We start from the raw sequence: 288,358 nt of genomic DNA on the forward strand, positions 1-288,358 counted from the left end.
CACGTGCCAAGCACTTGCAGCAGTGGGTGGTACCTGCGTGTCCCTGCCAGGCCCCCCTCCCTCTGCGTGGGCAAGATGGTTCTTCTCCAAATGGCATTTATTCTTATCACTGCAGGTTGCTGTGTGGGTCTGTGCTGAGCTTCTAAGCTCTGTTCTGATGGAGGATGAGCGTCTGCAGTATCTGTTGACACCACCAAGTCTGATTTCCCTGGTAACATTGTACATACTCTCACACAGACTCCGGTAACCATAGATACACATAAGCAGTGCACAGCAACTCTGCGTTGTGTTTTTCTCTTAGATGCCATCAGCAACAGCTCAGGCAGCTCCCAGAGCAAGGCTCTGAAATCTTTCAGCCCACAGAGAGGGAAAATTGTATGGCTGAGCCCCTTTCAGCACCGGAGGGTTGCACGCCGCTGTTGAGCTATCCACCACGTTCAAAGCAAATGCCCCACCTGGCCAATGGGCACCTCTTCCCACTGCACCACAATCTCAGAATGAATTCCTGAGCCATGTTCCACTTTGGCAGCTGAGCGACTCCACTTTCCCCTCCTGGCAGATGTGCTTCCAGCCCTGGGGTGGGACGAAGGACAGGGGAAGAGGAGTGGTAAAGTGCTGCTGAGAAGGCCTTGAGAAGCTGCTGCAAAGTGCCCTCCATGACTTGAGGGGAAGATATCTGCAGTGAGTGCCAAAGGCTGTGCCAACAAACACCTCAATTCAGCTCAATCAATCCCCTAAGGGCTTTGGGATGTTTAAAAAAAAAAAAAAAAATCACTGTGTTTGTCCCAGGACTGCGGACAGACATTAAGGATCCCCAGACCCCAGCAGGAGTAGTTTGCCTTGGATACAGCATGTGCTGAAAGACACTCTCAGGGTAAGACCAGCCACAGCTTGTTCTGGCCCTGGCAAGTGCTCCAGGAACAGAGCTCAAATGACCCCAGATCTCATGTGGAGCAGGTGCAGCCCTCGAGGATGTCAGGAGCAGGATCACACGGCTCTGGCAGTGGGCAGGGCATGTGGGTTCTGCTTGGGCTGTCTTCCAGCTACATCATACCCCTGCACCTCCTCCCTGCCCCTGCCATGACTGGGGATGCTAGAACTGGAGGAGGAGAGCAGGGTATGACTTAGTCTAAATGCATGGTGATCATTCCTGCCTCTAACTTCCTCAGCCTCTGCTCCAGCTTGTTATGGTGACCCTGTGGCACAGGTGCAGCTGTGTTGCATTGAGATCATCTGTTTTCAAGGCAGGCTCTAGGGCTGCAGCTACAAACCATGTGGTGGGCCCTCCACCTGCGGTCACTACACACTGTGTACCCATAGGTCCAGCATCCAGTGTGCTTAATCTGCCTGCTGGAACCAAGTGCTGAGAGAAAAAGGATTTTGCAGGAAGCTGTCTGTGCTAACATCAGACATGTCCAAAGAACACTGCACAGAGAATAGTTGTCACAGCTTTCAGCCTCTCAGCACCCAGTGCCACATGGACATCCCCTTGTGCTCCCCAGAACCAATATCCCCAGTGAAAGCAGAAAGAGGTAAGCACTGGTGAGTCCCACATGGCTGAGAGTGCTCAGCTGGATGCTGTGGCTGCATGTCCCACTATGGGGAATGTTAGAACAAACTTGAGTGTGTGGGGGAGTCAGCACTCTTTTGTCCATAAGATCAAGAGCATGAGCACCCCCAAAAGTTGTGCCAACCCCCGCCCTGCACACCAGTGGCAACCACAGCTTTGAATGCCCTTCTAATACATTTATGGCCATCTATATCTATTCTGTGCCATTTCAGAAGACAAAAGTCTGAGTGACACAACCCAGCCTGAGGGGCAGTCGAAACAGGCATGGGAGACCTCAGAGTTCAAAGCCCTTTTAGATTGAATCTGAGAAGAGAGTGGTGGTGAGGATCATGGTCACCTGCTCTGTTTTGCTCTCGGGACTGTATGGAAAGGCAATGTTGGTGCATTGCTCCGGAGAGCAAGCAGGGGCAAATCCAGGCAATGGGTGCCTGTGGTGCAACTGTGCTTTGGCTGCTGGGATGGTCTGATGGTGTGCTGGAAACACTTTGCTTAAGGGGACTGACTGCACTCCAGCCACTCAGTGCTGGCCCTGACATTCCCCTGGAGGCGGCCCAGCAGGATGGGGGAGCTTTGCTAATCTTTGAGAGCAAAACTTGCTCCCAGATGAGAGCTGCTGCTGAGCACAAGCAGCAGCAGTGCTACATCTGGCAGGGATCTTCCTGGGGGGTCTCGGCCCGGATCTCCCCAGCTGACTCACGTGCTTTAAGGCTGCGTCCCTTTCCCCATCACCCATTGGGCTGTACTTCCTCCTTTCTCCCTCTGCTGCCCGCAGATACCCCCCGTACCTCTCTGCTCAGACCTGTGGTAGCCACCTCAGCCGCTGTGGTCCCAGCAGATGCAATGGTACCTCTGGGTCAGTCCTCTGTCGCTGCCATGCAAATTTGCACAGTCACTCATCCTCATGTGTCCACGTTCTCTGGTGCCCACTGCACCCCCAAATCCCACTGCATCTCCAAAGCACGCTGCTCCCTTCCTCACCGCCCCGCACCTCTGCATCCCTTTTACTCCCAAGGCGATGCCTGCCCCCCCTGCGTCGTCGTGGTCTCTCCCTATGGTGCCGTGACACCCGAACCACCCCCCACAGCACCACCACAGCATAAGCACCACCCGAGCCCCCTTCATTCCCACAACACCCCCGTGGCACCCACCACTCCTCCCCGCAGCCCCGAGGTCCTCCTGCAGCATCACACCCACTGCGTCCCCCCCACTGCCCTGCGGCTCCGTGGCTCTCTGGGGGATCGCATTCCTCCGCATTACTCTCACCCCCCTACAAACACGCACACACACACACACACTCCCCCCGCACGGCAGCACATTCCCCCGCATTCCCCACAACCACCGCATCCCTCTGGCCCCGCGGGAGCACCGCACCGCCGCGCCCAGCGCACGCCCCCCTTCGCATCCCCACGTTATCATCTCCCATCCCCACGCACCCCCGCACCGTCCGCCCCCCACCACCCCTACCCCTTCCCCCCCCTATTCCCGGGCCCCACCCCAGAGCCTCCCCGCCTCCCCCCACACCCCCTCCCCCGAAGCCCAATCAGGGCGGGTTGGACGAATTCAAACCCCGGCCCCGCAAGCGCCGGCGGCGGTTCTGCTGCGCTCCATCAGCCGGGAAGGCTGCGGAACGGGGCCGGTCCGGATGGGCTCGGAGAGCCGCGGAACGGGCGCGGCCCTCTCCTGCTGCCCGGAGCGCAGGTGAGCCGGGGGAAGGGGGAGCGGGGGAGGGGGGGGAAGCACAGAGGGCACCGCACTGAGAAGGGGGGGGTGTGCTCCCGGGAAAGTTTGGTCTCGGTGGCACCGAAAGCGGAGATGCCCACACTGCCGGGATGCGTCGGGCACCGCCCGCCGGAGGCTGCGACGCGTAGGGAGAGCCCCCCGCCCCGCCGACCCCCCCCGGTCCCCGTCTCCGTCCCGAGCCCGGTGCATGCGGAGCGGTGGGGCGGCTCCTGAGCGGCAGCGCTCCCGAGATCTGACGGTTCGGAGCTCCAAAGGGGGTTGGGAAGTAATACCACCGCTACGTCAGAACGTCGGGCTGGGGAGGGGGGGTCTTACATTTTCTTGGGGAATTTCTGCGTCTGCTGCGAAACTGCTGATTGTGGAGTTCTTGCAGCAGCACGCATTGGGCTGCCTGCAAAAGATCCCTTTGCACTGAAGCTCTTCAGAGAATACCCACCCTCTGGGTCTGGAGTGCTGGTGTGAATCAGAGAAACTTTGAATTAAATTAAGTTGATTTCTGCCTTCCGGAACTGTGGGTCTGTTCAAAAACAGGAGAGAACCGCACCGAGCCCTGGGATAAAGGAAGGAGCCAAAGAGCAAAGCCAGCCCATGGCAGGAAGGAGCTGGTGAAATTTAAATCTCAGCCCCCATAGGAAGAGTTGGAGCTGCAGGAACTCTCCATGCGGTGCTGGGAGTGCCAGTGAGCCCTGCCCATGGCGGAGGAGATCCTGCTCTCCCAAACCCTTGGAAGACAGAGATGAGACTCGGCTTGCTGCAAGCAGTTTTTGGTGCAGAGCCTTTTGTTAAATATAAGGGTGAAAGCTGTTGTTGGCAATGACAGGTATGCATTTGACAATATCTATAGGGCTCCTAGCTTTAAATCCGTGACGTTCTCTCTTCTGCTTTCTCCCAGTTATTGCCATTTGCCATAAATCAGCCCCAAAGTAAAGAAGGTAAAATCCTTAGGATGGCAGGGTCAACTTGTCTGCAGCAGAAGGGGAAGTATGACTCCGGTTCTGTCTGCCGGACGTCTCACTCGATGCACTGCAAATGCCTCAGCATCCCAAGCACAGGCAGTGGTGCTGTAACAGGGCAGAAAACTTGCCCTCTGGTTGCTTTGCCCTGTCAGATCCTGGTCAGTTTGGGGCACAGATCTTGAGCTGAGCAGAACCACTGCATGCAGTGGGAATTTGTCCCTGAAGCACTCGGTTTGCAGCTAGGCAGAGCAGGCAGTCTGGTAGCGTTCCTTGCTGATGATATCACTCGGAGCGTGCCAGCCTCGGTTTTGCAGCTAGGAGATGGCAGAGTTGCAGACATCCTCCTGGTTCACTTCATGTGTGGTTCTCACTGTAGGGCAGGTGGGCTGGATGGCAGGAAAGGTGTGTGCAGCCCTGGCTGGTTGTGTGGGCAGGTGGGCTGGGTGGCAGCAGGCTCTGTGTGGCATGCTTCTAAGAATCCAGCAGTGGCTTGGTCCTTGCTGGCAGTAAATACCCAAATCTTCAGTCAAGCCTGTGCTCTTCCCTGAAGCTCAGGGAACCCTTGGTGATCTTCTGTGGGGCATGTACTCAGGAGCATTTCCCATGGCTTTGTTTCCAGGAGGGGAAGGGACACCGTGCATTAACTCTGCATGCAGAGCCTCAGAATGGTGTGGGTACAATGGCAGCGTGCCGCTCCTCCTGGAAAGAACTCAGCACCGCTCCATGAATGCGGGACCCCCGCTGCATTGTTTGCCTGCCAACCTGCTCCCCGTGCTGGGAGAGGCCAGCTGCTCCCAGCAATGTGCCATCCACCTGTTGAAGGCAGCACTGGCAGAGCAAGGCATTGCTGCCTTCCTCCCTGAGCTGCTGACAGAGAAATGTGCTCTCTTTTCTAGTGCTCGGTTAACTCCACTGCACTGTCTGCAGCCTCGCTGGGACAGCTCTCCCACTCCTCACCGGGGGTGGAGTGACATCAGTGAGCAGCACTCCTTGGTGACTGTGGGGAGGATGAGGCTGGAGCAACAGCGAGCTGTGGGTGGATGCTGCAAGGCTAGAGGGCTGCATTGGCAGGCCTGTTTCATTGGCTGTGTGGATGGCTCATGGAAGCTGACATGGGTGACAGAAGCTGGTGGTATCCTCTGGGCTCCTGGCTATAAACTGTCTCATACTGTGAACTGTCAGTAGATCCCGAGCCAGTATGTTTTCTGAACAGCTGCTTCTATGGAGAAAACACTGTTGGGCTGTCTGGTGCCTGGGAGCTGCTCTGACTTTTACTGCAAATACTGCCTACAAAGTAAAATAAGAATCTAATACTCTGAAGGGGAACTTAATGGCCATTAGGCTGCTGCTTTCCAGCTCTCAGTGCAGATCTGTACCACTTAGCTGAAAGATTAAAAACATCAAGACAAATGAAGAAGTCTGCCAGATGGGTGGAGGGTGGCATGGGGCTGGCTGCTCCAGGGCACAGAGCCAGGCAATGGGGCAGGAGGAGCAGGGGGCAGGGGAGGCTGCTAAGAGCCTGTGGCAGCAGCACGTGTACTCACAGCCTGTCAGGACAGAGCCATGGTGACCTGAAGCATGACTTGTAACTTGAGTGTGAAAAGATCACATCTCCAGGGGTCAGCATCCCTGAGCTCCCAGCTGAGGGCCTTCTCCCAGCAGATGTCTGAGCTCTGTCTGTGGGTCTCAAACCTGTGGACATTTTGTGCCCCAGACCTTTTGTGCTCAGCACTGCCCCAAGACCTTTCAATTGCACTGTTGAGATAAGCAGATCAAATCTTGGGGCAGGAGTCAGGATCTGCATGGGCCACGCTGCCCCACAGATTTGCTGTTCTCCCTGTGACCTTGTGTGCTCTACATGTTTTCTCCAGCAGCATCCCACAGGCAGAAGTAGGCTTGCAGCACCCCACATTCCTCACCTACCTGCACTACACTCTTTCCACTGGGGATCACAGGCAACCCATCCATGCACATCTCTGTTTCTCTGGGTAACCAAGTCCTGTAAAGCTGGCTACTTGCTGGCTCAGAGGTGCAAGCCTTGTGCTTTTGCTTCCACAAGTGCCCAGCCAGCAAGGCTGCAGAGCTGAGCTTGCCCCCTTCCTTTTCCATGTAATTAGGAAGGGGCAGTGGCCACTCCTGAAGCAGACTTTACACCCATCGCAGCACTCGCTGCGAACCATACAGTCTGAGCTCAGAGTTGGTGAGGATCCTCCAGGGGAGCTGCTGACATGATGCTCTGGTGTGATCCCAACCCAGGGCACCTCTGCAGGCCAGCCTGGCCTTGGTAGAAGGGCATTTCCCCAGTACATCTGTGTGGGCAGTTCAGACATTCCTTTTTGGTGCTGCTACACCAGGCAGGGTCCTGCTGTGTAATGCTGCAGCGCCAGAGCTCCATGGTGCAGCAGAGCCAGGTTCTGAGTGCACCCTTGCTAATATCACATATATCTCACTCTCCTCCAAAAGGGATCCTCTCCTGGTGATACTGCTTGGGTCTGTCTGACAACTGATGTGTGTCAGATGCTGCAGAACCACGTTTGCAACCTGGACATGGGGGACTCGTGTCCTTTACTGGTGTCATGCTGGACTAGTGTCAGCAAAGCTGCCACTCACCTTTGCCCAGCAAGAAACCCAAGGCCCAAAAGTGTGGTACTTGCTCCCAAACCATTGCATTGGTGACCATGTCAACAATGGATATGCCTTCTCCAAGGTCTGTCCAGAAGATTACTGGATGCACCTTGAGCATTCCGAGGTGGGGGGATGCTCACACCATTCTGAGTCTGCCCTCCAGCACAGGTTGGCAGATTTTAATGTGTGGGGAGAAGAGGTTGCAAGAGTGCTGAAAAAAAGTCATCACATTTTTGGTACATTTGCAACTCCATTTTCAACCAACATAAATCCATTGCTTGTGAGTCCTCAAATGGAACGCACTGAGTTCCAAACAGATCACAGATATTCCAGTCGAAGGAAAATCTGACCATATCTCCCCACTAGACCTCTATAAAACTCTTTCTTAACCAGATAAATATCCCTCCCTTTCCATTCACACCATGTTCATGTCATTGCTTTTTGGCAGTACGTACATCTGTGAGCAGCTGTTGTCAAGGATGGAGCACAGGAAGAGTAAAATGTCATCAAAAATCTGACAAACACCGTGAGAGCTCGCAGAGCTGCAGCCACTGCCACTGGACCACACTGGTGCATTAGTTTCACAAAAGTGAGGTTACATATCCCACCAGTATTATGTTTGTGTTCTCTTCTTTTTTGTTTTAATAAAACATATTAACTGTGTTATATGTATCTTAACAGGGCTGCTCCAAAAGTAGTGCCTCCTATTTTATGATGCTGGCTCGCTCTCAAATCACCTCACTGTCATCTCATCTAATCCTACATTTTCTGAGCTTACATGGCGAGGATTTTGGAAGACACTGTCAAAAGCTTTGCTGAACTCCAGATAAACAAATCCTCTGCTCTCCTCTCATCTATTCAGCAAGTCATTCTCACATACAAGGCTACCAGATTGGTTAAGCATGATCTCTCAGAATCGCATAATCACACAGAATCACAGAACTGTAGGGGTTGGAAGGGATCTCCAGAAATCACCTAGTCCACCCCCTCTGCCAAAGCAGCTCCCAGCCCAGGTTGCACAGGTAGGCATACAGGTGGGTCTTGAATGTCTCCACAGAAGGAGACTCCACCACCTCCATGTGCAGCCTGTGCCAGTGCTCTGTCACGTTTACTGTGAAGAAGTTCCCATGCACATTTGTGCAGAACTTCCTATGCTTCAGTTTGTGGCCATTTCCCCTCATCCTATCACCACACACTGCAGAGGAGTCCAGCCTTGTTCCTTTGCCTCCTGCTCCTTAAATATTTATAAACGTGGATCAGATCCCCTCTGAGTCTTCTTTTTTCAAGGCTGAACAGCCCCAGGTCTCTCAGCTTTTCCTCATAATGGAGGTGTTCCACGTCCTTTATCATCTTTGTGGCCCTCCACTGTACTCTTTTGAGGAGGTCCCTGTCTTTTTTGTACCAGGGAGACCAGAACTGGACACAGTACTCCAGGTGAGACCTCACCAGGGCAAAGCAGAGTAGATAGGATCACTTCCTTTGACTTTGGTGAAACCACGCTGGCTGCCCCTGATCAACATATTGTCACATGCTTAGAGTTGGCCTCCAGCTGTTCCATCACTTTTCTTGGGATGGAGGCAGGGCTGACAAATCTGCAGTTTTCTGAGTCCTCCTTTTCGCCCTCTTTGAAGACTGAAGTGACATGAGCCTACTTTCAGTCCTTGGGCAGCACTCGTTGAAAGATGATGGCAGTAACATCCTCCAGTTCCCTCAGTGCTCATGGGTGCATCCCATAGGGGCCCATTGATCTGTGGGAGATAAGTTTGCCCAAGTGATTTTTAACCCAAGCCTCTTTCACCAAGGAAAGATCTTCCTTTTTTGGACCTTCCTCCCTTGTCTCCAGGGTCCGGAGTTCCAGTGGGCTGGTCTCAGAAGTGAAGGCTAAAGTAAAGAAGGCACTCAGTAACTCTGCCTTCTCACCAGGGCTCCTGCTCCATTCAGTAGCAGGACAACATTTTTGCTAGTCTTCTGTTCCTGATGTTTTTGAAGAAACCCTTCCTATTGTCCTTTATACCCCTTGCCAGACTAAATTCCAGTGGGCCATAGCCTTTCTCATCACATCTCTGCATGCTCTGATGGCAACCCTATACTCAGTGATCTCAACCCCACCTCTCCCACTCACACATATTTGGTCAGATAACAGTAGGGCCAACCTCCCTTCAGGGTGGAAAAGTGTGCTAATTGCTACATCTTTCCCTTTCAAGATGTTCTCAAAAGACAAGACCAGTCATACCAACAAAACACCATGATCTCCTTGCTCAATCATACAGGTCTCTTGCATTCTTTGCTAGAGATCTTACTAGTACAAATGGCTCTGAGCTCAGAAAATGAGGTACTTGATTCTTCTTTCTAGGTTCTACCTGATTTCATGAGATTCCTCGAATCAGGTTTCTGAAAAGACCAAAGTTAGTTCTCCTGAAGTCCAGGGTTGTAGAGTGTACCTGTAGCCTTCCGTCCACCCTGTAAGGTCCTGAACTCTATCATCTCATGCTTGCTTACTGCCAGGGCTACCCTCAACTTTCACTTCAAACACTCCCTCCTAATTTGTTAGCACAGGGTCCAGCAGCATGTCTCTCCTTGTTGGCTCCTCTACCACCTATGTCAAACAGTTACCAGTCCTCTGCAGTAATCTCTTGCACCAACGGATCCAGGCTCTGAAGCCTTTCCAGCAGACATCAGGTAGTTGAAGCCCGCCATGAGAACGAGGGCCTGTGATCATAAGATTACTTCCAGCTGACTGTAGAATGCCTCATCAACTTCTTTATCTTAATCAAGAGGCCTGTACACCCACGACCCCTGCTCTGGACTTGCCCTTCAGCCTCCCCAAGGTAGAGCACAGTACATTCCAATTGTCCAGTGACATCCATGTAGCCATGGATATCTATGTCCTGTCAGGTCCTTATTTGCCAGCTCTTTCCCTTCCTGTCATGGCAAGGTTTAGTGCTGCCTGCCAGTGGATGCGGGGTCTCTATGTTCATGACACCAATGCAGAATCTTGTTTTGGGGGGATTTAGATCACTAAACTAATGTATTTGGATGCACACCTTCTCCTTGAATGGCCTTGGTGTAACTGAAGCTGTACCCAGCTCATGTGACAGTTTAAGAGCAGAAAGGGTTTAAGCAAAAATATCATGTCCACAAGAGACCAATCATTTGAGTCCATGAAAAGGAACAAACAACTCCAGGGAGCTCTATAATAGGCAGGGCATTGTTTACTGGACTCTTTTGGCCTCATTTAGGCACTGTAGCTCTGAATGGCTCTGAGCTAGCAGTCTGTACAGCAAAAGCGAAATCTGTTCTTGTCCCACATTCCAAAGGTGTCACAACTCAATGTGATTTCTGGGAGACTGCAGGTACTTTGGGGATGGTATACTGTTGGTCTGTGTGTTCTTTCTTTCTGTGAGTGCAACGAGTTTCCTGCAACTTCACCTACTTTTCTGCACCTCTATGTGGGTTTTGAGGGTAAGCTGTATCTAGTCTGGGTCTTCAGAATCTGGTGCTGCAGTGGGGACAGCACAGAGGTATCAAGGACCCCTTGGAATGGAAGGTGGTAAAGTGTTGGTGAGGCTTCAGATATGGGGCACCACACACTCTTCTGCCCTTCCAAGAAGCAGTGTGCTCTATGGGAGCAAGGCTTACGGCAGCTCTGAGCTGGGATGCCCAGCCCCACTTCTGAACAGGGCTGTGAATATCACACTGCCAGGACTAGCTGTTAGGGGTCCTTTGTTGATCCCTGCAACCCTGCAAAACAAGCCTTGATGCATGCTAACTTAGCCAGTATCACCTCAGGACTGCATCACTCAATCCAGTCCATTCATTTCCCTCCAGAACTACTTCTTAGCAGCCTTGCTTTGCAGCCTTTGGCTGTGTTGTGCCCTCAGCTTCTCTCCCTGGGCTTCCATGTGGGTATCGACAGAGAAATGCCTTCCTGTGGTAAGACAAATACTGAATTTGTACTGCCAACCAGAGCTGTTAGTGTAGGCTCCCTCTTGGCAGCACACCCCTTCTTCAGGACCTGTCGATCCTCCATGTGCAGCTCCTGTAGCCTGGGCTCCACTGTTCTGTTCTTGTCCATGCTGGCAGGTGGGACACACTCTGTTTCCACAGGGTCCAGGAGGTGGGCTGAGGGTCATGTCTGGACTTTCTGCTTGCTCCACCTCATCTGTCAATGATTCTGTCCTGAAGCAACACTGCTCTTCATGTCTTAGTGCTAGTTTTGCATGTGGAAGGACATAAGCAATGGGATTGTTGTCAGTGGATCTCCAGGATGGAAATGTCCAGTCGTGCTCCTTCTGGATGCACACAGCACCAGTGTCCTCACATTCAGGATCCTCAGTGAGATGCTGGAGCAGCTTTTAGTCAAGGCACTGGCTGGGGAGGCACAAGCTGGTTTCAGCCTGGAGTAACTGGCCCTGGGTTAGGGCTAGATCATAGAATGGTGCTGCCACAAAGCTGGGTCTTTTCTCTATGTGTCTTGGCTGGAAGATGGCAGCACTAGCCATTGGCTAACTGTCTAACATGGGCATGAACTGAGACATGCTCACCAGCTGGGGAATGGGCAAGATCTGTCTGCCTCACATGGTTGTCAGCTTCACTTCTTGTTGGGATGCACTCCGTGATGTGTGGCTCTGTGTAGTCAGAAGCCTTTGTCTGTGGGAGTCCTTCCCTGTGGTTAGTGCTTAATGGGCCCAGGCAGCAGGGACCTGGGCACATGGAGAGACAGGGCTGTCACTCGCAGGGCTGTCTTGTGCCAGGCTTGTGGTGACTTCCTTATTGTACTGCTGGGAACTCAGCTGCCAGACTGGGAGGTGGGTTGCATCACCTATCCCTCTGTGACATACTGGGCTTCATGTGGCTGTCTCAGAGAGAGGTCAGGGTAAATGATATGCAGAGAAGTTATCCCCCTCTGCCTCTCATCAGGTTGGATGTAGCAGTCTGCAAGCACAGCCCACACTTCGGGCGAGTGTTTCACTCCAGGGAACAGGACAGGAACTTGCTTCCCCACAGTTCTGGGTACAGCTGGAGTTGCTTTTCTGTAGCACTTGTGGTTGAAAATAGCACCAACTCTGAGCAGCAGTGGCAGCTGCTATTGCCTGTGCTGCATCACACCCAGGAAGGATGTTGTCACCTGCAGCTCAGCACTGCCTCCAGGGTCTGTTTAATACTTGCACTCAGCCTAAGAGCACCAAACCAAAATGTGTGGCACTCAGAATCCTCGCTTAGTACTCACACCAGAGCTTGGGTGATAACTGTGTTCATCAGGACTTCCAAACCCCAAACTGTTCTATCCCCAAATTTGGCGCCCAGTGCTCTCATGGGCAGAGCTCACATATCAGTATTGCACACAGGTCTGTATGCAGCCCTTGTGCTCTGCTTTACATGTGTACATGAGCCTAGAAGTACAGGATGAAACAGTCAGCAGCAGTGTCTGGACAAGATCCTATATGTATATTTGCCAGTGCCATGCAAAGGCACCGTAGTGTAGGATAAAGGTGAATAAAACTCCAACTTCTATATTCAGGCCTGAGCCTCACACTGAACAGTTGAATTCCACTGGCTTCAGATGAGCTGAATGGACCCATGAAGGAAAGATGCTCCTGACTGCTGGACCTTTTGGGGTGGGCAGGCCTCCTGCTCAGCTGCAGGGAGCTTTTCTCCAAGCTTGCTCTGTCCGTGTGGTGTGGGGAGGTCTGTAGATTCCTTCTCCCAGCTGTGCTGCAAAACCAGGCTGACCGAGTCTCACAGCTGACACCTGTGAGGTGGGAAGGAAAATGCATCAGGTTGGCCTCGATTCCCATCCCAGCTCCCAGAGAGACCCCATGGGCAAGCAGAGTGTGAGTACTGAGGGAGATGGTGGTTGCAATGCGGCCAAGTGCAAGGGATCAACTGTAATGAGTACAGCTCCCAGAATACTGGGATGAGCTTAAAAATCCTCTTGCCTGCAGAAGTGATCCAAGGTGCTGGGATATAGCCATAACTCCCCACTTTTATAGTAATAGTAATGGTATAGTAATATCGTAATAAATTAGAATCAGGAACTGATACTAAAGCACTACCTTTACGGTCCTGGGAGCTATTGGAAACAGCAGGACAACTGCTGTGTGTGCCAGATATATGGGCTAAGGCAGCCCTCTCCTCCTGCTTCGCAGCCCTGCAACTGCTGGGAAAGGCTGCATTACCCCATCCTGTTGTAGTTGCTCTAGTTTCTTGTGCTACTGGAGCAGAAGAGGATCCAGGTGGTTTCATGTAAGATCCTCGCAGACTAGTGCTAGAATCAGAATTGTTTGAGTTGGAGCAGGCCTTTAAAGGTCATCTGGTCCTACCTCCCTGCCGTGGGCAGTGTTCTCAGCAGAGCTGAGGGGCTCCGAGCATCCTGTAGGAGCTGCTCCATTGCATGGCAGTGGGGAAGCTCAGTTTGGCCCTGGCAAACCACAGCCAGGGTCTCCTCCAGGCAATTTCTTTTGGTTGCTCTGTAATTTCTCATTTCCTGTAAGAAATGATTAGATTTCTTCCTCGGGTGTATCCTTCCCCTCCAGCAGGTGCTGCTGCCCTTGGAAGGGTAGGGACAGTGCAGAGCCACAGAGAACATCTCCAGGGATCTGCAGAGAGGCAGGGCATACTGCCTACCAGACCTCAGGTGGCCTTATTTCCCTCTCCTGTAGATCCCATGAGACCCAATTTCTTGATCACCCAAGGTCTTCAGTTTGTCAGCTCAGACAAACTGCCTCATTTCTGCTCAGATATTCCAGGTTCCTTGCAAGCAGCAGTTACCTCAGGGCCAGTTCTCCACCAGTGCTGTCCAGAGGTGTTTCTTTCCTACATGACTCAGAGTCCACTTCTCCACGTCATCCAGCTGCCTCTGAAACAGCCTTCATCCCCAGTCTTGTGTCACAAGGTGTGTGGCCGGGCAGGGCTGTAATGTCTCCATCACACAGCTCTCTGGCCTCAGCTGTATGCTCCAGGCAGCAGCAATCCAGCCCCATCACTCTGGTAGTGTGTCTCTGGAAGCATCTTTAAGTGCCAGTGCTCTAAGCATACCGGTTCTTCAGTGCATTGAATAAAAGGAAGAAATAAATCCAAGGGGATACTAAACTAGAAAGTGATAGGCCAAGAGCAGCGACAACAAATAGATAACCACTCAGCCTCCAGGGAGGAGCAGAGCCATTTGTTGTTCTTGAGTGCACATCTGAACAGAGACAGGCAGGGTGTGCAGGCAGATGTGTACCTCTACAGAAATCCATATACATTTGTGGTAGCACGTATGTGCATGGTCACACACTGCTTCAGCAGTATGCACAGAGGCAACTTTGCCACGCTTTCCACTGTTGTCCAATTTTTCATCATGTTGCTGATGCTCCTGTACGATTCAGGTATAGTGAATATGGGATGAAGACTCTGCTTGCGGTGTGTGAGATGTTGGTGTGCTGCCAGTTCTGGCAGCCCTCATGCAATTAAAGTGAAAAATCACTGCAAAGTGCACAGTTCTCTTCACTGCCTTGCAAGGAGAGGCTCTGGCTGTTTTGCTGCATCTATCCCTTTCCTGCACCCTGTTGGGATGCATCTCACAATCCTGGTTCTTGTTCACACTGCTCTTTGCATATGCAATGGGATGGAGATGGCACCAAGATTGTGGTTTTACGGTGGTTCTACCTGGGCTCTGTGAGCACCCAGCAGCATGCTGCTCCTAGCTCCTGCCCATGGGATCAGCCTCATGTGCCTATTGATCTGCTCGGCAGGAGAGGTGGGTGGGGGGATTGCATGCAGCCAAGGGCAGAGATCACGGGTTTTTGGTGTTTTGTACAAAGTGTGGAAGTGACAGAGTAGTTGGCACAGCTGGCCCTCAGCCAAGGCAATCTGTTGGCCAAGTTCCTGAGAGTCATGCTTTCTGAACACGAGGTGCATGGACAACGTGGATGTGGACAGAACCCATCTCTTGGAAGGGACAGGGATTGTGGGAAGGTACTAAGGCAGGATGTGAGGACATTAGTTTCAGGTTGAGGTAAGCAAGTCGTTGTGGATCTTGCAGAGCTGCCAGATCTTGAGGCCTGATGGAGCTGCCCCAAAGACACATTTTCTTGTGCTAAGGTGTATTTGCGTTGCTGTGGTGTGTAGAGACATGGCTGCACACAGTACAAGGTCCTGCTGCAGAAAGAAGAGGATGTGGGCACAGATGAGGCAGTCTACCTGGAGAGCTGACTATCCAAAAGAGCACGGAGGCCTGCAGGCCATTCAGGCAGGTGTGCAGGGGCCAAGTCACAGGAAGGCTATTGCTTGCAACCCCCATCAACACCTGCACTCAGTCTCTTATCAGTCCTGTCCTTATCTCCTTGTTTATTTGTCCTGGATCATTTTGTACCACATGCTCCCTCTCCTGGTGTCTATTGTCCCTTCTGCACTCACTCCCACCACCTCAGCTCCTGCTGGTTGTGCGTGGCTCAGCCAGCCTGCTCCTGTCCCTCATTGCAGGGGGCTCCTCTACCAAGCCTGGTCAGAGCATGGGGGGCTGCTGGCCCTGGGCCACCCACACAGTGCTGCACCACGTGGAAAATGCTCCTAAGCTTGGAAGATACCTCTAAACACAGAGATTAATTCACTGGAGCCTTTGTTGGTGCAGAATGTCTGCATTGCAGATTTGGGAGAGCTTGTCTTTAATTGTATCATCAGGCACTTGTGTTAACGAAGGGATTAAGACCCAGAAAGGTGAACAAATGCAGGCCAACTTTTCCTCTCATGTTTCAAGGTCTTTTGTGTTGCAACATCCTTTGTTTCTTCTCTCCTTTCCACCCCTTCCCCCCCCCCCCCCAAACCCCCATTCCTGCCCTCTACTTGGAGCAGCCTTCTGGTTTTCCCCTGGTGAAATCCAGTGATGCTGATCTACATTCTGGATATGAGTGCTCCTTCTCCCACCAGCTAGAGAAGACTTCTTCCACTTGGCTACTGACAGAGGGCAAGGGGAGCCACTTAGCTTGCATGTCAACGAGTTACATAAGTCACACCACCTTGTATTTATCTCCATGGAAACTGCTATAGGTACAAAGAGCACAATAACACTATTTGGTAGAGCAAATTATCAGCTGCAAACATCCTTTTTCAACAGTCACCACCATTAGCTGCTCATTTTCCCCAGTGATGAACAAGAGCTGCATGCCATGCTTATACAAATCTGCACCAGTGAAGGTGACCCACGGTAGCTGCCACCACTGCTGAAATGCACCATTCACCACCTCACTGTGCTCACATCCACTGTTTGGTCCCCATGAACATTCAGTGTCAGTGAATTTCAATGGCTGTCATTTGTTCATCATGGAGGAATTCAGTGCCACCCATTTGCTTCATCTGCACTCAGACAACAGACCCCTTCTGTCAAACCTCCCCTCTGCTGCTGTCGGTCACACGGCAGCAAAATGTAATGGGATATCAGTCAGAAGTTTCAACCTCTACTGCTGTCCCACCAACATATACCTCTGATGCTGTGTATCAGCACCATGAAACAGGAGGCATTACTTTTGGAGCATCCCTTGTAGCACCACCTGCGACCAGAGAGAAGTGTTGGTCCGTCCCTGTGTGTGGTGCAGGGCAGTGGGCACCACATCACTGCCTGATGTAGGAATGAACCTGAATTCTTTCCTCCCAGTGGGGAATGGCTGCAATCACAGGACTGAGGATGAAAAATAGTGTGACTTACAGCAAAACACTCCAGCAGTGAATGCTGACTTGAGAAAAGGGCTCTGGATGGTAAACTCCAAGTACAAGGAAATATTAGACAAGAGCTAAGTGCCTTTATCTGCTCTGTGTTGTCCCCAGGGCAGGATGTACTGCTGGTAAACCAGGGTTTCTAAATGGGACATCCAATATCTGCCACAGGTCTGGTAGGCAGACTGATAAGAGGGTCCCTGGACTGACACACTAGTGAGAGTGAGACTTAAGGTCCCTGAGCTGAGCTGAGTTTGCTCTAGCAAACCTGTATCCCAGCTCCAGAGAGGAGAGATTTCTTCCTTGATTTCATGTACTGAGGTCCAGAGCAAAGGTGCTAGTCCAGCTAAGAAAAGAGCAGCAGGATTTGTAGCATCAGTAATTGTGTGAATCAACATGCAGAAGGGCTGGGTCTGTTTGGAATCCCTGAGTTTTGTGATGAAGAACCTGTGTTTTCTTGGCTTCGATGTGAAGCTCCTTGCCTGAGCCATCCCAGCAATAGAGCTGGAAGGAGACAGAAGGGCTCTGGCAGGAGCCAGTGCTGCACTGTGGGGTCAGTAACTGGGCAGGGCATTGTGCAAGTGCCAAGTAGTGGCAGATCAGAATGACTTGACAGCACTCCTATTGAATCTAGGGCAGAAGGGAGAGAATGAGTTGTAAGGCTGCTTTTGTCAATGGCTGAATCCATAGGAACTAGTTGACTCTTGGTCTGAAGGTGATGTTTTGGTGCCTGTGGAGGATTTCTGGGGTTCAGAAATATCCACCAACAGAAGATGAATAAAACAGGCATCAGAGCTATCTTCTTAATCCCAAGTGAGCTCAGTAGGGATTGGAGAACCTTGCCCTGTGCCAGACATCTCAGCTATCAGTGGATTAGGAAAGCAAGATCCTGGGTTTCCACAAACACAATTCCCTTTCCAGTTCATGCACTGGAGAAGTCATGGGCAGCTTTGGTCCTTTTAGCCTGAGCTAAGGAGATGATCAAGGCTCAGAAGGATCTGCAGGAGCCCATGCTGGGATCCAGGGTAATGCTGTGCATGTCGTGTGTTCGTGGTTGTTCCTAGCTCTGGCAGCTGGTTTCTCATGCCCACCTCCACACCCTAACACAGCCCAGGAGCATGCACTGAGTTAACAGCAATCTGATCCATATACTGAGTGTCTTACAGCTGTGGGTGAATCTGCACAAAACCAGTATTTATTTGAAAACTGCCGAACAGATTACTTCTGTATGTTCAATATTTTCAGAACAGAAGTACACATCCATGTCAGCTCTTTGAAACAGGAGATATTACACTTAGTAGATCGGCCATACTCAACCGTGGATAAGGAGAACAAAAGAGAGTCTGACACAGCTTAAATCACTGTTCAAGTGTCAGATGGCAATCACATCTCACAAATCTCGTGTTTTGTCAGTTTGTTGCATCTCTCATGGGATCTTCAGACTTCCCCATGTATTGAAAAGTTTCCCATAGGGCAGATCAGCACTGCCATAGTAGCACTCGTGCTTGAGAGCACTTAAATACTCCATGAGGGAAGCTGTCTCCTGAAATTAACACAATTTTGCTGTGATTATCATTTATTTGTGAATCTCCGCAGCTAAGAACCTCGATCTCGATTCTTGCAGGAAACCCTTACACTGATGTTGGAACCATTGCTTCTACTTCCTTTGGGAGATGAAACACAAATTCAGTTTCACCGCTGAAGGAAGGAAGGAATGACTGAAAGGATATGGCAACTGAAAAGGTTTCTTATTCCAACATTTTATTTCCAACACCTTTAAATAAATAAATAGATGAATAAATAAAGAAAACGTCATGAAAACTGGGAAGGCTTATCACTTATTTCCAGACCTACCTATGAGCTGCCACCTGGTGGATGGGTAACTGGTGCACTGTCCCTGCTGGGCAGGCAGCTCCTGTTCAGGTCTCCCTGCAGGGCAGGAGCAGCCAGGGCTCATCTCTTCCAGGCAACGCATGGGTTGCAGTGCTCCAGAGGCTGCGGAGAACCTCTCTTGAAGTATGGGTTGCAGTGGGACACCACCTGAGACAGACACAGGAGAAGAGCTAGTTGCTGTCAGCTTGGGACTGAAAGGCTACAAGATGGAGGAACTAAGACTTGTAATTGCTAAATACAAACATGGGTATTGGAGAGGTCTATCAGTCAGTGTAATCCTACAGCTTAGGCTGACTAAAACAAGGTACATTGCAAATACATTGAAATAAGTAGACTCATTGTATCCTGATTCATTTATCTTTCTGTTTCATGAGTTCAAACTCAGATAGAACCCAAATACATTTGATCCATCTTTCTACCATCAATGCCACCTCTAAAATTCCTGGAAACGGCCGAAGACAGAAATGGAGATCAGAACATCTACTGTCATCCTCAGCTCCTCCATTACCGAGGCTTATTTTATTGGAACCTCTGTCTCTCCCACCAGAACAGGAGAGCAGGATCACATGTGCAGCAGCTGACATACCTTGCCATGAGCAGCAAATGCTCCTTCCTCTGCCAGGAACTCAGGCGGTGAGGGAGGTCCTTTACAGACATGTTTTAGTTCGGTGAACCCATGGTGTTCCAGTTGATGAATGAAGCTTTTCATGCCTTCTGTGTCAAAAATGCTCAGAGACCCTCTCCTTCCCAGTACCTCTACCTCAAACATTTCTCCATTGATGACAAAACAGTTTCTGCTGAGACCCCACCAAATGCTCTTAAACTCATCACTTTCAAAAACTGCCCAGAGCTTCTGAGGAAAACTGAGCTGATATTTTAGACATTTAGAAAGCAATTTAATGAGATCAGCAGTGTTCTCTAAGCCTCTTAGATCACACCCCTCCCTACAGGATTCAGTGTTGTATCTGTAAGGAGAGGTTTGGTCTGGAGATGGTTGGTGTCTGCGTGCACGACTCGAGTGGATGCTGAGTTTGAGAACAACCCTAAACTGGAGGAGCTGCTGACTCTCTCAAGGGCAGAGAGCCCTCGTGGAGACTTTGACACACGGCAGGGCCGGGCAATTCCCAGCAGAATGAAGTCCAACCAGAGCAAGGGCTGAATCCTGCCCACGGGTGGTCAGCCCTGGCCATGGGTACAGGTTGGGGATGAGAAGTCGTAGAGCAGCCTGCAGAAAGGGACCTGGGGGTTCCAGTGGACAGTGAACTGGGTCTGAATTTTCAGCATGCTCTGGAGCCAAAAGGCCCCATGGCCCTGAGCTCCTGGAGCTCAGGGACTGTTGGGACAATACTTTCTTTTATGGTATAATTTTTATGTTGTCCCATATGACTTGATGATCCTTTTGTTTCCCACCCAATTTGATGTATTCTGCATGATTCTGTACATCTTCCAGAAAGCTTTGTATGGGTTAATCTATACCTTCGCTTTCCATTTCTCATTATCCTGAATCCCTTTGCCTCTGGACTGTGAGTGTTCCCAGAGCATATGACTTCCAATGGTAGTGTGTTTGCTCTCTTACTTTTGATATCCTATTGCCAAAACATAGCAACATACCACATACTATGAAGAAAATCTGGACAGTTGGCCATCTGAAGATGCCAGCAACATAGTGTTGGTTTCAAGCATGTATGTTCTGATCTGTGCATCTTCATTTCCCACTAGTCAAGAACAGTGGTGGGCTGACCAGAGCTCTGGGTAGGCAGGACAGAAAATAGTCCTGGGTACCTTCCATTCTGACTTTCCATTCTGATTTTCAGCTGTCAGGAGCCCCAGGAAATGTTTCAGACACTTTGTAGTTGCTAATAGTGGCCAGAACATTGCTTGGATGGATGACACAGACCCCCCCCAGCTATGATACGGTTGAAGGAGAAGCTGTGGTCCATAACAGAAGGGCAAGTACTGAATGGGCCTCATCAGTGCATGTTCCTTCCTCCTCCTTGTGTCGGAAGGGCCAGCATCAAGCCCAGACCCTGACCTGGTTTGGAATTATAAATACTCCACAGGAGTTTTTCACAGACTTTGTACTGTTATTACCCCAATCAGGGTGAGCTAAAGGGTGAGAAGGCACAGTCCTTGCTGGAAAAAGCAACCTGTGCCATTCCTCCATTCCCTTTCCTCTGTGGGTGTTCAGCCACGATCATGCCAGCTCTGCTGAGAAGCCCAGAGCACAGAAAGGAAACGGTTTGACATGCTGCCAATGCTGGAAGAAGACAGTGGAGCAGCTTTAGGCCAAGCGTGGGCTATCTTGTCAAAGTGGCTTGAATAATTTAGGTCCTTAGGGAGATTTTTGCTGATTTGGAAAGATGCACCTATGTGCAAGACTGAGGGATATGGCCTGAGGGGCAATGCATAATTTTAAAGCTGCCTCTTAAAGTTATCCATTTACCTCTGATACTGGAACTGCTGTTGAACACACTGCCTGACAGCTACTCTGGTTTGGTGGTGATGCTACTGTGTGAGCAGGAGGCTTGTCAAGAAATGATCCAATTACAGCCCTAAGGCAGACTCTTCCAGGCTGCAGTTCTTCTCCCTGTGACTGACCAAGTGTCTTCTCCTGCATGGCACCCTGCAATACAGCCCGGCCCGTCTGCATTCCAGGCAAAACAGAACCACCCTCTGCCCCACCAAGCACACTCAGTGCTGTTTGGAGTAGGTCACAGTGGTATGGGATGCTCCACTTTCAATTATCTTTTTCTTGGGCTGTCAGTATTTCCCCAGATCTGAGAAACATACTCTGTGGTTGGTCTGGGAAGCCATGTGGAAGAGTGGGAGGAGGAAGTCTTGGCAGAATGTTTCCTGTGGTCTGATTCCCTGGCCTGAGATGCATCCCCCTGTTACCTTTCTGCAGAGCCCTTTGTGTTCTGAACTTCACTCCCACTCTGCTGGAGAAAGAAAGACTTGACAGGGCTGAAAAGAACCTGAAGTGCTGAAAGAACAAGCTGAATTTGATCAGCAAAGAAAGGCAGTGAACTCTCCTTAACACATAAAGCTTTTATGAAGTGATCAACATTTCATTGCATCTGCTGGGACAAGATGAGAAATGATCAGTTTCATTTGGAGCTAATAAGATTTAGGTTAGATATGAGTGAGATAAGATTATTTAAAGAAATCCCTATCAAATCCATTTTAAGAAAGCAAGTGACTGTTCTGAGCACCCTAGGACTTATTTCATTGCTGAGGACAGGTGGTATTAAGACATCTTTATGCTCCCATGAGCCCAAACTTTTTGTTGTTGAAAAGTTTCCTGAAGATAGTTCTAGCTGCCTAGCAGTGTGCTTTGATTTGTCATTGCAAGTCATGCTCATGGTACTGTGCAGACCCATAGTGCTGTGGGATGACAAGGAAGGACAAGGACCTCTGGAGAACAGGTTGGGATGGATAAATCACTGCTTGCACTTTTACAGTCAGTCTGGATCCATCCACAGAAATACCCAAACACAGCTATGAATGCTGTTGCATATGAATGGTTGCATATGCAGGACAGCAATTCAGACCATGAAATAACTTATAATCTTTTAATTGCAGCAGTGGTTTTCTATGGAGCAGCATATTTGCCCACTTGATAAATAATTCATAGAAGATCCTGGTGATTAAATGGTAAAGACCTAATTTGCTTAGCATTGTTTGCACTTTTTAACTGTAAGAAGTCATTTAATTGCTAATTAAAAATAATACAATTACATACTATCTTATAAGAATTAGTCAGCATTTCTGTTTATTTTTTGTACAAAGCATAAAAACTCTCTTTTTCAGCAGTCATCTTGCAAACTGCTATCCAATTATTTGTGCTGATGGAAGACATGTACTCCATCTTCCTTTAAGGACTACTAAAAACATGAAGAAAAATGCTAACTAAAAAAAAAAATAGACTGCCTGTAGAGAATCTCTGTGGAGACTGCTTAGCCATGTTCCCTACCTTCCTTCTTGATTTCCTCGCAGAATTTTCCCTGGACATCAGTCCCCACTGCATCTGCAATGTTGAATTGTTTCACAGGACACAGAGAGCAGCTCAGACCATTCTAGAAGTCTTCTTCAACTTCAGAGCAGAAGCTAAAAATTCAGATGCTCCATCTAGCCTTAAAGCTGCTTTAATGACCAGAAAACCAATGAAACTGTGAAGGAAAGTGAGACAAAACTGTCTGAAGTCTACTGACGGCAGACTATTGGGATTTTTTAGTTGTTTTTTGTCAACAGTTTATGGACTTCTTTGGCCTTGTTCTGTGATGACTGGGGCAGAGGACCCATGGAACCACATCCTGGAGAAGGGGAAGGGGGAAAAGGGAAAAGGGAGATGGGCCTAGAAACAAAACAGCAGCAGCAATCTGAGGAGGAAAGCTAATTTACTAAATAAGATATCGGAATGCAAAATAACACAATATAATACAATATGATTGGAATTGAAGCTATTAAATCGAATAAAATGAGCAAGAGAGAGTGTCCGATAAACTGAAGGCCTTACGCTAACGCTGAAGGTGAGATGGCAGTGAGCACCCACTGCTGAGTCGATCCCAAAGGTAAGAGGATGTCTTGTGACACGTAGACAGTTTTTATCTTTCCCTCTGAGTGGAAAAACATAAAAGTACAAAGCAATGCAAAGTCCCCTGGGGTACGTAGTTCTTCCCTTCTGAGACAGATATACCCAGAGCTATTGATGATCCACGGAGCTGGAGCATTAACTCTTTAACTCTCAATGCACTACGTGATGTTATAATGTGGAATACCAATACCAAAAATCATAAAGCCATGACATATTGCCACCATAATGTCGAGATAGAAAACTCTTTAACTCCAACGTGGTGTTAGAAACCAGGAATTCTTTTAATTCACAGTATGTACCAGGTGACTTGGCAAGCCGTGCGCACCCTCTCGGAGTTCAGGTGCTACATTTATACAGTTAAGATATACATTTGCAGTACACTTCCCAGAAATGTGGAATTCATTCTTTTTTCAAGGGCTCATTAATGCATGTTGGTGTACTTTGAGCATGTGCAGTGTGGCCCACTGGTGGTATTAAGACCCTGTTCTTCATCCCCTTGATTCCATCATCAGTTTCTTCACCATGATCCTTTCCCACCTTCCAGCTGTTTTTCTCCAGTTTGCCAAATTTCCATTGCTTGTTATGCCAAAATGACCAAGTTTTTCTCTTGGTACTCTATAACTTAAAACAGTTTATATGAAACCGAAGAGGAATCCTTTTACCTGGTGGACAGAAAGCTCCCAGTACATACTACGTAGATGTTCACAACAGTTGTCTGTTGTGACATCAGTGGAGCAAGATGTTGCTTGAACAAAACAAGACTCCACATTCTAAGCAAAGATAAACTGAACAAGCACATACTGTTTTCTTTTGCTAAACTAATATAACAATTCTTAAACTAATAGGTATTGATCCCTGTTGTTAAGTCAGCCTATGTCACTGTGGTTATTTTTCCTTCCCACTTACCCCCAATGGCTGGAAGAAGTGAGTTACTTATTATGCTTACAACTTCTTGGCTGCAAATACTCACATAAATCCCATAATTAATTAATTTTTTTAATGAAACTGCCTCTTCCTTCAACAAGGCATATATATTTTCTGAAATACATATCAAGGATGATATTCACAAGGTTAAGTTCACCCTACTGCATTTTATCTCACTGGGCTCTTTGTCTCCTTCAGAATGTATGTATAAGGATATTTCCCACCACAAATCACTTTCTGTCTTTCTTTGTCTTTAGATATATGTGGCCCAGATTAGAACAGTTTAGAGCAAGATAGCTTATGTGTATAGCTCTTAAATTTCAGGTACTCAGAAGAGTATTGCTAGCCTTCTTTAGACACTGAAATTATTTGCATTAAAACATAGTAATCTAATGAAACATAGTCATGTTATCTGCTAATAGTTAAAACAATTCCATAATATAAATGGTTCATTCATTTATGAATGAAACTATCCTCAGTAAATATTACAAAATAAAATTATTATAAAATATTATATGGTCAGCCTTTATTTGATTGCTACATAGCAAAACATTAATGTAGCAGTACTTCAAAAATCTGGATGAAACTGTGGGTACCTAAAAGTTTACACAAGCCTTGACAATGAATTCCCAGTAGCATAGGAATTTTCCTAAAGGAGTCATAATAGATAATACATACTGTAAGCAGCACATGCAGTTTCATGGTGGGTTGGAATTGGCTGTCTTGTACTCCCCTTTTTCAAATGATTAAGTGGAGAACGTAGGATGAATAAGTTTGTGGGTCAAGATAAGGAAGAGAGATCCCTTACCAATTACCATCTCAGGCAAAATAGACTCAGGGAAAATTAGTTTTATTGTGAATTAAAACAAAGCATAGCCCACTGGCTGAGAAGTGCTCATGACACCAAGCCTGCTGGAACTCACAGAGCATTTGGGCACTACTCTCAGACACAGGGTTTGGGTTTTGGTCAGTGCTGTGTGGAGCCAGGAGTTGGAAATGATGGTTGTTGTCAGTCCTTTCCAACTCAGGGTACTCACTCTGTAGCTCAGTGATAGTATGAAATAGGCTGGAAGGGCACTTTCTAATCCCTGAGACTTGAGATTTATGGGAAAGGCCTTGGAAGAGGCAATAAGATGTGTTGGGATATTCCCGTGTAGGGTGAATTAGATGTAAGGACCAAGGAACCAGATGTCCCAGTCTTACTATGGACACTCAGAAAGAGAAACAACAGAGCTGATGGATCAAGTGAGGGGTGTGGGTGCACATCCATGATGCATGAGTCTGGCCTGTCCATGGAGTAAAAGAAAAGTCTGTGGAGGTATTCTGGACTGTGTGCACACTCATCAGATGTGTAAGTGGGAGGGGATGAATGTGTAGATGGTGAGGGTGTATATTCTGCAGACATGTTGCATGCCAGCATGCAGACAGAGGCTGCGTGCATGTGGATGTGCGTGTACACAGCGTGTGCTGGGAGTGGGGGTGTGAGGGTGTTTGGAGTGTAGATGCTCTTGGTGTTTGGGTATTTGGACAAGGGAATATGTCTATATTTTTATGCAGTCCCCAAGAAAAAACGATCAGTTCCCAGCAACTTTGCTAAGGTCTTGACTCTAGAAATTAATAATTAAGTATTTCTAACTGAGTCACTCCCAATCAAAAACACTTGCTCAAAGTCAGTTCGCTACACAGCTTCTGCTCATGACTCACTCGTGGCTTTTGATACCAGAGCGTGATGGGGGGACAAATCACAGAATCACAGACTCACAGATTCACAGGTGTTGGAAGAGACCTCAAGAGATCATTGAGTCCAACCTCCTGCTAAAGCAGGTACCTTACAATAGGTCACACAGGTCGGAGTATGGACAGATCTTGAATATCTCCATAGAAGGAGACTCCACAACCTCTCTGGGCATCCTGTTCCAGTGCTTCTTTACATTAAAGAAGTTCTTCTGCATGTTTGTATGGAACTTCCTATGTTCAAGATTTCGGCCATTACTCCTTGTCTCATCACTGTGCAACACTGAGAAGAGCCTGGCCTCATCCATTTACCTCCCACATCTCTTCAGATATTTACAAACATTAATCAGATCCCCTCTCATTTTTCCTTTCCCCAGGACGAACACATCCCAGGTCATTCAGCCTTTCCTCATACAGGAGATGCTCCAGGCCCTTCATCATCTCTGTGGCACTCCACTGGACTGCTTCTAAGGAGATCTCTGTCTTTTTTGCACTGGGGAGCCTAGAGCTGGACACAGCACTCTAAATGTGGCTTCACCAGGGCAGAGTAGAGAGGGAGGATCACCTCTCTTGACCTGCTGGTCATGCTCTTTTTCATGCACTCCAGGATGCCATTGGCCTCTTGGCCACAAGGGCTGGCTTGTGGCCAGCCTGCTGCCTACAACTCACATTACAAAGCCAAAGGAAGACAGCTGCTACCAGTTTCTGTGTGGCTTGGAGTGGAGATACAGGTATCTGTAGTCCAGAGAAGGGCTTAGAAGGGGCCCCAAGCTGCCCAGATTCCTGTTTAGTGATAAAATCAAAGAATCTCTGCCAGTTTGAGGATGGATCATTGTCTTCTATTAAGTGATAATCAGAAATCTGAGATGGTGACTATCTGAAGTGTTGTGCACAGGGAATCTTTTGCAACAGTTTGATTTCTACCCTCATGGATTCTGACTGATAAAGAAGTGACTGTGGCATCTGGAATGGTCACGAAAATTGGTTCTGCCAAGAAGTATGTTGGGTGTCATCTCAGAGTCATTTCTAGATGTTTTCACTAGTTGTCAGAGCTCTTGCAAACCAGTCCTTCAGCTCTGGCACCTATTGCCCTTTTCATTACTCCTTTGTTTCACTCTCCAGTGAAGCTCTTTGTTTTGGTTCATTGGTTCAGCACACAGCTACTCTATATCATACAATAGCTGGCCTTCATCTCCTCAAGGGCACATGCCTGACTTCTGTTCAACTTTTCCAGCAAGACTCCAAGGCCTCTGCTGCAGGGCTGTTTTCTTTGGTCATTCTGTCTCCAGCCTTTAATGAATAACTGGATTTCCAGTGCATGGTCATGCCAAATATTCAGATGAGATCCTTGTCTGGAGAACTAATCTTGAGCAATAGCAGGGCTATATGTTTATTGTCATTAGTCACTAAGGCTGATCAGGATATTAATAAATTGGAGAGAAATCAGTCAAGAATGAGGCTGGTGAGTGAAGATGGGCAAAAGAGGCTTTTCTGTGTAAGTTCAGATTGTCAGAGGTGACTTATCAGAGGATATTAGTGCCTGACTGGAGAACATAAGAGCAATACCAACTTGTTCTACCCAGCAAAAACATCACTAGGCCCAAGGACTAAAAGATGAAGCTAGATAAGCAATGGCTAAATGCATGTGCAAGTTTTAAGGATATTATTCAGTTACCAGCAGCACAGTCTGTTGTTCAGTTTTCAAAAAATAAAAAGAATCTTAAAGATCTGCACTGAAGAGGAACTACCTCAGGGCATGTTAAGCACGTTGGCTTCCTGACACTCACCCAAAAGTAATCTTAGAAGGACAACAATCTACTAAGTGAAAATTTTGTATTTTTAGCAGAACTTTCCTGAGACACCAGAGGCAGAAGGCTCTGTGTCAGACACTAGTTCTGTGCCTGTCTTTGGATGTAAGGCAAACCTCACTGTTGAGTAGACTATCTAGGTCACAGCAGGCACAGATGTCCTGGTCAGGAATCCTTAGCTGACATTGCTAATGGTTGGGTTGAGGCAGAATACAGGATTGCAGGCCACGGATTATTCTGGAGAACAGCAAATGTCTTTACTGGACTGAAGACATTAAAATAGAGATAAAAGCAATAACACATTCCGTATAGTCCAGTTACATCAGCACTCAAGGCTTCTAAAGTAAGCGGGGAACAAAATAAAAAACATAAACAGGAAATGATATGCTTCAGTACTGAGTATGACTGTGTCAGCCAGACTAAATTCTCTTCAATAAAATCACTGCTAAGAGAAAGAAATTCAAATTAATGTAACCTACCAGAATTTTAGCAAAGCACTTGGCATGTTGAGAAATCAGTACTCAGACTAGGGGTGATGGTGAGCAAAGCAGGATGAGCTGCCAGCCAGAGAGGAAGATGTGAAGGGTTTTGCTGTAAAGGGAGCATCAAGCAATGTTCTCATGAAGTTCCTTACTCCTTGCCTCTTAAGGACTGATGGCATTCAGATTTTGTTAATGATCAGACTCAGTGAAGAAAGAAATGTGCTGAAAAAAAAAAAAAGGAATATGGCAGTCTGAGAGGTATCACTGAAGTTTAAAACACTGGGACGTCAATAAGAGGATCATGGGGTTAACAAGGAGCTTGACCCATAAGAAAGAGGAGGTCTGAAGGATCAAGATAATGAGTTGGATATAACTGTGCCACAGACAAGGATATGTATTTAAGCCATAATACCAAGAATTCCTGCTGGAAGCTGGAAGAGTAGAAATGAGTCAAAGGAGGAAAGAGCATTTAGGCCATTCTGACAGAAATGTTTCCTATGTATTTCTATGGAAACTACAACAGATGCAAAGAGCATAATAACACTATTTGACAGAACAAATTCTCAGCTACAAAACACTTTTTCAACATACCCACCACCATTAGCTGCATTTTCACCAGCAATGAACAAGAGTTGCATGCCATGCTCATACAAATCTGCACCAGTGCAGGTGACCCACTGTTGCTGTCACCACTGCTGAAATGCACCACCCACTGTGTGCCTGCATCCACTGGTTGTTCTCCATAAATGTTCAGCAAGTGCCCATGAATGTCAATGGGTGCCATTTGTTCCTCATTTGCTCCTCATCTGTCACACAACAATGACATGTAACGGAATATTGGTGGGAAGGTTCAATCTCTACTGCCATCCCACCAACATCTGCTTCTGATGTTGTGGGTCCACATCATGAAACAGGAAGCATTACTTTTGGAGCAGCCCTTGTACACCCAGGAATCTTTCTGCCTTTAATCTCCATGTGCCTGAGCAGGCTGTGTAATATTACTTCAGTTTTTGCTGACTGGAAGAACTCACAGTGAACATCTATGAAAGCCAGCAGCCCTACAGCATGCCGCTAGGTTCCCCAGCAGCGGATGCTTAGCTTCTGTTTGTGTTATTACAGTCAGTGATGAAACCAAGGTATAGAGTCACTGTTTCTGAGGCTGCTGAGCTGACTCCTCAGGGCTGTGCTGGATAATTTAGAAAAGTAACAGACCTACAAGGCTGTAAAATTAATTGCTCGACTTCGGCAGACAGTTCTCTTCCATCTTATGCTGTGTCTTGGTGCAACCATAGACATCTTCCTTCAGGCACAGCAGAGACACTTCTACCATCCCTAAAACCTTCTGACCTCTTCTACTGCCACAGAGGGAACTGCTGACGTTTTCCCAACAGAGAACATATGGGCATTCTTCATGCCCCAAGCCAGTCACTCTTGGACTCTGCTCTGCCCATACTTTCTCATCTCTTCCATCACCTTGTCCATCACTCTAGGCCTTAACAGTCCTTTGCTCAAAATTATTTATCCTCAAATACTTAACAGCCACACCTGAGTGAGAAACGCAGTGAATCCCTCTTGTAGATGCAGTGGGGACAGAAATCCCCATTGCAGTGCATGGTGCCTGTTGCATTCACCCATGCATCAGCATCGAGAACTCACCAACCTCCGTCTGCTCCCATGGTGCTACAAGGCTGCGAGCAGGCCTGTGTCCAGAGCAGGTTGCCATGGCACCCAGCCCAGATTTAATCACATCTCTAAAGATTTTGCTCTTCCTGAACTGTGGGCAGAGCTTGGTGTGAGGTCACACCACCTCCATCACTTAATTTTCCCTTAAATCACAGATGCATATTCTTCTCATCACAACCCTATTTTGTCTGAGAATATTCATACAATCATAGAATCACACAACGGTTGGGTTGGAAGGGACCCTAAAGTCCCCCCATCCCCCCTGCTCAGGTTGCCCAGTGCACATCCATGGCCTGGAGCACCTCCAGGCATGGGGCACTCACAGCTTTGGGCTGTGCTGGGGCATCACCAACTCTGTAAAAATTTCCTCCTCACATTTGGCTCTAGTCTAACATGTAGTCCCAGTAGAGGTGCAGCCACCTTTGAACACAACGTGGCATTAGTGGACCAGCAGGACAGATGCAGCTTCTTCTGGACGAGAAGATTTTGCTGGCACAAAACCAGGGATGTACTTTTCCCCTGAAAGTAATGCCTCCTTTTTATTTCCATGGAAACTGCAACAGATCCAAAGGGCACAAGAGTACCGTTTGACAGAGCAAATTCTCAGATACAAAACACTATTTTTCAGCATAATCAGCACCACTAGCTGTGCTCTGTCACCACTGTTATTGTGCTTTTTGGATCTCTTGTAATTTCTGGGGACATAAATAGGAGGCATTGCTTTTGGAGTGACCCATGTAATTTAACTGCTGTTCTCAGGCAGCACCTTTTCCTTGCCATTAATGGTGAGTTTCCGTGCTTATTCATGAATCCTTGCACATAGGAGTTGTGCAAGACACAGGTAACCTTTGCTTAATCCCAGTCTGGAGTTAAACTGGGATGATTTTTTGCTGCCTAAGTCCTTCTATTTGCCCTTTCCTTCTTTCATTCCCAAATTACAGACTCTAGAAGCATCTCAGCTCCTTCCCATCAAAGCCAGAATCTGAATTGATAATGTGCCAAGAAAATAAAGATTGTTCAACAGACTTTAAATCAAGGAGAACAGCATGTTAAAGAGTTTGGACAAATCATATTACTTTGTGTGCACTATTCAGGCTGGCAGGAATAAATCTCCCATCAATTTATTGATGGTGACAAATTCTTTCCAAAGGAGCCTACTCAGGAAATGTTTCTCTTTATCACTAAATTCTCTGCGTGAATTATCTAGAACCGTCTTAATGTGTCCCATTGAAAGTGTCAACACTTTGTATTCCTGAGTATCTATGTCACCTGGGTTAACACTTTATTTGAACATATCTGCTGAAACCATGTTGCTTTTGGGATGCTTCTCCCTGTGCAGTTGTCTGGGTCTGAGTTTGACAGAATCACTTCCAGAGTCAGGTAGATACGTGTCCCCAGGCATAGAGTATCATTGAGGAAATAACCTGTCTTAGATTAGATATAAAGTTATCTGTGTAGATCCATGACAAGAAGAAAGCACAAAGAAAGCTGCAAGGTCATTATTGCTGATGGCTCAGTTGCTGCCAACAAGTGTTTGAGAGAGGCAGTCACCAAGACTGTGCTTTCATGGCTGGTGGGACTGAACACTTGGACCTTTGTTGATATTTCTGTGTCCATGTCCTCTTCCTGACTCTGCACTGTCAAAGCTCAAGGAAGGACAGAGGACAGGGCTAGGAGACATCCATGTAATACCCCAGTATGCCATTCAACAAGAAGCTGACCGGGGAGCTACAGCCCATTGCCTTCTTTATTGTCAGAGAACTGCCCTGACTCTGATAGAAGATAGCTGGTTTTGATTGTAAATTGTAGGAAGATGTTTCAGAGATGATTGTTGACAGCCATAGAGGCATTCTCCATTTGTTGGTCTCTCTTTAGCTCCTAGTTTTCCCCTATTTGTGAACTGTCCAAAAAGCCCTGAAGAGATTTTTCCCTGAGATTCAAGTCTTTAATTTCTTAGGTTTATTTGTACTCCCTTGTCCTTGGAAACTATTGATACCTTACCTTTGTCCCCATTCTCAGTCTCATCTGAATGCCTTCCACATTCTCAGTCTCTTGCTTGGTTTGTGCCTTGCACCCTCTGCTTGCCCCCCAACCCAGGACAGATGAACTGGACAGAGATATTTGTTCATTACATGAAGCTATCCCTGCACCTCTGGGATAAGTGCATGGAGTTAAGGGAAAATGTGGGGCAGCTGTCTGTGCTGCTCTGTCTAGTGGTAACCTGGTTTGACCTGGTGTCTAAGTGGAACTGGGGATGTCAGGCCCATTTGCAGAAATCAGTTAGCCTATAAGGCATGATGTCTTTTGCAGCTTGAAAATTCAGGGTGGTGCTGGAGAGCAATGATTTCATCTCAGTCTGTGACATAGGAGGAGGACATAACACCAGGAGACCCTGGTGCTATGTCAAACAGCACTTAGGTTCCTGCAGATCTACAGTATGAGGCTCGGCTGGGCAGCACTCTGAGACCTCCAGGGAGGCAAATTCAGCCATCAGTTAGCACAGAGCCTGGCCTTGGGGGTCACAAGCTGGGCACTGCATGCCCAGATACCGCTATTTACTCATCAGCTATGCTCCAGATTAACAAGGAGGAAAGAAGTTACTTTATTACTGCAAATGACTCTGAAGTAATTAATTGATGTTGTCAAAGGCAAGGGATTATCACATGGCTGTATAATCCCAACAGAAAGACACTTCTTGTCCCCTGACAAGGCAGTTTTAATACAGCTATTTCAGTAACGCATGCAACTGTCAGGAAGGGGATGTTTTATTTAATGACTCATTCTAATTAGAATGAAGCAGGCATGTTCCCTCTGCTTCACAGCACAGTGGCAGCCAGGTCCTTCGTGTCAGCGCCATCTCCTTGGGCTTGCAAGTAGAGAGAGTAATGCTGGGAGAAGTTTTGTGGGAGTACTTAAGAACAGGAGTGCTTTCCACTGAGTGTCAGAGTTTCGCAGCCCTGATTGAGCGGTTGGACCAAACCCTGCACGATTGTATCACAGCCTGGCTGCTTTTCTTGTGCAATTACCGCTGCTGGCCGCGAGCAGTTCCTGGCACTGTGCTTCTGGGGGACATCAGGCCCCAAGGGCCCTTTGGTAAAGTCCACAGTAAAGGACTTTCTATTTTGTGCCTGCTGCCTTCACAACTTCTACATGAAAGAGGCAGTTTATATGTTAACTTCTTGCCGTGCTGTTAGGTAGAAGCAAGGCCACGTCATCCCCAGCAGCTCTGCCACAACGAGCTGTCTCAGCTTCTCCTGCTACCAAGGGATTTGTGCAGCACTACACAGCATGAAGGCTTGCTGGATGCACACAGAACAGGCCTGGGCCTTCTCAGGTTAACAGTCATGTGGATCGCTGACTTCTCAATGCACCACTATCTCCATGTCAAAATCACTACAGCGTGTCTGTCCCCGTATAAAAGACACTACATGCATATGTGTGCTCACCAGCATCTCGGTTAAATTGCTGGCTGCTAAATCTGGGCTGCATGTTAGTGTCTTGATCTGTCTCACCACAAATCACCATTTTGACCTTTGCGGTTCTTCTGTCTTGTCCAATGAAAACAGATGGAATGCACAGGGAGTGGGGCAGCCGATCGTGCTGGCTCTGCTTTGCACCACGCTCGCCTTTCACCTCCCAGGAACAATATCTCTGTGTGTCTTCCTTGGTGTGCGTTGGCTCTCCCTGGGGCTGGCTGTGACTGCTGCTGTTCCTGGCCTGCTGAGGACTGTCATGAGCTGTGGGTACCTGGTTGACTGCGTTGTTAGCAAAACTTGTAACCAAGAGAATTCTCCAAAACAAATGATAGTTTAGAAAGCCAACATTTATTGCAGTGCCAGATGCATGGGGACCTCACCACAAAGCATGCACACCCCAAGGCTGTGTCACCCTTTTTATATACATTCAATCTTCATATAATTTCCACAAAATTCCTGCCTGTTCTCAGAACTGTCACACATAGAATCACAGAATCACCAAGGTTAGAAAAGACCTCCGAGTTCATGCAGTCCAACCGTTCACCTATCACCAGTATTTCCCACTAAACCATGGCCCTCAGTACCACATCTGCACATTTCCTGGAGCACCTCCAGGGATAGGGTCTCCACCCCTGGAGGTGCTCCAGGGCCTGGGAATGCCCTTCCAGTGCCTCACCACTCCCTCAGGAAATAAGTTATTTCCTAATGTCCAACCTTAATCTCCCCTGGCAGAACTTGAGCCCTATTTTTAGTTACATGGGAAAAGAGTCCGATCTCCACCTCCACCAATTTTGTTTCCTTAATACAGCCTGTAGCGTTGTCTGGGGTTGTTGTGGCCATAGAGCAGGACCCTGCACTTAGTCTTGTTGAACTTCATCCCATTGGCCTCAGCCCTTCTATCCAGTCATCCAGATCACTGTGTAGAGACTTCCTATATCCAGGCAGACTGACACATCCTGCCAGCTCGACGTCATCTGCAAACTTGTTGAGGATGCACTCAGTGCCCTTTTCTAGGTCATCAGTAAAGGCATTGAATAGTACCGACCCCAGTACCAACCCCTAGGAAACACCACTCATGACTGATCACGTGCTGGATTTAACTCAATTCACCAACACTCTCTGGGTCTGACCATCCAGCCAGTTCTTTACCCTGAAAAAGTATGTCTGCCCAAGCCACGGGCTGCTAGCTTCTCCAGTACTGTGGGAGACAGTACTAAAGGCTTTGCTGAAGCCTAGGTAGACTATGTCATATTAAATCTAACATTGCAGCTGCAGCAAGAGGTTCTTGCCAGGGCTCTCTGTTGGTCTCTCAGTTGATTCATAGATGGTACTGATGTTGAGGTACACAGATTGTTCTTTGGCACCTCCTTGTCCTGTAGATTGCCCTCAGTGCCTCCCCACAATACCTACCCACTCCCATCCATCTGGAGCATGGAGGGGTCTACTCCCTGAACCATACTGTCTTTGGAAGTCAATAGTTCCTTTCCCTCTTTCAGTAATGTTTAAGAGAGCTCTTGGTAGCTTCTGAGGCCAGAATGCACTGAGAAGAGAATTCTCAACATGTGCAGTTATGGAAGAATAGGTCAGCTATAAAGCATCCTTCACGTTATCCATAATAGCTTTGCAAAGCTGAACTTGGCTCTGAGGAAAGAGTGATGAGGTGCGATTCTCTGCTTCATAAGCTGCCATTACAGAGGATTCAGCTGCTCCCAAGTACTCTGAATTAGCAGTGGAAGGGACACACTCTTCCCTCATTGTCACTCAGGTATATTGAGAAATATTTCCTCATCAGGAAGGTTCAGGCCAGTGCTGAGTACTTTCCAGGAAAGGGTATGAGAGTGTGCCATGAGACCTGTTAGTGACAAGGTGTCAAAGGGGAGCTAGTGTGTTTGGCCTGGCTCAGTCCTTCCTGCCTCACTCTGTGCAGTCTGCTCAGCTCAGTGCATTATCATCTGACAGCTGAGGGATGATAAAACTTTCCTGAGTCGTCCTGTCTTTCTGAAGCAGTGCTGGTGTTTGTTGCAATCCAGTCTCACAATAAGTCAGAGGTTAATTTTCATTAAGTCCTTTGCCACTGACAGTTAAATTAAAATCTTCAGTTGATGAAAACTGCATGAATAAATAATGATTTTCACTGAGCCATGGGCAACTGTTTTTGCTTTGAACTGAACTCTCCAGTTGTGCATTTCCAGTCACTGTCCTCGAAGACAAAAACGTTCATTCTATGCCAAAGGGCTTTACCCATCACTACAGCTGCAGTATTTCACAATATCACTTTGTCAGCACTAAGAAAAAAAAAGTACAGAGGTCCAATTTATTGAATTTCATAGGTGAATAGATTTTTGATTAGAGAAACACTCTGCTTTTTTTCTTTCAAAAGTGCTTGTCTGAGTGGTGAGATAATGCAAAGACTGAACCTCATTTAATTGTCAAACCCTTCAAGTCCTGGCAGAACAAGCTCATTTGCTTCCTACACAGTGAGGGTAAGTTAGCCCCAACCACCTCTCCTGGTGCTTTGCTGGGATAGCAGCTGTGCAAGATGTGATGCAGAAGGAAATTTAAAGACAAACATATTGGATCAGTTGGAATTAGGCTTCCAGCACGGACCTAACACTTCTCAAAGACAAGGGAATAGAGTACAGTGCTGGAAGAGGATAGTATATACAATCTTATGTCCCTCCTTATGCAGAGAATCCCATGTTGTGCAGCACTGGGTGGAATTTGAACCAGGACATGACATGGTTCATCTTCATCCCATCTCCCAGTGACCAGCCTGAGCCATTCTATGGTTCTGTGATGTCTGATCTTCAGAGTTCTTGCAGAATTTTCTTAGAAGAAAACAGTTCTATTCAAAATTTCTATCATTAAGCAAAATAATCCCACAGCGTGGGATCTGTTACTCTGGTCAGGGAGACCTGCTCTCTGCTCCTCTTTGGCTCTTGCTCAGTGCAAAGACACCACTTGATGTCCCAGATGCAACTTGCTCTGCTGGAGATAATCCCAGCTAGGGAAATCCTTTGTGGTCCATAACACCAGAGAGAGCATTCATCTGATGTAATTGTGTTTGCACAAGCAATGCATACCAATTTAAAGGAGATAAGATCATCAGGAGCTCTTTGACATGCAGCCGCAACCTCTGCCGCAATTGCTGTGGTTTAACCCATGGCAGCTCAGCACCACGCGGCCATTTGCTCACTTCACCCTCCCTGAGGGATGAGGGAGTCAGGAAAAAAAGTAGAACTCGTAGGTTGAGATAAAAGCTATTTATTAAAAGGAAAAGAGAGAAATAATAATAATAATAATAATAATAATAATAATAATAATAATAATAATAATAATAATATATTTCTAGAGCAGACGATGCACAGTGTGATTGCTCACCAGCAGCCACCCAATGCCCAACCAGTCCCCAAGCAGCAGCTCCCCCCTGGCCAACTTTCCAGTGTTATACATCTTTTTTTGCACGCTGTCATATGGTATGGAACATCCCTTTGGACACTGTAGGACAGCTGTCCTGATTCTGTCCCCTCCCAGCTCCTTGTGCCCCCCCAGCTCCCTTGCTGACAGTATGAGGAGCTGGAAAACTGGAAAGACCCTGACTCTGTGCAGCACTTCTCAGCTACAATGGGAAATTTGGTATGTTACCAACATTGCTTTTCTCCTAAACTCAAAACAGAGTCATACCAGACACTATAAAGGAAAACAACTCTGAAACTGAGACAATATCCACACCTTATTCTGTATCATTTATGTCACGTTCAGATCCCACACTTTCCCATACATTCCAAATCTTTCCATACATACCATCACCTTTGCTTTTTGATACATACATGTAGGTTGCTCTGAAAAGTAATGCCTCCTATTTATTTCCTTGGAAAATACAATAGACCCAAAGAACACAATAACACCATTTGACAGAACAAATTCTCAGCTACAAAACACTCTTTTTCAACAGAGCCACCACCATTAGCTGTGCATTCTCATCAGTGATTAACAAGAGCTACAAGCTTCACTCATACAAATCTGCACCAGCGGAGGTGAACCACTGTTGCTGTCACCACTGCTGAAACCCACCTCCCATCCCTCACTGTGCTCACATCCACTATTTGGTCTCCGTAAATGTTCTGTAAGTGTTCATGAATGTCAACAGGTGCCATTTGTTTCACATGGAGGAATTCAATTCCACGCTTCATCTGCTTCATCCACACTTACATGTCAGATGCCATTTCTCCAGGCTGTCCCCTCTGCTGCCATCTGTCCCATGACAACAAAATATAACAGGGTATTGGTGGGAAGGTCCAGCCTCTGCTGCTGTACCACCAACATTCACCTCTAACACTGCCAGTCATTACCATAAAACAGGAGGTATTACTTTCAGAGCAGCCTTTGTACACACACATACCATTCGTATAATCTATACCCATGTTGCTGAGTCACCCATGGAGTTCATTTAGTCCAAGACTTTGGGCTCCATCTTTCACTATATTCCTTCAGGGTAGGAGGGATGATGCACAGAGTTAGACTGCTGCGTGCTGAAGCCATTTCTGGTTCCATCATAATTCATTCTTCTTTAGTCTGGTTAATTCACACTGCAATACCATTGATAGGGTGTATAGCAACACCAGTAGTGATGACATTCAGTATTATATAGCAATTAACATCACAGAATTCAAATTATTGTCTGTCCTCACCGAACATCAAATCACCTTGAGGTACACAACTGACTTCCCCATTCTTCTGCATTACTCACCATGTGCACTCAGGTCGTTGAGCAAAAGAATCTCATGGATAATCTTGCCTTTGCTCGATGCAGGAATAGCCACGGCTGTCCTACCCATCATGTTCTGTGTGTGTACTACAGGGACTTCATCTCCTTCTGCAGTAAGAAATACTTTTTGATTGTTGGCAGACCCTCAGGTGTTGACTAACCAGGTGGCTTTTGCTGAATGTGTGTCCCAGTGTTTGAATGTCCCAGCACCTGTTGCCCATCTGCATGTTGCATCTCTTCCTTGCTGCCCTGAGATGTCATGGGCAAGGATGTGGCAAAGCTCTGTGGCTAATCATGTGTGAGGCACATGAAGACCATGGTTGTGGGGCCATGGGGAAGTTGAATAGGGTTGGACTGAGTTGAGCTATACTAGGCTGGAAAGAGGTGTAATGGGAGTCAAGTTTGGCTGGGATGGATTGCACAGTGTAGAGCCCCTCAGCTCTGCCAGTGGCCACCCATCAGCAAGGGGGTCCTGAGGCACCCCTGTGTGAGCAGCTCCTCTGGCTTGCAGGTCACACAGTTCCACAACCAGTGTCACCACAGACCTTAAGGGGCTCCTATGACTCTTCCATATATGAGGAAGGATTTTAGGAATGGTTTGTTCACATATTTCCAGTCCTGGCCAAAAGATTGATGACTAGCAAAGCAATATTGATATTGCAGGGAGGCCACTCGTGGTCCTTTGCTCCAGGCAATGTGAGGTCTCTGTGGTGATTAAGTGTGAGAATGTTTTCTGTAAGCATCTCTGAAAAACAAGCAAACAAACAAAACCACAGAATAGCATTTCAATTAGCATCTGAGATGGATTGCACAGGAAATACGATTGTTATTTCTGGATATTTACAATGAATTACTTTATTGCAGGAAGGGAATATGCTGCACTGTGCTGAAGGGAAACTATGGAGCATTTTGCTTTTATGATTTGGTGATTAATTTTTACAGAATGGATTTTTGCACTGGGGAATTGTGAAATAATAACAAGGAAGCAGCATGGAGTGGGACTGCAACACCTCCCAGCATCTACATGCAACTTGGGCTTCTAATCCATAATTCTTGATGCCAACAACAGCCAGTGAAACTATGTAGTCTTTTCCTTTCTGAGCACATGAAAGAGATGGGATGAGTTGCTTTTCACCTGAGCACATAGCAGTGGATATCACCCCTGGTTTCCCTTCCATTATGTCTCCTGCTTGAACATCTGCCTTTGCTCCCTTGGAGTTCCCATAGGCCAAGACCAATTTATCATCTTTCTTTATTTCATGAGGATTTTCTTTCATAAGTATCTACATGTGGAATGCCCTGCTGTTTGACAGATGACATGAGTCACATATTGCCAAAGCAGTCACATCTTATGGGAGAAACTGTGTTCAGAGGGGTATCCTTCTCCCAGGGCTTGACTGCCTTTCTCACTCATGGTGCTTGGGAATGGCCAAATACTGCTCTCTGGGACTCTGGGTTTGCTCAGACAGCTAAAGTCTGCCAAAAGCTCAGGGATGCTGTCGATCTGGGTATGTGTAATTGTTTGCCAGTCACTCTTCACTTGTAGAACTCCTGCCAACCCTTTTGTTCCCACAACTTTTGGCTCAGGACTCAGGACAAGGAGACACAGCCTTTGTCTGTGGATGACCATCAAAAGAAGATGTGGATCATCACTCCATGGTCGTCCAACTGCAGTGGGTCTGTCATTTATATTGACCACTCCTGCCCCCAACACTCTCCTCTTCCATTTGGTTTTAGTTCTTCCTTCAAATCACATTGCCCAGGATCCAAGGCTTCTATCACCTTTCTCCAGAAGAGAAAAAAACTGCCATCATTTGCTTGTACAGATCTGACACACAGAGGTGGTGAGAGCGTGTAGGTGGGAGGCAGCAGCAGGCAGAGCTGGTGGCACACGCAGCCATGAGGAGCTTGTGCGGGACTGCCAGGCAGCAGGGCTGAGTGTGGCTTCTGGTTCAGGTCCAAGCACGTAGTCTTGCACCTGGATCTCTCCCAAACCTTGGCATATTTCCCTTTGAGCTGGGTGTGACACTGTGCAAGCCTGTCAGCAGTTGGTATCCCACAGCAGCCAGACTTGGTGCTGAACCTGGATCACTCCTTGAGCCTGGAGTGAGAAGGTGCACATGGGGTTGTAGTGACATTTTGCAGTCTCACTTCCTTCACTCCTCACATCTTCATGGCCAGCTGTTCATCCAGCATCTCGTGCTTAAACTGCATCCTGGAGGTGCAGTTCCATGTGCTGCAAGAATTCAGTCTCGGCTTCAGTGCATGAATGGCAGGGCTGTGCCTACCAAGCAGGAAGGCAGTGCTTGCTCCAGCACATCTCAGCCTGCCAGGAGCAGGGCTGTGGTTCTGGGACAGACATAGGCACACAGGGGACAGACAGGTCTGGGGTGTCTTAGAGGGGCAGCAACACAGGTTTCTTGCCCTTGGGGCTGGAGTAGCTTTTGCAAGGGAGCTGTACAAAAGGAGGGTTGCATGGGAAAGGAAGGGCTGTTCTGCTGCTGTACAAAACTTTATCATGCTGGGATCTGCTCCCTCCACGGGAACAGTGGTAAAGGTGGGATTGCAAAGGCCTGTGCTAGACAGATTTGCAGCTGGATAATTCAGACTGCTCCCAGCACCTTGGACTGCCTTCTGGGAAATGCAAGTGAGACATGTAGGTGCCTGGCAGACCCATGTACATGCTACACTGGGAGAACATGGAGCATGCAGGGGGACACTGGGATTCAGGAGCTGGACCCCAGGGTCAGCCAGGCCCAGCCTCCAGCCTCATTTCCTCACACAGCATTGCTTTCCCAGGCAGGCAGCTCACAAAACTTCTCCCAGCTCCAATAGCTGTGCTCCACCTTTTATTATAATTGATTCTGCATCGCCATAGGAACCTGCTCCAGTGTGAGTGAAGAGCAGTTGCCTTCCCTGTGTGCTCTCCAGGAGAGAGGCATCTGCTCCTTCCCTCAAGATGGCAAGTGCTGGAGCTGGGAATCGCCTTGGCTGAGTGGCTGGGTCCCCCGACCCATGCCAGCCAGGTAACCATCCACGCCCCAACCCCTCTCAAGAGCTCATGCTATGGGGAGGACAGAGGGTTTGCAGAGCCAGGAAGTGTAAAGGGGAGGGGGAAGTAGATTCTGTGCTTAGTTGTCAAGGATATCTCACTGGTGATGGGTTCAGAAGATGAGGTAGCTTATATCTTCTCATGGAAACTGTTGAGTCTTGCTGGAGAGAGCAGGATGCTGGGCTTTGCAGTTGTTATGGGTAACAGACAGCTTTCCTGTTGGGTTATCTTCTTATCAAGTGGCTTGTTTTGGTGGTGGTGAGATTTCTATGTGTGCTGGGATGAGAGCAGACACAAGGCACATGGAGGGGGTTCTGCAAAGCCCTGAGCTTGGCTGAGCTGCCCATGCCCTGCTCCCAGGGAGACCCAGCATCATAAAGTCTGAGAAGAAATATCTCTCCTTAGCTGAGGCTCTTGTTTGGAGGTTTCCTTCTGCTTGTGTCAAGGGCTTGTCTGTCCTGAGTGTGACTAGAGCAAGCCATCTCTTTGGTGAAAACTGTCTGGAGAAAATGCAGAGGTGGGTGAGGGGCACTGGGGCTAGAACTGCACCAAAGAGGCTGACTCTTGGTATGGTTCAGAGGCCAGCATGAGCAGCAACCGTCACTGGGAAAAGGTACATGATACTGTGGACCCCAGAACCCCAGCACTGCCCCTGCTTCCCCTTGAGGCAGGAGTGTCTCACCCTCAGAGTTTCATGCTCCTACTTTGGCCTAATTAGCTCCATTCTATGCTCTGTGCCCTAGGTTCTGCTTGTCTTCCTCTACCATGGGGCTCAGCAGCAATCCTGAGGTAGAGCTGCCTTGCTGGCAAGTCCCCTCCACAATGGCTGCATGGGACCAGTGAAGCAGCAGGGTCCTGGCCTTCCCATTAGCCACGGGCTCGTTGGCAGAAGACTTGCTAACCTTTTACAAGGGGGTTTGGTCACAGACATGCAGGGCTGCAGGACTGGAGCCAAGGGGCAGCAGGCGGAAACGATCTGAGGTCCTCCTGCAGGCCAGGCGGAGGGCTGCAGGTACAGCCCCTCAGCCCAGTTCCCTGTGCCATGGACACATGGGTGTTCCTCAGCCCCTGCCCCAGTGCCTCCCTGCACAGCCCATGAGGCAGAAGAGGGTCACAGAAATCATCCCTTCCAGGGGCTCAGCCTGTGTAGTCCATGACAGTCCCACGGGTCAGAAGTGTCATTCCTTGTGGAAGGTGCTTGAAAGCAGCTGTTGAGAGCAGCCTTTAGAGCATGAGGGGATGTCTGGATCAGTGCAATTAGGGGATCCTGCTGAGACTTGGGGTCATTCTTGGACCTTCACAGGACGTGGGAGCTGGGCCAGGTGATGGAGAGGTGCTGGTGGAGCTAGTGATGGAGGCCCTCCTGAAGGAAAACAAACTGCTGCCACTCATCCCTGCAGTCTGTAAGGGACCCACAGCCTGTCCCATGGTGCTGCTTCAGAGCACAAGCCTGTGATGCATGTCTCCAAACAATGATCTTTAGCCCTGTGGGACAGATTCCACAGGGGATCAGGAGCTTGTTCCTGGAAATAGAGCCTACAAATTCTCTCTTCCTGAGGGTGAAAACTAGGCTGGAACAGGAGGAGATCCTGTGGAAGAGTGTCCTCCAGAGGAAAGGTGAGCACTGCAGAAAGACAGCTCAATGCAATCAGGTGTTTGGGAAGAAGTGAAGAGGGGAGGCAGCTCTTCTTATCCCCTCCTTAGAGGGATCTCTAGCTGTGCCTTGCAGGCCCTGTTATGGCAGTGGCTCTGTTGATCCTGGCAGCCACGCAGTAACCCAGTGGCATGTGTTCATTTGTTGCTGCGGGGAATCAGCAACAACATTGACTGAAAAAGGCAATGCAAGCCCTGACAAGAATTCCACCATGCTGTGAGCTTCCTAGCGTAGCACCAGAGGTGTGCCCAGCAGGGCTCCAGAGGGACTGAGAGCACAGCAGTGGGGCAACGGAGGGAGAGACGGAGTCCTGCAGTACCGCAAGTAAAGCCTTTCCCTCTCTCTCTGGAGCTGGTAGGCCCTGCAGACCTCCTGCTTAAGCACTTTGCCTGCAGTCCTCACAAGGGTGCTTGCTTCCCTGTCTCCCTGGCGATTGCATTTGCTCTCTGGTTGCAACAGGCAGTTGTGCGCCATGCACAACAATGCGATAAATACTAAGAAAGGAGAATGTGTAGAGCTGGATCCTGTGAGACCTCTGGCTCCTGCAGTGTAGTGCTCCCAGCTCTGAGCAGAAAGTGTGCGTAGCATTGCTCCCCTGCCCTGCTCTTTTTGCTCACTAAATCGTCCTTTGGGATTCCCAGAACACTGGGTATTTGGAATATTCCTCCAGGTAATCTCAGATAGATTTTATGGGGAACAACAGTGGATTTGTGCTTTGAAAAGCCGGGTTGCTTTAGCAGCATCCTAATAAATTTGATGCTGTTCCTTGTGTGCAGACATTTTGTTCTGCTCTCTTCATGTGGATTTGAGCATTTTAGCCCCCTCAGAACCATCCTCCATCAAAACTAGTTCCTCTTCCTCTGCTTAAGACATTACTCTCATTTATTGCTGTTATATAATTGTAAATGTCTTCTTTTGTTATAAGACAGGACTAATAAAGTTGGGTTTATTTAAAAGCATGCAAACTAAGTCCCTCCCTGGCTGTTGGACAGCATCCATGACACAGTGCAATTAAACCCTGCTTCACTGCTAATAGTGCTCATCTTCCAGTTCTATTCTTGGAAATGGTCAGCATTTCTGGTACAATTCTACTTTGTTGTGTCAATCATGTGGGTGTTTTTTAAATGACTGCTAAAATGTACACTTTGCAGTGCTAGGTGTTTCTTCATGTTAACTACAGAGTTGAAAAGCTGTCTTCATCTCCCAGCACCCTAAGACAAAGTTGTTAGTGCCTTGGTGAGCTGCCTCAGGCCCTGACTTCTTAGAGCTGGTTTCCCTTCCCACCGATTCCTTTTATGCTTTCCCATACAGCATCTAGCTCTTACTCTTGTCTCCTGGTCAAAAACCTGCGAGAAATGGAAGGGTGGGACAAGCTGATGCGAGTGGAACTGTCTGAGAGCAGTGCAGCAAGCAGGCTGAGTCACACCACAGCTACAGAGCCCCATCCCTCTGCAATTGCCCACTTGTGGGATCAATGTCCATTTGGAGGTGTCTCCAGTGGGAAGGGTAAGCCCTCCACACCAGATGGCATCCTGCGTTGTAAACACTACTCCACACCTCTTTTGAAAGTTAATATTTAATTAGATATTTGTCATTCATCAAATTAACATTTCATTTGTGATTTGTACCCATTAAAATATCCCCCACAATATTGCTAAATAGTTGACAGTCCTCTTCCTTTGTGAGTTCTATCCCCATTTAGCAATTTCCTTGCTCATGCATTCCTTTTAGTTACTAAGGGAACGTGCATCTTAATAAAACTCAATCACATATTCCTTAAATAACAGCTGCCTTCATTTAACTATCTTACCAGCATTTTCTTCAGAAATTAAGATCTGATTCTTCACACAGTAATAAAAAAGCAACACATCCTGAATGCAAAAGAAATACTTTAATACAGGGATCCTATCTGGCAGAAAACCTCGCATGTTCTCCTGAATATGCATGTTTCTCCCTGCATATTTGATGTCAGTTACAAATCAGTTGGGCACCTCCAGGCACATGATTTGTGCTTGAGTTGATTATATTGCAGCAGGGCCCATTCTCAGCCTTGCTGGTACCAAGGATTATGAAGAGGAATTTTCCTAGCCCAGATGTGTCCATCTCCACTGCATGGATCTCCACTGAAGCCTCTGGTGAAGGGATGCAGCTGGTTGAAGTCACTCAGCTAGCTGTGGCTTCTTGGCAGCCACAAAGCAGGGATACTCTGCCATGTTAATGCAAGACATGGCATTAGGGTTCTTGGTGCAGTGTCGGACTTTGAGATGCTGTCTTTGTGCTGTCACAAATGAACAGATCACAAAATGCCCCAGTTATCCCAGCATCAAGCTGAAATACACAGGTAGCACTTGGGAAGAGCTCTCTCTGCAGGAACTGTTGTAATTTTCAGCCCCACAGCCGTATAGAGTATAATTTCTGGAAGAATAATTGGCAGAGGGAGAGAAGGAGCCTCTGATAAGGAGCCTGGTTACTTTTGTCTATTTGATCTCTGAGCTATTTTCACCGAAGACTGAGTTCTGACAACTGTGGCCAAAAATTTCTTGTGTGTATCAAGAAAGTTGCCACACTGTGTGTGGAATTTATAAGATAATGTTGCTGAATGTCTCCTGTAGAACAGCAGCTGGTTCCCACCTACACATTTTAGTGAGGCTCTTTGTTCAACTGTACAAAATTAAAATACAGAAAGATGCACAGACATCTCTAAGCCTCAGCCTTCTAGGCTGGGGTCTTCAGAGACCTCTGGAAGGTGATTAGAATTACAGAATCATGGAATTGCATGGGTTGGAAGGGACCTCTAAGATCAAGTCCAATCCCCCTGCTAAAGCAGGTTTCCTACAACAGGTCACACAGGTTGGTGTCCAGACAGGTCTTGAATATCTCCATAGGAGACTCCACCGCTTCTCTTGGGCAGCCTGCTCTGGTGCTCCATCAGTCTGACAGTATAGAAGTTCTTATGTTAGTGTGGAGTTTCCTGTGTTCCAGATTCTTCCTGTTCCATTGTTATATTGCTGCTCGGCATCAAAAAGAGTCCGCCTCCATTGACTTGACTCACACACTTCAGATATTTATACACAGTGATGAGATACCCTCTCAGCCTTCTCTTCTTTGGGCTGAACAGTCCCACAGCTCCTGTGCTCACCCTGTGTCTGACCATGGTCTTTCTGTTGGAACAACATCAGGCTAAGCTGAAGAGCTGCCAGGAAAAAAAGCCAGCTCACTTCAGGACCATGGGGATTCTTCATTCCCAAGGCTGTCCCCATCATCATGGTTCACATCCACCTCTGAACCACTGACCTCACTGCTCTCCTCTGCTGCAGAGGCGGAGGACAACCATCTCATCAGATCCTGGGTCCTGGAGTGTCAACTTTCAAGACACAAAACCTTTGAAGATCCTGGAAACCGCAGATCTCACTGCTCTTGCAGAGTGTGAGGAGTCGAGTTCTGCAAGGCACTGTGCTCTGAGCTAGAACATTCTCTACTGACTGGGAAGTGGAAATCAGTGTGCTCTCTGCTCAGCTGGAAAACTCCCTCAGCTCACCTGCTGCCCTCCTGATGTGGTACTCACACCATGGGAATCCACAGCACAGGCAAGGGAGATTCAGAGGCTAGCCAATGTGGGCCTGAGGGAGCCTAAATGACTGCCTGGGCAGCTGCTATCGGGGAAGGTAGGAACAGCCAGAGAAGTCTAATATTTGCAATCTGTACTCATTAAAGATCAGATGATATATATGTCAAAATACCCTGACAGAGAAGTTATGAGAAGTGCTCCCATCTGCCCATGGAACTGCTTGGCTGAGCAGTGCAGCAGTCCCAATCTTTTTACAGAGATCTACCAGCAGATGGTTGGGTTTTGGACCAGCACCATTTCCCCAGGATCAGAGTATATATCTGTGTTTCAAAGGGACTTTTTGTGAGAGCACTATGGAGCAGAATCTTCCAGGGCCACATGTGCCTTTGCCCAATTAGCTATTCCTGTAGATAGTGATGGAGACTTGTCTTTGGAGATAATGACCCTATGTGTTCCCCTGGAGTGATATCTCATGACAGCTGGTGCCTTCCTGAAGCACTACAAGATTGTATCTGGCAGACTCACAGGCTCCACTCTATCTCCAGCACTCCATGCTTGGTTGGGGACGTGTAAACCTCAGCACGATTGGCGCTTAACAACCCAAGGAACTCCTGAATGGAGTCATTCTGGGGGTGACCAACATCCTCTCAATGGGACATTAGATGTAAGTAGTTTCCCTTTGGAGATATGAAGTGGGAGTTTCCCTGCAGTAATGTAACTGACAAATGAGAATAAAGCCCCCACTCAGCCTCAAAGGACATCTGAAGCCTTGACATGTAAGTGGACAGCTGGTGTTAATGGAAGTGTCAAGACAGCTGTTTTGGGGTGGTTGATATTTGGAGGTTCAGAAATACCTTGGCCAAGTATTGGCACAGATGCCAGCTCAGGCTGGAGAGAGTTTTTTTGGTGGTCTTTTGTCCCAGAGGGAGAACTGGGCTGTATTGCATAGTGTTGTACAGATGCCTATCAAGAAAATATTCCACATCTGGCCTAGACATATGCTGGGAAGGGAAAGTACTAAATAACTGGGGTGAAAAGCCAGAGAGCAGTTGTTCTCAGCTCTGTCCAGGTCTGTACCTGTAACCATTTAGCTTCTTTGCTATCCTGCTTTTTTCTGTTTAGGCTTCCCAAGCAAAGACAGAGGGAAGTGGACTTGGCTATTAAGTGCCTCCCACCCCCTGATCATAGACTGTGCTGGTCTGAAAAGTGCAGCGTGCAGGGATCAGCCAATCTTCAACAGGCAGCAGGTCACTTCTGCTGTAGGAAGTTGTGACAGATATCAGAGATGCTGCCTCTCAGAACATCCTTCTGCTGCCATCACCATTTCCATCCACAGAGGCTTTTGTGCTCAGAAACAGGAGTAACTTACCTCTATACAGATCACAGGGCACTGGGTCACTGTCTTGCAACTGACAGCATGCAGGTCGTGGGACTCAGGAAGGTGGACAGAGAACACATCCATCTTTCTCACCTTACTGCTGCTATTGCCCTTTATTTTTCTGCTTTTGTGATATTTAATTATTTTTAAAGCCTGCAAGCACTGTTCCTCTCGGTGTCCCAGGAGGTGCAGATAAAAGAAAGATAGCAGGTGCTCAGCATGAGTCAGGGCTATGTCAAACACGCTGTGGTCCATAACTGGCTGCCTTTTCCCACTGATAGTTGCTCCCAATATTGCTGCCTTGAGGGCAGGGGGCATGCTTGGCTGAATGTCTCCTAGTGGGACATTTCACTGCAGTCTCCACATCTCTAAGAGCACTCAGGCTCCAGGATGGAGCAAGGGGACCTTGGTAAAGATGTTCTCCTACCCAGGAGCTAATGCTGGTCTGACAAGAGACACTGAGAACTGACAGCACTTGCTAACATCAGGAGTGTCTTTGTTGCTTTGCCATGATGGTTAGTGACTGCAGACCTTTTAACTTCTGTTGCTGTCTTTGTTCTTCTGCTTTTCATCCCTAGCCCGAGGAAGCTGGATCCTGGAGATCTTTGCTCAGTGATGTGGCTGTTTGGAGGCAGTATTCTGCTTCTGCTGCAATAGCAATGCTGGTGAAGCCACACAGCTGGAGTGAGGTAGGTGCTTTCATTCTTCAGGACTCAGACCCTTCTGAGCCTGGTGCAAAACTGAAGGGAGTCATTAGCTCAAGAGACATGCAGCAGATGGGCACATCACCCTTGGTGGGAGTGGGCAAACTCTAAGCTGGTGCCCATCTTGTGAGATTTTCAAGACCAGACTAGGTAAAGCCCCGAAAAGCCTGCTCTGACTTGACAGCTGAGGTCCTCCTCAGACTAAATTTTCCTGTGATTTGGGGCAACTCGTCCCAAGTGTTCCTCCAGCAGAAGGCTTCATAGGTGGATGGCCTCTCCAGAGGGTTGATGGGGATTTATGATGAGAGAGGCCAACTCAGCACCAGCAGCCTAAGTTGCCCATCTGCCCCATTCCTTTGTGTCCCTCCTGAGAGACATCAATGCAGCAGTGCTTCCTGAGCTTGCCAGAAAACCAAGCAGCCACTTGTGAATTTGAGCCTTTGAAGTTATAAGGGAGATTTCCTTTTGAAATGTACTCACTTTCTATAAAGCACCTCCTCCATACATTTGTTCTTCCTCCCCTGTTGGCTTTCTTACTTCTGCTGCCAAAAGTAAAAAAAATAACCGCTCTGATTCTTAAATTGATTAAAGCAAAAATGACTCCTGGTGAATGCTGACAGTTTAGAAGCAGGATTTAAAATAATAATAATTAAGAACAGTTTCAAGCTGAGACTATTACTTTTCAATTAAAAAATATTCTTCCTGCATTTCCTGGATGAAAATACATACCAAATTCAGCCCCTGGATATGAATATCACTGTTCCCAAGCTTTTCTCTCAGATATCTGACTGATTGACTGGCTGCATCAGCAAGCATATAACTGCAGTTCTGGCAACAGCTAAGGTGCTCTAGCTGAAGCCTGTGGCCAATTCTTTCTCCATCTCTGCTTTTCCCTCCAGGAGCTCTTGGTCTGTGCAAGAGTGAATCCCGAGCTCCTTGGCTCAGCTTAGCAGTGCTGGTGGCTATGGAGTGACCCGTGCAGGTGGTGCTCCAGGTGTGCAGCGGGAGGCTGGTGCTGGCTGCCCAAGCCCCAATGCGCCCTGTCCCCGTGCTCTCTGCAGCTAGCGTGCCTCACCTCTGCCATGAATGATGCATCAACGATGGATTATGAACTGCTGTCCCCGTCCTTGGTTGAGCACCCGGCCAGCACTGCGGGCATGGATGCTGAGCAGAAAACCGTTTTTGCCTTTGTCATCTTTCTCCTCGTCTTCTTGGTGATGCTGATGGTGCGCTGCTTCCGCATCCTGCTGGACCCCTACAGCCGCATGCCTGCCTCCTCCTGGACTGACCACAAGGAGGGGTTGGAGAGGGGCCAGTTTGACTACGCCTTGGTGTAGAGGGCAGGGATGGGGCGAGCCTGGGTGCTCCGAGTGCCTCCCACCCCAGCTGGCCCCGGCCCCGGCCCCCCCTTCCGCTGTGGTGTTGCCCTGGGCCAGATCGGATACCGTGGGCAGGGAGGCAAGGTCGGGCTCCTGTCTGGGGTGGGTTTTCTAGGGGTTTCTCTCTTTTCTAAGCACTTTTCAGTTCTCTTTGCAGCCTTCAGCACTCTCAGCAAGATGTGTCAGAGGGGTGATGTGACTCTCCGTGGGCCTCGCTGCCCACCGTGCCCTGGGGCAGTGCTGTGTGCCACAGTGAGGGACAGGAGGCAACGGGGCAGGGCATGGCGGGACCTGCCCTCGGCCACAGCCCCCACAGCTCCTGGTCTGGGTATATCTGCCCTGCACCAGGCCGGGTGTTGGATCCCCACCTACTCCTGCCTCCTTCATCACCTCTGTCTGTGTAGTCTAGGGAGTGCTGACTGTGGCCCAGTGTGTGTGTGTGTGTGTGTGTGTGTGTCCCTGTAGCTGAGCTTTGTCTGTGAGGGGTTTATAGGCACCTGACCCAAGTGTTGGCTTTGTTCCTCTCTGTGTGGCAGTCTCACATGCCCCCCACAAGTAAGGGGCAGATGAGACCCCACATGCAGCACCCTTCTGGCCTGCAGCCTACTCTCCGCTTTACACCATCATGACTGCTCCCTGCCAAACTGGTGGAAATGGTCTGAGCAAGGTGCAGTCATGCAGCCATTTGCAGACCTGCCTGGGAGCCCTGTGGGGATCCCTGCAGGGATCAAAAAACCCCACACAGCACTTGGAAGATGGCTCTCATCCAGCCCAGGCCTGGCAGAACCCAGCAGTGCCTCGCTCTGCAGACTGCTGCTCCAGCAGGACCTGGGCAGCCTGAGCGTGCTCCTGCATCTGCGTAGCAGAAAGGCTGTGCAAGCAGCTGAGGGGAGCTATGGCTGTCCCCATAGTGGGGGAGCCTGACTACAGGAACCTCTTGAATAGGAGTGCTGCAGCTGGCCGCGGGGCTAACTAGCAAAAGCTGTGGTGGGGTATGGCTGTGGGCTGGCAAGTTGTGTGCTAAGGGATCTGTGCCTGTGGGGGAGAACTTATTCCTGCTCCACAGAAATAAAGCTGCACTGTGCTAACCCCACACGGCTTTTCCTCTGCTCTGTGATGCGTCCCATTGGGCACTGGGTTGTGTGGGTGCATGTCATTGCTGGGAGTCCCTGGGGTCACATGAGCACTGGGGACAGGGGAAGGTGCAAGGGCTGGCTGCTAGGTGCTGCAGAGCTGCTGCACTCACGGGCAGCTTCGGGCATTTTATGGTCCTGTGCCACAGTCTGAGTTCTTCCCATGGCTGTGCCAGGAGGAACAGAGGGGAAACAGCGAGTTACACTTACATAGCACCTTGCTCTGATAATGCTTCTGCCTGGTCTGCTGGCACGTGTGAAACAGAGCAAGGGACATACATGGAGAAGGGGGAAGTGGCACATGGTGAACATGGGAGCGATGAACCCTGCAGCGCTCTGTGATCCCCCCAGGCCACCCCCAACCCTGCAGGGCAGCAGTGCTGAGGGGACCCAGGCTGGCATATGCTGAGGTGGTCAAGCTTCCTATGCAGGTGAGTGGCTGCAACGTGAAGACTTGAAGCAGCAGGTTTGAGAAAATGGACAAAAATCTCTGATGACTGTCCACCACAATGTAGAAGAGATACAGTGTGTCCTGGAAAGAGTAAAGAACCGTGGAAAGCATCACCAGTGGAACACTTTTTCAGATGGTCACCAGCTGCTACTAGAACTTCACCCTGTTCTTTTACTAATATGCATCACGCCATGCCTTGTTTTGATAATTACCCTGTACATTAAATTTTGGAATGTGGGGAAATACTTATTTGCCATACCCATGAGATGTATATGCAATTGATGTGATTGATAATCCCCACAAGCCACTCCTTGTTCCTTCTGAATATCATGCAACTTGAGTGACTATAGTCACAGAGTGGAGTGTGTAGAATAATTGCTTAAGGTGTAGCATTGTTCACTGGAAATTAAGATGCAGATTATCCACAGTTGTACAAGAGCAGAGGACAGCCTGTATGCCACTAAAAGGCACACTAGGTGAAGTGGAATGGCCAAGTTCTGTGACCCACAGTAGTTCCCTAAGCAGGCTGAGATGTTGGCAACATCAGAGTCAGTGCATCAGTTCTCCTCAGAAGAGCAGTGCTGGTATGGGGATGTGGTTCAGCAAGGCTTTGGACACTGACTCCCACAGCATCATTATAACAAAGCTGAGGAAGTGTGGAGTAGATGAGTGGACGGTGAGGTGGGTTGAGAACTGGCTGACTGGCAGAGCTCAGAGGATTGTGATCGAAGGCGCAGAGTCCAGTTGGAGGCCTGTACTTAACAGTGTTCTTCAGGAGTCGGTGCTGGGCCAGGGTCGATGCTGGGTTCTACTTCTTCATCAATTACCTTGATGAGGGGATAGAGTCCACCCTCAGCAAGTTTGCTGATGATACAAAACTGTGAGGAATGGCTGACACACCAGAAGGCTGTCCTGCCATTCACCAAGACCTGGACAGGCTGGAGAGTTGGGCAGAAAGGAACTGGATGAGGTTCAACAAGAGCAAGTGTAGAATCTTGCACCTAGGAAGAAATAACTGCATGCATCAGTACAGGTTGGGGGATGACCTGCTGGAGAGGAGCTCTGAGGAGAGGGACCTGGGTGTCCTGGTGGATGTCAGGTTGTCCATGAGCCAGCAGTGTGCCCTGGTGGCCAAGAAGGCCAATGGGATCCTGGGGTGCATTACAAGGAGCGTGGCCAGCAGGTCAAGGAAGGTGATCCTCTCCCTCTACTTTGCCCTGGTGAGGTCTCACCTGGAGTACTGTGTCCAGTTCTGGTCTCACTGGTACAAAAAAGACAGGGACCTCCTCAAAAGAGTACAGTGGAGGGCCACAAAGATGATAAAGGACGTGGAACACCTCCATTATGAGGAAAAGCTGAGAGACCTGGGGCTGTTCAGCCTTGAAAAAAGAAGACTCAGAGGGGATCTGATCCATGTATGTAAATATCCAAGGAGGAGGAGGCAAAGGGACAAGGCTGGACTCTTCTCTGCAGTGTGAGGTGATAGGATGAGGGGAAACGGCCACAAACTGTAGCATAGGAAGTTCTGCACACTCACATGTGCATGGGAACTTCTTCACAGTAAACGTGACAGAGCACTGGCACAGGCTGCACATGGAGGTGGTGGAGTCTCCTTCTGTGGAGACATTCAAGACCCACCTGGATGCCTACCTGTGCAAGCTGGACTGGGAGCTGCTTTGGCAGGGGGGGTGGTCTAGATGATTTCTGGTGGTCCTCTCCAACCCCTACAATTCTGTGATTCTGTGGTGATGCTAAACTACTTAGCAAAGTCTGTCATCTTTTTGTCAAAAAGCCATCCTTTGGTGAACTTTGCTCATTGTATGCTTATCATAATACCAATGTAAACCTCCATCCCTAAGGCTTCCTGCCTCCAAGATGTGACCACCCCTCACTGAGCATATGCCCTGGGGATGTTCACGGCCAGGTTGGATGGGAGCTCTGGTCATCTTGATCTGGTGGTTGGCATGCAGCCCACAGCAGGGGTGCTGGAACTTGGTGATCTTTTAGGTTCCTTCCAACCCAAGCCATTCTGGCTCAAGAAGGAGGGAAGATTAGGGTAGATCCCATTGCAGACGGGTCAGACACAGACCATCTCTGGTGTTGGGTAAGATTTGCACACTTGGCTGTGCTGAGTTCCTCCCTAAGAAACTTAGTAATCTCTATGGAGCTGTTTTATACCTTCACGTGCTGGTGGTCAGGCTGTATTACTTGTAGTTCTCTGCACATACTTCATATTATTCTTGGTTAACCTTGTACACTTTGCAATCCAAAGGAAGCTGTCATCTGTTGCTAGTAAACTACACTGTTCACTAAGCCAGCTGTGTGAGTTTTGATTGGATGTGGCCAAAATTCCTTCAGTGCTCCAGCCGTGTGTAATAGCAATGAGACCAACACAATGAGAAGGTGTTAAAAAGAAAGAAGAAAATGAATACTCATCTGCCTGCAAGGATCTAGGCTCACAGCAATACACTCCACAAAGGAGGGATCTCCAACAAGAGATCCTTCCTCAGTGGCAGTCAGACCTTAAATGAGGTCTAAGAGGGGTGCAGCCTGGCTCCACCCCTTCCAGTCACACAGGTGAATTCCCTTCATCTGTGTTCCCAGCAGTTCTGTGTAGCTCTGATTGAACACTGCCAGACAAATGATGAGGGGGTCATGAATCAGCTCATGGAATGCTGTTGGATGAATCAAGCAGGGTGCTACTTGTGAATCCACAATTGCAATAGTTCGTGTGTTGAATGTACCCGGACTTACAGTGCCAAATGGGATCACTCAAAATATTGTCCTTTAATGTAACAGCAACACAGCCTGATCCAGTAGTGTTCGATGTTGCCCATTGCTGCACTGAGCAGTACAGCTTCTATTCTCCATTTGTGGGCTGCTTTGCGTACTGCAAGGATGCAGTGCTGTGTGCCCCACTGCCATCACACTGCTGCTTGTCTATTTCTACACCTACCACCACCCTGCCTAAGCTGCACTGCTTGCCTTCCTGTAGCCATGAGCCTCTTGCACCTCAGTGAGATGCTTATGTGGTCTGTGCTTGTGTTTTGGGGATGTGTTCTGTAGTTGTTCCCTCTGAGTTGCTGGCACTGTGTGCACACAGTTGCTCTGCATTCCCCATCACACCAGCAAGTTACTTTGTGCTGCTTGTCCTATGCAGGTTTCCTTTTGGCTTTGTTTCCTGCCCAGTCATTAAAGAGCTTTGTGTCAGCTGCTTCCATCACCATTAGCTTCAGACAGAGCAAGGTAGGGGCTCTACTCTGCTGCACGCTCATCCCCTCTCCTGGAGCCGTGCCAGCTGCTTGGTGATGGACCTTTTGCTGGTAGCACTGTGTCTGTTCTGGAGCTGCAATGCTTCCTTCATCATTCGCCAAAATCAGTCTCAGAACTGCAGTGCAAGGCTGTGTGAAGAACCAGGGGACAGGGACTGGAGGGGGTGAAGGCTCCAGCAGGTCTCCATGGGGTGAGCTGGAGGCATCTCAGGTCCTGGGGATGGGGGAGAACCTGCTGCACGGATCCTGCCCACCAGAAGGGTCCTTTCTTCTCTGTTCCCAAAGCTCAGAAGCCCACCCATGCTACTAGGGTCCTCCTCCTGGCCCTGCAGTGAGGTGCTGCATTTTGCTGGTGATGCATTGAGCTGTTGCCCAAGCTTTTTGTACAGCTGCAGCAGGCAGGAGGGGGCCCTATTGGGGGCCAAAGGCTTCAGGGACATCATTGGTCTCGTGTGGCAGTGGGGGGCTGAGTGCTGAGCACTCCCAGCCATATGCTCCTCTCCTTACAGCCTCACTGAATGTTGACAGTCACTGCCATGGGTAAGGCTGTAACAGGGGGTGTCCCGTAGCCCCTCCTGGTGAAGCCTGGGTTCTGGGGAAGTCTTGTCCTCGTCCTTATGGGGACACAGCATGGGGCAAAGCACAGACACAGAAGCTTCCAAGATGAGCCTGGCTCACAGGGCAGGATGGGCTCTGTCACAGCCCTGGTTCCCACATGGGTATGTGGTAGCAGTGACACAGACCAGGCTGTTTATCTGCAGTCTTTCTTCTTCCCCACTGCAGGCTTTGCCAGTGTCCTCACCCCTCTGCTACATCCCCAAAGCAGCACTGGCTGCCATCATCACCTCTGTCATGGTCCCCATGTTTGACACTGGGATATTCAGGACAACCTGGAGGAGTAAGTGTGAGGACAAAAGCGGTCACAGTACAGGAAGGTGACTTTGTTGCCCTGAAGTAGGTGGTGGATGTGTATGGGACTACTGGCTTTGAAAGAGAGGAGCAGTAACTAGCTCAGCTGCCCTGACTGGGGTCAGCACAGCTTGATAGCTTATACTGGCACATCCTTGTAGCTTCTAAATGGTCAGGTCCTCAGCCCACACATGACAGATGGCATTTAAAGAGCTGACAGATAGCTCTATTCAAAGTCAGCTCTCAGTGACTGAAATTGGATCACCACTGGAACCAGTTCCCTGCCAAGGAGGGGTTGCCAGCCTCAGCTGTTCAGCTTTAGAAATATTTTCTTTTAACAATGATAGAGATATTTTTCTCTCTGAAATGTCATGCTTTGAAGTAGATATTCCTACTCAAAAAGCCCTTCAGAGCTTAAGGCAAATTAATAAATGCTGAGGGAGTTTTCAGCAGCCAATTAAAGAGTTTTGAGTCACCCCAACCTGTGGTAGGACCTCAGCTTGTGACTTGCTCTGTCCTTTTCCATGTTTTAGGGTATTATGGTTAGGTTGCAGTTGGACTTGATGGTCTTTAAGGTCTTTTCCAACCTGAGCAATTCTATGATTCTGTTTCACCAAGTAGGTAATAGACACTCGAATGCCTCCTGCAGTAATGACAAGCAATAGAAAATCTAAGAACAGGAACTTGAACTAGTTAGTAGCTTGATCGTATCAAGGAGAAATCAGATCTGTCACTAGTTCTCAGCTGCATCTCTCCAGGCTTTGGCTTTGGGTACGTCCATGCTGAATCCTGGCAGCTAGTAAACTGTCAAAAGGAGTATTAAAAAAATAAATAAAAACAAGAAACAGAAACCCAGCAAAAATAAAAAACAACTAACTCACTGGGCTGAGGTCATTGAGATGGAGTTCAACAAGACCAAGTGCCAGGTCCTGCACTTTAGCCACAACAACCCCAGGCAATGCTACAGGCTTGGGGCAGAGTGACTGGAAGACTGTGTGGAAGAGATAGACCTGGGGGTGTTGGTCAGTGCTTGTCTGAACATGAGCCAGCAGAGTGCCCAGGTGGTCAAGAAGGCCAATGGCATCCTGGTTGTGTTGCCTGCAGGAGGAGGGAAGTAATCCCCTCTGTACTCAGATCTGGTGAGGCTGCACCTCGAGACTGTGTTCAGTGTTGGGTCCCTCACTACAAGAAAGACATTGAGGCCCTGGAGTGTGTCCAGAGAAGGTTAATGAAGCTGGTGAGGGATCTGGAGCAAAAGTCTTATGAGGAGAGGCTGAGAACTGTTGTTTAGTCTGGAGGAGGCTCAGGGGTGACCTTATTGCTCTCTACAATTTACCAAAAGAAGGTTGTGGTGAGGTGGAGGTTGGCCTTTTTTCCCACATAACTAGCAATGGGACTAGAGGGAATGGACTCAAGTTGCAGCAGCTAAGGTTCAGATTGGATATTAGGAAAAATTTCTTCTCTGAAAGAGTGGTCAGATGTTGGAATGGGCTGCCCAGGGATGTGGTGGAGTTACTCTCCCTGGAAGTGTTCAAGGAACATGTAGATGTGGTACTGAGGTTGGACTGCATGATCTTGGAGGACTTTTCCAACCTTGATGACTCTATGATTTGATGTTTCTATGATTCAGTGCTTTTATTCCTGAGACATAACTGCACCATATGGGTGTCCTTAGGGCCTTCTACAACCACATGCCTCCCTAGCTCAGGAAAGGTTATTTTTGACTTATATGTGCAGCTGGTTGAAAAGAAGGAACTGACCACGTGTCTGGAGTGCATCTGGGAGTGCTATGTGAGCAACATGGGCTTCTTCCTTCCAAACTGTCTGGATGTCAATACACTTTGAGTCATGAGAGCAGCTTTTCCCATATTGTGAGAACACCCTTTCACACAACTTGAGTGGATACATGCTGAAGGACAGGAGGCTTGCATGAATGTGAATGCTCAAGAATGAAATGTGAAGGCCACAGATCTTGTTGTCAAATGAATATAAGAATGTAGAATAGATATCCTGTTGTTGATGATAAGATGGCACCCAGTGCTGCAATAAAGGGAATACCTGCTTGACATAACTCATTGGTGTGTCAAGTTACTTTGTTGGTTTTCTTGGCTTCAACTTGGTGCATGGCTGAAGACTGTGGCCAGCTTGGAGAGAAAGCATGTCACCAGAGACTTCCCATGGGATCTTCTGTGTTGGTCAGCCCCCCTTATGAAAGCTTTTACAATGTCCTTAACCAATACGAAATGTACTTTGCTGGCCAGACATACAATGATTTGGGACTTGGCACCCACCAGATGAAGTGCTGAGTGCACCCAGTGTTCCATTTGATAGTCATCGAGGGGAAAGGTGTTGTATATAAGTACTTCCCCATCAGCTGATCAACAGTCCAGAAAAGCACTACCTGGATATCAGTCCTGGGCAAGGATCAAAGAAAAACTGTGAAAGAGAGGAAAAAGTGGGTGAGTGGCTTTGTTACAATGTGCCTTACTACTGCAGATCATGGAATGGCTGAAGGGAGTGTGTCTTCTCCGAAAACTCATGGACACGTGAATGCCAGAGCACAGCTGGCATTGCCCAGCCAATGCTACCTTGGACTCTGTGATCTGTCTCTGCACCTCATGGTTGTGTTTATGGCTGATTGACTGGCCAACTTCAAGCAGCAGCAACACACATCTTTTGCACACTTCCTATGAGTTCACATCCACTCTGGGTCTGAGTGTCAGATGGTCTTTATAGAGGTGGGTATCCTGCAGAGTCCTCTCAAAATGCTCTCTGCCTGCCCTGAGGCTTTCAATTTATATTGCTAGTGCTGTGTTATGGCTGCATGAGTAAATTTGTCAGTGACCTTGCCATTTAGGTGTGCAGAGATGGGTGTTCAGCAACTGGGTTGTGCCCTGAAGAATCTCATGCCTGTGTTGTGTGTGAAGCTGTACAGGATGCTTCCTGGCAAGTGGGAGTTTGGGCAGCTATCTCTTGACTTTAAAAGTAGTTCTTTGTTTTGAAAGCAGCACATGACCAGTGAAACAGACCACTGCCTGCATAAAATTCACTGTGAGCTTTTGAACCCTCATTTATTTGTCTGCATCTTGTTGTAAAAATATAGATGCAACTGAGCTGCAGGGAGCCAGAGACCTTGTGTGCTTTCAGTGGGCTAGTTCTGGTTTGCTTTTGCCTTGTGCCAGAACTAAAGAACTTCATCTGACATTGGCTGGAGAATTTCTCCCACTCCTGCCTCACGTGGAAGGAGACAACCTGCTTTCTCTTGGGGTTGTATAAACTTTAGGGAGGGCACACTCTGGGAATAAGCAATTTCTCAAAAACTTGTCTGCCCCTCTGCAGCTGCTCCACAGCCCAGAACTTACAGCACAAAGAGACACTGCTACCCAGCACTGGCCCTGAGTTGGTGTAGCAGCCCCTCTTGATCCCCACAAGTTCATCATTAGTGGCTTTTTTCTTCACCTCTGTGTTGGTTTGGAGGTCGGCATATACAGAGTGCTGCGTAGTGGGAATGCAATTCCAACGAGACAAGAACAGAATACTTGAAGTTTCATGAATAAAACACATAATCATCTTGGAGCCTGTCAGATTACTATTTACTACTTGAACAGCAATGTTTGCCATATCCCCCTTCGTGTGAGGAGGGCCTTAATGCAGTCCTGCTGAAGCTTGCTGATCCAATAACCAATTGAAACCTTGTAAATGCTCAGCCAATACAGTCACTCTTCTCTCTTCGATCATCAGCTCTTCTTATTCAGGTCTGTAGCAGGAACCCAGCTGTACAATCTACCCATCTGCTTCTGGCTATTTTCAGAGAGGTCAATGCCCTGTATTGATTTAGTGACTCAAATCTTCATACCAAGCAGCAGGTAAGATCGTTCTGGGGGCTTGTGACAAACATATTTCACTGACAAGGGTGAGAGAGATGTAAATCATTGGTGGAAGAATGTTTTGTTCTGGTTATGCCTTGATCTGGGCAAATGTGTAGTGTTTTCAAAGCAGGGGAAACACAGCATGGGAAGAAGCTGCTAGTCCTCCTCAGTCTGATGGACAATATATTGCTGGTTTTATTTCTTTCAAATATGTGCTCTCAGTAAAGAGATACTGTGACAAAATTCGCCCGAAACTCTTCACTCCTGAATTCTCCAGACTTGCAGAAATTTGCAGCGTCTCTTGTGATGGATGCATTGCCATCTGTTCTGTCAGGGTGTTGTGGTTTTGTGGTTTTGATGCTGGTATTCCAAATCAGAACATCATGCAGGCAGTTAAGGAGTTAATGCTATTGGGAATAGCAGAGGGTTGGAGCTCCACACCGGACCCCAGGCCCGCTCTCTCTCTCAGCTGCTGTGGAGGTTCAGCACATGTGCTTCCCCTGCAGTTCCTCCCTAAGGTGAGCTCACAGCTTTTGTTTTGGAAACTGTCTCTCTCTCAATTGTTCAGTTTTATTAGATTTACAGGTTTTTTTTCTTTCCTTTCTCTCTCCCTTCTCGGTTTTCCTTGGGTCACTGTCGTGGTTGACACCGTGACACAGGGGATCCTCAAAATATCAACCACAGTGGAGCGCTAATTGAGATAGTTGTTCATACTACAGTTGTCTTGCTGTGCAGGCAGAGCCCCATCCTGCAGCACCTGAGGAATTTGGCATTGTCACCATGCACCATGGTGTTAGAGATGTAACACAAATGGTAGTTCAGCACATTGATAGCTCTTCTATACACCTGCTGGGTCCTCTATAATGTAACCTCAGCACGAGAAACAACAGCTCATTGTTTTAGTTGCATGAGTATTTCAGTGATGCTGGGATTAATTAGCACAGTACCAAGCTTTGGACTGGTACCTTTTCCAAATAATTCTGTGCATGGAGCCATATATGACAAATACTTATACTGATCTTTGTGTGAGCAAGACTGAAAGTACTTGACTGATTACAGTGTGGAAACCTGTGTATTCCAGAGGATAAATGGCTCATGGAGCCATAGGTTGTTAAGATGGAAGGATCTCCTGCTCTGCTTCTTCTGGCTCTCAAGACTTAAGGAAACATGCTGATCTCCACCAGGGACATGGAATCCAGTTCAGGATGTCTCAAGAGTACATAGGCAAGTCTTGACAATACATCACACTCTTTATCTGCATGGCCCCTCCCCTCATTCCCCATTGTAGAATCACAGAATGGCTTAGTTTGGAGAGGACTTCAGATCATCTAGTTCCAAATCATGTGCCATGGGCAGGGTTCCCAGCCACTAGGCTGCCAGGATCACATCCAACCTAGCCTTGGACGCACCCAGAGATGGCACATTTACAATTTCTCTGGGCAACACGTTCCAGCAACCTCAGCACCTGCTGAATAAAAGATGTCTTCCTAACATCTAACCTAAGTCCCCACTCTTTTACTTTAAAGCCATTCCCTCTTGTCCTATCACTATCAGATCATGTAAAAAGTCTAATCCTCTTGCCTGGCAGCTGGAGGTCTGCAATGAGGTCTCCCTGGATCCTTCTCTTCTCTAAGCTAAACAAGACTAACTTCCTCAATCTATCTTCATAGGAGAGGTGCTCCAGCTCTTCAGTCATCTTCTCTGGTCCCTCTCCAACATCTCCACATCCCTGCTGTGCTTGGGCACCACAGGCTTGGACACAGTACTCCAGATGGGGCCTCATGAGGGCAGAGTAGAGAGGGACAATTACCACCCTACCCTACTGGACACCTTTCTCAGGCCTTCCAGGCTGCAAGCACACACTGCTGGTTCATGACCAGCTTTTCATCCATGAAGACCCACAACTCTTTCTCCACAGGGCTGCTCTCAATGAGTTCTCCTCCTAGTTTGTAAGCATATCTGTGATTGCTTCAACCCAAGTGCAACACCTTGCACTTGGCCTTGTTAAACCTCATTAGGTTCATGTGTGTCCACCTTTCAAGCTTGTCCAGGTCCCTCTGGAAGGTGTCCTTTCCTTCTACTGTGTCAAATGCACAATCAGCTTGGTGTCATCATCAAACCTGATGAGAGTGCACTCAAGCCCACTGTCTATGTATTTGATAAAAATGTTGAAGATCTCTGGTCCCCAGATGGACTCTTGTGGGGAAAATACTTGTGACCTCCACCTGGACATACAGCCAATGACAACAACGCTTTGTCTATGACCTTCCAACCAATTCTTTATCCAATGAATAATCTACTCTTCAAATCTGTCCCTCTCCAATTTAGAGATAAGGATGTAGTATGGGACCATGTCAAAGGCCTTGCACAGGTCCACGTAGATGACGTCAGTTGCCCTTCCTTTGTCCACCGATGTTATCACTCCATCATAAAAGGCCATGATAAGGAACAAGTGAGCAGCTTCTACAGTAAAGGACTGATTAATATATTCCTTTGTCACCTTTATTTCTCCTTAGCACTCTTTCCTGCCTACAGTCCCAGAAGATATAATGGCTCAAGCAAGAGCCTGGGAAGGAATGTGCTGGTACAGTGCTTCTGACTGGCTTTGAAGGAAATTGAAGAATCCTTGTTTTTGAATGAAGCAATTCCTCATGTGAGCACAGACATACTCCTCAGCATGACTTATCCTTGTAACTTAGGAGCTGTAGCTACAGCTCTTGCAGGTAATGGACCAAAGTGTACTGAGAGTCTCAAGCTTATAGGATGGGGACCTGGGCAGCTTGATCAGGTGGGAGGCAACCTTGGCCATGGCAGAGATTTTGGAACTAGATGATTTTTAAGTTCTTTTCCAGTTTAAGCCATTCTATCCTTCTATTAAATCTAGGAAATAAGTCAGGAAGAGGTCATTTATCCAGTACAAAGCAGTTTTCTAATTAACCAGGTAAAGCATGGATTTCTGCTTCATTCTCTCTCTGTTCTTACACTGGAATTCAGAGTTACCACTTTATTTTTTGCTTGTGTGACAAGGCTGTGGAGATTAGCTGCTGTCTTCACTGTGGTTCTGAAGCTGGAGGGCAAAATCGTAAGTCACTGTCTGGCTTTCAACAATTCCAGTATGCTTTGATCATTAACTTTCTTGGTGCCAAAAGATGTAGTATTTGCCTGTCATGTTTTCAGGACAGAAGATATTCTCTGCCTGAAAGGCTGCATGTGGGGTTTTCCGTTAGCTCACACATTGGCCTCTGGGAGGTGGAACAAGCCATGAAGATTGCTGGTATAACTCTGGATTTGCAAAACCTACATTAAAATAAGTGCTTGTCGAGCTTCTAGTTTTAAGGTTTTCAACTGTCTGCTCATCCAAGCTGAGATAAGTTATGTGGTTTTATACTACAATATAAAAAAAGGCTACATTTCCAGATTATGGAGACTGCAGTACTTCTACCAAAACTCCAAGAGCTATGATATGTGATCCCTCCTTGATTACCTGGATTTGCTCTTCCTGTCCTTGCAAAACAAAACAAAACAAAACAAAACAAAAACAAACAAACAAACAAACAAACAAAAACCAACCAACCAAACCCTAAAAACAAAAGACAAAAACAAAAACCAACATTAAAATTGCTAAGTTTAATGGCAGTGGCTTCTCATGTGTTCAGCATGGAGCTGGCTAGTCCTGCCCCACAGGGCTGGGTGTTGCCTCTTTCATATAAAGTGTAAGAAGAAGAAATGTCCAACAAAAAGTAGTCAGCCAGCAAAACCATGGGAGTTGACTTACTTGGTCCAAAACTTACTGAAAATCTTCCTTTTCCTGTAGTATTTTATTTGTCACTTTTTATGTCAGTCAGAGACATTACTGGGTATGAATAACCTCATTTGTTTCCTGTCAAGGCACAAGTTACTGTATTTTCCAACAGGAATAATTAAGACAGAACTCAAACTGGCCACGTGGGGATGCACAGTATAGAAAAGGACTGGGAATGTCTGATCGACCCATGTCCCCCGTTTTCGTCCTTCTGATACACTTGCACACATATTTAACATTGTTGGTGGTAGCCACAAAAGTTCCTCAGGTAACTTCCAGTAATAGTTTCAAGTGGCCACATGAAATGCAGTTAAATCTTCGCATGCTGCTGCCTCTTTTCATCATGTTACATAGTGACTAAGGCAGTCTTTGAAGATGCAAGATGCAAATTCACTGCCTTCCTTGCCCAGGAGTGGTTTTGGTTTCATCGTGCAGTTGCATGCACTCGTGTGCTGTTATTTGTTCAAGTGGTAGGACTCCTTTGGATGGAGAAGAGACTTTCTGATAAGACTGGAAGTTCTGCATGCCTTGTGCTTGATCTGGATGTTGTTGACTATACTCATTCTTGCTGTTTTCCACTCTTTAGTCACTGCAAAGTATTATCAAGACACCAGAGTGCAACTCAGCAATCTTTGTGCAGTAGCATATACACAAATACTTGGCACAGCTGACAAAAATTTTGGGAAAGAGTGTGGATGAGGCTATTAACACCCTTCACCTTGTCCTACGCAGCCTCATCAGGGATCCCTGTCAGCACCCAGGGCAGTGTAAGGAAAGTACAACCATATCACACCTGCAAGCATTTTAAGGGCAGCAGTTATCTTTGCTAATAGACTCTTTACAACAGGCAGTAGCTGAACTAATGAGGAAGATGCATAAATTTGAGGCTTATTTCTTTCTGAAGGAGTGAAGAAATTTCGGCTGTTTACTTGCATTTTGGAAAATGAACTATTGAATAAATAGCCTCATGATATATGGACAGAACTTTCTGCAAGCAGAGGTGCTTCTCAAAGCAAATGCTGTGTATAATCTATATGCAACCCTTTAAATGCTACCAAGAAGATATTTGATAAAAGAGGGTTGGCAGAGTGTGGCAGAGTAGAACCTGGAGTTCAAGGTGACATGAGTCATCGTGAGTGTTTTATATGTAACAGCCATATTTTTGTTGTGTGACAGCACAGGTCATTACTCGGGTTCTGTTCCTTGGTTTGTCTTTGCTCATAATCTTACCTTAGCCAAATTGTTTAACCTTTCTGGGATTATGAATGACTTATAAATGTCTGCATCATTCACATAAAAACCTGAGACTACTGTGTGCTGTTTTGGATGGGACTCTCACACAGAGAGACGAGATTTACTGTGAAGTTGTGCAAGTTTGGGTGCCAAGGGTTCTCCTGCAAAGCTAACACACTCCAGGATTTTTTTGTGATGCTTTTTGATACATATTTTTATCACATGCCCACTGCCCTGATACAGACCACTGCCATAGTTAAAAGATAGGGCTCATCTCCCTACCTGCAGGCTGTTAGTCATGATAATTAACTACATGGTTTTTTCAAGATGCTCCTATCTTCAAATACAAATTTTTTCATTGTGTTGTGATTAGGAGTTCCTCTACTTAATTAATTAAGCAGTTTCAAGGATGCTCATCATGACCTAGATAAAAGTACGTATTTACTAAATCTAAGGACTTATACAGACTTCAATTTTTACTTGACTGACAATGCTATGATACTGTGATTACACTGACATAACCACACTTCAGTCCTTTGGCAGTTAAAGTTGGATGAAGTGGAGCCTCTGATGTATGAGATGAGCTTTCAATTTTTTATCCATTCAAAATTGTTAGAGCCTGAAATATCTATGCAAAGGCAGCATGATGAGAGAACTGTGATCAAAGAGGAAGGCTGCTGGAAGGGGTGGTCAGGGGGTAAATTAGTGTGGGGCAATCTGAGGGGAAACTTGTAGACATTGTTTAAATATCTGAAAAGCTGAGGTGTGCAAATATGTTGACATGGATTCTCTTCTATGCCCCCTTCGTGGAGGGAAGGACAAATGTTTGGGGTTCCAGCTGTAGCAAGGGAGACTTGGGTCAGTGTGAGGTGATAGTAGGGACAGAGAAGTGTGGCAGCAATTTCTCCACCACCATCAAGATCAAGTCTCACTTGGCCAGGAACACCAGGAGTAAAGCTGTCCTGCTAAGAAGTAGGGAACGTTGTACCACACAGCACAGGAGGTGCCACGCTCAATGCTGCCAACCATCCAGCAGCACACTGGGGCCTCCAGACATCTGATAACACAATTCTCAGAGCCAGTGATGACTGACAAAATCCAAAGGTTCCCATTTCTCAATATATGCAGTTCTTCTAGGCATGGTAATGCAGTCTCCTTCCATGGACAGTTCCCCAGGGAGAACTAGAATGAGCTGTGTGCTGGTAGTGATCCTAATGGTTGTGACATTCCCAGGATGAGCTGTCTCTGCATCTCCCTTTGGTTCCCAAGAGCAGTCATCTGCCCTTCCTCTGGGTCCATGTCTGCTTCAGTCAGCACTGGTCCTAACAAGGTAACACTCCCTAAGAAAAATGTAAGGTTTTTGTATCAATATGTGGTTTGCACATAGTAAGAGCTGGAGAAATAGCAGGGGAAAGGAAGGAAATCAAGCAGGTTCCAACTGGGCCCAAGTTTAAGAATAGATGTAATAAATAACTTTTCTCCCTACAAGAGAAAATGAATGCTCTCTCAGGAGCTTTCCCATTCTGTATTTCTTCTTCCTAACACTATCAGAGACCCGTGTCCCTTATCAGCCACCCTTACTGTGAGCCCCTAAACCAAATCCTACCCCTACCCTAATCCTAACCCAACTCTAACCCTAACCCTATAACAGGGCTAAGCGTATGGACATCTCTTAGTTCCCAGCAGAAATCCAGTTTTACCAGCAGCTTATTTTATGAGAAGTTATAACAGTATCTGTATGCTTGTGCAGTCATGGTTCTGTATTTTTGAAGGGCAAACAAGACTCTGAATTTATGTATATTGTGATGTTTGTTTGGATCTGTAAGTCAAGGTGTTGTCCTGCAAGTTTCTGCCCCGGCCTTGAGAATCCCACACATCTCTGCAGCTTTCAACCCCCCCTTCTGCCTCCAGGCTCCTGTATTTCACCTCCTCTGCCAGCCCTCCCTGTGTCCCCACCCATGTTCCAGCTGTGAGGGTGACAGCATCCCAAAGGAGTACCAAAGAGGGGTCAGCAGCCAGTGCAGCCAATGGGTGCTGCCAATGGACACTGCCAACATCTGCCCCGCACCCAGGTGGAAGGAAGGCACAGAACCACTTAACCCAAAATAATTTTATTGTTGCTGTTGCTTCCAATACAAAAAAGGAATCCCACAAAGAATCCATCTCTCTCTGTGGGACAAGGGCACAAGGTTCAGTTTCAATGCTTCCCAAAAACATCCAGCAAGAAATGGCAATACAAAAAACACCACACCAGAGAGGAATTAAGGAAACCTTGAGCTTCTTCATGTGATAGCTTTGGCTCAGCACACACACACAAACTCATCTCTGCTCTTTTATTATTAATAGGTTTTTTTTTGGTTTGTTTTCTGTTTTGTTAAAAAAAAAAAAAAGAAAGAAAGCACCTGTTGGGAAAAACAAACCAAACCAAAATAATAATAATAATAAAAAAAACCCAAACATCAGGCCACCCATCCTGTCACAAGCTCTGGAACTCTTGCAAAACCAGAGTCTGGAGCTGCATTATACAAATGGAGATTTCAAGTTTGACATTAGCCCAAATACAGCATACATACACTTCCCCGCTCCATGCAGTGGAAGTGTACCAGGAGAAAACAACCACCCCACCCCTAAGTACCAAAAACTATTACAGAACATGCACTCCTCACACCACTGAGCAATCAGACTGCTGTGGTTACACATAAATACGGAAGGGTGGATGGATACAGTGCACCAACGCTGACAGTTCTGTACCAGCACCAGCTTCTGAAAGCACCTTAGGTTTGTTATCAGGTAGTTCTGTGTGTCACCAGAGTGAGTTAGCACCTTTCTTGCCTTTGACGATGCACAATGTTGATGCAGAAGTGAGAACAGATTCCTACAGAATGAGGCCATGGCACTGCGAAGCGCCGTGTGAAGGGCCACCCTGAGGTGGGGGGAGAAGCCCACCAGGACAGAGCAGCATGCATGGCTACAGGAGGCAGTGAGGAGAGCTCCTTTCACTTCACATGTGTTTTTCAGACTCTTTGGAGCGCATTTTGCTTGTCTGCACTAACTGGGATGCCTTTCAGTTGTCACCTCGTGCTGACCAAGGTGCAGGCAGTAATGAGGGTAGTGCCTTGCAGCTTCCATTTCCACTCCTGACTGGGGGTATCAGCCCCCTGTTCACACCAATGGGTGGCTCAGGGTCAGGGACTGACCACGAGGGCCAGGCTGTCCCTGCCCCATGCTGCAGAGCCCACCCACCCATCTGCTCCTGCCGGGGGGAGGGTTTTTATAGGATTTTTAAACCATCAGTGGTGGCCAGCAAGTCTGCCCCTGCAGTGTGCCATGTGTGTACATTGAGCTCTCCATCCCCATTGGCAAGGAGGCCAGGCTCATGACATATTCCCTTCCAGTTTAGTTTTTTAATTCGCATTAACCAGTGCAATTATTTGCATAATTGCACTGTTATTTGCACAGGGGAACATGTCCTTCTGTAAGGACACACTAACCCCTGGACTTTCTGGAGCTCTGTTTCCCTTCCAGCACCAATCTTTGGAGGGAATGCACTGTTCAGCACACTGCAGTGTGAAAACCCTACATGCTCTGCAGGAGCTCTGGTCCTTATGGGCTGGCTGCTACAGGCAGCCTGAGCTGCCCCTTCACTTACCAGTGAGTTTTTCAGTTTGACAGAACAGCCCAAAAGGACCACAGGACATGGAGAGGACAGAGAGACAGAGGAGGCAGCGTAGGGTAGGGTTCTCGAGCAGCACCATTAGGACAATGCAGTATCAAAGAATGAAAAAGAACTGTTGGGAAAGGCACTGACATCACACCCTTGAAGCACCTCCCAAAGCCACCTCTAGATCCCCCCCCATTTATTGGGATGTGAGGTGGTGTATGGGCTGTGAGTGTGAAGGACTGGAACGGAAGCCCCAATCAACAGCACCTTATTTAAAGGAGACAGAAGGAGCTGAGCAGCTTTGGCAAAGCTTGCACGAGCTCTGTCGTGGTGTGGCTTGGTCTTGAGCCAAGCGCTTCATGGGATGGAACACCCCTGCATGACCCAGGTGAGTGCTGAGCCCACGGGGACATTTCCCATCAGCTGTGCAGTGCAGTGGGGGGAGGTGGTGGCAGGGGGTGCAGCAAGAGAAGAGGCAGTTGTTTCCAGGTGTGGATGGCAAGGCTAAGGACTGTAGTGTCGGTTGGGTGGGTGGGTTTCACGGCTGTTAGTAGAGCTGGAGCTGGAGCTTCATCCTCAGTGCTTGGCCCAGCTCCCCTGCTAAGTAGTTGAGGTCATTCTTGGCCTCTAGTTTCTGCAGTTCCCTCTTGCGGTACAGGGGCATGCTCGTGATTTCCAGCAGGTACGTGCCGGGAACTATTTTCTTGCGGCCAAGGTGCAGGTAGCTGAGCCCCTCTTTTTGGTGGATGCGGAAGTAGCCATCCTCATTCCCATGGGAGATGAGGTACCGCACACGGTTCTCCAGGGGCTCCACAGCTGGTAGAAGCTCCAGGATGTGCTCGTTGTGAGCCAGGTCAGAGAGGTTCAGCATCATGGACAGAGGAGCCTCCACATCCATGCTGTCCAAATTCACAGTGTGATCCTAGGGAAGGAGCCAGGTGTGTTACTTAGAGATGCCAAGAAAAGGTGATGGCCTGATACAAGAAGACTTGATTTAGGGGGTTTTGCCTCACATGCTATCCTTAGGCAGCTCTGAGAAACGGGTGCCACATCTATGGTCCTCCAAGTGTTTCTTGGTGCCCTGTTTCTATTCCTGAGACAGAACCAGCAAGTCCACAGCCCTCATCTTCAGGGAAAAGCACCAATAAATTCTTGGTCATTTTGCTCAAGGCCTGAAGAGACTCCCAGTTCTACCTGTCCTGAGTGGACCTGTGAACTTGGAGGAGCCTTTTACAGAGGTCAAAACTTCCTTTCAAGGAAGAACCTGTAGTTAGACTGACAGTCTGGAGTCTGATCGCCTCCTGTGGCACTGTGGGACCTGTTACCCCAACTGCATCCCTTGCAATAAAATATGGGTCAGACCACAGAAGTTTCACTTAAGTAGAAAGTGAGCAGCTGCATCTGCTTGGATGGGCACATCCAAGGAATGGGCATGATGCATGGATTCCAGTTCAGGAAGCCACCACTGACTCAGCTCTTGAAAATTGCTCCACCCCATCTGAGATGTCACGAATTCCTTACCTTGTGCCTCTCGGTGCCATTGACACTGCGCCGCTGTCGACCTCTCTTGGGGTAGCCATTTATCTTGCACTCGTAGCAGGTTTCAGGGGAGAGCAGATTGTCTTCATCCTCTTCTTGAGGGGCAGGAAGGTAGGATCCTTTCCCAAAACCCAAGCCAGAAATACAGTGTCTGGTGGCAGAAGAGCAGAGAGTTCCATCTCAGGTTCACGATTCAAAAAGGAAACCTTAGCACTGCCCTCATGTGTTCCCCATGTGACACCCAGACACAAAGGAAAAATCATGCCTTGTATGGCTTGTGCAGAGTACCTTATGGTCAGGACATGCCTGGGGAGGCATCAGGCCACATCTGTTTAATAAGGCAGTGGGTTCAATCTGTTTACGCCCTCACTAGATGAATCTGCACCACATCTGCTACAGTGCTATCAATTGCACTAACTAGTGAGCTGGAAGAGGATGTGGGCATTAGCAAGGAGATTCTGTGAGGTGGCAACAGTCTGGCAATGGAGAAACCAAGGGCTCATGGGAAGGGGAGCTCTCTGGCTCCCAAGGCTCCCTCAGATTGTCCTGGCTACTGGCAGATAACAGAACTGTGGTGGTAAAGGATGTCTGTGACATCCCTGGCAATGTACAGGTGTCTGTGTGGACACCACAAAATACACATTCTGCACCTCATGTCCACCTCAGTTGTTATTCTCAGGGGCCTGAGCTACAAATTGTGGGGGAGCTGGGGCACCATCACCTGGTACCTGATTACCTACATAGTCTGCAGAGAGCAGCAGGCACCTCTTAAAAATGTCTTGGAGCACAGGAGAGGAGTGTGAGGTTGCTTTCTGGCAGTAGAGAGCACTCAAGCACTTCACAAAGTCAGTGTGAAGCACGAGCTGGGTTGGGAACAGCACCTGATACACAGATGTGCTTCAGCATTCACAGTGCTGAGAGATGAACATTTAAAGACAAGGTGAGAGTGGGTCAGGGGTGGAACTGCATAGGATCCTTGCCAGGAAGCACTTCCAGGCTCTAGGTTCACCTGACTCTAAAAGCATCCATAGACATGGCTCCAGAAATATGCTGGAGATGAGCTGGGGTGAGAACCATCTTCTTCTCTTGCTTTTCAAGCTGGGCTATGGTGGGCAAGTCTCAGCCTCTGAATGTCACTCTAAATGCATTTCAAATGTGCTTTATCCAGATATACCTCAGATCTACAGCAGAGAGTTGGCTCTTACCCTTGTCCTGCTCGGAAGTAGCCGCCAGGACAGCCACAGAGGTAACCTCCATCTGTGTTGGAGCAGCCATAACTACAGGGGCTGCCACCCGCTGAGCATTCATCCACATCCTGGCACCCCCCAAAGGCCTGGTCAAAGTCAAAGCCAGATGGACAGATGCACTTGAAACTTCCCAGAGTATTGTAGCAGGAGGCAGAGCCACAGGCAGTTGGGCTGGAGCACTCATTTTCATCTGCACCAGAGACAGCAAACTGGTTAGAAACTTAGCGAGCAAAAGTTTCTGGGGCAGGGCAGGAAGCACATTGCTGGCTTTGCAGATGTGGACCCACAAATCAGAGTCAGCAATGGTCAGGGTGGCTGCAGAAGGACTCAGGGCCCAGCTACTGTCTACCCTCCCCCCACCTTTCAGCTCCAGGATGCAAGGGTCCCGTCCCACACTCACCCACACACTGATTCCACTGGTAGTGCTGCACGTAGCCTTGGGGGCAGCCACAGCGGTAGCCTCCGAGCACGTTCTGGCAGCCATGCTGGCACCGGTGGTTTCCATCACACTCATCCACATCTGCAGCAATGCAACACATGGGGTAGTGAGACAACTCCTTCCTGTCCCATGGGCAGCACTGAGTGCACAGGGACCCACATGTATATGCTCTACATGACTGGGGGCCAGTACCCATCAGGGTGCTCATGTAGGTGGATGGTTCTTCTGTCTAATTATAGCTCTGTGGCTTTCACTTGAAGAGTACCATCAGCCCCAAGGATCATGCATATCCCCATGCAGCTGCTGCTTGAATGGTTTTTGCTCTGAGGCCTCTTGGTCTGCCTGGACCATTTTGTTCTGCCTCGTTCTGCCTGTGCTCAACACAGACTTCTCTTAGGCAAAGCACATGTTAAGGTTTGCCTGTCATGAGTTCTCCCACGGTGAGACACAGGCCCATCCCTTTCCCACTCTTGGCTGCTACGATTGCAACACCAAGACCTTCACCTGCTTGTCCAAGACCAAGTCTGCCTCCAGGCAGATCAGGGCAGTGTAATGCTGCGAGTCAACCAGGAGCTCTTCCACATGGAACACGTTTCTGCCAAAGCCCTTGAGAGAAAGACCTACCTTCACAGTTGACACCAGAGCTGTCCAGGGAGAATCCCTTCTGACATTCACAGTTGTAGCTGCCTGGTGTGTTCAGACACTGTCCTTTGGCTCCACAGAGAGAGGGCTGTGCTGTGCACTCATTATTGTCTGCAAAACATCAGCAGCTGCCTGTAAATCCAGCCCCAGGGGGAGTGCAGCTTTGAGAACAGCACCCTGGCACTGGTAGGTGACTGACACATCGGGTGCTGACTGGAGAGATGTCAGCAGCAGCTCTCAGGAGAGCTGCAGTATTCCAGATAGAGCTGCAGGGCTTGGAGAAAGTGAGCAGGGCCTGAAGCTAACCCCCCTGGACACCTTCCCTGTGCACAGCAGCCAATGCCTCTACTCACCAATGCAGGATGAGTGGTGTTGAGTGAAGCCTGGAGGGCATTTGCAGTTGAATCCTCCAATAACATTCACACACAGGAACTGGCAGTTGTGCTGCTTCGTGGAACATTCGTCCAGGTCTAAAGCAACAAGCACAAGAACACGTGCCTCAGTTTCTCTTACTGTGATAGTTTATCTTTGTGGTCTCAGTTGATGGTGGCTGCATACACACAGTGAAGCAACTGTGCTGTAAAGACAGGGATCTGGCATGAACCAACCTCAGGAACACCATACACAAAGTTCCTGCATGAGAACCACAAGTCCAGGGAGCCTCTCCCCCTCCAATTACATACTTAACACATAGGGAAGACATAGAGATTTTTTTCTGCCTCACCAGTAAGCCACAGATCCCCTCCCAAGTTCTTAGACCACCTTGTTTGCAACCTCATCTAATCAGAGTGAGAGGGGCAGCTGCCAGCATCAAGAGAAGCCCTCATGGGAGTGACATGCCCAGTGTGCCACACTGCTTCAATGCTCCTGGAGCTCGGCACAGCCTGAGGTGTGCTGTGCTGTCTGTAGGAAAGGGCAAGGTGTATTTTCTTCCTGAAGAGACATGTAGAGGAACGAAATTCTGGTGCATCAGTCCTTGCACCATTCTCTGTGTCTAGACTTCACTCATGTCTGAACAGAAGGACCTGACTGTTCTGACCCAGGCTGCTTAGCTCCTGGAGTCCCCACTGCAGCAGTCTCTGCTGCCAGAGATGAGGCAGGGTCTCTGCTGCTTCCTCTTCCTTTGGGACATTATTTGGGAAATACCTTTGCAAATCTTCCCATCTTCTTGCAGAACATATCCTCGGGGGCAAGAGCACTGGTAGCTGCCCTCTGTGTTCTTGCAGATGAAGTTACATGGTTTAGGAGACTGGTTACATTCATCCAGATCTGGAGTTGAGAGACACAAGACAAAGCATTCATGGGCTGTGCTGCTGGATGGGACTCCATGTCACATTGGACCCACCCAGCCTATCAAGGGACTCCTGAACACAGGTGATCCCTAGTTTCATGGCCCAACACAACTAAGCAGTCACACGGCCACATGGGTCCTGACACTCCCTGTACCAAATCTCTTTTTCTCACTAGGAGATCTAAGAGGTCTCCTAAGGAAAAGAGCTGAATTGCCTTCCTGCTCAGACATGGGATGCGGTGAGACTGGAGGGTCTGACAACTTGCCCAGCTCACTCCCAGCTGAAGAGATGGGTGAATGTTCCTCCCAGGTTCTGGGAACAGCCCTGTATTTATGGGGACTGCATCACCTTGGCTGAGCAAAGAGCAACAGCAATGGTCTCTGAAAATGCCCTTAACTTTGAGCTGGGCTGGAGGGCACATACCTGGAGAAATCACAGATGTTTAGAGAGAAAACCTGGCTTGGTGCTCAGGGTCACATGTGCCCTCCTAGGCACAGAGTCCAGTTCCTGGGATCTAAGACCTCTCTTCCACTCTGAGTCTAGGACCTAGCTGCTGGCATGGTCCTCAACACCATCTCAGTTCTGGATGTGTAACACCTCTTCATCTCCTTCCATACTTTCCCAAATGCTTGCAGCTGTCATTCCAGGGCTGGCTTTTATGGCAACCCCAGAGTGGCACTCAGGTTGGCTAGAGCCTGCTGCCCTGTACCAAAAGGTGTGGCTGCTCACAGACTGTCATCCCTGGATATGTTCAGAATTTGTCTCTGTGACCCCAGAGGTCAAAGGGACAAGTTAAGGACCTTGGGTTTTGAGGGATTAAGCTCTGTGCAGGAATGACTTTGAGTACTGCCATGTAAGAGGACAAAGTGCACACAACCCTGCCACGTTCACATAGGATCATATGGACAGAGATGGAAGCCAGGCTCCAGGGGGGGAATATAGGACCCTCTCTTTGCATGCTGAAAAGAAGGAAATGGAGGGAAGACTGCCAAGGCCAAGGGCTGTACAGAGAAATGGGTTTCCTTCTCCTGACTCACCCACACAGGCTGTGCCTGTGATGTCTGCTGTGTAGCCCAGCCTGCAGTGGCAGCGGAAGGAGCCAATGCTGTTGATGCACTGTCCATTCTTGCAGAGGTTGGGCAGTACTTTGCACTCATCAATGTCTGCAGAAGAGAGGGAAGGAATTGTTAGTGCTATTGTTGCTTCTATCCCCATGCTTCTATGACTGCACTCTGCCATAGCAACTCAGGCTCCATCTCAGTGCTAGAGGTTACATGCAGGGAGCTGTAAGGTAATGCTGCAGAGGCTTCTTGTCTGCTCCAGGCACTGTGTAGACCTGCCCCAGTCCATTCCCAGTGTTATTCTGCTTGTACTCACATCTCTGCTTTCTCCCATCTGCACCAAAGGTGATTAGAGCCCCAGCTCACCTCTCCCATCAGTGGAGTACCCTGGACCATGAGGACACATTTTCTTGTACTGGGCGGTTCCAAGAAGGGGGCAGAGCTCACACTGGGGACCCCAGCTGCGCCCACTGTTGCAGCAGCACTCAGATTTGGTGACCAGGTTGCGGTTGGTGGAAGACATCTGGCACATGGTTTGCAGCACTTCAGTGAAGCAGAAGCCCTGGCGGGTATCTGGACAGAGAGGGTGGGAAGATAAGTTCAGGATGTGAGACTGTGCCAGCACCAATGATAACTGAGTAACCTGTCCACCCTGTGCAAGTTCCAGAACATAGGCTAGTGTGGTTTGGATAATACAAAAGGCAAAGGTGATCCCACAAGAAGCATGTCCCTGCAGACTGGGTGCTGGGTGTCCAGGCTATCCCTGGCTCTAGCCTTTCTATGTGTCCTTCCATAGGCTTTGCCATCCCTTTTACTCAGAAACATTTCCTGGCACTGCTTGAATATACATCAGAGAAACTGTGACCTGAGCCATGGATGACAGTTCCCACTTTCTGAGATGGATAAAGTCCCAGTTTTCCATGAAGATATGTAGCGCACATGGGACATTTCTATCCAACAGGTGAATCCTTTTTGTTCCTGTCCTGAGCCCCAGTTCTGGGCCACTCCCTTGTCACTGAACCTGCTAGATCCTGGGGTCTCCTTGGCACTGCCCTGGCAGCTTCTCACCCCCTAGCTCTCCTGGCACCAAGACTCAGTGTCCTACAAGGCACTCGAGGTGCACCTTACCTCTGTGGGCAAAACTCAGCATGGTTAAGTATGGACAAAAAATGTCCACGAAGCAAATCTTAGCTGCAACACTGTCTACACTCTTCTTCTGTCCCCACAACTTGCTGAACTTGAGGTTCAATGTTTTCAAATCTCACCTTAGGCAAATTCCCTTCAGAAAACCTGAAACACCTGAAAAGCATCATGTGCCACTAAGTAGAGGCTGCTCAAGATATGGTGATTACCAATACACTCTGTGCCAGAGGGACTGACTTCAAAACCTTCATTGCAGTCACAGCGGTAACTTCCCACCGTGTTGATGCAGCGGCCATTGGGGCAGATTGCAGGCTTGGTACGACACTCATTCTCATCTAAGAAAGAAGTCACAAAGAACTGCAGTGTCAAAGTTCAGCTTTCCCTGAATTTTCATGCTACCACCCAGTTTGAAACAAGCCCACGTTATCCTTTGAGGTGTACTCCCACATGCTTCCACAGCTGAGAAACATACCCGCTTTCCCTGGACCCATAAGGCAGAGCACACAACTTCCCTGCTTCGCACATTCTTCACCTGCAAGTGGCTGAGCTGCCAGACTGCAAGTGGAGCTGGGCTCGCTCTGCATTCCTCCTGTTCCTAACACAATGCAGGTGTGCATGGGCCTGCACTTCTGAAAGCAGCTCAGTGCAAAGAAGCTTGACACTGACATGGAAAGATTCAAGAGAAACGACATAAGGTGTAATGCTGTGTCATTCTGGGCTGCAGATGGGTCTACAGGTGAGCAGAGACTGTGAGTGTATGGGCATCTAATAGGACTGGAAGTTCTGACACGTGGGAAGTCACAGGAAGGACTTGTTTGACAGGCCATAAGGAAAAGCTACAGGTTTGCATACAGGTCCAGTCCTACTGAGAAACCCTCCCAGCCTGGCCCTTGGTACCTGTGCAGCCCTCTCCATCAGGTCTGCGCTGCATTCCTGGTGGGCAGATACACATGAAGGTGCCAATGAGATTCTTGCACAGCATTCCTCGAGACTCGCAGTCGTGCAGACCCTCTGCACACTCATCTAGATCTGCAACCAAAAATTTCACATTGATCCTGCCAGCTTGCACCACTGTGGCAGAAGGATTGTGTGCTCACAGCTACAGTGCTCTGCCAGTCCCTGCTGCCTTGGCCAAAGCTGGCTGGCACACAGCAGACACTGGGGTAGAGGCCCAAGTGAGCACAAAGCCAGAAACAGCAGTCCACAAGTCCTGGCTTCTGTCTAGCACAAGAAACAGACAGACAGGGGCCTGGAGAGAGTGTGGGAGCTCCCCAAACAGCTGCAGAAGAAGAATTTTACCTCTGCACATTCTTCTGTCATCTCGGAGGGCATATCCAGATGGACACGTGCACTCATAGGAGCCAAATGTGTTGATGCAGCGGAATGCACAAAGCAGGGGATTCGATGCGCACTCATTAATATCTGAGAGGCAGAAGAGAAGAGAGCTTGACTCTGCATTCTGAGCTGGATGAACTGACAGTAATGTCAACACACCCGCCCAGGATAGACTTCCCTTCTGTGCATTCATCTCATGACAACTTTCTGTGCCTCACCAAGGCTTCCTGCCAAAGTCTGCAGTTGTAAATGGACACACAGCAGGTGACTGAGCCTCTCTGATGGGGACAGGATCCTGGATCCTCAGCGAGGCAGCTACAGCCTTCAGGTAGACCTCCAGCACTCATCCCAAGCTCCAACCTCAGAGGAAGCCAAAGGGGATGCTGACCTGACTGCTGCTCACTCAGCCAGGCAGGGCCTAACTGGGGCAGGGCCTAACTGGCACATGGCCTGGATGTGGCTGAGGTTTTCTGGGACAATAATACAATTTTTGTACAAGTGTCTATGGAGGCAGGTGGATGAAGGACACTGTGGGACCCAAGAGAGCAGGAGAGTAGCAGGCAGGAAGGGATTCCCATGGTTTCTCCCATCTGGAGCTCTGCAGGGTGGGGTGAAGGTGCAGCCCCACAGCAGCCTTACCTTCACATGTCATCATAGGCCCTGGCTCAAAGCCCTCATCACAGGCACATTCAAAGCCTCCTACCACATTGGTACAGGTACCATTCCCACAGGGGTTGCCAATGGAGCATTCATCTGTATCTGGAGGAAGGCAGGACCACGTTAGGTGGATGATTTATATAGGAAAGATGTATGCTGGTAACTTCTTGCAGCCAAGTATTCACACAGGCTAAGCAAAATCAGGAGCCAGCGTTAAAAAAGGAAGGGGTAGAAGTGCATTCAAAAATCCTTCTTTCCACACACACACACACACACTCACATCCTTGCTCATAGCTGTTGACATGAGGACAAACACTCAGATCCTTACCCACACAGTTGACTCCTGTGTAGTCAAGGTTGTATCCAAAGGGGCACTCGCAGCGGAAGGAGCCATCAGTATTAATGCAGGCCCCGTTGATGCAGACACCCAGGTTCTCTGAGCATTCATTCACATCTAGAGGGGTAACCAAGGCAATGTTAAATCACATGTGAACATGTGGCCAGAAACACCCACATCCTCTCAGAACTGGCTCTGAAATCCCAGACTCCTGCCAGAGCTGGGGACAGCATGGGTGAGCAGAGACTATGAGCTTAGGAGGAATCACACATCCCTCCCTTACTGCCATTGGGATTCATCTCTTCTCTCCCGATAGCCAAAATATGGTTGCTTCTAGACTGACACCCCTCATCCCCAATATAACATACTTCTTGTCCCTGGGCCAGACCATACCTTCTCGGGTGTCACCCGGACCTGGGATGGCTCCGTGGCCATATGGACACAGTTCCTGGAAGGCAACTGGAAGAAAGAAGAAAAGTGAGCTGTGCTTAGACACGATCCCAGTCCTGGAGGCCAAAATGTGCTTTTGCTGCTTCTAGGGCATGACTGAGAGCTTGACAGATCACTGCACAACTGATTGCACAAAATTCCAGCTCACTGGGAAGTATCTATGCCTGCCTTGGCTCTGGAGGCACCGAGATGCTTTTGCCTTATCTAAAGACACACTGGGAGTTTAGAGCATATCCAAAATGGTACTAAGCAGTCCATTTCCTGAGAACCCAACTGCGGTTGCTGAAAACTGCAACCTAGTAAAAGCATCTATGTTGCAGGGCAGTTCTCCACACATGGAGGGGCCTCTTTTCTGGACAGCTTGCACAGCTGCATGTCTAATCTGCACACCGTCCCTGCACTGCTCTTCTTGGAGACCATCTCTCCCTTGGAGCTAAGGCCCAGCCCACCTACCATTTCCTTCTTGTGGACACAGCTCACACGGGTCCCCCCAGCCTTCTCCTGGCATCTTGCTGCAGCAGCACCGAGCCTTGGTGGTGTTGAAAGCCTTGGGGACAGAGCACTTCCCATTGTCAAAACGGGTGAAGCAGAAGCTCTGGCGAGTATCTGTAGGAGGATGGAAAAATGTACAGGGCACTGCAGTCATCCAGTGGTGATGCTGTCCTCCTCTCCCCACTATAGCCCTTCAGCACCTTCAGGGCCTTTTCAGGATGCTGATGTTCTGGATGGCTGTGCAGGCAGGCAGTGCTGCTGTGGAGGAAGGGGGCAGCCCACTCACCCCTGAATTTTGGCTCAGAGACACTAAGTTGTCCTGCAGCAAACCAGGATATCTTAATATCCAATCCTCTCCTACCAATCTTGAGAACAACTATAAGGAGTCACAGCAGGCAGCTGTGCCAGCTCCTGCCTCCATCCATGGTGTCTGTGTTTGCCATATCCTGTACTTCCCCATCATCCTGTGGGCAGAGCTGCACTCACCAAAGCAACGCCGGCCATTATCAGACAGCACAAAGCCTGGGGGGCAGACACATTGGAAGCTGCCAGGAGTATTGGTGCATGTCCCGAAGAGGCAGATGTTGGGTTCCTCTTCACATTCGTTGATATCTGGAAGCATTGCATATGTATTACTTACAAAGCAGCCAAAGGTCACATATTTTTTCCTTGCATTAAAACCAGGTGAAGTTATGATCTCTGGGGAACTCTGCTGCCTGGGGGTCACCACCCTTCTTGGGGACAGGGACCCCAGCCCTTACCCTGAACACACCTTCAGGGCAATTGGGACGATGAAGTGGTCAGGGTACAGCAAAAACAGTGACCCTCCTCTGTCCTGGGAGCCTGGCCTTGCTCTGTGCCCAGTTATTTCAAGAGGGTATTAGGGGTGGTGACACATGCCCAGCCCACCCAGGAAGAATATGGTTGCTTTGGGAACTGACACACGTTGTGCTGGAAATGGAGGAGGCAGAGAGCCAACATTACCAATGCAATTGTCGTTCTGTACTTCATACCCAGGGGGGCAAATACAGCGGAAGGAGCCCTCCAGGTTCTGGCAAGTGCCTGGGGAGCAGGTCCCAGGCAGGCTCACGCACTCGTTGATGTCTGCAGAGGAGGGGAAATAACCAGTGTCAGTGCTCAGCTCTGAGAATTCAGTTGCAGGGTGTCTTTCTGCAGCTGCTAAGAAGACACAAGAAAGCATTTTCCAGACATGCACCTTGGCAACACAGGCTCAGCTCTGTAGGACAGTGTGCTGCAGGAGGCAGTGTGGTAGACACAGGTAACTTGGGTACAATATGCTTGACTCTTCCTGCAGCCTCAGGGGCTGCACAAACAGCACTGGCAAAAACTCAAAGCAGAGCCAGTCATGACTGTAAGTTAATTCCCAAGGCATCACTGGTAGAATTCTGGATGCTTTAGGAGGATGGACAAGGCAACGTTTGCTTTTGCTGCCTGTAGGTCTCAGCTGGCACTGCTTGACCAGAGATGCAGGCACAGAGGGCCCAGTTTCCACGGGCAGTTAAATGATAGTGCTTGATCAGACCTGGGGCCTTGTGAGTGGTTCTGGAGTGTCTTCTTCTTATGGCAATACCTTTGGGTAGACTAGGTTGAGTCCAGATCTCATAGTACTGCCTAGTGGCAGCCAGGCCAACACAGCTCAACTCTGTGGGAAGAACACTCACCTACACAGTTCTTCCCATCCGCAGTCCGGTCATAGCCCTCTTGGCACAGGCACTGGAAGGAGCCAATGCTGTTGATGCACTGGCCATTCCGACACACCTGCCCCACCATGGATGAGCACTCATCAGTGTCTGTGGGAGGGAAATGATAAGCACAGAGAAGAAATACACACAGCACATTAGTGTCAGCATGCCACCATAACCACACTATGAACCTGACTGGTGACATATACAACCACTCCTGCAGTCACAGCCTGGTAAGATCCAGCAGTTACTCCTGTAACTGCTATAATCTGACAAATGGAACTGAGTTCTTGTATGCCACTGCAGGACATGCAGGGAATGCCCAACAAACAGCTCCTGCCAGATGATACCAGTCTGCCATCTGTGTGCAACTCACCCATGCAGTCATTATTGTGTGTTAGCTCAAAGCCAGGGAAGCAAAGGCAGTTGTAGGACCCAACTGTGTTCTTGCAGGTCCCATTTCCACAGGGCTGTCGGTCACATTCATCAATATCTGCAGGGAAAAAGACACTGCTGACTGAGAGCCTGAAGGAGCTCAGAGCCACTGTCTCGGGAGGGAGGGCAGACAGAGCCCAGCCAGATGCACAATGCCCCTGCAGTTTTGCAGCCTGTGATCATGAGGACACGGTGGCCCTGCCCTTGGCGCTACTCAGCAGGTGCTGGAGAAAGCTCACATCCGCCATGACACATGATTCACTCAAAAGGGCAGCACAGAATTGGGGTGGTCACACTGACCCATGCACATGGTCTGCTCCCCGGTGGCCTTGAAGCCGTTATGACAGATGCAGATGTAGCTGCCCTCAGTGTCAACGCAGTCCCCGTGGCTGCAGACGTTGGGGATTTCCTGGCATTCATTGCGACCTATGACAAAGCAGAGTGGGTGCTGGTGAGCAAAAGGGATGGATCAAATGAAAAAAGCTGAGGCACTGCCCTTCTGCAGGCCCTGCTGAGTCTGTGAGCAAACGCACAGCAGGACAGGGCCAGAGGTTTCTGAGATAGCTTCACTGAGAACAAGCAAGATGACGTATTGATCTGCAATCTCTAAAAAAGGATTTCAATGAGCTGCCAAATGAAAGCTGCACTTCACCTTTCCTCATCCCCCAGGAGCCTACAGTCCCTAAGAACTATTCCACAAGTGGAGGTATCCCAAAATCACAGCGCAGGCAGATGGTAATCCCCAGGTCTGACAGAAGGCCAGGAAGGAGCACAGGGGACCAGCACATCCCTCGTCCTGTCCTTCCCTGAGCCCACCCTGGTGCTCTGCAGAGCCAACCAAAGGGCCCAGCAGTGATGCCAGCACTCTCACACTAGAGCAGGCAGCAAGCAGGTCCAATCTTACCCACGCAGGCTCCACTAGGTGACAGCTTGTATCCAGTCGAGCATTCACACCTGTAGCTGCCTGGGATGTTGATGCAGTCAGCATTGCGCTGGCAGAGGTTCTCTCCACTGCTGCATTCATCAATGTCTGTGGGAGAAGTGCATACAGACTGCTGGGGCATCATCCTGATAGAGCTGGGGAGGCTCAGTGAAGTCACCTCCATTTTAACCCTTGGTTTGCTCCAAACAGTGTCAATTTTTTGCAGTAATAAAATGCATTTCAGGTACAACTCAAATCTTTTAAATGTTCACATTTGCGAATGCTTACAAAAACAACACCCAACAACCCCTATCAAGGAACAGAGGAGGAGAAACAGAGAGGAAGATTAATGAACATCAGCAATTTTTGTCCAATCATTAACATGGGAGATTATTTGAGGAGAAATAATGGCTGAGAACGTGCAGATTCTGTTCTATCTCCACTGACAGTCAGTTGTGATGCACCATGAGCAAAGGAGATGCCAGTGCTACGCTGCAGCCCCCTCAGCCACCCAGGCCCTCCTGGCAGCAGTCCCAGCCATCATTACCTTCGCAGATGAGCAGGATGTTGTTGTAGCTGAATCCAATGGGGCACTCACACCGGAAGCTGCCAATCTGGTTGATGCAGACACCATTGGTACAGATAGCAGGGATCTCGCTGCACTCATCAATATCTGCACACACACAACACATGTCACCATCCCAGGAAGGCACAAAGAAGGAAAGCATCCCTCATAACTGGAATAGCATTGCCCTTGTTCATTACAGAAAGAGGACCAGTGGGAAAAAGGCACCTGGTAAAGAGCAGAACAACTCCTGCAGAACTGGTACTGGGTTGTGCAGACAGCACCAGGCTACAGCATTCTGTGCATACAGAAGAGCCACACAAGGTTCCCAGGTCACAGGAGATACAGGATTGCAGGCAGAGCCTATACAGCATGTATTGGGAGGGATCCTACCCAGGACATCCACTTTGCTTTGTCTGAGTGTGCCTCTGCAGTAATGAGGACACTAGCTTAGGTTAGGGACTAGATTTCAAATGGGGAGCTCCAGGGGTCAATGAAACACTGAGCTGGCTCAGGGGTCCCTGAGTCTGACACTGCAACCAGAACAATCCACCAGCAGCCTCCATTGCTCCACACAAGTGGCTGACACCCTCTGTAGCACAGCTCATGCTTCTTTGCTTCCTGGGAATGAAAGATGAACTCATTCACTCCCTCTTCATTCTCCTGTGTTCAAGTTGTCATTGCAATGACCAGGTAAAGCAGTGATTATCTGCTGTCTCAGAAATGCCCAGCAAGCCCATCTTTCAAGACTGCAAAACATCTGTAGACTCCACAAACATCAGAACTTTCACCAGTACCTCTGGCTTTCCATCTACTGAAACAAACCTGAAACTTCAGCTCTCATCACTCGGAGGCTGTCAGGCCTGTGCTGCTGACAGCATGACTGACAGGCAAACTCTGGATCTACCTGGCTACTGCCTGTGGTCACTGACTGCCTGACTCTCCTGGTAGCACAGAGACCAACAGACAAGTGCAAATGTGGGGAGCTCTGAGCAGCCCAGACACCTGGGGGAAAGGTCTGAAGGTTTGGCAAACTGCTTACAGCCATGTTTGCCACCTCTTCTCCTTGCCTTTTCTCTGCTCAAGTCTTAATTTGCTAAGGGAGGAGAAGCAAACAAGCTCACAGGCACTGTGACTGACAGCAGTGGTACTGCAGAATGAGGGGCAGCAGGGTTGGCAGTACTCACCAATGGGCTTCCCTGTGTGGATGTCGATGATAAAGCCAGGGGCCTGGTTCCCACACAGGATCTGGTACTCGGCTGGAAGGGGAACATCATAGTCATGACCATGCCTGGTGAGCAGGCAGTGAGGAACAAAAAGCCCAAATATGGCTGCAGTGAGCAGAGAGGGGATACAGTGGGCAGGGGGCTCTGCATGGTGCTCAGCCAGGAACCAGAGGGCTGGCACATGAGTACACCGAGCATCTGTATGGCTCAGAGTAAAGGCCCCAAGCCTCTGCATGCCCCCACACCTCCTCAGTAATCCCCACAAACCTCCTCCCCTCTGCAGACATCAACCTGGTCACCTGTGTCCATCCAGCATGCAGAGCTGCCTGTCTGACATCACACACATCTGCAAGCACTGCCTGCCAGCCATGATGCTTTCCCTTTTCCCTGACTGTTTTGTTACTCCCACTGTGCCTGTATCCCAAAGCACCCGGGGGCAGCCATGGTCCCAGTGTGCCTTTCCAGGACAGTTGACTTACGGCTGGCTGGCGTAGGGCAGGGCTCGCATGGTTTGTTCCAGGCTTTGCCAATGTTGTAGGAGCAGCAGCACATCTTCTTGGTCATGTTGAAGGAGAGCTCGTTCTCACATGTGTCATTGTAGTTGCGATAGCACACGCTCTTCCTCATGTCTGCAAAGGCAGCCCAGACACTGACTTGTGCCTCCTGAGCCCCAGCCCTGTTCCCAGCACTTCCCACTCCTTCCACTCAGCCACAATGCCCTCAGTATGCTGCCCACCAGGGCACTGACACAGCCCTTCCCAGAAATTCAGATGATGCCATACCCATGCAGTTATTTCCTCCATTGACTTGCATGTACTCAGGGGGGCACACACAGGTGTAGTTGCCAAGGGTGTTGTAACAGGTCCCGGGGCCACAGATCCCAATGTGAGCAGAACACTCATCAATATCTGACAAAAAAAAGGAGTATGAAGGTTAAAGTACTGAGCACAGGTAGTGACAGGCTTGACATGGAGTGGAGGGTGGGCTGGGTATGGCTTGGACTGGGTATATACAGCCTGGCACAGCGACCAGGCTGGCCTAGCACAGGGAAAGGAGCCAAAGTTTGTGGTAAGAATAGAGAAAGAAGAGATTCTGCCAGCTACTCCTCCAGCAAGAAGAAAAGGCCCAGCACAGACAGAACCACAACTCTTCACACATGTCCACACACATGACGTACACACCTGCCACACAGGCATGCAGGGCCCCACGGTGCAGTTACCTTCACAGATGCGTGTGTCCTCGTTGAGGTAGTAGCCCAAGGGGCACTCACACTGGAAGCTGCCAAAAGTGTTCACACAGTTGCCACCCTGGCAGAGACCTGGCAGCTCCTGGCACTCGTCGATATCTGTGGTGGGAGAGCAGCCAGGGGGCGTTCACTACCTGCAGCCCCAGCAGGATCCCCAGTGTGCTGACCCACTGCCTGCACTCCTTGCTGGCACCTAAGCAGCTCTGCCAGGTGTCTGGAGAATGACTGAGGAGAACACACTCTTGCCGTTTATCAGCCAGTGGTTGGAGCTCAGCAGGCACATAGCCAGCCCAGCAGTGCAGCAGACAGTGGGCAGGGGTCTGGGCAGGCTTACCTTCCAGGATGACAGTGATGGGGTTGGGCCGGAAACCTTCTCCTCCAGGGCACAGTGTCTTGTACTCAGCTGTAGGAAAAGTCAGTCAGGGGGTCCTGAGCCAAGTGAGCTCACATGTAAGAGGGCAAGGGGGGAAAAACAGGAGAATCCCAGAAATAAAAAGGCCATGAAGATGGTGACAGAGGGTGAGCAGCCTGACTCATCACATTCCACGCCAATGAGCTCTCTACCTGCCCACTCCTGAAAGGAGTTATTTCACATCTACTTCCCTTCCCTGGCCTACAGTGATAAGGAACAAAGGATATCAGTCTGGACTCCCCAGGCACAACTTGCTGCCTTTCCCCATCCCATCTTCTCTCAGCCCTGGTCCACCCTTGCACAGCAGGGTCAGCCTCTCCTCCCCAAGCTTCCTTTGCTTTATCATGATGATCACAAAGACCAGACCTGAGGCCCCTAGCCTGAGTTGAGAAGCCACAGAGACACAGCCCCTTCCACTTCCTTCTCTCCTATGCTGCCCATTCAGCCCACACCCGATTTCATCCCAGGCACCTCCACAACTCACTTGTGTTGGCTGGAGGACAAAGCTCGCAGGGGTTGCCCCATGCACGACCCAGTGAGCAGCAGCACGATGCCCGCGTGACACCAACTCCAATTTCAGCACTGCAGGAGATCCCTCCATCTCCACGATCCTGGGTGTCCAGGAAGCAGTTCCCAACACGGGTATCTGCACAAAGAAAGCACTGTGTGAGCAAGCCTGTCCAGCAAAGAATTGTATGCATGGAAGACATAACATCTCTCCAATCAGGAGTGTACCCGTAACTGCTGAAACAAGGTGGGTGAGGCTTGGAAGTATCCATGGAGGAAAATACTCTTCTTTTGCTGTGGGGTTAAGCCTATCGTGGACAACTAGGTGTTCCACAGGGCAGACTGAGGTCAACCACCCCAATCTCTGGTAGTGGCCAGCTCTGACCATGAGGGACTAACAAGAAGGACCACCAAGCTCTTGGTTGGAAGGTGTGCTTACAACACAGATCCCCACTCACCCACACAGCCCACACCAGTGGGGTTCAACTCAAAGTCTTGTGGACAGTTGCACAGGTAGCTGCCAGGAGTGTTGACACACAGGCCGTTGATACAGTTCACGGGATCTGCACATTCATTGATGTCTGAAAGGGTGGAAGGATGATAAAGACAGAAAAGAATGATGAAGACTGCCACAGAAACCACAGTCCCTACCCTAAGTTCTGTGTGGTGTGTACAGGCTGTGTCCCATCTCCATGATGTTTGTGAGGCTCGTAGAATATGCTTACAGCATAGTTCAGTTGGAAGGACTTGCAAAAATCATCAAGTCCAACTGCCTGACCACTTCAGGGCTAACCAAAAGTCAAATCAAATTAACGAGGGCATCATCTGAATGCCTCTTGATCACTGAACAGGCATGGGGTATAACTGCCTCTCTAGGAAGCCCGTTCCAGAGTTGGACCACCTCCATGGTGAAGAAGTTTTTCCTAACATCCAGTCTGAACCTACCCCGGTGCAACTTCGCACTGTTCCCACCTATCCCAACATCAGTTACCACGGAGAAGAGATCAAGACCTCATTCTCTGCTTCCCCTCCTCAGGAAGTTGTAGAGAAGAATGAGGTTATGTCTTAACTTCCTTTTCTCTAACCTAGAAAACTTGAATGTCAGCCTCTCCTCATAGGATATGTCTTGAAGCCCTTTTACTGTAAATATTCAAGGTGAGGCTGTACCATGGTGTGTTGGTCCTCATCCAATGGACCCACGACAGTCCTGTACCTGTGCAGTTGCCTCCACTTCTGTCAAGCTCGTAGCCATCATCACAGGCACAACGGAACATGCCAGGCAGGTTCTGGCAGGTCCCAAAGACACATATATTCTGGAAGGTGCATTCATCAATGTCTGTAAAAGAAGGAGAGCTGGGTACTCACGATCTGGCAAGGTAAGGGCCAGAAAAGGCTTCTTCTGCTCCCATTGAAAAGCATTCACAATCCAGCCACCCACATAATAACCCACTTCCTCGTGATCGAACGATCAAGTGCCAAGGGATAGATATCACCTCTTGGGTGAGCAGGACCAGGCCTGCTGTAGATGTGCCTTCTCCCCTCACTCCCATTTATTTGATTGCTCATATTGCATGCATCCTTGGCTTGGCCCAGCTCCCTGCAGGTTGGGGACCTAATCCTCTAAGAGGAAGAGATTGACAGTTCTGCAGTGTTGGTCTCACATGGACCTGACAACCTGAGGAGCAGCAGTTTGGAGTCAGAGCAGAGCCTGCAGTTTAGTATGGCACACAAGGATATGCTCACTGGCAGTGTGGTACCCAGCACTGACTGACAGGCTTCTGACCACCTGCAATAATGCAGGAGCCTTGCACCACCAAACAATGGTGAGTTTTGCTTAGTAGCCATCAGGTGCCTATGGTGCATTTGCAAGGGAGAGATCAAGGCCACAAAGCAGGTGGACCCAGGATCTCTTGGAGCAGCAAACAAAACCCTGGTCACTTACCCTGGCAGGCCTTGCTGTCCTCTGTGGGATTGAACCCCATTTCACACTCGCAGCGGTAACCCCCAGGTGCATTGAGACACTGTCCATTCTCACACAGGTTCACATTGTCTGCACACTCATCCACATCTGGGGAGAATCAGGTGTGAGATTGACATGGCATTAAACAAGAGATAGGAGCTTCCTCCACCACCTTGCCCAGGAAAATCCCACCCCTCTACTAGAAGGCAGCAAAGAAAGAGACTGCAATACTACTAATTGTCTTGAACCTCCCCAATCACCTACTGAGAAGAAGGTATATCTCTCCTGAATGTACCTCAACAGGTTATTCTGCAGGGCAGGCTGCAGTGGCTTTTGGGGGAATATCTGGTTTTGGGAGCACCCCACAGGCAGCCAGGTGCCAAAAGAGGTTGCTAGTTAAGATGAGGGGAGACTGTCTCAGCAAGACAGTCAAGTCACATTCCTGCTGCTAAGTGGGTCTGTGGGCCTCACCTGAGCAAGAGAAGCCATCTCCATTGAAGCCTTCTCGACAGGCGCAGCGGTAGGAGCCTGGTGTGTTGATGCAGTTGGCATTTAGGTTGCACTTGTGCTCTTCTGTTGCACACTCGTCCAAGTCTGGGCAGGGAGAAGCACCCCCTCAGAATTTTGCCTCTGGCCTTTCCTCTAGGCATGGAGAGCTAGTGCAGGGACTCCAGGGACATGCTCCAGGTGGACATACAAATGGCCAGGAGACTGCAACCTGCAGGCACTTGGAGCACTTGTGAGTCTCCATGGCCATTAAACACTCTCCTGACAAAGTCTGGCAGTGAGAAACACACACACCAATCCATACCCCTCATGGTTCAGGCACACATAACATGCACTTTATACACACCATACACTTGGATCCAATAAGTCCCTGCACTCATGCATAAACACCATACACACAACACTATATAGCTCCCACACCCATGCATTCCTGCACACATACATGCACCAACGCACCACTGTACAGCCACGCTGCCAGTCTGACATTCAACACACATCACAGCATTACCCAAAAACTCCACATCCCATAAATACAAGCCCTCACTCCCACATTAATTGCCAGGTCCTTCCTAGATATAGTTGCAGAGCTTCACAGTGCAACGCCTGCAGACCCTCTTCACCCCATACCTACAAAAGTCCTCAACCAGGGGGGTTCAAGAACATTGTAAGCACAGGTGCAAACACAGCCCAACCCTCACAGGTACCCACAGAGCACCCAGACACACTGACATCCACTTCCAGGTAGAGAACTCACCATTGCATTTCAGCCCATCTCCAAGCCAGCCTGTGCGACACTTGCACTTGAAGCTCCCAGGCACATTGATGCAGGAGGCGTGCATGTCACAGTTGTGAGCCCCAATCTCACACTCATCAATGTCTGCAGGGAGGAATGACATCAGAGCATGATGCAGCTCAGCTTCCCCAGGGTACAATGAGGGAGCCATCCTGCTAACTGCTCAAGGCATCAATGGCTGCTGGGAGCCTGAGCCCCAGGGAACAAGAACAAGGTGATTTGTGGAACAGTCTGCCCTAGGGCTGTATCCTTGAGCTGAACAGCTGATCTGTACTCCTCGCTGGAACATAAAGATAAAAGGAAAGGCAGGTCCCTGGTTTGGATAAAGACAGGAAAGTGCTACCCTGCCTGAAATCTTTCCTGCTGCTAAATGTCTAGATGCTCAGCAGGTGCTCCCAGCACCCAGAACATCCCTGGGTACCCATAGCATTTCCCATCAGAGGGAAGATGTTCTCTCCCTGGCAGCTGCAGTGAGCATTTTTGAGGGCTCCCATCAGCACTCCTGGCTCCAGGAGTGTGCTCTCACCTGTGCAGCCTGTGGTTCCCTTCTTGACGAAGTAGCCCAGCTGGCAGTGACAGATGAAGGAGCCCTTTGTGTTTTCACACTCTCCGTGCAGGCAGATGTTAGGGTTAAGATCACATTCATTCACATCTGCAAGATAAGAAGGATTTACTTTGAACACCACAATAACCATATTCTGACCCTTGGGCAAGCTTCTGCTGCCCCTCCTTCTCTCCCTCCAACAGCAGCCCATAAATGCAGTGTTGTTCTCACCAATACAAGTCTTCATGTCCAGTGATGCCATGAAGCCATCAAAGCAGAGGCAGCGATACTCCCCAGGGATGTTCGTGCACTGCCCACCATCACAGATGTCTGGATTATCCTCACATTCATCAATATCTAGAAAGAAGGAGACTGTTGCTGAAGTACAGATGTTACAGCCTGGGAAAGAATACTGTGGGAGCAGCAGGGGGCAGGAGGGAGGGCTGTGTAGCAAATCATGTAGTTACACAACTAGGGGTCCCAAAGTGAGGTGCAAAGCAAATAGCAGTCCAGAGAAATCACCTCTCTGGAAGTGATATAAAAATGAGAATCTTTCACCCTGAAGCCAGTGCTATGGGCAGCTGACAGTGGACACAGAGAACCCTGGGACACGATCTATGAGAGCCAAGCTCAGTGCTCACCTGCACATGATCTCTTGTCTGGCATCAGTGCGTAGCCTTCGCTGCAGCTGCACTCATAGCTGCCCTCCGAGTTAGAGCAGTGTGTGTCACAGCCACCATTGGTTATGGTGCACTCATCAATGTCTGGGGGAGAAGGGAGAGGTCAGGTGCCTGCTTGAGTCGTCATCCAGAATATGTGCACTCAGACACAGTGCCAGTATGGAAAGAGAAGGTGGGAGGGGTGCCTTTGTGGTGGGCTTACTCAAAGCTCCACAAGGCAGATGAAAGCATCATTGCCAACCACTTCACAGCTCACAATAGTTCCATGGCTGGTGAGAGCCCCTTATCAAGAGTGTTGGCAGCAGATCAGGAGAGAGATTCACCTCTCATCTGGAGCTAACTCACATTCAGGCACCCCGCTGAGCACCATAGGAGCTATGAGGCCAGAAGCTCTGAGGTTTTAGCACAGCATTTGGCCTAGTGGAGCACTCACCAACACAGCCCTGCCTGTCTGGAGTGGCCTGGAAGCCCGAATCACACGCACACTGGTAGGTCCCAATGACATTGATGCAGCGTCCGTTGCGACACAGGTTGTCACTGAGGGAGCATTCATTGATATCTGTGGTGAAGAGAACATTTTGAGCAGCCAGTCATCCCAATGCCACGTTGAGCATCATTTGGCATCCAACCCCAGGTACTCCTGTTTCCAAACTTCATCTGTCCTTGCTTTCTGACCTTAAACACTCATTCATACTTTTTATTCTGAGATGAAAAAGCAGGCTGCTCCTCAAGTCAGGACTGCATTTCCTAGGCTCTGGACTGGTGTGATTTCACTCTTACAATTTTCCATCCTTTCTGAGCTAGCAAGTCCTCACAATTCACTATCTTCTCTCACATAACTTATTATTGTTTATGATTCCCTAGAACCTGAATCACAGACTCCTTTCTGGTCATGCTAGAACCCAGCCTCAGTTCAGAATGTCCTGTGCAAGCTCCTTTTTCTCACATGCCTTTTCCACAGCTTGTAGGCTATGGCTATGCAAACAACCTAAAGAGAACTGAAAACAAATTGGGTGTTTAACAGCCCCTGGCACTTCATCACACTGCCTAGACCCATTTCAGAGATTACAAGGGACTAGGAACCATTCCTGCTTGAGGTGCAACCTGCCTGGGAGGTTAAGAAGTTGGGTGTATAGATCTGTGTGGGTAGAGGTCAGGGGGATCCAGGCCTAGGGAATGATATTTCATTTACTGGTAAAGATAAGAGATATAGCAGTTCGAAGGGAACTCAGATTTTCCATTGCCTTAGCATCACCCTACTGTTCATTCTTAATGAACAGCAGTTAGAATAAGAGACATCCTAAATGCAGTGAATTCCTGGGAGCAACCCCAGCCCTTCCCAGTTGAATGCGTTCTACCCACACAAAGGACTGGAAGGACATTCCTGGGCCCAGCATGACACTCCGTTCTCCTCACATCATTATCATGACCAGACTCTGGTCATAACACACCTTTCCATCATCTTACCTATGCAAGTGCTCCCTTCAGAAGTCAGCTCGTGTCCAGGGGGGCAGATGCATTCAAAGCTGCCATCTGTGTTCACGCAGATCCCACCTCGGCACAGCAGTGGGTCTCGCTCACATTCATTGATATCTGCAGAGAGTGGCATGAAAAGTGGTTGACAGATCCCTTCAGTGGATTTTTCAGATGACAGGATGATGCTGGTGCCATGCACCACATTTTATTACCAGAGATATATCCTAAAGCAGAGGCATATCCCCAAAGTAACAGGACTTGGGGGAGCCCAGTGGACTTACGGCTGCATTCCAGGTAATAGCAACTCCTGCACTGACCTCAGCAAAATGTAAAGTGTGACAATAGGAGGAAATAAGACATTAGCTTTGTGCAGATTAGCCAGTAAGGACTAGACAGATAGCTCCTAGTTCCATCCCACCCCTCTTAGTCGATTTCCACAAGTTCTGCCAGCAGAGTGAGAGATCTTTGGAAAGTGCATCTTTAGATGCATCATCAGACAGACTTTCTTAGCAACAGCCTTTGAGATAGCCCCAGTATCAAACATGTGATCAGGAAATAGATAATATGAATACTTGTGAGAATATTACACATGGACAAGGTGATTGGATTTACTAGAAACTGGAGAAAATTCCTTAAACAGCTAGAATTGCTATCATGTGATCCAATCAAATTAAGACAAAACCTAGCTACTGGCACTAAAACAATGAACAAAAAAAAAAAGACAGGGAAGTTTATAAGTGCATTAAGGAGAAAAAAATAAGGAGAAAACAACAAACCAAAGAACAAAAACCAAGCAAAGACCACAAAGAGGACCAATAGAATGGTGCATGGTGGTAGCTGGAAACTAAAAACATATGAAGGAGGAGATTGGGCACTGCAAGTGTCAAAGCTGCAGAAATGCTATTGATTCATTATACACGTCCTTGGGAAAGCTCTGTGTGATCACTTATGATATTGCATGGGTAATACCCTTTCTGATGTCCTCTGCACTTTACAGTGCAAGTTATGCTCTTTGTAAAGGTAAGTGCTAAATGCATCTAAACCTCTAACTTCAGAATGTGGAATCTGAGACTGAAGTCTCTATTGCAAACATAGAGAAAAGAATGAGCATCCCTATGAACATCTAGGGCTGCCTCAAGATGCTCTGCGCTGACAGTAAGAGGGCAGAACTGAGGAACCTCCCTGGAACTGCTCAGAGCATTCATCTGTCCACAGTTATACCCTTGCAGGATATAAAACTTGCACAGTGGGAGACTCTTCCTAATGAAGTGAAGGATGGAAGTTCAGTGCTGACGTTGCCTGTTGCAGAGTCTGTCAAGAATTCCTCTCAATTAGGATAAAGCAGATTATCTTTTACTAAACACAAATGGGAAGAAGCTATTCTATGAGCCCATGAACTGTCATCATGACACAACAACCTTCAGGGTGGGATAACACAATCCCCTGTAACCTTGGAAAAAATGTATAGGGTGGAGTCATCTTGATAGTAGTGAGCATTAAATAAAATAAAGGAAGAAGGGAAGAAAGAAAGGAAGAAAAGAAGAAAGGAAGAGAGAAAGAAATTAAGGAAAGGAAGGGAGAAAGGAAGGGAGGAACACAATGCCTTTATATAAAAACATCAGAAATCTCGTTACTGAAAATTAGCAGTCATCAGTGGGAACTGTGACATAATCAGGAAGTGGGAAGGGAAGTGTGAGAAAGGTCATCAGTCTGAGATGCTGCAATCCAGGCTGTAAGTTGTATGGAAAAGACAGAAATCCATTCCAGTGGCAGGTCAGTGAGACATATTAAAGAACCCTGAGAACTAAATAAGAAGCATAAATAAATGGTATTGAATCTATCCACAGATTGATGGCATTTGAAATTCCATGCCAAAGCAAAAAGAGCATAATATTAAGACCAGGTCAGCCAGACAAGTTAGTCTAGCTAGGGAGATAAGAAGTGGAACATGGTATGCCAGGAATTAAGAAGACAGCAGCAGTCTGGTTGACTTGGTGGAGAAGAATGGTCATTGATGGGACGTAGTGAGCTACAACTAAAAATTATTACATTGAAAACAGATGTGTGACAGAATACAAAGAAGCAATTGACCAACGGGAGAAAATAAATTATCTGAGGATGAAGGATAATCAGATGCACAAGTGAAGGGAAGCCCTCACAATGATAAATGGAAATAGAGTGGGGTAGAAGGATGCTGGTGGTTTATCAGCAATTCTCATGAAGGACTTCCTACAATCTACATGTGGGGGGCTGGACACAGAGAAGGTCAATGCACTCCTCAAGGGAAGAAGCTGCTACGAAACTGTTGCAGATTCCATTCTCAACTAAAGTACATAATCAAATAATCAAATAAACACCTGATTATATACCATGGACAAGTGAGACCAGATTAACAGTCATTTTGGAAAGATTCAGTGGAAAGCAACTGCAGAAAAAACTGGATGAAACTGCAGAATTCAGGTCTGGAAGAAATCCGATTTATCAAATGCACGATCTGTTGCTGAGTAATGTATGGCACTTAAGAGACACCTCCATGTTCTGATGCTAATGAAGGCATTTGATTTAATGGCACATGATTCTAAGATGTGCAAAGGCAGTAGGAGGCAAAGCAGTGCTATAAAGATCAAAATTTGTCATGCATTTATGTCTATGGATAAATTCATGTTTATGTCTAAGAATGGAAATTTTAAGCCCACTAATTTCAGCACTGATTTGTTGCCAATATAACTAACAGGAACAGTTATTAACTATATGTAACTGGATTAAAATGAGCCATGTGGTATTTGTGACAGCATTTAGGGCAGGTAGGTGAACCAGGTTAATCACAGGAGGACAACTTTGATTGTACTACATGAGGAGATATATGAGTTGAGAAACATTTTGCAATGGTGTATGAAAACAAAAGAGTTGAATGTAACATATCACTCATGCCTGGAGATGAGTGTATGTTTAGGAGTGTGGATATGGAAACAATCAGTGGCAATAATTAATAGTTGTATAAGAGAAGGCTGAAAAGCAGTAGAAGGAGCTGAGTGGTCACACAGAATTAAAAAACAAATATGAGAATTGGAGCTCAAAGCCATTAAGTTCAAGCTACTGGACTGGCAGAGCTCCACTGGGCACGAGCTGATACCCAAGTGCAAAGGCTGTCTCCTCACATGACAGGAATGAAAGCACCAGGCATGGACTCTGTTCTTGGATTAGTGACAATGCCAGGTTTGGGTTCCAGCTAATGGTGGCTGAGACAAGAGGGAAGTCAGTGGCCAAGGTTTGGTGCAAGGCAAGATACAAGTCAAATATAATCTAGATTCAAAATGAAAAAGGAAAGACAAGGCCTTGGGCTTAGTAAAGGAAGACAGCAGTGTCCATGAGAAGGATGAATTTAAACTCTGCTACAATTATTTAGTAACAGTGTGAGCTGTTGCACTCTAAGGAGTGAGGCAGACTCTTGGAGCAGGGGCTGCCTGCGAGGACAAGCTCTGATCATTCTGAAAGAGTGTCTTTGCAATAGGCAATCATGGCTCTGACTTGAGTGCTTTGAGCAGGCTGCAAAAGCAGCAGGATTTTGGACTAGTTAGTACCAGTACACACACCCAGGTGTGTGATGTGGCAGCCAAAAGAAAAAACAGAACATGTCAACATCAGAAAGGGCTGTGAGAACAAAACAGAAAGAATACCTTGCTGCTAAACAAAACCCTTGTGTGCCACATCTTGACCACTGTGTGCAGCTGTGATCTTTGGAAGTTAGGATTTACAGGGAAGGACAAGCACATCAGCCAAGTGGATAGAGCAGCTGTCTGATGAAAGGACACAATCAAGATGTTGCAGTATGGAGAAGCAGAATTTGAACAATGCTAATGAAATCATCAAAGCATTGTGTGTGTTCAATGTGGGTCATGTTTGCTATATACTTCCATCCAAGAAGCAGGGAGCTCTTGCTGAAAGTAGAATGAAACATTTAAATCGGTTAAAAGCAAATACTTCTAGTGCCTGAGTATGGGCAGTTCAAGAAGACTGTGGAGGCAGGCAGAATCAGCAGGCAGCTGAACAAAAAGCTATTAGAGAAGAGGTTCAATAATGGATGTTTAGGCACTCTCTGAGTTCTCAGCATGGGCTCTCCTTTGGGCTCCCCTAGCTGAGGGAACTGTGGCCAGGACATGGCAGGACAGGACCAATGATGTCCCATTCAGTGTCATGGCAAGAAGAGCCATGGATGCTTCCCTGGGCCATGCACTATTTTCAGAGCCCTCGTTGGCCAATCTCCTTCACCAGCTCAGAAATCACCAGCAGCCTGGGTGCTGGACAAAAAGTTCTGGCTTTCAGTTGAGAAGGTTCTGATAAATAGATGTCCCTGAGGGAAAGCTCCCACTTGTGTCCCCAGTTTCTGTCAACCTCACTGTAGTCTGTCCTTGCTCTCAGTTGTACTACTGTCTCCTGGTGGGGTCAGCATCAGGCCTATCACTGGTGGATTACTGGCCCACAGAAGGTACAAAATCTGTTGGGAGGTAGAGGCTACATCTTTGTATTTTTTGCCTTCTTTCTTTGGAGTGGTTCAAGCCAATGCTTGCTGGGGATGTGGCCTTCCACTTTGCGTACTCCCATGCTGCATGAACCCCTAACTTCACTTTGCATATGCTTTGCTGCCATCCCAGGAGCATCCACGATTCTCTCAGCTCACACACAGACCTTCTCTCTTACAGGTGCTGTCCTTCAGCCCAGTTCTATCATTGCAATCTAAGCAAGTAAGAGATCTCAGCTTGGTCAGGTATCACTTCAGAATGGGGACTCCTGTGATACCCCTAGAAGGCAATGTACAGATTTGGCTTGATACCAGGGAACAGAGTGCTAATCAAACTTCCTATAGCATCTCTGCAAGCCTGGGTCCTGTGATTTGTAATCAGCAGTACCCAGCTTAAGCCAAAAGAATGAGAAAGAAAGGTAGCTTGACAGAAACACACACAGAGAGCAGCTTGCCACGAGAACCCTTCCCCCATCTGCTCCCAGCTGCTTCCTTCTACACTGAAAAACAGCACGAGTGCTGCCCTACCCTACAGACTAGCCCTTACCCATGCAGTTCTTCATCATCATGAAGCCACTCTCATAGCCTTCAAAGCATTCACACTCGAAGCTGCCCGGCGTGTTGACACAGTTGCCATGACCACACAGGTCTGGTGAGATGCGGCACTCGTCGATATCTGTGAGGAATGAAGAGCAGTCGTGACAGGACAGGCTGGCACTGGGCTGCCTCTCCTACACATTGAATTTTATCTCCCTGGACTGGCAGGTCCAGCTAGGCAGACCGAAGATCTCTGCTCCTTTAAGGGAGAGATAGAAGTGAAGAATTCTCTGGCGCAGAACTGATCCTTCCTCCCACAAGATGGAGGAGCCTTCTGCTTGTGACCCTGCCCTTGGCTTCCGTGTATATCCAGCAGACAATTCCCATGACTCCTCTGGATACCACCTCACTAAGCATCTCGCGAGGCAGTCATGGCAGCAAGATGGACAAGAGTGGTTCAGAGGGTGGCTGATCTTCCCTTACCTGTGCAGTTTCTTTCCTCAGCGTCCAGAGCAAAGCCATTGCCACAGATACATCTGAAGCTGCCAATGGTGTTTCGACAGGTCCCATGAGTGCACAGGCCAGAGAAGACTTTACATTCATTCACATCTGTGCATGAAGGTAGAACAGTAAGTGTTTCAGGGAGGGGATGACTGCAATGAACTTACGGTCCCAGAGCAGGGAGCAGCTTCCTTGAGCTGTAGTTGAGATGGGCTGAGGACAGCCTACAATTAGCAGCTCCTCTCTTCCTTCTTACCTTTGTAGAAGGGTCTTCCAGAAAGCACATCCCCTCGGTTGGCAAAGCCAGGTCCTCTTGGGCAGATGGCCTTGTACTCACTAGAGCCAACCTTAGGACATTCTTCGCAATCAATGCCCCAGGCCGAGCCCACAGAACAGCAGCACATGTCGATCCGGTACTTGCCCGGCAGAGGCTCCGTGCACTCATCTTCATCCCACTTCATGTAGCACTGTTCCACACGCACATCTGGTGAGACAGCAGAGCTGAGTTCCTTCCTGCAGTACCTGACCTCTGGGAAGGCCAGGGATGCCATCTTCTGGAACAACAGCTTTGTGGCATAGTTAGCATTCTCCTTCAAATAGCTCTGACTGGAGTCAGAATGCATCCTTCAGACAATACCCAGCTATGGCCATTTTGATACGGCCACCTTGGTTGGGATGCTATTAAAGATTACTAGAATGAGTGTGACTGGTCTGTGACTGCTGGTTCCAGGGACAAAAAATGGGATCTACTTGTGGAGCTAGTAATGCAGATGCCCTATGAAGTGCATGGGGTTGTCATGGTGTCGCAAGAAACCAGCCAGGAGATTCCCTAGGTCTCTGGGGCAGGGTCATTAACTGTTACATCATCTACTTAAATCACTGCAACAGCCAGCGATGATCAGATGCAGTGTACTCTTGAAAATGCAGCACATGGAGCTGGTCATCCATGAAGTCTACATAATAACAATGGTTGCACTACTGGATGGATCTGGAGGCATGAAGCTGTGACAGATTTGCTCTGATGGAGTTGCTTGGTTTGGCAGCTCCTAACAATTATATTGTGCTTCAGACAGCAGCAGTCTTGGGAACTGTATGACAGCACATTGTTGGGGCTATGTAGAGATGGCTGATGGGGATCAGGAGTCTGGATGAGACGAAGTGTTCTTACCCACACATGTCCTAGCAGTGCCATCGAGGGTCAGTCCTTCTGGACACTCACACCGAAAGGAGCCAGCTGTGTTCACACAGCGGCCATTTGGGCAGACACCAGGAAAGACATCACACTCATTTACATCTGTTGGCAGGAAAGCAAGAGAGTGGCATGAGGGCGGCATGCAGTCACAACTAGTATGGCTTTAAGGGGTTTCTGGGGATACAGAAAGAGCCCAGAGCTGCCCAATTGGCTAAAATTGGTGGCTTGTCACACCGAAAACCATCCTCCAGGCACATTTGCAACCACACACAGACACATCTGCAAAGAGGCTGTATCACAAAGTAATGTGGGAGATGAGCAGACAGAGGGTAGTCCTGTTGACAGGTCCACAGTTGGCACAGAGAAACATCAGGACTCACAGACATCAGTAATGTGTTTGATCACAGATGTTACACATTGGGAATGACCGGTATGTAACAAACCACCCCAGCTACAGTGCTCAGGGCAAATGCCAAAGCAAGATATAACATGAAAGTCACAGGGCCCCAGCAGGTTGTGTCCAAACTCAAAGATGAATAAAAACAGCAAATAAACAATGGCTACGTTCCCAATTAAAAAGTCTTCTGTGTCTTGTAGCACTTTACTACCTTCACAAGTTACCCCCTTCATCCTGGCATAGCCCCGGGGACAGGCAGTATCTGCAAGAAAACAGGAAACGAGGATTGTTAGCAGAGAAATGGGCTGCAGCTTGCCTTCCTGCCAAGCAGAACCTTACCAATCTCACAGCGCTCGCAGGGACTTCCCCATGCTGCTCCCAGTGTAGCACAGCACTCTGATTTCAGTGTGGCCCCATTGATGTTCACCTCACAACGTCCATCCTGGATGTTCAGCCAGCATGTTCCTTTCATGCTGTCTGCAGGGGCAAAGGTGAGTGAAGAGCAGTCACTGGCCAAGGCTCCCAGCTTCACAATAGACAGATTTCCACAGAAGCAAGTAGGAAAAACTATTTCTGAGTGTGTGACTATTGCTTTTTTGGCCTCACTTTATCTTTCAGGCTGTGGGGTGAAGGATTTTGTAGCATGGGCCCAAACTTTGCTATTACCCATAGCCCTGTCCCACCACTATGCTGCAGAACAGCATTTCTGTGCTCTCTGATACATCTACTATTTCAACAGTTCTGAGTCCTTCCATTTTTCCATTTCCTGTTTCTTCCTCTCTTAGGTCCCTCTGCCTTGCTATCCCAGGTCATCATACAGCTGTGCTCTGCAAGGTGTAACCATCTAGGAAACAAGTACCTGCTCATTACCTCAATAACAAGGGATGTACTTAATCCTGGCATGCCTTAATCTCAGCACACTACAGATCTATCTTGTAAATGGGAACCCACCATCTGATGCCCTGTAGGGTCCCCCCAGAGCCCATGTCTGCACTCTGTCTTGCTGCAGCATAATTAGGGATTTCTCTGTGACAGTGCTTGCAGCATTGCTGGGAGCTGCAGCTTTTCAGGCTTCCTGGATGCATGACAGAGATGTTCATAGTTACCAACAAACAAATAAATGCAAGGTGAGAAAAAGAAAGCCACTGAGGATCTCTAGCCCTAAGCTAGGATTACAGGTGAACAGCAAAGAGTGATGCAGGGCAGGGCTGGTATCAGTGTCCCAGATCTGCCTTCAAAGGCCATCTCCTTACCCACGCAGATGGTGCCGCTGGGATCCAACTTGCTGCCTGGGGAGCACTCACAAGCAAAGGAGCCGGCGTTGTTCCTGCAGACACCGTTCACACAAGGGTTAGAGGTGCATTCATTGATATCTGCAGAAAGAGAAGGACTGTCACTGTGGAAAGTGCCACAGGACCCAGTCTTCTGGGCCAGGTACAAGGAAAGACAAACAGCAAAGAACATGAAGAAGGGAGATTTTCAGCTGTACAGAGGGTCACCAGCCCAGGCCATTTGAATTCTGCATGTACAACTCAAGTATGCATCATCTCAAGATGGACAGCACTGACAATACAGGCCACTGCAGTGAACTTCTACAGGGCTGAGGGGAACGGATGGATTGAGGCTCAATGATGAAAACTATGTGGGAATGATGGACTCACCTGCTCTGGGCTGCTCCTAGCTAAGATAGAGCAGTCAGTGTTGAGTATGGCCTTCATAAGCTAAGTCAGGCTCCATAGCACTTGCCATTTGTCACAGACAAAGAGGGTTTTGTCTAAACACATGGATAAAGTGCCACTGTGTTGGGGCTTTGTGGTTGGGAAACAAATCTCTCACAATTCATACTGTAAGGTTTCAATTAAATCCCCAAAGCTTGTAATTTTGGTTAGGCTTTAGCTACAATCTGGGGAGCCTAAAGAAAATGGTTCTAGTTTTTGGTCACCAAAAAGCCAGGATGTTTTGGGTTTGGATGTCCTCTATTTTGAATGAAGAGTGAGATTCCACCCAGAAAAATAACCACTGTGCTCAAAAGAGAACAAAGCCATGCTGAACCCTGAGCTCCACTCAGGCAGGATCACAAGACACAGCTCATCCTTTACAAAGATGTTCTCTGTTGCCTTTAAAGTCACATTACCTTCACAGGTATCTGTCTCAGTCCTGAAGACAAAGCCCTTGGGGCAGGTGCAGGTGTAGCTGCCAGGTGTGTTGCGGCACAGCCCATTGTCACACAGCAAACGGTTGACGGTGCATTCATCAACATCTGTGGGCAGACAGACAGGATTTCAGAGCTACAACACCAGTGTCCACCCTCCTGCTATGCCAGCCCTACGGCGCTCTGGCAGCTTGAGAGGTAGAGAATGCCCAGATCAACACTACACAGGGCATAACATATGTGAACTACGCAGTGAGATGCACCTCTCTATGGACTTAGCCCAGTTGGGTGGTATTTCTAAGGTAGATCACCACACACAGCCCAGCATCCTTCCTGCAGCTCACTCCCCTCGCCTTCCTTGGGAGTCTAGAGATTTCCCACCAAACACCTAGATATCACCACCAGGTGCCACTGACAGTTTTGCTCAAAGAAGGTCCCTTCACAGGGTTCCTCCACCAGAACTCCTACCCCTCCCTTCTATCCACATTCCTCATCCAGTAAATGAAAGGTGGACAGTAGGTGATATGGCATCCCTCAAATCAGAACTGGGGTGGCCTGAATTGTGTTCCAGAAAGGCCTGCCCCTCCTGACTGTAGAGTGATCCTATAGCAAGGTATAGGGACACAGTGAGGAGGAGATCCAGTTCCATCCTCAAGGCAATGCAACATGAAAAGTGTGTTAAATCCCACATGCACTATTTCTCATGTAGTTCCTCATCCTTTTCCAGCGGGACAAGGCAGGGATGCTGCAGGGCATCAGCTGCTGTATTGTCTCAAGTCCCTGTGCAACTGTGCTGTGAAGGCCTGGGACTGCCTCGCTGCTGCATGTGCACTGAGCAATGAGCTGCTGCTTCCCTATGCCACACCAAATCCAGGCCGCTCCGAACTCACCCACGCAGTTCTTGCCCGTGGGGTCGGACTCATAGCCCAGGTTGCAGATGCAGCGGTAGCTCCCCCGCAGGTTCTCACACATGCCATTGGGGCAGATGTCAGGGTTGAGAGCACACTCATTGATGTCTGCATGGTGAAAGAAGATAAATTAGATGGATCATGGCCAACCACAGACACAGAAATCTTCCACACTCTAATTCCTCATTGTTTCTTGATGCCAGTAAGAAGCTGAGTCACTCCTCTGCAGAAATCCCCATTCCTGGCCTACCTATCCCCTTGGTATAAATCAGTAGGTCCGTGGGACGCTTACTGCTCTCCTCTTGGTACTTCAGAGCTGTGTGTCTTAGTCCTGGGGATACACAGATTATCCAGCACAGGATTCTGAGCTCTGGGGGAGAGAACTGTACAAGGGGTAGAGATGAGCCTAGATGTATTACCACACTGAGTATGCCTAGGTCTCCCTGTTTTGTTCCTCAGTATCCTGACAGTACTGCTGTCCCAGACACTCAGGTCAGACCATTTAACTGTCCTACTCATTGGAAACATTTGGAAGAAGCAGCTGTTTGGAAGGTGCTGCTAGCAGGATGTTGGGGACAACTGATGTAAGCAGAGCATGATGAACAACCTACCTATGTATGTTCAGCCCTGCTCTAGGTGTCCACTGCTATGGGCAAAACAGGGTTAACAGTACCCAGTCATGCTGGAGGGCATCCCTGTGGGCAGTGGGGCCAGCAAAGGGTCATGCCTATGTCTAGATGGTCACAGCAAAGCCATTCTGATGGCACTGAATCCTTGCAGCCCCTAGCCCAGCCGTGGTGCTCAAGCTGAGCACTTGCACAGACTCTCTGACCTTAAAGCTGCCAGGCTGAAACACATACTGATCAGGTCAAATTAAATTTTCTTTTCCTTCTGCAGACATAAAGAACTGTTTGAAGGCAGCTTGGCACCCTATGAAGACCAGGTATCCCTGACGGCTTCCTAGCCCTGAAGAGTGTAATGGTGGCAGGGCAAGGGAAAGAGGGGTGTGTTAGGCTAGTGCCATGGGCCAATGCCTGCAAGATGTAAAAGCTTTAGTTTCAAACAATTCCAAAGTGCCTTGGATAAATTTGCCTCAGCCTATGAAATTCTGGGGCAGCTCCACAGTGATGTGCAGTGGGTATTGTAGGCCCTGGCAACCTATGTGCATGGTGGGCAGGGTGAGGTCTGCAGGGGTCTGGCAATGAGAGACAGAGTGTCAGCCATCACCTACCTCCTGCTTCCCACACAGTGGAAGCTGTGTCCTTAAGAGGAGAGTGCCACATCTGTTACAGAACCACGTGCCTCTACATGCGGAGAGCAAGGTAGAGGGATGGTATCCAGATGGGCAGATCCAACTGCTTAGTACACACAAAGCTCTGGTTGCCAAGCAAAGAGTTTCTACCATAGCAAAAGACAGTCTCCCAACAGAAAAGCAAGTTTTGTTTGTACAGTAGTATCCTCACAGTGCCATAGTGCCACATGGCAAGCCCAGCCAAGGTCAGGGCCGCCCTGACACTACACACTGCTGTTCTTTGTCTCCATGCAGTTGGGAGTTCAATTACATCCACAGGGAACTCCAACTCTAGGGTGACCAGTGCCATGTCTGACACTAGCATCCTGCATGGATATTATCATCAGCATGAGAATGATTTTGGCCAAGAACTGGTGCCCTGGAAGGAAGCCCAAGAAGCCACCAGTGATTTGCCTCTGGCTCATTCCCATTTGGAAGGTTTGAAAGGCCATAGTTATCCAGCTGCTTTGCACTCCTCCTGATAATCTGAGCACTGCCCAGGGCTGGCACAGAGCTGCCTGCCTGACCTCTTGCACAGCTGGCTAATTCCGAGCAGCCCCTTGGCAACAGGTCTCATGCAGTACAACACATACTTCTCAACTCCCTCTCCTTTGGAGACTGCAAACCTTTCTGTTCTGCAGCCTAGGAGATGGAGGGCAGAGGACTGAAATGAGCAAAAGGATGTAACTGGGGGGGAAGGAGGGAGAGGAGGGGAGGAGGGGGAGGATGGGAGGAGGGGGCAGGAAAGGGGAGAAGGGAGGAGAGGAGGAGGCAGGGGGGGGCGGTGGGGGGGAGGAAAGGGGGGAGGGGAGGATCTCTTGTTGGAGATCCCTCTTGTGTGGAGTTCCAGGTGAGCCCTTCCTATATTATTGGGTGTCTTTATACCATCTGGATAATCTGTCAAAAAATATTCTGTCCATCTTCATTATACTGTTTGGGTGCTACTCATTCAGGGTATTCACCCTACATCACCCTAGTCACATCTCACTAAGGCAGAGGTATGCTCCTGCATACAATTACAACCACCCTTCGCAACCTCCCCTGCACTTACCTGCAGCTCTCACATACATGTGAGTAACACTCTAACTCTCCTCCGCAGCACTAAGTCATGACACATGCTCCCACAGTCATACAGATGTATGCACTCATCTAAAAACAGCTTTAAGGAACATCAGACAGTGACTTCAGATGTGTCTACCTAGAATATTTGATGTAGGATGCACATACCTCTGCCATCAGCTGTTATTCCAATGCCGCTGCTGCAGAGTGCCTGGAATTCAGCTGTGTAGAAAGCACAGTAGTGTCATGAGCTTTTCTGGATAATTTAAGTACAGTTAAATTAACTGCAAGTGACACTGAATTTATGGTGTGCTTGCTACAGTGTCATCTGTGGAGTTTCAAACTTTTAAATAGTGTCTGTTTACACTTATGCAATATGTATTTTAGATCTGATACTTTTTTAGGAATAGTCAGGAATCCAAAACTGAGAATCCCTGCAATGTGATCAGTATAAGGTTTGCTTGTTGATCCAACCTAAACGTTCTGACTGCAAGGTGGTACCCCCTTTCTCCCTGCCCGTGGCCTTACCATACCACTGCCAGGCTCCCCAGGGCATCTCATGGAGAACCTATCACAGACTCCCAACGTCTCTGTGCACATTCCTGCAAATCCAAATGGAAAAGGAACTTACCAGAGTTTTTGGCAGGACAGGGTTGGCAGGGCTCTCCAAAGCCATGATCTGGGTTCGCACAGCAGCACTCAGATTTGGTGACTGCCCCTGGAAAAGGACGGGCACACGTGCCCTTTTTAATGCCTCCGTAACAGGTGCTGCGCATGTGGGTGTCCACACAGACCCGTCCATCCACCCCGATAGCCAGGCCGCCAAGGCATTCACATCGGAATGAGCCCTCTGTGTTAATGCACCAGCCATTCATACAGATTCCTGGTGTCTCACACTCATCAATGTCTGAAAAGAGAACCACAGAGTGGCTGTTAGCTAACCTTGGACATGCAGACACAGAAAGCAGCTTTGGCTTATCTTGCGTGGAGAACTGGGAGTCTACAGGGGAGTCAATGTTGTAGTCAGGAGCATCGTGTCCCCTGATTCAAGGAAAGGAAAAGTGGACTGAAGGTCTCCTGAGAGCCAGTCCCTCTCAGAGCAGGCCCTACTATGTTAATGGAGCAGGGAGCTAGAAAATTCACTGTGTCACAGCAGCATTACAGGAGTGCTACATTCTTATTCCTTTCTCCACTCTGCCTTCATATCCTAAACTCTCTGTCTTTGGCAGGTGACACACAAATCCTCGTGGAATATACTCAAGAGGCTGGTGAGGATGTGGAGAAGACTGCTGTCAGCTTACACTATGTAAGCCACAGAGAGCCCCATAGGTCTACTTTACCTCGCATGGAAAGAGGATTTAAACTCAAAATGGCACTGATGTAGTGGAGGTGCAAAAACATTTTCCCTTGTGTCCATTCTCCTGGAGAGGGGAATTTATGGCAGCAGAGCCAGAGATGCATGGCAACAGTTTTGCTTTCTCTCAGTTTCCCTTGGCCTCAGATCCATTGCAAGTCCCCAGCAACAGAGATGGCAGGGTGGGAAGAAAGCAAGACAGAGACCAAGCTCAGAGATGTACACACCAACACAGTAGCGCCCATTGGGAGCCAGCACAAAACCAGGCTTGCAGATACATTTGAAGCTCCCATCTTCATTGATGCACATCCCGTTGAGGCACATGTTGGTTGTGGCACATTCATCATGATCTGGGGAGGACAATTAGAAAACATGAGCAGAGTCTGAGAGCTGCAGCAGGACTCTCCTGTGCTCAAATACTCTGTCATCCATCTTGTAGTCAAATTGCTTCTTATGGCAATAGATGCTAATAGCTGTCCTGATGCATCCCTGCTGCTCTCAGCACTTTGGTCAGCTGATCCAGCTCGCAGTTTGACTTTTACATTAACTGCTGGAGGCAGCAGCGCTCAAGATGATGAAGAATGTCTTTCTTCCATACCCATCCCCACTGATGCTCCTGGATCTCAAAAAAACCCAAACAAACAGAGGAACACTCCAGAAGTATTAGCAACCTTATAAAAATGCGTTCCTAGTTTAGTACACCTCTCCTCTCAGGATGCACTCTGCCACAGCAGTGTCTACCCAGAAGGAAGGAACCTGATGATCCTTGGGGTCCCTTTCAAACCCAAGCCATTCTATGATTCTGTGAAGCGCAGCTCAGACTGAAGTAAACACCAGCCCTCATGGAGGACACGGTTTCAGCTCAGCCTCCATTTCCCAAGGTGATGAATGACAGCATATCAGAAAATAGCTTACCAACACAATTCTTGCCATCAGGGGTGATTTCAAAGCCAGCATTGCAGATGCACTGGAAGCTGCCATCAGTATTAACACAGCGTCCATTCCTACACATCACTCCATTCATTATGCACTCATCAATATCTGGTAAGGAGATAAAAATAGGAAATTAGCGACAGGTGGATTAAGGAGCAGTTCCAGTTGTATCTGATCCATGAGAAAACCAGAAAAATGCTCAGTCTCTCCAGTATCACATTCTTCCATTATGTACAAAGTGCAGAAGGTGAAGTGTGAAGGAAGTTCCCTGCATGCTCTGGGAATAGCACTACATTTGGGAGCTGGGCTCTGGCTTTCCATGATGTCTTGGTCAACATTTTGTCCCCAGGCTTTCCTTATATCTGAAACTGTCCTAGGTCTGTTTAAGCCCACAGTAGCAGCTAGAAATCCATACAAAGCCATGGACTCTGACCCACTAATAACTGCCTCAGATATGTGATCTCAGTGCCTTAGCAAAAGAAACTGTAGGCAGAAGAGAACAGAACAGAATATTTTAAGCTGGAAAAGATCCACAAAGATCACTGAGTGCAGCTCCTGGCTCTGCATAGGACTACCTACAAATTAGGCCATGAGTATGTTGTCCAAGCGCTTCCTGAACTCCAGTGGCTGGGGGCTGTGACCAGGCACTGGGGAACTTGTTCCAGTGCCCAACCCCCTGCTTGGTGAAGAACCTTTTCGTAACATCCAACCTGAACTTCCCAGACAGAAGCTGGAAAAAACAAGTTGGACAGGGTTACAGTGTGGTTGACTGAAGTATGGCAGTAGGGAAGGTGCTGTGTCATAGATCAAGAACACAGTGCTCATGCTCTCTGGGAGACAGGATATTAAATGCCTATGGCTAAAGATGAAAGACAAAGAAAAGAGGATATCTCAGGTAGTGGATTGCTGCTGATCCTTTATCAAGAGCTGGGAAAGCAAAAACAACCCCTTCTATGAGCAAATTACTGAAAGAAAGGATCATAGAATCATAGAATTGCTCAGGTTGGAAAAGACCTTCAAGATCAAGTCTGACCACAACCAAACCATACTGACCCAACTCCAGCAACTCACTGCTAAATCATGTCCCTGAGCACCACATCCAGACTGATTTTAAATGAATGTGGGATGGTGACTCAACCACCTCTCTGGGAGCCTGTTCCAGTGCTTAACAACCCTTTCTGTAAAGACGTTTTTCCTGATATCCAACCTGAACCTTCCCTGGTGCAACCTGAGGCCATTATCCCTTGTCCTCTCACTGTCACCAGTGAGACAGACCAAGCCCACTCTCACTGCCATCACCCTTCAGGTATTTGAAGAGGGCAATGAGGTCTCCCCTCAGCCTCCTCTTCCCCAGACTAAACAGCTCCAGTTCCTTCAATCATATTCTCCAAGCCCTTCCCAGCCTTGCTGCCCTTCTTTGGACATGCTCCAGCACCTCCACGTCCTTTCTGGATTGAGGTGACCAAAACTGAACACAGTACTTGAGGTGGGACCTCACCAGTGCCAGATGATCCCTTCTATGGGCAAATCATAGGAAGTCAACAGTCCCTGCAGCAATGTGAGATGCAGACTCCTTGCAGACCCCTGCTATAAGTGGAGAATTTACCTGGCAGAAAGTGATCTGAATCACAGCTGAAATGGGACGGCTAGGAACAGAAGGAAACCTCCCTTAGGCTATACTATCAGAATAGTATTGCATAAGCTGTGTGGAACAGTTTCTTCTCCTGACAGCTAGGGAGGTCATAGGTGGATAACTATGTCCAATTTTATCACCATGCATTAGAAAAGATAAAGACAAAATAGAAAGAGTTGACAAGGTAAAACAAGGATGACGACACAATCAGAAACCTCAGACTCAAGCATTCTGTGATTATTTATAAGAAGAGACTGAGAGAATTGCATTTTTCAGTCTAGACAGGAGATAGTACCAGAGGGGCTGCAGGCTGCAGTTTCCCAGCATATAAAAACATGCTGAGAAGGAGACAGTGATGAGCACATTTTTGTGGCCAGGAAGAAAGCTCCAGGAAGAATTCAGCTTAATTTTCAACTAAAAGATTTACACTGGAAATAAGGAAAATGTTTTCACATTGTCAGGCCATTGGGAAATCCTTAGAAAATCCCTTCATCAGAAGCATTTGATATCATACCAGTAGAGGGAGATAAAGTGATTTCCCGAAAACTCTACCATGCCCTATTGTTTGTATTCCACTTCTCACATTTCTCCTAGCCTCACCCTGCAGTTTTTCCATGTAATATGGCCCCTTCTGTGTAACACTCCACGACAAATAGGCTACAAACAAATCAGCCTTGGAATAAGAGGAAGCCAGGGTGAGAAATTTCTGCCCCATGCTCTGTGCTAAGTTATGCAAGAAGTGGACCAACCATTGATTGCAAAATAAAAAATAAAAATAAAAAATGAGGACCGGACATTCTCTTCCAATAGTTCTTATTTAGTACCTCACCTGGAGTACCATTTAGCTGCAAGACAATGATGGATCTTCTCTAGAAACCACTACTTCTAAATTAATAGAGAAATTCCTCAAAATTCTAGTTCTTTTACCAAAAGAAAATATCATCTTTAAGTAGAGTTCATCTCTTTAAAAGGACTTCACAAGTTCCTGGACTGCTGTTAGCCAATTCTATGGTATTTAAAGGCAGAGGAAACTGCTTCTCCCAGACAGGTCGTGGGACGCTGCTAGCAACTCAGCTGAGTTGTTTTGAATGCCATCACATGCCTGGCTGGGAATTTGTCACTCTGTTTCCCCTTTACACTCTCTTTTCATACTTAACTTTCTGATAATCCTGCTGACACTAGTGCAACACACAGAAAAGACCTACCAATGCAAGCCTGCTTTGTTGGGGTGCTCTGGAAACCTTCATGGCATTTACAGTGATAGGACCCAGGTGTGTTCACACAGTCACCATGTACACAGGGGCTGCTGGAGCACTCATCTACATCTGCAAGGAGAAAAGAATAAATTTGTGAGTCACTGTCATGCAGGGAAATCACACAGTGCTTCCAGGAAAGTCTAGCTTCTGGGAGCTGCTGTGCCCATCAACAGCACGGCCAGCAAGGGAGAAAGCAGTCACACTCCATCACAGGGAGCTCAAACCTGAAGCTGCTGGGAGCATAAGGTCAGTCAGGCCTGAGTACACACTTATGAAAGAGTGCAGCTAAAGAAAGGGATCTGCCATCAGGAGGCCAGACAACATATCCTCTTGAATTTCTTTTTCAAAGCTCTGCCCACTGAGCAAAGGAGTGGGAACACAGGTTTACTCTAAACTGGGATGTTATTCGAGCAGTGTCAAGCAGCTAAGCCAATGACAAGGTTATGGCTACCAGAGGAAAGCTGCCATCCTTGCTGGTCAGAAATACATTCCGTCTTCTTCATGCTTCAATAGCTGACATGAGCCCAGTGTAGCTTCTTGTGGGGAACTCTGTTCGGAATGGGAGCTCGAGGTGGTTTTGGTATAGGCATGGGGCTGGGGCACAGTGGGGGCTGACCTGTGTGTGCATGCATCCAGCAAATTCCACTCACCAATGCACTCTCCGCGCACATCCTGCTTGTACCCCATGTTGCACTCACAGCGGTAGCTGGATGGGGTGGGGATACAGCGTCCGTTCAGGCACAGATTGGTGAAATGCTTGCATATGTCAATGGTCTGATTTAAAGTCGCAGTTCCTGGAAAGCACAGAGATGGCATCAGACGGATAAACACAGTTCCCTTCCTTTTACTGTCTCCTTGAAGCACGGTCACTAAAGACCACCGCTGTGCTACAGGCACAAACTCAGCTGCATCAGAACCTTCAGTGGGTGCTGTAGTACCCGGTGTACCCCACCCTATGGGCATGCTTAGGATTACACAGCAAGCATGAAGGGGATTAGTATTTACTGACACCCGGTGCACTTTTACAAGCCTCAGTACTTGGCAAGGAGCTATACAGAGATGTGTTTAAAATAGTGTCTGACACAGTGGGAAACACAGTTTGTTTAGGGGAAGCAGAGAGGAAGGCAGTGATGTGAGCGCATCATTCCTGTTTGGTAATTAGAAAGTTATTCTGCACTGGAGCCAGCTTCAGCCTCCTTGCCCTGCCAGGAGACATTGTTTGATCTCTTTCTGGGCTCAGTATTCTGCACAGCATTAGTGTCACATCCCATCACTCCCTCAGTGTCAAAATAAACCTTGTATCTGGCTAAGAGTACTAGTGCTCTGCTCATGTGTACAGGACTCGGAGGACTGGGCTGGCACACAGGCAGACATGCTGTGTATGCTTTGAGACAGGCAGCCAAACCGGGTCAGCGCAGTAAGACAGTAATTTTAATTACCAATGCTTGAACTTCCCGGGCCCATTCCAGGCAGACCTGGGATTCCGCCTTGTCCATTTGCCCCATTTGGTCCGATGCCTCCAGGCCCGTTGAGTCCTGGCCCAACACCATTGGGCCCGAATCCAGGAATTCCTGGAAAGCTCCCAGGGAACCCTGGCACGACTGGGAGTCCTTCGATGCAAAGCCTGCGGTATTCATCTGAAACAAAGCATCTGCCTCAGTGCTCTTCCAAGAGTGCAATAAAACCTTTCCTGCCTCTGCCAGAGTGAAGGGAACAGAAGCAGAGGGATAGAGAGGCACACAGCAAACAGCATGGGTGCTAATGGGAGCAGGGGAGGTGGGTGAGGAGGGCTTTAGTGCCCAACACTGTAGAAAAGATGGTGAGATACAGCTTCCAGGGCGTTTGGCTTCCTGTGGTGTGTTGGGCAGCTGGTACCAGGAGTACCTTTCAAGCAGGAAAAGACAAGTTCCAGACTGGGACTGTGGGGTTTGCCAGCGGTAAAGGAAAAAAGGCAGAGAGATATAGATAGCTACAGTGTTGTGCCTTCTGAAGGCCTCCTGATGCCTGATCTCACTGTCATTTGGCCCAACTGAAGTTCAGTTTTGGTGAAAGCCATAGGTAGTGGAAGGGGGAAGAGGAAAGGGATAAACTCTTGCCTTGGCTGAACTCACCAGGCTCACCTTCAAATGAATGCCAGGCATAAGATCCATCATTCCATGCCATATTTCTCTGGGCATTATGCTGACAGTTCACCATGTCTGTGCATCCCTGGGGTGTCACCAGGATAACAGAGCCACAGGTGGGCCCAGCAGCAGGTGGAGAACCTTTGTGTTGCACTTACCAGACCCTCGGACAGGGCACATTTCTGGAGTTTGACCAATTGCCCAGCAACGCCCTGAGTCACAGCAGCACTGCATCTTGGTGTATTGGCCAGGGAGGTCCCCAGCACAGCGGCCTCCAATCAGAGCAGAAAAACATGTCCCAACCCGTTGGTCTGCAGAGAGGAAGAGGAGGAGACAATTTAGAGCGTGACTTCATCATACTCTCAGGTCACAAGGGACTGTTCCCAATGGTGTGTCTCCCTGCTATCTAATATCCAAATCTGAACCTCTGTTCTTCTTCATCCTCCCAGATTCCTGTGTTCTCCAGCACCTTCATCTAGAGCACACTGCGACTGTGGAGGCTGTGGGGGCTAGCTTCCTTCTTCAGTGTTAGATCGTATTAGATCCCACATTCCTATTTAGGTTCCTAAACACTATGAGCAGCCTGACCAAGAACCAGTAGAAGAACAAATTCCTTTCCATTGGATTATCTTCATTTTTTGTTGCCCCGAGCCCTGAAGGAAGAACAAGTTGACCCAGCAGACTTTGGATGAATTCACAAAGAAGAAAACAGACTACATACTCCACTTCATCTTATGTTTCCTCGTTTTATTTTAAAATGCATTTGAATTTCTAGACTGTAGCCTAAGAAGGAAGCAACCCACAAATAGTGCTTGAGGGACTCTTTGGAGTCTGGAGTCTCCTCATCACCTCTAAGCAAAGACTGGGACAAAGCCTCTCCTTACCATTTCATGGCTCAAATACTTCATTAGAAGTAATTCAGACCTCCAATGAAGTCTAGAAACAAAGAAAGCTTGGTGAAAATGGAAGCCAATATATATGGAAACACCCTTTATGCAATTAAAGTACTACCAAATCAGATGAAGTAGCAGAGAGTTAGTCAATAATATCTTGTTAACAGCAACAGGCAGAAATATAAAGGCAAAATCTGTCAGGCTTCAGGACATGAATTAGAATCAATTCAAAGGAATCATGACCTGATAGGAACAGGAGGCAGAAAACACCAAGTAATTAATTATAATGCCTGAGGTACACAAGGATCCAAGGCTCTCTAGTAAACCTAGGGGGTCAAACACTAAATTTTGCTTACAGCAGCCTTTAAACTTTCTGTTCAACTCAGATGAGCTAGTATAGCAGTTACAGTGAACAGTCTGGTTTTTTTTGTGTTTTTTTTTTTGTTTTTTTCCAGAACCTCACTTTTGCTAGGTAGAAGAGATAAGGTTTCAGATCTCTGCACCTGAAGGAGTTTCTTTTTATAGCTCCCACACTCTGGACATGAGCCTTGTACACCAGTCTCATGCACAGCCTGAGTAACACTGTGCTCTCTTGGCAATGGCATAGAACAGGAGGCAAATTCATCCAGACAAATATTTTCTGGAAAGAAAGTACCTTACAGTGTAGCTTAATGGTAGTAACCTCTGGAAAATGACATGTGTAGGTTACTCTGAAAGTAATGCCTCCTATTTATTTCAAGAGAAACTACAGCAGATACAACAGACGAGCTAATCCTTAGCTACAAAGTGTTATTTTTCAACTGAGTCGCTACCAAGAGCTATGTATTTTCTCCAGCAATGAACAAGAGCCTGGATAATGCGCCCATAAAAATCTGCATGGTTGTCTGGAATGTGGCTTATCTTTCATGTTGCTGTCTCCAGCGTGATATATTTTCCTCTAATATCTGCCAGTAAAATTACTTTACTATGATAAGAACAGTCCAGAACAGTGTGCTACTATTATGAGAGTTCCCTAACCATTCCTGCTATATGCTTGACTACTTGCTCCTTTCTCATGTTTTCATTTGTTGCAGGACAGAGCTGATAGACCAAGGTGGTCAGCATTTCCTACACCTCTGTGGTGAAGCTAAGGATGGGAGTACAATTATTCCAGCATTAGCCAGTGATCCCCAGTGTTGTTCTAAGCAATTACCTTTCCACAGCCACCACTGTCCACTGTGGGACAGCACATCCCAGCCAAGGCCCTCCCTCTCCTTTCCACTATGGCTGTATTGGCACATGCCCCACTTCCTTTGCCTCCTGCCAGGTCCCAGCACCTCTCCCTAACCAACAGCAGTTGTTTCCAACCTCCTTCTAGTCGGATCACCTCCCATTCCCACTGGAAGCCTGTTGCAGGTCATGGGTTAGTTCCCATCGCCTGGACTGAGCGCTGAGAACAAGCCCTGGATGATGGTCAAAGTCTGCAAGCACAGCCAAAGCCACAGACACCAAGCCTGGCACTGCTGTTCAGTGTGTGTGGCTTCTGGACAAGACCCAGGAGTCTGAGGGTCTTTCAAATGTCTAGCAGCCCTTGTCTGGCACCAAGCCCTGTAGGAAAACCTGGAATCTTCCACTCATTTGTCTCCTGTCCTTGTTTCTCAAGCAAATTAATGAGGGGGAAAAGTCTGGTCTGATTTGTTGTTTGTGCCTCTACACTGACATTAGCCAGCAGGCTGACGTTTTCCTAAAATATAATTGAAATTAATTGCACAGAACTGTTTGATCTGTGGCTTCTGGTTACATCTCTTCCCTAATCACAACTCGGGGACTTGCAGAGGACAGTGACCCCATTTAAAGACAGGGTGACTAAACCAGCAGGTCTTTCCTTAGCCATCTGCAGCACTGAGCTCAACATTAACCATTCCTCTAATCAGAAACATTATCCACCAGATCCTTCCAAAAAAAAAATGGAGAATGGAAATTTGAGCGAGGGGATTGAATACAACACAGGATTAAATCCTAATGGAACAAGCTACTAGCTATATGATGGTCAAGCCATTTCAGGCCCTTGACCTCTGGCAAGTGACAAGAGTGCAAAAGCAAAGTCCTTATCTTTGCAAGTTTTGACAGCAGCTGCTTGAGTCCAGAAGAAGGTTGTGTTTCCACATCACCTTGACAGACTGGAAGCAGTGCTTAACATCACATGTGCTCCAAAAAGCAGTTGCGCTCTGAACAAGCCAGGGCAGAATAATGGGACCATTTGGAAAAGCTGCATGAACCCTTCCGCCTCAAACCACTGGTGTGAATTCAGCTTAATGAATTCAGCTGCCTAGGACACAGCTTAGATGAATTTCTATGTCTGACCATGTAGTTTGCAATAAGTCCTTTGGGAGTTAGACAGGAGAGATCCCACCTGGCCCTTCTGCTCTTTTGTGGGATGATTGCCGTCATGAAGGCAGAGATACAATATGACAGCTAATGAGCAAGAAGTGATTTGGAGAATGCAACTTTTTTTCCTAGAGATGGACATTTGATGACAGGTTTGACAAGGCAGGGAGGTCACATAATTTGTGTAATGGAGAGAATGGTAAAGCCCTTACTCATCTGGACAAATGTTTATTAAATTCAGCTGTCTTTGCTGCACTTTGTAATAATCTCTCTCAGACATGAAGGCCAGAGTTAATTGAAAACCCATCTGGAGCTGCCTTGGGCAGAGGCAGGGGTGGATGGAAGGAACAGTGGGTCCTTGCAGTCCCTCCGTGACCTCTGCAGGACCACCCACATGCAGGAGGTGCAAGCACAAAGCCAGCATGCTTCTGTTCTCCCCACTGCAGCTGATAAGGGAACAGGCCACAAGGATCTCAGTACGTTGGATAACGCTGCAGGTGAGAAAGGAAGTAAAATTCCACAGGAGATTACACAGTGCACAGAGGTAGGGGACAGAGCCACAGGTTTGTTGGTGGTCTCTGATTCAGAAACAGTGCTTTACTAGGAGCAGGAGATGGAGTCTAGCCTGTATATCACTGTGGGACAGGAACAACTCTGAGATGGAGTTGCCTGTTGGTGTCTGTGCCCTTGTGGCAGAGCCAGTATCTCAGAGTACAAGTGTGCCTTGACGCCTGCAACAAGCCAAATACTACAACGTGCACTGTATGTGTAGTAGAGGACATTCATCATGGCAAGTCAACATCACCTCTTTCTATGGGAACACCATCTCTGTGGTGGGCACAAGGTGTCTAAGATCTGCCACGAACCAATGTGTGAGTGACAGAAGCTCAGCAGACACTTATTTTAGGTTTTCAGACACCTGGAAACAAACTGGCCTCAGCAGAAGAGACAGGAATTGCATACAGCATAGGGTTATTTTGATGTACTTAAAAAGTCTGTTCGGCTTAGTCATGAGCAGCTCATAAAAATCACTCAAGGAAAGAAAAAAAGTCAGCACAGAAATAATTTTGAAAATTTACTTCTAGTTGTTTCTCGTTTAAGGGAATAAACCATTTTCCATTTGAAATGGAAAAAGGAAAATTTCCACCAGGCCAAAGGAGCTGAAAACATCACAAGAAGGCACTGGAGTGGCACAAGGCAGTATAACTGCAGTGTCTGGGTGCAGCACCACCTCTTAACATTATGGGAGCAGGTAGTAGAGAGAGAAAGCAATGGCTGGAACTACTCAAGTAAACATGCATAACCTCATGCTTGATGCAGTGCTGAGACTGAAGGCAAGAGCACCTTGAAGCAAACCTGCTGTGAGTCATCCCCATCTCTCTTACCTTAAGAACTGCTGGGAGTTGTTGAGGGCTCTGCTCATGGTCTCTCTCGTCTCCCTGTCATGGTCTATCCTGCTCCTTATTGACCATTATGAGACCATGTCCCCCACACCCCTTCCCTGTTTCCATTTCATGGCCTTATATTATCTCCTCCTATTTCCTCTTTCTCTTTCCCTTCCTGGACAATGACCAAAGCAGTCAGAAGGGGTTCCCCACTAGGAACTAGGTTTTGCCTTCAGCAAAACCCTCACAACCTCCTCCAAGCTCAGGATTTTGCAAAATAAACAAGATCTAGTCCTACCTGGAAGTTGAGGCATTAAACTTGCCAATGTTACCCAAGGAAAGATAAGACATCTCTCTGTCAGAGCTCTGCTGCGTTATTGGGGAAATAAAAGCAAAGAAAGCAATGTGCAGGAGTGCTGATTTGCAATGTGCCAGAGTGCTGACTTGCAGTGAACAAGGGGACATGATGTACATGACTGGAAATGCATCTGGAAGTCTTTTTCTCATTTGAAATGTATGCTTTTAAAGCTGTTCTTAAAAAAAAGAGAGAGAGAGAGAGAGAGAGAAAGCTCACAGCCTGATAGAGCAGATTCTTCTGCTGCCTGCAAAACACTGAGGCTGTCTTTTAAATGAATGAAACTGTTATGAACGCATGTGGAACTGGATTCTTTCTGTCAAGCACAGGTGGTTGAATCATTCAACAAATGCTCATTTCAAACTATGATGGACTTTCTCCAGCTACGGCACTGTTTGTATTTTCAATGAGGAAGGCGGCTAATGAGATTTGGGATCAACTCAAGCTCAGTGTCGTGCTGTTTCAGCTGCAAAAACTATAGGAAATTATTCAAATGCAATAAAAAGATGTTTATTTTACTAGAAAGGGAGGGAAAAGGATGGGAATATATCAAGGTTACCACTGTAAAGTCACAGCGTAGTCAGTGTGGGTGCCCCATGATACATGGGCCACATGTGGTCCTTTCCAGTGTAAATATCTGAGAAGCAGCAGTCTCCTCTGCTCTCTCCTGATGCTGTTCTAACGGTGGCCACATTATTTATTAACATGCAATTTTACAAACAATTTCTTTGATTGATTTCACAGAATGTAATTCATGGGTTTAAACTCTCAAAATGAGCACTAAAACCGCCTCAGCTGATATAAACAGAGTTTGTGAAATACAGACCCCGCGGCAACAGCACTTTATAGTAACTGTGCATTCTGCCAGAAAAAATACTGCCTATCCCAAAATGTGACAGCACACCAGCTCAGGGAAATGGCTACAGCATGATGCATTGAATTTAGACACAGTTATAGTTCACTGCAGCTAAGTGCTGGACTATTTTTAAATGTTGGCTTTCTAATTTTATTTAGTTTTCCTTTCTTGAAGCACTTGGTTTCAAGGAAAGTGGAGAAATGTTCTTTTGACTCATCAGTCAGCCATCACACCCCGCAGGGCTTATGGCAGGGCCTGGGAAACAGTGAGGAAAGGAATTTCATTCTTGTTAAAATTAGGTGCCCAAACAAGGTGACTCACACGTTACACTTTATAAGTTCTTATTTCTGGAACTGGAGCATGATTAATTTTTATTGCAGATTCTGGGGATAAAAAAAGGCTTGGAAATTACCTTTTTTTTTTTTCTGTATTAATTTCCAGGTCTTTTGAAAGAAAGTTGTACCTAGCACTTTCCATGACACTGAGAATGATCCTTGCTTTTCTAGTTACAGTTCCTCTTTATGTATTCTTGCATTCTTGCCTTTCTGAAGGCAAATTAACTTGTTGAACAGGAAGACAAACCTTGGGATTCATTTTGACTGAAGTGAGTGCCCCTGCTGAGAGCAAGTAAACAGAGAGCTGATCTATTTGTTATAGAAACTGTTGTCTATTACATAGAGAAATGGACCATCAAATATTTAGAAGGCTTGGAAAGGAATTTTGATCTGTTAAACATGCAAGATTCATTCCAGGCTCTGTAGTCTGGAGGCAAAACAGCCTGTAAGCCTGGGGAAAGCTTGCCTGGACACAAGCCAGTTCTGGAAAGCTTTGAAATAGAGCCAAAATAGAGCCAAACTGAGACTGAGTGAACGGATATGTCTGAGCTTGTCAAGTGGCACACACTGGCCCAACCAAGTCCTTCATATAGTCTACAGAATGAGGACTGCAAGACAGTGATTTCCATATGGGCCTGGAAGTCATTTTGTTGCCAGTAACTGGATAACATGGTTAAAAGTTGGGCTATAGGATAATGTGCAAGAGCTTTTGCAGCAGCTCTGTGAGCCGACAAGCTCTACATATGTGCAGGAATAGGCACCCCCAGCACCCTGCCTCAGGCTTTGGAAGCACCTCCTCTCTACTGAATACAGAAAGAAATCAGACAGTCAGCTCAGTGCAAAGCAACTCAATATTGAAAGTCTGAATTCTGTGAGATGAGGCCAAGTGAGTCCTAAGCCCTACTGATTATTAGCTTAAGGCAGAAGAAATTTATGAGCCATTACCTGTATTCTAAGCAGGAAGGAAGAGGAGATGATAAAAGTCACCATTTATTTGCACTGATTATGCAAACGTCTAGAGCAAGCTTTCCTGCTCCTTCACCTCTGCAAAGCAAGAGGATGAATGTTGCAGAATGTTCCCCATAACTGTGCCCCTCTTTGCTGCTGTAAGGCCTGTAGGCATTTTCTTGGACCTACACACTGCATCTGAAGCTGACCACAACCACACACCGTGCCTGCAAATTCAACTGCACAGAGAGTAGTGACGTCTCTGTCTGGCTAATGTCTAATGTGGTAAAAAAGGAGTAGGAGCACAAGGATCCTTCTTTACCTGCTGTAGGGATCCTGCTCTGGCAGGGCGGTTGAACTTGATGATCTCTGGAGGTCCATCCCAACCCCTACAATTCTGTGATTCTCACTGACCACTGTCCTATCCAGACTCCTTCCACCTCAGTCCTCCTTTCAGTGTCTCCAGCAGGACCCCCGTGGAGCACTTCAAGCACAGCAGTCCAAGTTAGTCTCTGTGGCTGGGAAATGGCATATGCCCTGGTCCACAGGAGCCAAGGAGGACAGCAACAAAATCTGTGATTGTGGTAAACCGTGGAAGCCAGACATTGTACATGTAAGGACTGAACACAAACCCAGCATTTTCCAGCTATTGCATGAGCAATGTATTCTTTTGGAACAGTCTGTAAATCACTGTCATGATGTGGGGTCTGGGTTTCAGAGCTATTTAGCACCTTACCAATGCAGCGGGATCCATCGTGGCTGGTCATGAAACCACGTGGACATGTGCACACGTAGCTGCCTGCTGTGTTGGTACACTCTCCACCATCACACACGCCGGAGATTGTGCCACATTCATCCACATCTAGAAAAGAACAAACCAACAGGGATTATGGTTCCTTGCAAAACATTTCCTACCAGCAATGTGGATCCAGGACCAGAGCTGAGATCACACAGGATAGCTGCTGCATTAAGGACTGCCATGGGATGCTTGAAACCCTTATGGACTCCCAGTAGTGGATCAACTGAGAAAACAAGACTCTTCCAGAGAGTACTTTAGAGGGCTTCATGAAGGAATATACCTTTCTCCACTGTCAACACATGACTTTGGGTAGGCTGATTTAAAATGTTAAGCTTAAAGGAAATTTAGTACAGAAACACACCTGTCCTGGCATATGGGGACAGAGAATTTCTCCATACAGGAGGGATTTGTTTGAATTTTAAGAAAAGAATATTCAGGCATCTGAATAAATGTGAAAAGACTCTGTACTACCAGTTACACAAGGAGGAATCAGAACATGCACTACTCTGTGGATTCAGTTCCTCAGTCAGCAGGCTTTTTTTAGGGAGAACTGATTTTGTTTTTCAGGGTCCCCTTGGTATGGTGGCCTCCACTCACAAACAAGGCTCACATGTTTTACAAGCAGATTTCTTTATTTTGAAACAAAGATTTCCTGAGAGAAATTGTTTGCCCACACAGAGATGTCTAGGGTCATCTGAGATGCCCCCAAGGAAACATGCCTGCCTTCCTGTTACTCTAGAAGAATCCACCTTCTTTGGATTCTAGCTCTTGTTCCCCATGCTGTAGATGGGCACAGCCTAAAGGACTCCTGGCCCTCGGAACTCCTGCTTGCATCGTAGTCCATCAGTGCCTCCATATCTTGGGAGACTGGGATGCTATCTGGGTAAACGAGACCTGTGGCATCCAATCCAATGCTTGTGGGGACTTTGACAAGTTCTTCTTGTCTCAGAAACACACTGGATATGATCCTTCCAACCTTTGCATGGCAAAGGATCGCAGAGACAGGAACTCTACTTGGACTCTGCTTAAAACCTCTCGAACTCTTCAGAAGAGCCCTTCTTGCATTCATGTAGTACTCACCATAGCTGAGTGCTAAGGGAACTACTGTGCCTCCAGCTCTGCCTTTGATAAAGAACTTTCTGAAAGATAATGTAACAGCCTAGCATGCAATCCCTCTGCCTACTGAATGACTTATGGCTCTGAACTCTTACCATCATGAGCATGCCTTAGTTTGAACTGTTCATCTAGTCATAATGAACATTGCTGAGAGTCCTACATTGAGTGCTTAGAGACACCACACCCGATTTTCCAAGAAAATAAAAGAACCATCATCCATATCAGCAAGTCCTGCTACACACAGCAATGTGTGTGACTACCTGTCAGGTACAAAACAGTTATGTATGCCACTGTGGATTTAAGATCATGTTTCATGGGTTTGTCTGGGTTGATTTTCTACATAGAGACATCACTTCATACATCATACATAGTATGATGCTGTGTTTAGGTTCTGTGTTGAAAATACCACTGATAACACATCAGGCTGGGCAGTATAACTTATAGAGTCAAGGACTTTTCTGTATCTCATGCTGCCTTGCTGGTAAGGAGGTACACAAGAAAATGGGAGGAGACATAGGCAGGGCAGCTGACCCAGAGTGACCTAAAAGTTATCCCATACCCACATAACAGTGCTCAGCAACAAAGGCTGAGGGGAAAAAGAGGAAGAGAACGATGTTCAGACTGATGGCATTTGTTCTCCCAAGAAACCATTACCTGTGATGAGTCCCAGTTTTCTAGAACGGGATGGACATCTGCTTGATAATGGGAAGCAGTGAATGAACTTGCTTTGCTCACACACACAGCTTTCATGTTATTTCGTGTTACCCATGAGGTCTCACAGATTTCCCATTCTGATTTTCTCTTCCATCCCACCGCGTAGGAGTGACCAATTAGCTGTGTGGTGCATAGTGCCTACTGGGTTAAACCATGACACCATGGAAAATAAGGGCAATACAGGAAGATTCTGTCAAGGCACAACAGCTGGCTTTCTGAGTCTCAATCCCCAAACTGAGCATCTGTTTTTGAAATCTTGCTCAGAGTTGCATTATGATCCATGTTGGCAAGATGAGATACTACAGTTTTCTGTACAGTTCTTCCAACTTTTCAGTCCAGACCAGTTCAATTAAAACTCTGAAAATATTCTTGGGGTCGCTATTTCTTATATACCATGTAAAGAGCTTCATATCCTTGAAAAAATTCTGCTTACCAACAAATGGAAAATCATGCAGAAAGGCCACAGTCCGCAGCTTAACAAAGACCAAACTGTAATGTGTGTGAGGAAAAGGCGCAAAATACAAGCACCTATGCAGATGATACAGAGAGAAGCAGATCATAACTTCTGTGTGCAGCTATAACCTGGGATTTGAGGAAAATCAATGGGAAAAGACTTGCAAATTAGTAGTTCTGCAATTAACCAACTGTTTTCAACACATTTCGGCCAAAATGTCGGTGTTGTTAAATGTATAGGGCCCAGATATGGTTCTGGGGTGGCTATCTGGAATCAAGGCCTCTACTGCCAACTGAAATCTCTGTCAGAAGTTGAGGTAGAATTAGATCCAATCATCGATCAGTGCACCCAAAACAGACAGTTGGTGGCTGTGGTCCAGTGGATGAATAAAAGACAGAAGGAATGTCTTTCAGGGAGATTTTTAAGTAGCAAAACAACAACAACAACAAAAATCAATACCTTAGCAAATGGCAAAATAAACACTTTCTGATAAACATCTTTATTTACTGTGTTTTAAACCTATCACACTTTTGTAAGTGGAGAAGGGGATGTTTATAAGCCGTTTAAATGCAGTTTGGGTCAAGGTCTGCTCCTTCAAAGGGGTTTTTCTGATGTGAACAGCACAACAGCCTTGCACTGGTTGGTGGTGTTACTGTGTGTGGAGGGCAGAGATGCTACAGGGCAAAGATGAACGTGCAAGAAAGCAGGCAGAACATCAAAGTGCTCCAACCCTAGAGACTTTCAAGTTGAGGTTGGATCAGGCCCTGGGCAACCTGACCTAGCTGTGCATGTCCCTGTTCATTGCAGTGGAGTTGGGTTAGATGGCTTTTAAAGGTCCATTCCAGCTCTAAGGATTCTATGATTCTATGGAAGTCCTCTTATCTCAGAGTGTGAATGGGGGAAGGCTTCAGAAGAGCTGAACTAAGAGACTTCAGTGATGAAAACAGCATGAAGATGCTGTCAGGGAAATGGGGATCACCAGAAAACTGTGCTGGAGGCCTGAACACCTGGCCACTGTGGGTACCTAACAGCTACAGTGACAGACCTCAGAAGTGGGTCAGAAATTTCTCTTAAGAAATGGGTGTGAGCCACTCAGAAGGCTATTGAGCTTCTTCCTATCCAGTATGAAACTGAAAAAAAATGAGTTAGGAAGGAAATATCTGACTGTAATCTCACAGTGCCATGCAGTGGCTAGTGATGCTAATGCAGGACTGAAGACATAGGGGAGAAATACAGAGCAGAAGCAGGTGGGAGATGTTACCTCTGGAAGACTGTTCCTGGACATCACAGCTCTGTGTGGTGCCAGCTCTTACAACTGGATACTAATTAAATGAAGTGGTTCTGAGTCCAGGGGAATGACTCAAGCTCATAAAAAACTGTCTGGCATTAAGAGATTTACAGAACTCAGTTCAATATTTATCCAAGAAATTGTGGGGATGTGATGGATCATAAACATAAGAAACACAAAAATGATGATGTTTCAGGATGGAATCGAGTAAGTAGCTTTACAATGACAGTAATTAAAGCTAGTACACAGGAAAAGGGCTAGCTCTTCTGTACTCAGGTTGAATTTAGCTCATCTAACTTAAAGTCTGTAGAAGTCTGTCTCATCTGGGCACACCCCGAGGCCACCAGAAACTGACCTCCTCAGTGAGACAAGCCTTAAGAAGGTGTTGCATTCCTCCCTTCTGGAGATCTTACCTTGATCACCAAAGAGGAGTAATTGATTTAGATTTCAATTTCTCCATCAGGTCTTGCCTTCAATCTCTAAATGAAGCCTGAATACTTCCTTCTAAAGTAAGTCCTCTAAGTTATCAGGAAGTTCTGGTTCTGCTCATATACTGTTCTGAGATTGCTTTCGCTACAGAACAGAGACTAAATGATCAGAACTGTCCTTCTAGCCTTAAAAAATCTGTGTAAAGTCTAAGGGTGCTGGATGACAAAAGGATTCATTGCTCCAAAAGGCAAGCCATACAGGCAAGCTGACAGTGCAAAACATCATAAACATGTCTCCCTTTGAACTCCTATGAGCTTCTGTCTGCCAGGAGCCAGGCCAGGGCAAAGCCACTGTGTGCACAGTGCCTTGCCTTCACCTCTGTAGTCACACACAACAGCTTGACAGGTGCGTTGTACAAATAACAGTGCTGTTCAGTGTAGTGAACAGTTAATTCCAGAAAATCCTATGGCACTGTGTGATGCAGAGGGGCAGTGCTGCTGATCTGATATCTCAGATACCAGATTCTGAGTCTCTTGACAGAAAAGACTTCCCAAACCAGCTCAGGGCATCTCAGCACCCAGGGTAAAAATGCAGACATAACCAAAGGAATGCCCTGAGGCTTGGAGAGGTGAGCACGGGACAGCCCAGCTTCCCCTCCTCTGACTGCCACCTCCACATAGGAGCTTTTTCTATCCACCTATCACTGCAAAGCTGGATTCTTCTCTTTGTTCCTTGTCCATGTTTCTTTCCTGCTATAGCAGCTGGAGACCCTATAAAGTATTCTGTCTCCAGGTAAACAGCTCCACAACCACCACCATTTTCCAAGCAACCACTGATCCCACCAGAACATGTTTTCCTAAAGGAAAGCACATAACTCCGTCCCAATGGTTCACACAAGCTCTGTAAAAGTTACCTCCTACACACAGTTATTTAACTGTGCCTAAGCAGTTAAGGATTGGATGACTGATCTTGAGTCAGCTTTGTCATTAGACTGTTCACCACACTAATGCCATGTTTCAGGAAGCTCTTAATGCCTGTGAAGCTGAGAGTTAAATACACCTGTGACTGTAACATCCCTGCAAAGATGGATAAACCTGTTCAGAAGGCAAAGTGTTAATACAGAGGACAGACTGGAAGTGACTTCATTTCAACACTACAGCCCACTTAAGGCCATTGTGTTTTGCAGCCCTGGCCCTGCTAAGATACTGATCAGCATTCTACTTGTCCTGTTCAGGCCTCCAGCCCTTTCCTTGCTTCCATCAAGCAGCAGCCAGACCTCAGTTGTCCCTTCTCCTTCACCTAATGACACAGCACAGTTCTACAGCCAACCCCGTACAGCAGGAGCTTCCCTGGCATCCACTAGCACCAGAGCTGCAGGCTCTCTGGGCTGCCCTGCCTTACCTCGGCCAATCCTTTGTGATGGGCTCGTGGACAGCAGCCATCCTGATGCCGCCTGTCTGGCAGCCCCAGGTGGCCCCACACCACCCAGCTTGCACCTGCAGCTCAGACTGGGCACATGCGGGGGATGGGTGGCACCCAGTGCAGGACCTGCTGCAGCCAGCAGGAACAGTGCACCCAGTTACCTGTCCATCAGGTGGTAGCTCATAGACAGATAGGCCTGGAAATAAGATACTGGAATAATAAGCCTTCCCAGTTGCCATGTCCTTTCAGTCATTACTTCCTTCCTTCAGTGTTGAAATTATAGACTGAATTTGTGTTTCATCTCCCAAAGGAAGTAGAAGCAATGGTTCCAACATCAGTGTAGAGTTTCTGCAAGAATCGACCTCTAGGTTCTTAGCTGTGGAGATATACAAATAGATAACAATCACAGCAAAATAGTGTTAATTTAAAGAGAAAGCTTCCCTCATGGAGTATTTAAGAGCTCTCAAGTACAAGTGCTACTATGGCAGTGCTGATCTGCCCTATGGGAAACTTTTCAATACATGGGGAAGTCTGAAGATCCCATGAGAGATGCAACAAACTGACAAAACACGAGATTTGTGAGATGTGATTGCCATCTGACACTTGAACAGTGATTTAAGCTGTGTTGGGCTCTCTTTTGTTCTCCTTCACCAAGGTTGACTATGGAAGATCTAATAAGTATAAAATCTCCTGTTTCAAAAAACAAAGTTAGAATGTTTAAAGTGTAATTTTAAAATTGAAAACATTTGAATCTAAGCTTGGATTCATGTGACTTGGCAGGAATGGATTTGACATCGATGTATACTTTTATACTTTTGTTCTGACAATACTGAACATATAGAAGTAATCTGTTCTGCAGTTTTCAAATAAATATTGGTCTTGTGCAAATTCAGCCACAGCTCTAAGAAACCCAGTATAACTGTGAACAATCTGTAACTTCAGAAAGGTATTTAAGTTAAATTTGGAAGGAGTGTTAAAGGAGACAGCTGTAACTGAGCAATTTCATGGGATCACAGCACAGCCTGAGTTGGAAGGGACCCACGGGATCCTTGAGTCCAGCTCCCAGCTCCACATAGCACCACCCAAAACCAAACCCTTTGGCTGAGAATGGTTTCCCAATGCTTTTGGCTCCAGAGCATGCTGCTGCCTTAGACCCAGCTCGCTCTGGACCAGAAACCAAAGGTCCTTTTCTGCAGGCTGCTTTCCAGCCTCTCACCCCTCATCTTTACACATAGCCAGGTTTGCCCACTCTCCGGTGAAGAATCAACCTTTTGCTTTCATTAATTCTATACAATTGGTGACTGCTCAGCCCTCTAATTTGTAAACATTTCTTTGCAAGGCCTGTACATCCTCAAGGGGGTCAACAGCTACACATGTATCCTGCAAATTTAGCACATGTTTGAGTCCTAATTCAGATCTTTTAAAGAAACTTTGAAGAGAACAGGCCTTAAATTTGACTCTTGGGGAACCCCACCAGTGTCTGGCTGCCAGACTGTATGTAACCTTATATAATATAATCTTTTGAGCTCAATTCATTGTTCTTCTCTAGTTGTATGTTGAAGAATTTGTCCAGACTGATAATATGACAAATAGTAATCAGAATATTTGCTAAAATCTGGAAAAAAAGCAAGCATCTGCTGGCTTCTCTGGGTCATCTAGATGGGTAGCTTTCCTTGTTGTAAAAGGAAACTAAATTAGTTAATTTTCCCCCAGTGAACCTATTTTGGCTATGAGCAATGACCACACTATCTTTCAAGTGTTTTTCAGTATGTTCCAGAATTATACTCTCTACAATTTACCTAACACCGAAGTGAGACTGACAGAGCTGTAATTATCAGGACTTTCTTCCATACTTTTCTTAAAAATTAGAACAACATTTGTCACTTTCCAGTCAACTGGGAACTTCTTCCCTTTCCCAAGACCATTGAAAAATAAATGAGATAGGTCTCATGACGATGTCAGTCAACTCTTTGAATATCCAGAGATGAATCCCATCAGGACTCAGAGATCTATGTGCATCCAGCTGGAGCAGCAAATCTCACACCAGTTCAGAATCAGCTGGGAGTTTACCACTGTCACAGTCATGATCCTCAGACTCAGGTTTCCAGGGATCTCAGTGCTCACAATGTGTTTACAGACAGAGATGAAGAAGGCATTAAGCACTTCTGCTTTGTACGCACCTCTTTTTGTCAAGTGACCATCATCATCGAGTAATGAACTGACATTATCTCTGGTTTTCCTTTCACTGTTAACATAATTTTAAAAGCTCTTTTTGTTGACTCCAGCAGTACTGGTCAGCTTCAAGCCTAAATGAGCTTTGGCTGCATGAACTCTCTCCCTACAGTGGCAAACAGGATCTCCATAGTTCTTCCATGTTGCCTGACCTTGGTTCTCATTCATCACATACCAAGAGAGAAAGATGCATTCTTATTTGGTTTCTCAGTAACTCTAAAATTATACTTTCAAAAATGTAATTTCTGTTGCCTTTTACACAGAGTAAAAAATACTGCCTCTGTCACTGCAGTGTTCCTTTACCTCTTTGCTGTTCAGAGTCCCTGCAACAGATAACATGTCTTGAAACCTAGAAAGACATCAATGCAAACGTATAGAAAATACTTCTCCCACATGGGCCCCTGCAGGGAAAGAGATTTTATCACTACGGCCTCCCCTGTCCTTTAATAACAGGCTTGTGTTTTGTTAAAATTTGCAGAACATTCCAAGAGGAAGACCTTTATAAAGTGAATGTTGATTGTACTATTAGAAATAACTATTTAAAACACCCGCATATCTCTCTTGAAGTTTGTTGTGTCAGAGATCTGGAAGCCAGCTGACATCTTGGAGTGTCAGTTACCCAAGGAAAAGTATTGTGTTGGGGTACTGAGAAGTGACAGCAACTTGCATTCCACTCTTAAGGAAAAACAGAGTAAATTAAAAAAGTGAATGAAACTAACATTTTTTAATTTCCATGTAAAATCCTAGCTCAGATGACATGAGTGTTAGCAACAAAATCACCAGGAAAAAAAAAAACTAATGCTTCTTAAGACCACTTGCACATCCTGTACTTAGAGAAACTGAGCTCTGGTCTTCGTTGATTCACTTCTTCCCCACCACATCTACCTTCTTTCTTACACTGAAGTGCCTCATAGTTTTGATTCATTCACTGCTGAAGTCCTTGGGGGGCTTGATACAGTGGAGTTGACACATATGCGCCTCACATTAATGCCCAGCTGCCAGTTCTGGCTAGAGAACTCTTCCAACTTCAAACTGGCTACTTCATGACTTCTCCAACTTTCTGTTAAGAATTAAAGCAGTATTCTTTGCACTCAGCTCCTCAGACAATGGCAGAATTCAACGTAAACGTTGATTTTGGACCCAGTCTCCAATTTGCTGGATTGGACTTGGCCCAATCATTTAATGATGAAGATTCTGGAAGCCAAAGGCTACAGAGCTTCTGAAAGAGAGCTGCAGTCTGCAAAGCCCATCCAGCCCAGGTGCCACAGACATGCTGAAACCCCAACCTTACTACTGCTAAAAATACAGGAATTGATGCAGAAAACATCTCCATCTGTGTCACATAGCAGAGGTCATGCCTCATCAGCCCTCTTCTCATGCAGCAGACAGGACTTTCAGGCTTTCTTTTCCAAAAAGCACAAAGAAACCACAGAGGAGAGTAACACAGCCCTCCAAACCATACTAAATCCATGGAAATGAGCTTTTAATGCATATAAACAATGAGATCTTTTGTAGACATTTTGTAAGAAAATTGAAAACATGCTAATAAAATGGCTATCGTGTTCCATTTGGGAGGAAAATGGGCCGGTCTTATCCTTTCAGCTTATGGATAATACAGGAAAACTCCCTCTAATTTTAAAACATGAATGAGATTCAACAAAGTAAAAAAAAATAGAGCCTTGTCTGCATCAGAAAATTAAAAATATTGATTGGTTGTGATAAAAAGACTACAGCAGATTAGCCCTTAGGGATGTAAGTAGCATCTAATGTGTCACTGGGTGAGTAAAAAGAGATGGGCTTTGTAATTAAAGGATCTATTCCTCCTTGGCAGAATCTGTCTCCTATAGATGCAGATGACTGTCAAAAATGACCTGTCCTGGATGGATTTAAACAGAGCTTGTTGCACAAAGCATGCAATGCCTTTCACCTCCTTGTCTACTTTTTGTCTATGCGCTTTACTACACCTAGAACCTTATTAACAGTTTTAGATGTAAGACATTTGTTGCTTTTGGGGAACTGGAGAGCATCCTGGGTGACATACTGGCATTACATACTTCACTGATAACAGAGCAGGGTAGTAATTTTGTCATGCAATAAAGGAAGTACTATTAAGAAAAGAAGTGAAATTACTGCAAGAGAACCATGAAAATTATAGAAGGAAAGACTTTATTCAGCCAGTGATTCCAGCCTTGAGAACAAGCAAGGGAATTGCTCCCTTAAGTATAATTTTCTGGCTGCCTCCAGAGTAATTTAAAATGTTACTTGATGTAACAACCCCCCTTCCCTCTTATTTCTTGATAAAGATCTTTGTATAAGGAAGATGTATCTGACATGAGCTGTGATGTTTTTCTTCATTTTGTACCACTGTTTTCAGAAGGGTTTTCTTGTGTACTCCACAACTGTTTTCTTCCAGAGGTGTTAAGAAGTTAGCCTGACAGACACATGCCTTTCTTTCAGACCTCACACACTTCTAGTTCCCTGCAATTCTGCGAAACCTCAGCAGAGTTTGCTCTTTTCCTGTTCCTCCATCTGTCAGTTTAGCAGTAAACTGACAAGATCTGCCCTCCTTGCTCACCTCCTCATACAAACACAATATAAATTCAGTCCTTTGGTTTTCTCAACTTGTCTTCAGACTTGCTAAGACAGCAACACCTTCACCACCTTCAGATCTTCCCTCTCCTCTTCCTCTTTAAATGCCTGTATCTTTCAGAAGGTGAGCAGGCAACTCCCTGTACCAGAAATTTCTCATTACATGTTTCACAGCACTGAGCTCAGGAACTCCTGACCCCTTGAGCTCCCTCAGAATACAATGTCCAAAAGCATAAAATAAGCCACAACTTGAAACCGTCACATTCATTAGAGATGAGCTGCAGAAATAACTCTAGAACTGAGCAACCCTGTATTTGGTGGACATATAGGTTCAACTCCAAAGTTGATGCTGTCAGCAGATTTTCTTGTTTTGCCAATAGAGTATTTTCCTTATACAGCTGACCAAAAATTTGTCCAATGTATTCAAGAGCAGACTTGCAGCCTTTTGGTATGCTTGGGAAATCGGGGCCTGAGCTGGCCTGTGATATCAGTATTGCAGATCTTGCATAAGAAAAGCATCTTTACTCTTCAGGGATTCAGAAACTGAAAATGGAGCCTTGATTCCAGGTGCCATTTGCATTAAGAGATAAGTATCAATATGGGAAACTAACAGCACTATCTCTCGTGTCCTCCCACCAATAAACAACCCAAAGAAGATTAGTGTTACATGCTGCTCTGCTGATGAGGGAGACATCATTAATCAGCAAACACAGTGACACAGGCTCTGACCTTTGGCTCAAACACAATCCCATCTGCTGACTTCACTCCCTAGGAGGAATCTTCTAAGTAGAAAACACGAACTCCTGGGAACTAGGGAAGAACTTAACAAAGATATTTAATCTAGCTTTAATATTTCCTGGATGCTTGGATTGGATGAAGAATCTGAAAGCAAGTGGAAACCATCTCTTCCTAAGCAAGATGGTCTCAGTGCAAACTGAGAATTCACTTTTTCGCCAGCTGCAAAATAAGTACAAACAGATTAAAAAAGAGAACTGCAGCTTTGAGGTTTTATTTTTGGAGCACACCTGGACAAAGCACATATCTTCTTATGGTTGAGGTTATTGATTTAAAACCCTTGTCCAGTGTTGCTTGGACTGTAATAGCAGTACAGACGTTTCAGAACAGGAACGAGGTGCTCCATCTGCTCTAACAAGTAAGTTGCTCCTGACATCTCAAAGCTTCCATTAAATTATTTGAGATAGGGTCTAGCTCCTTTTATATTTAGGATAGGTTAGGATAGGATAGGATGGGATAGGATGGATTGAAATGTGGTGGGATAGAATACGGTAGTACCCTAGGGTAGGGTAGGGTAGGGCAGGGTAGGGTAGGGTAGGGTAGGGTAGGGTAGGGTAGGGTAGGGAAGGGTAGGGTAGGGTACGGTAGGGTACGGTAGGGTACGGTAGGGTAGGGCGGGGCGGGGCGAGACAGGATGGGTCGGAACAGGATGGGATGGGATGGGATGGGATGGGATGGGATGGGATGGGATGGGATGGGATGGGATGGGATGGGATGGGATGGGATGGGATATGATGGGATGGGATATGATGGGATGGGATATGATGGGATGGGATATGATGGGATGGACTAGTTCAGTTGGAAGGGATCTGAGACAATTATCAATGCAACTGCCTGACAATTTTAGGGCTAATCAAAAGTTAAAGTATATGAGTAAAGGCATCATCCAATTGTCCCGTGGAAGTTAACTGGCATGGGGCACCAGCTGCCTCTCTAGGAAGCCTGTTTCAGTGTTTTATCACCTTCTTAGTTAAGAAATTTTTCCTAATGTCCAGTCTGAACCTCTCCTGGCACAGCCTTGTGTCACTCTCTCCCATTCTAAATAACAATTTCATACAGCATTAGCATTAGACAAACCCCTGACAAGATGCCAGTTCTCTGTTCTCCTATTCACATAGTTTTAGTGACTCACATGAAGCATATGGAGCAGGGACAGCCGAGACAAAGGTATCCTCTTCTTCTGACTTCATGATTGGGACACGTTAGTGATTCATGTCTGGGAAACAAGCCCTCAAAAACAAACTCAATCCTGCCAGTTTAGAGCATCCTTCATGTTTATGTCACTCTCACAGAAAGATCCGTAAGTCAATAGGTTATGCCAAAGGCAAGCACCACTCTTTTGGTGGTCTCTTTAGCAACTGAGGAAAGATAAGCTATGGAACAGACACTGTAGATGCAGGAGACATCTCTTTTTATGGCTGTTCAGGAAGGAGAGTGAAAGGAAGCTGTTTATGGCTGCATCATGCTACTTTTGCAGGAGTTCTGGGAAGTGAGGACCCACGCAGAGGCCCCTTGCATCTGGATGACAGATTCAGACAATGGATTGTTTTTAATCTTGGTGTATAGAAAATTCCAGCTAAACTGATTTCATATGTGCTTTGTCTGGTCCCTAGCCAGCATGGGTGAGGCAGACCAAAGCAATAAGAACAATTTTTTTTGCATACCAAAGTTGGGCCCGTGGTTCTAGTATAGGCCAGCCTTGGCTCATTGACTGGTCATATTGCACAGGTCATAATTTCATAAGGGGGACTGATTTGTTTCTTGAGATCTGTGTTAAAGGACTGTTTTGGATTCTACTATTTCCAAGTCCACGGGTGCTGAAGAACTGCAAGAAAACCTCCTGTTCAAGCTTTAGAGAGTCTCATGGCATCCTGCCAGTAAAAATCCACCGCCACAGATGTTTTCTCAACAAAAAGGGCTGTCCAGCCCCCATGGAAGATTAACCTTTATGGCTAGTGTCTCACTTTGTAGAAGTTTTTCTGAAGGGCTGAAAACAGGTCATATGGCATGCATTGACACAAACATTGCTAGAATTATACTTGTGAAGTAAACGTCTGGATTGCAGAAGAGTGGGGATATGGGAACAGTCACTTGGAAAAAAGTGATATATATATTTTTTTCCCCTGAGAAATGACTGTTAGGAGGAGCCCCACAGGAAACGAGTGCTGCAAACCCACAGCGTTAGGAAGGTGGGATTTGGCATGCTGACTGCCTGTAATAGCTAGCTGCCTACAGCTTTGCCACTGTAAATAACTTTGCCACCTGGAAACAAATTCCAGGTTAAACACCTGGATTCTAGTGCATTCATCATCCCTTGTCTTCATTACAACAACAGAGGCTTGGAGAGGAATGAAAGGCAAGTGTAATTCCTAAAGCCCAGCTAGGTGGGATGCAGTCACACAAGCACAATGAACACATTCCATCCTTAAAGTGGCATACACAGACCAGCAGGGTTTCATTACAGTGTATGAGAAAGAGCTTTCATATTCGAGACAAGAACAGTTAAATGTTGTTTTCATTTGTCAGATGTTTGGAAAATGCAACAAGTGTTTATTCCTCTACTTCTGAGAAGTGCAGCCCACCTGGCAAGCACAAGAACTGCTGCAAGAATAACGCTGTGTTCTTCCTATAGAGGTCTGCACACCTCTCAGAGATGTTCTGAGTAGTGACAGATGAGCTGCTGAGGCTGGATCCTATGGAACTTGCACCAGGCTATCAATGTAGCCTGAAGAGTTCCCAGATTGGTGGCTTTGTGAATGATAACATACTGACTGTACCCTAATTTTACTATGGAACTGTGTGTCTTATGGCATAGAATAGTTGTCTAAAGACATTGCTTTCTGGGCAAATGTAGCCAAGTGGAACAGTGGACAACTTGCCCTTAACCAGAGAGTAAATAATACTTCCAGGGGCTTCCAGGAAGCATTCTGCCTTAACTACAACAACTAGCCTTAACACAGTTAAATTTTCACCCCCGAAACAAAACTAGTCCTCTGTTCTGAGGATCAAGTCCTTTTCTAAACAACACTACTTACCCCCTGGAAAATATTTCCCTTGAAAATGGCAGAACACTGCATCATTTCACCATGCCCTGCTAAGCTGCTGAGACTGATCCTCTACATTTCCTGCACCCTTACCAACACACTCTGTGATCTGACTGCTGACACTGAAGATCAGCTTGCCCGCATGCACCTGCTCAACTGGGCAAGGCATCTGGGTGCTTGACTGAAGTGTTTCTAGAAGACAATTAATACTTACATAGCATAGACAAGCTATGTATATGCTATAAGCACTATAAACACAAACCATGCCCCAGAAACACCGTATCATTTCCAAAAGAAATCCTGAAAATTTCATTCTCATCTACAACTCATTTGAAGAGAAGCAGATGCTGGAATGGCATCAGACTCTTTGATTCAAAGGGAGATAGCCATGCTATCTGGAAATTCCTGCCTCTGCCAATGAGTTTTTCTTGGTACTCAAGGACAAATTTCAGGTACTGGCCAACTCATCAATTTGGAATAACATCTCCAAGTCAGTGAAACAACACTGTGAAACTTGCTCCGCACTCTCATCATATGAAATCAAGACTTCTGCAGTGCACTGATGTTATTTCTGGTTGTCTTATTTGACCAAGATATGAGCCAGTTAGACTGTACTCCAGACTTTTGGTTACTCTACTGAACTATTGGCACTAAGCTGCAAGATGCAAAAAGATTAATTCCAATTGGATATAAGAGTAATATTCCTCATTGTAACAGTGGGGATACCTTGGGTCAAGAACTATAAGGACAAGCCTGAGGCATTCAAAACCCCATCAGAAAAGGCCCTGAGCAACATGATCTCCCTTTGAAGCTAGCCCTGATCTAAGTAGAAGGCTGAACTAAAGTCCCCTTCTGTCCAAAGAGTCTTGTATTGGAACTACAATTGCCTTTAGAAAAGATCTGCGGGAAACAAAAATAAATAAATAAATAAATAAATAAACCTAAACCACAATAAACTATTTTGAGTTTAAGAGAAGATTGGAAAAGATCTGTTTCTCATTTCCTTGCTTTTCATTCCTGGAAGCAGATCAGAAATTCATACTGTAATGCATTCTCTGACATGCCTTGGTGTCTGCAGAGCCCCTTCCTGCTTGGAAGTCAGGATCAAGGTGTGGAGGCTCTCTTGCATCGCTGTTCTCCCAACCCTGTAGATACCCTGCATTGCTGAGAGATTCTCAGGGGTTTAAATGTTTTTCTGTTCTCAGAGAGTACCTGGGAACAGAGTGCTGAGCAGCCTGGTGAAGCTGTGCAGATGTCAGCAGTCTTACCTTCACATCTGTGGCTGGTCTCGCTCTGCTTGTGTCCTGCAGGGCATTTGCACTCATAAGAACCCACTGTGTTGATGCAGTTACCACCCTGACAGAGACCAGGAATGGCTTGACATTCATCCACATCTACAAGATAAAACAGCAAATACATTAGAAATTATAGCCATTGAAGCAGGTGAAGGTTCAACTTCGGATGGTGAAGAATAGGTTCTATGAGAAATAAGGAGCCTTGCTCCAAGTAGTTGGATTTATATTTTAAAAGCAATTACCTATCAGATTACATTACCAATAAGGACATAAAATGGACATATAAGTATTGCTGGCACAGCTACACAAACAAAAAGGGAGAGAAAAGTATAATAACGTTTCCCAAAGCTAACATCCCCAGGCTTAGCAACAACCTTCCTGTGAGGGCAAGGTTATGATCAATGTGGCTGCTCACTCATGGGAGTAACTGAGTTCATTCCAGGTTGGTAGCTCTGTGGGAGTGAGAGTCGGTTGCCCTGCAGCCTTCTGAAACAGGACAGAGAGGGGATCCTACAGGCTTAGTTGTTCCATCAGCCCAGTCCCAGGCAACTCAGCCTGCAGCCAAGAGCTCCTCAGTTGTGAAGGGGCACTGCTTTTCAAAGCACCTCAGGAAGGTCTCTGCACTCACTGCTAGATCCAGCACTCCCATGTGCAGCAGATATTGATACTTCACATTTGTTTGCAGTAATGTTGACAACACATAAATAAACCAAGCTCATACAAAGAGACTGGGGACATATAATGCAATTTACAATAGGTAGCAAGAAAGTTATCTCCAGCATTTTCAGTTTTATCCTACAGACAATGGATAATGTGGGATGTTGGGGTTTTAGGTCTCAACAGGTAAAGGCCCAAATTAGTTGCAGATGTAGAAAGGAATTCATGTACCTCTATGTGGAGATCCCTGCAACCCAGCAGTGGCAAAAAATCCAAATCTTGATGGCTCCCAACAGGATTTACTGATTGAAGCTCAACAGACAATTCTGTTTTTACATGAGTGTTCTGGACATTGAATGAAACCTCTAAACATGTGTTTTACGTCTTCTCAGCAGAAGATTTGATCAGAAGCTGGAGCTATAGATCTACATGAAAAATTCTAGATTTTATTTTACTTGTGTTTTAAACTGAATGTGATCAGGGAAATCTGTATATTGAAACTGTCTCAGAAAGGAAATGCTCAGCAATATTATTTGGAATCTATTCAGATGCCTGAATGCAACCATCATAACATGTTACAAAACCAAATACCTGTGTACACACTAATTAAATTATAATATAAACATTTTATAAGTTTTGTGGCAAAAAAATGAACAAGGAGGGTAGGTATTAGGTCAGCGGAAATGGAATCCAATGCTCAGCAAAAGCTGAGGTATCTGCTTTTATTCAAATAATTTCATATGTTCCCTTTGGAAACATAACTAAAGGCAACAATGAAGAATTCATATCCCATGGAATATTTCTAGCTGAAGATGCTTCTACTACAAGATAGGCAAACCATGAGCGAAGCAAGGAATCCAAATAGCACTGGTCAAAAATGTCTGGCACAAACATTGCTCTCCTCCAAATTGCTTTCTTGATGAAAGGGAGCAAACTTTGGCCTCAAGTAATGGGTAAAGAAGTGTCATTCTTGGATACCCTTACACTGCTCCTGTACAGCTAACAGTTTTTGTCACCTGTGATGAGTATCTCTGAAGTGGCTGTCAGGTGGGAGAGCCAAGTTCATCGTGATGCTTTGTGACATACGAGGATAGATATAGCACATATATTTACACAAATAAATATTATCTGTACTGTGGCTCTTGGCAGTCAACCTTCACTTGAGCTTTCAGTACACATCAGGATGGATAAGAGAAAAATCTTATTTTTCATGACATTTACCTTGGCAGGCTCCTGTACGAATGTTGGGAATGAAACCTCGTCGGCAAGGGTGAGGCTGGGCAGGGCACATCTCACATGGGTGACCCCAGGCCCGTCCAATGGTGGCACAACACATGGTCTTGGTACAGACGATTCCACTGAGTTGTCCCTGACACATCTGGTTATTCACTTGGCTAAAACAGGGACCAGTACGATAGTCTGGTAATAAAAACAACCACAGGTTACATCAAGATATAAGGTTGTCTGTCTATACAGTCTAGTGATATTGTTTCTATTCCTCATTCTACCAGCACAGTCATTCAAATGCAGAGTTGTAGAATCATACAATCACCAAGGTTGGAAAAGACCTTCAAGATCATCCAGTCCAATTGCTCACCTACCATCAATATTTCCCCACTAAATCAAGTTCCTTATTACAACATCTAAATATTTCTTGAACACCACCAGGGACAAGTTTTACAAAAATAATATGCAGTCATAGAAGAACAAAGATGTAAAACTAAACTAGAAGCTAGCACTGGAGGTAGTGGTTGCCTTTCAGCTGCATGTTTCGTGTGACCATAGGGAGGTTTTCCAAGACAGCTCTTCTTAGTTTCCCTCAGGTTCATCTCACAAACTACAGTCATTCTATGTCTTTAGTCAATACTCTGTAAGCACTGTCCCAGAGCAAATTTAAAATGCAACATCAGGCAAAGGGGAGATTTCAGGGCTGCAAACTCCACAGTTTTGTGGACTGTTGGCAATAGTGAAACAATCAAGCTTCATTTAAGTTAGTTTATCAGGACTGGATGTAACTGCAATGGCTTTAAACTAAAGAAGAGTAGATTAAGATCAGATATTTGGAAGAAACTCTTAACTATAAAGCTGGTCAGGCACTGAACAGGTTGCCCATAGAAGCTGTAGATGTCCCATCCATTGAAGTGTTGAAGGCCAGAATGGATGGAGCTTTGAGCAACCTGGTGTTGTGGAAGGTGTCCCTGCCTCTGGCAAGTGGACTGCAACTGGATGGGCCTTACTGCCTCTTTCAGACCTAACCATTCTACAATTCTATTATACTTTGATAGTTCAGAAGAAAGACACTTACAGAGATGACATTTCTTGGAGAGCCTTAGGGCCTGGCTATCCAAGTAACATAAACATACATACAGGCAAAGTAAGTAGATGTTTTCAGTCCTTGAGGACCTCCTTTCATCTCCAGTGTCCCATTGCCATACTCAATAAATGTAAAACTCTTATCTCTGGATAAAGAAAATTTATGAAAAGGACTGAGTTTCAAGACAATGATTCCCTCACTGTGACTCTGCACTGTGCTGAAATATAAGTGAGCCCTCTAGGCAGTCAGTCAATACAATCACACATCACCAAAGGAGAGAGATGAAATACTAGGCACCATGCTCATAATCCTCTCACTCAGTTTCAGGTACCTAAAGATCAGGTATGTATAAGTCTTAAGTGAGGGTGCTCCTTATTTAGAACAGTGGTCTTTAAGTCACCATTCCCTCCACCAGCTTCAATACCTACCTCAGCCCAGGGAGATTCACTGACTAACTTACATTACACAAAAGCTGGAATTGTCTTAGCTTCCATACACCCTGCAGTGAAAGGTTGATGAGGTCATGGTCACATGCTTTAGAAGCAGGACTCACAGCTGACTGCTGAGAATGAATGACAGCACTCTGAGTAGCTGTGACCATCAATTGCTGCTCTATTAAAGGAGTAAGGGATTTAGGCTGTACCTTCCTGCAACACTGAGATGAATACATGAACTACTGTCTGCCTTGGATCGATGGTGAAAGAGAATTGAGAGACAAAGTTGACCTGACAATAAATATACAACAAAGTTCTGATAAGAATTTTCTCTCAAATTTTTTTGGGCAACAGTCTGAAGATGGAGATATCTTGCTGCCATCTTGTTGCTACTTGGCTTGTAGGATACCCACAAAACCTTCTGAGAGAGAATTCCCAAAACTTTCTCCTGATGTCTGATGTAAATGGTGCACCCCAGGGGATTTTTGTGCTCTCTGGCAGTCTCTATAAAGGCAGCCTCCTTCCCTAACTCATGGCATAGTGACTCATTTCTTCTGTTTAACTCGTAAAGGTCTCTTGGCAATTTTATCTAGGTCTTTAAAACCAGATGCTTCAAAAGCACCTTGTTTCTTATTCCCTACAGTGTTACACCTAGCCCTTCAAAACAAAAAGATTTTGAAGGGACTTGTTTGCACCATGGGCAAAGGTTTTGCCACTCTCTGGGCTCTCATGACCCTTAGCTGGGGCTGTGAACACAGCAGGAATTCATCAGGAAGCAAAGTACTTAAACAAGAGACTTTTTCCTTCTACTGGGAATAAATGAATGCATGTAAATGTTTGATCTGTGGCTGGAAAAAGGACATTTAACCATGTTACGGTCAGACTAGAAATTTCCACATTAACCATCAAGGAAGTTAGGTGTTGGTCAAATATGCTGTTCTACCAGATAGCAGGATACAAGCCTATGCCTGCAGAATTGCTTAGGGAGTTTTGATGTTGGACTAATAGACTTGAAATTCAAATCAATGACCAGATGAGCCCACAGATGTCTTTGCAGTGAAACATTTGGATTTGAGATGTGAAGCAAAAAACATTACATGGAAAGCGGTTGTAAGTTGCAAGCCATAAGCAGCCATAATACACACATCTATTGAGTAATTGCTCTATTTCTGGAAATGTGTTAGTATAGCATCAACACCAAACAGGGCAAAGCTTGTCTATGCTCAATTTCTTGGCCTGCAGGTTTTCAGATCATGACCTTTGTGATCAGCTGCCTTCTTTTTAAATCCCAAAATGCATGTGCAAAGATCAAGTAGATTAAGAAACAGGAAACTTTCCCCCACTGGAAATCTTTGCAGGACAATCACGTTGCCAGACCTGCACTTGATCAAAACCCCATCAGAGTGGATGGGCTGTAAAAGACCATCCAGAAATGCGGTTAATTACTGGAGGCCTTAGAATGAGAGTGCCTGTGCTGATGTGCCTTACTCACTCCTGTCGCCTGTACTCAGTAAAGTCTGGGTGGGGTACATCTGTGTTTCAGTTCAACCTGTCACCAGGTATGCATAAGCTACATGAAAAACACACAATCTCTATCTATGGGTAAGAATCAATGGCCACAGTAATTCCTTAATCCAATTTCATGGTTCTCTCTTATTTCTATTCTTCGAGCAGCTGAAAGCATGATCATACTCAAAAATTAATGTTGATAAAATTGTCCAGAGCAGTTTGGTACATGGATGCCACTGAGATGTAAACAGGAGGGATTTCAGGATAAAAGGGCAATGGTTTTGAAATTACTTTGGTTAAAAGGTGACAGGTGCGCATAAAAGCATTTCTGTTTAGACATCAGAACAATGCAACGGTGAACTATCAACTAGTCATAGTTTGTCCTTTGACCCAAATTTCAACAATGCCAGCACACATGGTTTTCATAAACGTTGCCTGCTGTGCCAAGTTTAATGCTTTAGTTTGTTTTAATTTATTCCTAGAAAATAAATCAACACATTTTCAGCCAATTTCTCACCCACTGCCTTTTTTTCTATAACCTCAGAGATGAACAATTAATCTTTAAATGGAAATGTGTGACATCATTGTGGTGTGCATCTACAAAGGGCTCCAGGTGACTTAGTAAGTCAGATCACAACCGAGAACACAGGCACTGCCATGGGGTAAACATGGAGATGCCCTGCCATCCTGCTGCTGCACGTTGGATGCACTGCAGCAGGAATTCCTTCACACCAATAATGAAAGTGCAACGGTAAGGGGAACAAATAATTGGTAAAAATAGAATTGCATATGTAGATTACTTCCTTGGACGGAATGCAGCTAAGGAAATTGCAGTCTTGAGTATGGTAAGTCTGCCTGCATTCCAGTTGCCATCTGTTGCTAATTTTAACAGTCCAATTACTAAACACTGACTAAGGCACCAATCAGATTTGTTTTTAAGGAAATACATGTGCTTAAGAGGCACCTAAAGCCCTGCTATCGTCTACATAAAGGATCTCATCTTCCAGCCTTACAACAACAGCATCCACTGCTAGAACATGGGTGAATCCAGTTTTTCCACCTGCAGGTAAAGATCTCATTAAAGGGACTGCAGGAAATGGGATGAGGCCTTATCTGAGGAAGAAAAGCTTCAGTCAGACTGAGTCTTTCCAGCTCTACAGAAGTGACTTTCAACACAGCAGGGCCATGCATATCCAGTCCTTCACCAATCAATTCTAGATGTAAAAATCAACACGCTAGCTCACTGCTTGGCTTATCTCTGCCAAAAAAATGGCTTTGCAAACAGCATATACTTGTTATAGGACAGACATCAGGTTCCCTCCCAGCATCTATCGATCATCAACCTCATGACTGCACAGGTCTCACTTTTCTTTCTCGTGCTATTAACTTCAAAGTAGACCCTGCTCAGAGCATTGCTCCGTGGGCTGCTTATCTCTGTGAGTCAGATTAGGTTACTATTCATGTCCTTGTCTCAAGCAGTCCACAGAGAGTGAGAGTGTTCAAACTGCAAAGCACAACAAGGAATCCAAGCTGCAGCATCAATGTGTTTGCATTAACCATATCGGGTTCCTCACTCTACTCTTTGCTTTCCATGCTCTCCTCCCCCCCTCCTTACTCTGACAGTATGGCTTCAAGCACCAGCAAATCTAAACTACGGACTTCTGCTGGTGCTGCAGTCAGCTTGAAACTACAGTGAGTCTCATCTCCCTAATGCTACAACCAACACAGGGCTCAGATATGTTCTGAAGAACCAACCTCATCCAAATTTCCCTGTTTGGGGGTATGTGTGGGGACCACCAGGAATATCTATGGCTAATGAGCGGTCACTCCTGATCACTTAGATCGGGGAGATCAATTAGATCCTGGGGAGTTCACAGGCCGTGTGTGTGTTTGAATTTAGCCACACTGTTCCACTTGCAGACAGCTTCCTGCAAACGTCCCTCATTGTATGGACTACTGCTGAATGTGCAGGACAGTCTGACACTACAGTAGATCAAGTGGGTTCCAGTGCCCCTGGCTCAGCACACTCCATGAGGGCTGCCCTGCTCAGAGGTGCTGCCCTGGCTTTTACTTCATCACCTTCCCAGAACATATCTCACCTCCTACAGGCGGAGGTAAAGAAATGGACACGACTCTGCCAACTGTGGCTGTAATTTCTGCCAGAATTGCAGCTTGGTCTCATTAAAAAGAATAATCCATTTCAGACTATTTAAAATTACCACTCTGAGACTATCAAACTCTTACGCAGAACAGTTGGAAGGCACCTTCTTTATTGCTAAGTATCCCCAAGGCTAAATGAAGACAATAGAAATCTTTTGTAGAGAATGCTCCTCTGGGACACAGAGCTCAACGGAAAGCCATTATTTTGAAGGGGAATATTAAACAGAGCAACTCAGTTTAAGTTCTTTGAAAGAGATCTCAAACCAAACACTGTAAGTATGGGCATCTTTTCAGATGTTAAATTTAACTCTAAAAGCAGCTTCAGATTGCTTTTTATAGCAGCTGAATTGAACACAAAATATTTACAAATTAATTTCAGAATTCAAATTATTGCTTTACATTTAATTGAAATTCTAAATTAACTCCGTACTGCCTTTTAATTTGTCATTATTGTCCCTTTGGAGAAAAAAAGAAAGTAGTTTCAGATACTGAAATTTTAAAGTGAAATATTCTTTATGACAATTTTGCCAAGAAGGATAGCTCTCCAACTCCTGCAACATCCTTCAGCTCCGTGCTGTAGCACTGAGTGCGTCAGTTCTTGCAATGGGAATTCAAATTCCTGGGTAAAGATTCAAGAGCAGGAATAATTATACTACTTTCTATGATATTTAGAACCATAATCCTAGAAAGCCAAGCATGCCTGACCCCAGCCATGTAAGCAGCTCTGCAGCTTCCAGGCTGGAAGGGATGTGAACCAAGTAAAGAGCTGTGTCCCTTCTTCAGCACTGTTTGCTGGCACCTCTGTGAGATGGGCTGTCGGCTGAGTTAATTCCTTCTTTACAAAATAAGCAAACAGAGCAGCAAGAAAAATCTTTCAGAAAAATCAAATTCCTTCTCCTAACAAACAATGCTTTTGCTGAAGGCTTCTCCACAAAGCAGCAAGGACAAATGCTGCTTGTGAGCAAACCCCAGGGAGCTGCAGCCCTCACCACAGTGAGGTCAGTGCTACAAAGTCCAGCCCCTGGCAGAGCTCCATGCTGCTCTCTAAAAGCTCTAGCAGCCAACAACAGGGAGCAAAGAGAGGGGACAGCAAACCTGACCACTGTGTGACTTCTTTCCCATTTATGCCCTACTCACAGAGAGATCACGGACCGGGAGCACCAGTGTGCAACAACCACCAGGCAAACTGCAGGCTGAAAGCTGTTTGCACAAGGCAACCCAACAGTGTGAAATTGTTCCTGCTGTACTAAATGCACACTGCAGAGCATCAATTAGACATCTCTGCACATAGTGCATCTCTGCTGGGCCTCGCAGGCAGTGTACAACTCTGGTAGTGCTGGTGGGAGGGGAGCGGGTGACGCAGAGAGAGAGCAGAGCTGGGGTCTCTGTGCAGGACTCCTTCCCATGGAATGCTTTCCCCACCTCATCATTTCCTTACTCATGTAAACAGTCACATTCCTGTGACTGTTTAACTGTTTGGACTTTTGCAAAAAAAAAAAAAAAAGAAAAAACTGGTGAGGGCAGTCTATAGGGCCAGACATTCTACGAGCTGAAAAAACACTGCCAAAGGAAATAGTAAGGAGAGACCTTTTTAATGTTTTCTTGGCCTATTTTTACTGTTTCCCATCAAAATTTTAGCCTGATGAAACCTGAGAGAGAGCTCCACGCACAGCCCTCCTCCAAGAGCTCTGCTGGAATCACTGTGATGGAGCAATCCCCAACAGATCACTCCAGGCAGATGTAGAAACATGGGTGGGTTGGAGCTGGCACTGCCACTCTGCATTCTCCATCCTTAAAGAGAAGCAGTGAATCCTTGCCTGGTCAGCTGGTGAAGACATGGAGGTGCTGGGGGTGGCACAGGGCTTTAACAGGTTGGGACTCTCCTCCGCTTTGTAAACTTACCTATCTTCCTTCTGGGACTATGAGCTTGGAACAGGGACTGAGAAGGACACAATGGAGCGAGGACTTGTAAAAGTCTGGCTGGTTTAACAGTTCTTGTCTGATTGTATCATTACAACCCTATGAGCTGCAGCCATCTGTGTGCTGCTCCAGTAGCAAAGTCTTTGTATATGAAAAGCAGCAATGTGGTACATGGCTTATGCTAAGGGGAGGAAAGGTGACCATTGTAAGAAGTTTATCCGCAACTGAAATATCTTGAAATCGAAGGAAGAAGTCTTGGGAATGAAAAAGCAGACACAAATAACATTATTTTCTTTCTAAACTCAGTCAATGAAAGTGAAAACATTGTACCCTCCTTAGCATCTAGATGTCAGAAAATGAATGCTCAGAGCTCAGCTCAATACGAGATCAACCAAAAATATCTTCTAGGCTAGAAGATACTGCCAGCCTCAGTGACTGCTCATAGAGTGGAAGAAGCTCAGTAGGAAACATGGGAAGGTGGCTCAAAGGCCAGGACCACAGAATCATCCTTCGTCCTGATGAAGCACTGAAGATGTAACAGCACTGGCATTGTTTTCTAATGCCTTGTGTAAGTCATTTATCTTGAGAGATATCAGAACAAGGTGATAAGATATACCCTGACCTCTTACTTGTACACCATGTCATTTCTAGCATGACAAAATCAAATGCTCTGAGTGCTACTTCAATGACCATGGACCTTCAGAAGCAAACATATCTGGGTTACGCTATACAAAGCCCATTTACTGCTCTGCAAACCACTCAAACTGTAGAAGTGTGTGTGGAATTGACCCTGTCCAGTCCTTGTGCCCCTGAGTTGAAGTCCAGTTCATTGGTTCTTTGGATGAGATTATTCAAAATGAAGATGAAAAAAATTTAAGTGCTTCTTTTTTTTCTTCTTCTTTTTAATCCCAAAGCATTTTTTTCTTATCTAAGGCAAAAGACAGTAAAGGTGGTACTCCCATGAGGAAGTAGTTGCTTCATCCATTAATTGTGAATTAAAAAGATGCTTTTTCCAGTGGACTTAAAGTACATCTCCTCTTAGGAAAGAAGATAATGGCTAGTGCTGCAGGTGAAATGGTGATGAGAGAACCTGAGCCCAGTTCACTCTGTCCCCCCTGTATTCACACCCTGCGCCACATAGAGGAAGGGTTTGGCTTTCCTGCAGGGGTACCTAAATTTCCTTCTAGTTTCCCGAGCTCTTGAGGAGCAGAACAACATACTGCTGCTGTTCCCATACACAAATGTGGTTTGTGAACCCTGTTGGACTTGTCAGGTCTGGATCTTCTGTGCCATTGTGAGCTGAGCACCCATTTGTAGAACTGTCCAAGGGCCTTTTCTACATGTGGGTCAAGCATTCCGTCTCTTGCCACTTCACATTTTCTCTACCATCTTCACAGGTTTAAAGACAACAGTGCTGATGCACATCTCCTTTGGACTGATCTCAGGGCACTGGAACTGCAGCAATTCATGTGTTTACCTTGCAATGCAATGTGCTGTGTTGCACTTAGTCAGCTAGTGAAGGCTGCTTACGGCCCTTGCAGGGACACCCTCCAGGTCTGAGTGAAATTTGGAACCAAATCTTCTTGCCACTTTCTTCCCACAAGGACCACTTCTGATGTCATGTTCTCCTGAGTGGCTGGTAGCTGCCAGATGCAACCTGCACTGGGGAGCCCTGGTGGCCTGGTACCTTTGTTCCAGTGTGCTATGTGTTTAGATCCACTTCTCAGACACTCCCCTGTGGATTTAGCTGTGTGAGAAACCAGGGCACTTCACAAGCTCTGCACCTTCTACTCCAGAGATGCTCTGCATCATTCAAAGGCATCAGCTTACTCTGTTGGACACCTGGACACCCATTTCCACAGTGAGAATGAGGAAGCTACAGGTCACTGCATCCTAAAGTGTCAAAAGGTCAGAAGATAGGATAGTCGCCCTCTTGTCTAACCTACAGCAATGAGATGCCAGCCACAGAATGGGAGGCTTCAACCTGTGTCATTCCAGCATGCTCTAGTGCACAGCTGAACTGAGACACTTAATAAACATCACGTGGAATATAGCAGCATTAAATAGCTACACTGCCCCCACATCGGGGGAAAAGTAATGTGTGATCATCTCATTAGACACAGTATCCTAATGCCCATGGGCATGCAGCAAAATGGGCTATATCTACATCCTGTCAGTGCTATGAGCCAACCATGGCTGGCTCTGCAGAGACCCAAGGAATTGTGGTTTCTCAGGACTATAGCTAGCTTATCAAAGAAGCCTGTTCACAAGAACGCAGTTGAGTCCAGAGTCAAAGTCCACACATGGTGAAGTTTCTACCAGATCATTCTGCATAAAGCATACTAGAAGTTAGAGAAGTAGAGGTCGGTGCAATTTTTGCTGTCTGGAACACAGCTGCTCAATTAATAAAGCACTTATTTTAGGTGCTTAATGTAGAGAAATGCTTAATGAAGCAAAACTGGAGTTCATGCCTTCATCACCTTTGGAGGCAAGCTGAGCAAAAAGAACACTATCACATCTCTCAGCTGTGAGCTCTGTTTATGTCTCACCATTCAGATTATCAGTCTTCCAAACTGAAGCTTTTTAATAAAAGCTTATTTTGGAAAAGAAAAAAAATCTTAACTACTGCCAGTAGCATTTGTCAATATGATTTTTTGCTTGAAGTAATTTCAGACTTCATCTGGAATTAAGTGGAGGAGCCAATCATTAGTACTCGTTAGTGGTACTCACATCTCAGTGATGTACCACTCAAACCACTCACACAGCTTTGATGACAGAAATGAGCCACAATAACCACTTTTTCCCTTTGTTTTTTTTTCTTATCCCATAGAACTGAAACCCAAGAAATGAATAAGGGTTAATGAAACCCCGGATCAGCCTTTCAGCTCAGGGGATTCAGGTGGAGGGCCAGGCAAAGTGAATTTCAGTTCAGTGTCTTGTATGAGTACAGCTTACTGAGCACTTCTCCATCATGCTCAGTGTTTTTGTGAACTAACAAGGTATATCAGCAAGACAAAGGCACAGAGAGTGTCCAAAACAAAAGCAAAGACTGTCCTACAGCATAAATTGAGTGACATGCCTCCTACCCCTTCCAAACATGGGACCAAAGTGGAGTGCTTGATTTGTCCTACTAAAATCCACGCCGATGCAGAGACACAAGAACAGCAAGACAGGAAGGCCACCTCTCCCTCTCCTTAATCAATCTTTCACCAGCTCCACAGTGTTGGGTTCAAGTCCTTGCTTATCCCCTCAAAGTTCTGCATCATCTCAGCTGACAAACCTAATGCTTTCAAACAGCACGTGCCACATCCCCATCCATGTTTTTGAGGCCTCTCAATTCCTCTGGAGCTGTTGCCATGTATCTTCCCACATCATTTGCTCTTTGAGAAAAGCAGCTGGACTGGGGCTTAGTTTCACAGTGTGCTCAGACCTCAGATACTGCAGTGAGTAGTATGGAGGAGACAATAGCTTCTTTTCAAGCTGACGATTATCCTCAGAAGAAAAAATCTTTTAGGGACCTCAGAAAAAGAAATCAGAGATATCTGCATCTGAAATGCAAAGGCCAAGATTAAAGGTGTTTCTGAGTTATCTCAGGGATCACTTAATGTCCACAATGTTTTTGTGGTCACCTCTGTTAGCATGATGTATGGCCTAGCATGCCTGATCTGGTGTAGGTGCCTGACCTGGTGTAGGGAACCTGCTCTGGCAGGGGGCTTGGACTCGATGATCTCTAGAGGGCCCTTCCAGCCCCTATGATTCTGTGATTCTGTGATCTCTGGGGCAGTTTTTTGTTTTTTGGTTTTGTTTTTTTTTTTGCAATATGAACACTGGCTCCTGGCTATTTTACTAAAAGCAAAATTTTGGATGTTCAGGACTATGACCTAAATTAGAAAGGAGTGAGCAAAGGGAACGTGTTTACTGCTGGCAGCTTCCTGTTAGGACTTTCACACTGATGTTAATGGGATCAGACACACCCTGTGTAGCTGCTGCTCTTAAGACTCCAAATTAAACTGGAAATTTTGAAGAAAAACAAAACAAACACGTTTGACATGTTTGATGAGGAAGCGGAAAAGCTGAGAATAATCCACTCAATAATTCTTCTCACAGTTGGAGAGGCTTTACATGCAAGAACAGTAGGGTATTCTGCAATATTCCCACTGTCTGATACACTGCGTGGATTAAAGTGCCATCCAAGCTGACAGACCCATGAACATCCATCTGTATGTTAAAAGGTAGAGTAAGTATTCTGGTTATATACAGCACTGTCACTAGAAAAAGCTACAGCTGAAGGGAACGTATAAGATCATTTTGGATTCTTCCTTCCCTTGGACAAGACTGACTCTACCTTGCAAACATCTGCAGTTATGGAAATCCACAGGCTCCTACAGCAACAGTTCTATCTGGACAATAGGTAGGAGTGGCAATTAGAGTGGTACAGCGTTAAACATCGCAAATAATATGCTTAGACATTAGAAGGGTGAGAGGAATTGTTGTCCTATGCAGAAAGGATCTTTGAGAAATTGATGAAGCATACAAAAATGTGCTCATCTCGGCACTTGCATTAGTCTTACTGTTTGTTAATGGAGGTTTCTTCCAGGACTAAAATGGTATCAGTTATGAGGAACCCAGTGTTTGCAGAGTCAAAACAAACAAAAAAGGCATCAAAGTCATTTGGAATCTTTGAAAAACCTACAGACACAGACACGTTGTGGAGATCAGTAGTCCTCTATGAGATTAAGGAGCTCCTCATGTTAAGTACATGTTAAATATAAGAAGTTTTTCCTTGACATATGAAAAACAATAGAAATGCAAAAAGGAAACTGGCCCATTATCAATAGCAAAATGTACTTCGTGGTGTGCTTTTCCATAAGTACTATGTCCTGTTTACCAGGAGATGGTGCGGCCCTTCCTTTCTGAAGCTGCCTGGAACCTGCTTTTCTCACTGTGGTTAAACCCCACACCCTAGCACTTTACTTTCAGAAAAGCACTGGATATTCAGTACATGTTCTGCTCTTCAGTGAGTGTAGCTGAGGCTTCACCTCGAGACCTGCTGCAGACTGTCCATGACTACTCCATTGAATGAGATCAAAGGTGACACACAGCCCTTTATAAATTGTTCAATCTGTCCAAACATGGAAATTTTTTAACACTCACACCCTGCTCTTCTTTTTATCTCTGCATTCAGTGGCTGACGTCCTGTTGTGTTTGTGAAAAAAAAAAAAAAGAGAAAGAAGAGTCCCTTGACAGTGTACTGTTTTAAGATATGGTGACAAGCTGCTGTTTGGAAGCATTTTCACTTCATCCCAACACAGTGCTAGTTTTGGTTTTGGAAAGAGAGTAATTCTGCAATAAGGACTAAAAGAACAGGAGTTACTCACTACCTTTCCCATGGATATATATGTCCAGGGCTTGCTGTGGCTCAAATCCTTACTTTTTTTTGCATTTGCAATATTGTGTGAAGAAGAAGGGACCAGTTTTGATGTGCTGTCTAATGATGAGCCAGAACTCAGACAGTATGTGCCAGTTCCAAGTTTGCTATTATGCTTACACATGGACATGATCAATTTCTGTGTCTTCATGGAGTTTGAGAAGGAGTTAACTAGCAGGACAGGAACAATACTGTGTTTTGCACGTCTCAGCCCAGCATTCATTAGACAAACAGTGTCTAAGGACACAACAGCCATACACAACACGTACAGTCTCATTTTTGGGAGGCAAAATACAGAGTCTCTTGAAACAGAGCCCTATATGGAGCATCCCGAGCAGAGAAATTCTTGTCTGCACCAATGCATGCTTTGCCTGGCATCTCTGACACTGCAGGCTTCCTCTGTGCAACCTCCTGTCTGGGTTATGGGACCTGGGAATATATATGCAAGGCTCCAGAAAGCTTTCATTAAGAGGCAGCAAACAGCATCTACAGTGGTGACTTCAACATTTGGAAGGGAAGGAATCCCACAAATTAAACCTCATCCTTCTAACACTGGAGAAGCTTCCACTACTCTTGAGATAAATGGCATTTTTTGCAACAAAATTCTTTTCCTTCTTGAAAGAGGGTAAAATCAAAGAAATAATATCAAAATGTTTCCTTTTCTTCATAAAGAAAACTCTAAAGGAAACCATTAAATAGAACTGGTCTTTCTCCTCACAGACTCATTTTCTTCTACACTAAGTCTTTCCCTCCTAAATCAATGTAATGAGAGTTCATGTTACCAAACATGTCAAGCAGAGGGAGGAAATGATGCTAAGATTCTTTGAGTACCTCGCTATTACTGTATTTACCTTTGAAGTGGAGCATTTCCTGAATGAAGTGTGAAGGTAGTTAGCTTGCTCCCATTACAAAGCAGCCTCTTACTGGAGCTCTGAAATGTTGAACATGCAACCTAATGAGTGTACAGCAGGAGAAGCTGCTGCTTAGTGTTCAGAAGTTCAGTTTCTTGAAGTTTAAAACTTACATTATCTCTTCTTACGGTTTATAGCAAAATAAAAGCAAATTAAAAGCCTAAAAAAGTCCATAATCTGATAGATCTATGCATTTAGCAAGCATTCTTTTCATCAGCACAGATGGGTATGCCTGTCTGCACATCTGTCTAAACTGGCACCCCAACTCTTCTATGCAATTAGACCCTCACAATGCAATGGCCATCCCAGCGCTGACACTAGGGGCAACAGAGCTGCATCTGTCTAATGCTAACAAGCCTTTTTGAGAACGCCAATGCTCTGACAAAGATATTAGCTGGACAAATTGAGCTGTATATTCAGTATATAGCATTGCCTTCTGTACAAAAAACAACTTGAGATAATGGCACAATGCTGTATCTTGCAGCAAGCAGAGCTCTACAGACAACTATATTTATACTGCTCTGGGCTTTAAAGATTGAAATCCAACAACAGATAAGCCACTGAATGACAACCAGGGACTCTGTCCAAAATCAGCTCTGCTATCACTCCACCACCTATACAGTTTCATGAGGTGCTGTGCTCAGTTGGAGGCATCTGCCCTACAGGAGTCTAAAGTGAGGTGATGTAGCACAAGGGGGACTGGACTCACTCCTGTGGAAGACAACCAGCTGGAACTAACCTCCTCATTAAGAATATATATATATTTTTTTTTCCAATTTGAACTGATTTTGCTTCAGCTTTCAGTTCCTTCACCTTGACTGAGCAGAAGGACTCAGGTCTCTGCTTTTGCAGTCTGCAACATTCTAAAAACAGATTTTTCTTCTGATGAGCATTCCCTCAGAATCACTGCCAAACAGCCACTTCTGCCAGTACATGCACAGCTGGTGAGGGTACAGCCCTCGGGCTACCAAGTATGTTTGACCAAAGAATATTCCTGAAGTAATTACACCATTTCATTCAGGTGTCTTTGGCAAGAAATGATGCTGAGGAAGAATGGTGCTTCAGCTTGGATGAAGCACTGATAGATTTCTTCTGGGTCAAGGGAATCCCTTGGGATTCTGGACTATGCCTGCACTAAGTGCAGGGGGCTTCTCCTGCAGAGCGCTTTGCTCGGAATGTTGATGGGCAGAGGGTACACAGAGCAGGCCCTCCAACTCAACAGCACGCAAGGCCAAGCAGTCACCAGTTAGTGACAGTGCTATGTTAGGTATCACCTGGCTGGCTCTGCTATACTTTAACCTGTGGATACAGATGAATTTTGATAATGAGCGATTTTTATTTCAAGCGGAAACAAGTATTTTTTTGTTTCCTAGGTTGAGGCGACAACTCCACCTGCAAAAGGACAGAGTCAAATATGCAGTGTGCCTATGCTGGCTGGAGACAAACCAGCTCTTGGTCCAGAAGCCAGTCACAGTAATATACACAGACAGACCTCTTAACAAGGCTTTTCAGTCTGAGGCACCTTATGGTTTATTTAACACTATGGTTCCAGCCTGGAGGCAGCTTATCTGGGAATGCAGACAGGAGCAAATGCTCAGCTGGCTTTATCTCACCACAGGGTCCTATCTCAATTGCTCTCTAATCAGTGTCAGATCCAGCTCTTCTGGAAGCCTTTGGTGACTCCTCACAGCTCCCATGCTGAGGCCAAATGGCTGCTACTTAATTGAGGAAACAAAGGAGAGTGGATATGTAATGAACTGCCTCACCAAGAGTGAGCTGTGACCTGACCCAGGATGGAGTAGTGTGCTTCATTCAGAACATAAAATCTCCACATCATCCATCTGTGAATCAAACCAACTACCCCATTTCAACAATGAACTGGGAGAGATGGAGATGTAGCCTACAGCACTTCCTGTCTTCCGCAGGCTGAGTGTGATCGGATCTGTCAGCCTGGCTTGCTCCTGTAAGCTCAGAACTGAGGTAAGTCACTGTAAATAGTATGTTACTATTTCTGAAGGCAATTAAAGACTGCTTTGACTACCTTTTATTTTCTTTGTAGTCTTTAGCCAGGACAATCTCCCATTTTGTACTCTGGAAGTAGTATATGCAAGGATGCTAGGGTTATTTAGGCAATAAATAATGGTAGAAAGATACGCTCAGTGATTACCAACAGTTCTCCCTACAGAAGCATCACAGTAGACACCGTGAGTGGGAAGGAGAAAGGTGAACAGTGTCTGGTATTAGTGCAAGCTTTGTCCCTGTGGAGACATAGGTAGGAATCTGAGGTACTTCTAGAGTACTCAACCATGTATAGAGCCATACTAGGAGAGCATCAACATGGAGCCTTGGGCTGAAACCTGGAATTCCTACATACAATGTCAGTAGGTTCCAGGCTCTGCTTTGTATGAACAGTTGTTCTTTATTAGGAATGAGACTCAGAGATTAACTGAGAGCTATACATGATCCTGCTGCTTTCAAACCTGATACTTGCGTATCCTTGTTACTGGAGACTTCCAAGGATGCTTGTAAATATGTCACATACCGTGGATGATTTAAAAGGTGAAACTGAACAAAAATTCAGCAGTGATCACATCTCCAGTAAGTCTGGTGCTTAAGGACTTTATCTTAACATTCCCATTGATGGAGCAGCTATTCAGGTTCTCCTTGGAAGGGTTAAGTTCTTCGCTGCTACACTACCAATTACCAGTAAGTCAGCCACAGCCACCTCACCTGGCTGCAAATTCACAGAGTTCCCAGTCAGGAGTCTCTTTGAGAAGTGTAACTTTTAACATCCCCTAGTCAAGCAAGTGCTCTGTTTGTCTTGGCAGGGAAGACCTGTGTATACACAGCTGGAGAGCTTGTTTTGTCTCTTAGTACAAGTCTGGACCAAACCAAATCTCTATAGACTTTCTAAAAATGCACTCTTTATTTGAAGAATTTTATACATTACAAGATGTCTCCAAAGTCTGCCCCACTCCTATTCCCTCTCCTACCAAGCACAGAGTGAAGTCATTTGGATTTTTAAGCCTATCCTGGCACTGCTGTGTCCAGAAATCTCATTAAGAAATGTGTAAGTTTCTTTTCAAACACAGTCAGTGTCCGTATCAACTTCAGATCACTGAAAAAGCAAGTGGCTCTACAGACAGCTCTGGAGCTCAGGTTCAGGATTTGGGTGGAAAAAAGCCTGCAAGGAAAGTTTTTTGTCATAACTAATGCAATGTGTGTGTGTGTTTGAGGAAAGCAAAGGGAGGGACTAAAGAATATAGTTTGCTGTATAGCTCAAAGGAGGAGATTGGAATAATGAAACCTTACTTAAGTAAACATGTGTGGAGGCTTTTAAAGAGCTTTCTATGCTTGGCATCCAATAAATGTGAAACTCAAACTACAGCAGAGGTCTTTTATGTGGCACCTGCACCATGAAGTTGGGTAGGTACTTCTACAACCTAGGAAACATTGCACAGCTATGTTAAGTTCTGCATATTTCTGCTGGCTGTTGTTCAAACAGGACTGACTGATGCCTGGGCTACCGGAAACCAACTGTTATTTCTATCTCACCCTCTAAATCATGTTGCTAAAAATCCCCAACTTGGAAAAAAAAAATTGAAGGCTGGAACAGTCCAATCCTTGAACAGAGAGTTAAACAGAATTCTTGGGAAAGTGAGAGGCTAGAAAAGCAGAATGTCTCCAGAGCATGTTGATTTTAATCCTGGGAGACAGCACATCAGCTTCGTGTTTCAGTTTCATTTCTGCTCTGTGCCACTCTGGCCCTTTGCCAAACATCCTTACTAGAACAGTGTTGGGAGATGTCCACCTAAGCCATCAGGAAAATGTCTCAGAGCCAGCATCGCAGCCACACTCACAACACCCAAATGTAAAGCTGACAGAGTAGCTCAGCACATACTGCTGGATGTAAGGCAGCAAAGCAACCTGCCACTACGATCTGAACTCCCTTTTGCAGCTGCTTATATTCCTAGTGGATGTGCAGCTAGCAGCAAACTGCAGGTGGTTTAAAACAGAACAGCACTGGCTAGTGCTTCTCTTTGCAATGTTGCTACTAAAAGAAAACTCCTTTCCAGCTCCCTGCTCCTTTCCAGCAGGGCAGCCCCTAATATATACTGACGTGTGTGATTATTCATCCCCAGGAGCACGACCCTACCTACACGTACCATTGTTGAAGCCCATTGGGTTCCTCTCTGCCCTTCTCCAGCCTGCCCAGCACCCACTGAATGGCAGCACTGCCTTCTGCAGCGTCAGTCACTCCTCCCAGCTTTGTACCATCAGCAAACTTGCTGAGGGTGCGCTCTACTCCCTCATCCATGTCACAGATGAACATGTTGAACACAACCAGACCCAGTACTAGCCCATTTTCCCTCCTCTCTCAATGTTTAGGAAGGGGCTGATAGTGTCACCTTCCCTTACGAGGATGCTTTCTGGCCTTCTGGCATTTCTAAGCCACACCTTGGTTATCAGTACAAGGAGTAGAGAAATGCCCAACAGAAAAATGCCAATTTTGTGCTGAGCACAGGGATATTTTCATGTTTTACAGCTACTGCATGAGGCCACATGTGGGTGAGGAGTACTCACAAAAACAGAACAGCAGGCAGTTCACATACTGCACACTTGATAAGCAGAGATCCCAGGAAATGCTTTGGGCATGCAGTAGTTATTAGAACCACAGAATGATAAAGGTTGGAAAAGATCATCAGGTCCAACCGTCAACACATCACTCAATAAACTTGAGTCATGACTGCTCTCCCACTGGAATGGCAGCATGGGTTGGTACCCTTGGCCACTACGCTTGAACAAAGGAAGAATCAACCAAGATGAGTTCCCATCAACCATGAGTTCCCACAGTATTCTCCTAAGGAAACTGGCAGCCCGTGGTGTGGACAGGTTCACTCTTCTCTGGGTGGAGAACTGGCTGGAGGGCCGTGCCCAGAGGGTAGTGGTTAATGGAGTTAAGTCCAGCTGGCGTCCTGTAACGAGTGGTGTCCCCCAAGGGTCAGTTTTGGGGCCCATCTTGTTTAATATCTTTATTGATGACCTAGACGAGGGAATTGAGTGTACCCTCAGTAAGTTTGCAGATGACACAAAGCTGGGAGGATGTGTCAAACTGCCTGAGGGTAGGGAGGCCCTTCAGAGGGATTTGGATAGGCTGAACAGCTGGGCTGAGCAAAATGGGATGAGGTTCAATAAGACCAAGTGCCGGGTCCTGCACTTTGGCCACAATAACCCCATGCAATGCTATAGGCTTGGGGCAGAATGGCTTGAAGAATGGAGAGAGGAAAAGGACCTGGGGGTGTTGGTTGATGCTCGGCTCAACATAAGCCGGCAGTGTGCCCAGGTGGCTAAGAAGGCCAACAGCATCCTGGCCTGTATTAGAAATAGTGTAGCCAGCAGGAGCAGGGAGGTGATCATCCCCCTGTACTCAGCTCTGGTACGGCCGCACCTCGAGTACTGTGTTCAGTTTTGGGCCCCTCACTACAAGAAGGACATTGAGGCCCTGGAGCGTGTTCAGAGAAGGGCAACAAAACTGGTGAGGGGCCTGGAGCACAAGTCTTATGAGGAGCGGCTGAGGGAGCTGGGATTGTTTAGTCTGGAGAAGAGGAGGCTCAGAGGAGACCTTATTGCACTCTACCACTTCCTGAAGGGGGGTTGTGGTGAGGAGGGGGTAGGCCTCTTCTCCCTGATAAGTAATGACAGGACGAGAGGGAATGGCCACAAGTTGCGCCAGGGAAGATTTAGATTAGACCTGAGGAAGCATTTCTTTTCTGAAAGAGTGGTCAGGCACTGGAATGGCCTGCCTAGGGAGGTGGTTGAGGCACCATCCCTAGCGCTGTTCAAGAAGCGTTTAGATGAGGTGCTAAAGGACTTAATTTAGTAGTTGGGTAGAGATAGTGATAGGAGGATGGTTGGACTAGAAGATCTTATAGGTCCTTTCCAACCTTATGAACTTATGAACTTATGAGGGAACATCTACATTGATGAGGAGAAGAACGTCATTACTTAGTGGATCTCACCACCACAAGATTTTCTGAGGCTAACTACTGGGGTGTATTTGGGTAACATCTCTCAAATAAGTCAATTTAATAAACACTATACATAAAAAAAAAATAATTGCCATATTCATACTGAACATAATGGAGGAATTCTATACTATCAGCTATGCAAGTAGAAGAGATGAAGTCTTTTCTCAAGAGACAGTTTTAATCCCCATAGTACACCTTTTTCAGACTGAATTTATTCCCAGAATTAAGGACTGTACGTTTAAACCATGAAACTGAGAAGAAATTCACTAAGAATAGAGTATCTCTACAATACATACTTGAATATTCAACTCCTATGTTCTATCAGTGATAAAATGAAAATGTTTCTTACCTCTCTCACACTGGGGACCAGTAAATCCATAAATACAAGCACAACGGTTTGGTCCAATGCAACGACCTCCGTTCTGACAGCCATTTTCACAGACAGCTGTTTAGAAACAGAAATGGAAATCAGTAATTTCTGCTCACAGGGAAATGACAGTGTGAGCTGTGTAGTGCCCGAAGAGCTCACCTACTTTGTGTTATTCACTTATCAGGAATCACTTCCACATGGTGAACATATAGACAGATTTTTTTTTCTTTCCCCTAGAAAATGACTTCCCGTTTATGAGTGAAACCATTTATAAAAAGCCTATAAACTCCCATTTCACTTGAGAGGTTTTCATGTGTTCTGGAATTTCAGCTTACTCAGGTTAGCCCTGGGATTTAAATGTCAAGGTCAAGATGAATTTATACAAATGAGAAACTGCACTAAGGTTAAATCTAAGCGGAGGAGAACAGGAAAACAATTAAATGTGAGACGAGACCAGTCAGCCATTTCATCTCATGCATCTGAATACACTCATACTATCTGCCTCTGACACACTCGTGGTGCAGCAAAAGCCCTGTGAGGGACTGTGGACTCAAAGGGTTTCTGTGCCCTTTCCTCCCCAGAGGCTGAAGAAGCAAACTAGATGGAACTGGAACTCTTGGGAGAGCCATTGCTAGGGGAGAGGGGCTCATCCCTCCTATAAAGAACTTCCTTCCTTGGATTGGTAAAAAACATCAGAGGCTGCATCTTCTGCCACCTTCAGAGTCTATCTGCTCCAGAACTCTTCTGGTGCCATGGATGGGCTGCTTCACCTCTGCTTTCATTTTCTGTCACGTGGTGGGTTTCTGCAGGAGTTTGTTCTCACTAACCTCAGGCAGCAAGGGACCAACCACTTCTATGCTTTTGAGACCACCACTACTCAGGCTACAGCATCAGCCTGAAAACCAGACAGGAGGAGGAATAGGAAGAGGACTGCAGATCCTGGAAGCATAAGACTAAAGCAACTGTTGCTATCGTCGTGCCGTGAGACTCTCTGGCAGGTTCTGTAATCAGAATGGGATCAAGAACTCCCTCTGTGAACAGTTGGTAAAGGAAGTCAAGCCTGAGAAAAAACAGGAAATTTGGCTTCTTCTGTGAACAATCGAAATTTATCTGTAGCAAATGCATAGTATCACCAGTTCCCAAAATGGAAACACCTGTCTTCCTCAGACCTATCTTCTTCAGTATGCCCATACTAGTTGGCATTCTCTTGTGTGTGAATAGAAGATGGAAGTCAACAAACATCTGCAGCACAAAATCAAGTGCTGAGTGCCAGTGAGTGGGCCAGGATGCCACACAGCTACTAAAATCTCAGCATTCGTTGAGACTAATAAGGACTGTTAATGTATCTCCTAAAATTCCTATACATATTTTCACCCTTTGAGCTACTCAGTTGCCTAGCACTATTGATGCACTGAAGATGACACGTAATCTCACACAAAAGGTGAGATCCACAGCAATCTTGTACAGTACCTGAGTGTGGCCAACACTAGCTTAGTGCCGAGTGCTGGGCAGTAGAGGACAGGTGCTGCTGTATATCACAGCCTTCAAAGGTTACACCCATTTCAGAGCTGAGGAAGCTGAAATCTGCTTCACTGGAATGCTGCCAGTGGGATCCCACCCTGTCAGTGATGTGCTGCCAGTATCTGAACCGTTATGAAAACTCTACTGGGGATATTATAGGTGGAGCTGGGAGCAGCACTTAATAAAGGTTGCTTAGCACGCTCCGTTATAAGCTCTGGTTTACTATTACTTATAATTTTCCCAAGCTTTAACTGTTCAGAATGAAATTTTCCATATGGTGTGTCTGTCTTCAGTTGAGGTTTTTTGGAAAGTTTCAGCAAAAATGAATCAGTTGTAGCTGAGGATAAGGTTAGGGAAAATATGGTCTTTTGATCATCTTAGAGAAAATTCTCATAGATTTCACTGAGATCCTCAGTGGTTCTCACATTCACATATGCACACTTTCTTGCTAGCTGCTTATTACAGACAGCATGTAAGTTCTTTGGTTGTTTAAATGATGAGCAATCATTCAAATTTGCCAAATGTTTTCCATAGGGAATTAGAGGGAAAAATTGCAATTTCTCCCTTTGAAAGGTAGAGGTGCATTGACAAAATAGAAGATCATGTTCTAAATTATTGCAAAGTTTCTTTCAGTGAATACGTTGGGGCTTCTTTATAGAGAGTCAGTGTTGTCAAAAAAAGTAGAACTAAAAATGTAGCTCCCCAGAACGTAACAAGTACAGAATACAATCTTTTTTTTTTTGCCTATTATTAAAAAGTTTTTCTTCTTCTAATTGAGAGCAGACTTCATTCGAGCTAAAATGAGGGTTTACCACAAAAAGACTGTTCCCTAAGAATACGCTGTTTTTCTAAAATATATTTTCTAAAAATATTTACAGAAAAATGATACATAATTCCACTTAGCATGGTCCACTGTAGAACAACAGAAAAAGATCAGCAGAGCCTGCTGTCTGCTTGTCCTTCCTAGCATGGGGTACTCAGGCTGAGAGCCAAGAGATGTGCAATCAAAGGCAACATCTTTGACACGAGTTCCCTCAAACTAAAGCTCATGTCCAGGGAACAACGTGCAAGTCAAGGCAGGTCATGACTTTGAGGTCAGCAGCATGCTATGGGCAGTGTTATATGGATGTGTGCACTGCAGGGCAGTTTGGATCTACAGCTATGGGGAACCAGAAGGATGGCTGCAGAGTCAGTGTTAATTCTTCACCCAGCCAAGCCAGGTAGAACAAACGTAACCTACCTCCTAATGAGAGTGAGCTGAGATTCCAATGGAGAGGAGAATATAGCAAGGACATCAAAGTCTAAGCTGTAATCAACACATGAGTATGTGCGAGGTAACCTCTTTATTTAAGAGGCATTACAGATCTAGCCTTGCCCTTCTGCTCACTGTGCATTCACATTGCACTTACGCTGCCCACAGTACGTTCCAGTGTAACCTTTCTGGCAGAGGCAAGATTCCTCATTGCAGCTTCCACCGTTCATGCATCTCACATTGCAGGTTTGGACTGTGGAGAAGAGCAGAGAAGTATTACAAGACAATGCAACAAACTGCCCATGGCAGGGGCTGCACACCTCCTATGTAACTTTCTTAATCTCCTCCCTCAGTGGGTTAAAGGCTTGTGCTTTCACTGAGGTAACGTCACCCCAGGGTTTGTTACAACTGTAAACACTGTCATCTGTTTTATTCCCAAGACACAAGAATTTGGACTGTTCTACAGATGGAAGTATTGCACCGTTGGGATAGGGACTAGCCATGAGTATTACAGGCAGCGTAACACTGAGGGAGGTGACACTTCTAGGCTATGTCACACAGGTGGGATTACTCCCTTATGGCAAACAGCCTTCAGACTAACCAGAAACAGACCTCATTATGGGATCTACCCTCATTAAACAACTTAAGTTTTGTCTTTTCTAAAGGACTTATCTCACATGACTGAGAGCAAGGGCATATTTACTCCTGTTTCTCCTTCTTCTGGGATACTACACATTTCAAATATTTTTGTACCCTTCAATCGTTATTTTAGATTTTTGCTCCATTTTCAAGACATGCTTTTCACATTCTGGGTTATTTAATCTTTAAAACGTTTTCTTATTACAAGCATGTTAAATGGCATGAGATGGCTTGGGAGTAGAATTTATTCTATGATGAAAAACCATACATTTTAAATATATTTCTCTTATTTTTCCATTGGCCTCAATAATGAGATTCATCTAATATAAGAGAGGATTTTTTTTAACATCTGCAAAGAAAAGTATGTATCATCCATTCTTTTTACAATAAAGTTCAGCTTGCACTATAGACTGGGGAGCAGTGAATATGAATACACTGTAGGAAAACAACAGTAATACAGAAGAATCAGGCAGTCTTACACTGATGGAGATACAAAGCCAGTATTAGTTTTAACTGCTTCATTACTACACAATATTTAAGGAATGTGATATTGAAGAGCCCCAAAGGGGAGGTTTATTACTAAGCATCAAACAGCTTCCATTTGTTACTGAAATGCCTGAACAACGCATTCCTTCTTTGTCAAAAATGACAACTCAAATTGCAAGTGCCTCAGGTTATAGCAAGTTAAGTGAAAACTGTTTTTCAGCATGTACATCACAGTTCTTGCCTGCCAGGACAGGAAGGGCTGAGAGATCTGGGGCTGTCCAGTCCAGAAAAGAGAAGGCTCCAGGGAGACCTGAGAGCAGCCTTCAGTATTTGAAGGAGCTGTAAGAAGGAATGGGACTGACTCTTTAGAAAGGTTTGTTGCAACAGGACGTGGGGAAATGGTTTCATACTAAAAGGAGGGAGATTCACACTGGGTATAAGGAAAAAGTTTTTCCAATAAGGGTAGTGAAACACTGAAACAGGCTGTCAGGTGATGTGGTCCTCGGCGACATTCAAGGCCAGGCTGGAGAAGACTCTAAGCTACCTGACCAAGCTGTGGATGACCCTGATCACTGCAGGCGTGTTGGACTAGATGACCTTAAAGGGCCCCTTCCAACTCTAACAGTTCCAACATTTCATGACTCGGCAGCTTGAAGAAGCTGGGGCTAGAGAGTGCATGTGTGAGAAGATACTCGGCTCAGGTTTGTGTCTTCTCTCTGTATGTAACAATAGCTCCAAAGGAGAAGAGCTGGGGTAGTGCAAGTGAAACATCTGCCCAAAAGGCAGCAGGAATTGTAAGTGTCCAATATGGATAATTACACAGTTCATGCTTTGTTCATAGAAGGCCTGACAGGAAGAAGGAGTGGAGTGAGAAAGTCTTGGAGCTTTGCACTCAAAATGCTAAGCACATGTGCTGTACATTTATTTCACATAATTCTAGTATGGTTTGAATTAGTTATAATGTCTACAATCCTTCCTATTGCTCTATGGCCAGAAATGAAGCCAAATTTAGATGAAAGCTTAATCATTAAAGAAACTAAGCATGAGGCTTCAAAGCATTGTCCAGGTTGTCAGACATGAGACCAGTCTCTCCGGGAAACAGCTCTGTTTCCAGCAAGTTCTTCCCCTACATCCCTTGCTACAATTAATCAGCACTGGGAAAGCAATTACATGCCACAAATCTGGAAGACCCACCCATAGACAGTAGGAAGAAGTAGCTAGGAAGTGTCTGTCAGTTGTCCGTCTGTCAGAGCTTTTCCCTATACAGTCTGCTGCACTATGCATTCAATGCACTCAGCAAGGGCTAAGATTTAGTGAAGCTGAGAAAATCGAAGAGTTTGGGGTGTGGACATAATGCTCTGATGCTCATCCAGAAATTTTCCAGCTAATTGGCAGTGACTGCTTAGAGCAGGTCCTATTTCTTACTTCTGCTGTGACCCCATCACTATCTCACTTATCTCCAGCACTGGCACTGAGAAGTCTGCTACATTTGGAGTGCAGAAGAACATGTTCATCCAAGAATTTAAAAGCCTGTTAAACTTCGTTGGGATTTTCCAAGATAGCAGAGACAAAAGTTCTAGGAAAAAGAGAATGACAGCTCGCCCCAGTTAACTCTTTCCATTGCATTGGATTAGTGCTGCTTTTGTTTTAAGATCGGTGGTGGGGCTGTTCATCAGCCCCATCAGCAGTGCTGTTTGCAGACAAGTTTTATGTCTGCTAACAAACTGCTACAGTCACTTGCAAATTACTCTTTAAATACCTTCACTTCCCCAAGAAACCAAACTTTTTGTTATGGCAGAGCAGCTTTTATTGCCACTGGAATGCACTATTTGACTATTTTACCTCCCTGAAGCATTCATGATAAATACAGATGCAAACATCCCCTCAATGAATGCCAGATTTGATGAAGCCTCTGAAGAGAAACCAACCCTACCCCCCTAACCCTGAGCTCCTGCTGAAATCCACCCTAGGCACAGAGGAATGCCAAGCCTGTGCCCAAATGTATATACTGCTAACAGCATTCCTTTCATTCCTCTGTGATTACTAACATCTGGACCCTCGTTCCAGAAACTTTTGTGTCTCCAACACCATCAACTCAGCAGAGCACTGGCAAGATCTGCAGAGCAGTGCTCACACAGGCTTCGATGCTGAGCACCTTCTGGTGACGTCTGAAGGTTTGAAGGCCAAAGTAGAACTGTGGAATCAGATACTGGGAATTTCCTTCTTTGTGTCATGCACTGAATGTGGTTTTGAGGTTCGAGGGGGCTAGGTCTCTGGCCTCCAGTCAGATGCCTGCAAGTCGCTTTACTAACAATAGCATGGGCAATAATGGAAAATAAATTACTGAGTTGTCTCCAGGAATCACCATGAGACCTAAAAGATTCTATAAAATCCCACTGAATTCTGCATCTTGCATAGGGCCCTGGAAAAAATAATCAGCATTCTCAAAACACTGTGCCACTAGCAGCACACAGATCATAGAATAATAGAATTCTGTAATTCTAATAATTCTATAATTCTAATAGAGTACAACATGTCTGGGGTTGGATGGGACTTCATAGATCCCTCTCCCCACTCCTGCCATGGGCTAGGTTACCCCCAGCTCCAGCTACCCAGGGCTGGGGCACCTCCAGGGATGGGACACCCACAGCTCTGACAGTGCCAGGGCCTCACCACCCTGAGTGAAGAATTTCTGCCTGACATCCAGTATAGTCTCCCCTCTTCTAGTTTAAAGCCATTCCTCCTTATCCTATTGCTATCAGACTGCAGAAAAGTCAGCCTTCCTCCTGTTTATAAGCTCCCCAACTCAAGTACTAGAAGGCCACAATGAATACAGGACTCACTGGCTCCTCAGTATGGGCAATAGTACTTGATAAGCACACCCTTTTGACCTCTGAAGTCCTGTGAAGGACTCAGATGATTTCGTCTTCTCTTTATCTGCTGCTCAGTAAGAATCACAGTTCAAGACTCAGTATAAACTACTTTTTAAACGGTCATGCATAGACACACAGAAGTGTGATTACAGGGCTTGCTCCATCCCCATGGCCACGATGGCTGTGACTTTGTCTGGCCAAGGGTTGAAACTGCCCAAGGAATGCAATCTCTCACACCTCTGGTGATCTGACCAAGTACTGCACCACTCTCTAGTGTAAAAAACATACATTGTGTACAGTCTGAACATCTCCAGCTACAACTTGTGGCCAGTAAGCTTTGTAATACTGACTGCCACCACCGAGAAGAGTTTGACTCTGCCTCCCTAGCTTCCAGAAATCACAGATCTTTCTGACTCCTCTTCTTAGAAGATTAAATTGGCTGAGTTCCATCAGCTTCACTATTGAGGACACATGCTCCAGCTCACTGCTGATCTATCCCCATTTTCTTCACATTCCTCTTGAAATGGCAGCCCAGATGCAATGTTCCAGCCACAGCCCTGCTAAGCAGCTAGCAGAGCGGATGACACCTAACTTCGACTTTTTCATCAGGATTTCCTTCATCTAGATTGGAGTGTGACTGGTTTTACTCACTGCCACAATGATTACTGACTCCCATTCAGCCTGCTATCTACCATAACTCCCAAAACCATTTCAACCATACAATACAGTGGGAAAAGGAACACAGTGGAACAGAAAGTCCACACCAGTGAATTTACAAGGGCATCAGCTAACAGAGGAAATGGCTTTAAAGTGGAAGAGGGTAGATTTAGAGTAGACATTAGGAAGAAATTCTTTATTGTGAGGGTGGTGAGACACTGGCACAAGATGCCCAGAGAGGTTGTGGATGCACCCATCCTGGAAGTATTCAAGGCCAGACAAGATGGAGCTTTGAGCAACTCAGTTTAGTGGGAGGGGATCCTGCCTATAGCAGGGGGGATGAAACTAGATGATCTTAAAGGTCCCTTAGAAGCCAAACCGTTCTACAATTCTATGACTATAATTCAGACTCAAGCAGGAGGAATGCCTTCTGCACAGAGCCATGTGCTGTAGAGTAATGGAGCATTTGCACACAGAATCTCGTCTTGAATATGTTCTGAAAGAATTACCAGAGGGATACGGGAATTGCCTTCTGGATATCTGACTGTCACTCTTCAGAGTACTCCACAGTTTGTTTCTGTGCAGTATTTTTCAAAACCTCAGCCACATGAACTCCTCCCCGAGCTTTTCAGGTTTTTGTCCTGAATCTCTGAGAGAAAAAGGCAGAAAAAGTGGCAATGCACTACACTCCCAACTCTGCCAGCATGTTAACTTCATGTCACCGCAGCTCACTAAAAACACTGAATGACTCTCTCTAACATTCAAATCATAGCCTAAGCAAAAATGAATTTAACACTGGAAAAAATAATTATTTGGTAAACAAAAACAGTGACAGATGTAATTCCAGTTCAAGGAGCAGTAAGGAGCAGATGGACTCTTTGGCAGCAGCACTGCTATTTGCTGCTGTGAAATTCAGTTTCTGAGCATTATCCTGTATGATTTCTAATACCAAAGAAGCATCAATCAAAAGAAATGATTTTGTAAATACTGCCCACTTCAACTTAGGACCCTGGTGGCCTACTGTGACTACAAAATTTTTATGAAATCTCATATATGCTCCAGAGGGAGGAGAATCACCACCACTGGTTTCTTACCTCCAGCTGAGCCACAGTTGGGAGAGAGTTGTCCATTGGAGCATGTACACATGTTTGGCCGTGAACAAAATCCATCACCACAAGAATTCCTGCAAATGGCTGGAGGAAGAGAAGAAGACAGTGATGCACAATATGCTAGTGTGTGAACTTACTCACAGGCACGGTTTTGGCTTCCAAAAGCATGTGAATTCACCTTGTTTGAAGAATAACCTGGGGAGGAATCCAGGGCACATCTTGAGGACCCCAGTGTGGGCAGAACAATGGCAGACAATGATCCACTCATTCACAGGGCGTGAGTTCCTTCCAGGCTGCCCAGAGCAGCTGGGATACCCCACCCCTGGAGGTGCCCAAAGCCAGGCTGACACCCAGCTCATGGCAGGAGGTCTGAACTGAATGGGCTGCATGGCCCCTTCCAACTCTGTCTGTGATTCCATGATTCCTAGAGATGTTTTCCTTTCATCACAGACAGCATCTAGCTCTGTTACCATATTTTCACTACAGAGGAAGAAAATGTGGAATCTTTCCCTGCCAAAATGTCTGCTAAAATGTTTCTCACCACAGACAAGCAACATTCACAGTGAGAAAGGTGAACATTTCCTTAAAATTCTGGTGTTCCTATGTAGCATTCTGCATTCCATCATTTGCCTCGGAACTAGCACACTGTTACTGAGATGCAGCTCCAGTTAAATGAAGACAGCCCGAGTCAGTCAGAGATGCATGAGCAGGATGTCTTCATGTCATCCTTTCTTGCCTAGGACCCCTGCTAAACTCTTCCCCTTCCTGTGCCATGGGAGTCAAGAGCATAGCTGACAGCTGATACTGTTCCACCTGTGTAAGCATAGATTTTACTGGAGTCCCATGAAACTCATCTCTGTGTGTTTTATAAATACAATTATAAGGCACAGTTCCCTGAGGAGCTCCAGCCCACATGGCAAGTTCTACAGCTATGAGAAAATTCAGCAGACAACCCTGCTAACCCTGCATGCCACTGAACAGCTATTTGGCTGCCAGTTCCTTAACCCTTCACTTCAATCAGAATTAAACCAAAGCTGTGTGCTTTGTGGGGTGTCTACTCTCTGCAGCACAGTGGATTTTCTATGATGAGGATTTTGTGAGTTTTCTCATCTCTTCCCATGGGTAAAGGAGAGTATGCAGAACTCCATGTCTTACCATTCTATCTTATCATCACCAAAGGTGAAGTCAAATGCATTTAACTCAAGTCATTACCTACTTCTGATTTTCAGTGAGTAGCTCGCCATACTCTGGCACTGGTTACTCAGTGTGTGCAAGGGTATATAAACTGACCCTATTACTTGTGATGCACTAGATATCATTTCATCTAAGAGAAGACTTGCAATTCTGGGCTCAGTTTTGTGCATTTGAGGTCCCAGACAACTGCCTACTGGGAAACATGACGGATTTCTTACCAAGATGACTGAGTTTTCAGCTCTGAAAGTGAAATAACTTGTGAAATACACATGACGTCAAACATGCCACCATGGAAGCCTATTGTTTTCCTCAGCTTGAAATCTTCCATTGGCCATTACTTTAAGGAAGTTTTGCAAAAGAGCATTCCAAAGGTGCTCTAATGCAGAAGATTCCTTCAGAAAGCTAAAATCTGGGGAGATCCAAGCATCTCATGGTGTCTTCTGCTGTTTAGTATGTCCAGGATATGGTTAATATCTGCAGGACACCATTTACTGTACGTGCTTATTGTGCTGCAGTACGTAGCATGATCAAACACACACATCTACACCTACTGTTTCCAATAAGAATCTCATTTATTTATCCCTCGGATGACTTTCACTCCCCATGGGAGCATCCTTCCAAGGATACACTCCTTCATCTCCCTTTAGCTTATGCCTTAACCTACAGTAGTGAGAATCATCAGTTGCTGGTCCTAATCCCCTCAATGTATTGTATAGGTGTGTATCAGCACTTTAAAGTATAATGCTCTATGTCAAACAGGACAGCTATCTGTTGAAACAGAGGTGTGATCTACATGAATCAGCATTCTGCTTCAGAAACAGGCCACTGAAAGAAAGATGCAAATTCCTGCTTGTGGACACTTTCACATGATAATGTGCTTAGAATGGCAGCATCTAGCTCTTGTCCTAGCAGCCGACGTATTTCATCTGAATAAAGACTCTAAAATTACTTCCTCAGGAGTCACTTTGACTCTACGGCTATGAGCAAACACGCAAGCTGTCAAATAAACAAGGAACAGCAGTAGCTTGGAAGAAGATAAAAGCCCATGCACTAAATGGGACCAATTGCAACAACCTTGCTTTAAACAAGAGTAGTAGAATGTGAACACCCAAGAATCAATGCTCCTGTCCCACTGGATTATGAAATGTCTTGTCATCTGCTGAAACATGAGAAATGTCTTCCTTCCCACATGGCAGTGAGTTCCCTTGGTGTCCTTAACAGGAAAACTGATACTCACGGACAATGCACTGGTTCCCTCCAGGCAGCGTTTTCCAGCCAGGGCAGCAGTAGGAATGGAACCTTGAGCCACAGACATTGGGTCTGAAAATTAAAAACAATTTTTGCCTCTGTTTCTGAGGAGTGCCATGGGATATTCAGTACACGTTACTGCTGCATGAGAACAGTTGAATAGTCTGTTAAATTACATTTTCTGCCAAAATCCACTCCCTCACTCCAAGCTTAAATAAGCCTTGTTTAACTCCCACCAAATGGAGTCACAATACAATATTTTAATAAATGACTTCTGACTTCTCTGTTCTGAAAGCTCCAATTAGCTACACATTTGTGCAAAAGGAACTGAGGGGACACAACACAGATCATTTCAGCTGTGATGCACAGATGTGATTGCTAGCGTCACAGAGCTCAAAGCTTATGCTGCACAGAAAGCATTCTTACAGACTAACTTTCTGTTCATCTGATGACTTGCACAAAATGTATGGTCATCAGTACCCTGCGTCATGAATAGTGAAGTCTAGGTTGTGATCAGTGACATGACAGAGTTTTAATACAATCCACTGGGAAGACTGACATGGTTGGAAGTGACTGGAAGTTTCTCGCATCAGTATGAGAGAGGGACCTGAGCAGGGACAAGCATGAGAGCAAGTCTGGCCAATACTGGTCCTCTGAGGAAAGGTCACTAAGGATCTGAAACCAAAACCACTTCTTTTCCTGGGACCCAACATAGGTAGTCTATGACGGTTGGGGACAGTATGTGGTGTGGATGATATCTGTGGATTTGGGGATTGCCATGATCTTGGAGCAGAATCAACATCTCGGGTGTGAGGTGAGGAGCTGTGCTAGGCTGATCAGGAAAGCACGGACCCAAGGTCCCGCTGGGAGGTAAGGAGGGCTGGATAGTGGGCATGAAGGACTCCAGAGGAGGATGCTGAGTAAGAGCTGGCTAAGTAGAACAGGTAGGAATGTATTCCAAGTTAAAAGCATTTGGAAACCAGAGGAGAGACCTGTGGTACAGCTGCAGGTGTGATGGTTCTAACCCTATACCACGAGCATAGATCAATTGTACCTGGTGTCAGTGCCCCCAAAGAGTAGGAAGAAGGTAAGTGTCCAAGGTAAGTGCCTCCTCCAAACTGAGGGGCACAAAGGAGACTCAGGGTGCTGCCTGAAGTCCACCTGGCTGGCAGGAAAGGGCAAGCCCCAAAGATGTAGCTAAGCATCTCCATACCTAGCAGCACATGGAAGAGTAAAGGTCCCCCTATATGTTCTGTTTTCTGCAAACTGCTCATGGTGGAGCAGTTTGTTCACAGCAGCCATAGTAGCTGAAACCAGAACCACACTTGCCAATTCCAGGCTGTCAGACCATGCAAAATCAGAGTCCTTCATGTGTGTGTGACCCTCTTAGGATGGCACGGAGGCGTGAAGAACTGAAGCACAGCCAGGTGTACTCTAATAAGCCAGAGCATGCAGGTAGGTTCATACATCAGGAATGGGGCCATAGCCACAAAGTTAGACACGGACAGTATGAGACTTACATTTTCACAAGGGAATGGAGACTCCTAGGTACCAGATAACCTCAGAAACCACAGGCAAGTGAAATCTTGATAAATCTGAACAGAACAAGGGCATTTGTTCCTTGTACATAAAACTCATCAGTGTTGCATATGCTCAGTGTGGACAAAGCCCCACTCCTCCACTCTGAGTGGCAAACTTACATGCATTCAAAACAGCCAACCAGACAAGCTGACCATAGTTTTCTTCATCTTCAAATGTTTTTTGACAGTTTCGACAATGTCACATAGTGAAGAAGACAGGAATCGCAGCCTAAGCATGTACTTCAGCTTGGTATGTACACCATACTGTGCCATGCCACTCATCCACAAAGGAACCAGCAAACTTGCCAAGAAAATTTCCCAAAAGAAAACATTAAATCCACAAACTCATATAAAGTCTGTACTCTTGTGACATTGTCAAGCATGGAGTCATTACAATGCAGCCCCTTGAAGAGATGGACAATGAAGGAATAAACAGCTGGGAGAAGCTAGTAAAGATAAACAGAGACAGAGTATTTAAACCTTGGCTGGATTCTGGCCAGCAATCTTCCAGCCTCTTGTGCAACCCCTGAGGGATCATGACTTTTAGAGAGGCACGAGAACATGAGCTCAAGTCATACACTTTGGTAGAATACCAGTAAGAAGTAAACCTATCTGTCAAAATAGCTTTATTTGGAATCTGAATACATCTAGTTCCTACTTTCAGCTACTAGATCTTGTTATGCATTTCTCTGCTGGACTGAAGAACCCTTTATTAGCAAAGTAACTTCCACTCATAGAGCTATGCAGGTTCTGACACTACCATGGTCATTTAATCAGGATCTGTTGTCCCAGATTTATGTTGTTTGGTATTCATCACACTCTCCTCATTCTAATTTCTATTTATCAAGTTTTATGTCAACCAATTCAGTAGTTAGCTTGGGGGTAGTGATTAACAATTAATAAATATCAATATCATTGCAGAGATGGTGGTGTATTAGAATTAGGTTAGGCATCTTCTTCTGTGCAGTTTGGAATGCTCCTGAAACACCAAAGTTTGAACATCAGGAAACACTGCATCACTGTGACAGGGCATTGGAGCAGGCTGACCACAGTCTCCATGATTGGAGATCTTCAGAAGCCACCCAGACATAGTCCTGGACTGAGGGTGTCCCTTCTTGAGAGACTGGAGGGCCTCCAGAGATCCCATCCAATCTTAACTGTTCTGTGATTCCACAATTATGTGTTCACAGTAATCCATTTCATTGCAAAATACACTTTCAGAACTATGTACATATTTCATCTACTGGTAGAAATATCCCTAGCTAAGCCATGCCTCATCATGGAAACAAACATATGGATGCAGCAGTGTGAAGTAACAACAGTACCTGACCTACAAAAGCATTGGTTGCTTTGATTTTTATTCTGGAAACAAATCCATGCACCTCAGATAGACCAGCAAGTTTATTTCATTTTCCAGAGAACAGCCTCTTTTCACTTGCCTGGTGCTCCCTTACAGCTCTGCTGCTGGTCTGTGTCACCATAGATGGCAGCTGTGAGGAAATCACAACTAAGAACAAACCTTAGTTTGTCCTTTTTCAGAGTCTTAGTTGAGAGCTGCCTTCAGCACAGACATGGTCCTTTCCAGTACTGTTCATGAGGTTACTACTTTAAGACCACAATAAGAACATCCACATTAAAAGCCAGGAAAATAAATGCCTTCATTGCTTATGCTTCATTATTCTAGCAAACTGCACAACTCAACCCCACCTTCTATAAAAACCAAAACACTGTCAAACCCCTAATCAGTTCATATAGGCTTTGGATACATTTAGAAGAGAAAAGTGACCTTTATAGATAAAAGGATTTCAAGATCTAAAATAACAACCTATGCATCTGCCTTCCACAGCTTATGGAGGCCAGAGTACCCCGCATGCTAATATGTTTTCTGAAGTGACTCATTGAAAAAGCACAGAAAAAAATTAAATACCAAGTACAACCTTCAGGAAAAAATTACCAGCCTAGCATCACCAGTCACCTTGCAGGAGCAACTCTGAAGAAAACAGTGCCTCCCTAGCTGTTTCTGGACGTGTTCAGCATCTGCAGCAACATTAGTCTGGATGGATCTGGTCTGTTCTCACAAAGGCCAGGCTGTTGCTGTTTATTATATCGCCTGTACAGCATCACCCAGATGAGTACAGACATCTGTGCTGTTTTCTTTGTACCAAATCACCACTGAGAAACATTACACATTGCTCCTGATGTGAATTCAGATGGCAAACTGGACCCTCCAGTATTCTGTTGCCAGCAAAAAAAAACCATGTAAGACACATATTGCCTCAGCATCCCTTCATTCCTGCAGAACAGCAAACCAACATTGCCTTCAGCCTCGTAGATGTTGTAACAGTGTCTCTACTTTCCTCCCATGCCATGAATGCTTACTACAAAACTTCTCTTGCCAGTTTGTCCTCAGATCCTAAGGTCTCTATTATAGAAGGTGTGCTATTACTCCATGTTCTCCTGAACCTGGCTTTGTTTTTTTCCTGGAAGTTTAGTTTAAGCAGTGGGCATTTTTGAAGATTTTCTTCCTGTGGTTTCCATTCCAAAGGTTCTGCAGGGGGGAGGCAGAGGCTGCTGGGATGGCTGAGTACCCTGAGTACAACAGCCAATCTCAGCAGCACCCTATAGGGTCCATTACCATGTTCTAGTCTGAATCCTGTCAAGAACTTGCAGTGGTTTGGGGCAACAGATTCATGGCTGAGAGGCTAATGGGTTCCACAATACTCAGAATAAGCCACCCAGGCATACACGAGTTCTCCACCTTCAGTGTGACTGCGGTCAGATACAGGGGATACTGAGAAAGAGAAAGCAGCAGTAATCAAGAAGCATGCATACATCATGCATGCATAAAACACATGATAGACATAAAGACAGCAGATATGTAGCAGCCATGCACTGGATACAAAACAGAAACACAACATGCATACAGTAATCACAATGAAGATGTGCAGTGCACATGCAGCAAATACAGAGCAGAAGCACAACAGACAAAAAACAGGGACATGACAGAAGCACAGCACATGTGCAGGACATAACCAGCAGATGTGCAGCAGACATGCAGCAGATACATGTCAGATGTGTAGCAGAAATGCTACAGGGGTACCTTCTAAGTGTCAGAAATAGGATGTTTTCCAACAGGAAAAAGCAACTGAGTAGAGTTTACAAAAATGACAAAACACAATTTGTGCTGAGAACAAACTCTGAAAATCCTTTTATTGAGTATCTCCATCAAAGATCTGAACAAAAAGCTGGATTCCCCTCTCAGCAAGTCTGCTGACAGAACAAAGCTGGGAAGAGTGGCTGACACTGCAGAAGGCCATGCTGCTATTCAGTGAGAACTGGGCAGGATGCAGAAGCGTAGAGAGGAACCCAATGAGCTTCACCAACAGTACATGAAGGCAGGGGTTCTGCTCCTGAGGACAAATAACCACATGCATCAGTACTGATCTAAGGCTGCCCTGCTGGAAGGGAGCTCCGTGGAGAAGGAAGTGGGTGTTCTGGTGGCCAACAGCCAGCAGTGTGCCCCGGTGGTCAAGAAGAGCAACAGGACCCTGGGGGGCACTGCGCGGAGCGTGGCCAGCAGGGCTCCCCTCTGCTCCACCCTGAGGGTAGAGCTGGAGCACTGCACCCAGTGTCCAGCTCCTCGCTTAAAAAAACAAACAAAACAAGAAAAAACACACAAGGAATTTTGGAGGACCACAAAAACGATTCAGGGCACAGAGCGCCTCCCATGCAAAAAAAAGGCTGAGAGCTAGGACTCTTCAGCCTGGAGAAGAGAAGGCTGAGTGGGGGGGGGGGAGGGGGAAATCTCATCATTGTTTATAGACCAGAAGCATGGGTGTCAAGTGGATGAGGCTGGACTCTTTTCAGTGGTGGGCAGCAATAGCACAAATAGTCATAGGCAAAAACTGAAACCCAGTAAGTTCCACACAAAGACAAGGAACCATTTTTTTAGTTTTTTTTTTAAACTGTGAGTGATGGAGCACTGGAACAGGCTGCACAGAGAGGTGGTGGAGCCTCCTTCTCTGGAGACATTCAAGACTCCTCTGTCTATCTGTGCAACCTATTGTAGGCAACTGCTTTAGTGGAATCTATGATCTCCAGAAGTCCCTTCCAGCCCCTGCAATTCTGCGGCACTCCAAGTAAAAGCAATCTTAGCTTCTGCTTTCCATGGTCAGCTGCACAAAATGGCTTTCTGTGCAAGGCTGTGTGCTGCTTTCCTTCCTAGTTCAGGTGTCCCCAGAGCACACAATGACCATGCAGAAACTGTAGCTGCATTTGCCTGGTGCTGTCTGGAGCCTCCTTCACCAAACCCACCACTGCATAATCAAAGTGTCTGCTATACCATTATCAAATTTGTTGTTACAATTTGAGGTGGAGAATAAATGTATATTTTGACTTCAAATGTGGGCCTGTTTTTTTCCAAGAGGCTGGGCATCTGTTGCTTCTCCCAAGATGAGTAGATAAAAGAGGACTACGAATGCAGAGCTGGTTATGTTGCCATGGACTTAAGTGCCATGCAGACAGGGGAACATTCTGGGCTTTAGTTCCTGACTGAATTAGGTTGGAAAAAGTACAAAGCAAGCCAGTACTGCCACGGATATGATACTCAGTTGTAAATCTGAGCAGAAGTAGACATACACCTGTGTAATACACCTGTGTAATTGGTAATATCTCAGAAGACAAAGTTCACCCTGAGCAGATGGTGGTCCTGTAAATCCTAAGTTTCAGCTTGCAGGTCCTCAGGATACAGGAGAGACGAATGGATGATCTTTAATGATATAGGACTCTCCATGCAATTCACAATGAGACCACATGACCAGGCACCAAACACCACAGTTTGACTTACATCTGAATCTGTCTGCTGGACTCCATTTTCAACACACACATGAATAGTCACACACAGAATGGAGCCTTCACTCTCAGCACCCTCATGAGTTTGACAGCCAGGCCTCAGGCTACTTGAAGCCTACTTGAAGGTTGAAGAATATTACATAGGTATTTTATCAGATAAAATACCAAGTTATTGGATCTAAATCAGGGAAGGCAGAGATATCTGACATCCGCCTTATCGACTAAGACAGAAAAAAGCAGAAGTTGAATTAAATTCAACATTAACTGTGGCAAGTATTGAATGTGCAAAGACAGAGATAAGATCACCTTCTTAAAGACAGTCAGGCAAGGATTTTATCAAGCTCTGTGCACAAGTACCAAGGAGGTGAAAGCTAGAGGAAAATTCATCCAAGTTCAGTAAACTTGCCCAAAATGTTGTTATTCTAACTGATAATTGAAACCCACAGATATTATAGAGTGCTAAATTAAACATGAAGAGATTTTTTTAGCTCATTTCAGCTTCACTGCTTTGGCAGCCAGCAGTAGCAAGGGGGGTCTTATCCAGACATGATGCAGTCCTGGAGAGACATAGCTATAATGCTGAGACAGAGCTAATAGCCATGTGACTTTTCCTCTCAGTTTTAGAGACATGCAGGTAACAGAGAGTGCAGACAAGGAAAAGGCTAAAAAGATGTTGAAGGCTTATTTTAATGAGAATGAATATGGATTAAAGGATGAAGCTAAGAAAGGACAGAGGGAAGAGCAATGTCAGCTGTAGTATCTTCTTTGTTCACTTTAAATACACAACAAGATTACTGAGATAAGCACAAATTTCAAATGATGGCACCAAGTCCTGCCTGCTGGCAGTGACTACCTCTAAGAACTGGGAGAGCAAGCAGTGGGAGACAGTCACACCATGAAAAAGTCCAGAGCCTCAGGTTGCCAATCAGCTAATGGGGACAGAACAAGTGGCATTGGGCTGCTCCTGACAGCAGCCTGAGAACTACAGCCTAGAGCACCGAACTGTTGCTTACCAGCAGAGCAAGCAGACAAAAAGAGCTCAGTTTGCCAATTATTGTCAGATGCCTAGTGTGACCCCACCAGAACTGCACTCATTGTTAAGGTAGAAGTGGGCAGACAACACAGCATGTGAAATCTGGACTAAGAATGTTTTGCAGACTCAAATGTTAGCCAAAATTTAAGTTCCGCTACCCTGAACTTCCTGCTTAACCCACAGCTATGTCCTTGCAATGGGACTGCCTGGTCACAGCCTAAACCAGTGAATGAGCATCTGAGTGACCAGAGCAGAGGAGCCCAATATCCACTCATCCTCTCTCTCTCAGTGGTGCTTCCAGCAATGTGTTTCTGGGAGCACATATACACTCAGAACCTTCAGGTGTTGGCCCCGCCTCCCTTGCTCTCTTCCTTCGGGTGCACCAGCGTTGGAACAAGAGGTCGCTGCACTCCTTAACCCAAACAGTTGCCAGGAGGGATTAGTTAATTCCCCCTTTTTCTAGTATCTTGTTCTATAGCGCCTGTATCTCAAATAAAGGCTCTGTATTACCTTTGTCTTTACAGTCTTCAATGCACATGCATGCATGTAGATCTTTGCCCACTCCTTCAGCCTTAGAAGAAAGAAAATACCCAGCTAGTGCGAAGCCTCTGTCTTATTCAGAAGGCTCTGCACTGTCACAGAATGATTGCTTTGTGCAAATGTCCCACTGTCCCACAAACAGCACTTCTGCCATCCAGTACAACCCAGCTAATGAAGCCTGGGCTACATGTAATGCGTGCTTTCCAGACAGCACGCACAGCAGCCCAGGATTTGTCCCTCCTGTCATGGGTAATCAGCGTGCCTCAGTTGTTGCTGGCTTTCAAAAGTGGTATTTCCATTCCTTAAATTAGAGGAAGACAGAAGTGGATGAAAACTGGTGGACTGCCAGGGCCGGGGTCATTCTCAGAGCTGCTCTGGTCTGCACAAGGATCGTTCCCTGCTGTTCAAGCATTCACCTCATCATCTTTCCAGGAAAACAAATGATAATTTATACTATTGTAGACAGCTGTGTAAGACTTGCTACCTGCCCTGCACTGTCTGACTACTGCATTACTATTAACATGCCCACCTACATCCCAGGCTACTGAGAAAAGTGGTGCTGCATTTCCAAAAGCACAATTGCACACATGGCTCTTAACCTAAAATCCAGGAGTATGGTCATGGAGAAATTAAAGCAGAATCTGCTCTGTAGTATCAGTATTTTCCCCACATCTAATCCTAATGCCTTTCCATGTGGCTGCAGATCTGTATCCATCCACTCAGAGTGGATTTTCATTTGCTCTTTATCCTCTTCTGATCAAAGGACCTTCACAAGAAAAAAAGGATATTAGCTGCTTTGTCTTGTTTGCCACAGTGCTGCCCAATGCTTGGCTCACTATCATCATTTTTAAATTGTTCTAAGAGACAGCCTTCAAAGATAAGAGATCTCTCCAAACAGGAGAATATGAATTTAAGATAAAGCTGAACAGAAGTTGTTCTCCAGACTCATAGCATAACTAAAGAAACAAAGGCATTCAGCTTTCCAAGGTCGGGCCATGAATCATTTTCCTCCCTGACACAGCCTAAAGCTTCTTCCAGCTGGGTGGAAACAGATCCTCAGTGCTGTGGCAGCCTCCTGAGAACTACTTCCCAAGATATTCTCTGTTCAGTGGAAAAGAGTCTGAATTAAAATGGTCCAGCTAAGAAATGCCATGCTGAGCAATGACTTCCTACACTTCTTTGAGCCTCCTGGTGAAGACTGAAATGGCAATACTTTACAGCTCTTGCAAGTTTGGTGATTTCAGACTGAGAAGCTGCACAACTTAAGTATCCAACCTCAAACCTAATAATCAAGAGATAACAGATTTCCTCCATGATACTAAATGGGTGATATAGAACATGGTCACAAGAACACAACCAAATGTAAACCCTAAAGGGTGTGACTGAAGGAAGACAGGAGGTGAAAAGATGTTTCTCTAGATGTTTCAGAGTACATACACTTGTCCCTGTGTACAAGCATCTCAGGACAGTTACTGAGATTCATTTGGCAAACACCAGCAGCAAATGAATATGGCACTGCACCTTAGCAGCTGCTGGCTGCAAACTGCTCAGCTATTTCCTTGTTTCTGTGCACTAGATGTAGCCCTGAAGGTCTCCAGCTCCCAGTTTCTCTTCAGAATGACTGCCTCTCTGCTCAGTATGGAAGACAACTTTTTAATGATCTGTTTGCATCTTGAACTCTCACTTCCATGGTACATTAAGCCTATTTATACTGAGTGATAGTAATCTTAGAAAATTCTTGTAAGGATTCATGGAACATATCTCTGAGATGAACTCAGAACAACACTGCATCTATCAGTCCCAGACTTTGCTTATCAGCTCCTTAGAAATACTCTGCTGAACAGCAATTTAATTTCAACAAGATATGACCAATGTTTGTTCCTATTTGCAAGTACAGGCATCTGTCTGTGGTCCATACATAGACCATTTTCTCAGACAGTGACCAAAAATGGAGGCATACAGAACAACATAAACATAGGAAATAATTTCCCCCACTATGACCCTCAATTCTACCTATTTTCAGTCAAAGATGTCCTGAAATAAATTTGATTCCTATGCATTTAGTAATCTTTGGCAAATGCTTATTTGAACTTCTCTAGAATCCACTTAACACCTTCTTATCTTGTGGTCAGTGCCATGAACCTTCTTCTGCTTGAGCACTATCTGCTAGCTTCAGGAATCCATCAAGTTTGCCCAGTCTCCTTAGGTCTCTGCATTTTCTGAGTATCCTGAGAGAAAAATAAATCTCCTCTGCTTCACAGTGCATCCATATTGGGGTGAAACAATTCTGACATCTTACATAGGGCATGATAAGAAGCAGCTTTTGCTGATAGTTGTTGCCTTTCTTAGGCATTACATTCAGTTTTTTATGTCTTCAGAGACTTAGTTAAGATTCATTTATGGTGAAATCAAACCATTTGGCAGCAGATTTGGACAATTCTCGAAGCACGTCCGTTTGTTCAGTTTAAGGACACAAATGCTAGTTTTGGCACAAATGCTACTCTAGATTTCCATTTAGAGTTACTCTTTGCTGTAAATTCACCAACTCACTAACAAAGTCTGGTGAATATTTTTTATTCGATTCTGCAGAAAGATAGGGTGTCAGCTATCAACAGAAGACCTATCTGACGTATGATATATGGAAATTCTTTTTACAGTATTTGCCCTTGCAACTTATTTTCTTAACATGAAGTTCATGCCTTTTCAAAGTTAAATATGAGGAATTTGTATCAATATCATTACTGTATTCTCTATTTGGACAGAACTGAATCTTGTGTGACTTTTTCAGGGAAGATGATCTTGCCTCTCCACTGAATCATAGGAAGTCTTTCCTATGATTCAGAATTCTTTCTGGTATTGATCTTAGCCTGATTGTTTGTTGGGCCCCAGGGATCATCTCGCAATAACTGGGAACACTACTGCAGGCAGTGGAGATCACTAGGAGGACAATAATTATTGCCAAATGTGATAGTGGTTTTTGTCTGTGTATCTCTCCATCTACAGAGATTTGGGATTGTGTCATGGTGTGAGAATAAATCTGAAACAATGCTGACATTTGGATCCCTGGCCTAAAGTGGAGCTAGGGATCTTGAGCGGACTTCTTGACTTACCCAATCCCTCAAATGTATTGCAAGTATTCCTTCCAATGGTTTACTGGTTTTACAAGTCTAGAACTGGGCTATCTGTACATTCATTGTATTTCCCAAATCTATACAGGTTCATGTGATGGACAGTTTGAAAAGTAATCAGTAAACTGGAGAGAAGAGCAATGCCACTAGAGAAGCCAGCTGTCTTTATCATCAATAAATACACAGAAAGAGAAATATGCCAGGCAATCCTGTTTAATGTAAGGATAGTGACTTTTTCCTGAAAATGAGGTGCTTAACTACTCCTACCAGGGAAATCATCCTCTTGCTCTGTAAAGCAGCATATCCTATATTTAGCTTTCAGGAGTACCTTTGTTCCAGTGATTTCATTTATATTTGGTAGTAAGAAACCTGCTTTAAAGGTGCAGAAATGCGCCTTTAAACTTTTTTTTTAACACCAGCAGAAGTTATGCACTTTGAAAGAGTCAGCATTTATTTTGCTGCGTAAGATTATGAGCACAAAAATAGTCACAATTCAGAACGTTCTGAAGTTGCTTGCAGAGTATGGCTACAGATGACTTTCCTAGGGCTACCAGGAATACCCAAACTGCGACCACCACTCTGTTGCTAAGACGAGCCCAGGATGGGGCTGCTTCATGCTGTGTCTGACACATTCACCAAAGTTTTCTGCCCTGGGGTGACATGCATGGACCAAGACAGAAAAAGCAGGCAGCTGACCCCATGTGGGACCTGCTCAAGATGCTTATCTGTGACAACCGAACTATTTAAACGTGACCTCATTGAAACCCCAGACTTTCCATGTCTCTCACATTCCTGCTGGAGAACATTACTCCCCCAGGCCCCTGGATCTCCCCTTACTTCAGTTCTAAATACCTGACCACTAAAAAAGTGGTGTAAACTGGCAAACAACTTCCTCCTGAGCAAACTCTGGTGCTATCACTGAGCACTCCTCTCATCTGTGTTCCTTAACAATAACAGCCCACCCTCTTCTTGAGCCCAGACCTAGCTGGGACTCAGATCTCAGTGTTAGATGGACAAAGAGAGCTGAGACTTAGAAGCATCTGAATTCAGCTGCCAAACAGACTCTAGCAATAGAACTGGAGATAGCCCTGAGGTGATAGCAGAGTCACTTAGTCCTGGGACGGGACCAACTGCTTGTTTCAATGAACTGTACAAAGAAAAGGTGAAAGAGTCTGTAGAGTAATGTGGGGAAGGTGAACAGAAGCCAGGAAAATGGTATGGCAAAGAAAATTCTAGAAGAGAAATGGGGGTGGAACAAAGTGCTAAGCAGCAGAACAAGAACACTGCAAATCATTACGAGGGCAGAGCCCCAAAGCATCAATTATTATTTGTGGAGAGTTACAATCAGGCTCCTCTGTGTTGTAAGATAGCAGATATTTCCTCTCAATATCTATGAGCTCAAATGGACATTATATACAGGGGAGAGAAAAGGCTCCTTGAGAGAGAGAGCAGAATTGTGCTCATATTAATACACGTTTGTTTTCTTTTTACCTTACTTACAACTAGAGAATGCAAGTTTTATTTTGCTTATGACAGTAATACCATCAAAAATTAGTCCTCCTCTTCTGCCAAAACAACCCTATGTCTCATTTTTAGTTTAATGTGTTATCGCTGCTGTGGCACTCTGTAGTGGCTGGGATGGTAATAGTACAGGAAAGACTTGATGACTCCTGCTTGAGCCAAATTCCTTTTCATAAAATCAATGAAATTATTCTCCTCAACCTTAGTACAGGCAGAATCAGGCCCATAATCTTGAAACAGTCAAACCCATTGCTTTTTTCGAGGATCAGCTCTTTATTAAGGCTTGTTGCCAAGAAACCTAAAGTTAACTGTGGGGAAAAAAATTACAATTGATTTTGGTGAAAAAAATCCTGGTATTTGTCACACAGAGCTCCTGTATATTGACTAAAATTTTTGCTGAGTAAAATAGGAGAGTTAATAATCCTCACAGAACAGCAGATGCCATGAGACACATGGGACTTGGCTGTGGTTTCACTGTTCCCTGCTCCTACCAGGACTCCAGATCAATGTAGATAGGTTTTGCCCCTACATGGAACAGCTCTCCTCATCTCTAGCTGCTCGCTCCAGTTGAGCATCATCCTCTCCATGAGCATTCCACCAGCAACACAGATTAGGAAAGCAATGCCAACAGTAATGCAGGAGAGGGAGTGGTGTGATGGTGAGATCCCATTATGCAAGGATAAGAAAGCTTACAACAAATAATAATTACCGTGCTAAGATGCTTGCAGAACTGCAATGTCAGAGATCAAGTCAGATTAAAGTGCTGCTGGAAATCATGTGCTCTGTGCACATCTCAGTGAATTGGAAAAGCAGTGAAGCCGGCCTACGTTGGTGCCAACTCCCTCTGACGTTAAACATCATCAGTGTCAACTTCAATTAAAACAGTTGCCATGGAGCCCAGAATGACAGTCTGTAGCTCCCTCAACACTGTACCTGAGCTTCCAAACAGGGGTGCATGGAGAGTTCAGTTTATCCACACCCCATCAATTCCTCCTGCCTTTTCCAGTCACAGTGTGCCCATCCTCTCCATTCCCCACAACTCACTGAGATGCTTCTCTGTCTTTTTGCATAGATCAGAGCAATAAGAGGTACGATGCCTGCCCTTCTTTCCAAAACATTCTGTCTTCATCCATCTTCTCAATTGCAGAGGCCATTTCCTAATTAATGGGCTTGACATAATTAGTTTTGTTTAAAGTCAGGCTATAGCTTTATTCCAACTTGAAAGAAAATAGGCAGCCATGAACTTACAGGAAATCATACTGCCAGCAAACAGCTCAGCTGGCTGCAGACTAATCATCTTTTCTTTCCCCTTTGTTAAACACATTCTTACTCTTGGAAGCTGTTTAGTAGTTCATTAAACTAATAATCCTGTTCAAATCCTACTTCACAAATGGATTTGTCAGTGCTGTTCCTTTCAGGAGACAGTAATTCTGAATTGCCTCTACTTTAATGGGTTTAAGGACAGATTAAATCACAGCTTCGGCTGTGATTTATTGCTCCACATTATTTCATTATTTGTTATTTGTAAAGCCATTGGTGAATAACACACTTGTTTACTTGCATTTATTTCATTCTTTGCATTTATTTCATACTTTCACCCTATTAAAGGAGATTGAAAAGGGAATAGAGCACCATTTTCTGACAGAGCCATATACAATCCTGCATTTCATCAATGGTGACAGCAACAGTGGGTTACCTCCACTGGTGTAGATTTGTATGAGCACAGCACATAGCTCTTGTTCATCACTGTTGGAAATGCACAGCTAATGGTGTTAAGTTGAAAGAAAGTGTTTTGTAGCTGAGAATTTACTTTATCAAATAGTGCTGTTGTGCCCTCTGTATAAAGATATTACTTTTGAAGCAACCTACACAGTAACTGACTACAGCTTCCAGACACCAAGGTAGAGCAGATATCTAGCACTGCTTGCTCTTACACAAGACTTTCCTGGGAAACCCATGGGTAATTACTCGTACAGTAGGAATGTGAGTTTCTGTGCAGGAGGAGGAAGTAACACCAAATGCTTGCGTATTTGATTCTTCAAGAGCTGGTAAACATTTCCCCATGTAGCAAACTGGAAAGTTGTGGAAGACACCAGGGTAACACCTCTTTGTACGGTTCAGGTGTGATCCTACTTTCCTGCCCAAATTTAAATAAAACAAAATGTACAGACAGAAAACCCATCATTCCATCCATCTGGGACAAAAGGAGGGACACAGAAGAATTGGTAGAACAAGAACCAGCTCTGGCTTGCTGAAGTAAGTTGCTCTTCTTTAAGTTATCTAACGCATACATTTGTCTATCTGCCATACTCCACTTTGGGTGCAAAAACATTTCTGCCATGGGCAAAATGTTCTGATTGTGGCATGTTAACATTATAAAAGGCTTGAAGACCTGGCAGGACAGGAGGTATCAAGCACACTGTACGAAAGGAAGATACATTTTATTAAGAAGTCAGAGCTATGGACAGCTCTGAAGCCTCAAGTAGAAGGCTTCCAAAAAGAGAAGAGAAACTAAGGACTATACTGTACATTATAGTTAGATCTGACCAGAAAACCATGAAATCTGTTTGCCTCCTTCCTTCATTTCAGTACTGGTCTACAATGTTTTGAACATTGTCGCCAAAAACGGAGAGCAATCAGGCTGGGTGGCTGGCTGATGTCTTACACAATCATCAGGTTGAGAAAAGCAAGCTGCCAGTATAACTCCATTTAATGCAGCTCAGCTTCACTGTATTTCAATTCTGCAAGTCTCAGAACTAAAGAGTCTTAGAAACAAAGATATCTTAAATGAAAGCTGAAAAACTACCATTTAAACTTGCAGCAATAAAACTTACTGTTCATTTATTTATTTTGCTACTACAGCATTAGTCTGTGAGTAAAGCAAACCTTCAATTATGATTTTTCTGATTGTCCCAAAGAAGGGTAACAAATGTGGTTAGACAGACAGGGAAGACGCTCAATCATAAGTGCACCTCCCTACTCTTGATTCTAGACAGGACAGGATCAGGGGCTAGAACAGTTCAGGGAATCTACAACTGAAACTCAGCAGGGGATGGCGTTTGCTGGTTGACACCCCCCATCTACGCCAGTGCAGTTGGTGACATCTGTTGCTGTATTCTCAGCCCAGGAGAACACTACTTGAAACCTTATTCTTCAATAGATTTCTCATCTCAAGTGGTTTATCTGCTTGTAAAAAAAAAAAAAGAGACTTTTAAACAGACAGTTCACTGATGAGCTGGAAATCCTGAAGGAGAGATTTGGACACAGAACACAGGAGACTCCCAGGGTCACTTGACAAAGAACATGAGAAGTGCCCAAGGCAAAAGCCTGGCCGCTGTGCTTCAGCAGTGCTCCCTGCACTGCCTACTATCATTCTCTCCCTTACAACAGGCTGCCCTCCCAAGGGCCAAGAAACAATGAATCTTCAGTTATCTTAATTTATATTTGCAAAGATGTCTTTAAACAGGTCTTGCATGTATCCCACTGGAGCTTTTTGTCTTCTTACAGCAACTGCTTCAGAGGGCATTAGGAAAGCATTGGGAAAACCATAGAGACAGTGGTGTGGTCCTCAGCTCTCAGCAGGGGACTTGGAGCCAGACACTTCAGGCCTGATTCCGATCCTGCCTCAAACTTACTGTGTGGCCTTCAGTTGCTTACACAATAGAAAATTTGGTATTGCTTTATTTCAATGTTGGCCAACCAGAGTCTGAAGCTTCAGAGAAAAGTTTTCAGAAGTTATTTCTAACTTGGGAACTCGGGCTTCATTTTTAAAGCATATGGCATTTGCATGCTTCAGAACCACCAGAAGTCAGAAGTATTTAAGCTCTAAGTAATTTTTGAAAAGAGTGTCTGGTCACCTACTGAGCTTCATAAAATAACAGAATTCTAGTGACCTTCTCTCAGGTCCTGTGCTGAATGGAAATATCATTACTATGCTCTGCCCCTCCTTCTTCCTCACAGGGCTACACAAGATAGGATAATCAACGAACACATGAACTAACTCCGTTTCTTTCTATCTCCATTATGAAAATTTTGATCAATCGCCTCTAGCCCTGGGCAGCCATAATCTCTGGTCTGGCAGACTGCATCCTTTGCAAGAAATGTCCTTCATCTCTTTAATCATAAAGATTTTGAATGTTTTATCTGAAGGGAATCAAATATAACTGAAAGAATCAAAGCAAAAGTGCTTAGGGATTTTACTGGGAGAGACAGGGTATCCCTGCTCTGTGAGTGAGCTAATGGCCACTTTTGGTAGCTAGATTTGAGAAGACCAAACCCTTAGTACAGCTGTTGTCCATCATTTCCTAATCCACCATAGCAGAAGCAAGTGGCCATGCACTTTTGAATTCCACGAGCAAATGTTGCAAGCACCATGTCCCTGCCTGCTGCAGCTCTACTGCCAAGCTCTGTGTTCCAGCTCCAGCCCAAACATGCACATTTGATTGTCTGGGCTGAAACCATAGTGCTCCATCCCATTCAAGAAGCATTCCCCAGCAAGTTCTGGAAGACTCTGGCACAGACCAGACCTTGTGCATTTATCACGTTCTGCTCTGTTTCTGCCCACTAACACAGGAACACTTTCCAAGAACTACAGCCAGGCAGACTTAAAATAACCCAGAATCAATTCTAGGGCCAGGAACCATCTTGAGAGCAAGCAAATACAGCTCAGCTCCAGCACAAGCTTCAGTATTCTCTAGCTGAGCCCTGTCACCCTCCTCAAGTGGAAAATCCTCACTGGTCCAGCTCTTATACCATCTTTTCTACAGATGAGACCACAAGCCCCAACTTTACTTCACAACAGATGACTTAATGTATACACCCACCCATTAGCAATAGTAGAGAGAACAACTATCAGTGTAGAAGCAGCCATCGGAGGCAATAACCTCCCAGTATAACCCATAGCACCAATAGCAGAGGGTGACTCCTTGGTTGAAACTTTAGTCAACAGCATCCTCACTGGTGATGGAAAGACCAGCCAGAGCCATCACCCCAGCTAAATGCCCAGGATTCTTCCCACCTGCAAGCAAGACATAAATGACTGCTCACAGTACTTGTGCACAAGCCCAGAACTGCTGTGGTCCACTGATCAAAGCAGGAGAGCTCAGTGCATAGCACTCTATTCACACAGCAGTCTGGGTTCTCTGTCTGCTTCTCTATTTCCTGTGGCAGGAGCTGTCCTCCTACCCTATGTCTGCAGAGCAGATTCCTTCCTGAGCACAGGGAAAGGGCAGAAAAGCAGTTCTGTAGGTATGTTACTATGTACTATAATAATAAACCAAGTTCTGCTTTATAAAATAGAAATGAACAGTAAACATACCCTCGTAAAGTGTCTTGGCCTCTTCTTCTCACTCTGTTTGCTGGCTGTCTTTCCTCATAGCCTGCAAATCTGTCTGTCTGCAAGTCCCCTTCATATTGACCCTGGGCTTGTTCCACATACAAAACTGCTGTACATCCCAGCATGAACCTGGCCAGCCACAATACCCCCATGATGACACAGATTCCACTTTTCCCAGCTGCCCTGAAATCCTCTTCGAGCTGGAGGGTCCCTGCTGCCTTGGTGGAGGATGGATTTTGGCAGCAGCCCTTAAATGCCAAGGTGCCTTCCTGCTGTTGCTCTTCTAGAAGCAAAGACAGAAGAAAGAGAAACAACAAACAAGTGTTCTTAAAGGCTTTCACATTTTTAAAATGACTGCTCACCCCAGTCTGCCCCTCCCCACAGTTAATACAGTGAGGTCATACAGTCACACTGAGTGTAGCTCCTTGTACATGCAGTCAACATCCTCACAATGTCATTTCCCACCATATCATTGCCACAGCCCTCCCTTCCCAAGTGGTAGGAACCAAATGATCTCCAAGACTCATGATTCTGTCCTTGCATCCGTTTTCCTGCCTTTCAGTCAGGGAAATGAAGAGTGACCATAGAGCATTTGTTCTGGAACCCCCTGGTATCAGGTTATGCTACTAGATTTGACATGGCACCTGAGTCCAGAGGAGCAACATGAGACGCACAGCTATGATGCAAGAGGAAACTTCAGCACTTCAAGGAAGAATGGACCTTGTTTATGGATAAACTTCCCAGGCTCCACTGTATGCTATTCTAGCCAAGTCAGGGCACAGAACAGAGATCAGCTGCTTGAAAACAACCTCTAGATACCTGGTATTTTGAGCAGTCAGAGGGAATGCTAGAAAACACATCAGCGGGGCACATATGTCAGTGCTGAGGCAGGCAAAAGGGTCAGTGTGCGATGAAGGAGGATGTAAGATTGTAATATGGGGTTAGAGGATGAAGACAGTGCATTAAGTTAAGCCTGGTTTTCATGACAGTGAAAGGACAGAGAAAAAGGCTGTGCATGCTGGGAGGTGTGCAGGAGCAGAGCCCGTGGCTGCTGACACACCAGCTCTCCTGGTGTACAGGCCCACACCTGAGCACACGCATTGGACAGGGCCCACTGCTAGGATTTTGCCCTGAATCACACCCAGGCATCCCTGAAAGATTTTCTGCCCTACACAAGCCTGTGTGGACCATTCCTGATGACTGCAGCCATGTCTGGGTCAACAGTGCAGCGCTGCGGAACGAGCCCTGAAAGGCAGACACAGGTCACCTCGTGCCATGGGGCACTGAGGTTATGAGGCACAATGGTCTCTAGAGCAGCTCTGTTTCAGACCTTGCAGTCATCTGGGTCTGATGTGGCACTCAGAATACCCCAAGGCCACCAGCCCCTGGAAGAGCGGCCTCGAGGCATCCCCAGTGCCGGGGGCACAGCACGGCCCGGGCACAGAGCGCTGGGGCGGGCGGGGCGGCGAGGCGGGCGAAGGGAGGCCCGGGGCTGAGCGGAACGTACCGCCGAGGTCCCCAGACTGCACCCCCTCATCCTACGCTTTCGTATTCCTCCCCCAGCCCGCGCCGCCCCTCCCATTCCCCACATGTCCCAGCCCCGCGCTGGCACGTCCAAGTGAGCGCTCAGCTCCTCCGCTTCCCCCCCCCCCCCCTTCCCCCAACGCGACGGGGCCGGGGTCCCTTCCTTCCTCCCCCGTCCGGGCCCTGAAGTGCCCTCCTCCAAGGAGGGATCCCATCGGCCTCCCTCTCCTCGCAGAGTGGAAATATCTGGGAGAGACAGGGCCCCTGAACTCGCCTGCCCCATCCCCCTGGCTGTCCTAGAGCAGCACGTTCCTGCTCCAGACCAGTCCCACAGCAGGCACAATCAGCCCAGACAAGGCAGAAAGTACAGCTGAACACCACCCCACAACCCCCCCAAAAAAAACCAAAAACAAAACAAAAGACAACACTCCATAGTAATAATACAATAAGTCCTCCCAGCTTCAGAGCAGAACAGTATCCTAGCTGGGAATCTCTCAGCACTTGAGGGCATGCATTTTTCAGTCTCTAGTATTTCAGATAGAGTGAATGAGAAAGATGGAGTGGGAAGGAAAAGGCAGGGCTGGGAGCAGAGGCAGAGACAAAGAAACGGCCCTTCCTGCAGCAGCCCTGCGAACTCTGCTGCTGCCTTACTGCACATGCCTGTGTTGAAGGCTGGGATGTGATTATCTTCAGCAGGACAAAAGGGAGAGCATTTACTTTTCTCCCAGAGCTCTATAGGTGGCACACACATGGAAAAGAAGTCCCCAAAACCCCCACATTTTGTATACTTCGAGAGATTTTCAGCTTTCATGCAGAAACTTAAACTAAAGGAACTCCATTTCCTCACAGAGAAATGAGGAACATGACAAATGATCAATAGATAGGCACATACCATGAGAGTATTAACACAGTTCTTATTGAGAGTATGGAAAAGTCATTCCACACCATCAAAACAGAATTTAAAGAAAGGCTGAAAAATTACTTTGAGCTCTGAGAAATTCCATCAAACACCACTTGCAAGAACTGCACTGACAAAGCAAAGAGAGACTCAATCACTAAATCAGATTTTAAACCTAGCTAGAAGTTTGGAAGGAATCGGGAAAGACATCTAAAAAACCATGTCTCTGAGCGTGCAAATTAAATTAACAAAAAATGTGCAAAACACAGTAAAATACAGTTAGGCAAACAAAGAATTGGAAAGTCAATTACAAATAGAAAGAAATCAGATCTTAGCTATGCAGGTCTGGATTTAGTCTGAAACTGTTTAAATACCTTTACGTCCTGGAACTGGTGATGTGCCCAGAGCTCCTTTGTTTTGTGGAGATCTGGGCAGAAAAGAAGGGAATAAAACTCTCACCCTTGAAGGAGAGAAGAAAAGGTACAGCCTAATCCAAACTGAGCAGGGGGAGGGCCTTGCGGCAGAGGAAGGGGTGCAGGAGGAGTGGGAGTAGCAGGAGGACAACCCTACCGCATTCTTGAGCCAAAAGTTTTTAACTTCAAGGAGGGGCTGAGCGGGGAGGGGGGAGAGGTTGGATTTAGCGTTTGCATGCAGACGTGCTTATCACCTAACCATTCCTCGTGAGCGGAGGGCTCCTTGGCTCACTTAATTCGTGAGCACTTTCAGTTCAGCTGGATGCAGTGACTCCTTCTCGCAAATTTAGGCTGGAGCTTCGAGAGGCAAAAGGGCATTATAACAGTGACTTCACATCAAAAGATTTGGTTAAAAAAAAAAAAGTAATTTTCAGTTTGGGACTGGTTCTTCATATCTTCTGAAAAGTGATTGTGTGCAAAGACAAGCAGAAAAAAAGGTTTCAAGTAAAACACAATTTTCTTGCTGATAGTTTTCTCGTATAGCTAATATAAAATAAGGCAAGACAGGTGACGCAGCCTAGGACCTTCACACTCAAAATTTACCTTGGCTCCAAAGGAGAAAATCTTTGAAGTTTCAAGTACTTTAGGCTAATAAATAAGTGTACGATGACCTTTGTTTGAATGTCAGAGCTGAGTTTAATTCTTCTCTTTGGCTCAGTGCAAAAGTCTTTTCTCTGCCTTTTGCTTAGGAATCATTACTGATGTCTTTTCTTTATACAGAAAATACAGTGCACGTGTCTCCTCCTCTTTGAACTCTTTCTGCTCCGTGCTGCTGCACACCATCGGAAGGAAGTGTAGTCCCCAGGCGTGGATGGATGACATGCCAAAGTCTCTCTGGAAATATCAAATCAAGCTGTTTTTCAGGTCAAAGATGTTCAGATAAATCTGCAGTAAACAGACCCCAAAAGGCTGTGCACAACACGCATATGAGGAAGCTTCCTCATTGTCCTATCATGTGGCTTGGAGCTCAGTTACCTTTTTACATGCAGCAGACGAGGGCTCAAGTACATCTCATTTCACAGGGTGCACAAATTCCAAGGCAAACCCAAGCTGACAGGGAGATTCAGTTCTTCTCCTCCTGCCTCTCTTTGAAATATCCTCGCTGCCATCTTTGTTCTTTTCAGTTTTCCTAATCAACCCCCTACTAGCTTTATTGAAGTCAGGATGATGCTCAGCCTAATTAACAACATACTCATGGAGACTAACAGGGAAAAGGCAGACCTCATTTTCACCAGCAGCCAGTAATGGAGCATTCCAAGGAATGCTGCTCTGCCACCAAGTCTGCAGTGTTTTGTAAAGCTTGACAAGATATGAAAACTATTTCCTGGGCCTAATCCTGCGATACTTTTTTCTGTTAAAATAAATGTGAATCTTACCTGATTGAGAAGAGCCCTCATACAGAGCAGCACAGCAGTGGAAGCACAAGAAAATACATGCCCATCACTCTAAATGACAGCAAGTTGGTGACAACTATTGGTGCAAAAGATTCTTTTCATTGTTCTAGTCTAGCTTAAAACTTCCTAACTTCCACATTGTCGTTATTCCATGAGTTCTGGATTTTGAGGGTATTTTAGCTCAGAAAAGTATGCACAGGGGCTTTTTTATAATTTCAGAAGGTCCTAGAAATATATCTGTGAGTTTTGACTGTGAAATATTTTAAAAAGCAGGCTTTCATGTGTCCAAAGTAGGTGATGAAAGGAAACATTTTCTTTTTTTCTTTTCTAGGTGCAATCTCAACTGTTTGTTTTTTTGAAATGCATTTGTAATTCCAGTTAGATTTTATTTGGATCCACAGTCTAGGATATCTGGGCTAGTGAAGGCTGTTCTTTGTGCTTACAAGTTGTGTCTCACCTCTGCCACGATCCTTCTCAATCCATTTCCTCTGTTAACTCAGATGTAACATGAGTCTGAGTGAGCACATTTAATTAACATTTCCCAGGTTCATTTGCTCTCCTTTCTCTCAAGCTTCTCTCTCAGGACTGCAGTTGGACACAGCCCTGCAAATAACTGACATGAGAGGGAAATATACATTGAATGCTTAAGAAGCATTTTATCCATTCAGTGTGTTCACATCCCTATGAATACGATGCTTTTAGCTCCCTCTCTGATTTTCTAGACTGAGGCTTTTCAGCACAGCTGCATCTGATTAAGACACAGCAAGTTCCAGGATTCAGACATAGCAGCGAGATCTTCTTCAAAGCCTCATTCAAGCCTCCAACAGTTCTTTATTTCCCTGCCATCAAATGGTTGTTGCTGGCCACATGAAGTTACAAACACTTGTATACGTTTTGTCTGGCTCTCCATCTGTTTTCCCTCTGGGTAGCTGACTGTGCACAACAATATGTTCACCCAAACTGTTCTTGGATCCACCTGGTCCAAGGCATAGCGAGTATCTAAGCATGTAATCTTCCTCTAAAGTGACCAATATAAATTTATAGCAAGCCTCGAGCTGAGGATGGGAGGGGAGACAGAGCTGAAGGAATGTCATCTTTCTATTAGGCAACATCGGATTGTGTCCCAGCCCCCTGGGAAACAAGAACTGGTGACTGTGGCAGTGGTGAAACTGCTGGCTTTTCTCCGCTGAATTGTTTCGTGGTCCACGAAATTGCCAGGGAGAAGCTGGAGGGTGAGAAGTAGAATGTCAAAATGTACCCCCAACCAGTGGAAAGAAAGCTACTCTAGATAATTAAACAAGAAACAGTGCCCTTGTGTAGTTTTATGAGACAAATGGAGCACCTCTATTTGTAGGAGTGAAGATCTGTGATAGATAAGTGTCCACATAGCGAATCTATTTGTAGCAATGTTTCTATAGGGTATGTACAGAAGAAGCTGTTTTAAATAGGGCACCTGCCTGACTAACATAATTCAGAGGTATTTTGTAGCTTGACCTGTGTGATTTCTGAATCATACCCACAGAAAACTTTCCTTTTCTGCCTGTAAAAAATGTCTAATAAAGATTGTTGTATTCTTATTGCCTTGAAGAAAAGAAAATATTCCCAGTTAGATCTTCAGATTTCCGTCATACCTTTTTAGGATGCTGACGACTTGATGTGAGCACTCTGGGTCTCATCATATAAAGCTCTACAGGAGCTCCTCATGTAGGCATTGGTGGAACTCTCAGAACATACAGTATCCCTTTCTCTAAAATTTAACTTCATCTTCCTTTACACCAAAACAATTGCTATAGATCACCTTTTCATAGACTGTTTTGTATCATATTTGTCTATTTCCACTTAACTGTGCAATTAAGCATGGGATTTCTGGCCTGCTTTTCACATTGAATGTCATCTGAGATGTCACTTAGGAAAGACTCAGAGGTGGCTCTTCTGGTATGGAGCCTACATAACTTAGTATTATAGAGAAAAAGAGACAGACTGTAAAATACAGTGAAACATGGTTTTCCTGGCATTTTTCATCACCTAATCAAAGTAAAATATAAAGCCCTACTCACATTCTTTAAATATCTATAAAAGTCAGTTGTTATATTGCAAGGAAGATAAGGAAGATACTCAAATTGTGTTCTCATAAAATTATCTGATCTATACTGTTTCCAAATATTTTATTTTCTATCTCAGCTACCTGTGAATCTCAGTGCACTGTAACTCAGCATTAGAATATGTAAGTAATGCAAGTTCTCTGAGAAAGACATAAAAACAAAAAATAGAATTCCCTCTTATTGAAGCCAAAAGTGAACCATTCAGGAAGTAAATATGCTTTACATTATGCACTGCAAACTACCATCTCTTTTACTTAATTATATCTCATACATGGAAAATAACTACTATGAAAGCACTTATTAAACTACTTCCACACTTCCTATCAACCTGAACTGACATCTCATTTAATGGGTATAATTATAGTATATATATATATATAGTAATATATATAGTATATAATATAAGTATTTCAAGTAGGGGACATCTTCTTTTGTCTACTGAAGCTGTCATTCCATCACAGAGGACCACGAAGCTGTGCTCATTGTCTCGGATCACCTTCTGATTTTGCATGTGCTTTGTCATCTCTTCTGGGAGGATTTGCTCCATGATCTTCCTAGGTATTGAGCTGAGGCTTGCTGACCTGTAGTTTTCTTGCTCTTTCTTTCTCATTTTCTTACGAATGGGAATGATATTTTCTTTTTTCCAATTTCTGGGAACTTCACCTGACAGCCATGACTTTTCAGATATGATGGAAAATGTCTTGGCAACCGCATTAGCCAGTTCCTTCAGGATTCTGGGATGCATGTCATTGGACTCCATAGACTTGTTCACATTCAGTCTCATCAGGTGGTCTTGAACTTGCTCTGCTCATGGGATGGGAGGGATTTTGCTCTCCCACTGGTCTGACTTCCACTGAAGAACTTGCTGAGTTCCTCAGCCTTCTCCGTGTTCATCGATGTTCAAACTGACTCCAAAGATGAGGAGTTTGTTAACAAGAGTTGAAAGATCTTGGAACCAGGCTTGGCACCACCGCTGTACTTTTCCATATCTACAGGATATTATTTTCAGATGCCCAGCACAGAGCCAGTGGGTCTGCTTTGCAGAAATGAACATCGCCCTCAAGGGAGCACCTAATCTATAAGCACAAGAACTGCTGCGAAGTATCACCAAAAAAACATTCTATTGCAAACTTCTGAAAATTAGCAAATTTTTTTTTCATGTTGCTCGTTAAAGATGCCTACCTATCTTGCTTTAGTTCACACAGCTTCAGTTTAAAATGTGAAGTATAATGTAAAAGACTTTTTGTTATTAATTCTGTCCTCGGAATAGAGCTGTACAAGTAATTGATTTTTTTTTTCCTGTACTAAACAAACTGAAAAAAGACAGGAAAAGAGAGAAAGAGTCATTTAGGGCTGATTTGACAAGGGAAAAATCAACACATTTTTAGCTTGACATAAACATTATTTGCCTTTAAACAATACTCTTTTCATTTTTGAATTCACTGTAAATTATTCAAGTTCCAAAAATGCTGTTTTGAAAGAAAAAATGCAGTATGAAATTTTACAATTGATGAAATAATAGAAGATTTGTAAATAATTATTTTTTGTCAGAACAGTTTGGCAAACTCAATAGAGATCGGTAAGATTTTCACAATATTTGGCCAGGAATTCTTGCCATGTTTTTGTGGGCCTAGGCTGACCTGCGGGCAGTAAATGATGCATAGGACCCTCCGGTTGGGTGAAAGAGATGATCCTATCTCTTAATTTTGTCAGGTACCGTGTGCATCCCATGTGACAGCCCTGTGGAAAAATAACAAGATCATCATTAATTATTGTCACTATAATCATTAAAATGCACAGGGGAGGATGTTTAAGTTCACCTAGAAGGTTGTTAACCCTCTTTTTCTTTTAATGCCTGACTTGAGTATCTTGTGATTCCTTCTCTAGGCAGTGCACAACATTGGGACCTTAGGAATAAACATGTAAAGAGAGAAGGGAACTTGATTTTTTCTGTCTCTGTCACCCGCATTAGTTCTGATGTTACACATTATCACACCCCTTTCCCTTATTTCTGCATAAACGTGTAGGAGATTTTGTCTTCAAGTCATTATTAATGAATGTCAAAAACACAACAATGCTAAGTTATGGTTTCTTTAACTTCTCCATTTTTGACTTCATGGAGGGTAATCTAAAATTAGTACATGTTTCTTCTTGCAAGATGACACAATTGCTGCCAGGACAGCAACAATTCTTAAGCATGATGTCATGTAAAACAATCAAATTCAGACACTTACATTCGGATTCTTGCTGAGAACTGAGGTCAGGGAATGTGGGATTTATGCTTCTGCTCCATGCTCCCTGCTAGGCTGTGTCCTAGCAGACCCACAGCTGCTCACTCCAGCTTTGAAATGAAGAAATTGGAGATAATATTTAAGGAGGATGGTGTATAATAGTCTGAGCAGGATGCTGCACATCATATCCAGAGACTTGTGCCTCAAAGAACAAGACTTGTCCAGAAATAGGCCATCTTAGGAGACCTTGTTAGTGGAAGGGAAAGACACAAACCCTGAATGTGCTTTACTACAAGCTAATAGAGCACCAGGATTGTCTTCCAGGCAAGGTTTATGGTAGTACAAAGCAGTAACTCTGCTGTTCAGGCTCTGGCATAGCAGGAGCCGTGCAGCAGTATGTGCTTGTACAAATAAACCTGGCAAGTTAGCAGAATGTTTGATGTTCTGGGCAGATGGTCTATGGGCAGTCTACAAGGCCGCCACATGGAAAGTAGCATATGATGCTCACAGAAAGCACAGACACTTTTTAAATTACTTTTCATAGTTTACCCATAGTGTCAACGGTTTACGGGCAGGTTCGGCCCGGTTCCGTGACGATTGGTGCAGGGGACCCACGGACCCACGCCCCAGGAAAGGGGAAGGGGGAAAGGGAGAAGGGAAAAGGGAGATGGGCCTAGGAACAATACAGCGGCAACGATCTGAGGAGGAAAGCTAATTTACTAAATAAGATATCGGAAAGCAAAATAACACAATATAATACAATATAATTGGAATTAAAGCTAATAAATCAAATAAAATGAGCAAGAGAGAGTGTCCGATAAACCGAAGGCCTTACGCTAACGCTGAAGGCAGACGGCAGCGAGCACCCACTGCTGAGTTGATCCCCAAGGAAAGAGAGTGTCCCGTGACCGCAGACAGTTTTTATCTTTCCCTCTGAGAGTAAACACGTAAGAATGCAAAGCATCGCAAAGTCCTCTGGGGAATGGAGTTCTTCTTCTCTTCTGAGACAGGTATACCTGGAACTATTGATGATCCATGGAGCTGGAGCATTAACTCTTTAACTCTAAATGCACTACATGATGTTATGATGTGGAATACCAGTACCAAAAATCATAAAACCATGACACATAGTTTCCTCAGCCTTCCATAGGAGCACAAGTCCCACAGATTATTATGTGGCCAGCAAGTTTTTGATGCTCTTCCTGGTGTTCTACATTATAACTGATCTATATGAGCTCGAGACCCAGCCTAGTAAGCATGTTCCATCTTTTGTGCTGAAACATAATCATGTCGTCTCTCTGCGTACCACACTTCCAAAAGGGGGTATGATCTTATTTCTTTTGAAATGTGATTCTGAAGTGAATATGAATAAAAAATAAATGTAGGAAATTTCCAGAAACTTCCTGCCCAATTTCATCTCAAACAAACAGATCAAAAGTGGAAACAACACTATAAGAAGCGTTAGAAAATTGTGAGGAGCAAATTCAGACAAAGGTTTCCTCAGGGAAGTCATCCTGCAGCAATCATTTAATTTACTTAGAGTTGTTGCTGAAATAGACATCACAAATGTTTTATCATCCTATTTGATTGTCCAAATAATGCATGCCAGATCGCTTCACTACCTCACCTTTAACAGAGTCCAGTAATTTTTGTTTGCATAAAACATCTATTGAAAAAGCTTCTATGTGAGAATAAAGGGAATTGGATTAGTGACATGAAACCCATAATGACACAGTGAGTGGAAAGGAGAGCTGATTCCTGTCCTAAGGTCTTGAATAAGCAGACAAACTGAGCTATGTTGTATATATTGCTGCCCACAATTAATTCCAGACTAGTTTATTGTATGATGGGAAGGGTTAAATGATGTGTCAGTTCCTTGCCTTTGTCTTGAAATGTTACTCCATCTGATCCCTGCTGCATATTATTTACCACTTCCCCTAGAAATTTTCTTGCATCATTCTTAGATCAATGGGAGTCAATAGGAGACAGACATTGCCTAGATCAGTGACAGCTGATGCCCCCAAATGGGTGCAAGTTAGCCCATCTACTGACAGTGGGAAATAGCAATGGTCTCCATCTCCTAGAATACTGCAAAACTCTGCAGCATTGCATTAACTAGAATTTCAGTTGGAATGGGCCTACAAAGACCATCAAGTCCAACTGGCTAACTGATTCAGAGCTAACCAAAAGTTAAAACAAATTAATGAGGACATTATCCAAGTTCCTCTTGAACCCTGACCAGCATATCACATCGACATTGCTAGCAAGCCTGTTCAGTGTTTGACCACCATGTAATGGATTTTTTTCTAATGTCTAGTTTGAACTTACCTGGCACAACTTTATGCTGTTCCCTTATGTCCTACCACTGGTCATCAGGGAGAAGTGATCAGCATTTCCTTCTTCATTTGCCTTCCTCAGGAAGTTGTGGAGACTAATGAGATATCCTTTCAGCCTTCTCTCCAGACTGGACAAACCAAGAGTCTTCAGTCTCTCCTCAAAGGACATGCTTTCCAGACCTTTTACAGCTTTATCGACTTCCTCTGGATGATTTCAAGTATGTTAACATCGTTCTGGTACCAGCACTAAGTATAGTGCTTTGACCAGCTGGCTGTGTTGTATTTAATGTATCCCAAACTGTGGTTTGTCATCTTGGCTGCCAGGGAGCACTGCTGGCTCATGTCAAGCCTGCTGCCAAGCAACATTCCCAAATCCCTTTGAACTGAGCTGCTTTCCAGGCACTTGTTTCCCAGTCTGTACCTGTGACCAGAATTATACCATACCAGTTACTATGAAGAAAATTAACTCTATTCCAGACTACACCGCAGTGTTTTTGTTACTTCATGCTGTTGTTGATTGTCCGCTACTCCAATGTATCTCAATCCCTCTGCAAGACTCATTGATCCCTCCAGGGAGTCAACAGCAGCTCCTATTTTAGTACCATCAGCAAACTTGTTGAGGATACATTCTATTCCTGCTTGCAGATCATTGATAAAAAATGTTGAACAGGACTGGCCCTAGAAATGAGCCCTAGGAAACCTTGCTAATGACTCTTCAGCTAGGTGTAACCCCATTCACTGTGATTCTTGGAGCTCTACCACTGAGCCAGTTTATCATCCAGTTAGTATGAACTTACTTATCTCAGAAGGATGCTGTGAAGGATGTTATCAAAAGCCTTACTAAAACTGAGAATGACTATGTCCACTGAGTTACCTTCATCCTCAAAGTGGGTGACCTTATCAAGGAAGGAAAAGAAATTACAAAAGCATAAACCCTTCATGAACCTGTGCTGATATACTTGATAACAGTGTTGCCTTTCCGTAACCTCTCAGACTGTCTTCTATCTTCCCAAGGCTGTAGAAATAATCCTTAGTTTTGCACACAAGGCATTGTGTAACAGGACAGTGATGTTCCTGTGGAAATTGAGACACACTGATCTGAGCAGACTCATCTACTTTGCTGGAGCCAACAGTAAGGCTCAAATGAAAGGTATCCATTCAAAAATTGCTATCAGTGTTCTGCTCAGACCTTGGCTCCCGTCTGTCTGTAAGATCTGCAGTCTTGGAACTTGTGATCACAGTTGCAACATTCCGTTTGTTTTCTAGGAATTTGACTCCACCAAGGAGGGAAACCACAGGGAAATTGTTTCAGTGTGCACTCTGGATTGGGAGAGAAGGGATGAGGCTAAGGCATGATGTATCACACACTACTCAACAGCCAAGATATTTTATAAAAACACGCTTTTATTTAAACCTAAGGAAAGTAACTTTTCTCTCTTTAGCTTGGCAGGCGGTGGCAGCTGTGCTGAGCCTAGGCAAGGGTAGATCAAAGCCAGGCGAGTCTGCTGTGAAAAATCAAGCACTGGACATACATTAAGGTTTTATTCATAAAAAAGCCGTACAGTGAGTGCAGTGGGATTTCACTGGAGCTTTTCACATGGAAGCTGCCTGATTTAGAATGAAAATTGTATCTTTCTGCTGCCAGGAGTAAGGTTATCCCTCCATTTCCTGTGAAATTCAAATCGGGGATGCAGACACCTTTCTTGTTGCCCTCAGGTGGGCTGGAGCCTGCAAGCAGCCCTCACTTGTGGTGTGGGGGATTTGCAGACTTGGAGGAGTCATCTCTCCACTCTTCTAGCAGATGCTTGAATGTAGAGAGGGGTCCCCACTGAAGCTGTCTGTGCTAGCCCCAAAGAGGCCCACCTTTCTCTTGTCTGAATTCCAAGTTCCTCACTTACAAACTTTTTCATCTGTAGTTCTTTTTCTCCTTTGTGAAATCTGTAGCACAGAAGTTTAGCTTGGCAACAGTGCCAGAACAGATGGAGAACACTGGACCAACTCCCCAGATCCCAGGAACTTCTACTCAATGCTTCATGCAGGATTTCCAGCCACTTACTACTTGAATCTGCCAGACAAAGCATGAAAGCAATATTCAAATAAGGAAAGGGAGATTTTCTCTAGGACATCACTGCCTGAGTGTTCATCCCAGTGGAGTGGACAAAATCCACACATTTCACGTGAATTAATTTCTAGTGGAAGAAAAATAACAAAAATTTTATGGAAATCTATTATGCCTGTTGATATGACTCACTTTATGGAAAGTATCAGTGTGATAGATCCATAGTTGGCTTATCTTGAAGATAAAGATCAAGCAGTACTCTGCTTGTCTTTCAAGCACATTCACAGTGTTCAGAGCTCAGACATTAGCAAGGAACAGTTTGGAGTTATTCCTCTTGGGGTAGAACATCCTTCTATTTCCTTTCAGGACAAACAAATAAATGAATAAGAGCAAAAACATACTCATTCTCGTTAACACTGTGTGTAGTCCAAGCCCAGAGTAGGTAGTTGGCTCAAGCAGACACAGCAAAGGAATGAACCCACAGGGACTGGAGAGGTTCAGGAGGGGAGCAGAGGGCAAGAGTTCCCACTTTCAATTGTAAGAGAGTTGGAGTACATGATGTATGAGGAGTGACTGACTAAAATTAGTTTGTTCAGTGAGAAGAGGAGAAAGCAAAGGGAGAAGGATCCTGTTACTGCCCTCAGCTACCTAATAAGATAATAACAAGTTTTCTCAGAAATTCACAATGAAAGGCTAAGATGCAATGGACACAAGTAGAACAAGAGAGAAGACTTGCCATTGTTCTCCAATGAGAAAGACTCTGTGATGAAGCAAAAATGAGAAAACTAAGAAAACTTGAGTACTGTGTCTGTACTAAGTAGATGAATTGGTTCTACATCTCATTAATTCAAGCAGGAAAGTGAACACCGAAACATTATTATGGAAAGACAGGAGATACTGGATCCTCCACCAGAAGGTACAAGTACAAGGTTTTTAAGTAGGAAGTGAAATAGAGGTGATAGCCCAGGACATCAGCTGATGACCAAAGTAGCAGTTTTAGGGGATCAAGTAGATAAGAAGCGTTGACTGATCTGTGTCCTACTAGAGTTCCTGGAGAGTGAATACAGCTGCTGTGTGGTCCGGACCCAGGTCCTGTCCACCACTGTGTTATGATCTCTGGTATTGTATGGGGACCATCTGATGGCCCTCTCATGAACTACACTCATGTTGGGAAGGCAAAACTTTAGATATTTAATGATATTTATGCTGTAGGGAAGTTCACCCCGTTCTGTAGTCAAGACACCTACCTGTTGGAAGCGGATAATAATCACAGACTCAGAAGGTCTCGCATGCATGTCGTGGGCTGGTTGCTCCTCTCATCACTAGCTTTGAAGGCACCATTGGTTTGTGTGACTGATGAGTTTTTCTCAAATGAGATGCATGCTCACCCATTGTTCCTTCCCACTACCAGACTGAGCTCACTTCCTTACGGATTGCAGAGAAACAAATGACAAGTGTCCCCTACAAGGAGATGAAAGCAGTTAGTTTAATTAGGTATTTTGTTTGAAGAATAAATGCTGTCCCATGTGTGATATTTTTTATTTCCTACTCAACACTATTTTCAGATGGGAAAGACCTGTGAAGTCATCTTTTGCAATCCCTGCCAATGTATGATGTTATATTACATTTTGTTTTACTTTTTCAATAGACAAAACAACTACAGGTTGACTGGGAACACTGACCTGTGAATTTTGATCTTCAAAATTTGTCTACGTTTGGTGCTGCACTGTTCAAACAAGTCATCTTCCTGTACTCCAAAAAGTGAGAGCAGAGCAGAAACTGGCTGTTGTGAATGGAGGGCTGGGAGGAATATTCCCAGCATCTTTCTTTGTACTGAAAATGGTTGTTTCAAATGCATCATCTTATCTCAAACCATCAAATTCCAGAAGTGTCACTGAAAAGATGCTGTCCTAATACTGACCAAGCATTAGAGTTCTCAGCTGACTAGAAAGTAAAGTGGAGAGCTTTAGAAACAAATAAGAAGTACAGTACACTTATGTTTATGAATTTTTGCAGTTCTGCAAGACTTTTGCTAAAACAGCATTGTTCTTCCTTGAATAGATCCTCTCTGTCATGCTAACAATGACTCTTGAGACCTCTATCCACTATCAAGTGATGGGACAATGCCCTTTAAGAACTTCTAACCATTTTCTTTCATATGATGCCTTCTCAAACACTGCATAAGCTCTTCTAAAAGCAGAGTTTTTTTAGGAAAACATTTCTAAGCTTTGTGTATACACAAAAATGCACTCTAGGCGAATACCTGGGTAAAGATGAGGATGCCCTGTGAAGGTTATAAGCTGCACTTCCTGGGTGTTCACATGCGTAAGACTTCCTCGTGTGACCATATTCTTTTTAACTTTATCTTCAGTCTGCTCTGTCTGTCTAGAACATAGAATATGGGAAATGTTGTATGTTTTCAATCAAGTATTCTCACCTCAGGTGAGATTATCTTTACAAGTTATTTCAGCTCCCTGACTATGCCAAGCTTAATAAAATCACACTCATGCACTTCTATTGCTCTTATGGTCACCAGGTTCCCACATGTCAACCAAGGCTGCCAAAGCACGTTGAGAGTCATTCTCTGTATGCCAACAAGCAGTCGTTTTTAGCCATATAAGTGATGGTGAACAGTTGTAGTAAAAGCAGTCTAACCATGATCCAACTTGATCATGAGCACCTATTCTTTTTCCTTTTTATATATCCTTCTAAAAGACTCTGAGGCTATGTCTGTACAGGTAGCAAAATAGACTGGTCACTATTCTCTGGCCCCAAGTCCAAGTGTTAGGGAACATCTTGAGTCAACTAGTCTGTCTCCAAAAGCTGACTGCATTCAAGAGTCACAATGGTAATGTCACTGAACATGTTAGCATTGCTGAGAATAATGGCATAATTCATTTAGGTAGAGTCCTGCACTGAAGTGGCTGTTGGGTTTTCCATACACCAGCCAGCTCCTACACATCCAATTGAGACATCTCTTCATGCAGCTGCATTGCCACAGATGTATCTGTTTCAATTATTGTCCAGTGACATGTGATGTGTAATCTGGTGATCAGCTGTTTTCATAAGAGGTTCGCAAATTTTGATTTGTCTGCCTGTTCAGACTCAATTGGTAAATGCACGCTAATCTCAAATTTGATACTGCACAAGGCCATTATTCACTTCTTGTCCAAGATGTTCATCAATGGACAAAACTGCCTCTGCACTGTGATCATTATGAGGCCTGCAACATGTGAGCTGAGACAGTGCAGAGTATGCTGGAACAGTCTCAAACAGAAGGAGACCAAAAAACAAACCAACCCAAGTAGCAAATTCAGCACTGTATTGCCTCTGCAGTAAACTGCAATACTTAGAATGCAGGAACAAAGTCTGTTTCTGCCACCCACGTGTCATGTTAAGCCATAATAAAGTGGAAGTGTCTCCGCTTACATTAGTAAACTAATAGGAACTGTTCTGCCCTGGAAATTACTATTTGGATATTATCAGCGTAGGTAATATCCATATGTTCTACACTGTTTTCCCAACCCAGTACAAGACAATGACATAGAAGCTGGTTCTTGACCTCTCTTATCCCCTGAGCATGGTAACTGGCTGAACAAATGTTAATTGCTTTGGTCCACACTAGAGTGCTAGCAGTGTATGGACTACAACAGATGTGTGCACAGACCCACACCAGGGTCTGCTTGACTATAAGCCTAACCTTGTTGCCTAAGAAAAAATGCAAAATCTCCAGGATACATTTGAAAGGAATTGTTGAAAATCACAGGAAGACCAGAAGTAACAAGAAAATTGGTATCTACCAATCACTAAATGACAGTGGCCATTTACAAAAGGCTAGATAGTGCAAGTGTACAGAATTCCTGTCTTGAACATTTAGTGCAACCAGTACAGTCTTTAGCATCATCATAAGCAACATGCACAGCAAATGTCTTGGGCTGTCTGGCAGAATAGCATTCTGTTTCTACTGGGAGTTGCATAATTATTTTGTCCTCTTATGAATATTATTAATATTTCAGGATCCATGTAGATACATTTTCTTTTTCATTCTTGGCTCATTGGCAGACTGTGCCTGTCAAGACCCTGTGTGAGTCACCATCACCCTCTGTTATGAGTTTAGTCTGTCAGCTGATGTCATTGTTTGACCATAGTAACCTGAATGTCTTTAGCCTGTTTCCTTTTAATTTATATATATTTGAGCTAATAGTTCAGCTTTTTCTTCTTTGGGAGCTGCAAAACACTCTCCTTTTTCTTAGCTCTGTTCCTGGTGCCAACTGTGAACTAACAGTAGAAGTAAATTTTCCTTAGTGCCAACACCTTGTGCATGACTTATGCACTCTATATAAGCAGTTCATGATGTCTCTGTCTGGTGTCTGACATGATCCAGGCAGTGTCTGTTGGCCTGAGAGGACTGGTGCAGCTGGTGGTGGCCCAGGAGCTCTGTCGGGGAGGATGTGTACACTGACACCAGTCTCATGGGTCTCCACTTTTAGTGAATGTTCTGGATTTTCACTAAGACAGGGAATTAAAAACCTGAAGGGACTGGATGAGAATTGATTTTTACTTTCTGAATAGCACTGTATGCTATTGTGTTTCTCTGTATTATCTACAGTGAAAATCTGTGGGAGAAGCTTAATGACAAGGTAAAGGTTTGAGGTTCAGATATCAGTGAATGTGGCTGAGGCTATATCCCCAAAGCTCCCTATCTTCCCATGAGCATGGTTGAGCTGTTTTAACAGATGGTACAGAGTAGGCGTGTCTGGAAATACAGTACTACCACATGCTCATAAGAAATCAAGCACAGTAAAATTATTCAAGTTACTCTCTAAGAGACTTCACTAACAAGGTCTGATGATTATTATTGCCTCATTGGCACCCCAACTTTTTATTCTTTGAATGCTGATGTTCTTTTTTCTTTGACTGTTTCATTTTCTTGGAGTACTCCAGCGCCAAACAGGAATAAAATATAGTTTACATAACAATCTTGTTTTCCACCTGATCATTTGCACAGACCTGTATCAAAAGTCTGTGCTGTGTACTGGGTACATAAGTAGCTATAAGCTGTGCATAGAGTCCTAACTCTGTCCATCTCAAACTCATATTAACTTTCTGTTTCTGAAGCACTGGCCCAAGTATCAACTTTTCTGATGCACTTGGCTTTTGTGGGGCACAAAAAAGTAGTTTCTGGTACAAGTGTCAAAAAGACAGGTCATCTTGGGGAGATGGGACACATGATCAGCACCTATCTTTTAACTGCTCTGTCAAATCAGACATTCATACCTCACTGAGCAGCTCAGACAACATCCAGCCAATGCTCCTTCCTATAGCAGTGCCAGAATCAACTAAACTGAACTTTAACTTGTGTATTTGGGAGACTCCACTATAGAGGACAAATTGATTTCTGCTCTTAGGGAGATTTGGGCTTATCCCATGGTGAAGACAGAGTCTGTTCTGCCCATGACGATAATTGGTGAATGATCTCTCTGTCCTTACCTCAACCCACATGCTTTTTTTCATCATATTTGCTCCCCGTGTCCTTTTCAGGTGAGAAATAGAGTGGTATGGTGTTCCTTGGTTTGGTTGCCCATCAGCGTTAAGCCCCAACACCTTCACTCAGATTCAGCGAGTCACTGATGATAAAAGCTGGCTTTTATCATGCTTCAGAAACCATACTCATGCTTCAGAAACCATACCCTAAAGGTGGTGACATTTTGGAACATGAGAAAGAATGTGGTTTGCAGCACTGCTAGGCGGGATCAAACTTTTTTCTGTGCAGAAGTCTTCCTTTTATTACTACCATTGCTTTCTATTTCCATCTCATGATGGATTTTCTTTCACTACATCATATGGCTTGTGCTGAACTTTGGCATTCTGGTACAAGAAATGGTATTTTATAATAAAAGTTTCCTTTTATAGCCAGGGGCTGTGTGAAAGAAATGACTAGACACTATTACCATCTGTCAAGTAAAAAATTAAAAAAATAATTAGTCACAAACACAGTGATGAAGATTTTTTTCATTTTAGCACTTACCTTCAGCGTATTTATTCACTTATTGATAGTGGGTATCCAGTATACTTAGAAATAGTCTTATTAGGGTTAATTAATATAAGGGTCTTATTAAGAGATGGGAAGAATGGATTGTAAATTGAAGCTAATCATATATCAGTGATATTTTCACTATTATACAACATGCCTCAAAATCCACTCCCCGGACACACCTTTGGTATTTGTGACCCTTCTTTCCTTTGTTCTATGGTGTGTCCCACTGAAGATGACATCCTAGATATGTATACTAGAACGACTTGCAATTTTTGTCATTCATTTGAGATTTGACTTTTAAGATATTTTTGATGGCACCTTACTATGTTGACTTTGACTGTAGAACATGAACCACCTTTTGTCTTGCCAGTATACACAGATCCAGGTGATTAACATATTTCCCTTTAAACTCCTATAATTCACAGGGAACTCAGTATTGCATTTAGTGTGAGACAAAGAAGTAACAGACTCAGAAGACTTCTTTAATATGGCTTCTATCTACTGAAACTACTGAAAACAAAAAGCCCAGCCTCCTTACTGCCAGGGGTGACTGTCCTTACTACCAGCAGAAAGCCCTAGTCAGAGCAATCAAGACTCAGCAGCTCACAATGGTGATTATTAGCTTCAAACTCTTCAAGCAGCTTGGTCAACTGCACTCCAGGAACTCATGTCCTTCCTAGAAATATCATACTTCAGTTCATTTCTATTTGCAACTTTTGAACTCTTTGTTCACTTCTCCCTGTTTTCCTAGGCTTCTACATGGTATAACTTTTTAGAGGTAGGTAACACCATAACTTATCTGAAAGTGACTTAAATTTCCTAGTGTGACTGAAATACTCAAGTTTTGCTGATCTACTCTTCTCAAGGGTAGCAAAGTCACCTAATACCTCCTGAGAGCTGGGTGTTTACATCACATGCATCTTTGTGCTTGCAAGGGACTTTTGTGCATTGTAACTCATAAGTTCATAAGTTCATAAGTTCATAAGGTTGGAAAGGACCTATAAGATCATCTAGTCCAACCATCCTCCTATCACTATCTCTACCCAACTACTAAATTAAATCCTTTAGCACCTCATCTAAACGCTTCTTGAACAGCGCTAGGGATGGTGCCTCAACCACCTCCCTAGGCAGGCCATTCCAGTGCCTGACCACTCTTTCAGAAAAGAAATGCTTCCTCAGGTCTAATCTGGTGTTCAGAATGAAGAAGGAGACAATTAAGGACAATACAATTAAGGGTTTAAAATTCTAGCAGTCTCACATCACATATCAATATTGTTTCAGTGAAGTTTTTGCACTGAGTATTAGGAGAAAGGAAAGCTTAGATTTTTATGTTAGAACTGGCCAAGTCTTAGATAAAGAAAATAATAGGAAGATAAACTTAGTGAATCAAATGGGAGCAGATGTTCCCCTAGGGAGGCAAGGTGGCCCTCCGTCCTAGTCACAGAACCACACCTACACAAAACTGACTTTGCTTAAGAGAAAGACAGAAAAAAAGATGTTAAGAGGAATGGAACATGATTTTTGATCACATTTGTGCAGCAGAAGAGTTCAATGCTGCTTTAAATAGAAGCATAGAACTATTAAGGTTCAAAAAGCACTCTAAGATCAAGTCCAGCCCCAACGCATCACCACCATGCCCACTAACCTCATCCCACATTTCTTCAACACCTTCGGGGACGGTGACTCCACCACTTCCCTGGGCATGGACTATTTTGGCCCAGATGGTCAAAAGACAAAGAAGTTGTCAAAAGGCTATAGAGTGCACCACTGGTGTAGATAAAGAAAATAGGGGAGTAAAAGTTATCACATTATTTTACTCCCTAACAGCCAACTAGTGTATACTGTATTCTCCTCTGAAAAGGTTCTAAGTAGTTAGCAAGGCGGAGCAGGCTTCCTATGCCTGAAGAAAAGAAGAGACAAATCAGCAAATCTCTAGTCTACTGACTAGAAAGAGTTATTCTGAGGGCCATAATGTCATCCTTCTCTCCTTCCTGTGGGCATGGGTGCCAAATTTAGTTTCAGTGTAATTGAGGTCTGCCCAGTTTCCATCTGTGGCCCATGAAGAGAGCACGTCTGGACAGCTCTGCTATTGCCTTCCCTGGTGTACATAGGACTGCCTGACCCTGATTATTGTCTCCAGACTTGACCCTCACCCTGATGTAAGCCCAGGCTGGTCTCAGACCTATCTTACAACAATGGATTTCTCATGACCTGGATTCCTGTCTTGCCCTTACTGTCTCCCCTAAGTCTGCCCTGCTTTGCTCTCTCTGGCACTGTGGCACTGTGGCCTGCCCTGCTGACTGTACCATCTATCACCTCTTACTCCAGGCTCCACATCTCTGCAGGAGAAGCCAGAATCACAGAATCACAATTGGAAGGGACCTCAAGATATCAAGTCCAACCCCCTGCCTAAAGCAGTTTCTCTACAATAGGTCACACGGGTCTAGAATATCTGCACAGGAGACTCCACAACCACTCTGGGCAAGCTGACCCAGTGCTCTTTCACCCTTACAATAAAGAAGTTCTTCCACATGTTTGTATGGAACTTCTTATGTTCAAGTTTTAGGCCATTGTTCCTTCTCCTGTTGCTACACGGCTAGCCCCTACTGCTCTCTGACACCCACAAACCCAGACTCAGGAATGATGTGTTGTCCATCCCTTCTGATGTCTGTAAGGCATTGTACTCCACACTCCTGATGCTATGGGCACTGGGAGAAATGTTGAGGTTTTTGACTGAGGAAGCCTGGATAGATTCTGGTGTGGACCTTTGACTTCAGCTCAACTTCCTGGTTTTCCTAAAAATTCACTGGCACAATAAGCCACATTTCTTACTCTGTTTAAGGGATTTGACACAGCCACAAAATCATCTTAGCTAAACAGAGAGACATTTACAAATACAAGAAATAGCTGATGACCATAATGGATGCACACAAAGCCCAGTAGGAGAAACATACAAATCTAACTAACCCCTGTTTTCTAAGCCCCGTTCCTCCTTTAAGTGTTTAAATGAAGCAGAACAACAGAATGATAGAACAGATGGAATTGGGAGGCACCTCTAGAGGTCATCTGATCTAACTTCCCAAGCTAACCACCTGGAGACCATGAGTATCTCCAAGGACAGTGTCTCCACAGTCTCTCTGGGAAATCTGTTCTAATGGTCTGGATCATGGCAAGACCTGGCAGAAGTATCTGTGGAAATTCACAATCCCATTCCTTTGGTACAGATCAGATAAAACCAATATGAGGTGATGGTGGAAAATAACTAGTTACAGCAGAGACTAATACAAAAAAAGCTGGTGATTGGCATGGCTGTGTGTTATTAAGGAACACACTTTGAAAAGAGTCAGGTGTACATAAGACTGAGGCTCTTTGAAAATAGCTGTGGATGATAAGGAAAACGTTAACAGCAAGCAGCTAAGAAGGCTGAAGCTAAGACTGCACAACAGCTTCAGAAGCTGGTGTTACTGTGCTGTATAAGGATAGTATAGCAACAAAATGAATGTGCGTGTATAATACAAACTGATTGCGAAGATACAGTCCTATTTGTGTCCTTGAATTTGAATTTATGTTGGTAACTACATGTCAATACACCACTATGATCACAATTAATATAAACCATAAGTGTAGACCAGCTTTATCCTGTGGAAACAGTTAGAAAATAAAAACAAAATCAGTAGGCCATGGAATTCTTTCAGAGACAGCATAACAGCTAATGGGTGGCAGAGATCTCAGAGACCTTCTCAGTCTCCTGTGGGTCCAAGTGCAGCAAGAGGGTAATCACAAAATCAGAGAATCACAGAACTGTAGGGGTTGGAAGGGACATGCAGAGATCATCTTGTCCAACCCCCTTCCAAAGCAGACTCCCTAAACCAGGTCACACAGGCGTCTGGATAGGTCTTGAATGTCTCCAGAGAAGGAGACTCCACCACCTCTCTAGGCAGCCTGTGCCAGTGCTCCATCACTGCACTGTGAAGTTCCCACACACATTTGCGTGGAAATTCTTATGCATCAGTTTGTGGCCATTTCCATCTTATTGCCACACACTGCTGAAAAGAGTCCAGCCTTGCCCCTTTGCCATCCACTCCTTAGATATTTATAAACATGGCTCAGATCCCCTCTGAGTCTTCTTTTTTCAAGGCTGAACAGCCCCAGGTCTCTCAGCCTTTCCTCATAATGGAGGTGTTCCATGTCCTTTATCATCTTTGTAGCCCTCCACTGGACTCTTTTGACAAGATCCCTGTCTTTTTTTTTTTGTACCAGGGAGCCCAGAACTGGACACGGTACTCCAGGTGAGACCTCACCAGGGCAAAGTAGAGGGGGAGGATCACCTCCCTTGACCTCCTGTTCACGCTCTTTTGAATGCACCCCAGGATATCATTGGCTCTCTTGGCCACCAGGGCACACTGCTGGCTCATGGCCAACCTGTCATCTACCAGGACACTCAGGTCTCTCTCCTCAGAGCTCCTCTCCAGCTGATCGTCCTCAACCTGTACTGGTGCATGTGGTTATTCCTCCCTATGTGCAGTACTGTACACTTGCTCCTGTTAAACCTCATTTCATTTCTTTCTGCCCAACACTCCAGCCTGTCCAGGTCTCACAGCCTTCTGGTGTGTCAGCCATTCCTCCCAGTTTCATATCATCAGAAAACCTGTAATGTGCTTAAGCCACGCATACATAGCCATAGGGGCATGCATAGCCTCACTGGATGAGTTGAGACTTGACAGGATTGCTCCAGAATCATGAGTCCTATAGCACATCTTAAGGGTAGATTCTCAGTCCAGAGCTTGAAATTACACTTTTTGTAATGAACCAGAGGACAATTTTCTCCTCTTTTTTTCACCGTGAAATCTTCTCTTTCCTGATCCCCTTTCAATACAGTTTATTGTGTTTCCTTGGCCTCTTCTGCAGAGAAACCAGCAAAACCAGAAAGTCCTTGTTTCTTTCCCAGCTGCATATCTCCCAAAGTGTACAGGGTTTCCTAGTCCTACTCACTGGAGACATGAGTTCATTCAAACTCTCTCTGTATAATCATTAACAGGCACAGGGATGGAAAAAACCTCTCACACACCAGAGAAGTACATAAACATCAGTATGATGTTCACAAGCTTATGAAGACAGGACTATGTGAAACACATGGTTTTATTTTAATAAATATTCTTACATTTCCAGTGCATTTTTATGGCTTGTTACTGAGCTGTGAATAGCAGTACTTGTTTTGTAGTTATTGTTGTGTTTTATGAGGACAATACCATTTCCATAGCTGCAGACATCAGATATTTTGGTGGGGAAGATTCCAGCACGAGCTCTTGGCTCCTTCCCAGGTCTCTATAACTACTTCTGGGATTGCTTGGGTTTTTACAGGCATGGATGGGTGATGATGGAGCACTCAAGAAACCCCATATGCTATGAAATATTTTTTCTTATCTTTCTTCTTAATTTCAGACTGTATGGTTGGATTCCTCAAAGTCCTTCATCTGTTCTCCATGCTCAGAGGACATTTCCTGGCAAGTCTGCTGTGCTGAGAAACAAGGTGAGCATCTGGAGCATTAAGTACCTCCCTCACTGAAACAGGACTCAATCAAACACGATCAAACAAGAGTGTGGACAGAGGGAAAGTAACAGGAAAGGATAGTCCCTTCTCCATATAAAAACATAGATGCAACTTAATTAATGGCTCTGTGTTTACAGGGAGGAAGTCTGGAAGGGTGAACTGCTGAAAGGCAGGATCGGCCCTTTGGGCTGGACTCAACCCACTGAGTTTCAGCATGGGGAACTTCATGTGTCCAAGTCTGAGTGGTTCTGCTCTCCTGTGCAACCTCTTCAGCACTGCTCCTTAAACATTCCTCCTCCTCTGGTGGTCTCCCGGATCTACAGAGAAGAGGTGGAACCAGGTTCCTCTCAGGTCCCTGCTGGCTGTATGTATTCAGTGCTGGGAAAGGGAAGATGGTAGGAAATATAGAGACTAGTCAATGAGCTGGATGAGCAGTGTGCCAGAGCAACCAGCAAAGACCCTAAACACAGTTCTTGGCTTGGCCCACCAAACCTTGATCACAAAGCTCAGGGCTTTTCAGGGCTCTTATTCTCCACATCCAGAGGGGAGACATACATTATAGGTTCTGTCAGGAAGGCAGTCTATTTTAAGGTCACTCTAGATGAAACTCCATATGACATAAATGTCTGGGCCACTTGAGGGGGGAAAGGAAGCTTAGCACACTGAAGTTCAGGATGACCATTTGGACACAAAATTACAGGACTGATCCTGCCTTCCTCCTCACATCTGGTCATTCTGTGTTTGCTGACCTCCTCCATCACAGCAGCATTGTTTTTGGTTCAAAAGCCCCACTAAATACAATCCAGCCTGTGCAGACCCTTGTCTACAGCGGATTGTAAACAGGGAGACCTCCATCTAAGATAGGCAGACCCCTAGGAGATGGCCAAGAGGACAGTTTATGAAGGCATCCCATGGATAAGGAATTCTGAAGCCTGAATCATCCATGGCTGGAGGGGTTGAACTCCAGAAGAGTCATGTTCTGTAAATGCTTCACGAATCGTTGTTGTTTTTAACACTGAAACACAATCTTTTGGTTAAGCATGAAACACAATCTTTTGGTTAGGCAAAATTATGTATATTAGGCATTATGGTTAGGCAAGAGTTTACAGGCAAAGACCAAAAGGAAAAAGCAGTTACATGCAGTGAAGAACCATGAGCCAGTCACTTTACAAAGGTAAAAAGACATTCAGACAAACGTGTCAAAAGCACAGCAGAAGAATGCATATGTAGGGTGCAGAGGGCTTCAGATATGCCTGTTTGCTTATAGATAAAAGAATATCCCTCATTGCAAATTCTTAGTTAGCAGCCAGCCTCTTTCTTTAGGCCAAGATTCCAGCTCCTTGGTGAAGTGACTGAGCAAGGGCATTCAACAAGAAGAATATAAAGAACCAAACATAACAGCACCATTAATCTTTCTGAAGCCTAGACTAACACAGAGAGAAAATTCATGCATCCAAAACATTCTCTGAGATTTCTGTTCAGGGCTAGGGACAAAACAGAGATCCTGCATTTTGTCCAGTTCAGCACTGTGACATGGTTAAGCAGCTTGCAAGCAATGTGCTCCATTCACAGCTCAGGAAAAGGTCAGTCCATTGTGGCTGCAAGAAAAGGAGCTGCAGGTATTGTGGCACAATCTCTGCAGTGGTGTGTGCACACAGTTGAGATGTCTGTCACTGATTCATCCCGACTTTGATTCAAAATAACTTTAATAATTTAAGAGAGAATAATAAGATAACAATCTGTTGTGTATATTGCAAATATGAGAAATATGATGAACTAGGAACTCCAGTGTGATGTGTTCTGAGTTTCAGCCGCAGTATAGTCTACAAGTGGGTAGGCACTACCCATGTGGCTGGAAACTAAGCACAGAGGAAATAAGAAATTCATTCTGTTTCAGCATGGGGTACTTCAAAATGTTGCAATCGTGGGGGAAAAGAAGATGTTACAGGCCAGAACTCTTGATTCCCTTTGCCATTTCCACACGTCTTATATTACTCTTGCATATTTCAAATTCTGTTTGAGTAGGCCCTGGCAGGCAGTTCACACTCAGCCTCCTGCACTGTCTCCTTGGGGCAGAGCTCTGTTTTCCTGGCAGCTCTTGTGCTGGGGCTGGCAGTTCCACACCTGCAGTTACTGTGCTGCTGATCCACTGGGTCACCCACTGGATAGCTTTGCCAGGGTGTTAGCAAGGGGAAATTCAGCCTTTTCACAGATATTTTCTTTGAATAATTTTAAATAATCTACCTTAAATAATCTCCTTTACCTTACCATTAAGTCAGTTGATATAAAATTTGCAGCATTAACTCTGGATATTGCTGCCAGCCCTACCTATAAGGCAATGAGACCATTCAGCAGTCAGCTGTGATCATAGCCTTGGGCAGGAGCATAGCATTATAGAAAATCTGTTGACTGTATAGCATTATTATCTAATAGGGGTTCATGAAAACCATCCCATCAAAGTAGATGAATTGCCTTCATTCCAAGTAAAAGCATAGAAGAGACAAAATACTTTGGGTGTCATATCTACTTTTTTAGAACATTTGATATGGTTCACAATCTCAGAGAGAAACCACAGAAATGTCTAGCTACTGTAAGAAATTAAAATGAAATTAAAATTAAACAAATGAAATTAAAGTAATGAACACAGAGTATTTGAAAATGGATTAGAGTGATGCAGGAGGAGGAGTCTGGATATTCACTGCTAAAGGAGTTGAGAGTTTCAGGTTCACATGCAATAGAGCAACAAAATCCACTTGGGTTTAATGAGTGCCTTCGAAATCTCCCAGGAGTCTCTGGTTTCTGGTAAGCTGGAAATAAAACAAACCATTCTCACAGTATTTCAACCTCCGTATTCAGACTAAGCTAAGCAGCAAGGGAGCCTGAATTTACTATCTGCATAGCAAGTGAGCAAAAGTATTCCACAGCCCAAGAAGACTGCATTTCCCGTCAAGGCTTATGCCAGCTTTTGGACCTTCTGATGCAAATTCCAGCTCCCGTGGTGACAGACTCAGTTATTCCCCAGAAGAAAGGGCGAGAATCAAACTCAGGCTGACCCATGGAGGAGCTACTGAGAACACAAGAAGAGGAAAAAATAAAAAATAAAAAAAACAACAACTGTATTCAGTACAGCTGAGGCATGCCAGAGAAATGGGAGAAGTTGGAATCCAGAAAAACTAGGTAAGTCATCACAACTGACCAGGAATATCCCTATGAAAACAAACCCGAAAGCAGCTACTAGCTGTGTAGGCAAGACTGCCAAAACAACCAATTGACCATATCTTACCGCACAGAGCAGCTGCCAAGGCTGGAATAAGTGATAGCATATGCAACCTTGCACATCTTTTCTGACTGAATATGTCACCCTGCTTAGTCCTCAGCTGAAGATCCTTTACTGAGTGACTACTTCATACAGATCTTTAACTCCTTCCATTGTTTCCACTTGCTGAGAGTCAATGACAGTTTTCATCCAAAGTTTATAATTTGAAAGGTACATGTCTTTTTGTGTTGTGTTAAGGCATTTCAAATTCAATCAACATCTTTCACAGCATTTTCTTTCTTCTCACATATTGTTCTTTGTGCCAGGTCAGAAGAAGTTGATGCTGATTGATCTCAGGAGAATTTCTGGTGAATGGCACTGCTGTATCTTCCCCATTGTTATATCTAGTTAGCTGCAGTGTAGATGAATAGGAAATGAGGAACCTTGAAAATTGTCTGAACTGCTATGTTCAAGGTATGTAATCAGCAGTACAAAGTTGAACTGGATGCCAGACATATCCCAAGGGTCAATGCTGGAGCAATTAATATTGAATATCATCGTTAATGATGATGGGATAGAGGGCACCTTCAGTGCATTTGCAGACAACACAAAATCAAGTGGAGTAGTTGATAAACCAGATGGGTGTGCTGCTCTTCCATTTAATTTCAATGTGGAACTTGTAATAAAAAACAAAACAAAACAAACAAACAAACAAAAAAGCACACAACCAAACCAACCAAAACAAAAATCCCACACCGAACAGCTTATGGATCATGTGATATGTACCAAGACTTTACGATGGAATGAAGGAGACAGACTCTCTGTCTATGATGCATCGAAGAACCTCTGCTACTGACAGACCCTGAGGTGACAGGTTCAAAGATGGCCACTACCAGATTGCGAGCTTGCCTCAAGAAGACTGTAGTGACCCAGATGGAGGACCTTCCAAGAAGTGCAGCAGTTCAGGTCTCTGGCTGCAGGGAGTGCCAGAGCCTGCTGCTGCCAGGAGAGGATGGGAAGGATACCACCTGTGTGAAGTGTGAGCAGGTGGATGAGCTGCTCAACCTGGTGGTGGAGCTTAGGGAGGAGGTAGAGAGATTAAGAACCATCAGAGATTGTGAGCGGGAGACTGACCGGTGGTGTGACTCTCTGTAAGAAAGGCACAGAGACTGCACTCCCCAAACTGTAGTGGACCCTCTCCCTTGCCATAGTCATGCAGAGAGAGAACTTGAGAGGAGAGGAGGAATGGCAACAGCTCGGCGACGCAGGCAACGCCCATCCCAACCTACCTCGGATCCTCAGATGCCTCTATGCAACAGATTTGAAGCATGGAAACTGGAGGGTGAGGTGGCTGAGGATGAGGTGCCTCTGCAAAATAGGTTTGAGGCCCTGGAACTCGAGGGAGAAGTGAGTGGTGGTATGGGGGGAGGACCACCTGTTAGGATGCCTCGGGTGAAGCCCCCAGCCCCACGCCTCAAGACTGCCTCCACCCAGAAGGACAGAAGGGCAGTTGTCATAGGTGACTTCCTTCTGAGAGGAACGGATGGCCCTATATGTCCGCCTGACCCTACCCACAGGGAGTTGTGCTGCCTCCCTGGGGCACGGGTCAGCGACATTTCTAGGAAACTTCCTAGACTGATTCGCCCTTTGGATTATAACCCCTTATTGATAGTTCAGGCTGGCAGTGATGAAGTCACTGAGAAAAGTGTGAGGACTATCATAAAAGACTTCAGGGGACTGGGACGGGTAGTCGATGGAACAGACATCCAGGTTGTTTCTTCTTCTATACCATCAGTGGCAGGGAAGGACACTGAGAGGATCAAAAAAGCCCACCTCCTAAATAAATGGCTTAGAGGTTGGTGCAAACACAGGAATTTTGTTAGTTGGTTGTTGTTTTTTTTGACAGTGGGGCAATTTACTCAGTGCCTGGCATGATGGCTGCAGATGGAAGTAGCCTGTCTCCAAGGAGTAAGAGGATCCTAGCCATGGAACTGGCGGGACTCATTGAAAGGTCGTTAAATAGGTATGAAGGGGGAAGGGGACAAAATGAGGGCCTCTGGGGTTGAGCGGGTAGTTCAAGGCCTCATACCAAACTTGATGGGTGAAGAGGATGGAGTACAAAGGGACAGAGTAGGGAAGCAGGATACTGCTGTTCTAGGGGATCCTAGATCCTCTATAAAGGCAGTGAGACAGAAAGCCCAGCTGAGGTGCCTTTATACCAATGCATGCAGCCTAGGAAATAAGCAGGACGAGTTGATAACCGTGTTGCACTTCAAAAGTTATGACGTGGTTGCTATCATGGAAACATGGTGGGATGACTCCCATAACTGGAATACCACTACTGAGGGGTATCGGCTCTTCAGAAGGGATAGGCAAGGTAAGAAGGGTGGGGGAGTTGCCCTCTATGTCAAAGAGTGTGAAGAGCTGTGTCTGAGGAACAGCCAAAATCAGGTGGAGAGCTTGTGGGTAAAAATCAAGGATCGGTTCAGTAAAGGGCGTCTAGTGGTTGGGGTCTGCTACAGGCCATCTGATCAAGGGCAGCCTGTTGATGAGGCCGTATTGCTCCAGCTGCAGGAGGTGTCCTGTGCACGGGCTCTTGTCCTGATGGGGGATTTCAACCACCTGATATCTGCTGGGATAGTGGCACGGCGGGTGGCAGACAATCCAGGAGATTCCTGGAGTCTTTTGAGGACAACTTCCTGGTGCAGGTAATAGATGGACCGACTCGAGGTGAAGCCCTACTGGACCTGGTCCTCACAAATGTGGAGGAGAGCATTACAGGGGTTAAGATTGGAGGCAGCCTGGGCTGCAGTGACCATGCCTTGGTGGAGTTTGTGATCTGGAGGAATGTGGACCTAGCAAAAAGCAGAGCTAGGACCCTGTGCTTCAGGAGAGCAAACTTCTGGCTGCTCAAGTGGGATCCCCTGGGAAACTGTCCTTAAGGGCATGGGTGCAGAACAGAGCTTGCAGCTCTTTAAGGACACCCTTTTGAGAGTGCAACGGCTCTCCATACCCCAGCAGAAGAAGTCGAGCAGGGCAGGCAGGTGACCATCATGGCTGTGCGAGGACCTGTAGCTTAAACTGAGGGAAAAGAGGGAAATGTACAGGAAGTGGAGGCAGGGTTGTGTAGCCTGGGAGGAATACAGGGCTGTTGTCCATGTGTGTAGAGATAGAACTAGGAAAACCAAGATGCAGATGGAGCTGAACTTGGTGAGGGATGTGAAAGATAACAAGGGGTTCTACAGGTAGATAGGCAGGAGGAGACAGGCCAAGGAGAGTGTTCCCCCCCTTATGAAAGGTAATGGAGAGCTGGATTCCTCAGACACAGAAAAAGCTGAGGTGCTCAATGAGTGCTTTGCCTCAGTCTTCACAGGTGGTCAGGCTTCTCATGTGTGCTGCACTTGGGTTGGGGCAACCCCACGTATTTATACAAACTGGGGGAAGATCTCTTTGAGAGCAGCCGGGAGGAGAAGTATTGGGGGTCCTGGTGGACGAGAAGCTGGACATGACCTGACAATGTGTGCCTGCAGCCCTGAAGGCCAACTGTGTTCTGGGCTGCATTAAAAAAGGGGTAGCCAGCAGGGAGAGGGAGGGGATTGTCCCCCTCTACTCAGCTCTTGTGAGACCCCATCTGGAGTACTGCATCCAGGCCTGGGGGCCACAGTACAGGAAGGATGTGGAGCTCTTGGAGCAGGTCCAGAGGAGGGACACTAAGATGATCAGAAGGCTGGAGCACCTCTCCTGTGAGGAAAGGTTGAGGGAACTGGGCTTGTTCAGCTTAGAGAAGAGAAGGCTCCAGGGAGACCTCATTGTGGTCTTCCAGTGCTTGAAGGCAGTGTATAAACAGGACGGGGAATGCCTGTTTACGAGGGTGGATAGTGATAGGACGAGGGAGAATGGTTTTAAACTGAGACAGGGGAGGTTGAGGTTAGAGATTAGGAGGAAAGTTTTCACATAGAGGGTGCTGGTGCACTGGAACAGGTTGCCCAGGGAGGTCGTGGATGCCCCATCCCTGGAGGCATTCAAGACCAGGCTGAATGTGCTCTGGGCAGCCTGCTCTAGTAGCCTTGCACATGGCGGAAGGGGTGAAACTAGATGATCATTATGGTCCTTTTCAATAAAAAAATAAAATACCATTATATGAGTCTATGATTCCAAGGGGGCCTAAAGTTGATCTCAGGTCCTTTCTACATTCTTGCATTTGCTGGTGACATGCCACATACCAGCAGGCATCAGAGCAGCTATTCCTCATAGAATGGAGGCTTCAACATAGAGAAAGCTTCAGACAACAGATGCAGTACTCCAGGCTTGGAGGGGTGTAGCTCTGTCCTGTGACATCTGTGTCAGCTTGGAAGAGCTGTGCCGTCAAGTGAAGGATTTACAAGAACAGATGATTATGTGGTGTGGTAAAGAAAATGAGCAAGATAGACAAGTTCTTATCTGCTACATATCAACGTGTAGACCCTCTGAACCTGACTGCTGATTAAAATACAGCAGTATTCAACCCCACCACAGTCTCTGGAGAAGGGGAAGGATGGAAAGTGTTGACTTCTAGCTATCAGAGTTCCTACCCCATCCTGGGACTTGGAACTTCACAATAGGTTCACTGTCCTGAGTGTTGAAGAGGAGCCAGACATCTACTGGCAATGAATGTAGCCCATCTAACCCACGTAGGGCAGCCTGGAAGAAGTGGTAAATCATCCACTCATACACAAACATAAACTCTGAACCTCCAATACAGGAGAAAATAAAGGAATTTTGGATATAGCACTGGCACTTCCCTTGGTGTTTTTAGTGAAAGCACAATTTAAAAAAAAATACAGCAATTAGAAAGACAAATTCAGATCTGAAAAACCAAGAGTTGTGGGTACACAAAAATGACCAGATTAAATTCCAGTAAGATCCTCCTACTGACTGTGCACAGACATCACAGAGAAGTACAGTCAAAGGAATGATTTACCCACTAAAGCTCTAGAAAGAGTTAACTCCATTCATAGACTCTGAAATATGTTACACTATCTCCTTACTAAAATGAGAAACAGCCACATACCACCCTATCCCACAGTCATCTTTTCAGAAATAGAAAATGATATAAACCTGCTCAGAAATTATTCTTCAAAATACTAAGAGTTGGGCACTGATGTTGAACAGAGACTCAACAGAAATTCATGATTGGCACCACTCTAAATTCAGGCAGATCCTATGCCACATTTAGAAGGTTGCCACAACTTGTAACCACAAAGCACAATTGCATTTCCAAGACACCCTAAGCTAAATAAATTTAATGATGCCTCCCACATGTTGCCACTTCAAGAACATCTGTTTCCTATGCAGTGAAGAGATATCCTACAGTCTAAAAGATTTTGGAAGATTAAAAGGATAATGGAAGACATTTGCAATTTTGAGATTCCTAAAACTTTACAGTTTAGATTTAGGAAGCACGAAAGAATTCAAGTATGGATTTGTGCCAAACAAAATAAAATTGGTCTGAATAAAGGTCACCAGGAGTCACAGAAAAGTGGGAATAATTTACATGTCCTTTATCAACTGGAAAATAGCTCCATAATATGGACCTTTCTGATACAATCATAAGCTGTGATTCAAAGTTTATGTACAAGTACACATGAGCTTAAATGTCACTTCATGTCTTGGAAATCATAACAAATCGTTAAACCCAAATGCGTTGTTTGTCTCTGTAATATCATCAGCCACATCATCAAATTAGTGTTTGTGAGCACAGAGCAGTGACATACTCAAGGCATAGAGGAGACTTCACCTATGAAGCAGCAGGAGTATTTAATCTCTTGGTCTGTGTCTGTGGGTATCTAGCACCTGGCATGCTAGGGATCTAGCACGGGTGAGAAATGTCAGCTGTGGACAAACACAAGACAGCCCTTAACATTTTTTAAAATGTAAAAATAACACATGCATACATGCTTGAGAAGTAATTTTAAGTGAAGCAACTGAAGGCTGGAAGATAGCTGCCAGTTTGTACAAGTTCCAGGTAGATAGCAGCATCCAACAGGAAACATTCCATCTAAATTTCATAGAATCATAGAATCACCAAAGTTAGAAAAGACCGCCAAGATCACCCCCCAGTCCAGCTTTCCCCATTGAACCACGTCCCTTAGTGCCACATCTACATGTTCTTTGAACAGCTCCAAGGGAGAAGACTCCACCAGTCCTTGGACAGCCTGTTTCAGCTCCTGACCACTGTTTTGGAGAAGACCTTTTCCTAACATCCAACCTGAATCTCCACTGAAGCATCATGAGGACATAAAGGTTTTTAAGAGGTTCTGGCTTCACTCACTTCCTCTCTGACTCATGAGTACCTGCATTCCCACACCTCCTCTCCTCCAAGATCTGATAGCAGAAATCAAATCTAAGAAAACTGACCCTGTGAAGATTCTAGAAAGGGCTCTACCAGTGACAATCATCTCATTAACTACATGGCACAGTCTCCCCAAATTCCAGCCCTAACTGTTAGTTAAAGCATGATACAGTTCAAGTAAATACTCAGTGCAACTGACTGGTCCCGATTCCTGAGCCAGTCAGAATAAAACATGGCTCTGGAGGTGAGGGCTGCTCTGTTTAGCTTAAAATATGTCCAAATTGAAGCTGAGCATGGAGAGTGCTGTCAACTATTTATCTGCAGTAACTTTTTTCCGGAGAGACATATATGTGTGAGAGAATATATGTGTATTCTGTGTTGTCCAGGTGCTACCCCTACTTGTTCTCTGGGTGCACAGTCTATGTTTTTCCCATCCATCTTCTCTATTTAAATAAGTAGATAAGCACTAGAAGGAGAAGTCTCCTGTGGATATCTCCCATTAGGGAGCACTGAACAGAAGAGCAACAGATATGGTGCCAGCTCTGCTTGTGCTAGACACCAGTCTGACTTCATGGAAATGTCATGTTGGAGAAGATATCAGTTGTGGACTCAGGTTCCTCTCAAACTATCGCAACTAGATTGAACAAGCTGAATGTGACAACATTCATTATCCTAACCCCATGAGTACTGCAGTTCTGCTGGTGCCTCAGGCAAGGGGCTCCACGCCTGACAAGCCCAGCCACTATTCAGAGTGCACGCCACAACAATCTGAGTCCTGAGACTTTCTCCATTAAGCCTGGGGCGATGTCAGCCTTATGTTTCCACGTGCTGAGTTCACTTCAGAGAGGAAAGTATGCTACAAAAGACACACAACCCCTATGCTTCTTTTGGGACTGAAACAAAAATGTACCTCTCCTCCCCTTGCATTTCCCCCTGACACACCTTTCCTTCCACTGGAACATAACCCCACATAAGATGTTGGCCTGACATTAAAGCAAAATGTATAAATATTTTTTAAAAGAGAAGAATTCCTGCCTCTCCAACAGTTTGCTCCAACTAATAGGTTTCAGATGTCTCACATACTTCATTCATTCAACCCCATTCAGTCTCCTAGGAGCCCCTGCTGTATTTATTAAACACAGCAATTGTGGAATGTTCAGCACTTAAAGAATAAAACACATCATTTTTTGCACACCCCCTCCCCAAATTGTAATTAATTAGAAAGCTTTGTGAGTAACTTAAAACTGTCTTTTTGTCTTTCAGTCCCAGTGCCCACTCCAGCATTCTTCAGCTGTATTGGATGCTGTGCCACAGCTTAAACCTTTCTCAGATGTGCCAGGCCCCAAGAATACATTTTTTTATCCTTTGCAGGACTGCTTAGTTGCTTTCATGGAGCACCTCCTTTTCAGTATGTTATTATTAAACATTTTGGACAATTTGGTCTCCAATACATCTTGTTTCTGCAGCCTCAGTAACACTTACCACTGTTAGATGCTAGAGTCAAGCCTTGACATTTCTGCAGAATGCAGAGCTCATTTCAGCAGGAAAGACCTGGAGAGCGTAATATCTTTCCTAGAGGTTCTCAAATGGAAGCAGACATAATAGAAAAGCAATTTTTCATTACAGTGCTGGCAGCAAGACCAGAGAAGGATGTCTGGGCTAGGAAGCATTGTAAAGAGGCAATAGATGGAGTTTGTTCCAGCGAAAGTAACCTGCCAGCTCTGGATGACAGCTCCACTTTACTGGAGTCTAGCATCATCTCAGCCTCTTCTCTGGGGAAAGACACATGAAAAGTAGATTTTAAAGGGGATGAGGCCCTGAGTTTGGGTTGGGAAGACCTGGCAGGAGGCAGCAGCAGAAAAATGGACATTGTTGAAAGTCACATTTTGTTGTGTGACCTGTGGATTACTGTCAGCATGTGGAGAACATGAATATACCTCAGTGGCCCTGTCCAGCTTCACCTGGGGCCCCCACCCACAACCTTCCATTTCAGCTCAGCCCTGCCTGAGCTATGTACAAGGTGAGCATGTCTTCAGCTGGTGTTCTGGATGCTGGGCTGACCCTGGCTGGTCCTTGGTGGATGCTGTCTGGTTAGATCCCTGTCCCAGGGGCTGTGTTGTCCTTCTCACCTGCCAGCCCTCTGTTCCTTAGGGAAATCTTTCCCAGGCAATTTTGAGTCATAGAGCAGGTAAAAAAATTAAAAAAAGGGAAAAAAAGGGGAAAAAAAGCTTTCAGGTTTGAGGTAGAAGCACTTCAGTGAAAGAAAAGCAAAGGCTGTGCAGCTGCAGAAAGAGGAAAAAATAAATTCTTCATCACCCATCAGCAAGCAATGCTCAGCCACTTCTTGGGAAGCAGGGCTTCAGTATGCATACCCCTTGCTCAGGGAAACACTTTCATACCAACAGCATCCTATTCTCCCCCAGCTTTTGTGGTTGAGTGTGATTCCATACAGCCTTGAATATCTTCTTGGTCAGTTTACAGTCAGCAAGATTGAGGAAGGCAATATGAACTAAAGGATTTAGGAAAAGCACAGTCTCTGCAGCCTGCAAGAAACTACCAGTGGATTTCTTTGCAGAACTAAGGGAAGTGCCTTGTGCAGTCCTTGTTTGTGTGACTGGAGGCTCCTTCACCTCCTATTTTATGAGCTGCAATCGCCACATGCTGTGCAAATGCTCTGGGCCCTTTTGTCCTGCAGTGACAGCAGTATTACAGTAACAACATAGGAACATATTGCAAACACATCATGGGAAGACTGACCTCTTGAAAGGTGTTATAATTCATTTTTCACCTCTTTTTGGCTGAAGAGCTCCACACCCATGCCCAGATGGGAGACCTCCTACTCTGTGGGAGTGACACCAGTGTCAGTGTTTCCCCATTACTGCCTGCTTCAAAGGCTGCAGAGGCCCAGACACATTCCCAAGGGAGTCATTGGTTTACAAGCAAGATCTTTGATTATTAGTCCCATTACAGAAGATAGTACAGGAATAGGCGAACATTAATATGTTATAAAATGCGAGTCACTTCAGAGAAATGTTGATGTTAATGCTTCGTTAGAACATTCTCAACAGAAAGCATATCCTAGCTCTAATTGGGTGGGAAGAACAACTCGTTGCAGTGACCACTTCCATGAGTTTCCCAGCTTTGCAGTACTTTTCTCTAATGCGACAGAAGGGAAAATACATCTGGGAGCCTTGGTTTCTGAGTATTGTAAAGGTTTGCTCCTTGCTCATCTTTTCTGTTTCAGCACTGTTTGATACCACTGTACCAGCAAACCTTTCATTTCCCTTCAGCCTGCTCCCTTCACATCATCTTGAGGTATTTCTATTCCTAAATTTCACATAATTACAAACCACTTAGCCATGGGGGATGGCCTATAGGAGAGGAGCTCTGAGGAGAGAGACCTGAGTGCCCTGGTGGATGTCAGGTTGTCCATGAGCCAGCAGTGTGCCCTGTTGGCCAAGAAAGCCAATGGGATCCTGGGGTGCATTACAAGGAGTGTGGCCAGCAGGTCAAGGAAAGTGATCCTCTCCCTCTACTCTGCTCTGGTGAGGTCTCACCTGGAGTACCATGTCCAGTTCTGGTCTTCCTGGTACGAAACAGACAGGGATCTTGTCAAAAGAGTCCAGCAGAGGGCCACAAAGATGATAAAGGACGTGGAACACCTCCATTATGAGGAAAGGCTGAGAGACCTGGGGCTGTTCAGCCTTGAAAAAAGAAGACTCAGAGGGGATCTGAGCCATGTTTATAAATATCTAAGGAGTGGATGGCAAAGGGGCAAGGCTGGACTCTTCTCTGCAGTATGTGGCAATAGGATGAGGGGAAATGGCCACAAACTGATGCATTGAAAGTTCTGCACCAATGTGTGTGGGAACTTCACAGTGCAGTGATGGAGCACTGGCACAGGCTGCCTAGAGAGGTGGTGGAGTCTCCTTGTCTGGAGACATTCAAGACCTATCCAGACGCCTATCTGTGTGACCTGGTTTAGGGAGTCTGCTTTGGAAGGGGGTTGGACAAGATGATCTCTGCATGTCCCTTCCAACCCCTACAATTCTATGATTCTTTAATCACTTGTAGTCAACATATGGGAACTGACACTCCAGTCAAATTCTCTGCGCACAGACACTTGTGGAGACACCCAATTCTACTTAAACCAAGCAGCTGTGTCCATCTAAGTGCCCAGCTAAGACTGGAATATTTCAAGTAGTGCCACATATCCTGTATCTGCCACTGTCTGACTGTCCAGTCTTGAAATGAGCTGCAGTCTACCAAAATAGGATTACTTCTGGTCTTCATAGAATCGTAGAATCATGGAATGGTTTGGGTTGGAAGAGACCTTTATCTAGTTCCAACCCCTTACCATGGGCAGGGACACCTCCCACTAGACCAGGTCCCTCACAGCCCCATTCAGCCTGGTCTTGAACACTTTCAGGGTGGGAGCATCCACAGCCCTGCTGGGCACTGTTCCAGTTGCTCACCACCCTCACAGTAAATAATTTCTTCCTAATACTTAGTAAAAATCTAACTCATCCAGTTTAAAGCCATTTCCCCTCATCCTGCTGTTACATGCCAATTTTCTCATTGAAGCTTCCATGTCAAAATTGCTAAGTGTCTCAGGTGCGAGAGAGCAAAGGAACAGCACTGGCACAGGCTGCCCAGGGGGGTTGTGGAATCTCCTTCTCAGGAGATATTCAAGACCCACCTGGATGCCTACCTGTGTGACCTGGTGTAGGAACCTGCTTTGGCAGGGGAGTTGGACTCCATGATCTCTTGAGGTCCCTTCCAACCTCTATGATTGTATGATTCATGTATACATCATTCCTGTTTCTCCATGCAGGCTTCTTGTACCCACATCCAAGGCTGTTTTAGGCAGGCTTTTGGCAGTCCTACCTACATAGAAGATCCCTTTGAAAACAGAACAAATTCATATATACTCCAAGATGGAGCACAATCTCAGTTAATTAGATGGTTAAAATGGTACGATCGCAACTGGAAAACATGCTGCAGTGAAAGGCCAGTAAATTCAAATTCCTTCTCTCTAATTACATGTGATTGCTTTTTGGCAAGCACTCAACCTGCCAAAGCAGTGAAATTTTACAAACATTCACATAGGCATTAGATCATTGTTTGAATGAATTATGGCAACCAAATCTGAAGTAAAACATAGTTTAAGGAAGACCATATTGAACAGGGTGAAGCTTTCTGTCTGCTTTCATATCTCCTGATTCTTCTCGTGTTCAGGACAAGATCTCCCCTAATTGCATGTCTTTCACACCACAAAAACTTTCATGAGCAGAGACGCCACACTTCTGTGGTCTTCTCGTACAAACCTATCACTCCAACAAACAACAGGACATAGAAGGATTATTTTCCCTAATTGCAGACCGAAGCAGTAAGTTTGAAATGGATGTAGGGGGAGTTGAGAAAAGGCTTTGTGTGCATGCAAAACTTGAGCTAGTTCACGTCACAGGTGGTTATAGGCAGGGAACAGAAGCACACAGTAATGTGCCCTGGTGATCTTTGTGGATCAGCTCATATACACTTGCATTATGTCAGTGGTAGAACCGTAACTACAGTTAATCTTCTCCACAGCCTTCATCATCTTTGCCTCCACTGAAACAGTCCAAAAACAAAGGGTCAAAATATTTGAACTCCAGAGTCCTGTGCCATCCTCTAACAAAGCACTTGTATAACAGTCTCATGGCAATGTTAGCTAGGACAAACCGGAGCTAGTGCAGAATCCCTGAGCCCATTGGGTCAGTACTTGAGAAAGCCAGGAGCCCTTGGGTCAGCTTTGGGAAGGCCCCTCCAAGGCAAGAGGATAGATGACCCACAGAGAAAAGAGACCACAGTGTCTGACACAGATCCAGTGGACCAAACTGAGAAGGGTAAACTGACACAGTACAAGAGCTTTGTAGCACAAGACTTTGGCTAGGGTCTTTCTGACTGCAATGCACAGCTCTTTCTTTTCCAGCACAAGTCCCTGCTGCTGGCTGCTGCTGGCTGCTGCCATCAGGGAACCTCCAAACCACTCAGGAAGAAATATTGCCTACTGTAGATGCAAGCTGCCCTCCACAACACTCAAGTGGTGCGGAGTTTGAGGAGAACCTCTGGTAGCTTGGCTGGTGAACTGGATTATGAATAAAAATACTCTGAGCTCTGGCATCCAAGCAGCCTGCAGTACTGCCAGGTGTTGCTCCCACCTCAGACATACTTGTGGGACACCCTTGCCTTACTTGTGTTTCCTAAATTAGATCTCTTGAGACTGACGTTGGCTTTTTAAGAGGCAAGTGAGCCTGTTAGTAACCAATGTTATCCATTAAACAGGAAACAGCAGCTTTTATCAGACTTAGAGGTGCTATAAAAGAAAATGAGGGAGTGTACGACATCATGAGTCCATTCACCAGCAGACACTGCCTGGCACACAGGGGTTCTCAGTCTGGCATTCTTGTAGGTTACTGTAATTACTAAGTTACCTAGCGCTGCTTAGTTACAGCAAGACCCAGGCTAAACACCAAGAGCCTTGTGGAGATGCAAGAAGAAAGAGACAAGGTTTGTCAAGGGCAGCTCTCCAATGGCCTCCTTCTCCTGAGGCTGAAGTGAAGAAAACTCAAGCTGGAACAGAATTACATGGTGATCACCAAGTTTTCCACGCAGGAAAGCCAGAGTTTGTAGGATCCTTTCTCAACAAATCAGTCTTAGTTACATATACTATTTGCCACCTGGTGTATTGCTGGCATACAAAAACCACAGATAAAGCACATTATGGCATAGCAGCACACATGCTTCCATAGTCCCCAGCCCTTGGAGGGGCAGCTGAGGAGGCATGGAAGAAGGTGGGAGAGGTTAAGACAATGGACAACTTGCAGACCAGAGTAGATAGCAAACACTCCACTGTTACTGGAGAAACCAAACCTGGGGCTCAAAGTTTTCTTCCTGTCTTGTTTATACATGTGGTGATCAGGAGTCACAAGCCCTATTTCTTTGTTCCCGAGCATAGAAGTTGGATATTTTCCTGTGTACATGCTGAAGCTGTCAGCTTGAAGACCAAGAGGCCATCAAGGACAGAAATGGTGAGGGCAGATCAGGAGGATGGGGAGAAGAACAAGCAGTACTTTTGCCAGCTAACAGCTAACAAAGCAAATCGATGTGCTAGTTTGGACCATTTCAGCCATGAAGATGCTCAGAGGGCTGGAGCACCTCCTCTATGAAAAAGGGCTGAGGGAGCTGGGCTTGTTTTGCCTGGAGAAGAGAAGGCCCCGGTGAAACCTTATCGCAGCCTTCCAGTACTTAATGGGAGGTTATAAGCAGGAGGGAGAGTGACTTCCTACATTGTCTGGCAGTGATGGGACAAGGGGGGAATGTTTTTAGACTTAAAGAGGGGAGATTTAGGTCAGATGTAATGAAGAAATTCTTTACCAGAGGGCAGTGAGACCCTGGCACTGCCCAAAGCTGTGGATGCTCCATCCCTGCAGGTGCTCCAGCCCATGGATGGGCCCCGGGGCAGCCTGAGCTGGGGGGGTGCCCAGCCCATGGCAGGGAGTTGGAACTGGACGAGCTTTACGGTCCCTTCCAACCCAAGCTATTCCATGATTCTCTGATTTTTCAAGATGTACTGTGACTTTACCTAAATTTTGGAAATGGTCAAGAGTAGAGATGCCCAACCTCTCTGGAGACCAGGGCTGTACCACCCTCTCAGAAAGAGTGTTTTTCCTCATACCCAGATGGAATCTCCCAAGTCAAATTTGTGGTAAACAACAGCATTTTTTGTTGTTTCTACTAGTTTTGATTTTTGTGTAGTTTTTTTGTTGTTGTTGTTGTTTTGTTTTGTTTTGTTTCATTTCCTTCCTGGCACAATAAAGCTTGTAAAATAAGATATGTTCCCATATGGGACCAGAGAGTTGCCATTTCAGCTACAGAGATACAATAACTGAGCACACAACTGTCACAGTCTGCTGCCTTGTTTTCCAAAAATCCAGATTCAATAGAGAAATAAATGTTGGCACACTTCTGTTACAGGGAAAAATGCAGGAATAAAAATTGAATGTAAAAAATTGATGGATAGACATCTGTGAAAGTTTTGAGAGCTGCCAGGCAACAGTAATAAACTGCCCTGCCATGGACATTTTTCAATAAGAATCCAAATCTAAAGATTTCTTATTAAGGGAGTATGAAGAGAAAGCAAACAAAAGCTCCACACAATGCTCAGATGACACAAACCACCTAGTAAAAGCTCTCAACAATTTGCCATCACATTCTAGAAAGAATGTGGAATTTATGCCCTGTTTTGTATTGATTTTAGAATGCAAACTTTGTGTTGCAAGCAATGGCTTTGTTAAGATCTAAGTCAACAAAAACTTAAAGGTTTTTTTGAATATTAACTAATTCCACTCCAGCATCTGGTGAGATATTATCTTCATCCTGATTGTATAGAAATTTCACAGCAAAGTTGATGAACTCCCTCAGATGATACTGTGATGCAAGTGAGAGAGCCAGGAAGAAAAATAATCAGTTCCAGTTTTTAAGCATTAAGCAAATCTGCCTCTCTGCAATAAGTTATGCAAACAATTTGTTTTCTCACTTAAGCAGCAGAATCCACAAAATGAAAAGTAACTCAGAATGTGGAATTTTGTCCCCATATGTATAAAAGCAATAATTCCCACTGAAAAGCTTTTATAATATTCTATCTTAATTCATACACATCACTGAGCCTTGAGTTGCTTTAAGCTGCACTGACTTCCCTTTGTAGAGACCCAATTTCACTCCATACACTTCACTTTTAACTCTTTTAACTCAGAAGCTGTTTGACTTGTGGATTTGCACTAGCAAAGCCCAGGTGTTCAGACTACCAAGTTTGCAGTCTTTCTTTTAGCACCATTTGGATCGGTGAATGAGCACACAACGGCTGCTTGTCAGTGTGTGACCAAAGGAGCTGACACTTTCCCAGAGAATAATGTCTTTGCTTTGTGTTTGGAAGGTTACACAGCTGAAAGTCAGACACAGAAGGAGCAGAAACCCTGGAGGGATCATTCCCTTAAACGCACGTGTTATGGAAGGAAGCTCTCCTGTAGACTGACATACCATTGACTCCTGCCAGTGGGATACCATTCCAATAGCTGGAAGTCCTTTGCTACTTCAAACTGCTGCTTTCCTGTCCTGCAGATAACTCTTGTCTCATCTGTGACCTAGTGACTTGGCCTGGCTTGTATTTATTTTTTCATTTGATAAGAAACAGGCTCTTCTCTGAACTCACTGTTGGTGTGAATAATGTAGAGAAACAAGGCTAAGACCTGCACTATACAATATCAAATATTCAAGCAGGATTTTGTCCAATATATCATTGATCTTCTTTAGACAATCTGTGCTCTGCCAGCTCCTGTGCATGCCATCAGCTGGAGCAAGACAGAATTCCACTATATGAGCTGAATGAGCACTTCTCCCAGATGTGCTTTAAGGATTTTTTACCATTCTCATGATGGAAAATGATTTTTATCAGAAAGTGCTAGGCTAGAAGACTAAAAGCACATCTTTGCTATGCTACACTTCCATTTGTTTCCTTATGTTTCTAAAATGCTTTGGACTTTCACATAATAAACACAATTACAAAATAAGTCAATGAGACTTTATGGAATGTTACAGAAACCCGTAAGGGCAATCCACTGTCAAATTTAGAAAAAACCCTCCACTACCTTGTCACAGCAGCTCACAAATATTAAAAGCAGAGACCAGGAAAAAGGAGACCATTAAAAGGAGGAAAAAAAAAAAAGATGAGACTGAAGAAGAGACTCAGATGAGAGATGAGAGGAATGTCAGGAAAATAATGCATATCACTGCTCTGTATTAAGATGTAGAATGGCTTCACAGCCAGGGAAGACCCTGTATGGCAGGACATTTTAATTACAATAGCAGTATGCTGTTTCTCCAAGGCTCGGTATATGCATAAACAGAAACCTTTTCTCATTGTCACAGGTCTCTAAGGTCAACCCTCATCCAGGGAGGGAGGGAGGGAGGGAGGGAAGGAGGGAGGGAAGGAGGGAGGGAAGGAAGGAAGGAACATGTGATGGAGCACTGGATCAGGCTGCCCTGAATTGTGGAGTCTCCTTCTGTGGATACGTTCAGGACCCTCCTGGACAGTTATTTGTGCAACCTGCTCTAGTGGGCTGCTTTTGCAGGGTGTTTGGACTAGATGATCTCTAGAGCTCCCTTCCAACCCTTTGATTCTGTTATTCTGTGATTCTCTGATGCTTAGTAGGTAGTCCAGAGCAATCTAGATAAAATGCAGGAGTTCTGCTTGAAACTAGTTTCAGCACCAGAACAATTTATTCATGTCTAATCTATAAACCCAGGGTTTATTATAGTCTTGTAAGAGTCAAGAACTGCCCGGCGGAGGCCCTTGGCTATTCTGTTCACAGCAGTGTTGAACAGACCCATCCTCCATGTCAGGAACATGGTGTCTCATTGGTCTGGAGGGGTTGTTTCTGCATAAACATCAGGGGAACAAGCTCCAAAATTCAGGTGGTCATAGATGTGGCCCTTCATGTGGAAGTCTGCAGTAGTGGAGAAGACTCTGCAGTGCTTGAGAAGGCACAGAAAGCTGAAATTTGGAAAGGAGCTCTTGAAACTCCAAGCAAGGTTAACTTCAAAGCTGGACTGGGATTCACAATGTATTTCCCAGTCCAGTTTTAAGCATCTTGAAGTACAGAGCATTCTACCTCTGGGTACCTGACATAAAGCTGAAGCAATTCCATAGAGAAGTATTCATTCACTGCATTCAGTCAGAACTTCCCACACTCTATCTTCTGTGTGTTGTCTTTTGTCATTTTACAGCACACCTCTGAGAAAAGTCTGGTCCTATCTTTCTCATAACCCCCTTTCTAGTTAGTGGAAGACATACATGATGTAGTTCCTCCCCTCAGCTCCAGGCTAAAGATGCACCATTCCTGTGACCATTTCTATGTAAGAGTTGTGCTTTTATTAATGCAGAATATTTGATTGGCCCTCTTTGCCACTAGAGAACACTAGCAGTTTTACAGCACTTCTAGTGCTGAAGCAGTACATGTGTTTCCTTAGATGAGAGGTGCAATAGAAATTCCACAACAGCTGGCATGTTTGTTTGGCAAACACACTTTAAAGGATTTCAACACTGAGGTCAGAGGCACCATGGAGGGTAAGGGAGAAAACACTGCTCTCTCTTGCCTGGTAGCTGCAACATAGAGAGGATAACGCATAACATAGAGGGGATAGCACCCATAGGAATGACAAACAATGTTTGCTTTGCCAGCAGGAGCATGCTAGCTGGGTTTCATTCTCACTGTATCTCAAATAATAATAATATCAGACTCTTAAATCCCTTCCTAATTTTTTCATTAGTTGCTATTCCTCTTTCATCTGAATAAGGATGAAAGATGATCTGAAGACCTTGGTTTTTCATTCTTCCTAGGGTTAGTTTTAATTTTATTTGTTACCTCAAATCTGTGCTTCTCATTTCCTAACACAGTATCTGATTTCCATTGATGCTAAATGAGCAAACTCAAGATGAAAGGTTATGTTAACTGACACTTTAGCATCTCATATGAAAATGTTTTGCCTTTAAAATCAGACCTTCAATTGTTATCTGCTTGAAATCCTGGGAATCAGCCAGATTTCCAGGAAAATGAGAACCAACTGATGCAAGATATTGTAAACATATGGAAAAAATAGTGCAATGCAACATACACTTTCAAAAAAAAATGGTCTGACCTGGAGTTCAGAGCAATCTCTAGGAAGAGGTCTAAGGGGCTAATAGATTTCAAGATATGCAGGGCTATACTTTTCCTCATCAGAGCTCTCAAATAGCTGCTTTAATGTTACTTACGCATTTCAGTCCCTTAGCTTTCTCATTTTGTTTCACAAATGTACTCACTGCATGTGTAGGAAGGAGCCACATCAACAGCAAGGCCAGTCAGACACAGACGGGAAGAGATTTGCCCTTTCTACTCTTCTGCTTTTAGATAAAAAAACTGCTTTCCTCCATGACATCATTTCTGGGAACTGGAGCCACCTGTTATGTGATGCTCCACTGTATCAGTCTGAATTAAGCTTTAGATAAACAGCAGAGAGACAGTTTATTTGTGAGCAGTAGAGGGCTGTGGTCAGCTACATTCAGTGATAATGAAGCTGTATCTCCTTCTTAGATCACTTCAGTCATTTTTCTGTGTTAGCTAACAACACGCTGTACCCTATAAATCCTCATGGAGAAATAGCTTCAGCTGTATTTAGCATGGAATATGAAATACAGATGGTTGCTATTTATTCCTGTATTGATTTGATACATATCTGGCCTCTGCTTTAGGTTTTCACTAACAATTCCTGCAAAAGCACTACAAGATAAAGGTGGCACTGCAGCTCTTGTATCAAACGTATTATAAATCAGACAGGTAGATTCCCCTAATTCTCTAGAAGAAGACAGTATCTGAGGTGGTGTTAAATTTCTGCTTTGTAATTACATGACTGTCCAGACAAATGGCCTTTCTTAATACACACCCAAAAATCTCTTAAAACCAACTCATTTTATCTTCTAATCCCCACTCCCGATTCCTATCATGAGAGAATAACACCATGCTTTGAAATCTAGCTCAATAGATAGAAAATAAATAGATAGAAAAAATCATCTCATCAAGAGAAAAGAAAGATCATTTCTCCAATGGCTGTTACTCAGGAGCATGTTGGGGAGCCCACAGAGATCCCAAGATTGGGTCTAGAAAACCCACCCTGTCAACTATACTAACCATCTTTTCCCAATCCTTCAATGACAGCACAAGAAGCATTCCACCTTGAGTTTGATGAGGTCAGGATCCAAGCTGGTAGAGTTATAACCACAAAAGTGCTAAGAATCATCGGAAAAGTTTGGGATTATCAGGAGGCTTTAAGAGAAATGATGTAAATCATATAATCACAGAATAACTGGGCCTGGTGGGGACCTCTGAATATTGCCTTGCACATCCACCACTGCTCAGAGTAGAGTCAACATCAAGTCAAATTTTTATCAACTCTAAGTGTAGATATTTCACAGCTTCTGTGGGCAACTTGTTCCAGTGTTCAAACATTGTCATAGTATTAAACAAGTGTTCTTTTACATTAAAATATATTTACATTAAAATGAATTTTCCATATTTCACTTTGCATCCATTCCCTCATGCCCAATCAGTAGACATCACTGGGAAGAATCTGGCTCCATGAGGTGTTTGCATACATTCCTGTATTGATAAGATCTCTTCTGAACCTTTTTCTCTCTGGACTAACCTTTCCTCATCTGAAAGATATGCCAACCCCTTATTTTACCTTCACGGCCCTTTGCAGGACTCACAGAATCACAGAATGTCCAGCCTGTCCAGATCCCTCTGTAGGGCTGTGCTACCCCCAGGCAGATTGACACTGATGTGTGGAATCAAACTCTACAACCAAGGCTAAGTTATATAGAGGTATGTTTATTCAGTGATGGGCACATGGCTCACCCCTCCAAATATGTGCATCAATGAACAGAAGCATTGGATAATTATAGAGCAATTACATATATATTCAACAAATTTTCGAGAAATATGTAAATGATATTCATTGTTTTTCTGGAAACTCATTTACATGCTGGCCCTCCTACTGACGTGTGCACAGTTCGGAGCGGAGCTCTTGCTCTGGTGGTCATCAGAATGAAGTCAGATGTCTTCCTCGGGTTGACCTTCCTACCTTAGCCCAGCTCCTTCACTCAAATCGATCAACACCAGTTTCTTTGGCTACCCTTTCCCTTATGTTTGCCCAGCTCCATTGTATCCATTGTCTTGACTGCAGAAATCTCGATATGTCCCACTAGCCTTTTCCCATTTGTATAGTTCTCTTTTGAATTCTCTCAAAGCCCAGTATACTTTATCTTCATGTGAGAGTCCTCTATTTACCAATTCCAGATCTCAACACTTCCAGCCAACTTGGGGTCATCTGTAAATTTACTGAGGGTGCGCTCAATGCCCTCATCCAGGTCATCAATAAAGATATTGAAGAGGACAGGCCCCGGCACAGACCTCTGGGGAACACCACTCATGATCAGTCACCAGCTAGATTTAGCTCCATTCACCACCACTTTCTGGACCTGGCCCTCCAGCCAGTTCCTTACCCAGCCAAGAGTGTACCTACCCATGCCATGGGCTGCCAGCTTATGCAGGACAATTCTGTGGGAGACAGTGTCAAAGGTTTTGCTGAAGTCTAGGTAGACCCACATCAACAGCCTTTCCCTCATCCACCAGATGGATCACTAGATCACAGAAGGAGATCAGGTTGGTCAAGCAGGACCAGCCCTTCATGAACCCATGGCCTGATGCCCCGGTTTGTCCCACACATGCCACGTGATCTTCCTCAAGACATTCTGCTCCATAACCTTCCCTGGCACTGAGGTCAGGTTGACAGGCCTGTAGTTCCCTGTATCTGCCTTACAACCCTTCTTGTAGATGGGAATCACACTGGCAAGCCTCCAGTCTTCTGGTGCCTCACCAGTCAACAAGGAGTGCTGATGATGGAAAGAGGCACAGCTATCACCTCTGCCAGTTCCCTCAGCACCCTCAAGTGAATCTCATCCAGCTCCATGGAATTGTGTTGTGGTTTTGTGATTTTGTGGTTTTGATGCCGGTATTCCACATCAGAACATCATGCAGGCAGTTAAGGAGTTAATGCTGTGCTGGGGAGCAGCAGAGGGTCGGAGCTCCGGACACCAGGCCTGCTCCCTCTCTGAGATTCAGCACATGTGCAGGACGTCCCCTGCAGTTCTTCGCTAACTTAAGCTCTAAGATTTGTTTTGGAAACTTTCTCTCAGTTGTTCAATTTTATTAGATTTAGTAAAGTTACCGTTCCTCCTCAAATCGTGTCGTTTTTTTTGTAGACCCATCTATTTACTCCATTACCCTCCCCCCCCCCCTCCCCCCCCCCAGCCCCGGCGTGCAGGCTTTTTTTCTCTCCCTTCTCTGTTTCCCTTGTGTCTTTGTCTCGGATAACAGATAACACCGTGACAACTTGTGACAGTCTGCTTGGAGTAGTAAGTCTATGACTGTGTTCTCCTGAATCGTGGGGGCTTTTGTCTGCTCCCCAGCCGAGAGTACCAGATCAGAGAGGAGTACCCTGAGGATAACTGGTCTGACCTTTAAAGACACATGTAAAGAAGGCATTCAGAACTTCTGCCTTTACTTTATCCTCAGGGGTCACATTGCCAGCCTCAACCAGTAAAGAATAGATATTTTCCTTTGTCCTCTTAATGTATTTGTAGAAGAGTTTCTTGTTCTTTTTAACCCCAGAGGCCAGGTTGAATTCGAGCTGGGCTTTTGCCTTTCTGATATTCTCCCTACATGCCTTAACAACTTCTCTGTACTCCTTCTGAGCTGCCTGTCCCTTTTTCCACAGGTGGTAGATTCTCTTTATGCCAAGAGCCTCAAGAATAGCTCCCTATTCATCCACGCTGGTCTTCTTCCCGGCAGCTCAGGGGGACAGCCTGTTCCTGTGCCTTTAAGACTTTCTTCTTGAAGAGCGACCAGCTGTCTTGGACCCCTTTACTCCCCAAGACTGAATCCCAGGGGACTCCCCCTACTAATCTTCTGAATAATTCGAAGTCTGCCCTCTGGAAGGCCAAGGTAGCAGTTTTGCTGATCCCCCTCCTGACTCCACCAAGAATCAAGAACTCTACCATTTCGTGGTCACATTGCCCAAGACAGCCCCTGACCTCCACATCTCCCACCAGACCTTCTGTGTTTGTGAAGAGCAGGTCTAGCAGGGCAGCTCCTCTCGTAGGCTTTCTCATCAGCTGCATCAGAAAGTTATCCTCCATGCACTCCAGAAACCTAGATTGATTTTTCTGCTTTGTGTTGTATTCCCAGCATATGTCGGAGAAGTTGAAGTCTCCCATGAGGACAAAGGCTGGCAATTGCACAGCTTCTGCCAGATGCTTGTAGAACACCTCATCTGCCTCTTCATCCTGGTTTGGTGGTCTATAGCAGATGCCCACCAGGATACCTGTCTTGTCAGCCCTTCCCCTGATCTTTACTCAACCTTATCGTCCCCAGCCACAACCTCAGTAACTTCAAAGCACTCTCTAATATAGAGAGCTACACCACCACTGCACCTTCCTTGCCTATCACTCCTGAAGAGTTTGTAGCCATCCATTGCAGCACTCCAGTCATGGGAGCAGTCCCACCATGTTTCCATAATTGCAACTTGGTCATAGCCTGCTGCACAATGGCTTCCAACTCCTCCTGTTTGTTGCCCATGCTGAGTGCTCTGGTGTAGATGCACTTCAGCTGAGCCCCTCGCCTCCCCCTAATCCCATTACGACTCCCCCAGGCTCATCTCTAGCAGGCCTGGTTTTGTCCCCACCCCTCTTCATATCTAGTTTAAAGCCCTCTCTACAAGTCCTGCCAGCTCCTGGTCAAGGAGCCATTTCCCCCTTTGAGATAGCTGATGCCCACTGGCAGACCTCAGGTCAGGTGCTGAGTAGACCGCCTCATGATCAAAGAACCCCAAATTCTTGCATTTGCACCAGACTCTCAGCCATGTGTTTATAAGGTGCGTTTTCCTGCTCCTCTCAGTGTCCTTCCCTGACACTGTAGGAATACAGGCAAAATACTACTTGTATGCCTGCTCCATCAACTAACCTCCCCAGTCCCCTAAAATCATTTTTTATAGTTCTCAGGCTTCTTTCAGCGACCTCATCACTGCCAGCCTGAACTATCAAGAGAGGATAATATTCAGACGGGCGGATCAGACTAGGAAGCTTTCTAGAAATATTGCTGACCTGGGCCCCAGGGAGGCAGCACACCGCCCTAAGGGTAGGGACAGGCTGACATATTGGGCCCTCTGTTCCTCTTAGAAGGGAGTCTCCTATGACTATCGCCCTCCCTCCTTTACTGGAGGAGGCAGTCTTTAAGCATGGAGCTGGCCACCTCTCCTTAGAAAAGCCTGGAGGCAGTCCTCCCATCTCATCCTCAGACATCTCACCCTCCAGTTTCAGGGCTTCAAACCTATTACACAGAGGCACCTGGGGAACTGACGTAGGTCGGGATGGGGGTTGCCTGCATCACTGAGCTGGGACCTGCTGCCATTCCTCCTCTCAAGTTGGCTCTCTTGGTTTGACTATTGAAAGGAAGAGGGTCCACTGCAGTTTGGGAGGTGCAATCTCAGAATCACACCACCAGTCAATCTCCCGCTCGCACTCTGTGATGGTTCTTAATCTCTCTACCTCCTCCCTAAGCTCCACCACCAGGTTGAGCAGCTCATCCACCTGCTCACACCTCACACAGGTGGTATCCTTCGCATCCTCCCCTGGCAGCAGCAAGCTCTGGCACTCCCTGCAGCCGGAGATCTGAACAGCCACATCTATGGGCAGGCCCTCCATCCGGGTTGCCAGGAAGACAGTTCTTGAGGGAAGCCCACCGTCTGGTAGAGACCAGACCTGTGGTCTCAGGGTCTGTCAGTAGGAGAGCAAGTCTCCTGAACAAAAACACTGATGCAGACCAGCAGCCTCATTAACACTACAGGAGAGCCTTAATGGGGTGCAACTGATCAGCCCCACCCTGCTGCCAGTTGTGCTGACTCTGCCCTCTCACCCTTGCCAGGTCACTAACAGTGGCCCCCACACTTATCACTTACTTGACAGTGATAACAACCATCCAGTTTCTCCTCATTAAAAAACAGCCTACGCAATTCTCACACCCTGACTCCTCCTCTCAGCTTGTGGTGGGCAGTGACAGCATGTCCCTATATTTCTTTTACTGGATAACCTAGAAGTGGACACAGTTCTCTAGATGTATCATCACCAGTTTTGACATGCTGGCAAGGCTTTGGGTAATGCATCCAAGATGCTGTTTACCTCCCTTGCAGCAAGGGCATACTGATAGCTTGTAGACAACTTACTGTCCAACAAGCTGTGCTGCTATTCAGCAAGACCTGGACAGGCTGGAGAGCTGGGAAGTCAGAAACCAGATGAAACAAAACAAGTTACGAGATAAAACAAAACAAGTTTTTTTAACAAAAGCAAGTGCAGAGTCTTGCACCTAGGGAGGAATAATTGCATGCACCAGTATAGGCTGGGGGATGAGCTGCTGGAGAGAAGCTCTGTAGAGAGGGACCTGGGTGTCCTGGTGGACGACAGGTTGACCATGAGCCAGCAGTGTGCTCTCGTGGCCAAAAGGGCCAATGGCATTCTGGGATGCATTAAAAAGAGCGCGGCCAGCAGGTCAAGGGAGGTGATCCTCCCCCTCTACTCTGCCCTGGTGAGGCCTCATCTGGAGTATTGTGTCCAGTTCTGGGCTCCCCAGTATAAAAAAGACAGGGATCTCCTGGAAAGAGTCCAGTACAGGGCCACAAAGATGGTGAAGGGCATGGAGGATCTCCCCTATGAAGAAAGGCGGAGTGAACTGGGTCTGTTTAGCCTTGAGAAAAGAAGACTGAGGGGGGACCTGATCCAGGTTTATAAATATCTGACGTGTGGGGGGCAAAGTGGCGAGGCCAGACTCTTTTCAGCAGTGTGTGGAGAAGGGGAAACGGACAGAAACTGCAGCACAGGAGGTTCTGCACGAATGTGAGCAAGAACTTCTTTATGGTGAGGGTGACGGAGCACTGGCACAGGCTGCCCAGGGGGGTTGTGGAGTCTCCTTCTCTGGAGACATTCAAGACCCACCTGGACACCTACCTGTGCAACCTGGTGTAGGGAACTGCTTTGGCAGGGGGGTTGGACTCCATGATCTCTTGAGGTCCCTTCCAACCCCTATGATTCCATGATTCTGTGATTCTATGATTCTATGATCTCTAGGTCCTTCCCTGCAAAGCTGCCCTTCAGATTTTTGATCCCACACCTGTACTGGGGAATTGTCCCTCCACAGGTGAAGGACATGGAATTACCCTTTGCTAGAATTTTCGCACATTTCTCCAGTCCTTCTAATGGTAGCAGAAACATCCAGTGCTTCGAACATACCAACCAATTCTGTACTGACTGTACTGAGGATGTCTGTTCCACCATCCAGTCGTTAATGAAGATTTTCAACAGTATGATCTCCAGTATCAGCCTCTGGTTTTCACTGTTAGTGTTTGGCCTCCAGTGGGATTTTATGTTTCTGATCACAGAACAGCACTGTCAGTTTTCAGCCCACTTTACACTTCATTATTTTGTCAATGATGCTGCAAGAGAAAACGTCAGAAATTTCTAAATCAAGAGAATAAACATCCACTGTTCTCCCTTTGATGATCAATCTAGTTGTTTCATTGTAGAAGAGTGTTGGATTGGTAAAGCATGATTTTACCTCCATAACTCTATGTTGACTACTCTCATTTAAATCCATGTTTTTCACATGTTTGGAAATGGTTTCCAGGAGGAACTGCCCCTTCCCAGTGACCAAGGTTGACTGGCCTGCAGTTCTCTATGTTCTCCTTCTAGCCATTTGTGAAGATAAGAGTGGTATTTGCACCAGGATCATAAGGAATATCCTCTTCTGATCTTTAGGACTTTTCAAAGATTGTTGAGAATGACCTTATAATGACATCACCTAGCACTCTCAGCATTCATGGATGCATCCCATCCACTCCTGTGGAGTGGATATATGTTCACTTTGCTTAAATGTTTCCCAGCTTGATTCTCATTTACCAGATGCGACTGTTCCTTGTTCCAGAATTTACACAGGTTGCAAGGTCATGGGATTACTGACATCATGTAACAGTAAAGAAGTACTGACTACATTGGCCTTTTCCATATCATTTTTTACTTGGTCCCTGATTTTATCAGCAGCAGGCTCACATTCTCCCTAGATTTCCTGTTGTTGTTCATATACTTGTAGAAGTCTATTTTCCCTTTATATCCCCCACCACATGCAACTCCAAATGAGCTTTGGCTTTCCTCACTCCATTTCTATGTGTATGTGTCTTTATTCTTCCATGGTGATTTGATCCTGCTTCCACTTCTGTACATTTACTTTTATGTTTTGCCATCCACATGGGGCTGCAGACACCTACACTTGACTTTCGTTATGCAGATCCCTGATTGGGCCCAAGTATGCTCTTCTGAAGTCCAGGGTTCTGATCCTGCTATTTGCCATATTCCCTCCTCTCAAACCTCACAGTTTCATGTCACTGAAGTCAAGGCTGTCCCCACTTTTCATTTATGCTGATAAGTGGACGTAAAAGAATTACAGGTTTTAAATTAAGACTATTCTTAAAAAGAAGAGCATGAGTATTCTTTGAGCAGATCAGTATTAAAATAAGTCATCATAGTGCCTCAAAGGTCAGTTGAAATGTTCTTATGAGCAATCATCAATGCTTTCAGAACATGCATTGTGCTCCCTTGAAAAAGGATGTGGTGAAGGCAGAAGGTATACAGTTCTCAGCTTTGTCATTTCCCTGTGAGAAAAATCTGAAAACCCAGTCTGTAGGTGGGAAATGAGCACTTTGATCAAGCTACCAATGTTCTGACCAGTTCCCTCAGTTATCAAATGGTGAAAGATTTCCCATGATTTTGGAACCTTCTTCCGGATGTTTTCCATGGTCTCTACACATTTCTGTTTTCTAACCTGTAGATACCACTGTTAGAGCAAAGAAGTGCAATCACAAGGATACAGCAGGGCTTGTTTACTTTTCTACCATTGGTACAATCTCTCATGTGGTTATCTTATATCCTAGCTTATTTAGGGCATTTTTAACAGGTTAGGAACTTACAATCCTAGAACCATCAAAAAAGATCTCCAAGATCATCCAGTACAACCATCCAACTACCACCAGTATTTCTTTGCTAAACCATGTCCCTTAGTGTCGTATCTACATTCCTTGAACACCTCAAGGGATGGTGACACAACCACCACCCTGGGCAGCCCATTCCAGCAAATGACCACTCTTTCAGAGAATAATTTTTTCCTAATATCCAACCTGAATCTCTCTTGGCACAACTTGAGGCCATTCCCTCTAGTCCTATCCCTAGCCACATGAGAGAAGAGGCCGACCCCCAGCTCACTACAACCTCCCTTCAGGTAGCTATAGAGAGCAATAACATCTCCCCTGAGCATCCTCCAGAATAGACAGTCCTGGACCCAGTCCCCTTAGCTGCTCCCCAAAGGACTGTGCTCCAGACCCATCACAGCTCCAGTGGACATGCTGCATGGCCTCGATATCTTTCCTGTAGTAAGGGGCCTGCAACTGAACACAGCACTTGAGGTGCGGCCTCACCAGGGCTGAGTACATGGGGATGATCACCTCCTGCTCCTGCTGGCTGCACTATTTCTGACACAACCAGGATGCCTTTGGCATTCTTGGCCACCTAGGCACTCTGATGGCTCATGTTCAGACAAGTGTTGACCAACACCCCCAGGTCCATTTCTTCCACATAATCTTTCAGTGACTCTGCCCCAAGCCTATAGCATTGCCTGGGGTCACTGTGGCCAAAATGCAAGAAAAATTCTGGAATCTGTAACAGGTTTTACATGCCTCCCTGCCTTTCAAGCAAGTAGTCTTTACCACGGAGTTTCTATTCATGCTGGTATGAAAAACTTTGGAAATCTTCAAATTTGGGAACGAGATGTTTATACTTTTCAGCATCTCCAGGGTACAGTGACACTTGGAAGTGGGCTTTTAATCCTTCTCTTGGACTCACAGAGTCTGTGTTAAGAGAAGACAGGTGAGAAGGATATGATGCATAATGTGTATTTGTGATCCAAATACTAGCAGTGACATGGCAAACATTTACATATAGTATGATATGATTTAGCTCACTGCAATGGAATTGCCTGGTCACAGTCTGAACCAGTAAATGAGCACCTGAGTGACAATAGTGAGAAAGCCCAGATCCACCCGTCCTCTCCCTCTCCCTCTCCCTCTCCCTCTCCCTCTCCCTCTCCCTCTCCCTCTCCCTCTCCCTCTCCCTCTCCCTCTCCCTCTCCCTCTCCCTCTCCCTCTCCCTCTCCCTCTCCCTCTCCCTCTCCTAGTCAGGTTTCCCACCCAGTCCCAGAGCAAGCATGGCAGTAGCACAAAAGACATGTTGTGTCTACACTAGCATCTTGGTTTGGAACAGGAATGTCATTTTCTGATGTGTTCCTTGACTCTCCCTGAGTTTACCACATGTCAGCTTGCTTCCCCTTGTGACTTGGGTGCACAGTACAGGAGGAAATATATTCCTTAGCATAGATCTAAACCAGAAGCTTTGCCCCAAATCCACTTTATGCTCTATGGCGATGCAAGGGTCAGAAAAAGAGGTCAGTTCTCTGACCGGTTTTAATCAGATTTGTGATGGAGATGTTCAGTCTGGGGAAACAGACAAAAAAACAAGGAACTCTGATATGGTTTAACTGACAGTTTTTAATTTCCTTTAATTAATTTTACATTGTGACCTCAGTGCGTGCTCATCAGCTGTGCTGGCTTTAAGTACAGGTTGCAGGGCCCTTTTCTCTAAGGACCTCCCAGTGGCTAGAGTCTGAGAAGAAGCTTGCCCACACAATAGCAATGGGACACCAAATTCACAACACAGGGCCAGCACCATCATTTAGTCAATGTTCATGCTACTACGTAAAGTGATGTTTGCATTGCATGCACCTTGATGTTCTCCCCAGATGTACTGCACATCACTGGCTGAAGAGAACGTGCCACATTTGCTAACTTTAACAAAGCCGACAGGCAGACTCCAAGAACTCTTCACTTTCCAAAGGGTACTCCAGGATGTGGGGCTGGACACATAGGGCTCTTTCTGTCTTCATTTAGGCTAATTATCATTGAGTAGCTCTTGAGCCCCTAAAAGCAGTGAAGTAACAGATAATTGATGCCAGAAAGGGAAATGAGATTTTAGGCAAAGACTTCAGAGCACTCCACAAACTCCAGTGCTTTCAGCTTCCTGAGACCAAGAACCAGCATAAGAAAGCTGGTTGCCTCTCAGACCAGAAAGAGGAATGTGACAGACCTTACATGGCTGGGTAGGCAGGAGGGAGGGAGGGGAGCATTCAGGAAGAGCAGGACATTCCACCCCTTTATCAGGAGTGTAACTGATACACTAGCTAAAGAGGGGAGCATTCTGTGGGAAGGATAACAGTGTGCGTAACAATGGTGAAAGCTTTAGCTTATATAGTTAGCAAGTCAAGATTAAAACCATCTGTTTTGCACATTTCTCAGACTACAAATTAATAATTGCAGAATCCTTCTCCCTTTCTTCTTTACTCTCTGTTACTTACCTCACTGTAGTAGTAGGCTTCTTTCACTCTCTCACTGTCCTAGATTTTTTTTTCTGTCTTCCTCCTTTATCCATTTGTTTTTCTTAACTTCCCTTCCCTCTCACCCCTCTCTGCCTTCTCTCCTGCTGTTGCTCCATGGCAATCCAGCTCATCACTCTCCTAATGTCTCCACACTTCCCTGTCCTGTTGGCCTTCCCTGTCCCCTTCAACCTCTTCTCCCCATTGCACCCTGCTCCTACTCGTTCTCAATTTTGATCCTCCCCCAAATCAATCTGTAGTTAAATCTTCTTTCAGCTTCTAATGAAAATACAACTATTTAGTGCTTCCTTTATTTCTCAGAGAGTATCTCTATATTGTGATGAAATTCCCCAGATGATCTGTGATCCCTTCAGGGATGGGATCCCTTGTGCTCCATATCCCTTCTGTAATCCCTCATCACCAGAGCAGGGAGTGCCTGGAGGCTGCAGCACAATCAGAGTGGATTTGACAGATTTTTTCCACATGCCAAATCAAGGTGACTCCTGTTTATCTCCTTCCCATAGATGCTGTGGTGACATTCATTTATGTTGACTCACTACTGACAATGGTAAGACTTGGATCGATGTGAACTGTGCTCTGTGAGTGGAACTGAGACACTTCAGTTCCAAACTGCAGTTTTCAGACACCTGCTTCAGCTGCTGCCTTTGGCAATGGCACAGCCTAGAGTCCAGCATCTGACCTCCTGAGTTTGGTCAGACCCAAACATACCTCATCCTTTCCAGGAGGACACAAGCCCAGTTGCTCTGATAAGCACATTATCCTATTATCTGTGTTCATGCCCATGCAGCTCCTGACAGGTCCCAGCTGATGTGGGAAAACAGCTTGTTGAAAGTAGGATCTTAGTTACTTCTGAGCTGTTGATGAATGAGTGTTCTGCCCTCCCCCCCCAGCATGCACTGATAGATTCTTTTAATCACAGAGGGAGCCTCAGCTCAGAGGACAGGCCACGCACCTCAGCTGCATCTCTTTTCCTTGCCTTGAAGCCTGAAATCGCAAACTCCTAACTGCAGTCTATGCTTTATTATGTTCCATCCTTGAGAACATGGACTCTGCAGTTAAACAGTTCAACTACATTGAAACTGTCCAAAAATATTCATGGTACTGGTTGCGGCTTACTTAGTAGCTTAGGATCCTGTTTATTTCTGACTCTCATATCCTTCTTTCCTGGCATCAGAAGAACCAGTCAGAAGCTCAAAACCACTGCTCAGCTATCCTGTTATTTGGTGTTCCTGTGGGAAGCCACGCCACATGTTTCTAGACCTTCCTTTTAAAGGAAGATAACCACAGATAACCAGCTGGGTCGTCCTATTTGAGCATGGTGGTTACATCAGACAATCTTCAGAGGACCCTTCCAACTTCATTCATTGATTCTGAGACAGCTATAAGGACCAGAGAAGTTGGAAACAGTGTCTGTAGCTAAATATAACTGGGTATAGTGCTCATGTGTGTAACTGGCAAACCTTATTTCCTACTGTGCTGCTGCCTCAAAGTCAATCCAGCTGTATGTATTAATTGTGCACTCAGGAAGGGTCATTAAACTCTTTATATGTCCATCGCACTCTTGACAGTGGTTTCAGCTATTCAGATAAGTCTCTGTGCACACAATGGGCTCCCAGTAGTTATCATTCAAGCACACTTGCCTCTGTTGCCTGTTGTCATATTTAAGCTCTGTGATACTAGCACGAGAGATACAGTGATTGAGGATTTACCTCCCAATGTGACCCCAAAACTCTATGTTGTCAAACTAGCCACCCACTTGTCATGCTGACCTTAGTGATTTTGCACCTTAGATTCCCACCACGATGAAAACCTGTCCTTCAGACTGAGTTGTCATAGTGGGGATACCAACCACCTCCAGAGTTTGATGCCACATCTCCATCACCCATGTCTGAGCACATAAAACAAGACACACTTCACTCAGTATAAACCAGGGCTGTTGCAGTCACTGGAGTTCAGAGCAGTTGAGTCAGCAGAGTATAACGTGCTATTTCTCTCATCCTAATGAAGACAGCTGCACTGACTGGTTAAACAGCACCCCTTTAGGAAACATGGGATCAATGCTATTTAAGATCTTCGTAGGTGACATGGACATAGGGATCAAATGCATCCTAGCAAGTTTGAAGATGACTCCAACCTCCAACCTCCAACCTGAAGATGACACTCAACCAAGTTGAGTGGTGCAGTTGACATGCTAGAGAGAAGGGATGCTATCCAGGGAGACCTAGATAGGCTTGAGAGGTGGGCCTATGCCAACCTCATGAAGTTCAACAAGGCTAAGTGCAAGGTCCTGCATCTGGGTTGGGGCAATCCCAAGCACAGATACAGGCTGGGTGGAGAATAGCTTGAGAGCAGCCCTGAGGAGAAGGATTTTGGAGTGACAATTGATGAAAGATTCAACATGAGCCAGCAATGTGTGTTTGTAGCCCAGAAGGCCAACTGCCATCACTGCACCAAGAGAATTGTGACCAGCAGGTTGAGGGAGATGATTCTGCCTCTCTACTCTGTTCTCATGAGACCTCACCTGGAGTAATGTGTCCAGCTCTGGAGCCTCCAACACAAGAAGGATGTGAAGTTGCTGGAGCAGGTCCAGGGGAGGGCCATGAAGATGATTAGAGGGCTGGAGCACCTCTCACATGAGAACAGGCTGGGAACTGGGGCTCTTTAGCCTGGAGAAGAGAAGGCTCCAAGTGGACATTACAGCGGCCTTTCAGTACCTGAAGGGGGCTTACAGGAAAGCTGGGGAGGGATTTTATAAGGGCATGCAGCAAGAGGACAAGGGGAAATGGTTTTAAACTAGAAGAGAATAGATGTAGACTAGATATTAGGAATAAATTCTTTACTGTGAGAGTGGTGAGACACTGGAACAGGCTGCTCAGCAAGGTGGTGAATGCTCCCTCCCTGGAAGCATTCAAAGCCAGGCTGGATGGGGCTTTGAGGTGTCCCTGCCTATAGCAGTAGGGGTTAGAACTAGAGGATCTTAAAGGTCCCTCTAACCCAAACAATTCTACGATTCTATGGTTCTGTGATTCTGTGACTCCATGAAGCTGCCAGTGAGTCAATCCAGACTGCGGAGTGCATTCTACTCCATTTTACTCTCTAATATTTTTGGAGCTCAGAGGTTGGTACAGGAACTGCTCAAAGAAGCTCTCATTATCCTTGGAAATTCCTTCCAATTTGACAACTAGCAATGAAAAGGCTAAATCTCTCATGCTTGGAAAGCTGCTTACTGTCATCTCAGAAAGAAGGTTTCAGTGTTACATGTGAAGTCTGTGAAATCCATGTCAATTCTGAATCTGAAGCCTGTACCCATAATACATACAGTAGGCAGACAGATTGCAGTTACAGACTGTTTGCAGATATGCAAGCATGGATTATGAAAGTTATTGCTAATTTTGCTGTCGATTTATTATGATCTCCCTTTTGGATCAGCTTCCAAATCTAATTTTATGCAGTAATTGAAAATTGAGTTGGAGCTCATATTATACTTCACTGGAGTCTTCCTGTAGTTAAGAGGTTCTAGATGTCCTAGTAGAAGAAAATAAGATTCCTCTGTCTTTTTTAACCAGGAAGTGAAGCAAGAGCCAAGCCTCGTCTGCTAACTTTAGGAAACATTAAAAACATTTACAGAACTATTAAAGAAACAAGAAAGCAGAAGAATTGGATTGAATGCTTCACATACTTATTTGTACAATAATAATATCCATTTCTTAGCTAACACCACAGGGCAAAGGTAGAGGATTTTCATAGGTCTAGGTCAGGATAAGAGAACCAAGTTCTGACTTTTAGTAGAACTTGGATGCTTGACATGTCTCTTGTTTCCTGAAAAGTAAAACTTCCAGACATTCCTTAAAGACATGTCTCTCCTTTGCCTCACATATGGTGTTTGATGGTCAGATCAGATTTGCTCCCCCATGGTGCTGACATTATTTATATTTTTATTCTTCTCACATTCTGGACAGAAGGAAGAACAAGTTTCTCCCATGTGTCTCATAAAGGAATTCTCAGACAAGAAACAACATCCCACTGCTGTTCACAGTGGTATATGTTAATGCCAATCTAACCTCAGGAAGATACTCCCAATTTTCCAAACAAACATATTAGAAGAAAGACTTATATCTGTGACAAAATAGCCTGAATCCATTCTAGATCCATCTGACACCAGAGAATCCTTTGCCACAATCAAGGATCAAAGATAAGGACTTCCAGAATTTTTCAGTGGAGATACAGAACCATAGTCCCTGGAAAGGTGATTTAATACACAGTCACATGACATAGCTGCTGAAAAAATTACAAAGCAAAACCCTCTCTGGTACAGATACACAGGTACACACTCACACACCTTCCGAGTAGTTTCTGTACTATTCTGCAAAGATCCTTACCCAAGGACCCCATGGTCTTCCCTCATTAACATGACCCATTGGACACCCAGCCCACCAAGTCTCTGTTTGAGCACTAATGAGTTGTTTAGCTGGACAGTACTTCAAGCAGAGAATGTGATTTCCCTTTGAGAAATATCCTCAAAGGATACTCCACCTAGGAAAGGAGCTTTTGAGGTTTCATTAAGTTGGTAGTTTGAAGAACAGGGACTGTGTCCCTAAGTCATACCATTTGCCTGTTCTTGTGGGATTTTCAACAGCTCATAAGACTACCTGAGCTTTCTGGACCCAACCTCCCATCTTTCTTCCTTTACCCCTTTTAGGAGAGCATGCTTCAGGGCAGGATGCTGACAGCCACTTTACTCTGTCCTGAAGGAGAAGAAAAAGGTCTTGGTGTTACATCAGCACCTCAGGTAGTTCCATGTTCCTTTTGAGGGGTGGCATGAATGCTAGGAAAAAGTGCCTCCTTTCCAGGATCTGCTTTTTACCTTGTGCCCCATTGCCACACACTGACTTCTAGAGCAGGTACTGCCATCAGGCTAATCTCTACTTCACATTTTTCACAACCAAAACTGGAGTGTATGTACAGACTTCTGTGGAGAGTTGAGGAAATGTTTGGAAAAGTGAGAAGCCACTGAGTTATCCAATCCCATGGCAGCAGACCTCTGCAGAACCACAATGTGCTGCAGGTAGCTCTGCAGTGTACCTATGCAAGGGCCTGGAGTGATCCTCATAGAGCATCCAGGCACTTCCCATGGACTTGGCAGTGCATTGTCACCTGGAGCTGCCTGACAGATCAGTGCTGCTCCAGCAGCTGGCTCTAGCATGACTATGGCATTGACCAAACAGCGAGGCCAGGTGCTATGGAGCATAGCAGATCATTGCAGAGGACCTCACCTTCACTGGGAACCCCAAGGAAATTCGATTTCATTCCTCAAATTCAGGTGAAGCTCTTGTGCCACCTTCTGCTACTTTTGCATCATCCACACTCAGCTGGCACACAGTGTGCCTAAATCCCTTATTTTTCATGTCTGTTGCAGTCCACTCCTTGCTCCCCTCTTGCCCTGGCCACTAGTCCAGGCCTGGCCATTATAACTCTAACCTCTTTTGATGCTTTGCCTATATCCTGTGTAATTCCTCTCTTTCCCATAAAATTCCCCTGCCTGTTACGCTATGTTCCTGCCCCACACCTCACTGCTGACAGCATCTTCCCACTACCCTAGCACACCAAACACCTCCTCTCTTAGTTGTTCCTTCATGTGCACTGCTGCTAACACCAGCACAAGACTGAGTGTGCATGGGAGCAAGATATTTATACTGACAGAACAGCTTTGTTCCCACGCCAGATTCCTCGTTCCAGCTGTGCTCATTTAATCTAATTGTTGCCCTGACATCATTAACTGTGGACTGCATATGTACAGCAGATCCACAGTGTGACAGCCCCTACAAGGGGTGGTCAACAAGGCTTTAGCACTCTCTATTTGAAGACATTCAGTATGTAATGGGAATAAAAGGTAGGGGAATTAAGATATCTTTCCAAAGAGCAGGTTTCTGAGTGTATACAGAACCAAATAGAGGGTACCAGGGCACAGGCAGTATCTACATGAGAGCTCCTGGACACAGACACCCTTAGAGGAAGGGTTCTTGAGCAGATACCCTGAGTAGAAGGGGGTCCTTGGTTGTAAATGTCATCTGTTTCACAGTGCACATTACAGTGGAGATAAAACTGAGCTGTGCTTGAGCTTCAGGCACTCAAAACAGCATTATACGATCTGCTGGTCAGGAGTTCCGTGCCTTTGGGGCAAGCCTAGGTACACAGCAGATTAGAAAGAGGTTGTCTCCTGGCTTATGGGGAGTCATGAACAGAGAAGGCTGTAAATCCAGCCATCACAAATCCATCCAAATGAAGACAGTTTTTCTTGTGGCAAAGTAGTACTGGTGTTTCATGACATCTAAATACGTGTGTGTTAGAAAGAGCAGGAAGAACAGAAGACAATTCTGGTGTGTGGGAGGTTTGTATTAGGCTGCATTTCATTACCTCCTGTCCAGAACAGGAAGATACGAGGAAAGTAAAGCCTGAATATGCAGTATGAAGTTATCCTGTGCTGTCATAGCTGCCTCACCTTCCTGGTCTTGGGAGCTGGCTGGAGGAGAGGAGGTCTCAAACTCAACATCTCAGTGGAACAGAACTCATTTGCCAGCTTCTCTGCATCATTCACTGTACAGCTAGCTCCCAGCTAGGCCCCAGGCTCTAGTTCATTCCTTCAAGATTCACCATGCAGTCATTGTAATGCATATAATGCCAGATGAACTGCAAAAGCCTGTCTCTAGGGGAGTCTGGGACATTATGTTTCCATAACTCCTAGCAGCTAGAGGCAAGCTTCAAATCAGTCCATCCTTTCATTTACAGCAGTGTTAAGAGACCAGACGGGAAGTGATGTCATCTTTCTCCATCCACCCACACCTCCCTTGGCATATGACATCATTCTCACATTTTCCAACTCTGACTGTATTTTTAAACAACTCTTCTAAAACTCTCATTCTGAAGTATATTCAGCTTTATCTACATGAGACACTTATTAGTATTTTCCAAAGAAACTGCTTTTGCCGAAAAACTTGAGATCTTCTCATTCTGAGTTCATGGCACCAGCATTCCTGAGATGCTGATTAATGACTTTATGCTAATGCAAGAAATGCAGCCAGCTGTTCTCTGGCACTAACAACTAGTTAAGGCAAACTGGGCTCTAGGAAACACTTTACACAATCCCACATGCTCTTACAGTACCAGCAAACAATAGTCTTGCTTAGACCACATGAAAACAGGAACCTTCTAGTGCAGTGCAAATGTAGAGTCACACACCCAGATTGCCAATCATAAGGAAAAAGCAAGAATGGGTAATTCAGTTCTCCCTCTCACCATTCCACCTTTCTTCTCTACAGCTCAGAGAAAAAAAAAAAAAAAAAAAGTGTGAAGCTGGAATGGAATTAATTGGCTGGAGTTGGAGCTGCCATAATGTCCAAATAGTAGCTAGGCTGCAATACAGGAAAGAAAATGGTATGAAGCTACATGCAAATTCATGGCAGGATCACCCTGCATACTGAATCAGTAGATCCTCCGTATGCAGCTCTTCATAGCTTGAAACTTCCCTGGCAGTTGGTACCAAGTGCTGGTTCATGCCAGCATCTGCTGTCCTGAGGACACTGCTGCTAGCAGGTCCATTTCAACCACACCTCAGAGAGATTGCTGAAGACTTGATAGAAAGGAAGCCAAATGGAAAACTTCTCAAATCAGCTAGTGGGAACTATGGAGGATTTCACATTACCAGGGTGCTAAGCATCTCTGCAACCTGTGATCCATAGCAGGCTGAAATGCCTGCTCCTTACTGTGCTGTGTGGGCTTTATCCCAGAGTGTTCTTCTGAGAAAATTGCCTTTCTTCTTTCTTCCCTCCCACCCAGTCAGAAGTTGCCATTATAGACACACTGTCTAAGCCTTTTGTTGGAAAAAAACTTCACTCTGTGCTGTAGTTCAGCCATTTGTGGCTAGGAATAAACAGATTTTTAAGAAGACGTCTACTCTCATTGTCAAGACCCTCTGGTTTATAAAGCTTATTCCATGTTTTCTTCTGTTTCTTTTTTCCCTTCACTGTGCAGTATGAGTAGAACTTTCTAGAAAGTGGACCCAGCTGGAAGCAGCCAAGCATGTTTCCCAGCATGTTAACTTTACTTATCAGATGGAACTCTGTGCCTCTCCTCTCCTCTCCTCTCCTCTCCTCTCCTCTCCTCTCCTCTCCTCTCCTCTCCTCTCCTCTCCTCTCCTCTCCTCTCCTCTCCTCTCCTCTCCTCTCCTCTCCTCTCCTCTCCTCTCCTCTCCTCTCCTCTCCTCTCCTCTCCTCTCCTCTCCTCTCCTCTCCTCTCCTCTCCTCTCCTCTCCTCTCCTCTCCTCTCCTCTCCTCTCCTCTCCTCTCCTCTCCTCTCCTCTCCTCTCCTCTCCTCTCCTCATTTTTTTACTTGTAGCTGCTTTATTCAGCAAAACATAAGGCCAAACGAGGGCACTTTAAGTCAGAGAAAGGTTTGGTTTAGAGAAAGAGCATCCCAAGTTTACCCTCTGCTGGCCACTCCAGCTCTGCAGCTCTACAATCTGCAGCATGGCCACAAAGCTCCAGCAGCACTTACAGTCTTGATTGAAAATAATGGGGATCAGTGGCTGCAGATTTGACAGTGCACTCCCAAAAGTAACAAGATGCTGCAAAGAGAGGGCAGTGTGCTGGGCTGGGAATATCAGTATGGGTCTGTCCTCATATTTCTGGGGTCTTCCTAGTCAAAAGTGCAGACTCAGCACAGCCCCTCCCTTGGACTCTAAACGCACAAGAAGCTCTTTGTTTTGGAGGAGGGGATAATCTGGGAAGGAAAATTGCAAGCAGTATTTTTGGAACAAACAAAAAATAAAGGAGAGCTGGAGAACTCAGACATCCCTGTCTACTGACGGGGCCAAGCAGAACAGGGACCCATCGTAATGGCATCTGCCAGCAGCATTTACTCAGCTCTTCCAGTCCCAGAGATTGCTTGAGGTGTCGTGGTGAGCTGCCAGAAAATGTGTTCTGCTTCCCCACCCCATGTCTCCTCCTGTCTGATGGGCCACACTTGGTCATGTCACGCACCAGGCTGCTGGTGGCCATGGCACTTCAGGACAGATAGCAGATCTGGAGGAAAAGAAACACCTTTCTTCACATGCATTTTCCTCTTTCATTTTCCCTCTGGTCCTTAGAGCCCACACACCACTCCATTCCCCATGCTGCCTCCATTGGTCCCATGCCTTTTCCCAGCACAGCCCAAGCCAACTGCAAAGACACAGCAGCTTTGTGCCAAACGTCCCTGAAGTTTTTCCTTTCCCCCACTTTCTTTACTCACTTCCTTACAGATGATAAATGCATTTTGTCCCTGACCCTATGTGCTGTTATTCAGAGGCAAGTCAAGCCCTGTGCCAGACACAGCATGAGCCAGAAGCCAGAAACAATGCACTGCTCACTGAGCAAATAGATGTCCCTTCCATAGAGCTGCTCATGTCTACTGAATGTAGGCAACCATGTTCAGAGATTCTTGGGCCAATCCAACCTCACCAGATGGTCTGGGGAGTGGTGCAGCCGCTGGGTGCAAATACAAGTCTCGAGCTCTTTATGTAGCCATACAGATGGGTGATGCAGGCTGGTGCCATGGCTTTCCCAGCCAACCAGCTGGTGGAGGTGGTAGGCCAGGTACTGTTACATGTGTGCGCTGCACTGATCTGCAGGTTTGTACTGGAGCTCTTCAGGCTGCCCTTGGAGCCTGGCAGATACATGGATATCACAGACAAGCAGCCTGAATTTCACATAGTATGCTCCTGTTTCTTATTTTCTTTTTCTGCATTTGACTGCCTTAATTTGCCTGAGTTCTCTTTAGTGCTCTTTTCTACTGAAAGAGTCAGGGTCATCACCCCTATGCACTTTAGGTGTTTCTATTTCATGCTCCTTCTCTGGCCAGTGGAGAGATGACCAATCCCAGATGACAGGAGCTCTGAGCCAGCATCTGTGCCCTTTTCTTGGTTTATCTGATGATTTATTTACTTTTTTTTTCCTATGCCCTGATTTTGGGTCAATCACCATGGAGAGAAACAAAGGTAAAGAACCCTTAATTCTACTATTGAGAGTCCCAGGTAGGACCCTTACATCAGAGTGTTCTGCCATCATGAGTGCAGATAGACAGCACTCAGCCTACAGCAGAGCCTGCCTGCACTGTTTTGTTTTATTTTTTTTCCTGGAAAAGGGTGCTCTTTTGACTAAAAACACTGCCAATATCACACCACACTGCATCAGACATTGGTAGTTCTGTCAGTGGGACAAGTTCCCATACACTCGAAATTTCAAGGCCTCACAGTTGCTCCGTCACAAAGCCAACAGCTCAGCAAGGGATAAGTTCTCATCATAAAGAATTTGTGTTTCCATAAAATACTTGTGAAAGACAGCAAAGGGTGACATCTTCACCTAAAATGTCACTCAGATAAGTGACATCAGTGGTGGATTTTATGCTCTGTATTTTGAACAGTTTGTCCTGAATTACGATCCCTCTTCTGTTGTTATTGCCATTACAAAACAGGCACAGAGTACAATAACGAGGTCACTTTCTGAAAACTCAATCATTTATTTTTCTTTTTCAGAGATCTCCAGGTAGCCAGAATACATTTCAGATATAATTATCAGAACAAAACACATTCATTATTTCCTTCGTATAAAAAGTCAATTTCAAGAAAACCCACATTTTTAATAGTTCTCTACACAAATCCCTGATATAAATAAATGTTCCAACAGCTACAGGGTACAAATTAAAAACAAACTTTTATAGCATGCTTTTCTTCTTCAGATGAGAAATTCAGGACTGAGTCACAGGACATGACAGGAAATCATGCGTACATTAAAGGCCCTGGACAAGCTTCATGTGCCCATTCTATGAACTTCGGCAAGGGTCTAAGAGCAGTGCAAAACAATTAGCAACCCCATGGACATAGGACAGTGGAGCCACATCCACATAAGACAGTGGAATTACCATGCTCCAGGTATGTGCCTGGCTTTTTCTTTTCTAAGTTTTCATTTTCCACTCTTTCTGATAATATAAAGTTAACATAACCTGAACTGTAACTTGTTAAACTGAAAGGTAAAGAAAGTGATGTATGGTATATTATGGTTGCACTAGATGATCTTGTAGGTCCTTTCCAACCTAATGTATCTATGAATGTATCTATGAATCCTTTACAAGGCTGTGATTTGACAAGGAGTGGATCAGAATATGCTGACAGTGATGCAATTACACTATTATTGCATACATATTTGAACAAACTGCAAAGGGCTGCCATTTACCATCTAATATTAATATATTATGCTGTGTTGGTGTTATTTTTTTAATTAGTTACATTCCAAATTTGGAGTAAAAAAAAATCTTAAGATTATTAGAGTGCATTACTTCTGTCCTAGGGAAGTAAAGAGAAAGGTGAACATGACCCAGAGAAAGAAGAAAGCTCTACCTTTAACATTTTACTTTCTGATTTTCTCAAGGTTGTGTATGTCCCTGTCATATGCTAGGATGTCAACAGGCTCTCAAAGCAGCCAGCACTGATGAAATAAGATCAGGACTGAATGAAAGTACCACTGAACACTTGGAAAAGTTGAGGTCTGCTGGCTTGAAGATTCAAAATCTGATGCCTAGTTGTGTCCACATTCCAACACAGGAGCTCTTATCTGTTTTCAGCTAGAAAAGGATGTTAAAATAACAACTGTATGTTCATTAGAGGCAATGGGTAAACTGGTTGATAATGCCAATAATCTAAGAGATTATGAGATGAGAACCATTGGCGAAAGCAAGCCACTCTGTAAATGTTCATGACATATTTAAACCTAATCTTCCAATCTTCCACAAGAATGAAAATCCACCACAAGAACACCTGAATTTTAAATGGAGAAAAACTGAGACCTCTGTTGATGAAATGAAATGAAATGAAATGAAATGAAATGAAATGAAGCAGATGCGTGTATAAATGCTGGTAAATAAATCATAGGTTGAGAGGAACATATTAAATGCTTGAGTAAATAGAATACTCCCAAATAATTCAAAAAGATTGTGAAGCAACAGAGAAACAGTCAATATGTTCTGTCACGTTCTACTACATATTATTACAATATGGAAAGGCAAAAGAAAATACCAAGAAGCAGCTTAATAATGGCATGACACGAAGAGTAAATCTTTGTTCAAGCAGTGCAATAGAAAGCTTGCCAAAAAGCTACTAGACCCAATACAATAGATGAGAAGGTAAGAGATTAGCCTTGTCATTGCAGATCCATTTTGTAAGAAGGGGTTTACAGAGAAGGAGTTTGGTAAGGCTCCCACAATAAAAGCCTTTTTTTGCAGGGGAAAGATGAGGATCTGGCTTAAGGTAACATTTCAGTAGAAGAGGTTTAGAAACAAGAGGGAAAAATGATCAGCAAAAATTAGGCAGCAGTAGATAGTTTTGAAGTTCTAGTGGAATGCAAGGGTGAAAGCACTGAACTGGTTATAACTGTGTAATTCACTTCTTAAAACAGCTTCTGACCTAGACAGTAGGACATAGGATTTCAGTTGTTATAAGCGTCTTGAGAAGGCAGGGGAACTAAGGCACAAGAAGGTCAACTTCTGTGGACATCTGAACGGGAATAATTAAAATAAAAAATACAGTTAACTGAGATACAGAGAAATATGGTATATTAGAGAAAGGCCAGTTCTTGAATAATGTTCAGCACTGGAAGATACTTGTACCATGTAGGCACTCTTTATTACCATCTCCCATCTCAGCTGAGGCAGTTTCATGGATCTGCTTGCTGTCCCCGCCTGCGAGGTATCCTTCAGAATTGGATTATGGCTGAGAACCCTGTGAATATGACACAAATGCCAAGGACGGCCACTTCCATGGAAATTGGAAGTGGCTTGAAGTTTAGCTTGAATTAGAACTGACATAAAGGCAGATCATTTTTGGACACAGCTAAAGCACAGTCTTACTTTTATGCAGGTGTTGGAAAGTCACATGGGGAGAAATCCCATTGCTGATTCTGGAGTTCACTCTGTGAAGTTTTTCCTCGACCTGTTTCCCAGATAGGAAGCTCTCAGGCTACAGCCATGCAGGTGTGACCCAGCTCTCATAAATCACAGCATCACAGAATGGTTGGCAGGGGATTTTAAAGCTCCCTCAATCTCACCAATGATTGCTCCCCCAACAGGGCCACACATCTTCTAAACCCAATATCTTTCATATTTCTACATTAAGGTTTTTTTTTTTCTCTTCACCACCCAGAAAATAGACTGAGATGATTTTAGATTTGCTAGGTCATCATTTTGACTGTTCCATTCTTATAACTGATAGTGATGTGTTTTTGCATTTCTCTTAAATGATGAGTGCATATAACATCTTTGGAAAATGAATGCATCCAAAAGCAAGCATCTCTGTAAGTTTACTTTTGGGTAAGCTCATTAGAAGAGGATCAAGAATAGCAGAGATATTATGATTCTACAATCTAGAAGCCTGCACATCAGAGTTTAGAATCAAGTTTAGAATGAATATTCTCCTAAGGAAAAATCCAGACAGTGAAATACAAATTGAACAGGAAAAGGCTTCCAATTCCTGCAATTGGCTCTCCCCCCAGTAGGCTGTTTCAGAGTAGGTACCAAAGAATTGCTACATCCACAGCTTTTGTTGCTGCCAGTAATGTAACACACATCATTCCAAGCACAGCAGACTCCAAGACCTTTTGCTGGAGTGGGATGTTTCAATACCAGAATCCTCTGCAAGATATGCACAAAGACCAAAGAAGGGTGATACATTTCTGCAACCATTTTTTTTTTTGGAGTGGAGTGTAACTATAGATATGGGTGAAATAATGAGATGCTTCTAAAGGAAGTGATCAATATGGCAGTAGCAATAAACACAGTTTTTCCAGACAGCTGCAGGATCATTCATGTCAAAGCCATGTACAAGAGCCCACCTCACTGGAAGCTAATGAGCTATTCGTTCCACAAGTCGATGTATAAAACATCACCATCTGTTGTATGCTTGTATGTTCCAGCATGTTCTTTCAAAAACACCTGGAGGCAGTAGCCATGCAGTTAAACATAAAAACACCTAGGAAGCAAATACTGCAAAAACTGAGAGCAAGAAGTGTGAAGGTCATCAGGGTACAAGCTCTCCCTTACATGTAGTTTGCTCCAGTGCTTGGAGAGGAAAACACAGATGTTCCATTTAGTTTTGCATTCTCTGAGCAGCACTGTACAACAACAAAGAGCACTGGCTTTCTTGTCTGAAGGCTTGGAAGGATCTGTCTTACTGTAAACTGAGATCCCTTTTGTTTTTCTCCGTGAAATACTTTCAGAGTACGTACGGACTGGGCCTGGCTGCTCCCGCCACTGTCACTATTACAAGATGCATCTGGAGATGAGGATATATCTCATTGCATATGGGCAGATATCTTCTTCCCAGAGATCTTAGCCACAGACAAGAGACCCAAGCTAAACAAAAGAAATGAGTCAATGGTATGGCAATGAGTAGAGTTGTAAATTCATCTTACAGCCAGGGTTCGTGTCTTTTCCTGGAGACTGGATGGTTTCTGCATTTATTTTACATTTCAGCTGTTTCAAGAGTAGCCATGATGCAAAGAGACCATGATGCAAGGGAAGCTTCCTGCTTCCTTTCTCAGTCCTCTGTCCACATCAGCCTAAAATATCCACACAGCTTACAGAAAAGTGCTGTTCTTCACTGCCTTCTCTCTGATCTCAGTCAGCAGGCACTATAAGCTCTCTGGTGCTGATTGGAAAGATGTTGTACATGTGTTTCTATGTCCTTGTTGTCATAGTTTCTCCACAGGATTGGTGTAGGCACACATCTGTTAAGATCACACTTAGGCAGAGGCAGCAGGGTGGTAAGCAAGCCTTCTGCCTTCTCCATGAGGATGGGGAGAGTCTTGAACTCTCTTCCCAGTTCTCTAGGCTCAGTCCAAGAAAAATAGAAGGGCCTCAGTCAGCAGAATCTTCCCTGCAAGGAGCAGCAAGGTGCTGAGTCCTTGCTCTAGAAAGGGACTGCCATATCTCAACTGGGCATGGGTGATGGCAATGTTCTGTGCAGGGATCAGTCAAAAGCTCTTATCTGTATGTAATACCACAGGGGCTGTGTTGCCACTTCTCCGTGAATGTGCAGCCTGATCCAGATGTGCAAAACCGAGATTGGAGAGAGTTAAGGAAAAACAGTGCATTGGGTAGTGGGGAATAGGGATCTCCCTGGTGCTCCTCACTGTGACTTTTGTCTCTCTAGGCCCACATGCTTCTGCAGGAATCACTGTGTAACTGTGTACACCTTAACTCAAGAAAAATTATTGGACAGAGATCTGGGGATCTACTGAGACCTACACAAGGTGAAGGTGTAAGTATTACCATAGCTAAGATACATGTTGTTTGAGCCCATAAGGGTAACAATGAGTGCCTAGGGTTTTGGCATAGGCAAGAGAGAAACTTGTGTATGATGGCAGATGGCAAAAATGCCACGTGATGACAGATGGCAAAAGCCACGTGGAGGTGGCCATGAGCAGTGTCCCCCAGGAGTCTGTCTTGGAACCAGAGCTCTTCAGTGTCTTCATCAATGAGACATACAATTGGATTGAGGGTACCCTCTGCAAGTTTGCTGAAGACAACAAGCAAAGTGGTGCAGGTGATTCAACAGAAAGAAGAGATGCCATTCAGAAGGCCCTGGAAAGGCTTGAAAAGTGGGCCCATGAGAGCTTACTGAGATTCAACAAGGCCAAGTACAAGATGCTGCACCTGGATTGGAGCAATCCCAGATATGCATACAAACTGGGAGAACTCAGTGAGAGCAGCCCTGTGGAGAAGGACTTCGGGGTCCTGATAGACAAAAAGCTCGACATGAGCCAGCACTGTGTGCTGGCAGGCCAGAATGACAGCAGTACCCTGGCCTGCATCAACAGAGGCAGCAGGGCAGGGAGGGGACTGTCTCTTTCTGCTCTGCCATCATGAGGCCCCATCTGGAGTACTGCACTGAGGTCTGGTGCACCCAGCACAAGGAGGTGTGAAGCTGTTGGAGTGGGTCCAGAGTAGGACCAGCAGAATGGTCAGAGGGCTGGAGCATATCTCCTATGAAGAAAGGTTCAGCCTGGAGATGGGAATACTCTGGGGAGACATTATTGCAGCCTTCCAGTAACTGTGGGGAGATTTTAAACAGGAGAGAGAGCAAATTTTTGCACAGACTGATAGAGGATAGGATAAGGGGGAAATGGCTCTAAACTAAAAGAGGGGAGACTGATTAAATGTCTCTATTCAGGGGGCAGTGAGGCCCTGGCATTGCTGCCCAGAGAAGCTGTGGGTGTCCCATCCCTGAACATGCTTAAAGCCAGTTTGGATGGGGTCCTGGACAGCCTGATCTGGTGGGCGGCATCCATCACACCAGGTTGGAACTAGATGATCTTTGAGGTCCCTTCCAACCTAAGCCATTGTGTGATTCTACGCAAAGATACGTGTTCAGTCTCTTAGCACTTGGTGTGACTGTTGATGCCTCTGTTCAGGATCCCTGATGCTGAGATGGTTGTTAGAAAACACTCATCACAGGCAGAATTTGCAGGGCATTGAACCATGGGTTGACGACCTCACAGTCTCACAGGGATCCCATGGTGGAAGAAACAGCAGCTGTAGCCTCTTGTTTGCATGCCAGCCTGGAACTTAGTGCAATCAATACAGCACTAGGCACCAGGCTCTGCTCAGCCTGAACTCACAGAACCTGAATCACTCATTACGCTGTAAAGAAGTCTTGGAAAACTACTCTTTGTCGCTAGAATTCCTATCAGAAGAGCAAAAGACTGCAGTTCAGGAATAATCACACTCTGAGAGGGAGATTTGCATGGCCTGCTTAGTGTGCAAAGGCATGAATAATTTTATATTTAGAAGATAAATATACAAGCAGCCCAGGAAGCCAAGACTAGACCTTCTGACATGATGCACACGTAGGCTGTGCATAAGGCTTTGAGATTCCTAGAAATACTCAGGAGTCTCCAGCCTCAAACAGAGGCTCAGAAGATAAATATATTTTAAAAATTGTGAAGAATCTACCAAATAACCTGCAGCTTACTCATCCCCACAGAAGGTTAGTTATGCTGTTGTGAAGGCCAGCTGTTCCTCTGCATGCTCCTGAGGCCCACCATCTGGATCGTTTAGCTTTGGACTTATATAAACACAGAAATGGAGGAGTCTTATATCTGTCAAGAGTCTAGCTGTGACCCTTAAGTGTCTCTAAGATCTTGGACTGAATTCTAACAAATGACCTCTTTGCCAGGCTGCAATAACAAGGACTGAGCAAGCGTGTAGTGCCTACTCTGTAGAAAACTGCAGCAGAAAGCACGCACATTGAGTTCCAGCTCAGGTTTTCATCTACATGCTACCCACAATGGTGGTTCTGTATTCAGCTGAGAGTCATCAAGAAGCAAAGGATTAAATTAAAATACAAGTATCTTCCTTTACAAAGTAATTTGGAGTCATGTGAAAGAGTTAATGTCTCGAGTTCTTGCCTTGATGGAGTGCAGCCCAGCTATGTCTGAACTGGCATGAACTACTGCTTATTGCTCCAAATGGTTTCAAGCACATTCCAGCCAAGCCCCCAGAGCAGGGTTGTGTCCTGGCCAGACCAAACACCACAGTCTGTTTAACAACTGCAGTGCACGGCACAGATCAAAGGCAGCAGCCAAGATTATTGACTTTTATCTCCCTGTCTGGGAAGTACATCCTCCAGCTATGCCAAGAAGAGGGTGCAAGTTAAACACTCCTCTCAGTCTATTTCTTGCCCTAGTGACCACATGTGCATTACGAATATGGGTTACTGGTTTCACACTTGTCTGAGAGGAAGAATTACTATGGTAAGCAAGATCTGGTAAAGAATTAGAGGTTCTTCCATGGTGACTGCTGAAGAACTCACCTGAGCCTTCCAAAGATGTAATATAAATGGCATGAGTTTACAGGGCTGGAGTTGGAGATTAATCCTGAATTTCCCTTATATCAAGTGACAGAAAGTATTCTCTGGGAATGGTGGGAGGAAAAGGCAGAAGGCAATGGCTGGTGGGCTGGGGCCCTGCCAGGCTTTGAGACTACTGGCTGCCAACATCTCTTAAACACCTTCTAGGCCAGACTATAAAGAGGCAAAGGGGGAAGAAATTCCTTTCCTTTTCCTCTTTTGTCCTCATAGAAAAAGCTGTTGTCTAAAAATAAGCTGTAAGATAGCTGTTGCCCAAGGGACATCATGTACCCATGCCAGGGAGAAAGCTCAAGAAAGGTAAATTAATAAAACTGGGATTCAGAGTGTAGGAAGGAGACCATCTGGAGCTGTCAGTGCACTCAGCATCTTCCCAGTATCCGGTGTCCCAGTACCTGCTGGATCTGTTCAAAGATACCTGGAGTTCTGGCCAGCCACAAGGTAAGATAAATAAGACAAGAAAAACATGGAAGAAAATTAAGTCCTTTCACTCAGAGACTTAACTTTCTAACAAGGAGCAAAGTCCATCTCTCCTTACTCTGAGTTGAAAATGTTTGATGATACCCATGGGTGTGCATTGCACTGTACTTTGGAGTGTTCGCAACACTGTCTCATGAAAAGCTTGTAGGTGAGAAGGGCCCTTTTTTCCCCTTGCTCTTCTGTAACACATGAAATTGAAATAATATTTTCGTTTTAGTATCAGAGCAGCTTCATAAGAAAAAAGAATTTAAACTATTTTAAATATAATTCCCCTCTCTTCTGTTGCTTTGATCATTAAAGATTCAATTTCTGAAGTTTTAATGAACTTTGACAGTAGCTAGTCTTAAATCACGGTAAGGACCTTCACTTTTCACCGAGTTACAGGGGAGAGTTCCTATTGGTACCCCCAGGGAGGAAAAGGTGGTGGTGTGAGTTCTTGTCCTGTTATGAAATACACATGGGAAAGAAATGTTGTGTCTTCCATAACTGCAAGGGAAATGGTTGGATTGGATATCGCACCTTATTAGGCACCAGAGTATCCAAACATGAGAGTTTGATCCATGAGAAACTGCACTCTGCTCGTCCAGCTGCTCCTGGAACAGCACAGTTAGCAAGGAGCAGGAATGCCTTCACTTCTGCGTGGTGCTCCTGCACCTCTGTTCAGCTCTCAACAAAGCCTCTGTTTCTCAACAGCCCTAGAGCTCAACTGACTATTTTAAATTTCTCACCCAGCTGCACAAGCTCCCAGATTTCTTGCTGTGCTATTTTTTTCAAAAGAAAATCCGATATCCAATTTTTGCACAGCAAGTTTCTGTTCTCTATGTACATTTTCTGAAAAAATGTAAAAATGCTTCATTTTTTAACCTCCATCCCCCCCCCCCCACCCCCAAGATATTTTTTTTTTTTCATGAAAATTTTGTGTGGGAGAAACATTTGCTGAGCAGCTTAGCAGGAACAGGAATCTTTCCTCATGTGGTCAGGCCCATTCTGAGCTATATAGAAACCACAGTGTAGAGCTCAACTGGCTGCAGCTATAGTAGCTCCCAAAGAAAAGCATTAGCTGTCTTTTCTCCATAACCAAAAGAAGTCAGAAAAGCCAGCTGTTTGTCACAGTGCTGAGGCTGAGAAACTGTCCTCAGCTCTTCAAAGGCTTTTGGAAATGATTTTTCTTGAAAAAGGAGAAGGACAAGAGAAAGCAGATTTCTAGGTTTCTTCTTTTTTTTTTTCATCAAGAAAGAACGAGACTTTTGGAACATGAACATGGAAAGCAATTTAAATGAGCAACCATTAACTGAGCAATTTTTATAATTCCAAAAGTGGAAAGAGGGAAAACAGTAAAATGGAATAGACTTCAGTCAAAGACATGGTAGTTTCCCTCCTGGATTAGAAGTTGTGCAGAAGAAAAAAACATTCAGGAGAACTGGCAGTTCTATAAAGAAATTACAGAGAGAATAAGCTCAAAATATCCCCTTGCAGAGGAACTGGAGGAAATATGGATGAATGCTGAAAAGTGACTTCTCTGCTTCAGAGAAGGGGGAGGGGAGGGAGGGAGGGGAGGGAGGGAGGGGAGGGGAGGGTGAGGGGAGGGGGAGGGGAGGGGGAGGGGAGGGGAGGGGAGGGGAGGGGGGAGGGGGAGGGGAGGGGAGGGGAGGGGAGGGGAGGGGAGGGGAGGGGAGGGGAAGGGGAGGGGAGGGGAGGAGGGGAGGGGAGGGGAGGGGAGGGGGAGGGGAAGGGGAGGGGAGGGGAGGGGAGGGAGGGAGGGGGAGGGGAGGGGAGGGGGAGGGGAAGGGGGAGGGGAGGGGGAGGGGGAGGGGAAGGGGGAGGGGAGGGGAGGGGGAGGGGGAGGGGAGGGGAGGGGAGGGGAGGGGAGGGGGAGGGGGAGGGGGAGGGGAGGAGGGGAGGGGAGGGGGAGGGGGAGGGGAGGGGAGGGGGGAGGGGAGGGGAGGGAGGGGAGGGGAGGGGAGGAGGGGAGGGGAAGGGGAAGGGGGAAGGGGAAGGGGAAGGGGAAGGGGAAGGGGAAGGGGAAGGGGAAGGGGAAGGGGAAGGGGAAGGGGAAGGGGAAGGGGAAGGGGAAGGGGAAGGGAAGGGGGAAGGGGAAGGGGAAGGGGAGGGGAAGGGAAGGGGAAGGGGAAGGGGAAGGGAGAAGGGGAAGGGAGAGAGGGGTGGGGAGGGGAGAGGTGAGGGAGGGAGGGGAGGGGAGGGGAGGGGAGGGGAGGGGAGGGGAGGGGAGGGGAGGGGAGGGGAGGGAAGGGAAGGGAAGGGAAGGGAAGGAAGGGAAGGGAAGGGAAGGGAAGGGAAGGGAAGGGAAGGGAAGGGAAGGGAAGGAAGGGAAGGGAAGGGAAGGGAAGGGAAGGGAAGGGAAGGGAAGGGAAGGGAAGGGAAGGGAAGGAGGGAAGGGAAGGGAAGGGAAGGGAAGGAAGGAAGGGAAATGGAAGGGGAAAAAAGGAAAAGGAAAAGGAAAAGGAAAAGGAAAAGGAAAAGGAAAAGGAAAAGGAAAAAGGAAAAGGAAAAGGAAAAGGAAAAGGAAAAGGAAAAGGAAAGGAAAAGGAAAAGGAAAAGGAAAAGGAAAAGGAAAAGGAAAAGGAAAAGGAAAAGGAAAAGGAAAAGGAAAAAGGAAAAGGAAAGAACATGGGAAAAATCACAATAAGAAAAGCTCTGTAAGTGCTTTGTTAGTATGTTGCCTAAAGAACATCTGCTTCTTTAGTGGAGAAAGAAAGCTATAGGCAGATGATGTGGAGGCCAGTGTATGCTTTCTTTGCATCTCTTTCTGCTTAAAAGGGCAACTGCAAATGAAGCACCAGGAAAGGGGAAATAGTTGCAGGTTAGTGTGGGGGGAAGTTATTTCTCTTAAAATAGGTGGGTTGAAGAGCAATATCTTGGTACACTCAGAGATAGCAGTTGCACCCAGGACCACTAGCAGTCATCTGGATGATGAGGAGATGGAAGGGATCTAGAGGCATGGAAAGGATAAGATTTAGAAGAGAACTTCAAAGAAAGGAGATGAGTGAGAGGCAGGGAATTTCATAATTGATGGAATGAAGAGTTGCTTGCTCTCTGTAGACAGAGTCTGAAAAGGCAGGACAGACAGGCTGGGCTTCCAGAAGGGCAATCACAGACTTCCAAGAGAGGTTAGTAGGATGGCTAGCCTGCTTCCACAAGCAGATCATGCACTGCAGTCCTTGCTGGCAGGTAAGCTGTGGTAGAACTGAGCCTGGACCAAAGTTCAAAGATCACTAAAAACACTGTAAATCTTTCAAGGGTGAAAATAAAAGTCCAAGGGGAGTAAAAACAGGGCAACATACAACACTTTATTGCTCCTTCACTGTGAAGTCCAAGCACTTGGTCTCCAGTTCTATGAAAAAAACAGGTCTGATCCAAGTAGCTCATCTCACTGTGTTTAAGTGCCAGGTCTGTTTTCACTCTGTATGTAGCTTTGTGAAAAGCTGATGTTCTTCATGATGGTGTGCTCATTGCAGCACACTACATGAGCATTGCCTCTTTGTCTTCTTACATCAGAAGACTGGAACAGTTTTCTGGTTCTATTTTTCCAGGTTGTGACACCTATGACATAAAACCTTTTTCACAGAATGACAGAGACTGGAAGGGACCTCTGGGTATCATCGAGTCCAACACTCCACTAAAACACTTTCCTGACAGCAAGTCACACAGGAAAGTGTACAGGTGGGTCTTAAATACTTCCAGAGAAGAAAATTCCACAAGCCACCTGGGGAGCTTGTGCCAGGACTCTGCCACCCACATAGTAAAGAATTTCTTCCTCACATTTGGATGAAACTCCCTGTGTTGCTGTATTTTCCTGTTGCTTCTTGTTCTGACACTGTACACCACTAAAAAGAGCCTGGTCCCATCTAGTTGACTCCTACAGTTTAGATATTCATCAACAGTGATGAGATCTCCTCTCAGCCTTCTCTTCCCCATGCTGGATGGCCCTGAGGCCCTCAAGACTGGACCCAACACAAGATACTCCAGGCCCCTACCACTGTACTCTCTCCAGCAGGTCCCTGTCTGCCCTGAACCAGAGCCCAGCACTAGGCCCAGTGCTCCAGCTGTGCCCGCCCCAGCACAGGGCAGAGGAGAGAAGCACCTCCTTTGCTCTGCTGGCCATGCTCCATGCAATGCACCCCAGGGTCCCACTGGCCTTTTTGGCCAACAGGTCATACTGCTGGCTCATGGTCACCTGCTGGCCACCAGGGCACCCAGTTCCTTCCCTGCAGGGCTTCTTTCCAGCAGAGCAGCTGCTGGTGTGTACTGATGCATGTGGTTATTGCTGCAGGTGCAAGATTCTGCACTTGATCTTGTTGAACATTACCAGGTCTTCACCATCCTGCACAGGTCTCACTGAAAGGCAACACGGTCTTCTGCTGTGTCAGCCACTCCTCCCAGCTTTGTACCATCAGCAAATGTGCTGAGGGTGCATTCCATCCCTTCAAACAGGTCACTGATCAAGATGATGAACAAGACTAAGTTCAGTACTGACCCCTGGGGAACACTGCTGGTTACAGCCTCCAACAAGACTGTCTCACTGATCAAAGCCCTCTGAGCTTTGAATGCCTTGAATGCCCCAGGGATGGGGCTTCCACAACCTCCCTGGGCAATTTGTTCCAGTGCATCACAACTCTCTGAGTGAAAAACTTCCTCCTAATATCTAACCTAAATTTCCTTAGTTTAAAAACATTTCTGCTTGTCCTATCACTATCAATCCATGTAAACAGTCATTCCTCCTCCTGTTTATATGCTCCCTTCAAGTACTGGAAGGCCACAATGAGGTTTCCCTGGAGCTTCCTCTTCTCCAAGCTAAACAAGCCCGGTTTCCTCATCCTTTCCTCATAAGAGAGGTGCTCCAGCCCTCTGATCATCTTAGTGGCCCTTGTCCAGACCAGTTCCAAGAGCTCTGAGTCTTTCTTATGCTGGGGGCCCCAGGCCTGGATGCAGTACTCCATGATTTTCCCAGGCACAGAGGCGAAGCTCACCAGCCTGTAGTTCCTCAGGTAATCCTTTCTCTCTTTCTTAAAAATGGGAATAATGTTTCCCTTTTTCCAGTCTCCAGGGATTTCACCCAACAGCTCTGATTTTTCATACATGATGGAGAGTGGCTCTGCAACCACATCAGCCATCTCTCTCAGAGTCCTGGAATGCATATCATCCTACCCAATGGACGTACATACCTTCAGTCTCATGAGGAGGTCTAGGACTTGTTCCACTGTTACAGTGAGCTCCTCTCACCCCACACCTGGAGGATCAGGGTCCTGGCAGACACAGGGAGCCTGGCTACCAGTGAAGACAGAGGCAAAGCACTTACTGCCACTTCAGCTGTTTCCACATCTGAGGAAGCCAGTTCTCCATCCTCATTAATCAGAGAGGGAACACTCTCCTTGATTTGTGTTGTGGTTTTGTGGTTTTGATGCCGGTATTACACATCAGAACATCATGCAGGGAGTTAAGGAGTTAATGCTGTGCTGGGGAGTGGAAGAGGGCTGGAGCTCTGCTGCGGACTCCAGGCCATCGCTTTGCAGCTGCCGCGGAGATACAGTGCGTGAGCTTCTCCTGCAGCTTTTCTAACGTATTCTAACGTCTTCGATTTCGTTTTGGAAAAATTCGTCTCTCTCAATTGGTCGATTTTGTTAGATTTAGTAAAGTTACCGTTCCTCCTCAAATCGCTGCCGTTGTTTTTTTGTGGTTTTTTTTTGTTCGTTTGTTCCTTTGACCCATCTGTTATCTCTGTACCCTTCCTCCCCCCCGGAGCACAGCTCTTCTCAGATGGCCGCAATGCCATTGACAGTGCAGGGTTTTTTTGTGTGTGGTTTTTTTTGTTTGTTTTGGTTTTTGTTGTTTTGTTTTTCCCTTCTCTCCTTTTTTTTTTTCCCTTGTGTCCTTGTCACAGATAACACTGTGACAGTCTGTCTCTTTCTGCTTATGTACCTGTAGAACCCCTCGTGTTGTTATTTTTCACATCCCTTGCCAAGTTCAGCTCCATCTGTGCCTTGGCTTTCCTCATATTATCACTGCACATGCGGAAGACATCCCTGTATTCTTTCCACGCTACCAACTCTACTTCCACTTCCTGTAACATCTCTCTTTTCTCTCAATTTAAGCTTCAGGTCCTTGTTCAGCCATGCCAGTTGCCTGCCTCCTCTGCTCGATTTCTTCTGCTGGGAGATGGAGAGCTCTTGCACTCACAGAAGTGTGTCCTTAAAGAGCTGCCAGCTCTGTACTGTTCCTATGCCCTTAAGGACAGTTTCCCAGGAGATCCCATCCAGAAGTTCCTTGAACAGCCAGAACTTTGTTCTCCCGAAGCTCAGGGTGCTGACTACTCTTTGCCAGGCCTGCATTCCTCCAGATCACAAACTCCACAGAAGCATGATTGCCTACAGGCTGCCTCCAATCTTATCTCTCTAATACTCTCCTCTGCATTGGTGAGGATCAGGTCCAATAAAACTTCACCTCGGGTCGGTCCATCTATTACCTGGACCAGGAAGTTGTCCTCAGCAGACTCCAGGAATCTCCTGGATTGTCTGCCATCCACCATGCCACTATCCCAGCAGACATCCAGGTGGTTGAAAACCCCATCAGGACAAAAGCTCATGAGCACAATGCCTCCTGCAGTTGAAGCAAGAATTTTAATTTTAATCCCTGATTAAAACCCATAAGCTCTTCCCCTGGTAATGGTTGTTAATCAGACACAGCTCTTTACAATCTATCCACTTCCTAACATAGAGGGCAACTCCTCCTTCCCTCCTACACTGCTCTCCTCCCCTCCTATCCCTTCTTAAGAGCCTGCAGCCCTCAATCTTAGTATGCCAGTTGTGAGGTTCGTTGCACCACATTTCCATGATATCAACCAGATCATAATTTTCCAAACCATCACTGTTTCCAGCTCCTCCTGCTTATTTTCCATGCTGAATGCATTGGTGTAAAGCCACTTCAGCTGGGCTTTCTGGCACACTACCTTTTGAGAGGCATCCTCCCTCACACCTCCAAAAAGAACCTGAAGTTTTCCCCACTGCTTCCTAGCGGGAATTTCCCTGCAGTCTCCTGCAATGACAACATGCCCAAACCCTTCTCTGTCCTGCTGACCTCCACCCTTTTCCCCCATCAAATCTATCTGACATCTCTGAACTACTCTCTCCACCCTAGTGAGCAACTTTTTTCCCCTTCTCCTTTGATACCTAGTTTAAAGCTGTCTTAACGACACCTGCCAGCTCCTGGGCTGCTTGGAGACAGGCAAGGAAAGGCAGGTGTAAGAGCTGGCTAGGGCAGGAAGGAAACAGAGCACTGGGAAAAGCAGCACAAGAAACTCAGTGTAAGTACATGGAAAGCAATGAACATGGAAAAATAACATTCTTTGTATGAAAAATTGCAGTCTTGGAGCAGACTGTTAGTATACTAAGGTTTATGGCCAACAATTTTCTGAAAACATTTCTTCAGTTCCCTAAAGGAAAAAGCAAATTAAATACTAGGAAATAGTAAGAAAGGAACAGAATAAAACACAATGTCAGATGCTACTGTGTGAACTGATGGGATTTCATCTCTTGTCCTCCTCACCTCCATCTCAAAAAAGATACAGCAGAACTGAAAAAGAATCAGAAAAGGCCAGTGAAGATGGTCAAGGATGCTGAATGGCATCTTTACCAGTAACAATTATAAAACAAGGCAAGAGATGACCTATGGATATATAAAGTCACAATTGTCATGGGGAGGGCAAGGATGAAATATCTATTGACAGTATCTTATCATAAAAGGAGCATGGAATATCAGCGGAATTACTGTAAGGAAGATTCAAGTCCAACACAGAGAAGTAGTTCACACAACACTGTCTGTGGAACTCCTTGCCACAGTACACTGTGGATGATGATGTTTTGCATGCATTCACATAGCCATTAGACAAATTCATGGAAAATAAGGACTCGAGATACAAAGACGCTGCATTTTACTGAAGTGTCTAAGCTGAAAACTGCTAGAGCCTGGTGTTTGGGGAAAGTATCATTTCCTCTTTTCACCTTCTATGCCTTCTTTAGGCATCTGTTATCCAATGCTGCTGGATGGATTTATTTTTTGATCCAGAGTTACTGAGGAGTTCTGCATGCAGCTCAGGGCACAACAATCCCTTAGTAAAATTGTAGGCAGTGTGTTGTAAGCTAATGGGATAAGAAGCTGTCATGGTTTTATGATTTTTGGTACTGGTATTCCACATCATAACATCATTTAGAGTTAAAGAGTTAATGTTCCAGCTCCGTGGACCATCGATAGTTCCAGGTATGCCTGTCTCAGAAGAGAAGAAGAACTCCATTCCCCAGAGGACTTTGCGATGTTTTGCGTTCTCACGTGTTTACGCTCAGAGGGAAAGATAAAAACTGTCTGCAGTCACGGGACTCTCTCTTCCCTTCGGGACCGAGCTCGGCAGTGGGTGTTTGTTGCAGCCGTCCGCCTTCAGCGTTAGCGTAAGGCCTTTGGTTTATCGGACACTCTCTCTTGCTCATTTTATTTGATTCATTTGCCTCAATTCCAATTATATTATATTATATTGTGTTATTTTCCTTTCTGATATCTTATTTAGTAAATTAGCTTTCCTCCTCAGATCATTGCCGCTGTTTTGTTCCTGGGCCCATCTCCCTTCTCCTTTTTTTCCTTTTCCCCCTTCCCCTTCCCCGGGGTGTGGGCCCGTGGGTCCCCTGCCTCAATTGTCACGGTACCGGGTCAAACTGTTCCGCAAAGCGGTGACAGAAGCTATGAACATGTTTTTTTTGTTTGTTTGTTTTTTGTTTTTTTATCCTTCCATGACAAATGACATTCCAGTATTTTCATCTGCACTACTGCAAAAGACAGTTGGTATCAGCTATTTTGACTAGAAAATGGCTTTAGACTTTGTCTCATATACATTCTCATGAGAGATTAGAGAAATGGGATACAAAAACATTACTGGAATAATCAAAAACCATACAGAGAGAGCAGATCTTAAGGGACAGTTGTCACTAGAGAAGAACATAGGAAGCAGCACTTCTAGTTGTTTATTGGGTCCATTTCTACTCAGTTTTTACCAGTGGCCTGGATGATAGGAAGATGAATGTGGTTTTTAAATTTGTGTTTGACAGAAAGAAAATACTGGACTGGCTCAAGCCTTGGACAGTTTTGGAGGTAGAGCTGCAGAAAGAGGGGTTAACAAACTCAGGTGAGATGCAGATTTATCCCACCACCTCTTCTCGTGGCATGATGGAAATGCCTGGGACCCTGTACTGCTTGGGTCCTTGTGGTAACACTGTCATTGGGACCCTCCTTGGAGACCAGAGTCTGTACTTCAGATCCAGGGTGCACTTCATGTGAGGCTGCCCCTTGGCCAGATATTGCCTTGGGAGAAGTCTCCCCTAAATCATCTGGTGTTCCATGGATGCTGAAAACTTGATGCTCAGGTGCCTATGGTTGTGTTGTGGCTACAGACCCCTTATACCCACAGCTTTTTGAATCAAGTGTCTGTTCCCAAAATGCTCCCAGCCAGTCTATGGCTGGCCTGTTGCAGCCCAAGCCCACTTTGAGCAGGAACTCTCACTCATGTTGTTCCCACATAACAGCAAATCATTCTCCTCCACCCTGTGATAATTGAACTCTTCCAAAACATCAGAGAAACAGAGGCATGGCTCCTCAGGAAGCTGTTGGGGGCAGCTTATTGTAACATGCAACTAAATGCCTCCAAGTCTGGGCTTAGGTGTGATGACTGGGGAGCATAGGGAACTGGGGCAGCACTCTGGGTAGCACCATCAGGGATTGAGGGATGGCAGGTGATTAAAGGCATGTCTGCCTTGTCTCCTGGACTTCCTTGCAAGACATCTAATGCCCCAGAAATGCTGTGTGGCAGGACGTTATCTTTCAAGCAGAATGGCCTTACCAGCATTCTTGATGTTTGTTTCTTGTTCTGGTTTCAGCAGATTCCTGAAAGTGCAGATGAAAAGCGCTGGTGTTCTGACAAAGCTGAAGCAGTACCACATTGCAGCCCAATGCTCTCAGGTCATCAGTACAAAGAGGACCATTCCCATTCTGCCTTCTCAGTGTTGCCAGGCACCATGTGTCTGATGCAGGCTGACATGGCAGACACAGGGGAGACTTCTGGGAAGCCAGAAGCCTCCACATCTTTTGGAAGACACCCTTGGGATGTGACACTTTCATGTGGACTAAATACAGAGCTCAGACAGCAGCCTGCAAAAGAGAAAGAAAAATAAGTTTTTGACTAGAGCAAAAAAGGCTTGTGGGAGAGAGCGTTAAAGAAAGAGAGACAAATATGAAGATAGTGTGCAAATGTTTTGCAGTGTCTGAGACCAGCTGCTCCTCTAAGTCTGCACACAATTCAGGCCTCTGCCCAACCCTGCTGTCTGTCAGCAAGATGGCTCTGGGACAGGACTGCCATCCTGGGGCTCACTCAGCCTGTATCTCCAGAAAGCAGCGCTGGGTTGCAAATAGGGAATTACCAGGCTGTGCACTCAGACTTTCCTCCACTGCTGCTAAATAAAAGAGGCCACAGGAATATAGAGAACATATCCTACTTTCAGTGCAAGGAGGGAGATAATCAAGCCACAACCAAAATGAGAGATGTCATGAGCAAACAAGGGACTCCTAAGTCATGCACATCTTTAGGAGCTCTGTCTGTGGTGAAAACAGAGTGCTGGTGAAGCAGGTGGTCAAGAAACCACCTGCAAACTCAGTGAGTCCTATGATAAGCAAATCTGAAAGCTGTGAGTAGTGCTGCTGCCCCTGGATATAGTTGGTGGTGAAAGGAGGCTCTCAGAAGATACTTGAGAACTTTTCAGCACTGGCAAGCCCAAATCTAGGTGGATAGCTGAGCTTCAATCTTTCTAATGGCAGTCTGCTCTTGGTCTTGTTCTCCCATCTGCTACCTGATCTGAAACACTGTGTAAGACCAAACTGTCAGATCCCTTCCTTGAAAGGCCTTGAAAGTTTTCATCCATTCTTTGCCAGTTATGTTAAGTCATTCTTCTTAGCCACACAAGTATGCTGTTCTGCTTAGTAATTTTTCATATTTACTCTTCTGGACCATGAGTAAGTTGCTGATCATGGAATCACTTTCCATCACTGTCATTCCCTCATGGAATAAATGTGATCCCATGGCCACGAGTGGTCACTACAGGATGCGAGGCAGCATGCTCACACATCCAGTTGCTTCTAACCTGGGGTTTGCAGATTAGAATTTAGATTCAGGCAAATGGTGAAAAGTGCTTGTTGGAAATATTGCATTTCTACCAACTCATTCAGAATATCCCAGTCCCTGTACATGTACTCATTCTTCCTCAGTATCGCCCATGCACTTGAGCAGTACAGCCTACATTTTCTGAAGGTGAACAACTTTAGCTGTGGTCAACAGAAATATCGGTGATCTCAATTTTTGAGGGTTTTGAAGACTTCTAGAAAAAGATGTGGTTGCCTTGGATCTATGCTGGAGGTTGGGGACCAGCCTCATTTCCATGATTCTTGACCCTAAGCGATTCCAGGAATCCTTTGTGTGTTTTCCTAGAAGTTACAGAACATTTTAGCTGTTCTCATTTCTTTCCCCTATGGCACAGATTCTTGCAGTAGCAAGTGAAATAAAGTGGTGACAGGGAAACAACAGCAGTGTCTTCGGCTGTTAGTTGTGACAGGTGAGCTCTTTGCTGGGGCTAGAGCACCAAAGAACCAGAAAGGGATTGAGAATTTATGTAGTTCAAAAGGTATTCTGAAGGGGAGCATCTCTGGCACTGCTAGGCCTACTGCCAGCACCTAAGAAGATGGAAGAGATCATCAAGGAATATCAAGTCAAAGTAATGGGCAGGCTGCAGCCAACAGTAGTCAGGAGCACAGCCACGTCATGAGTATGGCCACTGCAAGTTGTTTCATGGTGACAGGGGCCAACAGATGCTACCCAGTGCTACAGTCTTTTTGGTTTATGTACTGCTGTCTTAGATAGCTTACATAAAGTCTCACCTACCAATGCTGCAGCAGTCTCCATGCAATAATATTACTTTGAGGAAGACTTCAGAGAGTCCTGAGGAAGAAAAAAATTATTTTTCACAGAAGCAAGGTGTAACTCTTGCCATTGGAGCCTAATGCATTTTCTTCAGATCTTCTAGATGGATAGATAGATAATACACCATCATAAGAGTATGTGTGTGAAAGTAGCAGATACAGACCTCCAGCCTCCCCCAGCACAGCTCTCACCTGTGCTGTGCAATGCAGGATGGAGCCCAGCATTCCTCACTATTCACATCCTCCAGGTAATTATGAGCCTAGATTTCATCCTCACTTCACATGCCTGTGCAAATCTAAATTCAGTGAAAGGACGCTGCTGGAACATAAAGCCACCAAAGTAGAGCGATTATGGAATGGAAACTTAAATTCAGCCTACAAGGACAGTCCCATCTGCCTAGGAGTAGAAAGAAGTTATCTTAGACTCTACAGTCTGTCCATTTTCTCACTGCTGTCCCATCCAGCATATGTTTGGTTAAGGACACCTTCTTGTAACTGTAAGAAGCAGCTAGACCTCCTCCATTCCCCTCCTTGAGCCCACGCACAGGCTGCAGCTTGTGCAGTGCAGGAAAGGAGAGAACCATAATGATTCTTCATTGCCTTAGAAGATGAGAAACTAGAAGAATAAGGCCCAGCAAAGCAAACACTGCTTGTTCTCACTTGTGGATTTCTGTACTGGAGAAATGTAGCTGTCCTTTGTTCATAGTGGAGTTTGGGGAACTCTTCAGTCCCGTCCTAACCTGGAATTTGCAGTGGGAGCAAAACAGACATTCACCCCTGCCAGACACCCACCTAATGCTCTATTTCTGATGGCGACAACTCTTACCATAGCAAAGTACTGTTAAGAGAAAATAGTGGATTAGCTCTACCCACAATCCAGTACATACCACCACAGTCATGCAGTGCCTTGGAGAAGGAAAGCCCCTGGAATGCAGTAGCAGCTCCAGAGCTGATGGACAGAGCTCTGCTTCCCCACATACCTCAGAGCTTCACCTTGGCTCTGTGGCCAGCTACCAGACTGAAGTCTACACAGATTGCACTGAGAGTAATGCTGCCTGTTTATTTCCATGGAAACTACAACAGATACAAAGAGCACAATAACACTACCTCACAGCAAATTCTCAGTTACAAATCATGATTTTTCAAATTAGTCACCACCATTAGCCAATTTGTGCAGATGAGCTGATCAGGACTCTCTTCACTCTGTGGTGTAACAGCTGTGCAAGGCTGTCTGGAACATTGCTTGTCTTTCACATCACTGTTGCCACTATTGAAATGCACCACTCATCTTTGACTGTGTTCACATCCACTGTTTGGATTCCACAGAAGTTCAGAAAGCATCCATGGATGTCAGTGGTTGCCAGTTGTTCTACATGGAGGAATTCAAGTCAACACCTTTGTTTCATCTGCACTTCCATGTCAGATGACATTCTGTAAGACTGTCCTGCTGCCATCTGTCACATGGCAACAAAATGTAATGGGATACTGGTAGGAAGGTTCATCCTCTACTGTCATCCCACCAACATCTGGCTCAGATGTCATGGGCTCATATCATAAAACAGGAGGCGTTACTTTCAGAGCAGCCCTTGTGGCTGGTACAATAGAACAGTGTCAGGGCAATTTAAAGTAGCTGAGACCCAAAGTGTCACAGAATCACACAGAATCACAGAATCATAGGGGTTGGAAGGGACTTCTAGAGATCATCTTGTCCAACTCCCCTGCCAAAGTAGCTCCCTAAACCTGGCTGCACAGGTAGGTGTCCAGGTGGGTCTTGAACGTCTCCAGAGGAGACTCTACCACCTCTCTGTGCAGCCTGTGCCAGTGCTCTGTCACTGCACTGTGAGGGAGTTCCCACACACATTTGTGCAGAACTTCCTATGCTTCAGTTTGTGGCCATTTCCCCTCATCCTATCGCCACACACCACTGAGAAGAGTTCAGCCTTGTCCCTTTACCTCACACTCCTTAAATATTTATAAACATGGATCAGATCCCCTCTGAGTCTTCTTTTTTCAAGGATGAAGAGATCCAGGTCTCTCAGCCTCTCCTCATAAGGGAGGTGTTTCATGTTCTTTATCATCTTTGTAGCAATCAACTCTTTCAAGGAGATCCCTGTCTTTTTTGTACTGGGGAGCCCAGAACTGGACATAATGCTTCAGGTGAGTTTGTACCAGGGAGACCAGAACTGGACACAGTACTCCATGTGAGACCTCACCAGGGCAGAGTAGAGGGGGAGGATCACCTCCCTCAACCTGCTGGCCATGATCTTTTTAATGCACCCCTGGATCCCACTGGTCTTCTTGTCCACCAGGGCACACTGCTGGCTTATGTCCAGCATTTCATCCATCAGGATCCCTAAGTCCTTCTCTGCAGAACTGCTCTCAGTGTGTTCTTCCGGTTCGTATGCATATCTGGAATTGCCCCTACTCAAGTGCAGTGCCATGCACTTGTCCTTGTTAAACCGCTTTGGTTCTTGTGAGCTCACTTTTTGAGACAGTCTAGGTGCCTCTGGATGGCATTCCTTCCTTCTGCAACATCAACTGTACCACTGAAGACGGTATCATCAGCAAACTTGCTGAGGATGCACTCAGTCCCACTGTCTTTGTCACTGATAAAGATGTTGAAGTGCACTGGTCCCAAGACAAAACCCCTGGGGGGACACTATTTGTGCCCAGCCACTACCTGGACATAGATCCACTGTCCTCTGTCTATGACCTTCCAACCTTCCTTTATCCACCTAATAATTCAGCCTTCAAACCCATATCGCTCCAATTCAGAGATAAGAATGTTGTGTGGGACCATGTCAAAGGCCTTGCACAAGTCCAGGTAGATGACATCAGTTGCCCTTCCTTTGTCCACCAAAGTTGTCACTCCATCATAGAAGGCCACCAGATGGCTCAGGTACAATCTACCATTGGTGAAGCCGTGCTGACTGTCTTGGATTACCTCTTCATCTTGCATGTCCCTTAACATCTATCCCAGGAGGTTCTGTTCCATGATATTCCCAGGCACAGATGTGAGGCTCACTGGCCTGTGGTTCCCCCAGTCTTCCTTTTTCCCTTTCTTAAGAATGAGCGGGATATCTCTCTTTTTCTGGACACTGGGAACCTCACCTGGTAGCCATGACTTTTCAAATATGATGGAGAGCAGCTCAGCAACTACATCAGCCACTTCCTTCAGGACTGTGGGATGTATGTCATCATACCCCGTATACTTTTACATATTCAGTCTCATGAGGTGGTCTCAGATTTGCTCCAGTCTTTCCTCCAGTGGGAGGGATTTTGAACACCTGACCCCTACCTAGAAGCTCAGGGACACGAGAGGTGTAGGAAGCCTGACAGCCAGTGAAGACTGAGACAGAGAACTTATTAAGTACCTCAGCCTTCTCCATGTCTGAGGAAGCCAGTTCTCCCGTCTCATTTTTCAGAGAAGGTACACTCTCCTTTGCCTGTCTTTTATGACCAATGTATTTAAATAATCCCATTATTTTTTACATCCCTTGCCAAGTTTAATTCCATCCATGCCTTAGCCTTCCTTATCCCACCTCTGCACATCTGGACAGCATCCTTATGTTCTTCCCAGTCCACCATCCTTGCTTCCACTGCCTACACTTCTCCCAGTCTGACCAGCAGGTCCTTGTTCAGCCATGCTGGCTTCCTGCCTCCTGTGCCTGATTTCTTCTGCTAGGGTATGGAGAGTTCTTGTGCTCTCAGGTATCCTTAAAGTGCTGACAGCTCTGTTCTGTTCCTTTGACCCTAAGGACAGTTTCATAGGTGATCTCATCCAACAATTCCTTAAGCAGCCTGATGTTCACTGTCCTGAAGTTCAGAGTCTTTGCCATTTAGTTAAGCTAATAAAAATTTCTGCACAAAAGCTTTGACTACAGTTTAAAATAAATACAGTTCTTATATTCAAAGCTGATACTGATGCCTAGAGCTGTGTTTTCCTAACACTTTCCATTGTAAGACCATGTTTTCTGTTCCTTGTGCTTTTCCCAAACACTAACCACATGGTCTGAGACACACCACATACCCTGTCTGCCTGTGTCTGAATTATTTGAAGGGCTGAAACATTTGCTCCATTTCTGAAACAAGGCCAAGAAAAAACTATTGTTTTGACACATGGAGAAAACAATCTGGCATCCTTTTCTCTGAAAAGGTCTAATATCACAAACTGTGAGGATATTCAGCAGCAGTCATCTCTGGTATAGGAGTGTGATACAGAAACTCCTTTCAAAGGAGATCTATCTGTAATTCTTATAAAGATATTGAAATAGATTCAGGGAAAGGGAAAGAAGGGAAAGAAGGAATAGGGGAAAGGGAAGGGGAAGGGGAAGGGGAAGGGGAAGGGGAAGGGGAAGGGGAAGGGGAAGGGGAAGGGGAAGGGGAAGGGGAAGGGGAAGGGGAAGGGGAAGGGGAAGGGGAAGGGGAAGGGGAAGAGAAAGGGGAAGGGGAAGGGGAAGAGAAAGGGGGAGGGGGAGGGGGAGGGAAAGGGAAAGGGAAAGGGAAAGGGAAAGGGAAAGGGAAAGGGAAAGGGAAAGGGAAAGGGAAAGGGAAAGGGAAAGGGAAAGGGAAAGGGAAAGGGAAAGGGAAAGGGAAAGGGAAAGGGAAAGGGAAAGGGAAAGGGAAAGGGAAAGAAGGTCCTCATGCTTCCCTAACAGTGAGGTACAGCTGATCAAAAATAAATATTCCATACCATACGATGTCATGCTGAATAACAAAACCGTGGGCAGCTGGCAGGGAAGGCAGTCACTGCTCAAGGACTGGTTGGGCATCAGTCAGCCAGTGGTAAGAACTGTGTGGGAACAGAATGTTGTTTCTGCAGAAGAACAAGATAAGAATAGTTCATAGTCTCTGTGGCCATCTAGCATCACAGAAATTAGAAATAAAGATTGTAAATTTATTAGCAATATACAGGTATAGCTAGTAACAATTTATGTTTGGTGAGTAGGAATGTATAAGTAATATTTTGTTGCATTAGATGCCCAAGGAAGTGAGGGTAAGTTGAAACTTGCTTGTCTAGGCATCAGGAAGACCTAACACCCCACAGTGCTCTTTGTTTAACAAAAGAAATGTCCTTTGGACAGAAGGGAAGAGGCCTGGGAGAGAATCACCAGGTAAATACAGTAAGAGTTCTGAGGCATCTTGGAAACAACAGGAGGGCAACTGGCTGGCGGCAAGACAGAGTAAAAATCAGTGTAATTTCCAAATGTAAACCTTTGCTGGCACAAGTTAGAATGCGAATTAACAAGTGTCAGAATGTAATTAACAAATGTAAATCTGTTAAGATTGTAAACCTGGAATACTCAGCCAATGGGAAAACAGGGCATGGGGTGAGTTTGTGGCAAAAAGTATAAAAGCTGTAATGGTGTTCCCATAGATGCACTCCTATTGACCTGCCATTGCAATCACAAATAAAAAATTTCTTCACCATAGATCCTGTCTCCTAAAAATTATCTGAGATGTTTCTGACAACTGTATTGTGCATCACCTGTTTTGTGTATTCTTTTCTCTCCCTCTTGCCCCCTTCTTTCCTATTGAATTGTCTTATCTCAAGCTGTAAATTCTTACTTTTTTTTTTTTTAATTTTCTCTCCCATCCCTCTGGGAATGGACAGAGCAAGTGGCTGTAAGGTGCTCAGCTGCCTGCTAGGTCACACCACAACATCAATCAGTGACACTAAGGTGTGGGGCTCTAAAAAAAAACACATATGCATATAAAAGCCTATTGATTAACACTGTTAACGGGCTTTCTTGGCTTTCTGCACTGGCTGCTAATTTTTGATCTTCAGCAATTTTGCAGCCTTGTCCTGTTCTTTTCCCCCTTCCTATCAGAGTACAGTTGTAGCTCTGATCCAACTTCATAACAGTTCAAATCAGATGAGTGAAATAGGAAACAGATGTGGAGGCAAGTTACTATCACGGCATGACACCTGAAGCTTCTCAAAGGCACAACTGCCTGGACTTGGCCGATAGTCCTGCTCTGAGACAGGTGGGACAAGAGAGCTCTAGAGATTCTTGCCAGTTAGTACTTTATAAGTCCATGGGTACTGAAGCCAAGAAATCCAGCAGAGTAACTTGAGTCATGTCAAGCTGACATGAAGAATCAAACTCTATAACCAAGGCTGGGTTATAAAGAGGTATGTTTATTCAGCACTAGGCACATGGGGGATCACTCCTCCTAACATGTGCATCGATGAACAAAGCGTTGGATAATTATAGAGCGATTACAAACATATTCAACAAATTTCCAAGAAATTATTTACATATTAATTGCTTTTCTGGAAACTCATTTACATGCTGGCCCTCCTACTGATGCGTGTGCAGTTCGGAGCGGGGGTCTCACTCTGGTGGTCGTTGGAATGAAGTCAGATGTCTTCCTCGGGTTGACCTTCCTACCTTAGCCCAGTTTCTTCACTCAAATCGGTCAACACCAGTTTCTTTGGCTACCCTTTCCCTTATGTTTGCCCAGCTCCATTGTATCCACTGTCTTGACTACAGAGAAGTCAATATGTCCCACTAGTCTTTTCCCATTTATGTAGTTCTCTTTTGAATTCTCTTGAAGATATATATACTTAATGTATACTTAATCTTGAGAGGCCTCTATTTACCCGATTCCTGCTTTCAAAGCAGGTTTTCCTTCATTACAGCGCTGGGTGCGTGAGGATCGCTCACGGAGGAAGGCTACACGCAGAGGGTTGTGCAGTGCAAGAGTCCTGTCCTGCCACTCCGTGGCGCCACTGACCCACACACGGGCACAGCCTGCCCAGGGCTCCCACGGAGCAGAGCGTCCAAGCTTAGAGCTATGCGCATTCACCAGAGCCCCTTGGATCATCTTAATTTCGAATGTTTTTCTGTTCACATTTTGATGGAATTATAGCCAATCTGTACCAACTGTTCTGATTCTTGGTCTCTTTTCCCTGTGCTGCCTATTCAACTGGCTGTTCCTTGCCAGGGACTTGGCTAGTCTTTCTCTGGCACTGTCTGTTGCTGCCCTGGTGCCATTGGTGGCATGGACTGGCAGTGCAGAGCAGCTTAATGGGAAGCCTAGATGACCATGGGGTGCAAGAGCATCTGTGGGAACTCTTTTTTGATGCTGCTATGGTGATGGGGTGTGAAGGAAAGGTGAGAACTGTGTGGCTGGGAAGAAAGTGTGAGGTAGAGACAAATGAGGACTAATGAGAGACTTGGGTGCCAATGAAGTCAGGTGTTGGATGGGGTGGTGCACAGAATCACAGGTTGTATGTGCTAGGACATGGAAAGACCCAGCAGTAGGTAAGAACAGGTACCAATATTAACTGAGGACTGGCACAATGTTGTGATCTCAGCTTCTGTGAGCATGGCCAGCAGCATCACAGGAGGTGATCTTCCCCATCTACTCTGCCCTGGTGAGGTCTCACATGGAGTACTGTGTCCAGTTCTGGTCTCCCTGGTACAAAAAAGACACGGATCTCCTTGAAAGAGTCCAGTGGAGGGCTACAAAGGTGATAAAGGGCATGGAACACCTCCCTTATGAGGAGAGGCTGAGAGACCTGGATCTCTTCATCCTTGAAAAAAGAAGACTCAGAGGGGATCTGATCCATGTTTATAAATATTTAAGGAGTGTGAGGTAAAGGGACAAGGCTGAACTCTTCTCAGTGGTGTGTGGCGATAGGATGAGGGGAAATGGCCACAAACTGAAGCATAGGAAGTTCTGCACAAATGTGTGTGGGAACTCCCTCACAGTGCAGTGACAGAGCACTGACTGGCACAGGCTGCACAGAGAGGTGGTGGAGTCTCCTCTGGAGACGTTCAAGACCCACCTGGACACCTACCTGTGCAGCCAGGTTTAGGGAGCTACTTTGGCAGGGGTACTGGACTTGATGATCTCTAGAGGTCCCTTCCAACCCCTACAATTCTGTGATTCTTGTAACCTGGAAGGCCAACTGTATCCTGGGCTACATCAACAGAGCCAGCCCAGCAAGGAGGGGATTTTCCCCCTCTACTCTGCCCTTCTGAGGCCCCATCTGGAGTACTGTGTCCAAGCTTGGAGCCCCCAGCATAAGAAGGATGTCGAGCTGTTGAAGCAGGTCCAGAGGAGGGCCAGGAGGATGCTCAGAGGGCTGGAGCATCTCTCCTATAAGGAAAGGTTGCAGGAGTTGGGAAAAGTTCAGACTAAAGATGGGATTACTCAGGGGAGACCTCATTGCCGCCTTTTAGTACTTCAATAGAGCTGGAGGCCAACAGGAGGGAGATGGACATTTTACATGGTCTGAAAGTGGCAGGATAAGGGGGAATGGCTTTAAACTAAAAGGGGGAAAAATTAGGTTAGATGTTCATAGGTTCATAGGTTCATTAGGTTGGAAAGGACCTACAAGATCATCTAGTCCAACCATCCTCCTATCACCATCCCTACCCACTGAACTACTAAATCAAATCCCTCAGCACCTCATCTAAATGCTTCTTGAACAGCGCTAGGGACGGTGCCTCAACCACCTCCCTAGGCAGGCCGTCCCAGTGCCTGACCACTCTTTCAAAGAAAAAATGTTTCCTCAGGTCTCATCTCAATCTTCCCCGGCGCAACTTGTGGCCATTCCCTCTCGTCCTGTCATTATTTATCAGGGAGAAGAGGCCCACCCCCTCCTCACCACAACCCCCCTTCAGGAAGTGGGAGAGTGCAATAAGGTCTCCTCTGAACCTTCTCTTCTGCAGACCAAACAATCCCAGCTCCCTCAGCCGCTCCTCATAAGACTTGTGCTCCAGACCCCTCACCAGTTTTGTTGCCCTTCTCTGAACACGCTCCAGGGCCTCAATGTCCTTCTTGTAGTGAGGGGCCCAAAACTGAACACCGTACTCGAGGTGCGGCAGTACCAGAGCTGAGTCCAGGGGGATGATCACCTCCCTGCTCCTGCTGGCTGCACTATTTCTAATACAGGCCAGGATGCTGTTGGCCTTCTTGGCCACCTGGGCACACTGCCGGCTCACGTTAAGCCGAGCATCAGCCAACACCCCCTGGTCCTTTTCCTCTCTACATTCTTCAAGCCATTCTGTTAGGAAAATATTCTTTACTCAGGGGTTGGTGAAGCCTTGATAACTGCTGCCCAGAGAAGTTGTGAATGGTCCATCCTGAAGACATTCAAGACCAATTTGGATGGAGCCCTGTGCAGCCTGATCTGGTGGGGGGCAGCCCTGCCCACAGCAAGGAGTTAGAGCTCCATGGTCTTTAAGATCTCTTCCAACCTGAGGCATTCTGTGATTCTATGAAAAGGAAACATACTTTCTGCAGTTATATCCTTCTCTGTAAACCCTGAGAAATTTCAGTGTGAACTAAACAAGATGGAAAACCCTTGGAAGAAATTTGACTCCAAAGACACTTCAAGCTATACACATTCAGTCCATATATTTCAGAGTTGTTCTTAGCACTGTTTTCTTCCTGAACTGAACACTTCTGGTCAAGCACCTGCAACTGAACCATCTCAAAATATAACAAGGTCTAATCAAAATGAGTGAAGCAACAACAATTGAGCTGGAGAAACCTGATCTGATTTAAACAAAGTCATCAACTGTCCACATTCCACTCAGCACACAAACGTGTACAAAGGTGACCTACGCACACACAGGGTGTAAGATCACCAGCCAGTTCTTGACTGGAGTATGGACCATAGTGTGCCAATGTTTCTTCCGTGCTGAAAGGCTGTGGCAGGCAAAGAGCCAAAGCAAGCATGTTTAAACTGCCATTTTATAGTGCTGTGGAAGGCAAGGAATGTTCTGTGCATACACCACTTGCTCTGCTCAATGGCTCTGCACATTGTAGGGAGCTGTGCCAGGGGCAATGCCATGGAAAGTCCATGGCAGTGACCAAGTGGTACAGAAGTAGTACTGCTTCTAGTGGGCTGCTTTGTCCATAGCTCACTCAACTCACTGCTGAACACGTGAAGCTTGGTTTGGAGTCAGTCCTCGATCCCACACCCAGAGTAGGTTCCTGTCTTTCCTGCCAGCAAGGTGTGACAAACATCTGCTGTTTCTATTCATACCCATTTATGTGGTATTAGCCAAAATCTTCCTTGAGAGATTTTTTCATAAAAACCACACAGAAGCCATATGGTTGTGACTCAATGTAGCCCTTAGCTGGCATCACTGTTACCAAGAACCCATCCATACGTTCTCTGCAAGTACAGCCCAGCTAGAAGAGTGGGCCTGAGATGGGGCTGAATGCAGGTAGATCTACAGCATAGCTCAAATACAGTCCAGCAGCCCAGCTTTGAGATTAAATGGATGTCTTATTTTCAGCTGGGATGGAAGTGTTTTCTTCAGTGTCTGGTATAATGCTATGTTTTAGTTCTAGAAGAAAAATGACACTGATAACATACTGAGGTTAATAGTTGTTGCTAAGCAGTGTTGTACAGTGCCAAGACCATTCATTCCAGTTTCCCAGTGAAGGGCTGGGGGAACCCAAGGGATGAGGGCAGACAGAATCAAGTAATCAGGCCAATTGACTTAAACTGGCCAAGGGGATATTCCATACCATATGACATCATGCAGAAAGAGGGTGGGAGTTAGTCTTGATCTCTTTTACTTGGTGGGGGCTACCTGGGCATCAGGTGGTGAGTGGTGATAAATTGCTTGTGCATCACATGTTATGTATATTCGTATATATATATATATATGCACATACGCACACACATATATACAGTAATTACTATTTTTACTTTTCTCTGTCTTAGTAAGTAGTTTTACTCAGCCCATTAATTCTACCTTTTTTTTTTTTTTTTCCAATTCTCTGACACACCACTTGGAAGCAGTAGGCTCCCTCAGTGGTTTGGGTCTTCTCATCTGAACCACTGCAGAATCCTGAAAATCTAGTAGAATATTTTGATAAGGTCTTCTGTTGCCCTGACAATTCTAGAGAGGCATAAATCACTGCAGTGTGCAGTGTTCTGGGGCCTGGAAGATGAGCCCTGTAGTTGTTTTCACCTCTGCTGTGGGCCCCATAGTTGCTTCAACTCCTGCTCTGGCTGCTCCAGCCCGTGACAGACCCTGTGTCTGCTTCAACCCTTGCAATGGATCCTGGAGCTGCTCCAATCCTTGTAACAGGCCCTGAATTAGATGTTAGTTAGATATATATCCTAACAACTTCTGTGTACTCTCCCCAAGTTGCCACCTTCTCTCCCCTGGTCCCTTCCTCCACAGGAAGTAGGCTTGTCAAATCAGGATGCTTTCTTCAGCTTAACAACTATCAGGCTTATTAGTTAAGCATAAGCTACCCAACAATCCCTAGCAAATTAAATGTAGGTCCACCTGAAGAATAGCTTGCACATTCAAAGGCTTATCTACTTTTTCTAGTATTCTACGATTATATGATGCTATGATCTATTAAAATATATAAAAATCTCACCTTGTCATGTCCTGAAGGCACATGCTAGAGAAAAATAAAAAAATCAATCCTTTAAACAGTGGTTGCAGCCCAACACTGGGGACCAATGATCTTTGAAAGATATGTCAGCAGGAACAGAAATAATATCCACATGTGAATGCTCAGATACTTTTTCAAATGTAAAAGCATACAAAACCTCTGAAATGAGACCACAGTGTTTCATTACAACTCTATTCTGCCTTGTATCAAATGGTCTGAGTAGTCTAAAGCTCAGTCTGGAACTTATTACATGGATTCAGATAATGGGACTTTCTTCCTTATGGTTAGCATGAGTACAGTTGTCATTTTCTATTGCAAGTTTTGCTGTTGTACCCTCTGCTTCCTCCACTGGCAACCAATAGATGGAGTGAGTGTCCAGCAGTATCTTTGACTCTTTATCAGAAACTCTTATGATCTCTTCAATTGCCACAATTCTGAATCGACTCCATTAATAAGTAGAATCTCCTCTCTTTCCTTGAAAACTCACTTCAAATGAAGCACTAATAAAAATGCTAACACTGTCTAATTTGATATGCAAGTTCTCCTGAGTTTCTTTTGTGTTTTTTTTGTTTTGTTTTGTTTTTTCTCATGATTTCACACACTATTTGATTTCAAGTCTCTACCTTAATCAAATACACTTCATTCCAGGGGACATACTCTATTTCATACCTTCCACGAGAGGAAAGCTTCCAAAACTATGGGATAGTTAGACAGAGAAAAAGCTAAATGACAGGAAATTAAATGACTTTTTCCAAATGACCTTAATAACTCATTTGAAACTCAAGTATCTCATTGGTTTCTCTTTCCTTTTCCTGGTTCTTCTATATCAGTGTGCATTTGTAGGAAAGCCCCTCCCAGTGGTCCTGACACTGAGATCTGAGCTTTCTGTGTATATCTGAGCTAGTTTTTAGAACTTCAGAACTTCAACTTCACTTTGAGTCAAATCTAGCCCAGGAATTAAAGCTCACCTGTACAAGTAGGAGAAGAACGTGTGGGATGAAGTAGGTTACACAGAGACAAATCTTACAAGAGCTGTGAGGCCCATTAAGAAATGACTATAATAACCAAGGGAAAGACCTGGGAAAGGAATATGTTCAAGTCAATCTCACAACTAACAACTAATTCAGGGTCAGGTACCTCCATGGTGCCTGAAAAGTCTGGATTAGTGTGCCTTGACTGTGCATTTTGGAAAGGTGGATTACATTTGGGATTCTGAAGAAGAAACAAGGTACTTACTCATGAACAATCAGAAGGCAATTACATGCCTGGCCCAAGAATCTCGAACTTCAAAGAAAACCCATCCATCCCAAGGACTGCTCTCCTGTGCAGAAATGAGACTTGGCTGAAAGCACCTGTCCCTGTCCTCACCAAATACAGTTAGTGACACCCTTCAGGTTATTCCAGAGGTTTCAGAGGAAGTAGGATCTTATTTGGGGGTGGCTTGGGATGAGGTGACACATTCTCTAGAGGTACCAGTTTCCCTTCTAGCTGTGAAAGGAAGGTGTTTTTTCTGCTTATTGCACAGACATCTATGCTTGTAATGAACTCTACACAGATAATCAACAACTCCTCCACCCCATAGCCTAATGTGTCTGCATTTCCCCTACCCAAAGCCTTTCACAGTGGTGTTACCTGCCCAGGGAGTTCTTTGCACACCTGTTTGGCACCACCATTCCTGAAGCTCCTGTTACCCCTTCCTCTGAAGGTCACCCTCAACTCACAGAGCATCAACAGGCAAAAAGAACAGATTCCTACCAGACAGGGGCTGCACAGCTGGACATTCCTTATACCTGTTTCACTTGGGCCAGGTCCCTAAATATGACAGGGAGATAACAATTATTTTTTGGGGAGAAGATTCTCCTGCTGCTTTCTTGCGGACACGTATGATTTTAGATGAAGTGCTTGTGTCATGGCCACGTTTCATAGATCACTTCTGGAAACCTAGTCTTTAGATCCAAGTCTGCCATCTCGTTTCTTATGTGTGAGTAGCTCCAGCCTGTCAGTATTAAGAATTCGCTTCCACACTCTTCTCCCAGCACTTTGCATGATTCACATGCATTCCCCTGGTCTTCTGCTGCATCTGACTTTGGGAATCTGCTTAAGGGACAGAGCAATTATCCTCTGTTGATACTACAGGAAAAAAGTAGAACCAGCTTCTACAACTGCCACGGTTTGCAAGAAGTTGAAGAGCATTTTTCTTTGAAGTTTACTTCACATCTGCAGCATGTAACAACTTTTCAAGATCTCTATGGCTCGTAACAGCCCCATTCCCCTAGAGTTTGTACTCCAGCACCTGGAAGACTTGCAGCAATTATATTTTGTGTTGAGCTTGCTCTCAAGTTAGTAATTTTGATAAGTTCATGTCCCAGTATGCTTCTTTTCCTCACAACAATGCTAGTAACCATTACCATGAATAATAACAACCATGTCTGTTTTGTCTACCTTTGAGGTTGGTAGAAAATATTAAAGAAATATTTAAACTGCCAGAAGTTCACGGACTGAAGCACCAGAATAAACTGCAGAAGGATTAAAGAATGGCACATGACTGTCATAAATGCCCAGAATCCAATTGGAGGTTTTGCATTATTTTATTACAACTAAAGCATGGAAAGCAAGTTCAGGCTTAGTTAAAGTATGCTGATACAACATTTTCTCTGGCTTTTCAGGGGCTCACACATACACCCTGTCCTCTGTTTGTCTCTTTTCTATCCTATAAGGGAGTGTTCAGGCATCTGTGATTAATGCCTGTGTTATCTCTAGTACAGCATCATCCTTGAGTCTGTCCCCCTTCTTCACCCTATGGACACAAATCATCTGTCATGTTTCACGTGATGAAGGCACCTAGAGTAGAAAGTCATCACCAGAATGTTGATTTGTAGTTGATTTTGAGGGCTTCCTGTATGTGTGACTAACCCTATCCTCCATGCAGTAAATGATCAAGTATCTGCCTTCTTGAATCTTAAATCATTGTTAAATAACTACACTGTTCCTATATTACATCAATGAATATATCCTGCTTCTCTCTTACCAGTGAAATGTACAGTATAACTGTTTCCATCTGTGACAGATAGGAAATGTTGAAAACAACAAGGCCACCAAATCATGGAGAACTGATAGATACGGCCAAGGACTCAGCAGACAGCGTTGCCTGTCCATGTTATTGCAAATAACACTGGCAAACATCCATCACTGTACTTGTACATGGGTAGGAGACACTCAGTAAATAAAATTTAAGAATAAGAATCTTAAGAATAAGAATCAATAACTCTATTTTGTTTAAAATTATATCACCTATATGATATTGCACTGAGCTTTGCTGAAAGGCTACGCATGGAGAAAGGCAGAATGCTCTGATGCTCTTATGACATGCTCAGTGTTCTTGGGGCACTCTTCTCAGATTGGAGGAGCAGGGACCTCAGGGAGAGCTACTGGTATCATTCCTGACATTCACCCTGAAAATGGTTCTGCAGGCTGAGCCCACAAGAGGAGTGGGCAGAGCAAGGCAGTAGAGAAGGGACACAATTGCTTTATGAAGTTGCAATATCTAATAATAGCCACATAATAGTCGTTCACTTCTGTAGCTCTGTCAAGGACAGAGATCTTGG

General features: G+C 45.6%; 2 protein-coding genes across 4 annotated transcripts; one reads left to right on the plus strand and one right to left on the minus strand.

Moving 5' to 3' along the window:
• The first annotated feature begins 3,144 nt into the window (after nt 1-3,144).
• CTXN1 (cortexin 1) lies at nt 3,145-50,971 on the plus strand. Of its 3 annotated transcripts, none has more exons than XM_065747310.1 (3): nt 3,145-3,268; nt 48,177-48,287; nt 49,202-50,971. In XM_065747310.1, exon 3 carries the CDS (start codon nt 49,385-49,387, stop codon nt 49,637-49,639), a length of 255 nt encoding a protein of 84 aa, XP_065603382.1. In that variant the 5' UTR covers nt 3,145-3,268; nt 48,177-48,287; nt 49,202-49,384; the 3' UTR covers nt 49,640-50,971. The 3 variants fall into 3 exon arrangements, with proteins under 3 accessions (XP_065603382.1, XP_065603383.1, XP_065603381.1); XM_065747311.1 differs by lacking the exon at nt 3,145-3,268 and adding an exon at nt 40,924-40,972; XM_065747309.1 differs by lacking the exon at nt 3,145-3,268 and adding an exon at nt 42,917-42,976.
• Nucleotides 50,972-67,540: 16,569 nt separating this feature from the next.
• On the minus strand, nt 67,541-185,733 carry LOC136055511 (fibrillin-2-like). Its single transcript, XM_065747300.1, has 64 exons — nt 185,474-185,733; nt 167,493-167,575; nt 165,047-165,145; nt 159,455-159,550; nt 156,504-156,599; nt 136,671-136,868; nt 134,766-134,891; nt 119,352-119,477; nt 111,635-111,787; nt 110,793-110,990; nt 110,004-110,147; nt 109,303-109,422; nt 106,447-106,572; nt 105,759-105,881; nt 104,809-105,084; nt 104,346-104,399; nt 101,810-101,935; nt 100,902-101,027; nt 100,021-100,140; nt 99,107-99,244; nt 98,979-99,029; nt 98,347-98,472; nt 97,435-97,662; nt 97,161-97,286; nt 96,688-96,816; nt 91,613-91,738; nt 90,579-90,704; nt 90,107-90,229; nt 89,697-89,822; nt 89,448-89,573; nt 88,883-89,005; nt 88,093-88,215; nt 87,604-87,729; nt 86,875-86,997; nt 86,120-86,242; nt 85,639-85,800; nt 85,077-85,145; nt 84,716-84,841; nt 84,279-84,404; nt 83,976-84,125; nt 83,458-83,529; nt 82,253-82,378; nt 81,688-81,813; nt 81,084-81,209; nt 80,725-80,841; nt 80,328-80,456; nt 79,630-79,749; nt 79,132-79,257; nt 78,607-78,759; nt 78,097-78,162; nt 77,695-77,820; nt 77,349-77,468; nt 76,674-76,796; nt 76,272-76,403; nt 75,584-75,709; nt 74,598-74,804; nt 74,208-74,333; nt 73,025-73,147; nt 72,232-72,348; nt 71,861-71,989; nt 71,198-71,317; nt 70,756-70,987; nt 69,533-69,701; nt 67,541-68,933 (listed from the first exon to the last, which is right to left on the minus strand). The coding sequence occupies exons 1-64, from the start codon at nt 185,641-185,643 to the stop codon at nt 68,559-68,561; spliced, it is 8,622 nt and encodes a 2,873-aa protein (XP_065603372.1). The 5' UTR covers nt 185,644-185,733; the 3' UTR covers nt 67,541-68,558.
• Between the last annotated feature and the right edge of the window lie 102,625 nt (nt 185,734-288,358).

The sequence above is a fragment of the Cyrtonyx montezumae genome, unplaced genomic scaffold, assembly GCF_038088225.1.
Source record: "Cyrtonyx montezumae isolate F1298 unplaced genomic scaffold, pur_monq_1.0 scaffold_44, whole genome shotgun sequence".
NCBI classification, from domain to species: Eukaryota; Metazoa; Chordata; class Aves; order Galliformes; family Odontophoridae; genus Cyrtonyx; species Cyrtonyx montezumae.

Bases quoted from the DNA above. Each gene is read 5' to 3' on its own strand.
- CTXN1 (XM_065747310.1), top strand. From the start codon at position 49,385: ATGAATGATGCATCAACGATGGATTATGAACTGCTGTCCCCGTCCTTG.
- LOC136055511 (XM_065747300.1), bottom strand. From the start codon at position 185,643: ATGGGGGTATTGTGGCTGGCCAGGTTCATGCTGGGATGTACAGCAGTT. The intron at 111,788-119,351 runs GTAAGGTGCTAA...TCCTCTCTGCAG, and splicing joins CGATGGATCCCGCTGCATTG to ACCAACGGGTTGGGACATGT. The intron at 106,573-109,302 runs GTAGGTCTTTTC...TCTCCTTACCAG, and splicing joins AACAAAGCAGGCTTGCATTG to ATATTGATGAGTGCATAATG.